The 253454-nt window shown below is 40.9% G+C and overlaps 1 protein-coding gene and 3 long non-coding RNA genes across 10 annotated transcripts; 2 read left to right on the top strand and 2 right to left on the bottom strand.

Annotated features, from left to right (window-relative positions):
* The first annotated feature begins 81650 nt into the window (after positions 1–81650).
* Positions 81651–235964, top strand: LOC141421688 (uncharacterized). Of its 2 annotated transcripts, XR_012446358.1 has the most exons (6): positions 81651–81923; positions 123677–123915; positions 138591–138673; positions 216732–216814; positions 229071–229192; positions 232060–235964. It is a non-coding gene; the product is annotated as an uncharacterized lncRNA (long non-coding RNA). The 2 variants fall into 2 exon arrangements; XR_012446357.1 differs by lacking the exon at positions 123677–123915.
* Positions 156418–163191, bottom strand: LOC141421352 (uncharacterized). Its single transcript, XR_012445945.1, has 3 exons — positions 162970–163191; positions 162631–162666; positions 156418–156532 (listed from the first exon to the last, which is right to left on the bottom strand). It is a non-coding gene; the product is annotated as an uncharacterized lncRNA (long non-coding RNA).
* On the bottom strand, positions 168501–176970 carry Pdp1 (pyruvate dehydrogenase phosphatase catalytic subunit 1). Of its 5 annotated transcripts, none has more exons than XM_074068844.1 (3): positions 176696–176816; positions 176041–176075; positions 168501–172551 (listed from the first exon to the last, which is right to left on the bottom strand). In XM_074068844.1, exons 2-3 carry the CDS (start codon positions 176069–176071, stop codon positions 170894–170896), a joined length of 1689 nt encoding a protein of 562 aa, XP_073924945.1. In that variant the 5' UTR covers positions 176072–176075; positions 176696–176816; the 3' UTR covers positions 168501–170893. The 5 variants fall into 5 exon arrangements, with proteins under 5 accessions (XP_073924945.1, XP_073924944.1, XP_073924946.1 ...); XM_074068843.1 differs by lacking the exon at positions 176696–176816 and adding an exon at positions 175420–175562 and having other exon boundaries at positions 176041–176157; XM_074068845.1 differs by lacking the exons at positions 176041–176075; positions 176696–176816 and adding an exon at positions 176830–176970.
* Positions 177052–203310, top strand: LOC141421689 (uncharacterized). 2 transcript variants are annotated; one of them, XR_012446360.1, is made up of 4 exons: positions 177052–177430; positions 195897–196085; positions 201330–201533; positions 201749–203310. It is a non-coding gene; the product is annotated as an uncharacterized lncRNA (long non-coding RNA). The 2 variants fall into 2 exon arrangements; XR_012446359.1 differs by having other exon boundaries at positions 201330–203310.
* Positions 235965–253454: the final 17490 nt, after the last annotated feature.

Here is a 253454-nt window from a genome sequence, read left to right as displayed (position 1 = left end):
TCTTGGGCTGCCCTCTTTTGCTGTCTCTCATTAGCTTTTTCTGGGGGAAGTCAGATGCCATGTTGTGAGATACACTAGGGAAAGGCTCATGTGGCCAAAATGAAGAAAAATAATTGATGGCTTTGGTTTCAAGCCAGTGAGGACGTGAGGGCTGCCAACAGTCATGTGTGTTCAAATACATTCCTGCAATCATTTACTATGTTGGGAAAATGTACAAATAAACACAGATTCCTTGCTTTGTCTCAAGAAGTATTGCTACATTAAGGCCAAACAGCACATGGCAGCCATCTCCTCACCTGGCAGGAATGAGTGGCAGCCCTGTGGATTTAGGACGGACAGAGCAGACATGGTTGCCGAAATGAACTGGGTTGGGAAAATGGATGTCTTCTCAGACTCAGCTTACTCTTTTGTCTCCTAATTCATGATTTTTGGGTCTGTTTGAAAATTTCCAGTCTAATTTGACTAAAGAAACAAAATAGGTGACAAATGATTAAAAACAAATAGTGATTTTATTCATTTATTTTGGTGCTGAGGATCAAACCCAGAGCTTTGTGCATGCTTGGCAAGCACTCTACTATTGAATTATACCCCCAGCTCTTGATTGTTTGAGACAAGGTCTCAGTATGTAGTTGAGGCTGCCCTTGAACTTGCAGTCTCCTGCATAAGACTCCTGAGTGCTAGGGTTATGTGTGAAATACGTAATTTAGCCCAGCTAAATTGTGGTTTTTTTAAAGTGGGATTTGTTTTAAATTCACTTTCTCTTTGAAAAAGACTGAAGAAAAACATTTTAATAAGATCGACTTAATATGGACAATTGGATACCATTATTTTGATTTATGGATTATTTTGATGCAACTGTTTTGACTCCGGTGGTTTGATGATTTATCAAAATAAAAACTTACTGTTTATTTTTTTATTTACCAAGCTAGCATATTTCTGGATTTCTTTATCCTTAATCCTCTACCATCCTAGTTCACATTGATCATAGGGGTGTGGTGAGACTCTTATTACAGAGTTATTTTAAAACGTAAAATTTCAGTGGAGTGAATTTTGGTACATTAGGATAACCTCATAACTAATATAGCTGTTTCAAAATATCAAACACATGGATACATACATTTTTTTACAACTGTCCTTGCTTTGGGACTGTTCAACATGATATAACTAATGTAACTCCATGCAAATATGGTAGACGGCACTTGCATAATCTGTATGCCTTCCAAATGGCCTCCTAGACTGTATTATACTTTAGTTGCTAAAAGCACAGGACCTGGTGTGAGAATACCATCTACTCGCAGTCTGACATAGGGCAAAATGATTACTATCTTTGTATCTCAGGTTTTTTTTTGTAAAAATGGATCTAACAATAGTTTTAGTGTAGACTAAATGAAATGATACCAAGAGTCCTTAGCAGACTACCTGTACAATATGTTATATATTGTTAATATGGTTATCAGAAAAGTTTATTTATACTGTACCAGGAAAGGTGATTACATCAATAACATTGTAATGTTGATAAAAATATAGATAGATAGTATCAATGTTGTTAATCTTAGTGGTTCCCAAACATGGCTACATATAAAATATAATGTGAAGAAACTTCACCTTTCTGTGATGATAGTGCAATAAAGTCTAGACTTAACCTCACACACACACGGCTAGAACACTAGAAAACAACGCATGCAAAGGCTGTTTCCTGACTTTGAACTGCAAGAAGCACATGACTGATTCTTGAGAGAGGACAAACAGACAAAAGTAAGCCCTGCGAATGTTCAGCTCACAGCCCAAAAGCAGTCTACAGACCACTGACACAAAAGAGGGGGATCCAAAGACTGTGGCAGAATCACTCAGTTAAAAAGATGGAGGAAAGAGTTTGGGGAGGTTGAGGTGGTTGAAAATGTAAGACAAGTGCTCCAGAAAAAAGGGAGCAACACAAGAAAAAGATCAGCACAGGGCTTCCCTGGAGACTTTGTTGAGCACTGTTCTTCGTGTGTTTATATTGTAGGATTCCACAATGACCAGAGTTGTAAATTAAACAATGTCCAGAGTTCATGGGTGGAGGTGGGGAAGTTTGAACTCTGACTAGTTCAAATAGAACTAGTGAGTTCTATTTGACCACCCACAACATTCAGTAAAGAACTGACAGGAGTCACACCATGGTAACAGGGCTGTATCATTCTCGGAGTGAAGAATAAATACTCCATGCCCACAAGAAAAACTTAAAAATTGCTGCCCTAGGATCAAAACAGACCAGTACAGAACTGGTTGCAATATAAAACCTAACACTCTTTAAAGAATTACCATAAAATCCAGATACTCAACAAGGTAACTATCACAATTCCCAGCACTGAGGATGTAGTTCAGGGATAACACACTTGCCTACTATGTGCCAGGCCCTGGGTTTGAGTTCCAGCACCAAAACCAAAACAAAATGAAACAACCACAAAACCCGCCAAAAAACAAAAACAAAAACAAAAAACCCCAAAAAGCCACAATGTCCCAAATTCAACCAAAAATTGCTAAGCATGCTAAGAAGGAAAAAAAAAAAAAACAAAACGATACATAGAAAGAAGTTGATAGAAACAGACTTGAAAATGACAGACATAAATGAGCTAGCAGACAAGTATGCTAAATGTCTATTATAGCTATATGTAAGTCTATAAAGAAAAATATGATAAAGAGATCAATAAAATATATGAATAAGAACTCAAATATAAATTATAAATGAAAAACACAATATATGAAGTTTAAAAGCCGGGCATAGTGGGATATGGCTCTAATCCTAGAACTTGGGAGGCCGAGGCAGGAAGATCATAAGTTTGAGGCCAGGCTGGACTACATAGAGTGTTTAAGGGTAGTCTGGACCCATAGCAAGACTCCATCTTTAAAAAAAAAAAAGAAATGTAATCTTCACTGAATGATATTAAAAGAAATAGCCACTACAGAAGATTAAGAACTTGAAGACAACACTAGAATTTACCTAAACAAAAGCACAAAGAAAGAGTTTTAAAATTAAAGTGTTCAAGGGAGTGAGATCTAAGTCCCATAATGAGAGAAAATATTCATGAAATACATTTCTGTATTTGGATTGCACTGTAATCCAAAATATACAAAGAGCTTTTAAAACTAAACAATGAAAAATCCAAACAGCCTTATTAAAAATGGACAAATGCCAGACACCAATGGCTCACTTCTGTAATCCTAGCTACTTCAGAGGCTGAGACCTAAAGGATTGTAGTTCGAGGCCAGTGCAACCAAATAGTTCATGAGACCCCATCTCCAAGATGTACTGGAGGTGTGGCTCAAGCAGTAGAATACCTGCTTTGCAAGTACAAAACCCTGAGTTCAAACCCCAGTCTCACACACATACAGAAAAAGAACAAAATATCTGAACATATATCTCACTAAAGAAAAGGAAGATATACAGGTGGAAAATAAGTACATATGTCATTAGGTTATTGCAAATTAAGGCAATGAGATGACTCTATACATATCCCAGAATGGTCAAAATCCAAAACACTAACAACAGCAAATGCTAGTGAGGATGGAAAGATAGAAGCATTCATCTATTGCTGGTGAGAATGAAACATAGTATAGTTATTATGGCTGTACAGTATGGTTTCTTAACAGAACTATACATACTTATATCATACATGTCAATAATCACAGTCCGTGGTATTGGCCCAAATAAGTTGAAAACTTGCAAACCCCTAAACACCTGCATGTAGATGCTTATAGCATCCTTATTCATAGCTGCTTAAAGATGGAAGCAACAGAGATAACCCTCAGCAGGTGGATAAAGTATGGCACCTCCAGACAATGAAACATTACTCAGTGCTACAAATAAATGAGCTACAAAGTAATGAAAAGACTTGGAAGAACCTTGTATGCATAGTACTTAGTGAAAGCTTCCAATATGAAAAAGCCACCTGCTATGTAATTCCAACTTTTGCAAAACATGATGACAGTAAAAAGATCAGTGGTTGCCAGGGGTTGAGAAGGAGGGATGGAAGATATGCAGAGCACAGATGATTTTTAGAGCAGTAAAAGCTGTTATGATACAACAATGGTAGAGTCATGTCATTTGTCAAAATAAACAGAAAGTAGACTATCAAGAATGACCCCATGGATTTGGGAGGATGAATCAAGGATGTTGCTAGTGGAGGAAGCTGTGCACGAGTGGTTGTGGGAAGTATATGTAACTCTCTTTACTTCCTGCTCAGTTTTGATGAGTACAAAGCTGTTCTGAAAAATAGTTTTTAGTTTTTTAAATGAACAGAATCTCAATGACCCATGGGACATGAAGCACTCTAACATTTATGTGATTGACTCCGAGAAAAAGAGGTGAAGGAGAAAAAATATTGAACAAATAATGATAGCTAATTTTCTGAAATTAGTGGCTACTTTAAGTTCACCCAATTTCTCTCCCTGTGCCTAACACACCCAGGCACACTTTAATCAAATTCCAACAAAATCAGTGATAAAATTAAAATTTAAAAGTAGCAGAAGGGAAAAAACCCACATCAAGAACAGATGAACAAAAATGCAGACTTTGCATCAGAAACCATACTGACCAGAAGACAATGGAATAACTTTTTAAAAATGGTGAAACAAAATCTATAAATCTAGAAGTCTATGATTCTATGTCTAGAAAAATTATTCAAAAATGAAGATAATGTATGGGAGCATGGCTTAAGTGGTAGAGCTCTTGCTTAGCAAGGCCTAATGTTCAATTCCCAGTACTGGCCAAAGAAAAAAGATAAAATAAAGGGAAATTTTCATAGTAGATCCACCCTACCAGAAAGATTAAAATAAAAATTTGGTGGCAAAAGAAAAGAAATGGTACTTCATGGAAATTTGGATCTACATTAATTTTACATGATAACTTGAATAGGCTAGGAGCACCACTGCATCCGGCAAGGAGATGGTTGTGTTAAACAACATAAGTCAGACTCAGAAAGATAAGAACTACATGTTTTCACTCAAATGTGGAATAAAAACAGATAACATGAAGGTGGAAGGGAATCTTTTAGAGAAGGAAAAGAGGGAATGGGGATGAGAGGGAGGAGGGTAAGAGCATAGTGGGGATAGAAGCAAGGTGTGTTATATGCATGATGCAGGAATGTGGTTGAAAATTTTATGCAAATGAATTTGAAAATGTAAATGAAATGGAGAAGTCCTTTGAAAGACTCCATATACCAAAAGTGGCTCATGAATGAATAAATAGGTCATTCTTAGCAGCTAAGCCCCTGCTCAACTACTCAGTGCTACTAAAAAACCATTGGTTTGGTTCTGATTTTACCCAAGCATATTAGTGATTGAAAAATCTTAGATGATTTGAGCTGGATTGCACCATCTTATAAGTACAGCCAAACAATCTATTGACTTATATAATATATAAGTACAATTAATGCTTTACATTACCAAACAAATCTCCAAGTATTTGTTTTCACTGTCTTGACCGAAAAACTGGAGTCAGTTGTTAGGGAATTACAGATGACAAGATTCAGAAAACAAGACACCATGAGTTGGCTTACCCAACACCCATTTCCAATTCCCTTCCTCCTTGCTGACTTGCTGTGCCTCCCTTGCAGCTAGAAACACCAAAATCCACCATTCTAGCAAATGAGTGAAAGCAGACCTCTATTAAGAGTGAGGGAAATACCTTGGTCAAAGGTGACAAATGTTCAGTTGCCATCTTGCAAGTGAGAAAATAATATAGTAGTCTGGACATTACTGAACTGCTGAATCAATAATGGCCTCTCTCTTGAAAATATTTGTTGTTATGTAAAAAAAAATCACTATTTCTTCAAATACTTTTGAGTTGGGTTTTCATTTACTTGCAACCATATATAATCTTAATGGAAGACTGACACTTTTTATATACCTCTATAACAAAAAACAATTAAAGCAAAAAGGGTAATATCAATTTAGTTCTTTCCTTGCCTGCTGAAAATCTTAGCACTGTGCCTTAGCATGAATGAATTTAAGTTTTGACATCCACAGATAATAATAATAATAACAACTGCTATCTGGTGAAGGTGGAGCTGAGAGAGGACAAAACAGAGACTTGAGAACTTCTTTTGGCCCCTGCAAAGGCAGTATGACAATACAGGAAGTCCTTACATATCAGAATGTTTAAATCTAGGCTGAATTCTCCATGTAGCACTAGGGAACTTCATTTTAAGCACTAGTTTTAGCGTGGATATTAGGAGTCTTGAAATGTTTTTAGAGGCACATGCACTGAGATGGAAACTGAGAGGATCAGGAAAAGTAAATAAGATACATCTAATGTTTTTCCAACAGAAGGGTGTGACATCATTTCATGTGAAGAAATCTCAGTCTGTGATTCACCTTACAAATCCCATGTTTCTTTTCACATGATAAACCTCCAAGATTCTGAGAAAAACACCCTTATAGCAATTTGTGGTCAAGATTTAGAGAAGATTTTTGCACATAAATGGCTTATGCTCTATCCAGTTTGAACAAATGTTGCTCACATAATTTCACAGGACACCTACCATCCAGAAGAAACCATGCTAACCAGCTGGATGTGTAAGAAAATGGAGCAAGATTCAGTCACTAGCCACTAGAAAATGAGGGGGCATTAGGATTCGAATCCACACAGCCATTTCCCCCTCCCTCCTTTCCTCCTTCCTTCCTTCCTTCTTTCCTTCCTTCCTCCATCCTCCCTCCCTCCCTCTCTCCCTCCTCTCTCCCTTCCTCCCTCCTTCTTTCCTTCCCTTCCTCCTGGTACCCAGGGGCTTGTGCTTGCTAGGTCTCTACCACTTGAGCCACACCCCTAGCTCTTTTTGTTTTGAGATTGGGTCTCACTGGGCTGGTCTCAAACTCTCAATCCTCCTGCCTATTTTTTTTTTAATTTTATTTTTCATATGTGCATACAGGCTTGGTTCATTTCTCCCCCCTGCTCCCACCCCCTCCCTTACCACTCACTCCGCCCCCCCCTCCCCCCCCTCAATACCCAGCAGAAACTATTTTGCCCTTATTTCTAATTTTGTTGTAGAGAGAGTATAAGCAATAATAGGAAGGAACAAGGGTTTTTGCTGGTTGAGATAAGGATAGCTATACAGGGCATTGACTCACATTGATTTCCTGTGCATGGGTGTTACCTTCTAGGTTAATTCTTTTTGATCTAACCTTTTCTCTAGTACCTGTTCCCCTTTTCCTATTGGCCTCAGTTGCCTTTAAGGTATCTGCTTTAGTTTCTCTGCGTTAAGGGCAACAAATGCTAGCTAGTTTTTTAGGTGTCTTACCTATCCTCACCCCTTCCTGTGTGCTCTCGCTTTTATCATGTGCTCATAGTCCAATCCCCTTGTTGTGTTTGCCCTTGATCTAATGTCCACATATGAGGGAGAACATATGACTTTTGGTCTTTTTGGGCCAGGCTAACCTCACTCAGAATGATGTTCTCCAATTCCATCCATTTACCAGCAAATGATAACATTTCGTTCTTCTTCATGGCTGCATAAAATTCCATTGTGTATAGATACCACATTTTCTTAATCCATTCATCAGTGGTGGGGCATCTTGGCTGTTTCCATAACTTGGATATTGTGAATAGTGCTGCAATAAACATGGGTGTGCAGGTGCCTCTGGGGTAACCTGTGTCACAGTCTTTTGGGTATATCCCCAAGAGTGGTATTGCTGGATCAAATGGTAGATCAATGTCTAGCTTTTTAAGTAGCCTCCAAATGTTTTTCCAGAGTGGTTGTACTAGTTAACATTCCCACCAACAGTGTAAGAGGGTCCCTTTTTCCCCTCATCTTCGCCAACACCTGTTGTTGGTGGTGTTGCTGATGATGGCTATTCTAACAGGGGTGAGGTGGAATCTTAGCGTGGTTTTAATTTGCATTTCCTTTATTGCTAGAGATGGTGAGCATTTTTTCATGTGTTTTCTGGCCATTTGAATTTCTTCTTTTGAGAAAGTTCTGTTTAGTTCTCTTGCCCATTTCTTTATTGGTTCATTAGTTTTGGGAGAATTTAGTTTTTTAAATTCCCTATATATTCTGGTTATCAGTCCTTTGTCTGATGTATAGTTGGCAAATATTTTCTCCCACTCTGTGGGTGTTCTCTTCAGTTTAGAGACCATTTCTTTTGATGAACAGAAGCTTTTTAGCTTTATGAGGTCCCATTTATCTATGCTATCTCTTAGTTGCTGTGCTGCTGGGGTTTCATTGAGAAAGTTCTTACCTATACCTACTAACTCCAGAGTATGTTCTACTCTTTCCTGTATCAACTTAAGAGTTTGGGGTCTGATATTAAGATCCTTGATCCATTTTGAGTTAATCTTGGTATAACCTCCTGCCTCTTGAGTAGCTGGGATTATAGGCATCACACCGGCCTCCCACCTTACTTAAAGCACAGAGACAATGTTCGCTCATCATTCTGACTGGTTCCCTATATAAAAAGAAAGGATCTGGCATTACTCAGCCCCACCACTTTCTGGTTGGTTGTATTGCCATATAGGGAAGTAATTAAACATGCAATTTCCTCATATGTAAAATAAAAACAGAGGCTCTTTACTAATAATAATGGAAATAACATTTACTGAGCACTTACTGAATGCAGAATACTGTTTAAGTCACTTTAAATGTGTTAAACTCATTTAACCCTCACAGCTCTATGACATCGACTCCCTTATTCTTACCATCAAAATCATTGCATTTTAAAAGGGAAAAATTGAAGAAAGGGTAAGAATCTTTCCAGGAAGTGGCAGTGATAGAGGTCACTATCAGGACTGAATAGAATGATGTAGTGCAAGCTGTGCCAGCACACAGTAGGTGTGCACCCTAATGAATGCCAGCTCTGACTAGTTGGTGTCACCTTAGAGACCACTGCAGAAGTTGCCTGGAGGTGTGAGTGTTGATAATGGCACATGATAAAGCCTTGCAACTTGGTATTGATAACAAAGTCAGTGGAACAGCAACACACCAGGGTAAGGTGACAGGAACAGAAGCTTCCTGAGAACCTGCCGAGGAGGCACAGCCAGCTCAGGAGAGGAGCAGAAGCTGAGTTCTCACCCAGGCAGAGGGCATCAGAGCTTTGTAAAGGGAGATGGGACTTTCCCAGTCCTTCCCAAAAATAATCTCCAGTGGTCTAATCCTTTTGTTTTTCTGTTTCCCAACTAGAGAGTCATTGGCTATTCTTTCTGCCTTGTAGATAACCCCTCTGTTAGTGTGGGCTCTTGGAACATTTTTTCCATTACCCTGTATGCACTTGTGCTAATCCCACCCTTAATTTCCTCTTTGGCAAAGCTGAATTTTATGTGTCTTTACTTGTGTTGCCTCCAACCCAGTTTAAAACTTTCCACTGAGTTCCCAATTTCTCAGAAATGTTTCCTGTAATCAAAAAGATTTATTCTTCAGAGGGACTTCCATGGAAACTGTTTGAAGAAGCTTTTTCTTTCTTTTCTATCAAGCACAGATGTGTGTTCTGAGGTGGTGACAATTGGGACATTGAGCATTGTCCTGAAATCTGTGATTCCTGAGAGGATGATCCCTTCCTCTCCCAGGGCCCTATCCCCCTCCTCCCTTCTCCTCCTGCTCTGGTCTCCCATCTCTCCCTCTCCTCCTTCTGCCCCTGCTCAGGCCTTCATCTCTCTCTCCCTTCTTCCTCCCCCTTGCTCAGTTCTCCATCTCTCCATCTCCTCCATCCTCTCTTCCCACCATCCCACAGTCTCCATCTCTTTTCATCTCGCTGGTTCCTCCAGCTTTCCTCTGCTCCAGAGGAGAAGCATTATCACTTGTAGCTTTCAGCTGCATCCCTTCTCAGTCCTGTTCCCCCTTCGAATCCTCTCTCTTTAATGACTTATGGTCTCCTATTGGTCACAGAAACTTTTCCTTTATAATCTCTGTGTAACCTTTGATGCTGTGGGCCCTCTTCTTCCTTCCTGCAATTCACCCTCTCAGAAAAGGTGCTTCCTCTAGGTACCCAGCCCTGATTTTATCCAACAAGATGTGACTCTCCTGCCTGTTCCTATGTCACACCTGACCTCCTAGAGTCACTGACCTCCCTTTTGGCAGTGACCTTGTCTTTTAGTGCCTCTATTTCCACCTCCACATAAACATACAGCCTAGAGTAACACAGTGCTCTGCTCACAGCAAACATCAAATGCAGAAATAAACATGTTCTTAAAATGTCTGAATGTGGGGGGATTCCAAGATGGCAGCTAGAGGGAGGAAGCAGAAAGCATGCTTCCTATAGTGAAATCTTGGAAAGACACTGGAGAAACACCTTGCAGGCAAAGCCACCGAGAAGAGGCAAAACTTTGACATCTCCACACCTCCAGCCTGTGCAGAGAATCTCCACTTCATGTTAACAGAGAAACCAGGAGTGTCCCCAGGCTGCCAGATGCCCATGCCCAGATGGCTTGGGAAGACACAGATAAGTTTTGTTCTACTTTATGTCTCCCCTTTGATGAGACAACTACAGAACAGCATCTGAGGCACCGTCTCCAGGATTGGAGGCTGAGGGATGAACACCAAAATTATTAAGACTGAAACTTCAATGCATTTGAACTTGGAGGGCTTTTTTTCTATTTTGTTTTATTTTATTATATATATATATATATATATATATATATATATATACATATATATATATATATTCTTTCACTTACTTATTTTTTATTTTTATTCTTATCTTTATTCTTTTCATTTTTTATTTTCAATCCTCTCTCTGTCTCTCTAATGCCTTTCAAGCTTACAGCTGATTAGTACACTGTCTCTCCCTGTTTATATCTTTAAACTTTTTTTGTTTGTTTCTTTGTTTTGTTTTTCTACTTGATTATTTGTTTCTCCCTTTTCCTTTAACTTCTTTGCTTTCCATCCCTTCTCACCCTTCCATTCTAAATATCACTAGTGCTATTATTATGAGCCAGAAAATACTTAATTGCACACAGTACAGGGACAATAACAACACCAAGGGCAATGACAGGAAGACATAAAAAACAGGGAAACCAGTTTTCCCACAGCAAAAAATTAGTACAGGAACCAGAGGGAAATGAAGAAAACAGATACTCAGATCCAGACTCCAACAAAATGAAGATAAACTATGCCAAAGAACCCAATGAAACCCACAAGAATAATTTAAAAGAAGACATACTACAGGTACTCAATGAGAATTTTATAGAGATGATACTGGATAGGGTCAACCAAAATGTACAGGAGACACTCAAGAAATTCCAACACAACAAAAACAGAGAATTTGAAAAAGCAAAAGAAGAAATAAAAGAAACCATAGAAGCACTGTATAAACACCAAAGTGAAACAGAGAACACGATGAATAAACAGATAAATGAATTCAGGACAAAAATAGACAACATTAAAGAGGAAACCACCCAGGATATGGAAAACCTCAGAAAAAAGAACAAAACAGAATTGCAAAACAAAACGGAAGGCCAATCCAGCAGAATAGAACAAACAGAAGACAGAATCTCAGAACTTGAAGATGAAATTGTAATTAAAGGAAAAACTGAAGAACTATTAATTAAACAACTCAAGACCTGTGAAAAGAAAATGCAAGAACTCACCAACTCCATCAAAAGACCAACCTTGAGAATCATGAGCATCAAAGAAGGAGAAGAGGTGCAAGCGAAGGGAATGCGTAATCTATTCAACAAAATAATAATGGAAAATTTCCCAAATCTAGAGAGAGAAATTCCCATACAGATACATATGATCATCTAAAACTGAACCAAGAAGAAATTAATCACCTGAATAGATCTATAACACAAAATGAAATTGAAGCAGCAATCAAAAGAATCCCCAAAAAGAAAAGTCCAGGATCTGATGGGCTCTCTGCTGAATTCTATCAGATCTTTAAAGAACTGATACCAACCCTCCTTAAACTGTTCCACGAAATAGAAAGGGAAGGAAAATTTCCTAACACATTTTATGAAGCCAGCATTACACTTATTCCAAAACCAGGCAAAGACACCTCCAAAAGGAGAGCTATAGGCCAATCTCCTTAATGAACATTGATGCAAAAGTCCTCAACAAAACAATGGCAAACTGAATTCAACAACACATTAAAAAGATTATTCACCATGACCAAGTAGGCTTCATCCCAGGGATGCAGGGGTGGTTCAACATACGAAAATCAATAAACGTAATAAACCACATTAACAGAAGCAAAGACAAAAACCACTTGATCATCTCAATAGATGCAGAAAAAGTCTTTGATAAAATCCAACACCATGGATAAAAGCTCTAAAAAAACTAGGAATAGAAGGAAAGTTCCTCAACATTATAAAAGCTATATATGACAAACCTACATTATACTTAACAGAGAAAAACTGAAACCATTCCCTCTAATATCAGGAACCAGACAAGGATGCCCACTATCTCCACTCCTATTCAACATAGTACTGGAATTCCTAGCCAGAGCAATTAGGCAAGAAGAAGGAATAAAAGGAATACAAATAGGTAAAGAAACTGTCAAAATATCCCTATTTGCAGACGACATGATCCTATACCTTAAAGACCCAGAAAACTCTACTCAGAAGCTTCTAGACATCATCAATAGCTACAGCAAGGTAGGAGGATATAAAATCAACATAGAAAAATCATTAGCATTTCTATACACTAACAATGAGCAAACTGAAAAAGAATGTATGAAAACAATTCCATTTACAATAGCCTCAAACAAAATCAAATACCTAGGTGTAAACCTAACAAAAGATGTGAATGACCTCTACAAGGAAAACTATACACTTCTGAAGAAAGAGATTGAGGAAGACTATAGAAAGTGGAGAGATCTCCCATGCTCATGGATTGGTAGAATCAACATAGTAAAAATATCTACACTCCCAAAAAGTAATCTACATGTTTAATGCAATTCCCATCAAAATTCCAATGACATTCATTAAAGACATCGAAAAATCTACCATTAAATTTATATGGAAACACAAGAGGCCACGAATAGCCAAGGCAATGCTCAGTCAAAAGAACAATGCTGGAGGTATCACGACACCTGACTTCAAACTATATTACAAAGCAATAACAATAAAAACAGCATGGTACTGGCACAAAAACAGGCATGAAGACCAGTGGAACAGAATAGAGGACCCAGATATAAAGCCACACAACTTTAACCAACTTGTTTTTGACAAAGGAGCTAAAAATATACGATGGAGAAAAAGCAGCCTCTTCAACAAAAACTTTTGGGAAAACTGGTTAACAGTCTGCAAAGAACTGAAGCTAGATCCATGTATATCACCCTATACCAAGATTAACTCAAAATGGATCAAGGATCTTAATATCAGACCCCAAACTCTAAAGTTGATACAGGAAAGAGTAGGAAATACTCTGGAGTTAGTAGTATAGGTAAGAACTTTCTCAACGAAACCCCAGCAGCACAGCAACTAAGAGATAGCATAGATAAATGGGACCTCATAAAGCTAAAAAGCTTCTGTTCATCAAAAGAAATGGTCTCTAAACTGAAGAGAACACCCACAGAGTGGGAGAAAATATTTGCCAGCTACACATCAGACAAAGGACGGATAGCCAGAATATATAGGGAACTTAAAAAACTAAATTCTCCCAAAACTAATAAACCAATAAAGAAATGGGCAAGAGAACTAAACAGAACTTTCTTAAAAGAAGAAATTCAAATGGCCAAAAAACACATGAAAAAATGCTCACCATCTCTAGCAATAAAGGAAATGCAAATTAAAACCACACTAAGATTCCACCTCACCCCTGTTAGAATAGCCATCATCAGCAACACCACCAACAACAGGTGTTGGCAAGGATGAGGGGAAAAAGGAACGCTCTTACACTGTTGGTAGGGATGTAGACTAGTACAACCACTCTGGAAAAAAATCTGGAGACTACTTAAAAAGCTAGACATTGATCTACCATTTGATCCAGCAATACCACTCTTGGGGATATACCCAAAAGACTGTGACACAGGTTACTCCAGAGGCACCTGCACACCCATGTTTATTGCGGCACTATTCACAATATCCAAGTTATGGAAACAGCCAAGATGCCCCACCACTGATGAAAGGATTAAGAAAATGTGGTATCTATACACAATGGAATTTTATGCAGCCATGAAGAAGAACGAAATGTTATCATTCGCTGGTAAATGGATGGAATTGGAGAACATCATTCTGAGTGAGGCTAGCCTGGCCCAAAAGACCAAAAATTGTATGTTCTCCCTCATATGCGGACATTAGATCAAGGGCAAGCACAACAAGGGGATTGGACTTTGAGCACATAATAAAAGCGAGAGCACACAAGGGAGGGGTGAGGATAGGTAAGACACCTAAAAAACTAGCTAGCATTTGTTGCCCTTAACGCAGAGAAACTAAAGCAGATACCTTAAAAGCAACTGAGGCCAATAGGAAAAGGGGACCAGGAACTAGAGAAAAGGTGAGATCAAAAAGAATTAACCTAGAAGGTAACACCCATGCACAGGAAATCAATGTGAGTCAATGCCCTGTATAGCTATCCTTATCTCAACCAGCAAAAACCCTTGTTCCTTCCTATTATGGGTTATGCTCTCTCTTCAACAAAATTAGAGATAAGGGCAAAATAGTTTCTGCTGGGTATTCAGGGGGTAGGGGGGAGAGGGAGTGGGCGGAGTGGATGGTAAGGGAGGAGGTGGGAGCAGGGGGGAGAAATGACCCAAGCCTTGTATGCACATATGAATAATAAAACAATAAAAAAAATAAAAAATAAAACTGGATAATTTACATAATGGTTCAGATTTCTTGCTTTTCTTTGATCAATCCGATAAAACCCATTCTAGGTCACTACACTACATGGCCACAGAAGGCAGGATCTGCTGTCCTGGGGTGGGACGTGCATCCTCTTTACTCACTGACATTTCCATCATGGCCCCTTTAGATGCGTTTATTTTTTGAGCCTTTGACAAATAAACCAAAAGGAAGGATCCATCTGCTTTCCCACCAACTTTGTCCCCAGGCTACCTGTTAAGAGTTAGCTTAACAGGTAGGAATGTTGGCTGTCATCTCTGAGCTCCCTGTATACGGCCTGGATATGGAAAGAATGCTTCCTCCATGAAGCCTTCCAGGATTGCTCCAGCCTGAAAAACTTCTCCTGCTTCTATTCATCCAGGGCACTTTGTATAGCTAAAATGGGACCCTTGCCACTCCATACATACATGTGAACATGTCTACACACACATACACCAGTTAATTTTGGCTGTCCCACGTCACTCTAAATGCATTTGGCAGTACTTTCCTTTATTGTTATGCCTATGCATTTTGGTTGGTGAGCAGTGGAGAAGGGACCTGGATGGGACAGAGCAGAAGAGGAGGAGGAAGCTGTAGGACACCATTTCGTATCTGTCCTGAGATCTGGCCTTCTGGCCCAAGTGCTACGTGTGGTGGAGAGGGAGGGCCCAGAGCTGACCCAGTGTCAGTAGGGGCTCTGGGAAGAGCTGTCCGAATAGCATAGGTGATACAGAGTGGTCAAAGGTCCCTCTGGTTTTGCAAAGAACTTCTGCACCTTTCCTCACCTGGAAAACTTGGAGGGCTTGGGCACAGGGAGCCAGCACTCTTGAGCTGGGTGTGGCCTCCTTGTGGGGGCTGTGACTGTGACAGTGTGGAGCAGAGAAGACAGAGCATAGCAAATGTGAAGCACCTTCTGGGGCTCCCAGGAGAAAATGGGGGATACATTTCTTAGGCCCTAAAATGACACAGATGGGGCTACCTAGTCATTAGGCATTGATTCATAGGTGTTTTTCTTGACATCTCTATTGGGATGTGAAGTTGACTTCTTTAACAAAGTTACCTGAATAGCAGTGACTTAAATGAAAAGTTGACGTCTGTTTCAGGTGAAAGTCCGGGGACGTGGCCTAGGGTTGCTAGGGTTGCTGTGGCAGGTCCATAATTATTAGGATCCGCTTCCTTCTTTCTTCCTGCTCTGCTATTCTCAATGTGTGACTTCTGCATCCTAATTCTAGATGTGATCTTCAGCTCCTGCTACCACATCTGCATCCCAAAAAGCAGGAAGGAAAAGAAGGGGAAAAGGGCAGAGGACATTGCTTCTTTTTCTTTTGTTCGCTTCCTTTTTTGGCCATACTAGGGTTTGAATTCAGGGTTTCCTGTTGTGTTTGCTAGGCAGATGCTCTACCACTTGAGTCATTCTATGAACCCAACATTGCTTCTTTTTAAAGGCACATATCACTTTCTTTTCATCCCATCATCCAAGACTTTGTTGCAGGGCCACCTGTAGCTGTAAAGAATGCTGGGAAGTATAGGGTTTAGCTTGGTAATCATGTACTGAGCTAAAAATTCTATCACTTTAGAAGAAGGGGGAAATGACTATTTGATTTTTTTTTTTTTATAACATTTGCTTCCACTAGACTGTAAAGTCACTGAGTATCAGGCTTCTGGGTAAACTGATTCCACCAACAGAACATGTAAGCTGTGGATGGCCTGTAAATCAGAGCTTCCATGACATCCTGCTCTTTCCCCCCTTAGCCATGGTGTGGTCATAGCAGGCTGTGCACACACCTGCAGTGTAAGCTGGTCCTCACAGAATCAATGTCTTCTCTACTACAGACCCACTGTGGGACTTTGAGCAAGTCAGTTTGGACGAAAGACTCCTCAGAAATTCAATGGGAATAAGACCGGCTGATATAAAATCTAGACCATCTCAAGGCCAGTGTCTCCTGGCAGTGCACACAGCTGTTGGTGAGGATAACAGAATGGTTCTGGGTGGGTCTGAACTTACTTGAGGCAACCCAGTTTATAATAATCTTCATGAACAACAGTGGAGAAATCACAGCTAATAGCATAAGAAAACCAATAGTGTGAATTTCTCCACTGATTTATGGTAGGTGTTTTTCTCAGCATGGCGGGTTTTATCAAGAGAGATAGTAGAAATCATTTTCCCTCATAGCCTAAGGGAGCCACTGCAGTTTTAAGATTTTCAATTAGATATTTGTGCTGCAGAATTCTAACACTACAGAAGGCCTGGCCAACAGGCTTGTGGCCTGAGGTTTTCCAGCCTGCCCTAAAGGTCTCTCCTGTTACCAGACAGTAAGGAGGTTGGCTCCAGAGCTGTGCATTGCTTGGAAATTCTCAGGGCAGTTGGCTCCTTTCTTCCTCTCTAGAAGGGTGACAGTCTAGACTGCATTTAAATCATTTCGAGTTACAGCATCAACCATGCAAGTCACCATTTCCTAAGGCACTGCCAATTTTTTTTTAAGTCGATGGCCTTGAGCATGTCACCTGCAGAAATAAGAATCACATTAACACTACAGGAAAGCAATGCAAGTCAATTCCCTGTATAGCTATCCTTATCTCAACTAGCAAAAACCCTTGGTCCTTCCTATTATTGCTTATACTCTCTCTTCAACAAGATTAGAGATAAGGGCAAAATAGTTTCTGCCTGGCAGTGAGGAGGTAGGGGAGGAGAGGGAGGAAGCGGGGCAGGGGGTTAAAGAAGGGGGCAGGGGCAAGGGGGGAGAAATGACCCAAACATTGTATGCACATATGAATAAAAGAAATAAAAAAAAAGAATCACATTAACAAACACAGTGACAAAGGAAGAACATTAGGTTTAGAACCAGATAGATGTTGGATCAAGTTCCAGCTCCATTACTTAACCGAGAGACTTGGAGCAAGTCCTAAACCATAGTTTCCTCATCTGCAAGATGGAGGCTAATCCATACCTTGTGGGATTATTAAAAGAATCAGAACAACTAAAATCACTTTGTGCATGGAAAAGCTATGTGAAACATTATTTTTATATTGTAAAAGTGATCATGGTCCTTCTAGTGCTTGTAAAGGAACCTATATGGGGACCCCTTCCACAGACCACCCCTCTTCCCTATCCAAAGATCAGGATGGTGGACTGCTCTGGCTACTTAGGGGGCCCTGCCTCAGGCCCTCCCCTGCCTTCTGTTGTGTTGCTCCAGCCCCTTGAATATGTGAATCAATGGTTCTAACACTTTTCCTGGGGTCATGGCCCATTCTGAGACTCATTAGGAGGTTAGAACTTGGCATGGGAGTCAAAGGGACCTGGCTTTGAACTCTGCTATCACTCATTTGGTTCAGGCTTTGAAGGAATTACTCAGCTTCCTAATTCTGTTTCAAGGGGAAAAATAACACCAGCACATCATCAGTTAGGATGCTTTTGCCTGCAAGTAGCATAAAGAGTCAACACAAACTGATTTACATAATAAGGATATGGAGTAACTAACAAAATAAGACATCTACAAGAATTAAGGTCTCAAGACTGTTGTGGCTCATCTGTGCAGAGAAGGAAGTTCTTCACTTCTCCTGGCTCTGCCAGCCTCATTCCAGCTATGTTTAAACTGTTAGCTACAGGGCTGGAGCCATTCCTGGTGTCAAAGGTCAAGGAAACTGTTAGTATAAGCAGTTAGATAGGTATGAGCAGGTATGGGAAAATATCCTGGTCTACAAGATTCTATTTTCATGCCCCAAATGGCCCATACCTGGACCACTGATTAAGATAATAGCCCTATATCCTTATGGAGCACACTCCCCATATCAAGGCTAAACTGGAAGGACAAAGAGGATCAAATGTGAGGTGTGTGCCTTCCCACACCTGGGCAGCCTCTGCAAAGTGGCCAACCATTTGAGGAGGGGCCACCACAAGAGGAAGACCTCAGTTTTATGCCATCTAGTAGCAAACCCCAACATCTCCCATGCTGTCAACCTTTACCTGATGTCTCCTCACTTCTTGAGGTATACTGTTCCTGTTAGGCAGTCAGTTCTCACAGAAACTGCCCACCTCACCTCCCTTTGGGGTGAAATTCAGCTAATAAATCAGTCTTTACTATCTTTATTCTTTTGTTTCATGTGGGGCAGTGTCCAATCTTAGGTGTTATACCCAAGAACCAAGGAACATTGGAACACCCCAACCACCAGTAACAAAACTTACCTGAGGTGGTCCCCAGGGATACCTTCCTCTCATCTCACTGTCCAGATGAGAGGTACACAAGTCATTCACTGGGAAGGAGACAGGAGTTGCTGAGGTAAATCCCAAGGAATAGCAATGCATTTGTTTTGCCCAAAAGAAGAAGGAAGCCAGGACTCAGAAGAGTTAAATTACAAAAGCAGTGAAACCAATAGTGTCTCCATACTTTAAGTTCCTACATAACAAACCACAGCCTAATTTAGAACAATTGGTAGCAAACAGCCAATGGATTGGACCATGTCCACGTAAGACAAACACCTAGCTACAGCCAATCAGGAATTTCTGGACATCGCCCCGGTGTTCTGCCTATAAAACCTTCCTGCTCTTAACGCTGGGTAGAGCTCTCTGAATCCTGTGGTTCCAAGTGTTGAGTCCTTTGTTCAAATGAACTCTGTTAAACTAAAGCTTTTCTTTTAACAGCAGAATGGGCAAAAAAATGGATCCTGGGTGGGCAACAAAGAGTTTCCTCTGTCAGTGCTCTATGAGGAGTATTGTGAAAAATAAAAGAAATAAGCCAAGAGTGCTTGATAAATGGTACTTATTGGCACTTTTGGTATCTTTTTCCTTCTCTCAACAAACTTTCTATCCTGTCTCCAGCTACCTTAAGACTCAGATGTGTGATCCTAGAGATAGTCCCCCAAAGTGCCCCTTTTTGCTATAAAGAACTGTGAGACAAGACTTTCAAGAAAAGGAGACCAGAAACATTCTTTCAGATTACAACCACCCAGTACTTTCCTTAGGACCCTCCCAGCAGCCCCTTGGGCTTCCTGCTCTGGTTGCCATGTTTGGGGAAGAGAGGGCTGGTACACGTTCTCAGAGGTTATTCTACAGATGGCAGCCATGAAACTCTGCCTTCATCTTTACCCTCAAAGCCCTCACTGCTTTTTATTTGCTAGCTCTCTCCAGCACACAAAACCATGTGCTTCTGGGCCTCGGTATCCTTTTTGGCAGAGTTATTTCGAGCAGCATTGTGAGTACAACCAGGAAAATATGGTGGGAAAATTAATCTGATGTCGTTTTCATTTGCCTTTAGTCTCTGAATCATAAGTCTGGGCGTTAGGCTCATTACTCAGAGAAAAAGAGGGTGGCTGCTCCTAAAAATAGCAGACACTGTTTTTCATAGTTCATTCTTGGATATTGGTTTCCACATTAGAAAATTCCAAAGTATAGAATGTGTTATTCTTTACAAGACCATCTGGCTCAAATGTCTGCCCAAAAGACGACACATTCTTCATGTTTCCTGGGGGAGAGGGGGTCAAGGCAAACAGTGCATGGAATAACTCCCTGATGAAAGAAGGCCTCTTCTCAGCTGCACCAGATCCCTTTACTCTTTTCCCTACTCTCATTTGCTTTATTGAAAATTAGCAAAAATTAATTGTATAGCAGGGCTGCATCATGATACTTCCATACGTGCACATAATGTACTTTGATCAAATTCATCCTCTCTATTATTCTTTCTTAACCTCCTCACTCCTCCCACTTTCCTTGCACTAGTCTCTCTTCCTGTTTTTACTTTCTTTTTGCCTACCATTTTTCATTCTGTTAAGACTCAACTAAAACCTATCTGAGGTTTCAGGCATCCATTGAGGGTCTTGGAACATATCCTCTGTGAAAGACAGGGACTACTGCATTTAGAAAGAGAGTCATTAAAGATGCATTATTAAGATGAAATCATACAGGATTAAGGTGGGACCTATATCCAATGACAGGTGTCTTGATATGCAGGCCATGTGAAGACAAAAACACACACAGGGCAAAAGAAGGCCCTGTAAAGATGGAGGCAGAGTTTAGAGAGATACAGCTACAAGCCACGGGACTCCAAGGATTCCTGGGAGCCACCAGAAGCTAGGAAGAGGAAAGGAAGGGTTCTTCCCTAGAATGGAGCCCTGCTACTATTTTGATTTTAGATTTTTAGCTTCAAGAACTATAAGAGATTAAATTTCTACTGCCTTAAATCACTCTTTTTATAATAATTAGTTACAGTAACCCTAGAAAACTTATAGAGAGAGCTTTTTTTTTTTTAATTTTATTATTCATATGTGCATACAAGGCTTGGGTCATTTCTCCCCCCCTGCCCCCACCCCCTCTCTTACCACCCACTCCGCCCCCTCCCTCTCCCCCCCACCCCCTCAATACCCAGCAGAAACTATTTTGCCCTTATTTCTAATTTTGTTGTAGAGAGAGTATAAGCCATAATAGGAAGGAACAAGGGTTTTTGCTGGTTGAGATAAGGGTAGCTATACAGGGAGTTGACTCACATTAATTTCCAGTGCGTGTCTGTTACCTTCTAGGTTAATTCTTTTTGATCTCACCTTTTCTCTAGTTCCTGGCCTCCTTTTCCTATTGGCCTCAGTTGCTTTTAAGGTATCTGCTTTAGTTTCTCTGCGTTGAGGGCAACAAATGCTAGCTAGTTTTTTAGGTGTCTTACCTATCCTCACCCCTCCCTTGTGTGCTCTTGCTTTTATCATGTGCTCAAAGTCCAATCCCCTTGTTGTGTTTGCCCTTGATCTAATGTCCACATATGAGGGAGAACATACGATTTTTGGTCTTTTGGGCCAGGCTAACCTCACTCAGAATGATGTTCTCCAATTCCATCCATTTACCAGCAAATGATAACATTTCGTTCTTCTTCATGGCTGCATAGAATTCCATTGTGTATAGATACCACATTTTCTTAATCCATTCGTCAGTGGTGGGGCATCTTGGCTGTTTCCATAACTTGGCTATTGTGAATAGTGCCGCAATAAACATGGGTGTGCAGGTGCCTTAGAGAGAGCTTTTTTTGAAAACTCCAAAGAGTGGCTCAAGTGGTAGATTGCCTGCCTAGCAAGTGTGAGGTCCTGAGTTAAAAAAAAAATTCTCAAAAGGACCACTCCACAGTGGGGAAGCTCTTTAGTGGACGCATCACTGCTGCAAAAGTGATAACCTTTTTGGTTAAACTGAAGAATTTGGTGGTATTGATGAGAGGAACATCTTTGATATTTTAAGATTTGCTGAATATCCAAAGATTAAGTCAAACAATATTTGTGGGTCCTCTGGGCTCTCGTGAGCCAATTCACAATTCATGAAGACTTTGATTCATTTGCCTCAAAGTCAAATGAAAATAAGCGAGTAAATACCGTTCAGTTCATTTTGTAGTACATAGTACTCTTTCAGTTGTCAAGTGATAGAAACCAACTCAGACACACTTTTTGACACTCTGGGCTTTGAACTCAGGGCCTTGTGCTTGTTAGGCAAGTGCTCTACCACTTGAGCCACACCCCCCAGCTCTTTTAACTATATTTCTTTTTAGATAAGTTCTCACAATTTTGGCCCAAGACTGACCTTAGACCATGATTCTCCTACTTCTGCCTCCCTTGTAGTTTGGACCATCAGTGTGTGCCACCACACCTAGCTTTTTTTTGAAATAGGGTCTTGATAATACTTCCCAGGGCTGGCCTTGAACCATGGTCATATCTTTTGCCCAACTAGCTAATATTATAGATGTGCACTGCTACATTAGGCCCTCAGACTTACTTTTATTAGTTCATATAGCTATGAAGACAAGGACATAGCTTGCTTCTGGCAGGAATACACTCAGAGCCTAATAAGTGCTCAGGGAACTGTCTTTCCTCAGTTCCATTTTAGCTTCATTCTTAGGAAGACTTCCCATTCACTCATTGAGAAGGCATAAACAACCACCATAGCTCTTGGTTTACAGAATTCTCATGGTGAATAATTCTAACAAAGGAAGAAAGGGTGTTTCTTGATAGTTTCAGAAAACCTCCAGTGATTTACCCTGCTTGAGCACTAATAACTCTGACCAGGTGATAGAGGACTCAACTCAGGCCATGTGATGTCTGAACCACAAAGATGTAGAATGTGTAGGGAGTTTCTCCCAAAAGACCTTGGCAGACAACAAACATATCCATCACTTGCCTATGCTGTCACTTGGAGTTATCTTTGCCACTGCTTGAAATTGCTCATCTCTTTTTTATAACCTCTTCTGGTCGTCCCTAGAAGTTTCATTCTTATACTATTCAACACTCAGGAGAAAGCAGATCAGGAGCAAAAGGGTGTTTCTGGAGCAAACTTCCCTGGGCTAAGTACACCCAAAACCCAGTAGGATACAACTTCAGTGCAGATACTGGTGGAAATTTCCAGAAGCATCAAAGTTGACCCTCATGGGTTCCTAGCACACACCATTCAAGAACATTTCAAGAGTTCTTGAAAGAAAGCATTGCAAAGTCTATCTTCACTTTGATGGAATCAAATTATGTGGTAATTGGTAATTGAGAATTCTTTCTCTGAGAATCGTGTCTCACTTTCCATAGGACATGGATTAATCAAGCTAACTTTGTAACTACTTAAAATACATAGGAATTGAAAAACATTTGCAAGTTCATCTTTATGTCAAATAAAAGAAAAAATATAGTTAGAAATTATTAGCAGCTAATGTTTATCATAAATATAACAGCAATATAACAGGCACTATATCAAATATTTTATATGAAATATTTAATCCTCCTAACATCCTTATTAGGCAGACAATATTACCACATCCAAGACAGTCCTAGGCGTTTCCACTCAGCAGTTTAGAAGTTTTAAAAAATTAATCTAAATTTTAAATGTCCATTTCTATGGTGTCTGAGTGTAGAATGTGAAACAAAAGCCATCCTGTGCTATATGGATCACAGAGAGATGACATAGGCAAGGAGGGGAGCCTTGCCTTCCTGATCCAGTGTGAAAAGCCTTAGCACCCTTGTCCCTTCACCCGTCCAGCTGCCACTTCTCTCTCTACATCAGTTGCACTGGTCTTGTGGGAAACTCATAAAAACAGTGAGAGTGAGATGACACAGTAAGCAGCAATAGACCAAAAACATAAATATATGTTCTCTTGACAAGTTCCGAAGCCCAGTAGCTGGTGGCTCCAGAGAGTGACAGGAAACAGGCCCGGCTGGTGGCTGTCAGGCTTCCTCCTGTGCATTTTGTTGCCATTTCTCAGAATGAACACTTTAGGTCTGAGTTCTTTTGAAACATAGGCTCTCTCTTGCTCAAACACTTCTCAAGGATCCTGAAGTTTTTGGCCAATTACAAGAAGTAGTTCTGTTATTCCAGAAATAATTTTGGCACATCTAAATGCCCACTAATTGTTGAGACTTGGTTTGTGAACCAATCCCGGACTGTTCTATTAACTCTGGAAAATTCTACCACAAGCCCTTTTTCCCTGATGCTGTCTCTAGCTTCAATTTTTTTTTTAACTTTTCAAAAAGATATATGGTTATTTCACAAAAATTAGATAACAAAAATGAGTTACAACAAATATAGTTTTACCGGTCAAATTAACACAATAGTTCCTATACTTCTTTTTTATCTTCCCCCTAAAGACTGTTTATTATGTAAACTAGTTTGTAATTTACTTTTTATTTATTATTCAAGAGAGAGTTTTACCATCTCTATAAATACAGTCTCTCTAAATGATGACACAGCTTTCCACTGTGTGGGGTCTGCTTTTATACATAAGTGAAGGTGATTTTGGTAGATGTCACATGTTCTGAGAACTTCATACTAAAACAGATACTGAAACAACTGACTAGAAGAATTAAAAAATGTTTTCAGTGGTTGTTTTTCTATTGGTATATCAGAGAATTGGTTTGTTTCCTTTCCCTCCTGAGACCAATGACTTCTACTTCTTCCTGCATTGACCTAACAGATCAGTAGCTTTGAGATTCTGTGTAAATAGCCTAAAGTCCCCAAAAAGCTACACAAAACTATGAAATAGACATCTGATGTGGAGAGCTGGAGCCTTACCCATCCACCATGCGGCATCATCTGACAGAGATGGAGGGACACAGAAAGCCTGCTGTGTGTAAAGCACTCTCTCCTTGAACAGATTGTCTTACACTGAGATGATTCTTTGTCATCCATGAGAAGACTTCCTGGCAGCAATATTTAGAAGTGGTGTCTTTTACTGGGGGGTGGGGGGAGACTGGGGTTTTAATTCAGGGCCTTGCCCTTGCCAGGCAGGCACTCTACCACCTGAGCCAAGCCCCCAGCCCTTTTTGCTTTAGTTATTTTTTTCAGATAGGATCTTGCACTTACGTATTTTAATATGTAAGACAGCGTTTCTTTGATTCTCTCAATATTCTGAAGTTATGGAGGGCAATGGAAGAGGAAGCAGGCGAGACTTTGCTAGAGCTTTCACCATGTTTGGGCCAGCACAAGAATTAAATCTTCCTTTTAATGAGGCTCAGAACGCTCAAGGTGACTTTGCTGCTCAAGCCACCTCCTAACAACAGTAAAACTCCTCACTGTATAGTGCAGCGAGCAAGGCTCCTCCTACCACTTAGGAGCTTCTCACCTCCTTAGTCCTCTGAGTCAGTTTCCCTTGACTTTGACCTACATTGGTGCCCAGCTGTCTGGCTGGCATCAGCGTAGGGCAATCTCCATTTTAGATCTGCTGAAGAGCTTTGCGTCACTATGTCCTTAACTTCTTGTAGTGAGATAGATGAGTTGGTAGTGGAAATAGAGCCTATTGTCAGAGAGAATACAGAAACACAAACTTAAAATGATGCCTGTGAGGGGCTGGACAAGCATTCAAGGGCACCCGGGGCCTGCTCTGAGATCACAGTGCCCATCAGCTGGAGTGGGAGCCACCGCACTGTCTCTGACTGAATGGTCTCATCCTCTCCACACATGTCTAACCTCCATCAGCTTCTCTGCTTTTGCACCCAAGGGCTCTTGCTATGACTACCATTTCCTGAGTTGAGTATTCCAACAATGGTCTTGGACTCTTGCTTGTGTTTCAACTACATCATACTTGGCTCTTTCTTTGTCATTGTCACCTGATTTTAGAACTTGCCTTGCCACCCTAGGTTGCAAGCCTTTTCCTGAGTGGTGTTCACTACCCACCACCCAGTCATTTGCATGGACACAAGACCCTCTTCTGCCCTTTAGCTTTCCAAAGCTGTACTGTAGCACCTGAATGCAAAATTAACTCCTGGGAGCTGTCCTATTATTATTATGGGTAGGGGTACATTGTGGCATTACAAAAGTTCTTACAATATATCAAATATATCTTACTTGAATTCACCCCATCCACCCTTTTCCTTAACCTTCCCCCCCATTCCTGGAATGGTTTCAACAGGTATCATTTTTCCATTATCATACATGTGTACACATGGCTTTTTGCATTTGCCATTGGAGAGCAATTATTAAGAAATGGTACATTGATTAAGTGGACAGTCTACTAACTACAGTAGTGGCCTTATCCCAAATGATCCAAAGTCTTCCATAGGAAATCATAAAACCTTTGACATGCAGTTTCAAGTATAGTACAAGTCCCATAGCCAAGTTTGGTGCTTCTTAACCCTTAGTGGCCATCAAAATCTCCTAGAGGAATCATTAAAATACAGATTCCTGGGCCCCCATTCCAAAGATTCTGACTCAGTAGGTCTTGGGTGGGACCTGAGAATTTGCATTTCTAACAAGTTCAAGGATGATGTTGATACTGCATCCCTGGACCTCAGACCAGCAGTCTTGACCTCCATCCACCTCTAGGACAGAGGTGGCAGAGATCAGTATTTGTTTGAAAGGAACATGAAGAAGATGAAGGAGTAAAAAAGAAAAGAAGTAATGCTCAGCTTCTGCAATGCAAAGCATTATGCAATAAGGCAGTAATCTTACATGCCATGCTATTGTGTTTCTCAACACAGGACTCTGCTAACATACACAGTGTAACATCTGAAAGTTCAACCCCTCTTTTGGTTCATAAAAAATCAAACTTGAAGCATTAGCAGGAAGACTTGTTAACAGGATAGATGGATTGCCCTTCCCATCCCTAAGATTTAGATGGAATCAAAGAGCATGGAGACCAGGATGTAGGGGGAAGTCCAGGAATTGTAGGAGATGGGAAAGAAGAGAATCATCTGTTGCCCCTCTCAGGGCTCCACCCTAGGGAGCAGGATGAATTGAGGGGAGCATCCAAAGCAGGGAAAACTTACTTTTATGGAACTCTGGGGACAGTCTGAGAAGCTGCTGCATCAATTTGGAAGCACATAACATTTGGGGGTTCTGGTGCAGTCTAGCAGGACCTAGAAATATCTGAAGACACTGGTCATGATCACAGAGTCAAGTAGCTCTTCAGAGAATGCCTCTGAGCAGACCCACAGGAAGATTCTAGTTGGGGATCATATACAGCTCTTAGAGATGGTTCGATTGCCTGCAGAAGCTGAGGGTGGCCAATCTAGCCAGGAGGTGCTACTGGATCCTAGCATGTTGGGGAACAAATGGAGAGTAGGGAGTCTCCAGCCACAGGCTTGCACTTATAGGAGGGCAGGGTGCGACTAGCAGACTAAGAAACACTACCCAGGGGACTATCAGAAGTGGACATTGTGCCCAGGGCTCTGCTAACATACACAGTGTCTTTGTGAACATCAGAATAAGGCAACAGATGTCTCTGTGGGTGTGGGTTGTTCAGTTGGAAAGAGGTTCTCCTCCTCCAGCTAATGTAACTGCAGCTACTCGTGGAAGGGCACACAGGGTATGGGCAAGGATGAAGACACAGACAGAACAACCATATCCAACTATACCTGGCTGAGCCAGACTCTTCAGTTGCTTCCCAATCCTTAGACACCATCTCAGTGAACTGGAAAGAGGAGAGACTAAAGGCATATTTATTCCAGAAAGAGTCCACCTACCTAAGTGAACTACTTAAATAACCAGAATACACTAGGCTTTAAGTTGAGAGAGCCATAGTAATACTTTTTATTTTCTTGCAGAACAGGGGCTTGGGAAAAAGGTCAGGTTGGTGATAGCTCAGTATTTTTCATAGACTGCAAACATGGCAGCAGTACTCCCTCCTTCCTCTCTGCGTGTCCCTCTGTGATTTGATCTTGTTGCTCTTCTCATTCCCCAAGGTGGGAGCTGGGCCTGGCCCGCTCACTTTCTTTGTCCAATGAAATGTTAGTAAACATGAAACAATCAGAGACTTAAAAATGTGCTGGGCTTGACTTCTCTTTCCCATGGGATGGGCTGCTGGAGGCTGAGCTACCGTGTGCAGATGGGTCTGTGAACTATGAACACTCAGTCCAAACTCTTGCAATGAGAGGCTTGACCAAACTCTAGGATGGTTTCTGACTGCTTCCATCACCCACTGAGTTCCTGTATGGACAAACTCAAGGCAGCCAAAAGAATTTGTAGTGTGCTCTTGCTTCAAGTTAATACCTAAAGACAGGCCCCAATCTCACTTTCTCAGAGCATTTATTAAAAAACAATCCTTTCTCCCCTTACAACTGTGAATCCTTCCTATGTCTCTTTGAGATGTATTTGTCTCCTACAGCCTGGGAGTGTCTTTCCCAGGGACCTGAAGACCATTCCTTTGAACTATGATCACCAGGAAGGATAGGCCCCTAACTCCCAGTCTCTGGGAGAGGGAGGAGCCTAGATCTGCGAAGCCCAGGGAGGGAACACACATGGTCTAATTGCATTGACACTGACAGCCCCCTTACAGGCGTCATGTAAATTTTTCACTTCTCTAACTCTGTGGTGCCCCGGCTCTATGGTCTCCCTCTAAGTCACTTGGCCACCCTTCTGCAAAATGGAATGGAGCTCAGCTCTTCTCTGGCTACAGGAATTACTGAACAAAATGTTTTCACTGCCTTTAATGCCCAGCTATGTTTATTCCTGAAAGGCTTCTGCTGCCCCAGCAATCCTTTGCCAGTTGAGATCCCAAGACACCTTAGTGAAGTTATCTTTGACCATTAAGCCAGCCCAGCTCAGAAGTACCAGCCAATCTGTAATAAATATGTGAGAAATAATAAAGTTTGTTGTTTGAGTCTACTAAACTTTGAGCTGGTCTATTATACAGTGAGGGATAGATTTTAGAATTATGTTTTTTTTTTCTGCAAACTCACATTAAATTAAATTTAAATTTATGTTAATTTAAGTTAAATTTATGACTCCATTTCACTTGTTATGGTCCTAAGAACCCAACTAAAAGTGTGCAAAACAAAGTAACTCAGGGGGTTGTATTACACAAGGAAATACGGGGCAAATTAAAAAATTTAGTTTAAACTACATTCTGGACTAAAAAGTCAAGTTTGCTGGGAGAAATGAACAGACACCCTTCAGGTGAGATGAACTGCTAGCAGGCTGGGGACTCCGTTTGTCTGTCTTAGTCTTGTGGGCTGCTCTAACAAAATATCATAAACTGGATGAGCAGCAGAAGTCTGTTTCTCACAGTTCTGGAGACTGACATGTCCAAGATCACGCTTTAGTAGATTTGGAGTCTGGTGATGGCTTTTGGCCTGGCTGGTAGACAGCACCTTCTTGACGTGCCCTCACGTGCAAGAAGTGAAAATAAAACTCTCCACTTTTATGAGGGCACTACCCCATTCAGCAGGGCTCCACCTCCTGTCCTAAAACCTCTCAAAAAACTCTACCTCCAAATTATCATCACCCTGAAGTTAGGATTACAGCACATAAATTTTGGGGGTGGGGGACACAAACATTTAGTCCATAGCAGTGCCTCTGTATTATACATTATTATAGTTCAACTTTTCTTAAAGATTCTTGTGTGTTGCAAACAAATGCAAGAAGGATTATAAGTAACTAATTATTACCAACTTGTTACTAGTCTATACTAATTTTGCCAAATGGCTAAATTAACAAGTAAGAGGCGCCCAGTTTATCCTAATGGAGCAGTTCTTCTACTTCCCTTGCTTTTTTGATGTGCTTTCAGGAGGCGGTGGGAAGGCTGGAGCTGCAGTAGGACTTGCACGTTGCTGCGTATGAGTTACTGGTTTCATGTCACATAGAAGAAGATTAAGAATTTTAGTCTGGGGTGATTGATTGCCACATCTGTTAACACTGAAGCAAAGAGCAAAGCCTTGGTGCTCCCTGACTCTGCTGATCAATAACTGTCATGTTTGTTATTTTCTGCTAGACTTATTCCTCACCATGTCCACATTTTGTTGTAAATGAGTGTTCCCTAATACTTTTGTTTTTTAACAAAATTTTAAAAAATTTTTCATGATGTCAAGGATTGAACCCAGAGCCTTGCACATGCTAGGCAAGGGCTCTACCCCTGAGCTACATCCTCAGCCCAGCACAATTTACAAATGCAGTTAAGTTGAATTAGCTGCATCTTTTTATTTGTTTACTTTTATTTATTTTTAAAGAGGTAGCTGCACCTTGAGCTCTACCGATGTTTACTCATAAAACTGACTTGACTAAAAATACGTCATTTAATGACTAGTTGGAGAGAAAGAAGCTGGTGGAAATGCCTTACCAAGGTGCTTAGTAGGTTTCTGTGAGGGAAACACCTTTATTTATGACCTGGAGATTCAGTGCACTTATGTAACTTATAAAATCAAGTTAAATTTGGAAATGTTATTGACAAAAACGAAATGACTTTCAACTTACATCAAAGATACAAGAATCTTGGGCAAAGAACAAAAATTGCTTTTCACTTCAGGATAGATATGAACCAAAATCTGGAAGACTGAGATGCTGACTCTGTAGATGGGAAAGCCCCAGAAATTGGCAAGGACAGTAGAATATTAATAAATGTAAGCACTGGCATGCAATACATAATGTGTAAACACTTGCTTCCTGCTTACGAAGAGTCTTTTTAGCATTGCTAGAATGTTCGCTACAGTCAAAACTGAAAATTGTATTGATGCATAGCACCATTTTCCATGATTATGGTATTCTCTATGTATTTCAAAGGCTAGTCACCTAGCATGTATTTATTGAGTGCCTACTATTTTCCAGCTACCGTGCTGCATGGTAGAGCAACTGGAAACAGATAATTGTCATTCAGTATAACAAGTGCTATAATGGAAATAGGTAAAAACTTCTGTGAGAGGGAAAAATAATTTTGTATTCATTCTACCCTTAGTTTCTTACAGACATCTGGTCCATAAGAAAAAAATCTAATTCCTTTTTTATGGTCAAGGAAATCGAGGCAAAAAAAAAAAACAACAAACTGATTGTACTTCACTCTTGTTATGCCCATGTCACCTGCATTTATACTTACTGAGCATTTGCTAAAGGCTTGGGCTTGGCATTCATTTTCTCACTTAATGTTCACAATATACCAAAGGTTTACTAAGTTCCAAGTAGTGGGAACACGAAGATGGAGATGTAGTACATGCCTTTGAAGAGTTTTTGGCCTAATTTATAAAATACTTGCACAAGACACTGCAGCTAGTAAGGGCAGAGCTGGGATCAGTGCTCAAATGGGCTCTAGTACTTAGGGTCACCCCATGAAATCAACACACATTCATTGATGCACACACTCACTTTTGTGCCAGGTTCTGGGCCAGGTAACACAGCCAGGAAGTCACCAGGAAATTGACCGCAGGTCTTGCGAATGAGGGCAGTGTTTCTCCTCCCAGACCTTGTAGCCCTTATGAACTCCAAATGGACAAACACTGAGGAGAAAGTATGGGTGGGACTGCAGTGTGCGGTCTGACATGGTTCTGGGGCTACCCAGAATGGGCACCCTTTCCTGGTCTGAGAACCTCTCCCTTCCACTCCCTGCACTGTCACATCCTTGCCCCACTGCTGGAGAGGGCCACCTGCACCATCTCTCACCCTTGCCTTCTCCTTCCAGGGCTGCCCGACGCCAGGGACCTAGTGTAGGCTTCTGTTTTTTATTCTTGTCTCCTTGAGGTTTTGTTTATGTGTACTTTCCAGTTTCCAAAGTGGTGAAAGATATATTGGTTTTTATCCCCCCAGGCAGCTTACTGCAGAGCTACTCACAGGAATAACATAATTTAAAAAGAGATTGCTACAGAGGTAGCATGCACTTCAATTTAGAGTTCTCCTTGTTATACTGTTAGAACCATTCGTCTTGACCTCTGGGATTTGTCTGGCTTGATGAAGGTTGCAGAAAACATCATTTTTTCCCCTGGATTTTTACATTTTCAGAAGGAGGGTTAGTATTATTTAAACACAGTCTAAAGCCATTTAACTGAGTAAGCATTTTAAGATCTATAGAAGTGCAACCGGGAATAATGACACCTCCCAGGTTTAGAAACCTGCAGGATGGTAGGATGCATGAGGCTGTCCATGGCCTCTGGACATGGCCTCTGGAAGGGAAGTTTTTCAGTGTGGTGATCAAGGGCAGTAATAGGCAAACTTTTCCTGAAAAGGTCAGATAGTAAATACTTTAGGCTTTGTGGCTTCTAAGGTCATTGTCACAACTAACTGCCTTTGCAGCATGACAGCAGCCATAGACAATAGCAAACAAATGGAAAAAGCTGGTGGTAAAAACTTTATTTATAAAAACAAGCATTGTTCTAAACTGGACATTAGGAAACTGTGGCTCAAAGGCAAATCTACCCACAGATATAGCAGAAGAAAGAACCAGAATGTGGAAGAGAAAGAACAAATCCAACATGCACCAATTCACAGGTTGCACAAAGAGCTGGGCTATGGTTGCCCAAGTTCCTCTGTACTCTTTGGAAAGAGGACTCTCTCCCTTCTCCCTCTGCCCCTGGTCTAGAATGACTCACCATAATGGAGAAGCAGACAGCTGAAGTGCATTTGGCTAAGGCCAACAGCACACTGTTTTGCAGGGTTTGCTGGCTTTCCCTACCCTGAGCTTTCAGAAACAATTCAAATAAGAGATGAACCAGGTGCCAGGGTCCATTGATTTGTGTCTGTTAGAACTGAGGTGGATGTCAGCTGTGTCCCCATTTGGCATTACTCTTCTACTCTCTGCCAGAAAGGCACTGGAGAATGCCTACTTGGGGGTGATGTAAAGCTAGCTGGCTGGCTCTCACTTTGTTTATCTGGGTCTCTGCACAGTGGCGAGGCTTTCATCCATCATTGGATTGCCAAGCTCAGTTTGTCCAACTTGGGAATTTTAACTTGTTTTTCCTTACTATGAGCATGAGATTATTCATTTAATGATCAGAGGGCGATGGGCTATTGAAGAATGTCCTGTAAGCATTACAGGGCTCAGTCCTTGACCCTCAGAAAGAAAGGCAGCAGATGCTTACAATGCTAAAAATCCAATTTAGGAACTGCAACAAAAGGGAGGAGGATGGCAATGGCCTTTTTGGACAATCCTTCAAAAAGCTCCCTCAACAGGACTGGCCACCAGTTTATGGCTGTTCTAGCAGGACTTTCTCTTTACCTGTATTCACACCTAAACACTGAAAAATATTCTCCAATAACACTTACCAATCATCTGGGCTATGGCCCAGCCCTACTGTACCTCCTTGGGCCCCCAGAATGCCAATGATCTGGGGGGCTCCCAATGGAGTAGAGATGTTGACCACTGGTGACCTTGGAGCTGCCTCCAAAGACCCCAGTGGAGATTTGCACAAGGCATAATGGGAGCAGAGCAAAAACAGTCACATTTATCTGGAAAGGTCAGAGAAAACCTCAGAAAGCCATCTGGTCTTTATACCCCTCTTCAAAAAGCCCTTGCTGAAGTCTCCCACTTGGAAGAGAATTTGTTTACAAAGTGTTATGGTCTAAGGTGCCCTTTTCCTGATTCTGTAGCTGTTATCCTACTTGTGCCCTGTCAGAGAGTCTTCAGATTGGGCTCCTGGGTTAGTAGTAATAGTTAACATTTATTGGATGCTTACCAGGAGCAAGTACCACCCTAAGTAAGTCCCATCTCATGCAATCTTAGAACAACCCCACAAAGCAACTGTCATTCCTGTCCACATTTTATAGATAAGATATCTGATACTTGGAAGGATTAGTGTATTGTCTAAAGTCTCACAGTGAAGGGCAGAGCCAAGGTGGCAACATGAGATGCCTGGTGGTAAAAACATTGTTCTAAACCTGGGATTAGGAAACTGGCTCATAGGCAAATCTACCCAATGCTTGTTTTTATAAATAAAGTTTTATTGGAACACATCTTTTACCATTTGTTTGCCCTTGTCTATGGCTGCTGTCATGCTGCAAAGGCAGTTAGTTGTGACAATGACCTTAGTGCCCACAAAGCCTAAAGTATTTACTATCTGACCCTTTTCAGGAAAAGTTTGCCTACCACTGCCCTTGATCGCCACACTGAACAACTTCCCTTCCAATTAAATAGGAGTCTCCCAGAGGCCACGGTCAGCCTCATGCATCCTACCAACCTGCAGGTTTCTAAACCTTGCTTTTGATGACCACCACTTAAACTACTCTGTCTTCTTGGTCTTGAGTCAACTGGTTTTGCTGCCAGATTGATTCATTTCTGCTGATTTTTTTTTCAATCCTGGATCTGCTTATTGCTCTAAAGCTAACCTGAAGATCACCGGCCCTGGCTCCGCTCCAGTCTGTGACCACTGCTCCAGAAGGAAAGGAGAGAAGCAACAGAGATGTCCAACAGAGTTGGACTAGTCTAGTTCTAATTCCAAACAGCGCCATCCACAGGCTGGAAGTGAGAGTGGAGCAGAGAGCAGGCTCCCTGAATCTGCTCTTGTAATATTTCCTTACACTTTATCTCCCTCCCCTCCCCAGACCTGGAGACATTCTTCAAGGCTTACCTTACTCTGAACTCTAGACTCCTGAATCTCAGTCCTGAAAAAGGCATTGGGGAGAACTATGTTGATGGAGTGTTTTCCATTATAATCATTCTTCTAATATCAGATTAGAATTACATTTTTGACACAATTAGATTTTTATTTTAAATTAGTTTTTAATTATAGAAGGAATATAAATGAACATAGTTGAAAACTCAAACTTATTAGAAGGTTAGAAAATGTATTAAAATGCTCCCATTCAACTTATTAGACTTGGATAGTCCATCCCTTTCTGGAAGGTACCCACAGTATATAGTATGTCTTTCAAAAATGTTTGCAAATATGACATTTATGCAAAACTGTGTATTATGCACCCTTTCCAATAAAGTGATATATTATACACATAGCCCTGCACAAGGACATTATTTTTTTTTTTCATTTTTCTTTTATTATTCATATGTGCATACAAGGCTTGGTTCATTTCTCCCCCCTGCCCCCGCCCCCTCCCTTACCACCCACTCCACCCACTCCCTCTCCCCCCCCCTCAATACCCAGCAGAAACTATTTTGCCCTTATTTCTAATTTTGTTGAAGAGAGAGTATAAGCAATAATAGGAAGGAACAAGGGTTTTTGCTGGTTGAGATAAGGATAGCTATACAGGGCATTGACTCACATTGATTTCCTGTGCATGGGTGTTACCTTCTAGGTTAATTCTTTTTGATCTAACCTTTTCTCTAGTACCTGTTCCCCTTTTCCTATTGGCCTCAGTTGCTTTAAGGTATCTTCTTTAGTTTCTCTGCTTTAAGGGCAACAAATACGAGCTAGTTTTTTAGGTGTCTTACCTATCCTCACCCCTCCCTTGTGTGCTCTCGCTTTTATCATGTGCTCATAGTCCAATCCCCTTGTTGTGTTTGCCCTTGATCTAATGTCCACATATGGGGGAGAACATACAATTTTTGGTCTTTTGGGCCAGGCTAACCTCACTCAGAATGATGTTCTCCAATTCCATCCATTTACCAGCGAATGATAACATTTCGTTCTTCTTCATGGCTGCATAAAATTCCATTGTGTATAGATACCACATTTTCTTAATCCATTTGTCAGTGGTGGGGCATCTTGGCTGTTTCCATAACTTGGCTATTGTGAATAGTGCCACAATAAACATGGATGTGCAGGTGCCTCTGGAGTAACAGTCTTTTGGGTATATCCCCAAGAGTGGTATTGCTGGATCAAATGGTAGATCGATGTCCAGTTTTTTAAGTAGCCTCCAAATTTTTTTCCAGAGTGGTTGTACTAGTTTACATTCCCACCAACAGTGTAAGAGGGTTCCTTTTTCCCCGCATCCTCGCCAACACCTGTTGTTGGTGGTGTTGCTGATGATGGCCATTCTAACAGGGGTGAGGTGGAATCTTAGCGTGGTTTAAATTTGCATTTCCTTTATTGCTAGAGATGGTGAGCATTTTTTCATGTGTTTTCTGGCCATTTGAATTTCTTCTTTTGAGAAAGTTCTGTTTAGTTCACTTGCCCATTTCTTTATTGGTTCATTAGTTTTGGGAGAATTTAGTTTTTTAAGTTCCCTGTATATTCTGGTTATCAGTCCTTTGTCTGATGTATAGTTGGCAAATATTTTCTCCCACTCTGTGGGTGTTCTCTTCAGTTTAGAGACCATTTCTTTTGATGAACAGAAGCTTTTTAGTTTTATGAGGTCCCATTTATCTATGCTATCTCTTAGTTGCTGTGCTGCTGGGGTTTCATTGAGAAAGTTCTTACCTATACCTACTAACTCCAGAGTATTTCCTACTCTTTCTTGTATCAACTTAAGAGTTTGGGGTCTGATATTAAGATCCTTGATCCATTTTGAGTTAATCTTGGTATAGGGTGATATACATGGATCTAGTTTCAGTTTTTTGCAGACTGCTAACCAGTTTTCCCAGCAGTTTTTGTTGAAGAGGCTGGAGGACATTACTTTTAATGAAGCTTCTTTCATTTTAAAAGATGACCAGACACTGAAGGAGAGGCAAAAGCATTTGAAACACCACTTGTTAACCTGTGCTGAGTCTTCTAACATTATTGATCTATGACTCATTCGTCCCAAGATAATCAAATTCTGTTATTTCAGGAAAGGTCATCTTTTTTTAAAACCAAAGGAAAACTTTGCTCTTAAAAAGGGATTTGGTAGGACTTGTACACAGTAGGCACTTCTTAAACATTAACTATTGTTATGACCATTATCATTGTCAGCATTAGTGTCAATCATATCACCAATCAGTATTATAAATATTCTAGAAAGGAAGATTGCCCGGGAGGAGGAGATTATTCCAGGTTTGTGCCACCACTGTCCCTTGCATGTACATAGTAGTCATGTCTATAGTTCTAGATTTATAATGATGGGGTATTGCCTGCTTCCTTTTGAATCTTACTTCTGTTTTGAATCCCTTGGACTCTGTAGTCCCTGTCTCGCACATCTCACTCTCCTTCCAACGTTAAATATAAACGGGCAGCCAGTAATCACCAGACTCTAGGAAAGCTTTGACATAGCATCCAGGATGTAGAAAATCCAGTGCAGGAAATAAAAGAAGAGAATAACCAGAATTTAGGAAGTAAGCTCTAATCCAGTAGCTCCACAGCAGGCCAAGAAAGAAGGCAGAGAAGACAGCTGGAGAGGGCAAGAACAATCCCAAGGAAAAAGTATAACTAATAGGTTACTTGATGTGCTTGATCACATTGAGGGGAATATTTTTGGTAAATAAATTTGGCTATAAATTAATAATAAATACATTAAAAATGAAGGGTCTAAAAATAGCACAATCATTAACCCCAGAAAAAGCAAGTTCTATAGCTTTTAACAGAAACAACAAAAATTCCCAATTAATGTTTTGGTTAAAAAATTTCAGAGAAGTTATTTGTTCATCAACAAATATTACCTAGTAGGTTCTTTCCTACAATATTCCACTCTATTTTGATCTCTCACTAATACCATCCCCAAGATCAAAACATCAGTCTGCAGAAACAAGACAAGTCACATTCTTGTTGACTGTTTGCGGTAGAGAGAAGTGTATAGGCTGCACCTCATTTACCAGAAGCTAATCAAGAGCTGCTATCTGAGTCAATCCAAGACTGTGTTCATAACAATTTTTTCTACTTTTGATAGCCCTGGAAATTGTCCTCAGTTCTAACTGGTGCCCCTCTTAACTAGTGTGCATCGTTCTCCCTGCGTAACACCTACTTGGGTTTGAACACACAGCTCACTTATATCCCCACTAGGAGGTTTTGCTGCAATCCTAGTACCTGATAGCAAAGGATGGGAAAGTTGTCCCTCACATCTGAGGCTTCCTCAACACTGCTCAGGCTCACTTCTAGCAGAGAACTGTCACTTGGTCTCCTTCTCTGACTCCCACACTAGGTCAGCTTGTGAGTGATCTTTGTATCTTCAGGACCTAGAAGATAGTGAGGCTTAACCACCAGGGCCTTGAATAGATTATGTTGCTTATGTTCCCTTTTCCTGGAAATTCTCTAAAATAACTCAACAATGTCCCCATGGCTTGTTGGGTTCCTTAGTTTTACTGAGTGAAGTGTTTGAGAAAGGTGTGGCTCACCACAAAGTAGGAACTTGGGAATATTTGCCCTGCCTCTGGCCTTCAGTAAGGGCACTATCTCTTTCAGAGGGAACGATACAGATGCTTTATGCTAACACTGAGCTGAATCATCTGTCAGCAGACTCATTCTCCTTGTGTCTTCATCTGAAAACACTTAATGACTTCTTAGGTCTACTCACTGCATGAATCCTGGATATAGATGGAGAGAGAATTCCTTGAATGTCTCCTAGAATGTCTGCCCATGCTCCAGTCTCCCACCATCAGTTGGTGTCCCTTTGTTTCGTGGGTGTGAGTTTATCTCATTTTCCAATGGGGACCTAGTGCAAGGTCCGGTTGCAGGGATGACACTGTATTGTTTGGGTGTTTCATGTAGCACCATATGCAGTGTTTTGCACACACAACTGCTTATTGAATAAGGCTCTGGGACCTGCTGCCCTGTCAGCTGCCAGTTCCTGTTCTCTAGCCTTGGCCTCAAGGCCCACCCAGCTTGCAGACCACACAGTCACTGGTTACAGACTGGCTTCATTTGAGTGGCTGGCCAGTTTGGGGTTTGGTGCTGTTGGATCTTTTTCAAAAACAGAAATGGATATTGGATTCAAATCCCTGCACATCTTCTGTGTCTCACTTTCACAGCGTCTTCACAAATGAGTAGATGTAAAATCTAGGCTGGACAATAGGACACCATTTAGAAAAGAACAGATTTATGCAAAGATCAGTCATAATGAATCTCTTTTGAAACACTGAGGTTCTGCAGAGTTCAAGAGCATGTCAGGTTGGAACGAGTGTTTCCTGTGACAAACAGAAATAATTACTCTGCAGCAGTACTATGTAAACCAAGCCAGTGACCTGCCTCAGATAGCCTGTGACTAATGTGAACTGAATGTAAAAAGGCATAATTTTGCAAAAGAAAAATAAATGGCAGGACAATAAAAATAAAATTTATGAATGTTTTCATGAGACTTGTCTTTCCTAGTGCTTAATGTAATCTTTCTTTGCTGAAATCAGGTCTCCAATTATCTTAAACTTTGAACATCACTGCTTTGTGACAAATCAGACAGCTGAGCAAGAGGAAAACTTCTAGATTTATAGTGTAACAGAAAGCAAAACAAAAACACAATACAGTGTCCTAGTAATGGCTTTGTTTTCAACCTGCCTGTCTGACGGCTTACGGACACAGAGGCCCTCCGCACCTGGTGAAAGCTTGGGTGACCTGGAAGTGACCAATTCTGTACCATGGGATAGAATTATGCTCCTAATGGGTGTCTTGGAGCTGTTTTCTACATTCTGATTGCCTTTGACCTCTAGAGTAATTTAAAATCAGATGTTTTGTTATGGAAAGTTCTGTTCTTGGAAATATGTCCATATTTTTCATATGGGAAAACTGTTTACATCTATTGCTTAATAACTTCCAACACACATCGTAAAACCTCTGTGATCTGGGCACTTTAGTTCACCCCACCAAAAATAAATTCATTTAAAATAACAAAGGAAGTTTATTTCCCACAGTAATTTGAGAGGGAGAGAAACTAGAAGAGTTGGAGTTCCCTGGGCAAGATGGACTTTTGGGCTCTACTTGTTACTGGTAGGGATGCTATTTCCTCACTGCCCTACTTCCTCACTTCCTCGGATGTTCCTGAGCTAGTGGTGCTGTGGACCTGATTACTCAGCTACTAGGACACTGATGCAGGGTCATGTTTACCGAGAGACAATGGTGCAGAAGTTAGTGGTTTTCCTTCTGCATGTTGCTGAAGCAGTACACTAATTCAGGGCAGACCTGCTGCTGTGGCTTGAGTGCTCCCATCAAAACTCAGAAGTTGAATCCTTATTTGCGAGGTATTAAAATGTTGGTTGAGGGGGTGAGATTTAAGAGGCAATTGGGTCACAATTCTGTCCTGTGAATGGACTAATCCATGCATGCATTGATGAGCTAATGGTTTTCCTACCTCACAAGAGGGTCTGTTAGAAAAGCTAATTTGTTCTGTCTCTTGTAGGGGCCTCTCTTGCCATGTGATGTCTTGCATCACTTTGGGACTCTGAAAAACAGTCCCCACTAGTGAGAAGGCTGTCACCAGATGCAGCCCCTCAACTTTGGGCCTCCCAGCTTCCGTAACCATGAGCTGAATAAACTGGATACTGTGGTATCCAGTTATAGCAACAGGAAGTGGATTAATATACCCACCCATCTTCCTTTCTCTTCTCATTGGCAAAGTTACTGAGGTTGTGGCCAGTTTAGGAGGGAGCTGTTACCAGTGTGCTGTGGTCTGTGGGTGTGGTGACATTGTAATGACCTTGGTTCTTTGGGTACAGTGTTTAAAATTAGAACATAGTTTCTGGTGGGAAAAGAAGAATAAGCAAAGGAAAGCACTGTAGAGAAAGATTTTTATTGGGACATGAAGGAAGTTTTTATTAAAAGTGACAGTATATCTCTGAAGAGATGTGAGGTGGGCAGCTCAGGAGAGAAAGCCTGACTACCCCAAGTTATCACGGTTTTGGTCCTTTGTTAGGCAACAGGAAGGGGTAATATCTTGGCACAAATTTTTGGGTGCATTCTTAATTCTGCTTAAATCAACCAGAGCAAGTACACATGTTGTCCAGTTGTGGGGCCCCTGTAAGAGGGTGTTTGATAAGCATGAGCCCAGGGCACTTGCTACATTTGAAAAATCTCAGATGTGGAGATGGGCCATTGTCTTTACTGCTCATGTCTAGCTGTCTGCCTACTCTGACAGAACCTGGCCTCTCTTTCTGTTCTACAGGGGCCAAGTATGGGCATTTCTCTACCTTCCTGCCACCTGAAGGTGATGAAAGCCCGAGGTTTGGATTTGTACTTATGAGATAGTTGAGGACTCTCCTTTATACCTCAGGCCTCAGCCACTTGCTTCAACCCTTTTTACTGTCATTTTGTGCAAAGCAGTAGTTCTCCAAATTTAATGTGAATCAGAACTGCAGGAAAGGCTGCACTCAGCATATCTGACTCAGTAGGCCAATGATGGGACCTGACCCATTCTTGGAAGACCCTATTTCCCCTTAATTTATGAATAATCCTCTCCTCCATTAAAATTTTCCCATAAGATACCATCTAAAATCCTAGGCAATGAGACCCTCTCTTGAGAAGCCCACATTCCTTGAGTCTGTACATTCATTCTGTAATAAAATTTCCTCCCAATTCCTTACTTTATCTCATCTCTGGATTTTTTTCTCTCATGGTGACAAGAACCTGGAAACACTGGGTACAGGCCTCAATCTGGTCTCTCTGTCTCTAAGACCTTCTCTGCCTTCAAAACCAGCAGTACTCCCAACAAAAAAGCACCATTAACAACTCAGCTGTTCAGCAGAAGACCTGGTATTCACTTTCATTACCTTCTTGCCCAGTCTACAGTAGAAAGCAAGTTTTTTTTTTTAATTTGGAGTTTGATTTTAATATCTTTCTATTGTAATTTCAAAAGTTTAAAGTATGCAACTAATTTTTTTATTATTCATTTATTCACATGTGTGTACATTGTTTGAGTCATTTCTCCTCCCCCCCCTCGTCTTTTTCCCCTTCCCTCCACTTGCCTTATCTCTAATTTTGTTGAAGAGAAGACATAAGCATAGTAAGGAAGACAAAGCGTTTTATGCAACTAATTTTTTAAAAATTTTTATTATTATATATTGGGGATAGATTGTGACATTGACAAAGCTGCTTACAATATATCTTAGTTAAATTCACCCCTCCATCATTCTTCTTTATCCCCCCATTCTTAGAATAGTTTCAACAGGTCTTGTTTTTCCATTTTCATACATGAGTACACAACATTTCCGACATATTCATTACCCTACACCCTTTCTTTGTATCTTCCCCCTCCCACTGGTACCAACCCCCAGACAGGACCTCATTTACATTTCTGTCCTCTGAGAAAGCAAGTTTCATGAAGATATGGACTGTCCATGTCATTTTGTTGTATTTCAAGCACCTCAGAAGGTGCTGGCTGGGGAAAGAGGCTGTCATTCTAACCTTAAGCCCTATAGTCTTCATAGCCCTCCTTTGGAGATAGAGCGATTGATTTGTCCTTTGGGGCCTGCCTCCTGCCCAGTCTCTCCTCCCCCTGCCCTTCAGCCTTCTGACTGGCTCACTGAAGCCATTCCCCACTGTTATCCATGCCCCATTCATGGAGTTTGCTAGGTACTGCTGGCTGGAATTCTTATGATTCCTGACCCAGACCCCTCCTTCAGCCTACCAGCACTTATTTTTCAGGACTTGGCTTACAGGGTGCCTTTTCAGGAAGGTTTTTTGGATTCTAGTCTAGTTCTAAACCTCTTCTGTGTTCCTGTATCTGCCCAAGCAGTCAGCCATGTTAGCACTGCTCATTTTCCTTGAAGCTGATTTTTGCCTCTGCCCTCAGAACATAACACACTACTTGATACATAGATAATAAGTGTGTGTTGAGTTGACTTAAAATTACCTAGGCACATTACACCTCGTTCTTTCTACCCCTGGTATGTCCTGACTATCTTTTCATGCCACTGATGGCTCTGTAGCATGGACGTGAAGCAGCTGGCAGCATGGGCTGGTTAAATTGGGACCATACGGTTAGCACTGATGATTCATTTTGCCCAAGATACTGCGCTCTTCAGGAGTCATCTGCTTCCTTGAAGTGGTAGGACCCCTTCCAGATGAAGGTCAGAGCCACACAGAGAAAGGGCACAGCCTGCAGCAATCAAGCAGGCAATGGTGCCCTGTGGTAGCTAAGACCAGGCTGGCACTTACATGGTTGCTTTGGGTAAGCAGAATCACTTTTCTTTGCTCAAGAAGGATGGATCTTAATCCAGCAAAAGTCTGCCTCATTATTATCATCATAACTGTAACTTCCACTTCTGGCCTTCTATACCCAGCTCCTCAGCCAGCTGTTCAGGTTGAATAGGCTGCATACATTTATGCCCCACGCTCTTAGGAGTTATCATTTGGGCATCTGTTACAGTTGGCGAGGGAAAGCAGTTGACAAATGCAGGCACTGGAACCAAGTCCACGAACAGTGTCTGGGACTCTGATACCCAGCGGGGGAGCCTAGAGCAGGTGCTGACTCCAAAAAAGAGCAGAACAAATGGCTTCTTCTTGTAGACAACTGGGTGGCTGGAAATAGCAGAGTGGTAAAGGGGATGGGCCTGGGGGTCAGGCCAACCAGTTTGAACTTCAGCATCGCCAATTTATTGCAATCTCAGGTATATTCATGAGCTTTTGTAGTTTCCATTTCTTTGGATCAAAATGGAGCTAATAATACCTCCACCTTCCATAAAGTTGTGAAGATTAAAAACTAAATGTTTAAGGTAAGCTAAGCAGGGAGACTGCTTTGAGCACAGAATTTGCACATAGCAAGCACTCTGAGGGCGTTAGCTTTTACTGCTGTGTATATTACAGCCATTTCTTGAAATAGCATTTGATCATGTGTTACTAATCTATCCACTAAGCAAGTCCTTCTCTGTAGAACAATGCATTCTTGCACTTAGGAAACTGAGCACATCAGAGCCTATCTCTAACAAGTTCCTAGAACTTCCTCCCCTAATCACTGCCAATGAATAAGAAAAATAACCATTAATTAAGTACCAAATACTTCACATGGGCTCAGGGAATCAATCAATCATTGAAATAGGCTGGTAAAAGATTAAATAGAGTGCTCTTGAGAAAAAAAATAAAGGATTCTGCAAAACTAGACAGAATTGTTTATTATTGTGGTGCTCCTTTGTAGTGATCATGGTGCTAAGGAACTGCTCAGAGAACAGTTCACGTTCTTAGACAGATATGCAGAATATTTACCCTCAGCAAAAGATATATCATTACTGAGATTGAAGCAATAAAGGATTGTTCTAGAGTCTTCTGAGTGAAACACTAACATAAAGTACCTTAAAAGACAGCAAAAGACAGTGCCCTTATCCTCCCTTGGACCTCTGCCCTACAGTCACCAAGTTCCTCTCTGTTAGAAGCAGTCAGTGTTATAAATTTCTTGTGAATCTTTTCAGACATGTAATGTACATAATCAAAAAAAATTCTGGCTCCTTTTTGTACAAATGATAGCACAGCAAATGTGTGGTTCTGTTCAGTTAAATCATTGCATAACGTGCCTTGATAATCATTGTAAAATAGCACATGAGCACACCATCATTCCCTTTACAGCTGCAGGGTGTTCAGTCACATGCATGATACCAGATCGTGTTTCATAAATTCCCTGTTGATGAGCACTGAGGTTGTTCCCAGTCTTTTGTTATGACAAAGAGTGATGCAATAAATCCTTTTCTACTCATCATACTTTTACCTGTGGAGATGGCATTTTAAAATATAAATTAGTGTTTCTCATTCTTTGGGGAGTGGGAGTCACAAATATCATGCAAGTTTTGTAGAGGTGATGCCCTGGGGTGGGTGCAAGAACACTCACCACCCCACCTGTTGTGACGATGGGGTGCTAATGCTACTGAAAGCTCACGACTGTTCCTTCTGCAGAGTGCCACCTTACCTACGAGCTGGTCAACAATAGTCCCAGCAACTTGGACCAACGAGGAGGAACAAACTAAGACCAACTCTGTACGACCATTCTTACTCAGCTGCCCAAGGGATCAACGGAGTCTGCATCTTCTCTTGGCTCTTTCCCTGGCTCCTTCTTGGCATCTGTAATCCCCTTTCCCTGAGCTGACTCCTTCATGCATCGAAGTCTCTGTTTTAAGCTGTGCTCGGAGGGCCTGCAGTAAGAAAGCTTTTATCCTCAGAAAAATGTATACCCAGGGCTGGAGGTATGGCTCAAGTGATAGAGCACCCCCCTGGCAAGTACATGGCCTTGAGTTCAAATGCTAGTACTGCCTAAATAAATACATACATACAAACATGCAAACATAAGTACATAAAATATACACTCAGATGCCCAGGAAAACTTTACAGATAATATCAGCGCATTCCACAACCTTCTGAGATCTAGATTTTAAAACTTTAGTGGAATAACAGACAACTTTATTACTAAACATCCTAAAACATACTTGGTCTCACAAACAGAAATGTCTCCTCTGATTGGAGATTACATTATACTGAACTATTTCTTCTATACTTCAACTTCTGTATTTCTTTTTCAGTAGCAGTGGAAGCTGTCAACTTGATTAATTTCCTTTAGAGCTTCTAGTATCTTAATCAATACATGGACCTTCAAAATCTGTGGGTAAGAAGCGGAAATTTTTACTCCCAAAAATGTTTCTGTTCTCAAATGCAGTTGGGCAGAACCAAGGGTTTTTAGTTCTGGGACCATGATGGAAATCTTTCCCAAGTGCTTCACTGTCCTGATATTCTTTTGAGGAGAAAGTTGGGGAATATTTTTTCAGTTTGGGGGAGTTAACTGTCCCAACTTCCTTAGACGGTCATGGAATTCTGGGGTACACAGTCAGTTGGAATTTGCCATTTTCTGTTTCCTAGTTTTCAAAGTTGAAGGAAAATTCCAGGTTATTTTTGGGGGGGAGGGTTGAACCCCGGGCATAGGCCTGTGCTCAATGATAGAGTTACATCCCCAGTACCCAACCCCCACCCCCAACACGCACACTTTTTATTTTTGAGACAGAGTATTGATAATTGCCCAGGCTGGCCTTGAATTTGTGGTCTTCCTGCCTCTGCCTCCTGAGTAGCTGGAATTACAGACACGCATGACTATGCCCAGCTGAAAATTCCTCCCGTCATAATTGGTAAATTCAAATGTCACAGATTCTACCAACTGAGGTTAATGAATCAAATAAGTTATGAAGAATGATTTTACTTTTACTGACTGTGGTATAATAGAAAAAATATATTTGGTCTTTGTCCCCAGCTCCTTTCACAGAGGTCCTCAAACCTTCCAATTTCTTGAGTGATAGGAGTCTTTTGTGAGAGGCATATAAAGAAGTAATTGACAAGATGAATGTTAATAAAAATTTAAACTTCTGCAAAAGATATTTTAAGAGACCGAGAAGACAAGCCACAGAAAACACTTGTAAGAGTTGTATGTGATAAAAGACTGCTAACCCAAAATATACAAAAAACTCTTAAAGTTCAACAATAAGAAAACAAACAACCCAGTTAAAACAGTTGGCAAAAGCTTCACCAAAGAAGATAGAAGAAAAAGCATATGAAAAGAAGCCCAACATTACATCATCAGGGAAACACAAATTAAAACAAAACCGGGACATCATTATATACTCATTAGAACGGCCAGCGTCCAGCACGCCTATGGGGCTACATATTGGCAAGGATGTGGTGTGAGAGGCGCTCTCACTCATGGCTGGTGAGAGTATAAAATGGTACAGCCATTTGGAAGACAGTTGGGCAGTTTCTTACCAAGCTAAACATACACAGGGGGCTAGGGTGTGGCTCAAGTGGTAGAGCGCCTGCCTGCAAGCACAAGGCTTTGAGTTCAAGCCCCAGTACAGCCAGAACTAAACATACTCTTACTTTTTTGGGATTGAATTTGGGGCTTTGTGCTTGCAAAGCAGGTACTCTGCTGCATGAGACACTCCTCCAGCCCATTTTGCTTTGCTTATTTTGGAGATGGAGTTTCACAAACTATTTGCCTGGGGCTGGATTTGAACTGTGATCCTCCCAGTCTGGGCTTCCCAAGTAGCTAGGATTACAGGTGTGAGGCACCGGGACCTGGCAGACCTAAACATACTCTTATTATCATGTGACCCAGCAATCATGCTTCTAGATATTTTCTCAAATAATTTTAAATTTCATGTTCAGAAAAAAACCTACACAAGTATACACATATCTATAGCAGCTTTATTCATAACTGCCCAAATTTAGAAGCAACCAAGATGTCCTTCCACAGTGAATGGTGTGGAAATAACAGCAGACCAACTAAATGAAAAAGAGCAAGCACTATTTATTCTGGACTTGCCACCAGAAGGAGCAGCCACCAGCCCTTTCATCGTAGCAGGCACTCAAAGGCAGGGAGAAGAGCAGAGAGAAGAGGCCATCCCCATGCCCTCATTGGAGGTGGATGCTGTGGGGAAGCCTAAATGGGATTAACTAGAAGTAGGCATCCTATGTGATTGGTTGGATACATGTTAGGCTTTGTTTGGTGGGTCTCAAATTGGATGCAGGAACAGTTAGAGAAGCTGCCAGTTCTTAACCAAGTCCTGGCTGCTTGGGGTGGGTTGTAAGAGAAGTCACTGTGTAGCTTTCTGAATTGTCATTCCAGACAGCAATGTGCTTTCTGATCTACATCAAGTTGGCTTTCTGGACTGTTCATTTTAGGTAAGAGTTAATTTCAGAGCAAGTTGCCATAGGTCATGGGTCAACTTCATTATTACATATTGTTCAGCCATGTTTCAATGGATAAACTATAGCACATTCAGACAATTTACTATTATTGGGCAATAAAAGGAAATGAGTATCAAGTCATGAAAAGATGTGGAGGGAAGGTAAATGCATATGACTAAATGAAAGAAGGCAGTGTAAAAAAGGCTGCACACTGTGTGATTCCAACTACATGACATTCTGGAAAAGGAAAAACTATGCAGACAGTAGAAAAAGATCAGAGATTTTTGGGCATTGGGGGAAATAAGGATAGGTAGGAGAATTTTTAGGGCAGTGAAACTACTCTATCCAGCACCATAATGGTGGGTTCGTGTCATTGCATGTTTGTTCAGACCCACAGAGTATGTAGCACCAAGAGTGAACTGTAATGTAAACTATGGACTCTGGGGATAATGATGCATCAACATAGGTTTGGATTACAACAAATGTACCACTCTGGTGGGGAACTTGGGGATTGGGAGAAAGGGGCCGTAGGGAACTTTCTGCTCATTTTTACTGTGAGCTTAAAACTGCTCTAAAAAATAGTCTATTTAAAAGCAAAGAAAGTTTTAGAACTAGACAGTGGGATTATTTTACCTTGTGGTGAAGTTACTAAATGCTACTGGATTGTATACTCTAAAATGGTTAATTTAAATCATGGGAATTCTGCCTTGGTTTTAAAAAATGGGCACATAATAAAACAAAACCAAACAACATGATTATTCCCCAGCTGGTCATTGTTAGCATCCAGACATGTCCAGGCCTGTCTGATAGACTGGAGCCCTGCCTGGGAGGGAAGAAGGAAGGTGGGCAGGTTGGTCTGGCAGATCATGGGGAAGGTGATGGAAATTCTGTTCTGGCTCCCCTATTTCCCTGTATAACTGTGTGTTTCTTTGTCCACCAGGCCTCTGGGGTCACTGTGCTTTGAAGGACATTCTGCACGCTCTTAGAAGCATTACAGTCCAAGGGGCAGGGCTACTACCATGTCCATATGGGGACCTCTCACCACTTACACCAAAACTCTGCTCTGACTATTCATCACACCCTCTCTGGCCACTTTAGTTTCCTCCCAACCTATGTCTGCAGAGCCTCACTGAAGGCTTCAGTGATGATGGAATCACACCAGTGGTCAAGGAGCACAGCTGGGCATGAGGCCTTACCTCCCTACATCCGGGGTCAATCCACTCAGGTGGAAGCCTCCAGTTTCCTGGTGGAGGCCTCTACTGAGCCACCACCATGTTGCTGAGCCTGCACTCTCAGCAGAGGCCTCACACAGGCCTGTTTCCAAGTTTCTGTTTCCCTTAAGTCTGGAAATATCCTCACCCATCTCCCTTTCTTTTTCTCCTTCATGGCCCAGAGAAACTAAAAGTCAGTATTCAGCAAAGTCAGAATGGGCTAATTGTACAAATATGACATCATTTCATAGAAGAAGAAAACATTGAGGAAACCAAAACCTCCAAAAGGAGTTCAACCTTTCTAGCCATCAGAGAAATGTCAAATACAACTTCTATCATACATCTACTAGATTGGCAAGAGTGAGAAAGATTAATAATGCCAGCTGTTAGTCAGGATGTGGAACAATGCATCTCCATTACAGGCAGGTTTTGAGAATTAAATGAAATAACAGGGTGAAGTGTCCAGCATAGAGCAAACACTTGCAGTTGGCTTCAGTGCACTCCAGTCTGTTGACTTCAGAAGGCAGAGCGGTGTAGTTCCTCTTTGCACCAAGGAGAACATCAACGATCCATCAATGAGAACATTCTAAACCCAGGCCTGTCCTTACCTTCACATAACCTCTTTGCCAAAGCCCAGGCTCTTTAGGATGGATCTACTTGGACCCTGTGGACACAGGGCACAACAGGCTCTTGTTGCCTCAGTGCTACCTGCCACCTCCAGGTGTTCCTACTCTGGATCAGTCATCAGGTAGGCAGATGGGTTTCCAGCCTCTCCTACAGGGCTTTCCCCAGAACCCACAGCTAGCACTGGGCTTTGCCAGCATCAGACATGTGCTGGGCACAGGAGGGTCACTAATGGAAAGTTAAAGGTTTGGTGGTGCTCCATTATCAAAGAGTCCCAGTGTTGGTCTGTGTCAGGCATCATTCCTGTGAAGGTCTTCAGGTAGCTTTCAGGGCTGTGTCCCTGCAGGGAGAGAGTAGGAACTGCGTCTCCTTCAATTTGCAGGTATCACAAGGAGATGAAAATGTCCTCCCCTATGTTCTAGGAAGATTGGGGAATAGCCCTGAGTCAGAGGGAAAATAAATTAAATGCCAGAACCAGAGAGACACTGATGATAATGAAGACTATCATGGTGCTTTGTGTGTGTGTGTGGTGCTGGAGCTTGAACTCAGAACTTCAAACTTGCTAGGCAAGCACTCTACCACTTGAGCCACTCCCTCAGTCTTTTTCTTTCAGTATTTTTTAGAGAAGTTTTCCCCAGGCCAGCCTTTGACTTTGATTCTCCTACCTCTGCCTCCACAGTAGCTGGAATTATAGACATGCATCACCATGTCCGGCTTGATGATGCACATTGATGCCTTAATTTTATATCCAAGGTAGCATGGCCTGGGGAAATGCTCACAGAATGCCAAGAAATTGGATTCTCTTTGGTGCTTGGGGCTAGTTCTGTAGAATTCAGACACAAGAGTGCTTCTCAAAGGGTAGCCTGCAAACTATAGGCTCCCTCTGGAAGTTTCTTTAAATGATACTAGATCCTTCCCTAGGTCTACTGAATCAGTCTCAGAGGCCTTAGAACTGGCATTCGGATCCATTCCTCAGGAGCCTCGTGTCTTCCCACTATCAGGAGACCCAGGTGTGAATACTACCTGTGATGACATGGGAGCTCCACATCTCTTTGTCTCCTGCCCTCCTTTTCAGTCTCCTTGCTGCTGAACAGTAGCCCTGGGCATCCCAGGGACCAAGGGGTGTTCTCCAGGTACATTTCCTGTCACAACACAAACTCCTTACGTGAAAATCCCTTTTACAAAACTCTGCTTTGTAGAATATCTTTCAACCTTTTCTTTAGGAAAATGCTTGTGTCCTTAAGGGACTGCCATCTCCAAGTTTGCTTTAATTGTGATTTTGCAAAATATGATACTTAGGATGCATCGTAAAACTCAGCTTAGCCCATTGCATTTCAGGAGCCACTATTGTGACTTGATCCCTTGAAATGTATTGCTGTTGGGAAGGAAGAAGTGGAAAAACTGACGCATAAAACTGCAGGTCCCCATCTCCTGCGCTGTCCCACAGGTGCAGCTCTCCTGGACATGGGCTCCAGGTCACCTTGGCCTTCAGAGTTTATGGTACTACCTGAAATTTTCTCACAGTCATGGTATACCTTCTCTGTCCCCTGTGCTCCTCCTGCAGCCCTTACCAAAGTCTCAAAAGGTAATGATGCAAAAGAGAGACCAAAAACGGATTTTACACATTGCATGGATCTCTTGTTACCCATAGTTTGGAATTGTTGCCTAGTTACCAGAAGAGTCTGGCTTGGGTTCCAAGAAAGTTAGTTTGACACTAAAAACTTAAAAATGCCAGATGTGCTCTAATGTTTAAACAAGCTTGGCAGATGAAACATCCCAGAGTTGGAAAATGGTACAAGCCTCAACCCCACTCAAAACCCTCAGACCTCTGCATTTACACTTTCCCCCAACCCTTCTGTTTTCTGCCTGGGGTCATTTAACTGCCTATGGGTGGGCAACAAATTTGTGTTCTGCCAACCATTGCTCTCCCTGTCACTAATGATTAATCTCATCTTTCCCAGGGGCACGTCTGCATTTCTATAGAAGTAAGAAATAAAAAACTGTGGGCTCTGCTCTATAGGAGGAGGAAGGAGGCAAGGAGAGATCAAATACCCCTATTTTTCTGTTTATGGAAAAGCTAGTGCATTACAATTTGTGAATATGTATTTATTTGTAAGGATTCCTGCTAAACCTGGGTTACAGCACCACAGATAGAAGCTGGGTTCAGTGAGCCCAGAATGTGGTCCTAGGATATGTACTTCTCCCAGTTCCCAGGCGATGAGGAGGATGCTGCTGGAATCCCACACTGATAATCACCATCAAAGCACTGATTCTCTCAGCCCTGGCTGCATATCAGAAACACTTGTGGTGCTTGGTTTTTGGTTTTTGGTGGTACTGTGATTTGAATTCAGGGCCTTGTGCTTGCTAGTCAGGATTTCTATCACTTAAGCAGGCCCTCAGCCCTTTTCTGCTTTACTTTTCACACAGGGTCTCATGTTTTGGGGTTTTTTGGTGTGGATGTGTGTGTGTGTGTGTATGTGTGTGTGTGTGTGTGTGTGCCAGGGATAACTTCAGACTGAATTGCTTCCCACATAGATGGGATTACAGTTGTGAGCCACCACACCTGGCTTGTTGGTTGGAGATAGCATAGTGTCTCAGGAACTTTTTGCCTGACCTGGCCTCAAATCTCCATCCTCCCAGTTTCTGCTTCCTAAGTAGCTAGGATTACAAGTGTGTACCACCACACTGGGCCCCATTTGTGGTGCTTCTGAAAAATGTAATGCCTAGACCTACCTCAGAAGAACAAATCAGTACTAAGAGTCATGTCAGCGTATTTTAATCACTCTAAGTCCATGGTCCTCAATTTTGGCTACACATTTGATTACTTGGGGAATTTAAAAAAAAATCCTGATAACCAGGCTTCTCCTGACCTCAGACCTTTTCCAGGCAACTGCAAATTTAAAAACTCTCCAGGTGATTCAATAGTCAACCCTTTGTATCAACAAGTCCACTTATGTGGAGTCAACTGACAATACATTGAAGACATACTAAAGAAGAATTGTCTGTACTGACTACACACACACACACACACACACACACACACACTATGCAAATACTATGCTATTTTCCATAAGGGACTTGAGCTTCTGCTAATTTTGGAGTCCATGGGGAGTCTGAACGCAATCTCCTGTGGGTACCAAGGACAATGCCTGCAGCTGGTGGCACTGAGCACGACTGCAGTTGAAAGCCTCTATCATTAAGCAGACACCACGGCCCTGTCAGGGACATGTGAACTTGAGTCAGCCTAAGAACCCCAGAACCCATTGCTTTTCTCTTGTAAAATGGGTTTTGAAGTGGAGGCTCTAAATTCACTTATGTTACTGCTGGGGGGCATGGATGGCATTTTAATATTCTTGGAAGCAAAGAGTATCACTATGGACTCTTTTAAGGTCAGAGAGACAATCTCCCATGAAGGGAAAGCCCTTAGCTGGGCTCCCACTTATTGCAACCCTCCTTTGGTTGCTGGGAACAGAGATTGCCATTTTAAATAGGTAGAGTGTATAGTGTCATTGGAAAGGTGACATTCAAGGGACACTGGGTGAGATATGAGGGAGCCTGTTGGTAAGATGGGGCTTAAATGGATCCCATCCAGCATGACTGCAAGCTGGGAGAAGAGGACCAGACCCTGGAATATCAGAAGAAATGGAACTGGGAAGAAGATTTGTGGAGGACACACTTTCCCTTCAAACTAGGTGGTTTAACCTAAACCACTGTATGGGAGAATTCTTGATCAAATGGAAGAGACAAGAAAGATGGTCAAGTGTAGTGTTTTGCAAGCTATGTTTCACAGAGCTCTGGGGATTCCCGAAGCTTCTTTGGAGGACCCAGTCAGAGACAAAGGGGGAACCACATAGTGGTTGGGGACAAGGTTGGGGGGTGTGGTTTAGCTCCCATAGGCATAAAAATCTTCTGCTTGCTTCACAGTATCTAGACAATAGGTAACCATTGTGCTTGCCTACCCTCTCCAGGCACTCTTAGAGGAGCACATGTTGACCTCATTTAATTCTTACCAACTCCGTGGCATAATAATCTGCTCCTCTTACCAATGAGAAAAGCATCTCACGGAGGGCAAGGAACTTGTCCAAGGTCACTGAGCCATAAGCAGCTGAGCCGGAATGTACTTTTTGGCAGCCTGGTTCTGGAGCCCAGGCTTCACTTATGGTCTACGTTCCTTACCACTGTGTTGACTCCAGGCTGCTGTCTGTAACTATTCTATAGTCCCCTTGGCCACCCAGGACAGGCTCAAGGCTTTCCCACCCATGGTTCCACCAGAGTTCCTCCAAGTTCATTCCAGAGGGCACGGCCTCTCCTTTTTTCTCCCAGTGTCTGCCGCCCACCTTCCTTGCTGCTATAGCTGGGTGGCCAATGCTTAGGATCCCATACTGTGTGGAGGGCAGGCAATGTCCTCACAAAACCCTCTGCTTCTGAGGGCTTCCAAAGATTGCTCGCAAAGTATGTGTATTCCCTGGCTGCAGCTGTCACTGGCTTCCTTCAGCCCACTTTCCCTCCAGAAGAGACCTCTCCCTTTACTCTCTGCAAGTCTTGCTCTGGGCCTTGCTGCCCTACTGCTGCCCTAAGGGAGGAGAGTGAGTGTTTGGCTTCCAGTTCTGGTAACTTGCCCTCTAATTGCTTCAGTTCCTCCAAGATTGTCTGAGCTTTGAGGTGGAGGCTGGGAGTGTGCTGACTACCCATGTGAACTCAGTCCACTCCCTCCAGCAGCTCAGGCTCATTGGAAGGGGCTGTTCTGGAGAAAGGTTGGAGAACAAACTTGCCAAGGAGAGCACCAGTTGCTAGTTTCCATCGGAAACAGGCTGCTTCCATTTCTCCCCTTAGCAGACCTGGCACTTTCTGGAGCAAATCTTTTTCCTCTGAGTCTTACCAGTTGGAGCACATTGGGTCCCACCATTATGGTACTTAGAAGCACTTGGCCTTCCCTGCTGACCTGAGGCTGCTGGCCTTGTATGTGAGGCTATACTCCTTGCAAATGACTCTTCTTTCCTAACCAGGGAGAATAGCACTAGATTTTGTACACAAACTTGTAAGAACTTCCCCTTGATTTTAGGTAAGGGTGGCACTTGTTCCTCAAACAAATGTATGGGTGTGCCATGTAAATTTGGGCTCCAAAAGAAAGCGGCCAAGCTTGGGGGTACATCTAAAGCCAGATAGTATACCTTTTCAGCTCATTTTGTATTTGAGAAAACCCAGCCCACGGAGATGAGACTTCTCTGACATGGTTATTTGGCTCATCTTTTACAAAAGAAGGATAAACCTCATGCTTTTCATGAAGCAGTTTATACAGACAAAGAATGGGGCTGCAATTCCTTCAAGAATAATGTGTAGAGTGACATTCCAGTCTCTGGCCCACATCTTGTGCCTCTTGGGCACCTCTCCTACTGGCTGTCTTTTTGTTCAGATGGAGTAGGTGGATAGTGTGGCACTTGTAAGATTTAATGCTATGAGTAGGGCTATATATAAAGCAGAATTCTCCAGTCTCACTCATTCTTCCTGCCAGGCTGTTTCAAGGCCTTTGCCTGGCGTGTCTGTATTCCACAGGCAAAAGCTGAGCCTCTGGTATGTAGCTGTTGTTCTTTTAAGACTCTAGGGCAGTTTGTTTAAGATAAGGAAATGACAAATAGGCTAACTTTGGAGTTACTAAAGGAAAGATTGAAAAAGCAATTGCACAGTCTATACCTGTACTGGTTTGGATGACATCATCTGGCCAGAGGGAGTGTGGGGGTGGGAAGGACTCTGGCTCCGGACAGCCCGTTACTGCCATTCTGAAGAGAAATGGCCCTTAACTTGTTTTCTTTCTTCCTCTTGCAATGTCCCTATATGGCTAATCCTCCCCCCAGGCAGCACTGGGATTAGACAGTGGAGAGGAGAAGTTGGCTAAGGGCTCAAGCTCTGAGTCAAAATCCACCTCCAGCCCTTCCTGACCTTGAGGTCTTAAGTCCCCATTTTCTTATTCTTCTATGGAGCAAAAACCTCTCCCTTATATCATGATTATGCGCATTAAAGTTGTCTGGAGTCTGTGTCAACTTGTCTGTTTCCTCAGTCCTCTTTAGCTGCTTTTCTGTCCCTGGCCTCCCCCAACTGGCGTTGCCTTTGTCTAGAGCAACTTCTCTGCAATGATCTTGCCTGTCACATCTGCAGCACTCAACCCAGCTGTCTTCTCCCCACTTTTGGGAATCCCTCCTCTCTTGGCCTCCATGACACCTTGTCTCCTTCCCCTCCCGCCTTGGTTTCTTGTCCATCTCATCTGCCTTTAATGGTTTCTCCTGCTCTTACCTCAGAGCTGAGCCCTTCTTTCCTCCTCCACATTTTCCCTCAAAGTGATTCCATCCAGTCTCGGCTCCAGGAGCCATCTAGAAGCTGATGATGCTTAAATCTTTATTGTCAGCCCTTTCTCCAGGGATTCTACTCTTGAGGTGCCCAGCTTCTTGCTGGACATTGCCACATAGGTGCCCAATTGTCATCCCACACTTCATAAGTCAAAACAAGACTCCTGCTCCCCCAAAGAGCCAGCTTCCCAGCCTTGCCTCTAGGAGTTCTGTTTGATTGCTCTTTTTTTGGCACCCTTCTCTTCTCACCCTCTGCCACAACCATCTATCTACTCCATCAGCCTATCCTGTCAACAACATCTCAACAATTTACCTCAAATCCAGCCCCCTCTCTCCATCTGCACCACCACCATGCCTTTCCAAGCCCCTTTATCTTGACCTTGGACTACTGCCATCATCTCCCTGGCCCCCTGCTTTTGTTCCTAATCTCACCTATACCCATAGTCCTTACCTTGGCAGGACCCTACCCTGTCCATTCTTTCCTTATTCTAACCCTCTCACTATTTCTCACACCTGCTAATCTCATTCACACTCTAAAGCACTTACTCTAGAGGTTAACCTCCTCCAGGAAATCCACACTGAAGTATCCAGCTTCCTGGTGGATTGGGTGTGGTATATTCTTCGCCCTGCTCAGCTTGGTTAATTAGCCTGCCAGCAAAAAACTACATGGGATGACCCTGCTTGGCCTGGCTTGGGTCCAGTGACCACCTGAACCTCTGTGACAAATGGAATGGAGCAGGGACATCAAGTTCTGGCTTCCATGCAATGGGTCTTTCTTAGAAAAGTAGGGTTCTGCTACCATAAGCAGGGAAAAGGACAATGGGGAGGCTAAATCAAAAGACAACCACTACAATTATTGAAAGATTTCACTGTCACTGCTTTGGAGATTTCTGGATGAAGTAATTTCATACTCAACCAGCCTTCTTAGTCACCCAAGATGATCTTGAATCCTCTTCCCTTGTGGTCACTTGAATTGCACTGAAGGCTCATCTTAATATTTTTAATATTGGAAAAGCATAATTTAGAAACTTTTACACCTACTCCCATTCCCTCTAAAGACAAATGTTCAATGTTTGAAAGCAAAGGGCACATTCATTTTTTAAATTATTTGCCACTTTAGATTTTCTCTCTTTGGCTGCTTTTTCTTTCTTTTTTCTTTTCTGACTACATGTCTTTAGCTGGGGATGACTGGGAGCTGGATATAATCACAGGCATTCAGGCAACACCTTTCCTATTAATTAGGTGATGTGATCCAAAATGCTGTTCTATGAGGTTATGTGATTTATGACTCATAGTGACTCACCACAGCCTGAGTTGGGCACAAATTCCTTCCTGATACTGGTGGGAGATTTCCGTGGGTAATTCAATAAATTGTTCATATTAGCATGCTAATATTATAATAGTACTACCATCACATCACTTCTTACTAAGCACAGATTGCTGAACTTAAACTCTGAAATTGACAGCAGTCAACACCTTTATTACAGACATCGTAAGAAAAAGGATATGAAGGCCACAAGGGCTGAATTAAGTTCCCTTCTCTGAAACAAGATACAAAGATGGCATGAAGGAAATACTTTTCCCAACAAACCCAGTTGTTCTGCCCTAAGGTTCTAAACCCACACACGCAGTGATGGGTGAAGCTGGGGAAGCCACAAATGCCTTGATCATCATTAGACATCTTCACTGTCTATCACTGGTGTTTGGAGTTCCCTTTCCATGGATCCTAGAGTACAAGATTGCACTCCAGGTTGGTTGCCAGAAATGAGGAGCATGCTTAACAAGTTGGGCATTTTTGGGTACCTGCTGTTTAAGCTGAAAAATAAGAGATAGTGGCAAAGAACATTCATTCTAGCACATCCTAGCAGACTATGTGGTCAGCACATTCCCTAGCACAGGGAAGGTCAGAAACCAACAAAGAATGCAGACAGAACACTTTGGTAGAGGGAATGTGATCTCCCCCAATTAGGCAAGACATTCTGCAAACACTCATTGCCCTCATATTTGAGCCATTCCTACTTGCCATCCCACATTGCCTTTGCTCTAATTTGCTGACCAGAGTCCGTGATTAAACAACACACTCCTCCAAAGCAGTATATTCTAAGAGTAAGTTCAAGTTTGAGAATAGTCCCAGAATGATTTAAATTTGAGTACAGCATAGGTACAAATCTGGATCATATCTACTGTGTGAATCCCCCAAATAGGAAGTTTTAAATTTTATTTCGAAATTTTCTAAACAACAGAAGCAATAAAGAAAAACAGATTAGGAAAAGGATACTAATTCCCATAAGATTTTTAATGTCTCACTTTGGCAGTATCTTCTTGGCTCCATGGGATCCATGACCCGATATGTGATAGCATGTAATATTTTGGGAATGATGATTGGGGGGACTGCTTAGGTTCATCCACCTCTCTGTCATCACATCAGTCCTGAGTTCCTAGAAACCCCACTCCCCATTTGCCCTAGGAGGGCCCCTCCAGTCTGTTCTGGATATTTATTTCCACATCTTAAGGATCCCTTCTCATCAGTGTCAAGAGTAAAGGCTACAGTTTTTTTTTCTTTTATTATTCATATGTGCATACAAGGCTTGGGTCATTTCTCCCCCCTGCCCCCACCCCCTCCCTTACCACCCACTGCGGACCCTCCCTCTCCCCCCCACCCCCTCAATACCCACCAGAAACTATTTTGTCCTTATTTCTAATTTTGTTGTAGAGAGAGTATAAGCAATAATAGGAAGGAACAAGGGGTTTTGCTGGTTGAGATAAGGATAGCTATACAGGGCGTTGACTCACATTGATTTCCTGTGCGTGGGTGTTACCTTCTAGGTTAATTCTTTTTGATCTAACCTTTTCTCTAGTTCCTGGTCCCCTTTTCCTATTGGCCTCAGTTGCTTTTAAGGTATCTGCTTTAGTTTCTCTGCATTAAGGGCAACAAATGCTAGCTAGTTTTTTAGGTGTCTTACCTATCCTCACCCCTCCCTTGTGTGCTCTCGCTTTTATCATGTGCTCAAAGTCCAATCCCATTGTTGTGTTTGCCCTTGATCTAATGTCCACATATGAGGGAGAACATACGATTTTTGGTCTTTTGGGCCAGGCTAATCTCACTCAGAATGATGTTCTCCAATTCCATCCATTTACCAGCGAATGATAACATTTCGTTCTTCTTCATGGCTGCATAAAATTCCATTGTGTATAGATACCACATTTTCTTAATCCATTCGTCAGTGCTGGGGCATCTTGGCTGTTTCCATAACTTGGCTATTGTGAATAGTGTCACAATAAACATGGATGTGCAGGTGCCTCTGGAGTAACCTGTGTCACAGTCTTTTGGGTGTATCCCCAGGAGTGGGATTGATGGATCATATGGTAGATCAATGTCTAGCTTTTTAAGTAGCCTCCAAATTTTTTTCCAGAGTGGTTGTACTAGTTTACATTCCCACCAACAGTGTAAGAGGGTTCCTTTTTCCCCGCATCCTCGCCAATACCTGTTGTTCCTGGTGTTGCTAATGATGGCTATTCTAACAGGGGTGAGGTGGAATCTTAGCGTGGTTTTAATTTGCATTTCTTTTATTGTTAGAGATGGTGAGCATTTTTTCATGTGTTTTTTGGCCATTTGAATTTCTTCTTTTGAGAAAGTTCTGTTTAGTTCACATGCCCATTTCTTTATTGGTTCATTAGTTTTGGGAGAATTTAGTTTTTTAAGTTCCCTATATATTCTGGTTATCAGTCCTTTGTCTGATGTGTAGTTGGCAAATATTTTCTCCCACTCTGTGGGTGTTCTCTTCAGTTTAGAGACCATTTCTTTTGATGAACAGAAGCTTTTTAGCTTTATGAGGTCCCATTTATCTATGCTATCTCTTAGTTGCTGTGCTGCTAGGGTTTCGTTGAGAAAGTTCTTACCTATACCTACTAACTCCAGAGTATTTCCTACTCTTTCCTGTATCAACTTTAGAGTGTGGAGTCTGATATTAAGATCCTTGTTCCATTTTGAGTTAATAGTGGTATAGGGTGATATACATGGATCTAGTTTCAGTTTTTTGCAGACTGCTAACCAGTTTTCCCAGCAGTTTTTGTTGAAGAGGCTGCTATTTCTCCATTGTATATTTTTAGCTCCTTTGTCAAAGACAAGTTGGTTACAGTTGTGTGGCTTCATATCTGGATCCTCTATTCTGTTCCACTGGTCTTCATGTCTGTTTTTGTGCCAGTACCGTGCTGTTTTTATTATTATTGCTTTGTAATATAGTTTGAAGTCAGGTATTGTGATACCTCCAGCATTGTTCTTTTGACTGAGTATTGCCTTGGCTATTCGTGGCTTCCTGTGTTTCCATATAAATTTCATGGTAGATTTTTCAATCTCTTTAATGAATGTCATTGGAATTTTGATGGGAATTGCATTAAACATGTAGATTGCTTTTGGGAATATCGACATTTTTACTATGTTGATTCTACCAATCCATGAGCATGGGAGATCTCTCCACTTTCTATAGTCTTCCTCAATCTCTCTCTTCAGAAGTGTATAGTTTTCCTTGTAGAGGTCTTTCACATCTTTTGTTAGGTTTACACCTAGGTATTTGATTTTGTTTGAGGCTATTGTAAATGGAATTGTTTTCATACATTCTTTTTCTGTTTGCTCATTGTTAGTGTATAGAAATGCTAATGATTTTTCTATGTTGATTTTATATCCTGCTACCTTGCTACAGCTATTGATGATGTCTAGAAGCTTCTGAGTAGAGTTTTTTGGGTCTTTAAGGTATAGGATCATGTCGTCTGCAAACAGGGATATTTTGACAGTTTCTTTACCTATTTGTATTCCTTTTATTCCTTCTTCTTGCCTAGTTGCTCTGGCTAGGAATTCCAGTACTATGTTGAATAGGAGTGGAGATAGTGGGCATCCTTGTCTGGTTCCTGATATTAGAGGGAATGGTTTCAGTTTTTCTCCATTATGTATAATGCTGGCTGTAGGTTTGTCATATATAGCTTTTATAATGTTGAGGTACTTTCCTTCTATTCCTAGTTTTCTTAGAGCTTTTTTTTTTTTTCATTTTTCTTTTATTATTCATATGTGCATACAAGGCTTGGTTCATTTCTCCCCCCTGCCCCCACCCCCTCCCTTACCACCCACTCCACCCCCTCCCGCTCCCCCCCTCAATACCCAGCAGAAACTATTTTGCCCTTATCTCTAATTTTGTTGTAGAGAGAGTATAAGCAATAATAGGAAGGAACAAGGGGTTTTGCTGGTTGAGATAAGGATAGCTATACAGGGCGTTGACTCACATTGATTTCCTGTGCATGGGTGTTACCTTCTAGGTTAATTCTTTTTAATCTAACCTTTTCTCTAGTTCCTGGTCCCCTTTTCCTATTGGCCTCAGTTGCTTTAAGGTATCTGCTTTAGTTTCTCTGCATTAAGGGCAACAAATGCTAGCTAGTTTTTTAGGTGTCTTACCTATCCTCACCCCTCCCTTGTGTGCTCTCGCTTTTATCATGTGCTCATAGTCCAATCCCCTTGTTGTGTTTGCCCTTGATCTAATGTCCACATATGAGGGAGAACATATGATTTTTGGTCTTTTGAGCCAGGCTAACCTCACTCAGAATGATGTTCTCCAATTCCATCCATTTACCAGCGAATGATAACATTTCGTTCTTCTTCATGGCTGCATAAAATTCCATTGTGTATAGATACCACATTTTCTTAATCCATTCGTCAGTGCTGGGGCATCTTGGCTGTTTCCATAACTTGGCTATTGTGAATAGTGCCGCAATAAACATGGATGTGCAGGTGCCTCTGGAGTAACAGTCTTTTGGGTATATCCCCAAGAGTGGTATTGCTGGATCAAATGGTAGATCGATGTCCAGCTTTTTAAGTAGCCTCCAAATTTTTTTCCAGAGTGGTTGTACTAGTCTACATTCCCACCAACAGTGTAAGAGGGTTCCTTTTTCCCGCATCCTCGCCAACACCTGTTGTTGGTGGTGTTGCTGATGATGGCTATTCTAACAGGGGTGAGGTGGAATCTTAGTGTGGTTTTAATTTGCATTTCCTTTATTGCTAGAGATGGTGAGCATTTTTTCATGTGTTTTTTGGCCATTTGAATTTCTTCTTTTGAGAAAGTTCTGTTTAGTTCACATGCCCATTTCTTTATTGGTTCATTAGTTTTGGGAGAATTTAGTTTTTTAAGTTCCCTGTATATTCTGGTTATCAGTCCTTTGTCTGATGTATAATTGGCAAATATTTTCTCCCACTCTGTGGGTGTTCTCTTCAGTTTAGAGACCATTTCTTTTGATGAACAGAAGCTTTTTAGTTTTATGAGGTCCCATTTATCTATGCTATCTCTTAGTTGCTGTGCTGCTGGGGTTTCATTGAGAAAGTTCTTACCTATACCTACTAACTCCAGAGTATTTCCTATTCTTTCTTGTATCAACTTAAGAGTTTGGGGTCTGATATTAAGATCCTTGATCCATTTTGAGTTAATCTTGGTATAGGGTGATATACATGGATCTAGTTTCAGTTTTTTGCAGACTGCTAACCAGTTTTCCCAGCAGTTTTTGTTGAAGAGGCTGCTATTTCTCCATCGTATATTTTTAGCTCCTTTGTCAAAGATAAGTTGCTTATAGTTGTGTGGCTTCATATCTGGATCCTCTATTCTGTTCCACTGGTCTTCATGTCTGTTTTTGTGCCAGTACCATGCTGTTTTTATTATTATTGCTTTGTAATATAGTTTGAAGTCAGGTATTGTGATACCTCCAGCATTGTTCTTTTGACTGAGTATTGCCTTGGCTATTCGTGGCCTCTTGTGTTTCCATATAAATTTAACAGTAGATTTTTCAATCTCTTTAATGAATGTCATTGGAATTTTGATGGGAATTGCATTAAACATGTAGATTACTTTTGGGAGTATAGACATTTTTACTATGTTGATTCTACCAATCCATGAGCATGGGAGATCTCTCCACTTTCTATAGTCTTCCTCAATCTCTTTCTTCAGAAGTGTATAGTTTTCCTTGTAGAGGTCTTTCACATCTTTTGTTAGGTTTACACCTAGGTATTTGATTTTGTTTGAGGCTATTGTAAATGGAATTGTTTTCATACATTCTTTTTCCGTTTGCTCATTGTTAGTGTATAGAAATGCTAATGATTTTTCTATGTTGATTTTATATCCTGCTACCTTGCTATAGCTATTGATGATGTCTAGGAGCTTCTGAGTAGAGTTTTTTGGGTCTTTAAGGTATAGGATCATGTCGTCTGCAAATAGGGATATTTTGACAGTTTCTTTACCTATTTGTATTCCTTTTATTCCTTCTTCTTGCCTAATTGCTCTGGCTAGGAATTCCAGTACTATGTTGAATAGGAGTGGAGATAGTGGGCATCCTTGTCTGGTTCCTGATTTTAGAGGGAATGGTTTTAATTTTTCTCCGTTAAGTATAATGCTGGCTGTAGGTTTGTCATATATAGCTTTTATAATGTTGAGGAACTTTCCTTCTATTCCTAGTTTTCTTAGAGCTTTTATCATGAAATGATGTTGGATCTTATCAAAGGCTTTTTCTGCATCTATTGAGATGATCAAGTGGTTTTTGTCTTTGCTTCTGTTAATGTGGTTTATTACGTTTATTGATTTTCGTATGTTGAACCACCCCTGCATCCCTGGGATGAAGCCTACCTGGTCGTGGTGAATAATCTTTTTGATGTGTTGTTGAATTCGGTTTGCCATTATTTTGTTGAGGATTTTTGCGTCAATGTTCATTAAGGAGATTGGCCTATAGTTCTCCTTTCTGGAGGTATCTTTGCCTGGTTTTGGGATAAGTGTAATACTGGCTTCATAAAATGTGTTAGGCAGTTTTTCTTCCCTTTCTATTTCGTGGAACAGTTTAAGGAGGGTTGGTATCAGTTCTTCTTTAAAGGTCTGATAGAATTCAGCAGAGAATCCATCAGGTCTGGACTTTTCTTTTTGGGGAGACTCTTGATTGCTGCTTCAATTTCATTTTGTGTTATAGGTCTATTCAGGTGATTAATTTCCTCTTGGTTCAGTTTTGGACAGTCATATGTATCTAGAAATCTGTCCATTTCTTTAAGATTTTCAAATTTATTTGAATATAGGTTCTCAAAGTAGTCTCTGATGATTTCCTGGACTTCCATGGTATTTGTTGTTATCTCCCCTTTTGCATTCCTGATTCTACTAATTTGGGTTTTTTCTCTCCTCATTTTAGTCAGGTTTGCCAGGGGTCTATCGATCTTGTTTATTTTTTCAAAGAACCAACTTTTTGTTTCATTAATTCTTTGTATGGTTTTTTTGGTTTCTATTTCATTGATTTCAGCTCTTATTTTTATTATTTCTCTCCTTCTATTTGTTTTGGGATTTGCTTGTTCTTGTTTTTCTAGGAGTTTGAGATGTGTCATTAGGTCATTGATTTGGGATCTTTCAGTCTTTTTAATATATGCACTCATGGCTATAAACTTTCCTCTCAGGACTGCCTTAGCTGTGTCCCATAGGTTCCAGTAGGTTGTGCTTTCATTTTCATTGACTTCCAGGAACTTTTTAATTTCCACTTTTATTTCATCAATGATCCATTCTTCATTAAGTAATGAGTTATTTAGTTTCCAGCTGTTTGCATGTTTTTTGTCTTTACTTTTGTTGTTGAGCTCTACTTTTACTGCATTGTGATCAGATAGTATGCACGGTATAATTTCTATTTTCTTATATTTGCTGAGACTTGCTTGTACCCTAGGATATGATCTATTTTGGAGAAGGTTCCATGGGCTGCTGAGAAGAATGTAGAGGTTGGATGAAATGTTCTGTAGACATCTACTAGGTCCACTTGATCTATTGCATATTTTAGATCTTGGATTTCTTTATTGAGTTTTTGTTTGAATGACCTATCTATTGATGATAAAGGGGTGTTAAAGTCTCCCACAACCACTGTGTTGGCGTTAATATATGCTTTTAGGTCTTTCAGGGTATGTTTGATGAAATTGGGTGCATTGACATTGGGTGCATACAGATTGATGATTATTATTTCCTTTTGGTATACTTCTCCTTTTATTAGTATGGAATGTCCTTCTTTATCTCGTTTGATCAATGTAGGTTTGAAGTCTACTTTGTCAGAGATAAGTATTGCTACTCCTGCCTGTTTTGGGGGGCCATTAGCTTGGTAAATCTTCCTCCAGCCTTTCATCCTAAGCCTATGCTTATTTCTGTCAGTGAGATGGGTCTCCTGTAAGCAACAAATTGTTGGATCTTCCTTTTTAATCCATTTCGTCAAGTGGTGCCTTTTGATGGGTGAATTAAGTCCATTAACATTAAGCATTAGTACTGATAGGTATGTGGTGATTCCTGCCATTTAGTTGTCTTAGTTGTTTAAAGATTTGATTGTGTGTACCTAAGTTGAGGTTACTCTCTACTGTCTTGCTTTTTCTTTTTCTGTGTTTTGGTGCTGCCTGTCTTTTTATGGTTAAGTTGGGTTTCACTTTCTGTGTGCAGAATCCCTTGCAGAATCTTTTGTAGTGGTGGCTTTGTGGTCATGTATTGTTTTAGTTTCTGCTTATCATGGAAGACTTTTATTGCTCCATCTATTTTGAATGATAGTTTTGCTGGGCAGACTATCCTGGGTTTGAAGTTATTTTCATTCAGTGCCCGGAAGATCTCACCCCACACTCTTCTTGCTTTTAATGTTTCTGTTGAGAAGTCTGCTGTGATTTTGATGGGTTTACCTTTGTATGTTACTTGTTTTTACTCTCTTACAGCCTTCAATATTCTTTCCTTAGTTTCTGAACTTGTTGTTTTAATGATGATATGTTGTGGGGTAGTTCTATTTTGATCTGGTCTGTTTGGTGTCCTGGAGGCCTCTTGCATCTGTATGGGAATATCTTTCTCTAGATTTGGGAAATTTTCCATTATTATTTTGTTGACTAGATTACGCATTCCCTTCGCTTGCACCTCTTCTCCTTCTTCGATGCCCATGATTCTCAAGTTTGGTCTTTTGATGGAGTCAGTGAGTTCTTGCATTTTCTTTTCACAGGTCTTGAGTTGTTTAATTAATAGTTCTTCAGTTTTTCCTTTAATTACCATTTCATCTTCAAGTTCTGAGATTCTGTCTTCTGTTTGTTCTATTCTGCTGGATTGGCCTTCCGTTTTGTTTTGCAGTTCTGTTTCATTCTTTTTTCTGAGGTTTTCCATATCCTGGGTGGTTTCCTCTTTAATGTTGTCTATTTTTGTCCTGAGTTCATTTATCCATTTATTCATTGTGTTCTCTCTTTCACTTTGGTGTTTATAAGTGCTTCTATGGTTTCTTTTATTTCTTCTTTTGCTTTTTCAAATTCTCTATTTTTGTTGTCTTGGAATTTCTTGAGTGTCTCCTGTACATTTTGGTTGACCCTATCCAGTATCATCTCTATAAAATTCTCATTGAGTACCTGTAGTATGTCTTCTTTTAAATTATTCTTGTGGGCTTCATTGTGTCCTTTGGCATAGTTTATCTTCATTTTGTTGGAGTCTGAATCTGAGTTTCTGTTTTCTTCATTCTCCTCTGGTTCCTGTACTAATTTTTTGCTGTGGGGAAACTGGTTTCCCTGTTTTTTCTGTCTTTCCATCATTGTCTTTGGTGTTGTTACTGTCCCAGTACTGTGTGCAATTAAGTATTTTCTAGCTTGTAATAATAACAATGGTAATATTTAGAATGGAAGGGTGAGCTGAGATGGAAAGCAAGAAGTTAAAGTAAAGGTAAAAACAAATACACAGACAAGAGGGAGAAAGCAGAACAAGGTTTCTGACAAGAAAGTTTCAAAGGTATAAACAGGGAGCGTTAGTGTACCAATCGACAGTAAGCTGAACAGACATTAGAGAGACAGAGAGAGGGTTGAAAATCAAAAATAAAAAAAGATAGATAAGAATAAAAATAAAAAATAAGTAAATGAAAGAAATATCTATATATAAAAATGAATTAAAATAAAATGGAAAATAGAAAATTAAAAAAAAAAACACCAAAAAACCAAAAAACCTCCAGTTCAAATGCAATGAAGTTTCAGTCTTAATAATTTGGGTGTCCATCTCAGTCTCCAATTCTGGAGATGGTGCCTCAGATGTTGTTCTGTAGTTGTCTCATCAAAGGGGATGCATAAAGTAGAATAAAACTACACACACACACACACATACACAAAACAAACAAACAAACAAACAAACAAAAAACCCACCAAGTGTCCCCAGTTCAAATGCAATACAGCTTCAGTAAGTTTTTTCACTTGCAGGTGTAATTCGGTTGTTCTCTCATCAAAGGTAAGGAGAAAAAGAAAAAAGAGAGTCTGGAGACAGTTCTGAGAATGGTATCTGCAGCTGTGGCTTGCCTGCCTGCTGCTGTCAGCCTGCTGTTGCTGGAGGCGTTATTTATGCAGATCTCTGGGGTGAGCTTAGCTCTCACCTGGCCCTGCAGGCTTTGTTTGTTCAGAGTTCTCCTGTGCGTGAGCCTCTGCTACAAACTTTCCCCTTTCCAAGCACTGGGAAAGGTGACACTGCCCATGCGTTGTCAGGCCTGCATGTTTATTTATAGTTATGTGGGAGGTGGGTCTTCCTCCCTCTCCTGTGGAATTTTCCTCCCACTGCCACTTTCACAAGCTTTCCTGCTCCTGATTACTGGGTGGTGCTGCTGCTCCTGCCAGCCACCATGTTTGTTTACAGTTCACGTGGGAAGTGGGTCTTCCCTCCTCTCCTGTAGAGTTTTCCTCCCTCCGCCACTCTCACCAGCTTTCCCGCTCCTGGTTGCTGGGTGCGCGCCCTGCCCCTGCTCCTGCCAGAGCCTCTCCGCCCCACCCAGCTTGTTTATTTACAGTCCCGGGATTGATTCCCTTCCCCCAATCTTCAGCACTCAGTGCACCCCACCCTCTTTCCTGCGTGTCTTATTTGTTCTTATTGCTTATTATTCAGTTTCTCTTTTTTCCCTGGGTGGAGGTCAGTCTGTCCAGGGGGCTATGCTGCTCTGGCCCAGGCTTGTCTGTGGGAGTACCGCTGTACCGTGAAGCTCACCTGGTCCATGTCTTCCCAAGCCATCTGGGCGCGGGCAACTGGCGTCCTGGGAGCCCTCCCGGTTTCTCCGTTTAACATGAAGTGGAGATTCTCTGCACCGGCTGGAGGTGTGGAGGGGTCAAAGTTATGCCTCTTCTCAGTGATTATGCCTGCAAAGTGTGTCTCCAGCATCTCTCCAAGATTTCACTGTAGGAGGCTTGCTTTCTGCTTCCTCCCTCTAGCTGCCATCTTGGAATCCCCCCATACTCGCTACAGTTTGTTTGTGGTCCACTACAGGTTTGACTTGGCACAGTGCTAAACATGTTCTGGGTGCCCCTTGACTTACAGTGGGGAGATGGAAGTCCTGGGAAACCTATCAAAAATGGGAAATATCCAGGGCAGTAACACGACTCAAGTATAGAGCACCTGCCACCTGCCTCGCAAGTACAAAGCCCTGAGTCCAAACCCCTGTACAACTCCCACAAAATAGAAAAGGTCAGAAGTAAAAAATGCATTTAATACATTTAACATGCCAAACATCATAGCTTAGTCTCGCCCACCTTAAACGTTCTCAGAATACTTATATTACTCTGCAATTGGGCAAAATCATAATAAATGTAACAGTGCTTTACATATAAACACTTCCCCCAAAAGGCTCACGTGTTGAAGCATTGGCAGCCAGGTGGTGGTGCTTTGGGGGGATGCTAACCTTATCAGTGGGCTATTAGGAGGCGGGGCCTGGCTGGAGGAAGTACATCACTGGGGGTGTGTCTTTACAGGGTATATCTTATGGTTCTTCCTGTCTCTCACTCTCTGCTTCCTGGCTGCCCTGAGGTGAACAGCTTTGCTCCACCTCATCCTCCCTCCCATGATGTTCTGCCTTATCACAGCTCAGAAATAATGGAGTCAGTGACCACAGACTGAAATCTCTGAAACCATGAGCCAAAATAAATCTTTCCTCCTTTAAGTTCTCTCAGGTATTCTAGTCACTGCAACTAACATCCCTATCTTATAATAAAGTGTTGAATATCTCCTGTAATTTATTAAACACCGTACTGAGAGTGAAAAACAATGGGGGTGTAGGTTTGCTTTTGTAGCATCATAAAGTTGAAAAATCCTAAGTTTACCATCATAAGTGGGGGACCATCATCTATGTACATTCTGTCATTGTTAGTGTTTACTAATGCTCCCACTATTCCACTGAGACAGGTGTTATGATCATCATTCAGTGATACAAAAAACAGCAATTCTTTCTACCCCCAACTCTGCTGTCTGCACTTATTATCACATTCACTGCGGTTAAAAGAAGGGAAAATTTGTCTTGGAAGGTCTAGTAGATTTTTTCTTCCTAGTTGAATTGGAGGATTTCAAAGCCAGGAAAGGTTTGTGATGGTCATATGTGAGACAGTGTCCACATCAGATGGCATAGGTATGGGTCTTTATGGCCAGGATTCTACTTACAGGACTTAGGGGTCACCTGAGCTCATCTTGAGGGCTTTGGGCTCTCTCTGGAGCCTGTCCCAGAATCACCCATCTTGATGCCTTTCCCTCATATAGAGATCACATTCACATCCTTGTACATATTCCATTCTTAGCACTCTGTGATGTTTCACCCTAACTTTCCCAAGCATATTAATTTATTTACCTTTTGGTTTTCCCTGTCTAAAAACTCTCTGTAACAACAGAACGTGTGATACAGGGTAGAAAATCACACTGTCCAAACAGAGGCAGGTGCAGTATGATGACAGAGCATGAGTGTTCAGGCCAATTGGACTCTTATGCTACCTCCACCACTCACGGATGACATTGGGTGATTGCTGAATTTCTCTGAACTCAGCGTCCTTGTCTGGAAGTGGGCATTAATACTATGCTGGTGGTATTGATAACATTTTTAACCCTATCCTTGATAAATGCTGTATCATCATCATTACTGCCAAAGTAGACATATGAAGAAGCAGTACTTCACATATTGGTCTCAAGAAAACATGATGTGCCACCACCCCATGCTCCCCTGCAGGTGAAGCTGATGGGATCCCTGTCACCTGGGCCCAGCTCTGGCCCCTCAGCCATGTTCCTTGCCTTCCCTGTTTCCTCCTAGGCTGGGAGGCCCTAAGCAGTGGTGAGAGCACAGCCTTGAGGGAGGATCTTCCATTCACCCTCATCTCACCCAATCTTCCCATTTGACTCTCGGCCCCTATAGCTCTTATGCTCAGGAGATGGGAAACTGGTGGGCTCAGGGGGAAAACTTATCCTATTGGGGGAACTCAGCTCCAGCAGGAGGGAAATGCCACGATGCCACTTTAGTATGTGGAAGGCAAGTCAAAGGCATGGGAATTCCCCTGTGACCTGAGCTGTAGGGCTGAAGAGGAGATCATGGATGTGACCAGAGCCTGGAGGTCCCCATCACTGTCCTCAGCATCACAAGTCCTCCAGACTGGGTGGCCCAGCCATGGCCCACAGCAGATCAGGTGCTTTGCATCCCTTCATAAGCACAGATGTCTCAAGGCACCTAAGGGTGCCTGTCCCTACCAGGCCATCAGGTCCTTTTCTAAATCACTCAGATTGGCTCTGCCAGAAGTTAAAGTCAAGAATTTCTCTTTGGATAAGGTGGATTTTGATGAATCAGTTGATTTTCCTAACCCCAAGTCTGTGTTTTTACCTAAAGCTCCATCAAATCTTAAAAGCCTTTGGTCAAACTCTTAAAGCTTTGTCAATATTATTATGGGGAGCGTCATCAGGCTACTAAAAATGTAAGCATGAAGAAGTAAAGGGAAATCCAGTTCTGGTCACCAGGGAAAAATACACTGTAGCTTCCAAATTTAAGCTTTTGAAAAGATACTAAAGATATCAAGTGTCATACTGCTATGGAGGAGTCAGGATTTAACAATCTTTTGCTGTCCAGCACAGATGTGCAATGTGAAAGCTATATTAATGAGAACCACTGGAAATATTTTTCAGGAGTTTCCAGTTATTTTTGAAAACTATCTGATGCAAAGCAAAGTCATACAGCGATATTTGGATTAAGCAAATGACAAGAGCATCCTTGAGCAGTGAGAAAGATGGAGCTGGTCTCCCTCTATCCTCTGTAGCAATCCCACAGGTCCAGAGCATTCTTTAGCAGATAGATGACTAAGCAAGGATGATATCTGAGCCAAACCAGACACCGAAGGCCAAGGTCTGCACTTTCTAATTCTATCTCTGCTGTTAACTCCCTGCAGAACTCTGGGCATGATCTCATAAGGAAACTTGAAAAAAGTAAAGGGAACTCCAGCTCTGATTACAAAGTGGTTTTAAATAATAAAAATATTTATTGTGGAGAGAAGATACTCCCTATATATCTACACAGCTGGGAAGATTTTAGATATGCAGGCATGAGCAGGACTTTACTTCAGTCCTCTTGTTTAAGGGATAAAGAAATGCAGGCACAGAAAGGTCAAGTGATTTGCCCAAGGTCACCCAATAATTTAATGCTGAATTGGGGATTAGAAAGTAGGCCTTGCAGTGCTCTTCCAGGGTGCTGTCTCTCTAGTATATAGGTTGAAATGTACATGGCATAGCTAAGTCAGTATTTTAGTCTGAAATGGAAAATAAATTGATATGGCTAAGGAATAATTATTCTTGTAAATTCTTATGAAAAGTAGGGGCCATATTAAAGAGTGGTGCTTATACATTTTCTGCTTGTTCCTTTTGGAGAGGAGCCTATGATATTGTCTTCAATTCACCTTAAATAAAATTAGAACATACTCAAAAAAAAAAAAAGAAAAGAAAAGTAGGGGCTGATAGCCTTTTTCCTTTTCTTTCTTTGATAAGGATTGAAATTAGTATAGATCTGAAAGGTTAAATAATAATAGACATGAAATACTACATTAATTAGCAATAATAACAGTCATTCATAAGATCTGATAACTCTCATGTGCCAGGCCCTGAGATTATAACTTCACTTTATCCCCATGATGTCCTGGTGAGATCGAGAGTCTCCTTACTCCATATTAGCAAAGAGAAAACTCAGTTTTATGACCCTTGTCCAATGAAAGGGTCAAAAGGTGTGGATGGTTGGATGAGCTCAATTTTGTAGCCTTACATTAACGGACATTAGCAGATGGACACCACTCCAAGGACAGAAGCCAAGGGATTCAACCTGTCATGGGAGGAGAGAGAGAGAGAGAGAGAGAGAGAGGTTTTAAATGTTCCTTGATAAGTTAAACACACACATAAACTTATTTAATCCTCTCAGGAGTTGTAAGACCTAGTTACTAAAGTTTCACATTTTTACAGATGTGAAAACAAAGTAAAGAGAGATCAAGAGAGACTAAACGAGGTGGGGATGGAGTCATGACTCCATCCTAGATCTGTTCACTTGAGAGGCCATGCTGTTGACCACCAGGCTCTGTTTCTTCCCAATCCTCAATTTGTGATCTGTGAAATAGAGGTTGTAACAACAATCCTAAAGTGTGGGAGAGGATTACCGTCCACCATGCCAGGTAAAGGAAGGCATTTCATGAACTCTTAGGTACTGAAGGAACATTGTTTTTGTGTGTTCCTTCATACAAAACTAGAGAAAATGAAAGAAGAATGTAAATTTTGTTTGGAACCAAAGAATTTAACATTTTTTTAAATAGAAAAAATAGATACTAACATTCTAGATACCTTCTTGCAGTTTTCCTTATCATGAATCACTAAAATATGCAGGAAGCCCTCAAGATGCAGATTCAGCTTTCTTATGAAAACCCTCACCAGTGAAAGTGCATCATGAGATTAATGAAGAGAAAAGTTGAAATTCCAAGATGGCGGCTAGAGGTAGGAAGCAGAAAGCGACCCCCCTATAGTGAAATCTTGGAGGGACGCTGGAGACACACTTTGCAGGCATAATCACCGAGAAAAGGCATAACTTTGACTCCTCCACATCTCCAGCCGGCGCAGAGAATCTCCACTTCACGTTAAACGGAGAACCGAGGAGGGCCCCCGGGGCCGCCAGTGGCCGGCGCCCATACGGCTTGGGAAGACGCAGACCAGGTGAGCTTCACGGTACCGGTAGCCCCACAGACAAGCCTGGGCCACAGCAGCATAGCCCCCTGGACAGACTGACCTCCACCCGGGAAAAAAAGAGAAACTGAGTACTAAGCAATAAGAACAGTTAAGACACGCTGGAAAGAGGGTGGGGCGCCCTGAGCACTGAAGATTGGGGGAAGGGAATCCTTCCCGGGACTGTAAATAAACGAGCCGGGCGGGCCGGAGAGCCTCTGGCGGGAGCGGGGCGCGTGCCCAGCAACCAGGAGCGGGACGCTTGTGAGAGGAGGGAAGACCCACTTCACACGTGAACTGTAAATAAACACGCAGGCCTGACAACGCGGGGCAGTGTCACCTTTCCCAGTGCTTGGAAAGGGAAAAGCCTGTAGCACAGGCCCCCCACCCCCCACAGGAGAACTCTGAGCAAACAAAGCCTGTGGGACCAGGTGAGTGCTAAGCTCGCCCCAGAGATCTGCATAAATAACGCCGCCAGCTACAGGCTGAGAGCAGCAGGCAGGCAAGCCACAGTTGCAGATACCACTCTCAGAACTGCCTCCAGACGCTTTTTTTTCTTTTTCTCCCTACCTTTGATGAGAGAACAACCGAATTACACCCGCAAGCCGAAAAACTTACTGAAACTGTATTGCATTTGAACTGGGGACACTTGGTGGGGTTTTTTTTTTTTTTTAATCCTCTGTGTGTGTGTGAGTGTGTAGTTTTGTTCTACTTTATGCATCCCCTTTGATGAGACAACTACAGAACAACATCTGAGGCACCAACTCCAGGACTGGAGATTGAGACGGACATCCAAATTATTAAGACTGAAACTGCATTGCATATAAACTTGGAAGTTTTTGGTTTTTTGTTTTTTTTTTTTAAATTTTCTATTTTCCATTTTATTTTAATTCATTTTTATAAATAGATATTACTTTCATATACTTATTTTTTATTTTTTTATCTTTGATTTTCAATCCTCTCTCTGTCTCTCTATTGTCTGTTCAGCTTACTGTCGATTAGTACACTAACACTCCCTGTTTATACCTTTGAAACTCTCTTGTCTGATACCTTGTTCTGCTTTCTCCCTCTTGTCTGTATATTTGTTTTCCCCTTTTCTTTAACTTCTTGCTTTCCATCTCAGCTCACCCTTCCATTCTCAATATTACCATTGTTATTATTACAAGCTAGAAAATACTTAATTGCACACAGTACAGGGACAGTAACAACACCAAGGACAATGACAGGAAGACAGAAAAAACAAGGAAACCAGTTTCCCCACAGCAAAAAATTAGTACAGGAACCAGAGGGGAATGAAGAGAACAGAAACTCAGATCCAGACTCCAACAAAATGAAGATAAACTATGCCAAAGGACCCAATGAAGCCCACAAGAATAATTTAAAAGAAGACATACTACAAGTACTCAATGAGAATTTTATAGAGATGATACTGGATAGGGTCAACCAAAATGTACAGGAGACACTCAAGAAATTCCAAGACAATAAAAATAGAGAATTTGAAAAAGCAAAAGAAGAAATAAAGGAAACCATAGAAGCACTGTATAAACACCAAAGTGAAAGAGAGAACACAATGAATAAATGGATAAATGAACTCAGGACAAAAATAGACAACAATAAAGAAGAAAACAGCCAGGATATGGAAAACCTCAGAAAAAAGAATGAAACAGAACTGCAAAACAAAACGGAAGGCCAATCCAGCAGAACAGAACAAACAGAAGACAGAATCTCAGAACTTGAAGATGAAATGGTAATTAAAGGAAAAACTGAAGAACTATTAATTAAACAACTCAAGACCTGTGAAAAGAAAATGCAAGAACTCACTGACTCCATCAAAAGACCAAACTTGAGAATCATGGGCATCGAAGAAGGAGAAGAGGTGCAAGCGAAGGGAATGCGTAATATATTCAACAAAATAATAACGGAAAATTTCCCAAATCTAGAGAAAGATATTCCCATACACATGCAAGAGGCCTCCAGGACACCAAACAGACCAGATCAAAATAGAACTACTCCACGACATATCATCATTAAAACAACAAGTTCAGAAACTAAGGAAAGAATATTGAAGGCTGTAAGAGAGAAAAAACAAGTAACATACAAAGGTAAACCCATCAAAATCACAGCAGACTTCTCAACAGAAACATTAAAAGCAAGAAGAGCGTGGGGTGAGATCTTCCGGGCACTGAATGAAAATAACTTCAACCCCAGGATACTCTACCCAGCAAAGCTATCATTCAAAATAGATGGAGCAATAAAAGTCTTCCATGATAAGCAGAAACTAAAACAATATGTGACCACAAAGCCACCATTACAAAAGATTCTGCAAGGGATCCTGCACACAGAAAGTGACACCCAACTTAACCATGAAAAGGCAGGCAGCACCAAACCACAGGATAAGAAAAAGCAAGACAGTAGAGAGTAACATCAAGTTAGGTACACACAATCAAACCTTCAAACAACTAAGATAACTAAATGGCAGGAATCACCACATACCTATCAGTACTAACACTTAATGTTAATGGACTTAATTCACCCATCAAAAGACACCGTTTGACAAAATGGATTAAAAAAGAAGATTCAACAATTTGTTGCTTACAGGAGACTCATCTCACCGACAGAAATAAGCATATGCTTAGGATGAAAGGCTGGAAGAAGATTTACCAAGCCAATGGCCCCCGAAAACAAGCAGGAGTAGCAATGCTTATCTCTGACAAAGTAGACTTCAAACCTACATTGATCAAACGAGATAAAGAAGGACATTCCATACTAATAAAAGGGGAAATAGACCAAAAGGAAATAATAATCATCAATCTGTACGCACCCAATGTCAACGCACCCAATTTCATCAAACATACCCTGAAAGACCTAAAAGCATATATAAACGCCAACACAGTGGTTGTGGGAGACTTTAACACTCCATTAGCATCAATAGATAGGTCATCCAAACAAAAACTCAATAAAGAAATCCAAGATCTAAAATATGCAATAGATCAATGGACCTAGTAGATGTCTACAGAACATTTCATCCAACCTCTACACAATATACATTCTTCTCAGCAGCCCATGGAACCTTCTCCAAAATAGATCATATCCTAGGGCACAAAGCAAGCCTCAGCAAATATAAGAAAATAGAAATAATACCATGCATACTATCTGACCACAATGCAGTAAAAGTAGAACTCAACAAAAAAAGTAAAGACAAAAAACATGCAAACAGCTGGAAACTAAATAACTCATTACTTAATGAAGAATGGATCATCGATGCAATAAAAGAGGAAATTAAAATGTTCCTGGAAGTCAATGAAAATGAAAACACAACCTACCGGAACCTATGGGACACAGCTAAGGCAGTTTTGAGAGGAAAGTTTATAGCCATGAGTGCATATATTAAAAAGATTGAAAGGTCCCAAATCAATGACCTAATGATACATCTCAAACTCCTAGAAAAACAAGAACAAGCAAATCCCAAAACAAATAGAAGGAGAGAAATAATAAAAATAAGAGCTGAAATCAACGAAATAGAAACCAAAAAAACCATACAAAGAATTAATGAAACAAAAAGTTGGTTCTTTGAAAAAATAAACAAGATCGATAGACCCCTGGCTAAATGAGGAGAGAAAAAACCCAAATTAGTAGAATCAGGAATGCAAAAGGGGAGATAACAACAAACACCATGGAAGTCCAGGAAATCATCAGAGACTACTTTGAGAACCTATATTCAAATAAATTTGAAAATCTAAAAGAAATGGACAGATTTCTAGATACATATGATCATTCAAAACTGAACCAAGAGGAAATTAATCACCTGAATAGACCTATAACACAAAATGAAATTGAAGCAGCAATCAAGAGTCTCCCCAAAAAGAAAAGTCCAGGACCTGATGGATTCTCTGCTGAATTCTATCAGACCTTTAAAGAAGAACTGATACCAACCCTCCTTAAACTGTTCCATGAAATAGAAAGGGAAGGAAAACTGCCTAACACATTTTATGAAGCCAGTATTACACTTATCCCAAAACCAGGCAAAGGCACCTCCAAAAAGGAGAACTATAGGCCAATCTCCCTAATGAACATTGATGCAAAAATCCTCAGCAAAATAATGGCAAATCGAATTCAGCAACACATCAAAAAGATTATTCACCACGACCAGGTAGGCTTCATCCCAGGGATGCAGGGGTGGTTCAACATACGAAAATCAATAAACGTAATAAACCACATTAACAGAAGCAAAGACAAAAACCACTTGATCATCTCAATAGATGCAGAAAAAGCCTTTGATAAGATCCAACATCATTTCATGATAAAAGCTCTAAGAAAACTAGGAATAGAAGGAAAGTTCCTCAACATTATAAAAGCTATATATGACAAACCTACAGCCAGCATTATACTTAACGGAGAAAAATTAAAACCATTCCCTCTAAAATCAGGAACCAGACAAGGATGCCCACTATCTCCACTCCTATTCAACATAGTACTGGAATTCCTAGCCAGAGCAATTAGGCAAGAAGAAGGAATAAAAGGAATACAAATAGGTAAAGAAACTGTCAAAATATCCCTATTTGCAGACGACATGATCCTATACCTTAAAGACCCAAAAAACTCTACTCAGAAGCTTCTAGACATCATCAACAGCTATAGCAAGGTAGCAGGATATAAAATCAACATAGAAAAATCATTAGCATTTCTATACACTAACAATGAGCAAACGGAAAAAGAATGTATGAAAACAATTCCATTTACAATAGCCTCAAACAAAATCAAATACCTAGGTGTAAACCTAACAAAAGATGTGAAAGACCTCTACAAGGAAAACTATACACTTCTGAAGAAAGAGATTGAGGAAGACTATAGAAAGTGGAGAGATCTCCCATGCTCATGGATTGGTAGAATCAACATAGTAAAAATGTCTATACTCCCAAAAGTAATCTACATGTTTAATGCAATTCCCATCAAAATTCCAATGACATTCATTAAAGAGATTGAAAAATCTACTGTGAAATTTATATGGAAACACAAGAGGCCACGAATAGCCAAGGCAATACTCAGTCAAAAGAACAATGCAGAAGGTATCACAATACCTGACTTCAAACTATATTACAAAGCAATAACAATAAAAACAGCACGGTACTGGCACAAAAACAGACATGAAGACCAGTGGAACAGAATAGAGGACCCAGATATGAAGCCACTCAACTATGAGCAACTTATCTTTGACAAAGGAGCTAAAAATATACGATGGAGAAATAGCAGCCTCTTCAAGAAAAACTGCTGGGAAAACTGGTTAGCAGTCTGCAAAAAACTGAAACTAGATCCATGTATATCACCCTATACCAAGATTAACTCAAAATGGATCAAGGATCTTAATATCAGACCCCAAACTCTTAAGTTGATACAAGAAAGAATAGGAAATACTCTGGAGTTAGTAGGTATAGGTAAGAACTTTCTCAATGAAACCCCAGCAGCACAGCAACTAAGAGATAGCATAGATAAATGGGACCTCATAAAACTAAAAAGCTTCTGTTCATCAAAAGAAATGGTCTCTAAACTGAAAAGAACACCCACAGAGTGGGAGAAAATATTTGCCAATTATACATCAGACAAAGGACTGATAACCAGAATATACAGGGAACTTAAAAAACTAAATTCTCCCAAAACTAATGAACCAATAAAGAAATGGGCATGTGAACTAAACAGAACTTTCTCAAAAGAAGAAATTCAAATGGCCAGAAAACACATGAAAAAATGCTCACCATCTCTAGCAATAAAGGAAATGCAAATTAAAACCACACTAAGATTCCACCTCACCCCTGTTAGAATAGCCATCATCAGCAACACCACCAACAACAGGTGTTGGCGAGGATGCGGGGAAAAAGGAACCCTCTTACACTGTTGGTGGGAATGTAAACTAGTACAACCACTCTGGAAAAAAATTTGGAGGCTACTTAAAAAGCTGGACATCGATCTACCATTTGATCCAGCAATACCACTCTTGGGGATATACCCAAAAGACTGTTACTCCAGAGGCACCTGCACATCCATGTTTATTGTGGCACTATTCACAATAGCCAAGTTATGGAAACAGCCAAGATGCCCCACCACTGACAAATGGATTAAGAAAATGTGGTATCTATACACAATGGAATTCTATGCAGCCATGAAGAAGAACGAAATGTTATCATTCGCTGGTAAATGGATGGAATTGGAGATCATCATTCTGAGTGAGGTTAGCCTGGCCCAAAAGACCAAAAATCGTATGTTCTCCCTCATATGTGGACATTAGATCAAGGGCAAACACAACAAGGGGATTGGACTATGAGCACATGATAAACGCTAGAGCACACAAGGGAGGGGTGAGCATAGGTAAGACACCTAAAAAACTAGCTAGCATTTGTTGCCCTTAATGCAGAGAAACTAAAGCAGATACCTTAAAAGCAACTGAGGCCAATAGGAAAAGGGGAACAGGTACTAGAGAAAAGGTTAGATCAAAAAGAATTAACCTAGAAGGTAACACCCATGCACAGGAAATCAATGTGAGTCAACGCCCTGTATAGCTATCCTTATCTCAACCAGCAAAACCCCTTGTTCCTTCCTATTAATGCTTATACTGTCTCTACAACAAAATTAGAGATAAGGGCAAAATAGTTTCTGCTGGGTATTGAGGGGGGAGAGCGGGAGGGGGTGGAGTGGGTGGTAAGGGAGGGGGTGGGGGCAGGGGGGAGAAATGAACCAAGCCTTGTATGCACATATGAATAATAAAAGAAAAAAAAAAAAGAAGGAACAAGGAAAAAAAAAAAATGAAGAGAAAAGTTAATAGTCAAAATAGCAAGTTGGCTCCCAAAGGGTTTCCTTATTGACTGTGGGATTCTGGAAGAAAACAATTAAAGCAGGGCCCGTGTAAGGTTCCCACCAAGATTTATGGACAGAAATTTTAAAACTTCAGCCATTCCACCTGTGTTTAATTGCTGTGTTGACAGAGAGCGCCACAATGGAAAATGTGAGTGGAAGGCAGCTGGGAGACAAGCAGAGGACATGAGAAGCCTGGCTCTTCAGAGGCTCTTGGACACCACACTGGCCCAGTGGTGACATTCAGGAGTTGAGTGACAAGGTGGGAGAGAAGGAGACTTGAGTGCCCACAAGTATTTTTAATATGTTGTATGTTCCTAAGCACATTACTTTAAATAGGTAGCTCTTGCCTTGGTCTTGACCACAGGTTCTTCCCCACTAACACACACACACACACACACACACACACACACACACACACTTCTAACTTTCTCGAAATGGTTTGCCAAAGGAGAATTCTGGAACATTCGTTTAAAACAGCATGTATTTCTTAGAATGAGTGCTAATCAAAGCCAACAGTGACTTCATGTCTTAAAACTGTCACAGTGAAATGTTTCTAAATCTAGTCCTCAGGGGATCTACACACTGGAAACAGAAAATCTTGAACTCCAGCCCACCTCGTCCCAGTACAGGTAGTTCCTTAGAAGTCAGAACTAGCTTTAAGCTTGTTTAGTGTTGAGTCCTTTTTATCTTTTCTCATTTTTCTATTTTTTAAAAAAATGTGCTGTGGATAATGCTTACATGGTAACTACCATAAACAAACCAGTTGCACAGCTGAAAGACTTCCATAAGAGAACACAAAAATAATGGCACAGGAGGCTGGGCATGGTGGTTCACATCTGTAATCTCAGCACTTAGAAGGTACAGGCAGGAGGATCATGAATTTGACACCAGCCTGGGCTACACAGTGAGACCCTGCCTCAAAATAACAACAACAAAAAGGCACAGAGACACTGCTTGCCTCTCCTTTTAAAACAGGCTCAGATATGTACTAAGTCCATGTACAGTTGTCTCTTGGTATTCATAGTTTGTTGGCATGCCCAAAAAACATGCACTTCTGTGGCTGCTCACATCCTTGTATAAAATGGCCTGGTCTGTGCTTGGTCATAGCCTGTGCATTCTCTCGTACACTTAAATCATCTCTCAATTACTTATAATGCCTACTCAGTGTAAGTGTAGATAAACTATGGTCACTCTGCATTGTTTAGGGAGTAATGACAAGAAAAAAGTCTGCACATGTTTGGTGCAGGTGCAATTTTTGTACTGAATATTTTCAACCTATGACTGGTTGAATCCACAGATGCAGAAGCTGCATATAGGGAGAGCCAACTGTGCTTGTGGCCATGCCTGCCCACACGAGGTGCTCACCCACAGCTGAACACATCCAAGACTTGGGATCCTTACCATGCAGAACAAGGAGACAAGGGAGACGCTAGGTCCACTTCTCACACATCTCCTTCAGAAACCTTCTTCTTCAGCTTTGGCTAATGGCATGTATTTAGGTAGTAATCTTAAATTCTTTCACATATTTTTAGTTTAAAAGGGGTTATTGATTTTCTCTGTGAGCCAATTAACAGAGAGAGTCATGGGTATTCAAACAGACACATTGGTAAGAGGAATACATGTAAAAACTAGACAGCCAGCAATTCTGCTCCTAGCTATACATCCAAAAGAATTGAGGCAGGGACTGGATCACATATCTATAAACAAATGGTCATAGCATCACTATGAATATCTAGCCAAAAGCTAGAAATAAGCAAATGTCCATTAACTGATGAATGGACAGAAAAAATGTGATATATATATATATATAGATAGATAGATATAGATATAGATATAGATATAGATATAGATGCAAAGTGGAATATTATTTGGCCTTAAAAAGGGATGACATTCTGATACATGTACAACATAGGTGAACCTCAAAAACATCATGCTTAGTGAAAGAAGGTAGACACAAAAGATCATGTATTGTGTATGATTCTCCCTATATGAAATACTCAGAATAGGTAAATATAGAGAGACAGAAAGCAGATTCATGGTTGCCAAGGGCTGAGAAAGGGATGAGAGAATAAGGATCAACTGCTTAGAAGAGCTCACAATTTCTTTTTAGGGTGATAAAAGTGTTTTGGAACTAGATGGAGGTGGTGGTTGCACAACATTGTGAATGTACTAAATTGTGTACTTCAAAATAGTTAATTTTATGTTAGGTGAATTTTACCTCAATTTAAAACAAGGAGAAGCAGCCAGGGAATAAGATACAGACTCCAACAGTGAGGAAGGAGTATTGCCAGTTACTGCCTGCCCTATGTATGTCTGTATCCCCAGGGCCTTCTCTGCCTCCCCTCATCAAAGATCCTTATTTCAGTTGCTATGGCTACATGGTGCTGCCTGGAAGTTGAGAAATCTCCATGCCAGCCCCTTTCCCAGCCTAGCAACTGGCTTCTGCAGATCCTCCTTGGGTCTGTTGAGCAGTAAGCCTTTGCTGTAAACCTCCACCTAATCCTCTGCTGTTCATTGAGCACTTGCCTGTGCCGGGCAGGATTCTAGGAGCTGGGGTGCAGAGCAGTCAACAAGACCACAGCATCCTTGCTTTCAAGAAGCTCACATTCTAGTGGACAGAGACAGACAATATGAAACGTGAAATCAAAAAGAAAATAGCATATGGGTAAGTGCAGAAAATGATGGGGACTGAATGGTAATGGGTTAGCCAGTTACCTTGAAAGGTAACACAGGTGGGTGGTGTGGCTTTGGTTCCTGTGCCTGTAACTCAGATTTTTCTGTAAAATCCACTTTGATTGCTTAGTCAGATGCAATTTAATTTTAAGGTGTAACATTTCAAAAAGCCTTATTATGATTCATATGACTGTACAACATGCACTAGCATCACTTAGGCAAAATGTAGAGCCATTCTTATTTCTCTTCTGTGTATCTTCTACACACACACACACACACACACACACACACACACACACACACACAAACACGTGCATACACCATGTCAACTGCGCCTCCTACAGTTTCTCAAATCCACTCATCCTCCTCAAGAAGGTCCTCTTACAGCTTGGGTGGTCCAGGCCTTTACCACCTCAGCAGTCAGCAGCTTCCTGATGGACTGTCCAGGCACTGCTTTGCTCCACAGCCTCATCTTCTGGTGTCCAGATGAACCTACCTCTGGTGTGATTTCTACCTACTGGTCCTGGTTCTGACTTCTAGAGACTGGTTGAGTAAATATGGACCTTCTACCCCACAATTGCTCTCCCAATAATTGAAAATAACAGCACTTGTCTCCCCTCCAGCCTTCTTCATGCATCCTGGGTGCCAGACCCTTCTTCATCCTGGTAACCCTGATCCAATCACAGTTGAATTTAAGATTTGAAAAATGTATTCAAAACTTAACACAGTAGTTTAAGTGTGGGCTCAATAAAACACAGTGGTTCTGTTTCTTCCTTTGAACGAATTAACTTTTTAACAAATACAGTAATGCTATGAGTTTTGAAAATAAATACACCTGTGTAACCATCATCTATCACACCAGAAAGATTCTTTATTTCCTTCTCCTAGATTATGCCAAGCAACCACTACTCTGATTTCTATTTCTCACTTTAATCTTGGCAATTCTAGATTTTTATATAAATAGAATTACAGAGTATATATTCTTTTGTGACTGGACTCTTTTATTCAACATGCTTTTGAGACACATTCGTGTTGTTGCATACATCAGTAGGTTTTTTTCCCCTTTTCTATGGCTGACTACTATGCCATTGCATAACACCACAGTTTGTTTACCCCTCCTCCTGTTCCTGTGTGTAAGGTTGGGACTACTGAAAATGCAGCTGCTGTAAACAAGTAGCTTTATGGACTTTATTATCCTTTATCTGGGATAAATACCTAGATGAGCAATTTCTGTATCATAGGAAAATTAAACATTTTCCTATGATACAGAAAAAAAAATCCAAAATTTTTGTGCCCATATGTAGGAGAGTTCTAATTACCTCTCCTCATTGCTAGACTTCAGTGTTACCTGCTTATTGACCCTAGCCATTCTCGTGGGAATGAGAAAGTGGTTCTAATTTACCATCATTCAATGAAGCTGAACATTTCTCATGAGCTTATTGTTTTTTTTAAAACATATCTTTTGTGAAATGTAAGTTTGACTTCTACCACTTTTTTTCATTGGGTTGTTTGTCTTATTACTGAATTGTAGTTCTTTATATTATGTAGATAGAAGTTCCTTATCCAATGTTTAATTGTGAATATTTCATTCAGGTACAGGTTGTCTTTTCATTTTCTTAATGATGTCTTTTGATTTGTTTTCCTTTTCTACTTGGTGCTCCCCGAACCCAATCCCTCTCTAAACAACCTTTCTCTAAAATTCAGTGACAGTTTTCTAGTTTTACGTTTTCTTCTAGAAGCTTCATGTATGCAGCTTTTATGTTCATGGCTATGATAGGCCTCAAATTAGGTCTTGCGTATGGTGTAAGGCAGGGGTAGATTTGTTGGTTTTGTTGTACTTTTCCCCATAAGTTATTCTAGCCCCATTTGTTTTTTTTTATTCATATATTCACATGTGTTACATTGTTTGGGCCATTTCTCCCCACTGCCCCTCACCCCTCCTTTTCCCCCCTACTCCCTCACTTCCATGCAGAACCTGTTCTGCCCTTTTCTCCAATTTTGTTGAAGAGAAGACATAAGCATAATAAGGAAGACAAAGTGTTTTTGCTAGTTGAGATAAGGACAGCTATAGAGAGAGATTCCTAGCATTGCTTCCATGTACAAATGTGTTACAACCCAAGTTGATTCATCTTTAACTGATGCCCTTCTCCTATTACCTCTGCCACTTTAAGGTTTCTGTACTAGTTCCTCTGCAGTGGGGACATCAAATACTATCATGTTTTGGGTTTCTTACCTATCCCCATACCTCCTGTGTGTGCTCTCCCCTTATCACGTGACCTAAATTCAACCACATTGCTGTATTTGCCCTAGATCTAAAGTCTGCATATGAGGGAGAACATACAATTTTTGGTCTTCTGAGCCTGGCTAACCTCGCTCAGAATGATGTTCTCCAGTTCCATCCATTTACTGTGAATGATAGCATTTCATTCTTCATGGCTGAGTAGAATTCCCTTGTGTATAAATACCACATTTTCTTAATCCATTCTTCAGTAGTGGGGCATCTTGGTTGTTTCCATAACTTGGCTATTGTGAATAGTGCTGCAATAAACATGGGTGTGCAGGTGCCTCTGGAGTAACCTGAGTCACATTCCTTTGGGTATATCCCCAGGAGTGAGATTGCTGGATCATATGGCAGATCTATGTTTAGATTTTTAAGAAGCCTCCAAATTATTTTCCAGAGTGGTTGTTCTAGTTTGCATTCCCACCAGCAGTATACTAGAGTTCTTTTTTTCCTCCACATCCTCGCCAACACCTGTTGTTAGTGGTGTTTTTCATGATGGCTATTCTAAGAGGGGTGAGGTGAAATCTTAGTGTGGTTTTGATTTGCACTTACTTTATGGCTAGAGATGGTGAGCATTTTTTTCATGTGTTTTTTTGGCCATTTGAATTTCTTCTTTTGAGATAGTTCTGTTTAGTTTACTTGCCCATTTCTTTATTGGTTCATTGATTTTGGGAGAGTTTAGTTTTTTGAGTTCTCTGTATATTCTAGTTATCAGTCCTTTATCTGATGTATAGCTGGCAAATATTTTCTCCCACTCTTTGGGTGGTCTCTTCAGTTTAGAGACCATTCTTTTGTTGTGCAGAAGCTTTTTAGTTTTATGATGTTCCCATTTGTCCATTCTTTCTCTTAGTTGCTGGGCTGCTGGGGTTGTATTGAGGAAGTCCTTGCTTATACCTATTGCTTCCAGAGCGTTTCATGCTCTTTCCTATACCAACTTCAGAGTTTCAGGTCTGGTATTAAGGTCCTAGTACAGGGTGATAAACATGGATCTAGTTTTGGTTTTTTGCAGACAGCCACTTTTCCCAGTGACATTTGTCGAAGAGGCTGTCTTTTCTCCATCATATATTTTTAGCCCCTTTGTAAAAAAATAAGGTGGTTATAGTTGTGTGGCTACATATCTGGGTCATCTATTTTGTTCCACTCATCTTCATGTCTGTTTTTATGCCAGTACCATGCTGTTTTTATTGCTATTGCTTTGTAATATAGTTTGAAGTCAGGTATTGTGATACCTCCAGCTTTGCTCTTTTTTGCTGAGTATTGCCTTGGCTATTTGCAGTCTCTTGTGTTTCCAAATGAATTTTAGGGTAGATTTTTCAATCTCTGTGATGAATGTCATTGGAATTTTGATGGAAATTGCATTAAAATTTGGTAGTAGATTACTTTTGGTAGTATAGTAATTTTTACTATGTTGATTCTACCAATCCATGAGCATGGGATTGTAGTCTTCCTCAATCTCTTTCTATTTTCTTATATTTGCTGAGTCTTGCTTTGTGCCCTAAGATAAGATCAATTTTGGAGAAGGTCCCATGGGCTGCTGAAAGAATGTATATTGTGCAGAAGTTGGATGAAATATTCTGTAGACATCAGCTAGGTCCATTTGATCTATGGTGTGATTTAGATCTAGGATTTCTTTATTGATTTTTTTGTTTGGATGACCTATCAATTGGTGATAGGGGGGTATTAAAGTCTCCCACTACCACTGTGTTGGAGTTTATATATGTTTTTAGGTCCTTCAGAGTATGTTTGATGAAATTGGGTGCATTGATGTTGGGTGCATATAGGTTTATAATTGTTATTTCCTTTTGTTGTATTTCACCTTTTGTTAGTATGGAATGTCCTTCTTTATCTCATTTGATCAATGTAGGTTTGAAGTCTACTTTGTCCAAGATAAATATTGCTACTCCTGCCTGGTTTTTTGGGGGGAGCATTAGCTTGGTAAATCTTCTTTCAGCCTTTCACCCTAAGCCAGTGCTTGTTTTTGTTGATAAGGTGGGTCTCCTGTAAGCAACAGATTGTTGGATCTTCCTTTTTAATCCAGTTTGCCAGTGTCTTTTGGTGGGGGAATTAAGTCTGTTAACACTCAGTGTTAGTATTGATAGGTATGTAGTGATTCCTGTCATTTAGTTGTCTTTGTTGTTTAAGGGTTTGATTGTGTGCAGCTGAATTAGTGTTATCTCTACTTTCTTGCCTTTTCTTCTCCTGTGGTTTGGTACTACCTGTCCTTTCATGGTTTTGTGTGCTTTCCTTTTCTGTGTGCAGGATTCTTTGAAGAATCTTTTGTAGTGGTGGTTTTGTGGTCATATATTGTTTTAGCTTCTGCTTATCATGGAAGACTTTTATTGCTCCATCTATTTTGAATAATAGTTTTTCTGGGTAGAGTAGCCTAGGGTTGAAGTTATTTTCATTCAGTGCCTGGAATACCTCACTCTCCATGCCCTTCTTGCTTTTAAGGTTTCTGTTGAGAAATCTGCTGTGATTTTGATGGGTTTACCTTTGTATGCTTTTTGTTTTTTCTCTTTTACAGCCTGCAATATTCTTTCTCTAGTCTCTGTATTTGTTGTTTTAATGATAATATGTCCTGGGGTAGTTCTATTTTGGTCAAGTCTGTTTGGTGTCCTGGAGGCTTCCTGTACCTGAATGGGCATAGTTTTCTCTAGATTTGGGAAATTTTCTGTTATTATTTTGTTGAATATATTACAAATTTCTTTTGCTTGCACCTCTTCTCCTTCTTTAATGCCCATGATTCTCAGGTTTGGCCTTTGGATGGAGTCAGTGAGTTCTTACATATTCCTTTCACGTGGTTTGAGTTGTTTGACTAATAGTTCTTCAGTTTTTCCTTTAATTACCATTTCATCTTCAAGTTCTGAGATTCTGTCTTCTGCTTGTTCTAGTCTGCTGGCATGGCCTTCCATTGTGTTTTGTATTTCTGTTTCATTTTTTTTTCTGAGGTTTTCCATATCATGGGTCATTTCCACTTTAATATTGTCAATTTTTGACCATAATTCACTTATCTCTCTATTTATGGTGTTCTCTATTTCACTTTGGTATTTATTTAGAGCTCCTATGAGTTCACTTATTTTTTGTGTGTCTTCTCATATTCTTTATTTTTATTGTCTTGGAATTTCTTGGGTGCCTCCTGTACATTTTGGTTGACCACGTGTAGTAACATCTCCATGAAATTCTCAGTGATTTCTTCTTTCAGGGTGTTCTTGTGGGCTTTGTTGGGTTCCTTGGGACAGTCTGTCTTAGTTTTGTTGGGGTCTGGAACTGAGTATCCATTGTCTTCATTTTCCTCTGAATCCTGTACTAATTTATTTTTGGGGGGAGAATGTGTTCCATCTCTTTTTCATCTTCCCGTCATTCTACTTGGTGCTGTTTCTGTCCCTGTTCTGTGTGTAATTTAGTATTAGCTAACTTACAATAGTAAAAGTTATGAAACCAAGAAAGAAAAAGAAGAAAAAGAAATAAAATAAAGAAAAAAAAATACAGAACCAAAGAAATCAACAGCAAGAGATTGTTTACTAATCAACAGTGAACAAGACAAGCACTTAGAGAGAAAAAGAAAAAAGAAAAGAAAAATTTCAGGTTCAGGAACAATGCAGTTTCAGTCTTAGTAGTTCTGGTGTTACTCCTTCAGCATCCAGTCCTGGTGTTGCTATTTAAGCAGTAGCTCTATCATAGTCTCACCAGATGGTTGGGTCAAGAGACAGCTTTGTGAACTGCTCTCTGCCCTGTTTCAGACTGCAGCTCACCTGCTGCCTACTGTCAGCTGACTACTGTTGCAGGCTCTGTTCACGTGGAGAGCAGCTCGTTGCCTCTCCCCCCTTCTCCAGTGCACTCAAAGCACCCTGGCCTCTCTGCTGCATGTCCTTTTCAGTTCCTTGTTTATTTTTCAGTTTTTTTTTGTGGGGTGGGGGTCAATCTGTCCAGGGGCTATGCTGGTTTATCCCAGGGGTGGCTGTGGGAGTACCACATACCCCTTATTTGCTCATCTGTTGGTCTGCATCTCCCAAGCAGGTTTGGAACTGGTGTCTGGTGGCTCAGGAGCCCTCCTGGTTTCTCAATGTAACGTGGTGTGGAGAAGCTTTGTGTGGGCTGGGTATTCAGGGTGTCAGAGTTTTGTTTATTCGTGGTAGTTTTTTTCTGCCAAGTGTGGCTCCAGTGTCTCAGCAAGATTTTTGATTTATGGAGCTCAAGCCTTCTGCTTTTTCCTTCTAGTTGCCATCTTGGATCTTCCTAGCACCATTTCTTTTTTTTTTTATTGTTTTATTATTCATATGTGCATATAAGGCTTGGGTCATTTCTCCCTCCTGCCCCCACCCCTTCCCTTATCACCCACTCTGCCCCCTTCCTCTCCTCCCAACCCCCTCGATACCCGGCAGAAACTATTTTGCCCTTATCTCTAATTTTATTGAAGAGAGAGTATAAGCAATAATAGGAAGGAACAAGGGTTTTTGCTGGTTGAGATAAGGATAGCTATACAGCGAGTTGACTCACATTGATTTCCTGTGCATGTGTGTTACCTTCTAGGTTAATTCTTTTTGATCTAACCTTTTCTCTAGTTCCTGGTCTCCTTTTCCTATTGGCCTCAGTTGCTTTTAAGATATCTGCTTTAGTTTCTCTGCATTAAGGGCAACAAATGCTAGCTAATTTTTGAGGTGTCTTACCTATCCTTACCCCCCCCTTGTGTGCTCTCGCTTTTATCATGTGCTCAAAGTCCAATCCCCTTGTTGTGCTTGCCCTTGATCTAATGTCCACATATGAGGGAGAACATACGATTTTTGGTCTTTTGGGCCAGGCTAACCTCACTCAGAATGATGTTCTCCAATTCCATCCATTTACCAGTGAATGATAACATTTCGTTCTTCTTCATGGCTGCATAAAATTCCATTGTGTATAGATACCACATTTCCTTGATCCATTCGTCAGTAGTGAGGCATCTTGGCTGTTTCCATAACTTGGCTATTGTGAATAGTGCCACAATAAACATGGATGTGCAGGTGCCTCTGGAGTAACCTGTGTCACAGTCTTTTGGGTATATCCCCAAGAGTGGTACTGTGGATCAAATGGTAGATCAGTGTCTAGCTTTTTAAGTAGCCTCCAAATTTTTTTCCAGAGTGGTTGTACTAGTTTACATTCCCACCAACAGTGTATGAGGGTTCCTTTTTCCCTGCATCCTCGCCAACACCTGTTGTTCCTGGTGTTGCTAATGATGGCTATTCTAACAGGGGTGAGGTGGAATCTTAGTGTGGTTTTAATTTGCATTTCCTTTATTGCTAGAGATGGTAAGCATTTTTTCATGTGTTTTTTGGCCATTTGAATTTCTTCTTTTGAGAAAGTTCTGTTTAGTTCACTTGCCCATTTCTTTATTGGTTCATTAGTTTGGGGGAGAATTTAGTTTTTTAAGTTCCCTATATATTCTGGTTACCAGTCCTTTGTCTGATGTGTAGCTGGCAAATATTTTCTCCCACTCTGTGTGTGTTCTCTTCAGTTTAGAGACCATTTCTTTTGATGAACAGAAGCTTTTTAGTTTTATGAGGTCCCATTTATCTACCTAGCACCATTTCTTGAAGACACTTTCCCCATTGGGTTACTTTGCTTATAAATATTTTTCTATTCCCTACTGCATGGGGAACTTCTCCTAAACTATGGCTCTTGCTATTACCATTTAAAAATAAGTCTTAGATGGGCACCAGTGGCTCATGCCTGTAATCCTAGTTACTCAGGAGGCAGAGATCAAGAGGATTGCAGTTTGAAGCCAACCTGGGTAAATAGTTCACAAGACCCTATCTCAAAAAAAAAAAAAAACCTTCATAAAAATAGGGCTGGTGGAATGACTCAAGTCAAGCCCTGAGTTCAAACCACAGTACTGACAAAAAATAAAAATAAAAATTAGTCTTACACACATCAATGCAGTTTATATGCCCTGAAACATTTATTGACTGAATATTGGGCATGAGCTAAGAACTGGGTAGCAGATAACTTTTGTCCTGGAAGAGTCTCCACCTGTTGGAGGAGGCCCACATGTAAGTAAATAATGTCAACATAATAACTCAGGTGATGAGAGTGGATTGCAAAGGGGTTTGTGGAAACACAGAAGAAGGCATGCAGCAGTAGGGCAGCATATTAGAGTAATTGGAGACAGCTAGCTTTGAGTTTAGGCAGATCTAGTTTAAAATCCAGGCTCCAACATATCCTGGTTGCTAAGGCTTATTTCCTTAGAGCTGTTAATGTATCACATGACACAAAGAACAGAATGCTTATTATGTCCACCTGGGACTTACCTAAGTGCCCAACACACCATTCCTATTTTTATCCCCTGGAGCTCAGGGAAGATAATCTTGAATAGGTGATTATTCAGCTGATCCTTGAAAATGGTGAAAGTTGTTCAAAGTTGGTCAGATGAAGAAAGGAAGGAAGAACACTTCAGGCTGAAGCCTGGGAAGAACAAAGATGGAGGCATAAGTCAGCAAGCTCCAAATGGGACTAATGTTTGAAGTGTGGAGAGATGAGTGCCCAAAGATACCTTCATGAGGGAGCTTTATTAGCCATGCTCAGGAGCTTGGCACATTTTTCAGCCAATCTGCTGTGGGGAAGTAGGGGCAGCCTCAGCTCCCTCCTCTCTCTCCTAAGCTCTAAGTCACCACTTTAATGCTGCATTCAACAGTGGCCCTACCTGCAGGATTCCACATGAAGCTTACTTTGAAAGCCAGGCCACGCATCATAGAAGTTTCCACAGACCAACCTGGAAAGGTGCACAGCCTTGGGCACTTCTCCTGTACAGTGAAAGACACAGGTCTCCCAGGACGCCCACATGAAGCCTGTTACCTGCTCCTGATTCGGTCCAACAGCACAGCTGCCTTAAAAGCAGAGATGCACCCTGCACTCAGTGCTGTACTTGGACTTGGACAACTGCTACAGTATTCTTCTTAAATGGAGAGCCTGTCCCACTCCTATTGAAGGCACTCTGCCAGATATGGACAGATCTTCCTGAATGATGCTGGCTTTTAGCTACCTGTTTCCTTTAAGCATCTGGTACCTAGGAAACCTCTTACTAAATGTTTGATATTCATTAACTTGATAACTTTAAACCTCCCAACAATCCCATGAGTACTTTTTATTGTTTTAATTCACAGAGGAAAATGGGGCTCAAAAATTTAACTTGCCTTCATTTACACAGATAGTAAGCAGCAGGTCTAGAATTTGTGTCATCATCTTCACACCTGTGGTATCTATGTAGCACTGAGGAAAGGGTCTCCCTACTCCCCTGGCCTGATAAGCCTTCTCAGCCTTAGCCATTTGTGCATCCCTCAGGATACCTGAGGCTGCCCACTTGGGACCTACCTTCTTGTCTGGGTCATGTCATCGGAGAGGAGCTCCAACAGCATCCCCGTCACATATCACTGTTGCTTATACCCTGACATGGCTCTTGCGGCTTCTATGGCTTGAAAATAGTTTGAATGTATCCCTTAACAGTTTGTGTGTTGAAATCTTGTTTCCCCAGTGTGGTGGTGTTATGAGATGGTAGAATCTTTAAGAGGTTGGACTTAGTGAAGTTGTTAGATCATTGGGGTGATGTCCTTGGGAAGGGATTAGGATAGTTCTCAGGTACTGTGGTATCCACAGTTTCTCTGGCTTCCTGTCTCACCAGGTGTTCTCTCCTTCTTGTACATGCTTCTACCATGAATGCCATCTGCCATAAGGCCCTCACTAAAGGTTAAATAGATGGGGCCACTCAATCTTAGACTTTCTGCTAAATAAACCTTTTGTCTTTACAAACTATCTGGCTTCAGGTATTCTGTGGTAGCAACCAAAAACCAAACTAATCAACCAGCCTACCTCAGCCTGAATTGAATATTTTATTAGCCAATTTCACACATTAGATAGCCAAGGTTCAGAGAGAAAAAGAACAAGTAAGATCACAGCATCAAGCCTCAGATCTAGATCTCTTGCCTCCAAAACAAGCAACACACCACATACTGTGTTACCTTTTTGGATAGGAAGTCACCTATCCAGGAAGCAGTTCAACAGATGTAAGAGGACAATTGGATAGAGAAGTACAAGCCCTCTCAAACTCTGTGTGTATAATACTTTCTAATAACTGAAGCTATAAGAATAAACTGTAAAAAGAGAGAAAATAACCACTAATATTATAACTCAGACTCTCCACTCTTCACTATTGTCTTATCACAAAATGGCAGAACAGTAAAGGGTGAGTGGCTAAGGCATGGATTTAGTATTGAATGACCCAAAACACAGATAAATGTAAAGAAAACATGGATTCATACCTCATAAGCAAGTACTGTATGGCCAGATTAACATCTTTATCCTTTATCTGGTCAGCATGAAAGCTAATCTTCAAAATGAGATCATTGTGGAAAAAGAGACCCTCCTTAAGGCAGTGCAGGACCACAAAACCCTGGCTTGCCAGGAATAAGCAGCATTTCACTGTTGTGCCCAATTTGCTGAATTTATCATGCAAAACCCCAAGTCAGGCCTTTCTTCCACATCTGACCATCTGCTTCTATGAGTCTGTCTGCACACCTCGAGCCTCTGGATGGCAGATTCCAGGCCATGTTCTGTTTTGACAGCTTTTCAGCTATGCCTGTGTGTTGGAGAGCTTGAGAGATGTGTGCAGTGGGTAGGTCTTTAAACATTTTGATGTAATGAGATAGTTACAAGCTGGAAGTGCTGCTGGGGTCCAGTGCTTCCAGGAATGATATGCTAACCCAGAGCATGAATTTCAGTGGTAGCTCACAGGAGTTCTTATGAGTTTAACCATGAGTCATGAGTCATGAGCCTCAGACCATTAAACAGCCAAATTGGAACATTGATACAAATTGATAAATTCTGTAAGAACAACTCCAGCACAGTTTCAGATGGCAGTTTTGCAGAAGACATCAATAAAGATTTTGCAAAAGTCATTCGCATTGACACGGTAGAAGAAACACATCCCTAGTACTTCCTGACATTACACAAACTTGTGTAATAGCAAAAAGGATGGAAATATTGACATACAGCTGATGAAATAAAACACCTTTAACCTGTATTCATTCAGTCCCCAATCATTTCTTGATTACTTGCTACGGGCCAAGTATTCTTGCTTGCTGAGGAAATAGAAGTGATAAAATGCACCCTCTTCTCTCATGGAAGAAACAGACATGTACGAATAATTGTGATCCAGTTGTGATTATGCAGAAGACACTGCAGAAACACAGAAGAAAAATGGATTAGCAAGGAGCTAAGGATGGGCATGAGCTGGATCTTGTGTTTGAGCTGGACCTCATGGGGCATATAAGAATTTGCTGGACTGAGAGGATAGGGTGGGATTCCAGGCAGAGGAATTACATGTGCAAAGACAAAGACTGAGGAGGAAAATAACAGGTTAGGACAATGGCAAGTCATTTAACATACTCCAGTACTTAAATTTTGAGTCATTGTAGAGACAAAAACTAAAAACTCATACATCCTAATGCCCAAGCTGTCCGTCCATAGAGTTTCTCACTGGAGAAGCAAGAAACAAAGAAATGGGGACACATATTTATAGAACCAAAATAATGAGACATTCTGGTTCAAATAGCATGATACATGATTCCAGGGTGGCCTAAATCCTCATGAGAATAATTGGGTGTTGATTAGTGAATTTTGTGTGTGGGTGGTTCTGGGAATTGAACTCAAGGCTTCACGCATGCTAAGCAATCTCTGAGCTACATTCCCAGCTGAGTTCAGTTATTCTCAGCAAATCCTCATGTTATGCTTATAATGGCCTGAGTTATAGTGTTTTTAAAGTACTAGTAAGGACAGGTACAAGAAATGGCTAGAACCCATTGATATTTGCCCAACAGATAAAATGGAGAGGTCCTTGTAGAATGGTGTTGGCAAAAGAGATAAGGCCCAGTAAGTACTCAATAAATGGCAGTACAGAAGTGACATGAGGTCAAATAGAATAACAGGTGAAAATTCACAGGGCAGCCCAGGGAAGCAGTAGGTTTGAATTTGTTGTCTATTTGCAATTTTGAATAAGTCAGTTAAGAAGCACTGAACATTCAGGTCTGTGCATGTGCAAAGTAGAGGCCAAATTTATACTGTCAGTGTGGTACCAAAACCCCAAGTGAGAAATTAAATAAAAATTAGTAGAAGAACATTGAAACCCCTGGGATTTCAGTAGATACAAATATCAAACAGCCTTGTAGGGACAATTTACAACCACCAGGTTCCCAGAATCTCCTTGGGAGGAAACTATTTTTCTAAATATGAGCTCATAATAAAAAATTACAAGCTATATGAAGAAACCACATAAGAGAATTGGTAGACATTAAGTACTGGAAGTAGGAGAAAGGCCTAAAAATAACCAGGGATTTGAAAATGGTCAAGCAAATACTTCTAGAACCTTTACTCATGCAAATTTAGCTGAAAACTGTTGAGAATGATGAAGCTTAATATGCATGCTAGGATTCAACCTCAGGCCTCCTGCATGCTAAGAACAGTTCCCCACTGAGGTAACACCTCCCAGCCCAGCCCTGCAAATCCTTATGGCCTCTTCAGTGCTTTGACCTTGGTTTGTGAACTGACTTGCATATCAAAGTTGAGCTATAAGGCCAGGAGCTGGTGGCTCCTGCCTGTAATCATAGCTACTTGGGAGATCAAGGTTCAAGGCCAGCCCAGGTAAGTAGTTCTCATGACCCCATTTCCAAAAATGATCAGAGCAAAATTGCCTGGAGGTGTGGCTCAAAAGCTACAGTACCTGCTTTACAGGTGAGAAACCGAGTTCACCACCCCCCCCAAAAAGGTTGAAATATAAACTGATACTAATCTGGTCAAAGTCTAGCTAATCTGGTCAAAATCTATCCAATCTGGTAAAAAACAGTCTCTTTAAAGTTACTGTAGAAAAGGCAGAGAGATTGAAAATGTCAAAACTGATGAATTTAAATAGGCATTTAACTATGTCCATTTAAATAGGCATTTAACTATGTCCAGTTAAATTGTCCTAAATAATTGTATCTATTCATATTTAGCTGGTGTTTTCATTTTATTTAAGAGTAGACTTCTTAACCTAAGGCAGGTGGCTCACACCTGTAATTCTAGCTACTCAGGAGGCAGAGATCAAGGGGATCATGGTTTGAATCCAGCTTAGATCTGCAAATTCGGGCCAAATAGCTCGAGAGATCTTATCTCAAAAATACTCAGTGTTAAAAAGGCTGGTAGAATGGCTCACATGGTAGAACAACTAGCTGCCTAGTAAGCACTGGGCTCTGAATTCAAACTCAAGTACTGACAAAAACAGAGTAGACTTCTTATCCATTTGCTTTGTAAGAGATGCCAACAAAAACTCAAAACATTTTTTATATATCTCTTTGCATAGCTCTTTCTCTGGAACATAGTTTCTTCTTACCTATTGGATTCTGAACTCTTTCTACAACTGCCACACTCTACTGGGTTAAAAGACCAGATAGTGGCGCTGAAGCAGGGCCCCCAAATTCCTGTGTATGTATCTGGAATTCTGTTAGGGAAGTAGTCTTTGAACTTGAGGGTTGTATCAAGGGAGTTACATAGAGTTGTTGCCATCTCAATATTTGTTAGCTGATGAGATTCACAATAAATATCTAATGCTGACATATTCTCATTTTTAAAAGAACAGAAAAATCTTAACAAAGAGCATAATCTCAGAAAAAAAACTATTCTCAAATTTGCATAAGGACTTTAGAAAACAAAAAACCTTGCAACACTCCTGTTTTCCCCATTTGCTATAAACTGGTAAAATATTGGTCATGCTTTCCAATCCAGTGCTGTCCAGCTTGGAGGTGCAGAGCATTGTGTCTTCTTACTCTGACTTTGGAGCAGGAGCTGAAGAATCCTAGACTCCATATTCATTCAGATATGTACTCAGCATTAACATGGGTCTATACCTGCAGACCTACCATTGCAGCTACACCAACTATAAAACTATTGGAATTTTTGAGATTTCTTTGTGGTTTCCACAGCACTTACTTATGTATTTTCTCACTCCATATAAATAAATAAGCAAACAAACAGACAGATAGATAAAAAATTCTTCTGCAAGTAGATTTCACCTTAAGTGACATCAAAGAGTTATACTTTCCAGATAGCTGTACCTTATGCAGAACCTGCAGTTGTCATCCTTGAAAATGCTTTGCACAAATTGGACAATCAACAAATGTTTGTTGAATCCAGGAGTTAAACAGATGGAATTGGATTCTTTGCAGCCTTGGGCTTACTACCTTCTTCATATACATATGCTAAGTTGAAATGACAATTAGATTGATGAGAATTATACTCTCCAATTATAGCACTGACCTAGGGAGACAGCTCTATCGTATAGGCTTGGGTTCTGTGGATTGTCAGTAACCAATGCTTTTCGAGAAGCCTTTCTCTTGCTTCAAAATAGAATACAGGTCTATTAGTGCAAGAATTCCAGGAAGAAGGTCAATTTTAAGAGAAATATTCTCCAAAACAACTATTCTGAGAAGAACACCAACTCAGATTCTTGAGTAAAAATTCTATTTAATTGCTTGTTCAATTCTTCCATCCTCTCATAGTTTCTATTGTCTTTCCCAACTGAATAATAATAAATAGAAGGTAAGGTATCAAAATCTTCCCCCCTCACCAAAAGAACACTTTAGCATTTTATTACTCCACCTGCATACTAAAACTGGCTCCTTATACACCTTTCAAAGAAGGAAGCAGATGCCCCCTGTAGAGAGAGGGGCTGTGACATACCCTGTGTCTTTTCAGGAATTTTCCAAGGTCAACTGAAACTATGTACAGAGGCAGTTAGTGCCAATGGCTCCTCCTACACCTTGGGAACACATATTTTTGTAGCCTGAGTAGGGAGGAAAGAGATACTGGATGGGGAAGAAGGTGCAGAAGGGTGGGTAAAAGGGTGCTAGAACTGACCCTGACCTTCCTTGCTCCAATGAATGAGAAAGCTCTAATGCTACAGAGATTTATTTGCACTAACAAGCTCTTATTTTAAAATGCAATTACCATGGGATGATTAAGCCTACAGTACTGAAGATTACATTAAACTCAATTAAATCTTCTGTAATCAGAGTCATTATTTTGGGTCAGAAAGCGGGGAAAGATGCACATTCCAGTTAAAGAAAGATGAAAAATAAATTTATCTTGGACAGCATTTCCCAAATCTTCTGCCTAGTGAACATCAAGGACTCTGAAAAGTTCTCCTTCCCATCCATTCTCCTGACTTTGTCCCCACTCTGATTCAGGAAAGCCTGGAGTGGGGACCAGGAATTGATATTTTTAAAAGCATTCTGAGTCATGCAGTGCTGTGAGCTCAGAAATGAACTTTGAGAAAGCACAAGTCTTGGAGATTGGTTTGTTGCTCTTGACTGAGCTTCACAGTCTGATCCTCAGCCTAACAAACATTGAACTGGATCTTGCATCAGGGCTGATCAGGTCCTACTTATAAAGTTTGCAAGCCAGAATGCCAGCTCACTAATTACAAGGAGGAATACTTCTCAGAGATCAACATGCCCACGTTGTCCATGCAGACACCTGTACATCCAAGTTTTTAATCACACAGCTGCCGGCTGTCAATCTGTGAAATCAGATCAAAGGGATGCCCAAAATCATTTCCATTCAGGCTGCAGTGAACTGTCATGACTGATCTTCATACTGATTGTCCTAGGTGAGATTTTCTTGACCTTGACCAGAGCTGGAGAAACACTGCCAAATTCATGCCCTCAGACACCTTTTCTAGATTCTATAAAGGCAAATACTCTTTTTAAAAAAGTTTATTCTCCCTTCAAGAAAAACAATACATTTTACTGAATTTTCATTTCTTAGTTGAAGTCACATTTCACTTATGCATCTCTGGCCACTACACTCAAAGTGTCCACATTCTCACCAATACCTTGGGTGACTTCTTAGATGACTAAGCATGTTTTATATCCCTCTGCTCTGACTTGATGCTCAACCTCATGTAACTTACATTCCAGGAAGGAGGAGATATGTAATAAATATATCTTAAGTATTAAGACTTAAGAAAATGTGAATGCCTTAAATTAATTATAGCAAGGGGTAGAAAGTGACATGAGTTGGCAGCTAGAGTCTTGTAGTCATATTTGCAGAGCACACATACTTCCAAGGTCATGCAGGACCTGTATGGCCATCACATGTATGACATTGTCTAGCTATGGGAGTCAGTGTATGTTTTTGTGCTTTGTTATGAAGAATTATTGGGCAAAATGATCATTTAGATAACTTGAAAACTCTTCTTCTACCAAACACAAGGAATATGGGATAAAATATGACAAATATTTATAAATTTACTATTTTTTAATGAAATATTGTTTTTAAATGAAAAGATGAAATTGCAATAAAGCTAGAAAAAAATCCCTACACAGTAAGAATAATGAGGGAAATAAAAACCAAGGAGACCAACATGAAAGCTGAAACTACTGTAGGGAAGGGGGTTGGATACTAATCCCTGCATGGGAACAGGAGGGAGATAAAGCCTTAAGCCTTACGGACAGGAAATTGGAACTGGAACCACAACATGGAGCTGGATTGAACCAGTACAGAATTAAAAGCAAATGAATGAACAACAACAACCAAAAAAAAAAAATCTGCTTTAGGGAGGGGTTTAAAAATATTTTGTGAATATTTATAGCCATGATACTCTCTGGTGTCCAAATCCATGCCAAGGGTATAGTCCAGGAAACTTTAAATTGAGATGATAGCATACAATGTGGTGCTAGCTGCTGGTGCTCCTGGAGCAGCTCACAAAGCAAATGTAAACCCTGTCTTGTAGAACATCCCCTTAGCACGGTCTCTGTAGGGATTTCCAAAGATTATGTCCCAAAAAAGGCAAATTGATCATCTAAAAGTTGTCAAACATATGAGGAAATGATACTAGGAAAGAGGGTCAACAAATAGGACAGAACTTTAACTTCTGTAAGTCTTAAAATAGAACTAATTTTTTTAAAGGATTTAGGGATTTAATATAAAAAAAAAGGATAAGGAAAAAGCACAATAGTCTCTGGAAAAAGATCAAGCAGACTTTGAAAAGAGAACCAAAGAGCACTTTTAGAAATAAAAGCTAAATAAAAGCTAAAAATCAATACAGAAAATTTTTGCAAATCATATATCTGACAAGAGACTTGTATCAGAATATATTAAAAAAAAAAACCTCTCTAAACCCAACAGTAAGAAAACAACCTGATTCACAAGTAGCAGAAAGATTTAAGCAGATACTTTTCCAAAGACAAAAGGATAGCAAATAAACCCATGAAAATAAGTTCAACATCACTAGTTGTGAAAGAAATACAAGTTAAAACTACTGGGAGATACCGTCAGACACCTATGTAAAAGGCTAAAATAAAAAAACACCAAATAATGCTAAACGTTGATAAAGATATAAGGCATAGTAAATCTGTCATAGATTGCTCTTGAGAAGGCAAAATGGTACAACCGCTCTGTACATCAGTTTGACAGTTTCTTTAAAAACTTAAATATAAAATATAGTCATACTTCTGGGAATTTATTCTACAGAAATGGAAATTTTTGTTCACACGAAAACCTGGACACGGATGTTCATGCAGCTAGAAACAACTTAAATATCCTTGAATGGGGAATGATTAAACAATCTCTGGTGCAAACACTGCTTAGCACGCCACTGATATGGTGGCTGACAGTTGGAATTCAAGCTACCAGGGAGGTGGAACTCAGGAGGATCATGGTTTGAGGCCAGCCTGGGCGAAAAGTTCTCAAGATCCCATCTCAACCGATAGCTGGGGGTGGTGGTCTGTGCCTGTCATCTCAGCAATGCAGGGGCAGAGGTAGAAGGATTGTGGTCCAAAGTGTCGAGGGCATAAATGTAAGACCCTGACCAAAAAATAAGTAATGCAAAAGCGCTGGGGCATGGCTCAAGTGTTAGAGTGCCTGCCTAACAAGTGCAAGGCCTTGAGTTCAAATCCTAGTACCACCAAAAAGAGAGAGAGAGAGAGAGAGAGAGAGAAAAGAAATAAGCCATTGATAAACACATCATCTCAAACGGATCTTAAAAACATTATCCTGAGGGGAAAAAAGTCAATTCCTAAGGGTTACATGCACTGTGCAGGTCCATTTATATAAAATTCTCAAGTTACAACATTTTAGAGCTGGAGAACAGATTAGTAGTTGTCCTGTAGAAAAAGATAGGGATAGGTAAGGAAATTACATGGAACATGTAGATTACTTTTGGTAGTGTAGCTATTTTCACATATTGTAGATCAGAAAGCAAGACTTAACAAATACAAGAAAATTGAAATAACCCCCTACATACTGCCACAAAGGAATAAAACTCAACAACAAAAGAAACAGCAGAAAATACTCAAACACCTGGAGACTGAACATCACATTGCTCCATGATCAGTGGATCATTGAAGAAATAAGGGAGGAGGAAATCAAAAAGTTCCTCGAATTTAATGAAAATGAAATCACAACCTACCAGAACCTATGGGACACAGCAAAGCCAGTGCTAAGGGGAAAGTTTATAGCCATGAATGTATATATTAAAAACACAGAAAGATCACAAATAAATCTAATGTTGCATCTCAAACTCCTAGAAAACAAGAACAAAACCCAAAACTAGCAGAATGAGAGAAATAATAAAAAATAAGGGCTGAAATCAATGAAACAGAGATCCCCCCAAAACTTTTCCATGAACTAGAAAGAGAAAGAGTACTGTCAAACTCGTTTTATGAAGCCAGTATTACACTCATCCCCAATCCAAGACAAGGACACAACAAAAAAAGTGAACTACAGGTCAATCTCATTAATGTACTTAGATGCAAAAATCCTCAATAAAATACTGGCAAACTAAATTCAACAATATATCAAAAAGATCATATGCCATGATCAGGTTGGTTTCATTCCAGGGATGCAAGGACAGTTCAACATGTACAAATCATTAAACATAATACAGCATATTAAGAGAAGCAAAGACAAAAATCACATGATCATCTCAAAAGATGCAGAAAAAGCCCTTAACAAAATTCAACATTCTTTCATAATAAAAGTTCTGATGAAACTAGGAATAGAAGGAATGTACCTGAACATAATAAAGGCTACATATGACAAGCCTATAGCCAACATCATACTAAATGGGTGGTTAATTTTATGTGGTTCCATTTGTCAATCCTTGTTCTTAGTTTCTGAGTAATTCCAGTTCTATTTAGGAAGTCACTGCCTATGCCTGTTTCTTCTGTGTATTCCCTGCTCTTTTCTGCACTAGCTTCAAAGTTTCAGGTCTTATTTGAGTTGATATTTGTACAGAGTGAAAGACATGGATCTAGTTTCAGTTTTCTGCATGCAGACATCCAGTTTTCCCAGCAACATTTGTTAAAGAGGCTGTCTTTTCTCCATCATATATTTTGCGAGTCTTTGTCAAAAATCGGGGGGATGTAGCTACATGGATTCATATCTGGGTCCTCTGTTCTGTTCTACTGGTCTTCACGTCTGCTTTTGTGCCAGTATCATGCTATTTGTATTGCTATAGCTCTGTAGTATACTGACAAACGGATTAAGAAAATGTGCATACATGCAGTGGTGATTTATTCAGTCATAAGGAAAAATGAAACCATGTGGTTTGAAGGTAAATGGATGCGATTGGAAGATATCATGCTAAGTGAAGTAAGCCAGGTTTAGGAAGACAAAGGCTGCATGTTTTCTATCATATGCGGGAGATAGGCACAATACAAATACAAGCAATATTTATTAAAAACAGGTCACACTAAGGGGAGGTCATGAGCAAGAGAGGGAGGGTAAAAGAAGGAAGTTAAGGTGAATACAGTTGATGTATTTTCTATACAAGAATGAATATAGAATTTTTAAACCTGTTGAAATCACCATGAGAAGGGGACTAAGGCAGAAAGGAGAAAAATAGAGGGAATGAACCAATATGAGTATAATACATATAAACATGAAAATGTCACAAGGAAACTCCAGGTAGAACTATCTTAAACAAAAATGCCTTTAAAAAAAAATGGAGAACAGGAAGGTAAAACAAGTTCAGAGGGAGGGAAGAGGATATAAGGAAAGGGTATTGGAGGGTGAATGTAGTGCAAATATTATGTACTCATGTATGAAAATGGAAAAATGAGACCTGTTGAAACTATTCCAGGAATGGGGGGAGGGGAGGATAGAGGAGAATGATGAAGGGGGTGAATTCAACTATGATAAATATTGTAAGAACTTTTGTAAATGTCACAATGTACCCCCAGTACAATAATAATATGATAATAAAAAAAGAAAGAAAAAAAGGAAGGAAGGGAAAGAGGGAGGGAGAAAGGGAGAGAAGGAAGGACAGAAGGAAGGAAGGAAAACAGCATGGCTAGTTTTGTCTGTTGCTAATTACAAATCAGAAATCATAATTGCTTGGTGTTTCTCCTGTACTTACATTTGAACTCTGTTATCCAAACTCACTGATACCTAGAATGTCTGAAGTTTATTACTTTGGGGAAAAAATTAAAACACCCTGTACTGTGAAAACTTTTGTGCAATGTCAATAGTAAGAGCTGAGAAAATGTGACAGGCACATGATTCTAGCTGGGCATGGATTCCACAAATGAACTTGTCTGCCTTAGTTTCACTCAACTTGTTCTGCCGCTATAAACAGGGAGTAAATCAAAGCCACCAATTCCACTGGCCCAGCCTGTGGTGTCAGTCAGTTCTCCCCCTCGACAGCCTTTTGCAAACACTCTTAGGTTATCAGCCGAGTGCCAGAGGGAACAGGATTGGCCCCGTGTGTCTCTCTACTTGGGCTCTGGGGCATGGCTTTGAACTGGGAAAACTGAACTAATGCAGGGAAAGATTGTATAGATCCTGACTTTTCTTTCTTTGTCTCATACACCTAGTGGGCATAGCTTTTCAGTGCAATTTTGGTCAAAATGTCAACCCTGGGGTGATTTGCAATACAGACTAATGGGTGGAGGAAGAGAAGCTTTGCTTCTGATTCCTCTTTTAAATCTCTGAGTTTTGTTTTTACCCTTTCTCTAAAATAGTCTAAAAATGAAACCCCCATACATTTTTTATTTCAGAGGAAATACAGTGTCATAGTCCTATACTTCACAAATGTGTATGTTTACTATCTCTCACCCAATTAAGGTATGGGAGAATGGAAAACATTTATTCATTCTTTTGTATAAACACTTATTGGGAGCTATCACTTGTCAAATTAAAAAAAAATAGACTGTTCTTGAGAACTAATTGGGATGATATGGAAGGGTCACCCAACTCTGCCTGCCTGAATTCTTGGAAAATGAGTATGTTGGGTGAAGAGCCACTTCCCTCAGGGTTGTACAAAAGCAGGGACAGACATGGAGGCTCCTACAGAAAAGGAATGTGCAACAAATGTCCTTCAGTGAGCATGTCCTCACACCTGGAATTTCAGTGACTCCTCACTGTCCTTCACTTCTTCTGTGGCTCTGACTGTGGCAAAAATATGTTTATAAGCAGCAGATAGAAAGGGGGCTCTGCTTTATTCCAGGGACTCATAGAAGTGGGTCATGTCAATGTCATGCAAAGATTATTTAGTCTCTGGACAGAAATCTTTTTTTTTAAGAGCTGGGGATTGAACCTAGGGCTTCACACATCCTAGGCAAGTTCCCCACCACTGAGCTACATCCCCAGCCTGCCAGAGGCCATCTTGATACTTTCTTGAGTGAATTTTAATGAGGAAAGATTGACCTAAAATTTACAATAAAGACATATGAAGGATTTTCACTTCATCTTTACCCTTACCCTCAACTGCAGTGCTTTCTCATCTCTTATCCACTCATGTAATCCCCCTTTTTAAAGCTGTCTCCCCCCTATTCTTTGTTCTTTCTCTCTCACCATTTACTCAAGTGCTGAAATCCTTTCAAAACTTACTGTTAAATAAAAATAATGAAGGAATGGAAAATCACTACTATACTTAGGCTAGCAAATGGGAATTCTATGAGATAAATATACATGTTTTACCATCACTATATATCGTATCAATAAACTACAGCCGGTTAACATCACATCTACTTTTGAAAACTAAACATTATGACAGAAAATGTTCCAAAATGACATGAGTCTATTTTCATTCCCTAAAATCCTATTCAGATGATACTCAAAGAATTGATATTTTAGTCTTCCAAAATAACAAATTACTCCACCAGGTTACATCCTTCATTTACACAAACCTCCAGGCTCTGTTTGTTTCAACACTCCCTGCAGCTGGTAGTTACCTTTTGCTACATAATTATTGTTTATTTAAAAATCTCTTACTTGTTGGGGGATTTGCCGAGCTCTCATAGTCAACTTCCAAAATGTGATGACTCATAGGTTTTGTTCTTCGTGCTAAATGTTGCCGGCAGCCTCTATTCCTGACCAAAGTGTTTGCAAGATGCTAATTACATTTTCGTGGCCTATCAAAATAAAGTCTATAGAAGAATAAACGAAAATGTGCATCAAGCTTCATAATTGTGATTTTTAAATCATTCAGAACAAAGGATCTTGAGATTGGAGGAAGTACAAATCCAGGCCCCCTGCTTAGGAACAGAAATGGTAAGAAGAGCAGATAACTGTTGAGTGCTCACTGTGGCCCAGGCCTGCTCTGAGAGCATTTCTCATTTCATCTTCAAATAACCATATGACGTCCTTGCAGCTCATTTTACAAATAAGAAAACCAAGGGATAGAGAGGTTAAGTCCCTGGTTCAAGGCCTTACAGCTAGGATGTAATACAGACTAAACTTAAACCCAGGCATTTTGGCTCAGAAGCTGCATTTGAACCACTTTACCTCATTCTTAGGAAAGCTATTTCTTCACATTGGTATATTTTGGAAGCTAGATGAAGGAAGAAATAAGAAAGACAAAAGTCTCCTTCCCTGTTATAATCCTCAACCCCTTCCAATTCACTGACCCCTGCTTCCAACCTCCTCCATCATTCTATATGGGAGAGGCCATCTCAGAGCACCCAGATCCATAACAGCTTCTTAACCGTGATTTAAAAGATCTACCCTCTGTTTTCTAGAAGTTTATAATCTAAAACATAGAGCAATACAAAGAGTCATATAAAAAGAGCCATAGGCACTAGGGGAAAGCATGGAAAATAAACAGATAACAGTTTGTATCAAGTGTGACAGTTAATCAGTGAAATTTGATGCAAAGGAACTAATGCATAAACTTAAAGCAACTGAGGCCAATAAGAGAAGGGGACCATGAACTAGAGAAAAGGCTAGTTCAAGAAGAATCAACTTAGAAAGTAACACATATGTACATGGAAGCAAAACTAGGAATCTCCCTGTATAGCTATCCTTACCTTAACTAGCAAAAACCCCTGGTCCTCCTTATTAATGTTTATACTCTCTCTTCAACAAAATCAGAGATAAGGGCAAAACAGTTTCTGCTTGGAAGCGAGGGGCTGGGGGTGAGAGGGAAGGGGTGGGGGGAAAGAGAGAGGGCGGGGGAAAGGGGGAAGTAATGACCCAATCGTTGTATGCACGTATGACATGCAAGACTGATGCTTTGGGAGACCTGGGTAGTTTTTGAGCAGCAAAGCAAGGTGCTCAGAACTGTGCTTTGGGATCACAGTGAGTCCACTGTTGATAAGTGAGATAAGATGGAGGAGGGCAGAACCGAGGCCCATGAGGAGGCCATTGCTATAGTACGAGTAAGAGCAATGACAAGTTGCACAAGAGAGGTGGGTAAGACAGCAGAGGACAGAGTCTGAAGATTTGGCCAAATCAACGTATTTTATAGTTGTTTGAGTGTGGAAACTAAGGGTCAAGAAAAGTCCCAAGAGATTCCAAGTTTTCCAGTCAGGGTGTCTGGGAACTTAAGTGACTTACTAAATAGAAATAGAAAGGAGAAGGAGGGCCCTTTGATGAAAAGATGGTAGAATCAGTCGACTGGACTGGGTCTGCAAGGGACCCAGTGGAGATGCCTGCCTGGGTGTTGGCTATATAGAACTGGAGGGCAGAAAGGTCACGGCTGGTACAGAAGATGTGAGCAGCATATGCACCAACGTGGTACTCATGAAGAGGATGAGGAGGAAGAGAGACAGCGAAAGAGGAGCAAAAGAGGCTTGGACACAGGAAAAATGCCCACGCAGCAGAATAAGGGAAGCCGGGAAGGGGTTCTCTTTAGGTAGGAGGCCCTGATCATAGTGTAAGTGCTCTGCCATTCAGAGAGGATGCCCCAGAAAAGTCATCTGAAATCAGCCATCAGGGGAGGGCTCAGAAGGCAGATTCACTGAGCAGGGCTTTGGGGAGCTGGGAGCAAAACGGTGAGCATTCTGACTACAGAGGTCACCAGGGAGTCTGCTGCCCTCTGCTGATGGATTTGATTTAATCAAATAGGGTATTTACTGAGCACCCATCACCAGCTAGAGGCTTCATGCTATTTTAGTCATTTTTCACCAAAGGCTTGTGAAGAAGATATCCTCATTTATTTTAGTATCCATTATTATACAATTTATAGTTTAAAATGAAGGTCTGGGGTTTGGTGTTGATGATGCACTCCTGTAATCCCAGTACTTGGAAGGCTGGCGCAGGAGGATCGTGAGTTGGAGGCCAGACTGGGATACACAGCAAGACCCTGTCTTAAAAAACAAAAAACAAAAACAAAAAAAAAAAAAAGAAAAGGAGCAATTCAGAAAAGTATTGTAACTTTCCTAAGACACACAGTGTGTGGATCCAAAGTTCCACGAGAGTAGGAACCATGAGTTTTAATTCACCATCACCCATGCCTACATCACGGTGCCTGGCAAATAGGGTGGTGTTTCAGGTGAATGAAGGAATGAATGCATGGGGTCCAGTGTTGTAACCAGGTCTGTATGATTCCAGAGTCCGTCTGCTTTCCAGACACACATTGTTGCTTCTCACAAGACTTATTTCAAGAGAAGGGATTGTCCTATTGTCGATTGTTTTAAAAATTTCTTCAGAAACAAGAGTGAAGAAGTTGCCTTTGTGAGAGGTGTTCTTTTTGAAACAAATTCAGTAAGATACCTAAAAAATTAGCTAGCATTTGTTGCCCTAACGCAGAGAAACTAAAACAGATACCTTAAAAGCAACTGAGGCCAAAAGGAAAAGGACCAGGAACTAGAGAAAAGGTTAGATCAAAAAGAATTAACCTAGAAGGTAACACACATGCACAGGAAATCAATGTGAGTCAACTCCCTGTATAGCTATCCTTATCTCAACTAGCAAAAACCCTTGTTCCTTCCTATTATTGCTTGTACTCTCTCTACAACAAAATTAGAAACAAGGGCAAAATAGTTTCTGCTGGGTATTGAGGGGGTGCGGGGGGGGAGTGGGTGGTAAGGAAGGGGGTGAGGGCAGGGGGTAGAAATGACCCAAGCCTTGTATGCACATATGAATAATAAAAAAAAAAGAAAACTGAGGCACAGAGATATTAGCTACCTTACCCAATATAGAGCTGTGATCTGTACCCAAGCACTTCAGAGTGGGAGCCATTATATCCAAAGCCATCATTACAAGTGACATGACAGGAACTATCACAGTGGATTCAGCAAGGGAGGGGTGGTGAGCTGTGCTTGATGAGTGAGAGAAAAGCTCACAGAGAACATTTCAATCTTTCGTGTGTTTTGATGAACGGAGAGAAACTGGTAGGGCAGTGTATTTGTGTGTGCACGTATTGAGGGTGGCATATGTATTGTGTGGAGGTTCTATGCATGTACACACATCACTATGTGCACAGGATGTGCATATGAAAAAATAACACATGCAAAGACCATTTGTGATGATTAGAGAACAGGGTAAGTGTGGGACAAATGAGAGAGAGAGAAGCAAGAGAGCCCTGAGTTGTAAAAGAAAAGCCCGACACTCTGTTAGTCCCACATCAGTGGCTCAAGCTTCCAGCAGGAGCTCATATGATGGGAGGTGACAGTGAGCCCCTCAAAGTCCAGAAGCAAACAAGGGGAAGTCAACTCCATCAGCCTTGAGGTTCAACCCCAGTACTAAAAAAAAAAAAGAAAGCTTAAGAGTTGCCAGTGTCCACTTCCAGGATATTTCTAGATGGTCCTGAGGTTTTGATCCCACATAAAGCTTCTGGAATCATTATCACCTGTAGATTTGAGTGTCTGGTTCTCCAAACCTGAGGTCCAACCCCGTATCTGTATCTTTCCCAAAGTAAAATTCAAGGAAATCACAGCCACACTTAGCTTCAGAAGGATCTTTCAAATCAGGAAATGTGGGGTATGGTTGTGGAGTTTTCAGAGAAATGAGTGTACACTGCAGTGCTCTCCCTCTGAGCACCACCCTGGCCAATGAGGTGTCAGAAACAGGCCTGGCTCCCAGAGGCCTTGAGCACTGAACCTGGTGCCTCTCTTGTTGCAAGGAACCCAATCTTCAGCCTTGAGTACCCAATCAAACCACTCCATCAATGGCTCCCTGAGTACAAGTGTAGGTTTAGATGGTGTATAGGAGAAGAAAGGAAGAGCACAGACAGTCACTACAAAATCTTTGGAGAATTCCATGGTGGTAGTCCCAGATTCAATTTGAGGATTACCCAGAGGAAGGTAATGAAGTGATATGACAATGTTTGCCAACAAAACTAATACTTACTGTCTACAATAGACTCTTTTTATCTGTAGGGGCATGCTTCAAGACCCCCCAATGGGTACCTGAAACCCCAGATAGTACTGAGTCCTACTTATACTATATTTCATTCTTACTATAAACTTAGCAACCTTCACATAGGATTTTTTTCTGCTTTTATTAAGTCAAGAACTTTCACCTTTCCATTTAAAGGATATGTCTCTCAGACATATTTGAATTGTAAGCGTCAGTACTCTTGCACTTTGGAGCCATTATTAAGTAAAATAAAGGTTCCTTAGGCACAAGCATTGAGATACTGTGGCAGTTCATCTGATAACAGAGACAGACACTGGATGACTAATGGATGAGCAGCATATATAGTGTGGACATGCTGAACAAAGGATGAGTCACATCCCAGGTAGGAGGGAGTGGGATGGCATGAGATTGCATCAGACTCAGAAAAGCAAACAACTTCAAATGTATGAATTGTTTATTTCTGGAATTTTCCACTTAATATTTTTAGACTGAAATTGACCACAGGTAACAAAAATCACTGAAAGTGAAGCCATGGAAAGTGGGGTGACTACTATGTGTGTTTATTCAGCATTTCTTACGTGCCAGGAATTTTAAACATTTTATCTCACATACACTTAACAACCATTAACCTTTCTAGGTACAAATTATGGTACCTCTTCTACAGGTAAATAAACTGGGGCATAGGGTCTTATTTACACAAAATATTTATCGAGCACCTATTATTTTCCAGATACTGGGAATTTAGTGGTGAGGGTGGCACAATCGTTGTTGGAGAACTTACAGCCAACAGGAAGTCACCTTGTATAATAAATTGTTACTGACAGGACTTAAGAACCAAATTTAAGTATAGATCTGTTTATCTTGAAGTCTTGACCTACGATGTGTTGAGCACTTTGCCAGAGAACAAAATGATGAATCAGACTTGGTGCAATTAATTGGTTGCTGTCCTCATGGGATAAACCCTCTGTGTTGTCATGTGGACTCCTCCTCAGGGAAGAGTGGCTGTCCTTCCTTTCCCAAGGAGTGATACCCTACCTCCAGTTTTAGGCTGGTTCTCTAAGGCCTTGGCTCATTTTAGTTATGTCACAGTGGGGACATTTCTAGCTGAATTTTCTTTCCATTTATGGACAAAACTATTTTCTTTGTTAGAGAAAATGCCAGGTCTGGAGAGCTGAGATCACTTAAAAATGGAATGGATGTAAGTAGACAAAATAAATAAAAGGGATGAATTTCCTGTATCTTCTAAAGTGGGTACCCCTTAAGGTCTGGCCTCTGATTCTCCATGACACAGATCTTTACAGATTGAAGGTTGAAAGGAGGTTGGGTTTGCCCTGAGCTGCGTCAGAGCCTCTCCAGGATCTACACCCATCACAGTGCGTCAGCTGCCCACGCGTTACTTAGACTGAGGACGTATTTCTCTGACCTTGTTTAGAGGATTGTGTGTGGTGTGTGTATAGATTTGATTAGTGTGCAACTGATGGCATTGATTCCTGCCGCCAGCAGGAAGCTGAGTGCTCTGCGCAGACGCCCTGCTTGCTCCCTGCTGAAATCAAAAGGGTTAGCAGCCCCCCAGCACCATCTGTTGACTACTTCAGGCAACTGACATTTAATCTCCCAGAGCCCTCTTTGGCTTCTAGAGGCTCTCATTCTTTTTGTTCTACTTTTCTTTAGCTCTCTGACTTCAAGATTAATTTCTGGAATGAATTATGGATGACTAACCCTTGCACTGCAGACAACGTCATTTCATTTTTGTCCTTAATATTTAGAAAAGAAACTGTAGATATCATTATTTCCTACCCACATCAGAGGTAGACTGATAGGAAAACTCCTACTATTTGTTACTTTCTCTTCTGGCTATTTCTTTCAGAGTTTGTTGCTCTTCTCTGTCCTGACTTTATACCCACCTTCACGGTGTCTCCCAAAAGCTTGTTTATCTCCCATCCCTTAATTTTCTGGGGTGTGCTTGGGCACATCTCACCACAGCACTGAAAATGTTTGCTTTACTGCTTACAAGGCTCTTTTCTGTAATTCTCCCAGTATAATAGCCTAGTTTTTTCTCTGCATGTCACATCTCAAGCCGGTCAAAAGTTTTGATGCATAGATGAATAGTTACGTACTCACCTCAGCCACTGTTCTTTAATAAACAATAGGTACCAGTGAAAAAGATGGAGTTTTTCATAAATTGCTTGCAGGTCAAATTTATCTTTGCTAGACTGGGTTGCCAGATTGAAACTCAGTGACATAAAGGGAAATTCTTAACCTAGTTCCTGACACATAACAAAATTTAATAAATGCTATTTCCTTCCTTCCTTGGAAGAAGTCATTCAGCCTGAACTGTCTTAGAAAGCATCCATTCTTAGATATTAGTGAGCCTGTATCCAAGATTAGAGGGATCAGATCTCTGTTCATACATGTTTCTATCTTCCCAAAGAACAGTTTGGACAACCAAGTATGGCAGAATTTGTGAGGTAATCTCTAAGTGGCCCTTAGAGATTATCTCTATTGACACAAGCAATTCAACAGACTTTAAATATATGCATAAATTTTTATTTTTTTTTGTTTATTCATATGTGCATACAATGTTTGGGTCATTTCTCTCCCCTACCCCCCTACCCCCCTCCCTTTCTCTCCCACCCCCTATCTCTCTCCCCCTACCCCCTTGCTTCCAGGCAGAAACTTATCTCTAATTTTGTTGAAGAGAAGAGTATAAACAATAATAAGAAGGACAAAGCATTTTTGCTAGTTGAGATAAGGACAGCTATACAGGGAGATTCCTAGCATTGTTTCCATGTACATATGTGTTACATTCTAAGTTGATTCTTCTCAAACTGACCTTTTCTCCAGTTCCTGATCCCCTCTCCTGTTGGCCTCTGTTGCTTTAAAGTTTCTACATTAGTTCCTTTCCATTGAGGACATCAAATACTATCATGGTTTTTGGGTTTCTTACCTATCCTCATACCTCCCTTGTCTGATCTCACCTTATCATGTGACCCAAGTCCAATCATCTTGCTGTATTTACCCTTGGTCTAAAGTCTGCAGGGGGATGGGGATTTAGGTCAGTGGAAGAGCGCTTGCCTGGCAAGTGCAAGGTCCTGAGTTCGGTCCCCAGCACCAGAAAAAAAAAAAAAAAAGTAAAATCTGCAGATGAGGGAGAACATACGATTTTTGGTCTTCTGAGCCTGGCTAACCTTGCTCAGAATGATGTTCTCCAGTTCCATCCATTTACTTGCAAATGATAAGATTTCATTCTTCTTCAGGGCTGAGTAGAATTCCATTATGTATAAATATTTTCTTAATCCATTCGTCAGTGGTGGGGCATCTTGGCTGTTTCCATAACTTGGCTATTGTGAATAGTGCTGCAATAAACATGGATGTGCAGGTGCCTCTGGAGTAACCTGTGTCACAGCCTTTTGGGTGTATCCCCAGGAGTGGGTTTTTTTTTTCCTTTTTCTTTTATTATTCATATGTGCATACAAGGCTTGGTTCATTTCTCCCCCCTGCCCCCACCCCCTCCTTTACCACCCACTCCGCCCCCTTTCTCTCCCCCCCCAATACCCAGCAGAAACTATTTTGCCCTTATTTCTAATTTTGTTGAAGAGAGAGTATAAGCAATAACAGGAAGGAACAAGGGTTTTTGCTGGTTGAGATAAGGATAGCTATACAGGGCATTGACTCACATTGATTTCCTGTGCATGGGTGTTACCTTCTAGGTTAATTCTTTTTGATCTAACCTTTTCTCTAGTACCTGTTCCCCTTTTCCTATTGGCCTCAGTTGCTTTTAAGGTATCTGCTTTAGTTTCTCTGCATTAAGGGCAACAAATGCTAGCTAGTTTTTTAGGTGTCTTACCTATCCTCACCCCACCCTTGTGTGCTCTCGCTTTTATCATGTGCTCATAGTCCAATCCCCTTGTTGTGTTTGCCCTTGATCTAATGTCCACATATGAGGGAGAACATACGATTTTTGGTCTTTTGGACCAGGCTAACCTCACTCAGAATGATGTTCTCCAATTCCATCCATTTACCAGCGAATGATAACATTTTGTTCTTCTTCATGGCTGCATAGAATTCCATTGTGTATAGATACCACATTTTCTTAATCCATTTGTCAGTGGTGGGGCATCTTGGCTGTTTCCATAACTTGGCCATTGTGAATAGTGCTGCAATAAACATGGGTGTGCAGGTGCCTCTGGAGTAACCTGTGTCACAGTCTTTTGGGTGTATCCCCAGGAGTGGGATTGATGGATCATATGGCAGATCTATGTTTAGATTTTTAAGAAGCCTCTAAATTTTTTTCCAGAGTGGTTGTACTAGTTTGCATTCCCACCAGCAGGGTACTAGGGTTTCTTTTTCCCCACATCCTCACCAACACCTGTTGTTAGTGGTGTTTCTAATGATGACTATTCTAAGAGGGGTGAGGTGGAATCTTAGTGTGGTTTTGATTTGCATTTCCTTTATGGCTAGAGATGGTGAGCATTTTTTCATGTATTTTTTGGCCATTTGAATTTCTTCTTTTGAGATAGTTCTGTTTAGTTCACTTGCCCATTTCTTTATTGGTTCATTAATTTTGGGAGAGTTTAAGTTTTTGAGTTCCCTATATATTCTGGTTATCAGTCCTTTGTGTGATGTGTGGCTGGCAAATATTCTCCCACATGGTCTCTTCAGTTTAGAGATCATTTCTTTTGTTGTGCAGAAGTTTTTTAGTTTCATGAAGTCCCATTTGTCTATACTTTCTCTTAGTTGCTGAGCTGCTGGGGTTCCATTGAGGAAGTCCTTGCCTCTACATATTAGTTCCAAAGTGTTTCCTACTCTTTCCTGTACCAACTTTAGAGTTTTGGGTCTGATATTAAGGTCTTTGATCCACTTTGAGTCAATACTAGTACAGGGTGATAGACATGGATCTAGTTTCAGTTTTTTGCAGATGGCTAACCACTTTTCCCAACAACTTTTGTTGAAGAGGCTGTCTTTTCTCCATCGTATATTTTTAGCTCCTTTGTCAAAGACAAGTTGGTTATAGTTGTGTGGCTTCATATCTGGGTCCTCTATTCTGTTCCACTGGTCTTCATGTGTGTTTTTGTGCCAGTACTATGCTGTTCTTATTGCTGTTACATGCATAAAATTTTAAATAGGTAAATGAGATAATGGTAACTGCCAGAAAACTTCATCCTGGCATTTTGTTGAGAACAGTCTCCAGTATGCTGACTATATTGCTCATCCTACTGCCTCCTCTAAAGAATGATCTACCTTCCCTGGGTTCATTTGCTTTGATATATTTGTTGCTTTAAAATCATAGCCACTGAGTATGACATCTAAAGTTATACCTAAAAGGAGGTGGCTTGGCCTGGGTAAAAGAGCACAGGCTTTGAAATCAGATACACATGCATTTGAATTTTGAAACACTTTTTGGTTGCAGGACCTAGAGCAAGGAGGTGGGGGGGTTGTCAGTAACTTCTTTGGTCCTTACTTTGCTCATCTGCAAAATGGGAAAAATTAATCCCAATGCCTAGAGGTTGCTGGGAAAATTAAATGACTTCAGGGACCACAAAGTGCCTGACGTATAGTAAGTACCCACTACCCATTTACATTTCTTATTACACATTTAAACATCACTGAATCAAACAGGTTCAAAACATGTGCCATTGAGTGTCATGCCAAAGAGAATGGGAAATGATCCACACTTAAATTTTTCCCAGGATAGTCCACATCCACTGGTAGAAACATTTCCAAAAATAATATAATAAAGATGACAAAAATGGTAATTTTTTTGTTGTCTTAACTGATCGATTTCCATTTCTGCAGTGTAACTAGATATGTTTTGCCTTGCTTTACACTATATCTATATAATATTTTTTCCTTAAATTTGATATCACTTTTTAGTACTGATGTTCTTCATGAGGTGCTTTAAATTCATTTTTCTCATTTAAGACTCCTAATAATCCCATGGAGGGGCATTATCATCACTCCAATACTACAGATGAAGCTCAGTGAAATGAACTGATATAAGAGGGTTTTGAAGGATGTGTGCATGCTTCTCTCAAATGCGACATTCTTTTGTACCTGCCACTGGTTCATGGTTAATGAAGCATGCACTGTAAGTTCTTTTTCCATGACAAAGATAAGAGGTACTTAACAGATTTGAGTCTCCTGTTTCATCAAATCTTACTTGTAGTCAGCACAATGTCTGTGCTAATAGCTAGCAAGGTGAATGGAATGGAATACACCCCTTATAGGCAAAGATCTCACTTCCAGTTTTGTGGAACTATGTAGGATGATGTCTGGAAATCCTTTTGACATTCATCAGGTTTCATGTAGGTTCTTTGTTTACTTATGAGCCTCCTGTGGTCTGGCCCTTGTCTACTTCCCCAGCCTCCATGCTCACTACTCTACCATTGGTTCCCATATCCTTGGGATGCTTCTAGTTCTTGAAGGACCTATGCTTCTCCAGCCTTGGGGTCTGCACGTGCTGCTCCATCTGCCAGCAACACCAGCTCTTTCCCAAAGAGTATTAGTTTGAGTTCTTTTTTGGGGGGCAGTACCAGGGTTTGAACTCAGGACCTCACGCTTGCTAGGCAGGCACTCTACCACTTGAGCCATTCTGCCAGCCCAAGTCTTAGCTTTAAATAGAACTTCCTCCAGAAAACCTTCCTGGCCCTCTGTTTCAGTTACCTGTTGCTGTGTAATGAACCTCGTCAACACTTGGTGGTAACAATACCACTACCCTTCATTTGCTCATGATCTTCAGAATTGTTAGGGACAGATCCTTTCTGTTTCACATCACATTGGACAAGCTTGACTGAGGCTGGAGGGTCAGAGACTGCTTCACTCCCATGTCTGGCACCTCAGCTGAGACAGCAGGCTAGTTGGATCGCTCTCTCTCCCTGTGATATATCTCCAGCTTCTTTATTGAGTGGCTGGCTTCCAAGAATGTAAAAACAGAGGCTGTAAGACCTTTTAATGACAATGCTTGGAAGTCACATGGTATCCTTTCTTTCACATTCTACTGATCAAAGCAAATCTCAGGGTCAGCCCAAACCCGAGGGAGGGGAAATAGATCCTATCTCTTAGAGTCGCAAGTGCTTAGCACTGGGAGGAAAAGCTTGTAGCTGACTTTGCAGGGATCTCCCCTATGTTCCTAGACCAGGTTAGTTCTCACTATTTCACAGAGTATCACCCTCTTCTTAAAAAACTAAGTACAGTTGTTAGTACTTATTCAATGTGTATAATTTTCCATCCCCATATCAGCCAATAAAATCCATTAGAACAAGAACCCTTTCTGTATTCATTGCTAATTATACATATGGAGTAAATGAATGAATACAGATGAGTGTACTATAGCCCAAGCACACGGTATAAAGAATCTAGTTCTGTGTAATGCATATAGTTTTCCTTTCTTGGTGATTGTAAGTTTGACATTTAAAGTTGATTAGCTCCTCCCCTCCTCTGGAAATATTGACAAACATCCATGAGGACTGAAATTTAATAATCTCTAAGGGCACAGAAAAGCTTAACAGTCCTTAAAAGTGCTTGGAGAATTGTGACACCTCAGCAGGAAAAGGCAATGCTCATTTTGTTAACAATCTGTCTTAAACTTGTTGCAACATGCCTTGGTTTTTTGGTGCCTGGAAAGTCTTTACTGCAATAGTAGAATAGCTTTGCTGATGTTTGTCTGTAAGTGGCTGTTTCGGAAAAATGTTGGAAAATCCCTTCCCCTGTCCCCATCTGGCTTTTTTCTTGTTAATATTAACAAAAAACACAAGGGGATTTTTTTGAGAACTCCAAAATAAAATATGGCTATACAGCATCCATGGGAGCTTATTTTAGAAGCTTGCATTTCAAATGCTTAATTAAGTACAGACTTAGGAGAATGACAGAAAATTCTTAGAACCAGAAGAAAAAGAGTAAGCCAGGGAAATCAATCAATGTGCATTCCTTTTGATGTTCTTTTCCATGAAAACAGAACAGGATGTGAGGCACAGGGAAATTGGGTCTTTTTTGGCCAGAGCAGGGTTTGAAAAATCTGGTTTTGACCTATGAGTCATTTGATGTACAGATGCCAAATGTGCAGCTGGTGCTGGTTGCTACCCATCTCCTTGGCCTTCATCTTCCTGATCAGCTGAGCTGGGCCAAGGAGGATGACAAGCAGAAATTGGATTATCAGCCACCCTCCCATTGTGTCGCCTATGTTCCTCTCCACATTAGTCATGCTTATGTGCTAGGAGTGTTTGCAACACTATGATGCCTGCTGTGATTTAAAAAAAAAAACAGCTTAGTAAGGAAGACCTCTGAGTTGCTTCAACTCACCTATAAAATATACATACATACATATATATGTGTGTATTCATAACTACATACCCACACGTATTGGGTATGTGTGTGTATGTATAAAACTTTCTTTTCAGTGGATTGAAAAGGTAGTGTTGAACTAGAAGCATGTAGGCAGGCCTGGTCTCTACTCCTAGACCAAACACTCAGCATTTCAGAGCTGAGAGTGGCATGCTTTTCATTTGGATTTCTAGGCTTGAGTTCAGCATTTCTTTTTTCTTAAATGCATATAAACCATGTCTCCAGGCAACCATCATTAAGCAAAGGCAACAAGCTCTGAAAAACAGAATAATGACTTTCATTTTAGTCTTTGCTACTTAGAGAATCTCTTTCATTCTAAAATCATCCCTTCTGACTGCCCATATCCATTCTTAATAAAAGGGATAGTAGTTTATGGGTTTTTCCACTATCAAGGAGGGAGGAAAGTCTTGAACCTCACTATGTTAAATATCAGAGACAAATGCCTTCACAAAATTCCATCAGATAGCACCCTGTCCTATTAAAACACAAATCAAAGAATGCAAGTTTTCAATGGTTTCTAGCATCTGCCTCAGTACAGGTCACTTTGATTGCTGCATGGTTGCTTAGCAACCTGTCACCAGTCAGCCTCACTTCTTCCCGCTCATTTCCTTATACTGGTCCCTGAAGGATTTTTTTTTTTTTTTCTGCTTGTTTTCCCTATTGTCGGGATCTGAACACTTAATATCTGCAAGGGTGGCTTGGAAGTGGTTTGGGATAAGATCATGATGATCCTTGAATGCCAAGCTGTGGAGTCTCTTCCTAATGTGACAGGTGATGAGGAGCCAGTGTCATTTTGAAGCAGGGTTGGGACAAGACTGGACTGGCTCCTGCTTAGGAGGTTGTGAGATAACAGCCCACAGTAGTAACTGTGGAATGGGACAAAAGGCAGAGGACAGTGCATGGCTACAGTAACTCAGTGTCAGGCTGTAAGGGCCCTGGGGACACCAAAGTGCCAGCATGCCTCAGGCCTAGGGCAGGGCCATCTACAGAAGCAGCAAGTCCAGAAAGGCATGGGTAGTGAGAACTGGCATGCTCAGTTAGGAAACCAACAGGCCAACACCCAGGAGGCTTGTCTACAGGGAGACTATATCAAGAGTGGATGCTTTACTATGTCACTTCCTTCTACTCACAAAAGTCTGCTAAGAAAGTGGACACATTGGGATGGCTCCTATGGATTTCTCCAAATACCCCCTGTGCCTTCCCCTTCCCCCACAGGGCTGTGTCACAAGCTGGGTTGAGTCAAGGTAGTACTTCCTCCTAATCAATCCACGACTGGTCTAAGCTAGGTAGGGGTCCTTGGCTGAGGAATCAGAGTTATTTCCTGGAAATGTCTACAAACATGTTCCCCATAGTTGAATGCAACCCATCTTCAGCAGGGAAGAATTAATTCACTTTTCAGAGGTAGGCAAAGATTAAGAACCTGACTGGCAGTAATCCAGCCAACTTTGGTGCCAGCCCTTTCCCTGGCTGGGTTACATGAGCTAATAGAGTCCCCTTTTTGGAATTAGCAAATTCAAGTTGGGCTTGCAACTTGAAGACCCATGTGTAGAACTGTATTGCCATCCTGATTTTAATATTTGTTAAGGTGCAAGGTTTTTATTCTGGGTTTAGCCTCCAAAGCCAAAAGAAAAAACTTTGTATCATTTTGCCTCCTAGCTAGTCCCTCAATGTTGCTTTCAAGAGAAGACAAATAAACAGACATGTTTGGCTCTTTGCACATTGCCCATAGACTTCTAGTGAGCCATCTGTGACATTGTCTAATGCCCAGTGGCATGAAAAACAGGAAACCTGCTCATTTTACAAATGCTCTCCATCCTTTCCAGATGGTAACTCTTCTGCATGCTCCAGTTTTATAAATGAAACACCTACTTTAAGCTTGGGAAGGATTGTAGGGCAGCTATTTTCAACCTGTCACCCAAAAGGAGGGATGGAGAACTCTGGGCTTTCAGGCACAAATCCTTATTAAAAACCAAGGATAGAGATGTGGCAAGGTGCAAGCATTCACCCTCTAGGTCTCCAAGAAATGCAAGCTGACTCAGAAAGCATGGCTAGGATGTGGCTGTTACATCAGCTTACCAAAAATTCTTTCTAGAATGTTTCTAGTAGCATGACTCAGGTCCAGCAACAGGCAAGCTTTGAGCCTGCTTGTTTTAAGCTTCAGATTCACAGAGGACCAATACTTCTTGGTACAGCATGAATCAAAGGTCAATGATAAATTAACCCTCTAGTGGAGACTACAGTCACAAAGATCAACTAGGGCCATGAAGGCCCAAGGAAGGGTGGGTGGAGGTAAGTCATGCAGTTACCCCAAGAGGTGTGCACTGCTTCATGAAGACAGGCCCTGGAGGCAGTGACAAGGTAGCCATATATTCTGCAGGCAGAGCCACAGAGATCCTGGCACTGAGAGATCATGGCAGATGTTGCTCATTGCTGAGCAACTGTGAGACACCCAGGGATCTGGGAGAAGGTGGTGAAAATGAGTTGCAGTCATCATCAGATACTCAGCTTGCATGGGCATAGCCTGTCTAAGCTCTTTACTTGTACTCACTAACTCACTTACTACTACTACCACCCCACCCACATAACAGGCATTACCACATTACACAAGTGAGTAAAGCCAGAGACTGAAAAACTTGCCCAAGGTTATATACAAAGGAGAGCTGGGGCTCAGCTTTGAACCCAGACACTGTGATCCAGAGGGCATGTGCTTATCAGTATTTTACTCTGTGACCTGGGTAAAGAAATTGGGTTATTGCTCTTAAAGTGTCATCTGCAGCCACAGATGACAGTCAGGCCTACTGGGGCCATTTCATTTGTGTTTTGTTGCTGTTGTTCAAATCAGCCTTATTTGCTACTTGACAAACCACATTCAAGTAGTAGTTTAAACAGAGTAATTTAGAAATCCTTCATTCTTCAGGCTCCAAGCATGTCCTTACACATGAAACTGCCTGCGCTCTTGTGACTGTACTGGCATTTTTCTGTTATAACCCTATCCTAATAATACCAAGCATGTGCCATGGCATGAAAACATCCTGTTCTATATATAGATGTTCATCTGTGTCATGGGACATGGGACTTTCCAAAGGTCCCCAAAGCCTAGGCATCTATATTCATGTTACCACCTTATCCTTTCCACAGGGTGGCCTTGTGTACATCTGTTGAGGTTTCACAGTTACTCAGAAATCACTGCTATTTTTGTTTTGTGTTCTCCCTTCTTATCAGGCTGGGTGGCATTTACTTTTGACTCCAACCTTAAGCTATACGTATATACATTTGCCAGGGATATTTCAAAGCCAATAAGTATGGATTTTTATATGTGCATCCAGAATCGGGAATGGGGCAGAGGTGGGGAGGAAGCAGCTTGTACAGGCAGGTTTTTAAACAGATCAACCACTAGAGTGAGCTCAGAAGAACATCTTCAGGGAATGGAGAATGGAGTAATTTCTTACATTAAAAAATCCCACAGAAGTCAACAAATGAGGTCTTTACCCAAGAAGGAATATGGTCTGGGGCTATCGTTCTGTCATGAAGATTTGCCATCTACTTCCTGCATGTTTGGCTAATTATATTTTCTCAGTGCTCTTTAATTATACAGACCAGATGCTTTATGACTAGACATAAATACAAGAGAAGAAAGAGCATCAAAGACAAACTGTCTGTGATGAAGTGTCATAAATTGAAAGAAGCCGAGAAATTAAGCAGTCTAGTCATTGCCACATTTTACTCACTGAAGTGCATCTTCTTAATCCAGTTAGTCTGGTTGTGTGTGTGTGTGTGTGTGTGTGTGTGTGTGTGTGTGTGTGTGTGTATATGTGTGTGTGTGTGTGTGTGTGTGTGTGTGTGTGTGTGTGTGTGTGTTTCAGTGCTAGGGATGGAACCCAGGGCCTCATGAATGCTAGGCAAGTGCTCTACCACTAAGCCACACTCCCAACCCTCAGTTCAATTAATTTTGGTGCTGTTCTAATAAAAAGTCTTTTTAAAATGTAGAACTAAAAGTGTTTTGGTTGTTTTTATGCTTTCCATTCTTGCTTCTTTTTACCGCCTCTTTTTGGAATTAGCAGTAAAGGAAAACATCAGTGATAATTTTCAAGTCCTTTAATGGAAAAACTCATCAACTAGAAAATGTGGTACAGGAAAAAATTCCCTTGGTGGTGCTCATTTTTAAAATTAATTTTTAGTTGTACAAGTAATACATGAATACATTCTCCTCCATTTGAGGGACAGATTTCACTTATGTCCTTTAGAACAGCCAGTTTTATGATGGGCCTTATGAGATGCTAGAGAGAATCAATGGACTTGGGTTTGGTAAGCCTACATCTGAATCTTGGCTCACTTTGGGCAAATCACATAAGTGCTCTGCAAGTAGAGTTAGCAAAATATACTTCAAACCTTTTCTTATTCATTTATCCTACAAATATTCACAGAAATTCTTTTAAGTTCCAGAAAGCGGGTAAAAGCTTTTATCTAAGGCAACTTATGAAACAGTAAACAATTATGAAATGAATATGATAAGGAGCATGTCATGGAAGTGCCTGTACTCTGGGATCATAGCACCCAGGAGTCAGGGAAGACCTCCTGGAGAAGGTTAACCTAACCTTCAGCCCGAGGGATAAGGAATTATGTGGGCAGAGAAGAGTCTGGGGCAGGGGTCAGTGTGTGGAGGTGTAGAAGCCATTTTCTAGGCAGAGCAGATATTATACCCAAAGGCTCACTGACCAAAAAGAATAAAGTACATGGGAATTTTTTAAGTTCTCTAAGATAAGATATAACTTAAACAGAATCTGCAGGGGGCATAACTAGAGATGAGATGGGAGAACTGAGCAAGGCCCATAAGGAACCTTGTAAAGGAATGGGGTCTGACCTGTTGGACAGTGAGGAGCCACTAACTCTAACAGGTACTTGCATTCCGGACATGATGGATACTAGTAATATTAGCTATTATGAACATGCTATGTTCCTGTAGACAACATAACCAGTGCCATTAACACAGTGACCACTATCTGAGAACCAATTCCCAAGAGCAGTAGAAAGAGAAGGCTGGCTGGGGTGGGTGAGGTGACAGTGGTCAATGGTTCTTTGGAATCAACACTCCTTCACTTTTAACCACCTGTTCTAGTAGTAGCATTGTAGTCCAACTGTGAACTTTCATCTTTTTTCTTCCAGAAAGCCAGGGACTTGAGAAGTGAGTGATGGGGAAAAAGACAGGGAAATGCAGAAATGCAGGATCCAGGTTGTCACTGGTCCTGTTCTGTTGTGAGAACTTATGCTGCTTAGCTAAGCTCCTGGCAGCCACATGAGTGGAAACATCCAACTGGAGAAGCCAGACTCTGTCCAGCTTGCCCTGCAGGATGCTTGGAGCCTCATTGCTGTCTCTGGATATGTCACAGAAACTGGAAATCAGAGGGGAGAAAAAAGCTTGCGATGTGTGCTATGTGCTGTGTGCTGAGGAGCAGTGAAGCCACTCCTCAGGTTTCCTCACTCATATCGAGTCTTCATCATTAAACTGGTGGGTGTCTGTAGCTGCAGGAAGTGGGGAGAGTCACTGAAGGTGGACATTTTCATCTTTCTCATCTCAAACATTCAGTGATTCCTGTGTTTGTTGAACCTGCCTAACATTATCCAGGAGGGGCCAGTGTCTCTTAGATTTCCTCTGGGAAAATCACTACAAATGCCAAGGTTTGACAGTGCAGCTAGTGGCCTGGGAATAAAGCCACAAGAACAACCAGCAGAAAATCAAAGGTGAAGTGTCATTTGAAATAGTAACTAATGCATATCCCTTCTCCCCATTAAAACCAACTAGACCTTACTGTGCTAGGGAGGGGAAAACACAAAACCCATGAGAATAGTTGGCTTTGGGGTCTAAGAGTCATGACTTTTATGAAACAAGTACTAGGGTGGAAGTTGGGGAGTGGTAGATTTCTTTGGATGCTTAAACATCTGGTGCCAAATTTAGAGGATTCAGAGCCTAGAACAGGGTTCAGCAAACATTTGTCTTGTTTTGTGTGTGTGTTTTGTTGTTGTTATTAAGGGCCAAATAGTAAATATTTTTGTCTTTGCATACCACACAGCCCCTGTCTCAGTTATTTAGCTCTGTAGCAGGCAGCTCATAGACAAGTGAACAAATGGGTAGGACCATGTTCCAGTAAGACTTCACTTATAAAAGCACGCTTCAGGCCAGATTTGGCTCATGAACCTTAGTTGTCCAACACTGGCCTAGAGTACATTTCAGAAACCACACAGCAAGGAAGAATAAGATCCTTTTGCAGTCTGGGAAAAGTCTTAGAAGAGATTGGAAAAGGAAAGCCAGAGGTTGAAATGCTGGTATAGCATTCATCTTTGTCTTCACCTCAGTGTTAAAGCTCAGTGGAAAAGGTAGTTGGTAATAAAAATCCTGGATATGCTTGATGATTTGGAAATGGAGGGCCTTTGGGCCTCAAAACATAGAAGGACACAGTCCCAGATAGCACCCATCAATGTAGATGGCCATAGGAGAGCAGCTCGGGCAGTGTGGTGGGACTGACCTTCCTACAACTCCGTTCTAGGCTCCTACAGGGAAAAGAGAAATCTGCATTATCCAAACAGGACCATGGAAGGTAACTCTGGAGAGTCCCGAGCTGCTCAAGAAGATGGTGAAGGACAAAGCAAGCAGACGCCACAGGATAGCCAGGACATGGACAGCACAGAGGGAAATTACCCCTGGGTGGAGCCAAGCTGATGCTGATCCACAGAGGAAGCTCACCTAGCTTCCAGAGCAGATTGGACTTGCCACAAGAAAGAACAGGTGACATCACTTGTGGATGTCCAGGGAGAAGAGCCTATAAAGAACCAGTTCCCTGATATCAATGTAATAACATCCAATGATACCCAAACCTCTTAGAGCTGGAATTACTGCTGGGTGGAAGGGAAAAAAGTGAAAAGAGAATACAAAGATTGTCTGAATATTGAACCCAGAGACATACAGTCAAACCAGAAGGGGGGAATTACCTTGAATTGGCAAGATCAACCTTTCTACCATAGGCTAGGAAGAAGGAAGTCTTTGAGAATGAAGCTAGGTGACAGTACAGGAAAATAAAGATGTCTGGGGGCACCAGACTGTGACTATGAAATTGAATGCAAGTACTTAGAAAAAGAAAGAAAAATGCAAAATCAGAGTAAAAGCTAGGCAGGAAGCCAAGGTTGGCAGTACTTGAACCTCAGAGACATACACACCATCTGTCCTGGGTTTCAGGTCACGCAACCTCAACAGAGTTTGAAAAGGGCACAATTTTGAATGGAGGACTGTAAAGCTTCAGAGGAAGTGTCAGATCTTTCCTAAGCTCGTGTATGTGACTGCCCCACACCAGAGACAGGTCTCAATTGCGTAGGCATCATTACTTCTAAAGAAGCATTGACATCTCAGAGGCAGAGGTGGGAAGTGCTGAGCACACATGACCTACTGTGTCAAACACACTACTGTTCGCAAAGTAAGCTGTCATCTAGCATCCAACAGAGCTCTCTTGTGCAGTAGAGTGAATTAATTAGTTACTTAATGAATACCCCTGTCATTTCCTCCTAGTCCACTTACATGCTCATTTCATCATTGTCCCATCGCAATTATATACTGCATTGTAACTATTTATGGAGCTGTTTGTGCTTTTCTGATGAACAGAGCAGGCACTGATTATGCCTTTGGTGCTTCTATAGCTCCAAATATATGCAAATAGATAAACCCTGCTTCCTAAGAGAGTTTCAGGAGCCCAGGGAAATGAAGTGGCTGCTTGTCTTCTGCCTGCCAACATAGTGCTACATGTCCCCAGTCCACCACACAAGCCTGTTCAAACTCCTGGGCATCTTCAATGGAATATTTGAAATAGATGGAATGCTTATAGCATTTTAAGTTATTTTTGTGTTTCCATTCTCTATCAGTTTGAGAGTTCTCCAAAGGGACTCTCAAAATTTAGGACGATGATCAACACTGAACTTTACATATAAAAATTCACAATTGACATGAAGTGGTTAGGAATAAATGGCCTGCTCTGTCACCAGCAAGAGGATACTACAGACCTTGTAAAAGCCAGGGCATTCCTCACATCACAAGAGGAAGGGTCAGCAGCAAAGTGGGTATAGAAAAAGACAAAAACAACCTCCATGATAAGTTAGGAGTTTTTGTTGAGTGCATCGCAGAGTCCTACTTCTAGCATCTGAGAAAATTTCCACTAACTACAATTGTTAGTTGCAGAACTAGACAATAAATAAAATTATGGCCTGCCAGTATTAATTTTCTATTGATGTCATTACAAATTACTACAAATTTAGTGGCTAAACAAGACAAATTGGGATGGCCCCACAGTTCTAGGAGTCAGAAGTGCTAAAATCAAGGTAACAGCAGATTTTCATTCCTTCTGGAGGCTCTAGGGGAGAATCTGTTTATTTGCCTTTTGTAGCTTCTAGAAACTGCCTGCAATTCTTGGCTCAGGGCCCCTTCCTTATATCCTACAACTGCTTCTGTCATCACATCTCCTTCTTTATTATCTCCTACCTCCCTCTTATAAGGACACTTGTGATTACATTTGCCATCTGAATGATCTAGAATAATATCTGCACAGTAGCAAGTCTTTTGCCATGCATGGTAGCATAACCACAATTCCCAGGGATTAGGATATGGACATCTTTGGATGGCATTATTCAGTCTGACTCTGAATGAGAAACTCAAGGTCTAGATCAACCAGAAAATGGGAAGCCAGGCCATTTTTCCTCTCCCCTTGCCCAACCTTGCTCTACAAACAGTCAGAGAATATTAAAATACAATTCGAAACTGGGCATGGTGGTGCACACCTGTAATCCAGCATTTGGAAGCCAGAGGTAGGTAGATTTTTCAAGTTTGAGGCTAGCTTAGGCTGTATAGAGAATTCAAGGCCAGCCTGGGTTACATAGGGAGACCCTGTCTCAAAAACACAAAAACAAGAAGAAGAACACAATTAGAGATTAAGTGAGATTGGGATTAGGGGACTGGCAGAGGTGCAAGGCAATGCTGGGGAATGTGGTTCCTACAAATAAAGTGCTGTCTGTGGGTAAGACCAGAAGAACTTTAAGGAAGTGCATTCTGGGAGTGGAGGTGCATTCTGGGGGTTGTCGTCTGTTATATCTGGCTCTGTCAGAGCATATGAGAGCCAAGTGATAGAGATGGGGATACATCCTGCCTTAGCCCCACAGCCTGATCCAGGAGAATGACAGCTAGATGGGACATTGTGCAGGACCTCCAGGCATCCACCTAAGGAGCAAACGGAGGGCTTTGGTTTCTCCTTCTGGTTTGACTGCTTGCAGCTGGGACTCCCTATATATAGTTAAGAGAGGTCTTTTCATATTTGAACCATACCTAAGAGCTAAATCCAAGTTCTATGCTTTGGCATCCCTTAAGATTCTGCAGGCTCAGAACAAGATAAACTGGAGGAAAACTTCACAGTGGCTTTCTTTTACCTTGCCTAGTGACAGAGGGAAACTGAAGACTTGAACTTGGATTAAAGGAATCTGGGACTAATAGTACTATAATCCTTGCTTATCCACAGTTTTGCTTTTTGCAATTTCAGTTGCCCAAAGTCAATCATATCCCAGAAACACTAAACAAAAAATTCCAGAAATAAACAACTCACAAATTTTTTAATTGTATGCCATTCTGAGGAGCGTGATAGAATCTCATGCCCTTCCATTCCATCCCAACAGGAAACAAATTATCACATCATTCAGTGTATTCACATTATATACACTGTGACTGTTAGTCACTTTGCAGTGGTCATGGTTATCAGATATACTGTCATGGTATCACAATGTTTATGTGCAAGTAAACCTTATTTTACTTAATAGTGACCCCCAAACAACAAAATAGCAATGTAAAGGAGGCACCAGGATATAAAGGATGAAACTCTGATACTATGCAACCATGAAGAAATATAGTACATACAGCTTTTAGTACTCTCCAGGGTGTTGGGCATCCAGTGGAGGTCTTGGAACTCATCCCCTGATCATAAGGAGGGACTGCTGGACGGTTAGGCACCTAACAAAATGAATGAAGATGCTCTCAGCATGGACATGTGGTCCCATTCTAATCTTTATATTTCTACAAAAAACTTTTCTAATACTTGCAAATAGTGAAAGATAACCAGGCACACCCAGAAGTCAAATACCATAAGCAAAAACAGGCAGAAATACCATATAATAGTAATATACACACAAAGACCTAACTATTGTGACTTCATACACAAAGTATATAATAACTATACTTGCTCTATTTGTAGAAATAAAAAAAAAACCCACAGGCTCAGTAGTTTTAGCAGGGACTTGGGAACTACTATTAAAAAGTAGCGCAGCAGAATTAAAAAAGAACCAAATAGGAATTTTACCATTAAAATAATGCAACAATCCCAGCACTTGAGGCTGAAGCAGGAGGATCGAAAGTTAGAGGCCCACCTGGGTTATATAGCACTACCTGTCTTAAAACAAAACAAAGCAACAAAAAAGCAACAAACTCTCTGGGAGTGTAGCTCAGTGGTAGAGCATGAGCTTAGTATGTTTTAGGCTCTGTGTTTAATCCTCAGCACCCCTCAAAAATGCAACAAGCAAAATTAATAGCTAAGTAGGATTTAATAGCAAATTATATATGGTTAAAGAGAGAACTGGCAAATTGGAAGATGGTAGAGAAGAAACTATTAGAATGAAACACAGAGAAATAAAAAGAAAATTCAAAGAAAAATAACAGGTTTTTTGAATCACAGAAGAAAGGGAGTGGGTGGGGCAAAGGCAGTGTTCCAAGAGTCAATGGGCTATGGCTGACATCAGAATCTTCAGTGTTCACATTCCAACAGCTATGTTTCCAGGGCATCCCACCAGTTGGCCAGCCGGTTGGCCCAGAGCACACAGAGGTCCTCTAGAGGGCAATGTTGCCCAGCACCAGATGCCAATCTGTCCATCTCAGAGTTGAAAAACCCCAAATACTCTTTATGGATGAAAGACAAGGCAGAGAGAGAGACAGAGAGACAGAGAGACAGAGAGAGACAGAGACAGATCCAACCTGCTAGAGAAGTCTCAAAGGCAGAGAGAGAGAGGATGAGAATGTGACTGAGAGCAAGAGATGAAGAATGACTCCTATACTCAGAACAGGTTCCATATGTCTGGAGCACAAGGAGGGATGACCAGGTAATTGTTAAGATCTCATAGAACAGATGGAACTAGGACATAAGAACCTCTTGAGCTGTAAGGATGCTGAGGCCTTGTTCTATGAGTTATTGAAGAGATTGAAGTTATTGGAGAGATTTAAGCAGGGCAGTGATAGAATCAGACCTACTTGTTAGAAGAATTGCTCTGGATAGAGCATGGAGAATTGATTGGAGAGGGGAGTGTGATGACTGGGGTGCCATTAAGAGACTGTTGGAAGTCACTGAGGTGAGAGATGAAGTAAAGACATGTATGGAATGGCAATACCTGATGCTGGCAAGGGTTCTGAGAGCAGGTATTCCCAAATTGAACTGTTAAGAAAGTTAGTTGATACAATGTTTTGGAAAGTAACAAAAGTTTAAAGATGGTTATACTCTGATTCATTAATTCCACTTCTAATATTTAATTCCAATAAATATGAATGTGCAGTTCATCTCAATATTTGTTATAAGCGAAAAATACTGAAAACAACATAAAATGTCTAACATTGGGGAGCAATTGAGTATATACACACAAACAATATAATGGGCATGAAAAATAACATTACAAAAAGTTTATTTTCTTCCTTATGCATTTATCTTTTAAACTTTCTTCAATTAGCATGGATTACTTTTGGAGTTAGGAAAAAAAATCAATGAAAAATGTTTCAGGTTTATTAAAACATTTACAAAAATTCATAAACGAACATAATGAATGAGTTCCCAAAATAAAAATTTAGCAAGGTCTGTGCTTTTTCCACTCTATAATAAAATTTAAAAGTACCATAATATGCATTGCTGTTTCACCCAGGGGAGATGCAAGTAGAATCACATTTTATTCATTTATCAACTTAATTACAACTGATTTGCAAACTGGTGGAAACCATGGACTCCTTTCTTGGGTCTCCCCCTTACCCACTGTCGGTCCTTTACAATTTCTCAATTCATTTTAGACAGTCCAATAAGGAAAACTGACAAGATTTAACCTCCATCAGAGAAGAATCTGGTTTCTTTCAGCTGCCTCTGACTTTGCCATAGTTGCTCCTCACTGTACAGGCAATGTTGCCAGCCTGGGTCTCCTATCTGTCTTCACTGCTGGTTCCTATTGTCTTAAAACTGTGCCCCAACAGGACTTTAACTGGGAACAACATCATGAACAAAACCATTTCTTCCAGGTGAAGTTCACTTCTCCTTTCTTGGGGCCCAGGATTGTAGCTGTTGGTGTCTAGCTGCTTTTCTCTTACCACTTTGGGGATGTTTTGCAAAAGAGGGTCCCATTATGTTGTCTTTCTAAAATCTGTCCCTATCCACAGGACTGAATAGCACACCAAAGGCAGAAGTGCTTCACTTTCTCACCCACCATCACACATTTCTGCACCTCTCCCTACTTGTTCTCTCACAGTAAGCATGGATCATCAATCATGATGTGTCAAACCTTAGAATATACATAGGAGCCTATCTATCCTAAGTGGACTGAGGGTGAAGAGACAGTTTCCATTCTTTCATGATGGGCATCAATTCCTCAAGGACAGGTCAGAAGACCTGCTGCTAAAAGAGGAAGGAGGAAGTACAAAACTTATATGAATTTTAAAAATATCAAAAGTTAAGAACCCTGAACAATTAGAAAAAACTCTACTAAATAAACCTTGGTGAAAATGAGCAATAACAGGTTATGGGCAATAAAACACCTTTCTTTAGGTGGCACTAGGGGTTGAGCTCCTGGCCTTGTGGTTTACCACTTCAGTCACACCTCCAGTACTTTTTGCTTTAGTTATTTTTCAGATAGGATCTTGTGTTTTGCCCAGGGCTGGCTTTGGACTGCGGTTCTTTTACCTATACCTCCTGTGCAGCTGGAATTATAGGCACATATCATCACACCTGGCCATAAAACACACTTATTTAAAACTATCATAAAAACTATGGTGAGAGACAAACAGGCTTTAATGTTTTCATTTTTAAACAACAAAAAATTAATTCAAATCAATTAAACATTCAACTAAAAAAATTAGAAAAATAACCCAGTTGACCAAACAAAGGGTAAGATTAGTGAATTAAAAAAAACAGAAAAAGTAAAATGGTTCTGGTCTGTTTGAGGGAAAAAAATTATATGAATAGCAGGCACACCAAAAACCTCTAATAAATCTAATTAGTGAAAGAAAGGAAAAGAAAAGAGGATCCAAGATGGAGACTAGGGTGCAGAAGCAGACAGCGTGAGCTCCATAAATCAAAAATCTTACTGAGGCACTGGAGCCACACTTGGCAGAAATAAAGCACCAAAAAGAATAAAAACTTTGACACCCTGAACTCCTAGCCTACACAAAGCTTTTCCATGCCATGTTACACTGAGAAAACAGGAGGGCTCCTGCACCACCACATGCTGGCTCCAAACCTGCTTGGAAGGATGGCTGGTAGGCTACAGAGCTGATCTTTGGAACCTGAGGACAAGCCACTCCTCACTGAGGGAGGAGCTGACTAAGCAGCTGCCACTGAAAGACAGAAGAAAAACTGGCAAAACTCCCGAACCACCTAGAGAGACTAAGAGCTTCTGCTTAAATACCAACACCAGGAATGGATGCTGAAGGAGTAATACCAGAACTACTAGGGCTGAAATTCTATTGTTCCTGAACCTGGAGTTTTTTTGTGTGTTTGTTTGTTTTGTTTCTTGTTTGTTTGTTCATCTCTCCTTGTTGATTTCTTTGGTTTTTTTGTTTTGTTTTGTTAGTTTTACTATTGTGAGTTAGTTAATACTAGTTAAATTATACCCAGACCAATACATACATACACTAGGCTAAAAATCCAATATACCCACAAAACAAAATTTAACCAAGGGAAAGAAAACAGGTGACTGAAACCACCAATAACCTATCAAGAACATAGTTGCAAGTGGAGCAATGGGAGGACAAAAAAGGGATGGAAACTATTCTCCCCAGCAAAATAATTTAGTATAAGATTCAGAGGGAAATGAAGAAAATGGATACCCAGTTCCAGACTCCAACAAAACAAAGGTAAATGATGCCAAGGAACCCAATGTTGCCCACAAGAACACTCTCAAAGAAGAAATCCTGCAAGTAATCGCTGAGAATTTCATGGAGATGTTACTAGATATGGTTAATCAAAACGTAGAAGAGGCACTCAAGAAATTCCAAGACACCAAAAATAAAGAATATGAGAAGATACAGAAACAATAAATGAACTAATAGGAGCCCTAAACAAACAACAAAGTGAAATGGAGAACACTATAGAGAGATAAATGAATTAAAGACAAAAATGAGTGCATATATTAAAAAGACAGAAAGATCTCAAATCAATGACCTAATACTACTTCTCAAAGTCCTAGAAAAACACACAACGAGGTGGCAGAATACAAAATCAACTTACAAAAATCATTAGCCTATACACCAACAACGAAAAAATTGAGAAAGAATATATGGAAACAATTCCATTTACAATAGCCTGAAAAAAAATCGAATACCTAGGATTAAACTTAACAAAGGATGTGAATGACCTCTACAAGGAGAACTACAAACCCTAGAAGAAAGAGATCAAGGAAGACTACAGGAGGTGGAAAGATCTCCCGTGCTCATGGATCGGTAGAATCAACATAGTAAAAATGGCTATACTACCAAAAGCAATTGACATGTTTGATTCAATTTCCATCAAAATTCCAATGACATTCATCACAGCATTTGAAAAATCTACCCTAAAGTTCATTTGGAAACACAAGAGACCATGAATAGCCAAGGCAATACTCAGCAAAAACAGCAATGCTGGGGGTATCACAATACCCAACTTCAAATTATATTACAAAGCAATAGCAATAAAAACAGCATGGTACTGACACAAAAACAGACATGAAGACCAGTGGAACAGAATAGAGGATCCAGAGATGAATCCACACAGCTATGCCCACCTTATTTTTGACAAAGGCTCCAAAAATATATGATGGATGAAAGACAGCCTTTTCAACAAATGTTGCTGGGAAAAGTGGTTATCTGGCTGCAAAAAACTGAAACTAGATCCATGTTTATCACCCTGTACTAGTATTGACTCAAAATGGATCAAAGACCTTAATATCAGACCCGAAACTCTGAAGTTAGTACAAGAAAGAGCAGGGAATACTCTGGAAGTAATAGATAGAGGCGAGAACTTCCTCAATAAGAACCCCAGCAGCTCAGCAACTAAGAGAAAGGATGGACAAATGGACTACATAAAATTAAAAAGCTTGTGCACAACAAAAGAAATAGTCTCTAAACTGAAGAGACCACCCACAGAGTGGGAGAAAATATTTGCCAGCTATACATCAGACAAGGGACTGATAACCAGGATATACAGGAAACTCGAAAAACTAAACTCTCCCAAAATCAATGAACCAATAAAGAAATGGGCAACTGAACTAAACAGAACTTTCTCAAACAAAGAAATTCAAATGGCCAAAAAACACATGAAAAAGTGCTCACCATCTCTAGCCATAAAGGAAATGCAAATCAAAACCACACTAAGTTTCCACCTCACCCCTGTTAGAATAGCTATCATCAAAAACACCACCGACATCAGGTGTTGGTGAGGATGTGGGGAAAAAGGAACCCTCATACACTGCTGGTGGGACTGTAAGCTTGTGCAACCATTCTGAAAAACAATATGGAGGTTTCTTAAAAATCTAAACATAGATCTGCCACATGATCCAGCAATCCCACTCCTAGTGATATATCTGAAGGAATGTGACTCAGGTTACTCCAGAGGCACCTGCACACCCATGTTTATTGCAGCACTATTCACAATAGTCAAGTTATGGAAGCAGCCAAGATGCCCCACTACTGACGAATGGATCAAGAAAATGTGGTATTTATACATAATGGAATTTTACTCAGCCATGAAGAAGAATGAAATCTCATCACTCACAAGTAAATGGATGGAATTGGAGAACATCATCCTGAGCTAGGTTAGCCAGGCTCAGAAGACCAAAAATCGTATATTCTCCCTCATATGTGGACTTTAGATCTAGGGCAAATACAGCAATGTTGTTGGACTTGGGCCCCCACACGCTAAGGGGGGAGCACATACCGGCGGAATGGGTTAGGTAGGAAACCCAAAACTTGAAAGTATTTGATGTCCCAACTGCAGAGGAGCTAATACAGTAACCTTAAAATGACAGAGGTCAATTTGGGATTGTCAATGCGGGTTGTCATATACTTGTGCATGGAAGCAATGCTAGGAATCTCTCTGTATAGCTATACTTATCTCAACTAGCAAAAACGTGTTGTCTTTCTTATTATTGCTTATGTCTATTCTTCAACAAAATTAGAGAAAAGGGCAGAACAGGTCGTGCCTGGAAGTGAGGGGGGTGGCAGGGAGAAGGAGGGGCGGGGGCAGGGCCAAACAATGTATGTGTATACGAATAAATGAATAAAAAAAGGAAAAGAAAATAAACACTAGGATACAAGAAAAGATACATGCAAAATTGTCAACAGCATAGAATATATTAAAGGAAGATGTAAATTGTGAATATTCGAGATGTTGAAAGTGGAACACATTGTACAGAAGATAACCTTTTATATGAACGTTGGCATTCTTGTGAGCAGCAAGGACTTTCTCTCACCCAAGTGACTTTGGGGAATGCAGACATGGACAGCTGGGAGCCATAAGGGAATAGTAGGAAGACATTGGATGGCTACCACTGGGTACACTCTGATTTAGAAACTCAAACAAGCCCTGCCATTTTGGACACCAGGCATGGACATGGTACACTGCGAGGGCACTCATTGCTAGCACTTCAGGGCTATAGGAAGTTAATGCACAGTCCCTGAAATAACACAGCCATGTTAACGTCCAAGAATAGCCAAGGCAACCTGAAAGCAGAGGAACAAGTGCTGAAGAGTTAAATTCCCAAACACCAGGACATAGAAAACCATAATAAGTAAGATAGTATATATTTCCACAAGGATAAACAAATAGATCAATGTGGCAGAATAAAGTTAGAACATGAACAGAAACTTAAGACGAAGTGGACAATGCAACATCTTTTGCAGAAGAGAAAGGATGAACTTTGATAAAGTGGTGCTGGGTCAACTGGATATCAATGGGGAAAATGTGTCTTATCTCTACTCGCATCATTATCAGAAATGAGTTCCAGGTGAATTACAAATCAAAACGTGAACAATAATGTATTTTTAAAAGACCTGTAATATAGAACACCTTTATAACTTTAGGGTAGGTAACAATTTCATAAACAAGATACAAAATGCACTCACCACAAAGAAAAACATTGAAATTTTGGACTATGTTAGAGTCCAAATAATGTCTGTTCATCAAAAGACATTATTAATGGAGTGATAAAGCAAATGGAATGTAGAAGACATTTGCAATACATCTGTCCAATAAGGTCTGGCCTCCAAATTCATAAAGAATCATGAAAATTAATATAAAACACATGATCAAATAAGAAAGTAAGCAAATGATTTTAACAGATGATTCATAAATAAGAATATTCAAATGCTCAATAAACACACAAGAAGGTGCTTGTTTTCTTTAGTCATCAAATGAATATACTTTAAAACCACCAGGAGATACCATTACAACCATAAGAAAAGCAAAAATGAAAATGGTAACACCAAATATTGAGGAGGATGTAGAGCAACCATAACTGCCAAGGTTACATGTACAAACTGATTAGCAACTACTTTGGAAATCTGGTGCCCATTGAGGGGCAGCCAGTGACAAGGTGGAAACATGAGGGAGATTCCTGAAACTGTGAAGAACCTTCTGTTTCTTGATCTGGGTGCTGGTTACATAAATGTGTTCAGTTTGTTAAAATTCACTAAGGTAGCTGAACATGGTGACTCATAACTGCAATCCCCAGCACTGAGGAGGCAGAGGCAGGAAAATTAAGAGTCTTAGGCAAGCCTGGGCTACATAGTGAGACCCGTCTCAAAATAATTCAATGAACTGCAAAGTAATGATATGTGCACTTCTGAGTGTATGTGTGTGTGTGTGTGTATATATATATATATGTACAGAGAGAGAGAGAGTACTTGAGTACATTTTTAAAATAAAAATGTATGTCGTTGCTGGATGCGGTGGCTCAAACCTATAATCCTAGTTACTCAGGAAGCAGAAATGGAGAATATTACAGTTCAAGGCCAACCCGAGCAAAAAGTTCATGAGATCCCATCTCAGCTCATAGCTGGGTGCAGTGTGTGTGCACCTGTCATCCCCAGCTACATGGGGAAGCACAAATAGGAGGACCATGGCCCAAGCCAGCCTGGGCATAAAGCAAGATCCCTATCCCAAAAATAATCAATGCAAAAAGGGCTAGGGGCATGGCAAGCACCAGGCCCTGAGGTCAATGCTCGGTACCCCTCAAAAATGTAGTCTCAGGCATATGGTAGATCTACTGTTAATGTCCACTGTGCTGATCATTAAATTAATGTTCAGAGATATCAATTTCTTCAAGTCACACAGACAGTATGTGGTAGAGCCTGGACTGGAAGTGAAGTCTGTTGAAATCCAAGGTCATACTCTGGCCTTCCTTAAGGAACTATTTGACCATTCCCAATAATATTAATAATTCTGTCTTTTCTCTATCTTTCTGTCCTACTGGAGTGCTCTTACCTTTCTATTTTACCAAGAAAATTCCTATCAGTTTTTAAGAACCAGCTAATTCCCCTTCTCTGCAAAGTCTTCCTGAGACTTCTGCCTTCTCTCCCCATCACCGGCTGGTTGCAAAAGCCATCCTAAACTCTGATTGCCTGCCAGAGCAGAGTAGATACCGTAACGAAGGGAAGCAGCTGAGTGTGTGGCAGAGAGAAGTGACAGTGTGACAAAATACAGAGGGCGAACCCAGTCTGCAAGGAAGAGCAGCTACTTGTTCCATCCAACTACTGCAGCTTGGGGATACAAGATCAAGAAGCCAGAACTCGGGATTTCCATATGAAGTCTTCCTTTTAAATGTTGCTTTTTAAAAATTGAAACAAAAATAAAATGACAAATCATTGTGTCAGTCAAACATAGCATGCCTAAGGGGCAGATTTAGCTTAAGTGCCCCAATTCTGCACCCTTCACTTAGATCTTGGCAGAGTCAGACAAAGCCCAGCAGGTGTGATAGTGCACACCTGTAATATCAGCATTCATGAGACAGAAGAATCCTGAGTTATATAATAAGACTCTGTCCAAAAAACAAAACAAAAACATGACCAGCCTTTTTCCTGGGTGTTCATCTGGATGTGGAGTGTTCTTCAGATATGACAGGCAAGGTTCGTTTACTGAAGTCCCATGTTTTCATTCTTACCTCTACTTATGCCCCCCCAAACCTTGGAGAAAGAGATGGAAGAAACATTGTGGTTCCCCCAAAATCCACTGCCACTTATCCTGTACTCATTCAGAAACTGTCCATTCAATAGTGGGTTAGTTTCTCAGAGAAAATAAGGCAATGTTTGAAAGAGTGGAGCCTGCCACATCGGGGCAGTATAACTACATCCTGCCGCGATGGTCAGCCACAGTCCCAGGCCTGTATCCCTGAAGAGGAGTGTCATGGGATGAACAGAGTAGGCAAAGAGGGATGGCTGATAGAGGGCCAAGGACAACTTTGGGATACTGTGTTCTTTGGTTTTAGACAAAAAATTAGCTCGAAATAGTGAGAAAGGATTAGGAGGGAGACTAGATCAAGGGTATTCTTGGTGATTTTCCCTTAGGGATTCCAAAATGGGTAGTTTTCCTTTATGAGTTAACCAGGTATACATCTTGTCTCTAACTCCATTGTGGTTTGGAAATAACCTAAATAGAATCTTCTTTATTAGCAACAAAAATCCAGTTTCTTCTTTCTCTTCTGTAGAGGGGAGAACTGAATAAACAGACCTGAGCTGACAAAACTGTCATTTCCAAAAGTGTGCTGTTAGGCCAATGGTATGGAAGTTGGAATGCATTTTCCCACACAACCAAAGTGATGTCTAAGAACTAGATTCTCATAAACTGGTCAAAAGAACCTAAAATTAGTCCATTATAAAACTAAAATACTAATTTGCAATTAAGAAGAATAGAAAATAACATTGTCCTAAGAAGGAATAACTAAGAACAACTAAATAATAACTAAGCAAACACATAATTTGGTAAATTAGATCTTTGCTTGGACGAGATGCAGTCCATATGGATGTGTCTTGGTCAGCAGTGACCTGGGAGGGCAGGTGGCGGGGTGGAGAGGAACAAAAGCCTGATGAAAGTGTATGAAGAAGGAAGAGGGGATAAGACTGAAGAGCCAAGTAAGATTTTCTCTGAGGATTTGAACTGGAACTGGGTTAAAAAGGAGAATGTTGTCATGATAGGAGAAGGATTCAGGAGCAAAGGGTTCAGTTGCTGAGCTCTGAGTATACTTTTAATCTGCTAGAAAGAAACCAAGACAAAGGGAGAGGTAGAAATACAGGTTAAAAGGCCATAGTCAGTGGTTCTGTGTCCTCCTGGCAAAGACTTTTAGTTGCCCTCTACCATCGATCTCTGTCTCTGTTCCTTAGTAGGAAAATCCTGATTTTTTTTTCCTTTGTGAGACTGGGGTTTGAACTCAGGACTTTGTACATGCAAAGCAAGTGCTCTACCTCTTAAGCCCACCTCCAGTCCATTTCGCTCTGGTTATTCTGGAGATGGGGGTTTTACAAACTATTTGCCTGGCCTTGTCTTGAACTGTGATCCTCCCAATCTCAGCCACCAGCGCTCTGCAAAAACCCTTATTTTAATCAGATTATCAATGCATCAGCTGAAAGTTGACATTCCCCAGTCTCTCATGCAGCTAGGTACAGTCTTATAACCAGGTTCTTGCCAGTAAGGCATAAGTAGAAATTTTAAGTGGGGTATTTAGGGAAATTGTTGACAAACCTAGGAGAAAGCCCTTTTGTCTTTGCTACTATCAAATCTTGGCATTATTAAAAATGTAATTTCCACACATTATCTGAGCACACACCAAAGTGTAATTAATTCACTAATGAGAGAAGCCAGTATGAGGACAGCTGGTCCAGTTAAAAACAAAATAAACAGCAGCAACAACAGAACAAACCCTGAAATAATAAGGCCATTAGATACGAACTGGCAAATGCCCTTCAAGGTAATAAAATCATCTCTTCCAAGAAAAATTCATTTGCATCTTATCAGATTTCCTAAGTTAACACCTAACCTTAGAGTCTAAACCCTAGTTAGTAGTAACTAAAAAGTAGGTAATTTCCCAGGAGCAAGATGGCCCTTGCAGGGAACTGGACAAGGATCTGTATGACACTGGCAGGACATGTATTTGTTCTTTTCCTTTATTTTTCAGATACCTTTCCTGAATTACCCCTTTCTTCTTCTTGCTGACTGGAATATGGATGCAGTGGCTGGAGCTGCAGCAACCATAAGGATGTAAGTCATAAAGTAGGATGGTGAGACACTAAGGGAGAATGAGCCTGGGTACATGATAAGCCACCAAAATAGCCCACGCCATCTACTTCTTGACTTCTTCTATAAGAGAGAGAAAGAAAGAAACTTCTCTCTTTCTTAAGCCAGTATTATTTTGGATTTCTTTTACATGTAGCAAAATCTAATCTTCTAATGGAGCAGGAGGCAGAGAGAAAGAAAGAGAAAAGCAGCTATTAAATAAAGCTGGACTTTGAGTGGGTCACTGTACTCAGTGAGGTTTCTTACTAGCAGGGATTCAGGAAGTGAGGCCTCTTAGCAAAACCTGTAGTAGAAAGTATGAGTGATGTATGAGTTTCTAGACTACAGACACCTAGGTAAGTGTCATGTATTCCTAGTGGGTAGGAATGGCTTATTGCAGCAGTGAAGAAGAAACTGTAGAACTAACCAAAGACTATAGAGAAACTTATGGTTATCCACAAAAACTTAGAAAATGATACAAAATGGAAACTCAGAATATTTATAAATTTGTTTATGTGTTCCAAGGAGCTTATTTTTTCAATGTAACCTCTGAAATTGTATGTTATATACTACTGTATATCTTACACAGTACATACTGGACATAGTGTAGATATTACTTATACCTATACATTACTATCTACATTTTGTTCTGTTTTGTTCATTTGTTTGTTTACAGTGTCTCACTATGTGGTTCAGGCTGACTTTGAACTCATCTTCCTTCTTCCTCAACCTCCAGAGCACTGGGATTACCATTGTGCACCACTATACCTGGCTGTTACTGTCTACTTGATACACTCAAACCTACATATTGCTTTGTAGGATTATATTCCTAAAGCCATGTTTGAACTATTGTTCTGGATGATTTAAGAACTCTTCTAGAGTAATTGTGACTGTAACTTTTGCTGTGTGCTGACTTAATAATTTAATTTCCTCCTTAAGATGTCGTTCAATCTAGAAGAGTTGAAAGAGGATCCAATCAACAAGACTGGTAGAGAGATGACCCTCAAACCAGAGAGAAGGAGGAGGTGTAGAGACAGATCCATTTGTTGGCTAGGAAGTAGGAAGTAAGCAATTCTAGCTGATAGCCTGTCCCATCTCAGTGAGAGACAAGTCATCTGTTGACAGGGGTGGGCAATGGGAAAGACTGGCAGGATGTTTGGGAAAGAGATCTGCTTTGGAACAGCTGCTCTAGGAAATGGGCTCAGGAACTCAGGGGCTTTGTAAAATGTTAAGGAAAAGGATGGGTCTTGCTGGGCATGGTGGTGCATGTCTATCATCCTAACACTCAGGAGGCAAAGGCAGGAGTGTTGTGATGAGACCAACGTGGGCTACATAGAAAGACTCTGTCTCAAACAAAATGAAAGGAAGGAAGGAAGGAAGAGAGAAAGAAAGAATAGGGCTAAGATTCACATGTGACCCAGATCCACCAAGGGACATGGGCAATAGAGAGGGAAAAGATCAAGCAGTTACCAATTAAGCCTCATTCATCCAGAATAAATATAGTCCAAATAATAAACAAGGTAACATCTAGCAAAGTGTGCAATTTGATTATATTTATCTAAGAGCTGAAGTTTGAGTCACTTGTTTTAAACTTATCTGGGAATTAAACTTTATTCCTTGGGCATAATGAACACTTAGTAAATGCTGAACAATTAGCCAAATATATGTGATTGAATATTTTGTGGCTGTCCAGGTTCTGCAGAAGCCATTGTTTAGAAGAAAGTATGTCAAGAAATGAACACTGAAATGGCAATATATTCATTTGTCTCCCACCTGTGAGTCTGAGGCCTCTATTGCTGCTGTTTCTTCTGTCTTCGGAGGGCATGCCTTCCTTTTTCTTAACTAATACTTCTTTTTAAATAAAAAAGCACTGGGGAAAGGACTCCTGAGAGAAAAGGATTGAGATGAATGTTAGAACCTTATATAACAGATATTTTTATAGTACAATTTAAAACTAATGCCGTTTTCCTTTAGTGGCTATATTTACTTTCGAGAACACGGTGCTTTAAAATAGCATGCCATGCTGGATCACTCTTCACTGTCTAGTCTACACTGGGACTTTCTGAAATCATGGAGTGGTTGCTACTTTTGTGTATTTCTGTCACAATGCTAATGAAGCAATGCAGGACCTGTGGTGGGTAGACAGGGGGAAGTGCCCTTTGTAGACCACAGTGAAATAAAACACAGAAGACAGGAGGCAAAATCTGGCAGTGACTTCCTATCCTTGACTGTCTCTTCTCCTAATCTCTAAGGTCAGTTTCTTGGTAATTAAGGGAGGTTGAGCTGAATTTGCCATGCGAGAAAAGAAACAAATTCTTCCTACAGAAAGTAAACTTCCCTGGTACCTAAAGGAAGTTTGTTGAGCCAACCCAGTGGAAAACTTCCTCTTCAGGACATGAGCAAGGGAGACCCTGAATGAATAGCCTGGATTTAGGACAGAGACAGCAGACACAGTGAATTTCGTCTTAACTCTCTCCCAACTTTGCACCCACCTTGTGTGATGTAGGAATCTTTTGCTTATGTCACCTTCCCTGCCACACTGCACTAGAGCTGTGTGTATGCAACGAAGAGGCCACAATTTTGCTTTTGAGTTACAAACACACAGCCACATCATCCTCACAGTGTTTCTACTATGTTCCAGTCTCAGAGAACAGAGAATAAAGAAGGGAAATCCATGTTTCAAGACATGCTTAGTCCCTCCTTGGTTGCAATGAAGCAGGAAGCAGCTGTCTCCTTATCCCCAAAGAGAGCCTGTCTGTTTTAGCCTGTAGACATGTTGGGGAGCTGGAAGTAGAGCAGAGGGAGTAGACTTTTCCTTGGAAAGGGAGGTAATACAAATGAATATGACGGAGAAAAATCACAATGTAGTGATGATCAGACTCACAAGTGGATGATAAACAGAACAAGGGAGAGTTGATAAGGAAAACACAAGGCCCTGTTCACCAGAAAAAGAAAACTTGCTAAAGGTCATTTAGCACACTTTCAAAAGAATTCTTTTATAAACCCTAATTTTTTTTTGCTTTAGTTTTTTTTTTATTCATTTATTCACATATGCATACATTGTTTGGGTCATTTCTCCCCTGTGCCCCCAGCGCCCCCCATCCCTCCCACCCCTCCTTCGCATCCAGGCAGAACCTGTTCTGCCCTTATCTCTGATTTTGTTAAAGAGAAGACATAACCATAGTAAGAAAGACAAAGTGTTTTTGCTAGTTGAGATAAGGATAGCTATACAGAGAGATTCCTAGCATTGCTTCCATGTACAAATGTGTTACAACCCAAGTTCATTCATCTCTAACTGATCTTAACACTGGTTCCTGGTCCCCTTCTCATGCTGACCTTGGTCACTTTAAGGTTTCTGTATTAGTTCCTCTGGAGTGGGGACATCAAACACTTTCATGTTTGGGTTTTTTTACCTATCCTCATACCTCCCGTGTATGTGCTCTCCCCTTGTCATATGACCCATTGCTGAATTTGCCCTAGATCTAAAGTCCACATATGAGGGAGAACATACGATTTTCGGTCTTCTGAGTCTGGCTAACCTCATTCAGAATGATGTTCTCCAGTTCCATCCATTTACTTGCAAATGATAAGATTTCATTCTTCTTCATGGCTGAGTAAAATTCCATTGTGTATAAATACCACATTTTCTTGATCCATTCGTCAGTAGTGGGGCATCTTGGTTGTTTCTATAACTTGGCTATTGGGAATAGTGCTGCAATAAACACGAGTGTGCAGTAAACCCTAATTTTTAAATACACACACCCACATATACACATACCACAAACACAAAGATACAATACAAAACTTCTAAAGTTTAATGTGACTGAAATGCAACTGTACAAAAGTCATTTAGGTGTGTCCTATTGGCTTTCTCCTTTGCCTACACTTCCAATTGTATAGATGTGGGAGAGAAAAGAAAGGACTGTGAGTGTTGAATTAGACTCACTAGAAAGGGTGTAGCCAAAAGAAGGGACCATGGGCAAGCTGAGGAGGGGAGGAAGGAAACCAGAATTTAAAGATGGTAAGAAAGAGTTGAGGGCTGAGAGTTTAAAAATTAACCATAATTAATTATGACTTAGAACCTTTCACATTTTTAGAGATCTAAGTAAAAGTGAAATACCTGTTTGACCAGTACTTCTTCAAATAAGAATTCATTCTGAGACTGGATGGTGTGTTTTGTGACCCTATAGGTATCATTCATGCAATATAATGAGGCTACCTTATTGCTTGTTCATCAGCAGGTTAAATAATAGAAAATGGAATCGGTCTCAGTCTCAAGTACTTTCTTTGGAACCCCAGAACAGTCATGTGCCAATTTCTTCATAATCTACATTCTAGTTTTATTACTCGTGTTAAATTAAGCAATTTCTATGCAAGGCAATTTTTTTTTCAAGAATATAATAAAGTTCTACCCTAAGGGCTTAATTGCAAAAGAATTTTAAAAGCAGTGGTCCAAAGAGATACCACATGGCAAATAAACAAGGTGTACATATGTCTATAGTCTCTTAAAAAGGCTGCAATTGATTTGCAGACATTAATATCATCAAATTCAACATGTAAAAAGTATCAAACTATACAGGATCTTCTACCTGTCCATAGGAAACAGATGAGTTTTCCAGTGTGAGAAGAGGGAGAGTACTAGGAAACTAAGGATGGTGCTCTTATCATCTCAGCAGTCCTCTTCCCAGACCCAGACAGCCATTTATCTACCTTCCATCTCTATAGATTTACCAATTTTAGATAGTCCATAGATGGAATCATATGGCATGTGGCTTTTGTTTATAGCTTTTTCACTAGCATAATGCTTTCAAGGTTTATCCATATTGTAGCATGTACGAGTACTTTATTTTTGTTGCCAAATAATATGCCCTTATATGGATATACTATATCTAATTTATTAGCTGATGGACATTTGGGTTGCTTCTACTTTGGGGCTATTACGAATGTTTCTGTTAGGAACATTTGTGTACAAGTTTTTGTGTCAACATATGTCTTCATTTCTTTTGACAATATACTTAGAAATGAAATTACTGAGTCACATGGTAAATGTATGTTTAATCTTTTGAGGAACTGTCAGTTTTCCAATGTGGCTGTACTAGTTACATCCTAGCAGCAAATGTATGAGAGTACCAATTTCTACAATATTGCCAACACTTGTCTTTTTCATTTTAGCTGAGTAGGTTTGATGGATGTAAAGTTATATTCACTTTGGTTTTTATTTGCATTTATTTAATGGCAAAGGATGTTGGATGTATTTTCATTTATACACTTATTTCCTTCGGAGAAATATCTATTCAAATCATCTGCACATGTCTAATCTGGGTTAGTTATCTTTTATTATCAGGTTGTTGTGTTCTGTATATACTCTAGGTACAAGCCCCATATAAAATATATAATTTACAAATATTTTCTTCCATTCCGTGGATCATCTGATTGCATCTGTTAAGTTTCAAAAGCTAATATTGATGAAGTCTAACTTATCTAATAAATTTTGTCACTTGTGCTTCTGATGTCATATCTAAGAGGAATCAGCTAAATGGAAGGTCAAAAAGATTTCTCCTGTTTTCTTCTAATGGTTTTATAATTTTAGATCATACAGTTAGATCTATGATCCATATTGACTTGATTTTTGTGTAAGATGTAAGGAAGGCAACCATCTCCAGTGGGTTAGATGTGGCCATTCAGTTGTATCAACACTGTTTGTTTAAAAAACTATTCTCTGCCCTATTAAACTGTCTTAGCAACCTTGTTATAACTAAATTGACCATAAATGTGAGAATTTATATTTGGATTCTCAGTCAGAGTTCATTGATCTATGTGTCTAACCATATGCAAGTCTCACACAGTCTTGATTAGGTAGCTTTGTATTAAATTTTGAAACTGGGATATGAATTGTTCAAATGTGTTTTTCTTTTTCAAGATTAATATTTGTCATCAAATTTGGAAAATTTCAGCCAGCTTCTTCAAATGTGTTCTTTCTGCTCCTTTTTCTCTCTCCTCTCATTGTGGAACTCCAGTTGTGCACATGTGGTAATTTTAATGGTGCCCCACATTTCCGTGAGAATCTGTTAATTTTCATTTTCTTTGTTCTTTTTTTCTCCCTTCTTCAGGTTGCATAATCTCTATTGATCTGTCTTCATGTTTGCTGATTCTTTCTTCTTTAAATTCAAATCTATTGTTGTGGTTCTCTGATTAATTTCTCATTTGGTCATTGTACATTTCAACTCTAGAATTTCATTTTATGTGTGTGTGTGTGTGTGGTGTGTATACACACAGATATATATATATATTTCTGTCTCTATTGAAAATCACTATTTGTCATTATACTTTCCATTACTTAGTTAAGTATGGTTTCTTTTTCATTCTTTGAACATATTTATGCTAACTACTTTGACGTCTTTGTTAAGTCTGGCATTCTGGCCTTTCTCATGGGCAGTCTCAATTGCCTGCTTTTTTTATCTTCCTGTGTATGGGTCACATTTTCCTGTTTCTTTGCATATCTTGTGATTTTTTAAAAATTAGACATTTTAATAACATTTTAGCAATGCTAAATACTGGTCCTTTCCTATCCTTCTCTGGGACTGCTGGTTATCATTTGTTTATTTATTTAGTGACTTGACTAGATTATTTTAAAGAAGTCTGTGCTCCCCACAATTTTAGGCCTTAAATTTGCTCTTCAGAGGACAAAGTTCTGGGTGTTTGCACAATTACTCTGAAATGCAACTGGTTTTAGAGGGCTCTCTTTGTCTGTTTCTCTGACTTCTCTATTAAGATATCTGCCTCTGTTGGTATCACATAAGCTATACAATACAATACAATTAGGCTCCACTAATTGTATGTTGATTGTTCTGTTGCTTTTGACAATGCCCTGGAGCATAAATTCCTCTACAGTCTGATCTAATTAAATATAGGATCTTTTGCATGAGTACTTTTTTTTGCAGGGGGTACAGGTTATGGGGTTTGAACTCAGGGTCCATTTCTTGCTAGAAAAATGCTCTACCACTTAAGCCACAACCCTGTCTTGCTTGGCTTTCAGATTAGTTCTTTGTGTTTCTGCCACAATCCTCCTACTTATGCCTCTTGCATAGTTGGGACTACAGGCATGTTCCACCATATTTGGTTTATTTGTTAAGATGGGGTCTAGCTAACTTTTTGTCTGGGCTGGTCTTGAACTGTAATCCTCCTGATCACTGCCTCCCATGTAGCTGGAATTACAGGAGTAAGTCACTGAAACAGCCTGCACAAGTAATTTTTGAAACAAGAATTTGATTTCTTAGCTATACTTTCCTAGTTCTCTTTAGTAAGTCTGTTCACATATGATTTAGCTCATTGCTTTCCTGGGGCTAGCAACTTCTCTTAATTGCTTATTGTCAAAACATTGCATTGTTTTTAAGAGCACCCTTAGGCAGGAACTTCTGCAGCCTCTGTCTGCTGCATCCTCTCTCTGCTGCTATGGTCTGCTTTCTTTCTGGCAAAACTGCTGCACCACCAACTGCTCCAAGCTGGGGCAAGTACAGTGGCAGACTTCTCTGGAAGTAATACTTCCACTTTATGCATAGCCTTCTGGGCAAAAACTGTAGCATGCCTCTTCCAGTGTGTACCATATGCCCTAGAAGCAAGAAGGGCCCAGTATTCTTGACTTTCTAAGTCTAAGTTACAGCCTCTGTTCTAGAAGTGGAGACTGAGAAGGAAGGGAGCCACACTTCTTGGCTGCACTCATGTGTAATTTAGCAATATGGATTTCTGGGGGATGAGAAAAGCCATAGCCAGCTCTCTGAGAGACAGACAGGGAACTGGGATGATAGAAGGGAACCCACCAGTCTGGAGTAGATCTTCCATCACACTGAACTGCAGGGAGGAAGAGGCAGGAAACAAGTCATACCTTAGGTGCCATAGGCTTGCTGTCAAGATTTAATAGATTTTCTTGACTATGAATAGGAAATTATCTCAAAGCAGATTATGAAATTGCCAGTTAAGCCATAAAATGAGTCAAGGGCCAAGATAAAAGACCCCATGCAGAGATAATGCCCATTCCCATCTTTCCTTTGTCTTCTTCTGCAAACAGATTTCCTGCTATAGATTACCTGCTGCCCATTACCACCTTTCTTTGTCTCCCCCTGTAAGCGGACCTTCTGAAACACAGCCCCCTGCTGCTCCTACCTAAACAACCTTGGGTCCCTAATCCCAGTGTGAGCCCACCGATTAGCAACCAGCATGTTCCTTGTAACCTGATCCTCTGCACAGCCCTTTAAGAATAAGTTTGAGTACTAGCTCATCTGGGATCACTGGTGCAAAATAAATAAAAATCTGAGTTCTCCTACTTCTCTGAGTGTCACTTGGTTTCTCGTCTGACAATATTTCCACAACATTACTGGAGGCCCCAGTGAGATACCAACCGTTCTGGCCCCTTGAGCCACTGGCAAATGACTGGGCTGCACTGGAGTAGGGAGGGACTCAGGACCAAATGAGTCGGTGCACCACCCAACAGTATTCCGGGTCCTCCTTCACCCCAGAGTTCCAACCCTCTGAGTAGTCTTGCCCCAACTGGACTCCAAAGAGAAGTGGACCAACTTGCCTGGTAATTTCATCCAGACTCAGTAAGCCCCCAGGGAAAGTCAGCCCTCAGTCAGGTCCCATCCCACTGGGCAGAAGGCGAATCTGATCAGCTCCCAGGAATCTCCGAGAGGAATTCCATAGGTCAGGGACTTCCCCAAATAGGGGGAAGGAAAACTGTAATAACCTCTGGTGTGAATGTGTGTGTGAATGAGTGGCCTGATTCATCCTCGTTTTAGGCTCGAGTTTGTGGCTCTACAGATGAAAGGCTACAGAGTGCTGGGTCTATCCTGAGGGTCCATGGTGACCCTCATATGGCTTAGGGTGGCTGTATGAGGAAACCTGATCTAGAGTCACAAGTTTGACCCCGCCATTGATACTAAGAGACACCTAAGTTTCTTTGGGACGTGGCCAGGCAGACAGCTCATTTGTCTCTTCTCTTGAAGGGGCACCCACCTTTGTTTGTCTTTGTGCCACCAATGCAGGGGGGGAATACATAGAGTGGCTATAGAGGACACCTCTAACTGCCATGGGCAGAAGTTTCTCAAAACCTACAGTCCTAGAGTATATGCTTAAACATTTTAAGACGGGGTTCTCGGGAGATTATAGGATAAAAATGTCTCTTGGAAGGCTGCATACACAGTGTGAGTTGGAGTAGCCCACTTTGCGGGTCAACTGGCCCCCTGAAGATACCTTAGATTTGCCCACTGTCAGGGCCATTTATCAGGTCATAATAGGAACCTCCGGACACCCCAATCAGTTCCCCTATATTGACTCCTGGCTTCAGGTGGCTTAGACAATGGCCCCTTGGGTCCAATTCTATGCCAACAAAAAGGGACAGAACAGAGTTTTCATTGCCCAGGTAATGAAGCCTAAAGACCAGAAGCTGACCAAGCCTGTTCTGCAAGGGGACCCAGAAGATGAACCACCTGTGCTCCTGCTATAAATCCCCAGTGCACCCCCACCATCAGAGCAACCAGTGCCACCTCTCCCAGACAGTCCACCAGCTTCAGTGAGTCCCTCTCGGCCCGTCAGCAATCTCCCAGCCCCAGCAATGTCCCACACCCATCCCTGGTTTGGAGTCCGAGTCCACAGTCCCTGAGCTGCTGCCTTTGCTCAGCCCAGGTGCCAGTCCCTCAGGCTAGGGCCCTGCAAATGCTGCTTCATGAGACACAAGCGCCCCAGCAGATTGGTGCTGATGGCACAGTCCAGCCCAGACACTCTATCCTCTATTACCAGCCTTTCAGTACAATGGACCTCTTAAATTAGAGGAACCACCCACCACCTTATTCAGAAAATCCCCAGGCCATGGTTGACCTCCTAGAAACCATATTTCAGACCCATCAACCTACTTGGGATGATTGCCAACAGATCCTCCCGCCATTTTTCAACACAGAAGAGCAACAGTGAATCCTGATGGGGGCTCACTGCTGGCTCCAAGGGCAGACCTTAACAGGAATCCTAGACACAGAATCTTGGGCAAGAGAGGTGGCCCCTAATGCTCAGCCTACTGGGACTTCAATACAGCACAAGGACAAGGAGTCCTCACTCAATATGGCACCACCCTCCTACATGGGCTCAGGGCTGGAACTAAGAGGCTAAGTAACATGTCCAAAACTGCAGCAGTTATCCAGAAGCCAGAGGAATCACCAACTGATTTTTATGAGAGACTCTGTGAGGCCTTCTAGGTGTGCACCCCCTTAAATCCAGAAGCACCAGAAAACCAGCAGATGGTCAATATAGCATTTGTGGCCCAGTCATATGCTGACATTCACTGGAAACTTCAGAAACTTGAAGGCTTCACTGGAATAAATGCCACCCAGCTGTTAGAAGCAGTCTTTGTGAGCTAGGTCCATGAGGAAAAATGAGAGGCTGATAAAAGAATGAAAGCCAAGGTGTCCTTATTGGCTGCAGCACTGGGGAAGCCAGACCTGATCAAGCCATGGAAGGGAGGACTCAATGGAAGAACCTCACTCCGACAAGACCAATGTGACTATTGCAATGAGACTGGCCACTGGAAGAATGAATGCCCCTGCCAAAAGGGACCAGAATTGGAGTCTAGCAAAATTACTCCAGGAAAGAAGACAGGATGGCAACCAGAACCAGAGGCCCAGGACCTCATTGACCTAGCAGGAATTGAGTCAGACTAGGGAAGACTCAGCTCATTACTACTAGGCCCCCAAGAGCCCACGGTCAAAATGAAAGTGGGGGACCAACCAATAATCTTCATGGTGGACTCAGGTGCTGAGCATTCCGTGGTCACTAAGCCTGTGGCCTCACTTAGTGCAGGACCACAATTGTCAGAGCCACTGGCACCAAAACTGCCCAGCAGTTCTGCCAACCCCAGACATGCCAACTATGAGGGCACATGGTGACCCACGATTTCTTGTATCTATAGAACGCCCAGTTCCTCTGCTGGGAAAGGACATACTAACAAAGCTTGGAGCCCAAATCACCTTCAACCAGGGAGGGCTCACAAACCTTACAGCGAGAGGACCAAATCCCTCATCATGGCAGTGACTATGCCTACAGAAGATGAATGGCAGCTCTACCACCAGGAAAAGGGGGACCTGACAAAGCCCATTTGCCTGCTGGGGGAGTTTCCTGATATCTGGACTGAAAATGGGCCCCCGGCCTGGCCAGCAACCATGTGCCCATAATGGTAGGTCTCAAACCTGGGCTGTCCCTGTTAGACAGAGACAATATCCAGTGCCACGGGAAGCATGCCTGAGAATTCAGTCCCACTTACAGTGGCTGAAAGATGCAGGGATATTGATTGAATGCCAATCACCATGGAACACCCCACTGTTACTTGTCAAGAAGGCAGGAGGAAACAACTACCGGCCTGTTCAGGACCTATGGGCAATCAACAATGCCATTATCATGCTACACCCAGTAGTTCCTAACACCTGCACTTTCCTGAGCCTTCTACTGCTGCAAGCAAGCTGGATCACCAAGCTGGACACTTTCTTTTGCTTCTGTCTTGCCCCAGTTAGCCAGCCTCTGTTTACCTTTGAATGGGAAGACCCCCCATAACTGGAAGAAAAACACAAGTGGCCTGGACCAGACTTCCTCAGGTACTCAAAAACTCACCCACCTTGTTCAGGGAAGCCCTAGCAATGGATTTGTCAACTTTCCCAGAAGAAAGCCCAAGCTGTACCTTGCTCCAATATGTGGATGATCTGCTCCTGGCAAGCCATGACCAGCAGAAAAGCTGGGAGGGGACAAAGGCATTGCTTGCCTGACTCTCTGAGATAGGCTACAAAGTTTCCTGAAAAAAGGCCCAAGTTTGCCAGCAAGAGGTCTGATATCTCAGACTCATCATCTCAGAAGGATGATGTGCCCTGGGTCCAGAGAGGAAACAGGCCATCTGCTCCATCCCACAGCCAAAAACCAAAAGTGAGGTCCAAGAATTCTTGGGAGCTGCAGGATCCTGTCTCATCTGGATACCTGGATATTCAAGCCTGGACAAACCACTTTATGAGGCCACAGCAGGCTCCAGGAAGGACCATCTAAACTGGGAACCAGACCAAAAAAAGGCCTTCCAGGAGATAAAGAGACTGTTAACCAGTGCCCCTGTGCTAGGGCTGCTGGATGTAACATGACCATTCAATATCTTCGTCTTCAAGAAAAATCACACAGCTCTGGGGGGTCCTCACCCAAAGGCTGGGTCCATGGCAGCGGCTGGTGGCTTACCTGTCAAAGCACTTAGACACAGTGGCCTCAGGGTGGCCTCCATGTCTCTGAGGCTTGGCTGCCATGGTAACCCTAATTAGGGAGGCTGACAAGCTCACCCTGGGACAAGACATTAATGTTAAGGTCCCTCATGCAGTCATGGCTCTAATGAATAGGCAGGGTCATAAATGGCTGACCAGTTCCAGAATGGCCCATTACCAAGGACTACTATGTGAGAATCCTGAAATCAGACTTGAAACTGTATGAACTTTCAATCCTGCCACCTTCCTGCCAACAGGAAGGGCCCCCAGATCATGATTGTGAAGAGGTATTGGATGTCGTGTACTCCAGCAGGCCAGACCTAACAGATGCCCCCCTCTTGGATTCACAGCTCTAACTCTTCATGGATGGAAGCGGCTTTGTCCAGGGTGGATGGCAAAAGGCTGGGTTTGCAGTCACCACTGCTACCAACATTGTACAGGCTGAAGCCCTACCACAAGAATGGTACACACAATGAGCTGAACTCTGGGCATTGGTCCAGGCATTATGATATGCAAAGAGAAAGCAGGTGAACATCTACACAGATTCTAAGCATGCCTTTGCCACCCTGTACATGCATGGAACAATATACAAGGAAAGAGGACTGCTGACAGCAGGGGGAAAAGAGGTTAAAAACAAAGAAGAAATCCTCCAATTTCTGGAAGCAGTCTGGGAATCATCTCAGGTGGCTATTATCCACTGCAGAGGCCACCAAAGAGGCATGGACTTTGTCAGTAGAGGAAACCACCTGGCTGACCAGGCAGCAAGGAGGGCAGCAGAAGAGCTAAGCTCCCCTGGAGTGCCAAAGCAAACCACCAAACTTCTGTTGGCTCTGGAGCTGCCTCTCATCCCAAATTACACCAAGGAGGAAGAACAGTGGGCAAAATATGAAAAAGGAATAAAAGAAAAGGGAGGCTGGTGAAGTTGCCTGACCAGAGACTCTTTGTCCCCAGTGCTGTAGCAGCCCCTTTGGTAAAATAACAACATGAGTTAATGCACTTAGGGAAAATGGCCCTGGAAAAACTGCTGGACAAATACTATTTCATTCCCAAGTTCCCCATCCTGTGCACCCAAATAAGTGCTAGATGCATTTTACATGTGCACAAAACAATGTGAGTCAAGAGCCTAAGCCAAGCCCTGGGATAAAAACCGAGGGTACTATGCCTTTTGAGGACCTGGAGGTGGACTTCACAGGGGTCAAGCCCTGTCGAGGATACCGGTACCTCTTGATTCTTGTCTGCACTTAACTCAGGATGGGTTGAGGCTTCCCCCCCGACCCACACAGAGAAAGCATGAGAGGTAGTAAAGGCCCTTTAAGAGACATTATCCCCAGATATGGGCTCCCCCTTTCTATTGGATCAGACAATGGACCAGCCTTTGTGGTGGAAATAGTCTAGGGCCTGGCTAGAATGTTGAAAATAAAATGGAAACTCCACATAGCATACAGGCCTCAGAGTTCAGAGAAAGTAGAGCGCATGAACCGGACCCTCAAAATTACCTTAGCCAAACTCTGCCAAGAAACACAATCCCCCGGATAGACATGCTACCACTGGCCCTGCTCAGGGCATGCTGTACTCCTAGACACTCCGGCTACTTACCCTTTGAGATGCTCTATGGCAGACCCCCTCCCATAATAAACAGGCTCAGAGGGGACCTCAGGCAAATTGGAAATCTAGACATGTCCTGATATTTCCAGGCCCTACGAAAAACCCTACACCACATCTCTGGGGAGGACTTGGGAAGGACCCCAAACCCCATGGGTAACTGGGCCCATCCCCACCAACCTGGAGATATGATATTGGTAAAAGATTGAAAAAAGAGCCACTCCAACCCAGTTGGACAGGTCCCTATCTAGTAATGTTAGCAACTCCCATGGCTGTGAAAGTTGCAGGTATCACTCCCTGGATTCATCACTCCCGGATAAAGGCAGCAGCCCCCACAGACCCCAACAACTGGCAGGCCATCCATGACCCAACTAACCCCCTCAAATTGAGGCTCCAGCATGCCATCGCCCAAGAGAGCTCCAGTCCTGCTCCAGCCACCTCCCAGATGCTGGTTGGTCAACACACAGCAGAAGCCTGAGGATTTGCCTGCCAGGACATCAATGTATCCCCTTTCTGCCACCCTTACCCCATCCTGAGGATTCGCACTGTTGCAACACTGTTCACACTAGGACCGGCCATCATTACTCCCCAGGATTGGAACATAGGCCAAAGAGGAACATAGCTTCCTGTTATCTCCTCATAGTAGGAAGCCTTACTGCTGTTCAGTGCTATCTGTAGCCCAGACCTCAGTATCAGGCATGAGGTCTCTGATGTGTCTTTGCCTTCTGACTCTAGTATATTTTAAGGTTGTCCCATCTAGAGGTTGGGATGACTGCTCAGTTTGTGTGAAACCTCTCTCCTTCCAGGGAAAACTATGCTATGTTTACCCTATTACCAATACCTGTCACCCATAGGCAGCACATCAATTTCTGAATGTACCAGAGAAGGGACAATTTACTATAAGGGAAAACTGACAGGCCTGATGGGGTCCTGCAAGAACAAAGGCACCATAGGGCAGACAGTTTGCTGGAAGAAAGATGGGGATCCCTTAAAGGCATGGAATGATGAAATGACAGGGGGAGGAAATAAACCTCACTATGTCTTGGCACCCTCCCCTACCACTCTACCCCCATATCAGTCTACAGAGGGAAAAGCTGCAGATACAGAGAGGCCATCCAGAGATGTCTACTTAGACAGTTATAAGCCTATAAAAGACATTGATCTGCCACCACCACAACCCCCATTAAGTCTTCCTTCTGGGGCAGGGAACTTTAACTTGGAATCCCAGCTATTCAACCTGTTAAATGCAACTTACTGCTTCCTTAATCTTACAAATCCACCATTGGCAGGTGATTGTTGTCTCTGACTGTCCTCAGGTCCCCTCCATTATGTAGTGGCCCCAATGAGCCCCCTTAACCAGAGCATGCATGATGCTACTCCCAACTCTACTAGCACGAAACCCAAAGTAAGCAATATACAGCTGTCTCAGAGGGACACTAATTGTATCTACAATTCAAGAGGATACTATCCAGTGAGGGGACTGGCTGCTAGCCAATATGCCCAAATCCAAAACTGTACAGCCACCACCATTAGATCTACAGTTGACAGACCATGGTGCAGCAGCCCAGGAACTTTCTTTGTATGCAGGACCCTTGCTTATCAGTGCTTGCCAGCTAACTGGAAGGGCATTTGCACATTAGCATTCCTCACTCCCCAGAAAAACATAGCACCTAACAATCAGACCTTCCTTGTATCTTTGATGGCCCACACACAGTCAAAGAGAGCTATCCAATTCATACCTTTATTAAATGGATTAGGTATAACAGTGGAATAGGAACAGGCATAGGAGGAATTGCCTCATCAACCTCCTACTACAATCAATTATCTGCAGACCTAACAAATGACAAAGAACAAGTGGCTAGGTCCACAGTGACCATGTAGGACCAGCTGGACTCCCTAGCATCAGTGGTCCTCCAAAATTGGAGAGGACTGGACTTACTGCCAAAAAGGGGGAAGAGGGGCTCTGCCTTTTCCTAAATGAAGAATGTTGCTTTTATGTAAATCAGTTGGGAATAGTCAGAGACATGGCTCAGCAATTACAGGACCAGGTCACACATAGGAGACAGGAATTAGCAAATTCCTGGAACAGATGAAGTAACATCAGAAATTGGGCCTCATGGCTACTCCCCTTGGCTGGTCCTCTTTTTATGCTCCTATTGGCCTTTGTATTTGGCCCTTGCATTCCCAACACCATAACTCACTTCATTAGCTCGTGAATGGAGACAATAAAGTTACAGCTCTTGGTGACACAATAAAGACCCTTGGGACAGGAGGACCCTGATAGAGTCCCAGGAACCTAGTGTAAATGCTTGTCCATAAGTAGGAAAAGCATCCAAAGGAGGGGAATGAATAGGAAATTGCCTCAAAGCAGATTATGGAATTGCCAGTTAAGCCATAAAATGAGTCCAGGGCCAAGATAAAAGGCCCCATGCAGAGATAACTGCCCATTCCTGCCTTTCCTTTGACTTCTTCTGCAGATTTCCTGCTATAGATCCTATGTTGCCCATTCCTGCCTTTCTTTATTTCCCCTTGTAAGTGGACCTTCTGAAAGAGGACCCTGCTGCTCCTACCTAAACAAGCCCAGGTCCCTAATCCCAGTGTGAGCCCACCTATTAGCAACCAGCATGTTCCTTGTAACCTGATCCTCTACTGCCCTTTAAGAGTCCTGTGGTTTCACTGCTGGGGACCCAGAATTTTGAGTGCTAGCTCATCTGGGACCACCAGCATAAAATAAATAAAAATCTGAGTTCTCCTACTTCTCTGAGTGTTGCTTGGTTTCTCATCTGACAATATTTCCACAACAACCAAATGTTTCTTCACTTACTTTTGTCCTCTGAACCATCTCCAGAGATTTCAGTGTGTGTGTGTGTGTGTGTGTGTGTGTGTGTGTGTGTGTGTGATAGATATTGTCATTGCCTCCCACTCATCTTACTGTAGGGATTAAACCCAGGGCCTTCAAATGTTTTCTCTCATACGTGGAATATAGACCTAATACAAATACAAGCAATACTGTGAAAGATAGGTCATACTAAAGGTCACATATGAGAGAGGGAGGGTAAAAGAAGGAAATTAAGATGGTAAATATGGTTAATGTATTTCCTATACATGAATGAATATAAAATTTTTAAATTTATTGAAACCACCATTAGAAGGAGACTAAGGTAGAAAGGAGAAAAATACAGGGGATGAGCCAATTCAGGTTATAGTACATATATACATGGAACTGTCACAATGAAATGCCCTGTATCGCTATCTTAAACAAACACAAATGTCTTTTTTTCCACAAACATGGAGAACAGAAAGGCAGGACAGGTCCTGTCTGGGGAGTTGGTATGAGTGGGATGGGGGAGGACATAAGGAAAAGGTGTAGGAAAATAAATATGGTAGAAATATTATGTACACATGTATGTAAATGGAAAAATGAGACCTATTGAAACTATTCTGGGAATAGGGGGAGGGAGGATAGAGGAGAATAATGGAGGGGGTGAATTCAACTATGATATACTGTAAGAACTTTTGTAAATCTCACATTGTATCCCCAGTACAATAATAAAAATAAAATTAAAACAAACAAACAAACAGGGCCTTGAACTAGGTAGGAACTCTAGTACTTGAGCCATACCCCAGCTCAGGGTTTTTTTGTTTTTGTTTTTTTAATGTTTTTCACCTGTTAATGTTATTTCACTAGGGAGCAGGTCCAAGAATCTTCCAACCACCATTCTGGAATTGGATCTCTGGAATTTGTATTTGTTATTTTAGTATAGAGGAAAAGCACAGCTCAAGTTTGGTTGGGAGCCAGAGAAAAGAAATAACTTGGAAGCCAAGAACAATCTGTTGGTCATGGTTACTTACCTCCTGGGTATTTTGTGGTCCAGCACTTTTTGGCTGAAGTATCAGTGGCACAGCTATGGGCAGTGATGTATGACAGCCTTCAGCATTGTGAAATATGTGATGTTACAGCCAGGTTGTTCACCTAACCAGGCACAAGAAAAGAAGAGAAAAGGCCAAGGTGGAATGGGGTAGGAGTCTTTACAGGGCTAGAAAAAGAGAAGTAGGAGATAAACTGGGAAAGGTTGGGGCTGAGCCTCTGGATGGTAGGTGTTTGTAAAACATTTACCTGCCTACTTAAAAACTCTATAAAGCAGTAGTATCACATAGTTATACTCTGCAATCTTCCATTTAGAAAAAAAAAAAATTCTCCCTACCACGAAGTCAAAGGTGGAATAAAGAACATGAAAAACAATCAAAATCTAGTCACTATTTTCTAAATATGGAAATTAATTCAGTAAAAGAGAAACCCAACAGCCAAATATTAGTTTTGGTTATTTACAAAATAAAAAATTAAGATATTGTTTAAATATATTTTGGCATATCTAGAAAATAGGTTATTATGTGTTTATATTTAAAAGGATATTTGTTACATGTTACTGACTGAAAAACAGGTTACGGATTAATATCCACAGTACAAGTGATTTATTTTAAATGTGTAAATGCATAGCAAAAGATCTGGAAGAATAATAGTGAAAACAGTCCTCAGAGCTTTTTTATTATTGACAAGTACTTAATGTACATTATCCCATGTGATCTTCACAGAAGCCTTGTTGCTTTCATTACACCACACTGCTTCCTGATATATATGGGATGGTTAACAACTGTTACCACTGAACAAGACAGTTTTTGACCTTTATTATATATTTATTATGTTTACGTATGTGTATTTTCTAATTTCCCACAATGACTACTTACTATCTGTGTGAGAGACTACTTAAATTTATTTTTAAAATAAGCTTGGGCCCCTGGCAAATCTGACTAAAATGAGGAAGGAAAAGACCCAAATTAGTAAAATCAGAAACAAAAAAGGAGAGATAACAACAAACACTAAGGAAATCCAGGGAATCATCAGAGACTACTTTGAGAACCTATATTCTAATAAGTTGGAAAATCATGAAGAGATGGATAAATTTCTAGATACTGACAACCATCCAACACTGAACCAAGAGAATATTAACCACCTAAACAGATCATAACACATAATGAAATTGAAGCAGCAATAAAGAGTCTCTCAAAAAAGAAAACTCCAGGACCTCATGGATTCTTAGCTGAATTATACCAGACCTTCAAAGAACTAATACCAACACTCCTCAAACTTTTCCATGAAATAGAAAGGGAAATAACACTGCCTAACTCATTCTATGAAGCCAGCATTTACACTCATCCCAAAACTTGACAAGGACACATCCAAAAAGAACTACAGGCCGTCTCCTTAATGAATATCGATGCAAAAATCCTCAATTTAGCAAATCGAATCCAACAACATATCAGAAAGATCATTCACCATGACCAATTCGGCTTCATCCCAGGGATGCAGTGGTGGTTCAACATACGCAAATCTATAAATGTAATACAGCACATTAATAGAAGCAAAGACAAAAACCTCTTGATCATCTCAATAAATGCAGAAAAAACCTTTTTATGAGATTCAACACCACTTCATGATAAAAGCTCTAAGAAAACTAGAAATAGAAGGAATGTACCTCAACACTATAAAGGCTATATACGACAAACCTATAGCCAACATCATGCTTAATGGGGAAAAACTGAAACCATTTCCCTTAAAGTCAGAAATGAGACAAGGATGCCCACTCTCCCCACTCCTATTCAACATAGTCTTGGAATTCCTAATCAGAGCAATTAGGCAAGAAGAAGAAATAAAAGTAATACAAATAGGTAAAGAAACTGTCAAGATATCCCTATTTGCAGACAACATGATCCTATACCTTAAAGACTCAAAAAACTCCACCCCAAAACTTCTAGACATCATAAACAGCTTCAGCAGTGTAGCAGGATACAAAATCAACTCACAAAAATCAGTAGCCTTTCTATACATCAACAATGAACAAACTGAGAAAGAATATAGGAAAACAATTCCATTTACAATAGCCTTAAAAAAAAAAAAAGCTTAACAAAGGATGTAAATGACCTCTACAAGAGGAACTACAAACCACTGAAGAGAGATCAAGGAAGACTACAGATGATAGAAGGATCTCCCATGGTCATGGATTGGCAGAATCAACATACTAAAAATGCTATACTACCAAAAATAATCTACTTGTTTAGTGAAATTCCCATCAAAATCCCAATGACATTCATCACAGAGATTGAAAAATCAAGCCTAAAGTTCATTTGGAACTTTAGGCAATGGAGCAATGCTGGAGGTATCACAATACACAACTTCAAACTATGTTACAGAGCTATAGCAATAAAAACAGCATGGTACTGGCACAAAAACAGATATAAAGACCAGTGGAACAGAACAGAGGACCCAGACACAACTACACCAACCTTATTTTTGACAAAGGCTCCAAAAACATACAGTGGAGAAATGACAGCCTCTTCAATAAATGTTGCTGGAAAAAGTGGTTATCTACCTGCAGAAAACTGAAACTAGATCAATGCCTCTCATCCTGTAATAGTATCAACTCAAAGTGGATTAAGGACCTTAATATCAGACCCCAAATCTTGAAGTTAGTATAGGAAAGAGCAGGGAGAACTCTGGAAGCAATAGGTATAGGTAAGGACTTCCTCAGTAAAACTCCAGCAGCCCAGCAACTAAGAGAAAGGATGGACAAATGGGACTACATGAAATTATAAAGCTTCTGCACAACAAAACAATTGTCTCTAAAATAAACAGACCACCCACAGAGTGGGAGAAAATCTTTCTAGCTATACATCAGAAAAAGGACTGATAACGGAATATATAGGGAGCTCAAAAAGCTAAAGATCCCAAAAATTAATGAACCAATAAAGAAGTGGGCAACTGAATTAAACAGAACATTTTCAAAGGAAGAAGTTCAAATGGCCAAAAAAACATGAAAAAATGCTCACCATTCCTGGCCATAAAGGAAATGCACATCAAAACCACACTAAGATTCCACCTCACTCCTGTTAAGATGGCTATCATCAAGAATACCACCAACGACAAATGTTGGTGAGGATGCAGGGGAAAAAGGAACTCTCATACACTGCTGGCGGGAATGTAAGCTAGTACAACCACTTTGGAAAACAATATGGAGGCGTCTTAAAAAACTAAATATAGATCTGCCATATAATCCAGCAATACCAGTCCTAGGGATATACCCAAAGGAATGCGACTCAGGTTATTACAAAGGCACCTGCACACCCATGTTTATTGCAGCACTATTCACAATAGCTAAGCTATGGAAACAGCCAAGATGCCCCACCACTGACGAATGAATTAAGAAAATGTGGTATTTATACACAATGGAATTTTATTCAGGTACAAAGAAGAATGAAATTTTCCCATTTCCAAGTAAATGGATGGAACTGGAGAATATCATCCTGAGCAAGGTTAGCCAGGCTAAGAAGGCCAAAAATCGTATGTTCTCCCTCCTATGTGGAATACAGACCAAAAACAAATGCAGTAATATTATTGGACATGGGTCACACAGTAAGGAGAGAATGCGACAGGAAGAATAGGGACAGGGAAGGAAACCTAAAACTTGAAAGTGGTTGATGCGCCCACTGTAGAGGAGTGAATAAAGTAATCTTAAACTTTAAGACACTATGTGAAGGGGACCAGGAAGTAGTGAAGAGGTCTGGTGGAGATGAACCAATGTGGGTTGTAATACACAAGTGTATGGAAGCAAACCTAGGAATCTCACTGTATAGCTATCTTTATCTCAAACTAACAAAAATGCTACATCTTTCTTATTATCCCTTATGTTTTCTCTTTAACAAAATCAGAGAGCAAGAGGGCAGAACTTGTTCTGCCACCCAGAAGTGGGGTGTGTGTGTGTGTGTGTGTGTGTGTGTGTGTGTGTATGTGACCCAAACAATGTAAACATACATCTGTAAGTAAACTTTAAGATGTTAAATAAAAGAAAGAGAAAAAATAAATAGGCTTGGAATAATCAAACACATTCCACATGAAAATAAAATATTATATCCAAATCTATACTTTTTGCAATAAAAAAGATGTGCTCTTATGCCTTTCAACATAAATTTTCAATTGCTTAGAAATGTTTTCAGTTCAAACTTATGTCAGTATTTCCTTTCCTAGAAAAAATGAACACTTGATATCATTACTACAGAAAATTAAGTAATTGCTGAATTATACTTTTAAAAACAATTATAGAGAGATGGAGAGATATCCCAGAAGGAAAAACTTACAAAAAGTAGTTCAATTCACCAAGCATTTTTAATAGTCTTATTAGGATGCAAGCACTGTGGTAAATGCCAAAGATGTAGGGAAAAAACCAAAACAAATCTATTGTCTGAGTACAAGACACTTTTTGTCTTGTGGTATTATTTATTGAGTACATAAAGATGAATTAGTACCTTTGATTTCATTCCTTGTTACCAGATATGTCCATGACAGAAAGTGGTAGAAGACTCATTGAGTTTTTTAAAAATTAATTCAGGCAGACTAAGACTTCTTTTTTTCTTTTATGGAAAACTCTCTAAGTGGTGGTTTTTGAAATTGGATAGATGTCCATTTTTTCTGGGATACAATTTATTCTAGGTAACTTTTCACATTTAGGTAGAATTTTCCTAACACTGATTTTAATTTGCCTTTCAAAAACAAAGTGAAAGAAAAGCTAATGAATCAAATTTTCATACATATAGTGGGATCAAACAAATTAAGTCAAGGGTGGTGATGGCAGGTAACCTGGTATTTAGGGAAAAACAAGGAAGCTGGCAATGCATTCAGGCACAGTGGACACTGCAGTGTGCTTTGGTTCCCTTATTACCAGGGAGATAGACATATCCCAGTAACCAGGCAATGTGATACACTCACATCCCACCCTCCCACTCTCACCCTCCCTGCCCCATTTATAGGCATAGAACTCATAATGGGAAGCATCAGAGGGACTGAAGTAGCCTTCAGTGTTGAGAAGGAAGGAGCCTGAGCAACAGAGGGAAAGGCTGACTTGTATTGACAGACCGGCTTGACAGACCGGTATCATCTGCATATGGCAGAAATAACTGGAAGGCACCATACAAAGAGAGCAAACTTTCACATTCTAGTCATGAGGGCTCAAAAAATCACTTTTAGACATAAAAACGACTCATGAGAAAAGGTGCTCAACACCTTTAATTGTCACAATGAGATACCATTTTATACCTGCTACAGTAGCTAAAATAAAACCCACTGACACCAGCAGATGTTAATGAGGATGTAGAGCAATGAGAACTCTCATACATTGCTGGTGGGGTGTAAAGTGGCTCTTACAGATTTGGAAGAATTGTTTTATTAGTTCCTTTAAAGTTCAACATATATCCACCCTATGACAGAACTATTCACTGTTAGGTAGAAAGAGAAATCTGCAAGAATATTTATAGCAGTTTTATTCATAACAGCCAACAGTTGGAAACAATCCGTCATCCAAAGATGAATGTATAAGCAAATTGTAGTATAGTCAAACAAGGGAATGCTATTCAACAATAAAAAGAGGGAAAAATAAATAATATATACAACATATGGAGATCTCAAAAATATACTAATATGCGACGATATTTCCAAATTCCTATGGTGACAGAAATCAGCATGCAGTTGTGGTCTGGAGAACAGCATGCTAGTATGTTTGGTATGTTATAATGTCAATCATTTATTTTTACCATACTATTAATTCCTGTAACAAAAATGCTCTGTTCACCTACAATGATTCTGAACAGTGTTAAACAGGTGTTTTATTTTGAAAATGTTGAGTTTTAAGGTTTAAAGTAATCAGAATCTCAATGCTTGACAATGATAAGTTAGTGAAAATTAGCCAATTTTAAAGTGATTTGGAGCCATGGTTTGGCTGTCAACTGCAGCTCCCCAGACAGAATTCTTTCATTTGACAACTTTGAAAAACTGGAGATAAACTTTTCAAAAAAAAAAAAAAAACATAAAAAATGATCATATTATACATCTTGATTTTTTTCACTCAATATGTCTCAGAAACCTCATAAAACTACCTATGTCTACCTCCATTTTTTAAAGACAGGTGCCCTTTAAACATATGACTTCTATAGGCTGGGGTTATAGTACAGTTGTAGAGTACTTACCTAGCATATATGAGGCCTTGGGTTTGATCCTTGGTGCTGCAAAATAAATAAATAATAAATATGTGATTTCTTTGGTCACTGTACATCTTGTTTACCAGGTAATACCCAAATTGGAGATATCACTTGGTCAGGAAACAGTTAAATAATGTGTATATGACCAAACCGTAAGATTCAGAAGGGTGTAATAATTACCCCAAATCATAGCATTGAAAACTAGTTATTTCTAGTGGAAAGTGTGAAGCAGAGTCAGGAAGATTGAGTTTGAGGCCAGCCCGGACTACATAAGGAGACCCTGTCATAAATAAATACATACATACATAAAAACCAGTTATTTCTCACATAATTTCTGAGGGTTCTGAAACTCGGAGTAGCTTTTCTAGCTCAAAGTCTCTCCTAAGGTTGCAGTCATGCTGTCAGCCAGGATGGCAGCCTTTGAGGATTACACTGGAACAGCAAATTCTGCTTCCAAGTTCACTTCCGTAATTGTTGGAAGGAGGCTTCTGTTTCCTTCTACATATTTCTGCTATAAGGCTGCTCACAACATGACTCCTTTCAAAGTAAGCATCTAAGAAAAAAAAAAAGAGGAAGAGTAACTAAGACAGAAGCTCTAGTGTCTTTTATAATCTGATCTTGAGAGGGACAGCCTACTGCATCTGGTATATTCTATTGATCATACAGCCCTGGGAGATTACCCAGGGGCCATGCAGCAGGGGCCATAGATCGTTGGGAGCCATCTTGGAGGCTGGTTACCACACATCATACCTAGTATCTAAAACAATGAAGAAGCCCAATAAACTCTTGCTATATTGGACTGAACCAACTTGGGGCTGGCAGTTCAATTCAGATCCAAGATTTTGGTGGATGGATGAACTTGAACTGATCCACATTCACTTGTTTCAAATTGCCTAATACCTGAGTAGAGTTTAGTCATTATACTGAAACAAGGAATTGAGAGAATGAAAATATGACTTTGTTCGAACTAGACACCAGGTTACTAAATGTGACTATAAACAAGTGAATGATTAATGGCGATATGTAAATGACCGAGATGTTCTCTTGCTTAACCACAATGCTTTGTTTAGAATTAGTCTATTCTCCTACCTATGAGTGGCTAGAAACAGATCTCAGCTCTTGCTGACCTTGTTTTGCACTTCTTCCTCTACCCTGCCCCCACCCGTGCTTGTCTTGGCCAGTCTTCATCTTTTTCAAGTAGTTCTCACTCTAAAGATAAGCTGCCTGCAAAAGTGCTGCAGTCATTTCATATTTACCCAAGGCTCTTTTCTTCTCCCTCCCCTGCAGTGCATGTTCTGGTCATAGGAAATGTACTCGGAGATCTTTAAACACACATTGTATGGTTTCATATTTCGGTGCCTTGACACATGCTCTGCCTTCTTCAAGGAGTGTCATTTCTGGGTCCTTTTCTGCCTGGAAAACCCCTTTTTACTTTTTGAATCTCTACTCAAGCATCATACCTTATGAAATTGCTCTGACTCTCCAGGGCCTGTCATGATCCTTTGGCACACCGGGGAAGTTATTTTCTTTTCTGTATATTGTCAGAACTTGTATTTGTTTCAGTTCCTGAATCATTCTTAATTACTCTGTAATTATTTTCTTACACAAGGATGATTTTTCTCTCCAAACTGTAAGCTTCTTGAGGGTAGAACTCACCTCTTAGCACCTTTATCCCTAACACCTATCTGCAGTGCCTGGACTATAAATAAATACCCAGTAAACATTTCAACAACCAAACCGGGGAACTGAGAACCTGCCTACCTGGACATGGTAATACACTGCTAAAGTGAGCGACACATCTCTGGTTCTAACCTATAACACCACAGTTCTGTTTATATCCTGCATTTGGCCCACTCCATCCATTTTCTATCTGCCACACTAACTGCTGGACTACCTCAGTCTTTGCTACTTCCTGTGAGGGCTTTTGCCTCTGCATATCAAGGGGTCACTTGCTTATGGCTACTCTCAGGCCTCTGCTTCCAAAGGGATCATTGTGGTTACATGGAGAGGGCTGGAAGTGGGTGTGATGATGAAACATGTAGGCCACGAGACAGAGATATAGGTTTGTGTGGTGTGTGATCCTGAATGAGTTACCTAGCCTCTTTGTGCAAGTAGGGGATACATTCTAGCTTGCTTTAAGGATTATATTGTTTAGGTCTTGGCAGGGAAACAGACTTCCTCCTAGATGGTTCAAATGGATTATTTACAGTGGTTTGGGCAAGGCTGCTAGAACAAAGGTTTGTAGGACTGGGACACAGAAACTAGCAAGACTACAAAATCATTACTATCCCTAGGGCTGAAAGGATAAAGGGAGGAAATGGTGTTACCTGAGTCCAGCGAGACCTGGAGTCCTAGAAGAGGGGTGGTCCTTAGATACTAGTAGAGGGATACAAGCAAGGCTGGGAAGGCAGCCCTAATCTTGGAAGGAATGAGGAAGAAATATCCTGTCCTCTCCGTCCCATCCTCTGACTGGCTGTTGATGTTTCCAATTGGTTGAAACAAAATGGCATTGTGAGGCAAGTGAGCCCTAGGGGTGTAGTCTATAGGGTTTGACTTCCAGGTACACAGAGTAGGGCAGGATAGAAAAGGGATCATGGGGCCATAGACTAGCTGCCATGAGGACTAAATGAGAAAATGTACTTCTCCTAGGACCTGGCACATAGTAAGTGCTCAAGAAACAGCTGTGGTAAGCTGGAGGCATGGCTCAAGTGGGAGAGCACCTGTTTAGAAAGTGTGAGGCCCTGAGTTCAAACTCCATTACTGCCAAAAAAAAAAAAAATTACTATGATTGCAAGGTCAGTGCACTTCCTGGTTTTACCAGAAGCCATCTAAGCATCTCTAAGCAGTTGCCACAGGGAACTGACTTCATGGTTGGCAATGCTTTGCTTTAGTAAGACTCATTTTTTCTGCTCTGCTCAGTCTCACAGCTGTTTCTCCTGCCATTAAGGCCTTAATTATCCTGTCTCTGTTCTCATCAGCCTAAATTAGGCTGTTTAACCTATCCCCAGGTTTACAGCAAGAAAAAATAATTTCCAAGAAAAGTTCTTTTGAGAAAACTGTCCATCTGGGCACCACTGATCCCTTTCCATATGGTCAGTTTCGAAGACTTTTTTTCCTTCTTATCTAATGACTGAAGAAAAAATGGCCATGCTAGTGACAACTGTCTTGCTTTCCAGTTGTTGCTATTGTAGATAAAATACTTGAGCTCCTCAGGGCTTAAAAATGGGTTTTAAAATTCTTTACCTCAGGCTGGTGAGTAGCTCAAGTGGTAGAACACTTACCTAGCAAGTGTGAGGCCCTCAGTTCAAATCCCAGTCCTCCCCCCCACCCCCCCAAAAAAAATCCTACCTCTTGCCACTGTCCAGCTTGCTACTTTCCCTCTGCTTTGCTTTCGTCCCTGACACTGGTCCAAGGTATCAGAGGATCTGATACTCCCTGCCTCCATAACTGCCTCTAATTGCCACTGCAATTGGTGACAAAATTCTATCTCAATATTCTCTTCCTTCTCTCACTTTCCCTTTTTTTTCTAGCTTAGGTCTCTTGTCACATTTCCTTCTTCTCAGCATTCATTCTGGAAGGCTGGCCTCTTAGTCAACACTCCCAGCCAATCAAACAGTTCCTGCTCCTTCCTGGAGACAGCCTGTTTAATCACTGTGAATGAGATAAGAATCTTTGGTTCTTTGACTCTTCTTGGCAGCTGGTTTGTTGCTGAGTGCCCAGGGTTTGAGGTTTCTGAAGGCCAAATGTGATCACCAACCCCCTTGTACTGTAGTAAAACTAGACTGTGCATTTGGTGGACTGTGTACTGCAGGGACAAGGTCAGTAACTTGAGTATGGGCTTAGAAAAGCAGAGAGCTCATGACTCCAGGGCAGAGTCTTAGATGAAAACCTGTACTTAATATCTGGGTGGAGACTATGTGAACCAAGATGAAAAATCCAGTCCTTCAGAAGCTAGGTGCTAGATACTTTCAAACAGTAGCAAACAGTTCTTGGTAGACCCTCAAAAGAACACTTCTCTCACTTTGCACATAGAAAGGAGTTTCTGAGGGTAGAGGGCTTGTGGGGACCACAAAGTTTTACTGGGAGGTGTGAATGACTCATTTTTATAAATGAGTCCTTTAGGTTTTTCCTTAGGAATGCAGGAAGTCATCTCCTCTGGGAGGCCACACTGGGGTTATTTGTACATTGGCATTTCAATTGTTTTCATTTAAATACTGATTCTTTACAAGTCTTAAAAAGTTGAAGTTTTTAGAAATCATTGGCTCTTAACATAAAAATGAAATGACAACTACCAGAATACCCTCCTGTACTGAGATGTTAATTTCTGATGAAGACAAATTCTTGAAGTTCACTTAGGTGTTTTTATTGATTATGTATGTCTAAATGTAAAATGAAAGCTGAACATTTTTTATTCAACCCTGTGCTGGCTCAAACAGACAGAAACTTATCACGGGCCCTGCCCTTAAAGAACTAAGTCTCTATGGACAAAGTTCACCAAGTACTGTTAACAATTTAAAGCCAGATATGTGATATAACTTATAAACATAAACATTGGTTAAATAATTGAGCCTAAATCATGCAATTCTTAAAAAATAAGCAAATTGGATAGTCACTGTTAATAGTACATAAATATCATCACTCTTAATATATTCACTTTGAAGAGGTAATTTGAGAAAATTTTGGAAAACAATGCTGTGTATAAATTCAACCCAATGTATAAATTGTACTAAGAACTGGACAGATAGGGTTGAATAGGATTAAGCTTGGCTTTCAAAGTAAATTCTGCAAAGAACAAAGGAAATGACTTTCATACTATGAGAAGTCAATTCCAATGTCGTTAAGATGTCTTCACTATCTCAGCTCATTTGAAGTGGTTGTGGCACTACCACATCAATTTTAACAAGACTCTTAAGACCTGAAGGTCATCAATGAGTACAATTGTTTTTATTATTTACGAAAAAGGTATAATTAAGTATGCTAACCACAGACTACGAATACTAGATACTTGGACCCTCTTACTATACCCAAGGACAAAACTAACCACCACCCAAATTCAGGCACGTGTTTGGCTGCTGAATAGGGAAACTCATTCATAAAAGCAGAAATAGAAATATCAAGCCAGTCACCTAATCTCTGCCTTGATTAACAACCAGCATTTTATCCATCTTTCTTCATCCCTAATAGCAACAATTGGTGCAGTGATAAGCCAAGATGATTAAAACCAAGCTATAATCTGCCTTTTTTCTCAGTCATTAGCACAATTAATGAGTGTAATGAATTCAAAATTCTCAGTGGGAGAAGTAGAGAGTCAATAGTAAAGGACTATTTCCTAATTCAAATTTTCATGAAAAATTTCCATCACTCATTTTTAGGACATTAAGACAGACAGTCCTACTGTTGCAAAGTGAAACTACACCTTAACCAAATAGTATTCCTGAGAGTTGTTGATCTAAAAAATCAGTTTAAAGGTTATCCATGTCCAGAGAATGGATTGTGATATATGCGAACAATGGATGCAACATAAAAGAATCTCAAAAATTGAGACCCAGAAGTATTTATGATCTCATTTATATGAATTTCTAGAACAAGTAACACTAATCTATGGTTATAGAAGTCAGAACGATTTTTATTGGGTGGGGAGTTAACTGGAAAGGGGCATGAGGAAATTTTCTCTATCTTTGTAAGATGGTGGTTACCAAATCTCACATTATAAATGTAAAACCTTTGCATTTTGTTGAATGTAAATTATACATCAACAAAAAAATACTATTTACTTCCTGGATCCTATAGTTAAATATAACCTACCACTAGAAAGAATCCAGCAAATTTTTACTATTATTAAGAATCAACACACACCATTCAGAAAGCAGATATAAAGCTTTAATTCACTGTTGGCATTTCTGACCATTTTTTATGTTAGATATAAATTGTTTCATGTCTATATAAGCACATCTTTTATAAGACCATGTTCTTACTAAGTACTGTGTACCATACCAACATCCCTTTTAACTAGTTAATGGCATATTATATATATTATGAACCACTGAATACAAGTACAGAAACAGAATACATGTTAGAAAGTTTAAATAAAACAAATTTAAGAAAGGCTAAATACCATTAAAGTTTACACATATTACTGACTTTAATTCTAGACATGTCATGGTGATGCCCAATTACAATAAAATCACAAGTGCTTTTAGATGACAGTACATTCAGATTTCTCACATCCAATTATTTTTGTTTCCACAATGTCAACTTCATGCTACATTTTTATTTCTATACAAAGTGGATCAGCTTTAAGACTGCATAAAAAAATTTCTTGGGTAATAAGAATTACTATTCTTGATCATGACCATGGGAAAACAAATTTATATTCCGTGTTATATAAAGACAAGATATTATTCAGTATATAATATGGAGCTCTCTTCAGTGGTGGTATTCAAGAACAAATTATTCAGGAGCTAAAAATGGGTTATGCTACCACAGTCTACATTATTTCATATGAAGATGAAATCTCTGTCAAAACATATAGTAATAAATATATAGTACAGCCTTTCTCCCTCCAAAATATTGTCAAGGAAAAAGGTCTGACATGACTTAAAAAACAAAACCAGAAAACAAAACTATGCTGTTCTGAGCTGCAATCTTCCTGAGTCTATTTTCATTTGGAACAAATTTTGCAGCCAATACTATATTGATTTAGTAGTCACAGTCCAGAGAGTCCTTGGACATTTAGTTCATATCCTATAGGAAACTCTGAAAGGACTCCTATACATCCAACTAATTATACAACAGAAAGCTGGTCGTGTTTTGTATTAAAAGCTATGTGATTTTCAAACATAGTCATAGCCTTTTTTAAAGAGTAAGTGAGGAAAATATATGCACAGCTGTACACAGATCACCATTTAACACAGGAAGAAAATGTCATTTGATTTGATGCATATCAAATAAGCACCCCAAAAGCCAATTTGAATATATTAATTTTCATCTGCTTTGATACAGTATTAGAAGGGACTGCATGTAATTATGGAGACTGCTGCAAACAACACTTGATGCTACTAAGTGTTCTACTGTATCAGGCATGCAAAATAGTTACCTTTCATTTTTTCCCATGTATGTATTTTAACACATATATATTAAGCTACAGTATGTTGAAAGTCTTCAGTAATTTTAACTCAAATTATTTTAATTGACCTATATTTAAGTGGAAAAAACCAAAAAGTCCCCCATCTCAATATTAAATGGTAATATTAAACCTTACTACCAAAATTGATATTTAAGCTTATTTTACATATGTCACCCTTAAAATCTCAAAATTCACAAAAATTCTTATCACTACTAAATAAGTATGATTTCCTGGCAGCAGTCTACCCACCACACACTTACAGCATGCCAAACTTTTGAGGATTACATAACAGTGACGTGCTGGTGGCTAGAGATGACAATAATTAAACATATCAGTCTCTTCTTTTTATTCTGGGTATTTTTATTTCAACCCAAATAAAGCTTTTCATTAATACAAACTAAAAATGTTTCCCTTTATTTAACATCAATAGAAGAGCAGATAAAACTAATAACCTTTACTGCCTTCCAGTGTGTGGCAAAACAAAAAAATCTAGTACAGTAAGGAAATCAAGAGTGAGAAAGGGAGTACAGTTTCTCCATTTCAGAAACATTCTTGTCACAGAGTCACATAATCACAAAAACTTACAAATCCAGGTTGCTTAGTTTGTGGTCATTTATGGCTTAAAGTACTGGATTTGAAAACCACTTCAGGCTAAAATTTATGTGAATAATGCATAGACTGTGTATCTAAAAATCATGCAATAAATAAATGTTCTCATACACTAGGATTTTAGTGAAGAAAGGGGTCTACAAGTATGAACAGTATTGTTTCCTGTCTTTCACCAACAGAATACACTCAGCAAGACCCTTGCTTTTGACTTATTCAAGATCTTGTATGTCAGATAATCCTGACATTCTCAGGTTGGTAAAAGAAGTCAGCGTCTCACGACACTTGCAATAAGGAACTGAACTGCCTCAAGTGCAGGTGCTGTAAGGTTCTATTAGGCAGAACAGACACTCATAATCCTGCTGCCTGCTGCCAAGTCAATTTGGTATATTTGACCACCTATAGTATCAAATGGGGAAATGTTTAGAATGACCTACTGGAAATGTTTATTATATTAGTACCTTTTAAAAAGTCTATCTGCCCTTTAAATTTGAAAATTGCCAGTGTAAGATCTACTCACTACTCCTGGTTTTGATATGCCCCCACAACATGAGAATTGAACTGAACTACAATGATTGTAATATCATCTCTGTACATACGAGCAAGCTCTTCAGGAAGACTAAGCATTTTGGAGAGGCGCTCATGATCAACAGTCCCAAACTCATTGTTGCCCACAGCGTGGCGAATGAGATGGGTTGCTGCATTCTGATCTTCAAATACGGAGGACATCTTGGCTCTCCTTTCTGTTAAAAGGCCATGCATCTGTCCCAGAGTCACCTTGTAGCCACCAACAGCTATTGGCTGTTGGTGATGCATACCAGTTAAGTACTCACCCACAATCCTAACCACATCCTGCCTATGCATAGTCTCCCACAACCCATCTGTAGCCAACACTAGAAATTTATCCTGTGGTCTTAATCGGTGATAAGTTACCTCTGGCTCTGCTGTGAGATAAGGAGGTGTGTAATAATTAGGAGGGATAAACTTGGTATATTCATTGTCATTCAACTGGTCTGGGCCAGATTCTATCACTCTCTTTTGAAGGTCAATGCTCCATTTGAACTTTACATCTCCAAAAGCCCTGAAAGGCATCAGCAAGCCAAGCAGGCGATCCTGTTTCACCACACTCTTGGCTTCATTCTTTGGGTGTTCCAATTTCAGTCGTTCTAGTTCTCTTTCATTCTGAGCATTATGGTCATTGGACAGTGTGAGTGCTGACCAAGAACCATCTTCTTCCTGCACACCCAGCATGGCTCTGCTATCTCCAGTATTGGCTACATGAAGGTCAACACCATCCACATGGGCCACACAAGCAGTGGCCCCAGAAAATGCTACCCGAAGCACCAGGTAATTGAGGAAAGAGTTAGGATCACCAACTTGAGCCTCCAAGGAGATGTCATTATCAAGTCTCTTGAAAGCATTAATTAAAGCTTCCTTAACATCAATATCAGTTGACTCTCCAGTATAGAGGTCTATGAGCTCTTGCCAGTAAGTCCTCAAGCTATTGAAGTACAATTTGGATGCCTCTTTACTGAAGTAATCATTGGGGTGCTTGTGCCACTGAAGGATGGGTAGCAGTGCCCGACCACTCTCCACTGCATTTTCAATCTCTAGCAAAGTCTCATGGGGTAATAAAGAGACAGCAATATAATAAAAGAGTCTTTCACTGACTGCCTGGGAACAAGCACAGCCTGCATGACCATCAAAAACCCCCAAAAGCATCCCTCTGGTCTGCAAGCAGGTTGCTGCACTTCTCCGGTCCTCGATGGGTGCATTTGCAGGCAGCTGATTGCTGTCAAATCCTAGGATGGAGCTGACATTTTTGCCATCAAATTCTGGTACTTTGAAACTGTATTCATTAGCTTTAAGGATGCTGTTGACTTGTGGAGGTGTGAGGTAAAATTTCTGTGGTGTGGAAGCGTATCTCCTTCCTTGGGTGTATTGCCACCAGTTCTCCTTTGGCCTACAAAAGGTAGCATATGCTGGATGGGGGGTGTATCTCAGGCGACTCTGAGGAACGTAGGTTGATGAACAGCAGAGATGTTTGTGGTGACAGTAACACGCAGTGCCATAGATTCGGCTCAGTTCACAGTTACGGATGAGAGGAAAAAACAGTTGAGTTGGTGCTGGCATGGCATCAGAGAACAGTGGCAGGCTAGAACTTCTGACCGGGATTCCTAGAGAGCAAATTAAGACAGATGTACACAAAGAAAAGAGTTACACATCAGATTACTTAGCTTTGTTTTACAGAAAATACTTAGTAAATCTACATGCTAAAACTTGGGCTAGGAGGCACCATATACTATTTTTTCAGTTTTATAAGCAATTAAAATTCCTAATCAAGTATAGTTCAGCCTAGACTATACATGAACTTCACTTTTCTCTTCTCTTTGCATTTCTTAGTGCAGTACAAACTGTGCAGAATGTACAATAGATTTGGCTGGGGAAAGCGGACGAGAAGGTTATGTAACATTTTGCCGCAGCAGTCTACCTGGCCAATAACCCTTCTCCCTTTCTATCCTTTTTTTACAAAAGGCCTTGGATTTCCCATTTGCACAGGTACTTCTCCCATTTCTGAAGACCCCATTTCTAGACCTGTGGTTAATTACTGGCATTTAATCACACATGGCTATCACCAATAAAGTGTTAAGATGCATCCTTAACATATGCATATTTACACAGTATTTATAGATTATATACATATACCACTAAATTAATATGATGTCCACTATAACACACACAGAAAAATTTGTACAGAACAGAATAAAAATAAAAATTTCATTATTTCCATCTGTGTCTCAGTGGACGGTCTTGAAAAGCTTACTTCCCTGGACCACTGTGCCAACTTAGCAAGTTAACAGAGGATAGGTCTGTCACCAACTCACCAAAATAACCCTAATACTAACCAGCTCACCTCTCCCAAATTTTAAGTGAGTACACAGGAGCAGATGCTCTCTAAGGTCTCTTCTACGATTTGATTCATGCCTTTAAATTTTTGAAATAAGGCTCTGAAATAAAATGCAGGTTTTATTCATTCATTGCTGAATTTTGCTGTGCCCTTTGTGGTTAAAAAACTTTTATGCATTCTACTAGCTCTAAAACTTTGTTAGTAACATAAGTAATCTCAGTTCTGGAAATTAACTTACTTGCTACTATAGTTTTCTGCTTAGTCATAATAGAAATATTATTTTCATTTACTATAGATCCTAAGTAGAATTCACTCCTAGAAAAATGTTCTTACATTTTTAAAAAAGGTAGATCTTTTTACCCTGGGAAAGCAATAAAGAACAGTGAAATAAGTCTAAGATTACAAAAGTATGGCATTGTAATTATAGATTTTAGAAAAATCATAGGACACTGAAAATAATTTGCTGGTCATTTATCTAAAAAAGACTCTCTTCTCTCTCACCAACTTATTTCCCTGAAATCTTAAAATACTGCATCAAAGAATTAATTTAAATCATAAAGAAAAAGACTTTAGAAATACTTTAATAAAGTGGGCTAGGGCATAGCTCAAGTGGTAAAGCACTTGTCTAGCATGTGCAAGGCTCTGGGCTCAATTCGCAGTAATGCAAAAAAAAAAAAAAACCTACCTTAATAAAGAAACAAAAAAGGAAAATAAAACCACGTCAGCATTAAACTAAATTATTCTTTCTGAAGGGTGAACCCATTAAGAAAAAAATTTTAAATATTATAGAGTATTACCTACATATTAAATAATTCTCCTGTACCGTTTTTTGAAGAGTAACCTGAGAAATGTAAGCGGAAAGTACGGGAACAGAGAAAACTAAACACTTAATAATCACTGATTCTTGTTTGCTTTTGTAATAAGGACTGCATAAGCCAGCTGACAGAACCACTTTTGCAAGTGGTAGAAAGAACCATTATTTTAATGGACTCTCTAAGACAGGATTTGTTTACAAAAATGAAGAAAAGATCAGGCAACAGAAAGTGATGGCTAGCATTTCAGAAATGACAATACACAATTAAATAAGCATTCTGAAACACAGCAATGAAAGAGAGAAATTCCTGAAGAACAAGAATCTGATAGGACTAACCACTTCAAACTGAATACCTGAAAGTCATCCAAAGGTTAAGTGTACATGACTGGGCCAGAAGATGTGCTGAAATGCTGGGCTACATGACATTGGCTTCCAGATGTAAACTGTATTTCTTTTTAAGCTTGCACGCAAGAAAACAAATCAACTCACTTTACGCTGTGTATAGGATTTTTCTATTATTAAAAATACAAAACAGATGCAGTCTTAATGAAAATAAATTTTTCTCATAATTTTTAGTCTGTATTTGTCCTTACTTTATAATTAAGCTGGAGGTGGGAAGCTGATAAACGCATGTTTGATTACATGACATCTAATCAAGGACTAATAACTCCAGGAAACCTGTGCTTTCCTTTGTTTTGACAATTTTTCTGCTTTGATAGTTGGCTGCAAAATGAATGAAATCTCACAGCAAAAGAGCTCATGATTCACACAGCATGTGCTTTGAATAATATTTAAATTCGAGCCCTTAAATACTCAACTACATTTGTCCCTTCAAAGCAAAAGTAGTGGAGATTAAGAAAAAAAAAAAGCAAAGAATGAGGTTTTCAATTGTATCTTTTCAGTTATTCAGGGGCTTAGCATATGAACTGAGACAGAATCCAATCCCCCAGAGCGCCTAACATGCCTTCAGAAGACAAATTCTTAGAGAAGTTGAAATTCACATAAACCCTGCTCTGTGATTAGCGAGCTCTGTATCATACCAGTATAAGCGAAATATTCTCTCCGTCAGATCAGGCATCTTTAGAAGTCAATGCACTTTCAAATGCTTTTATCAGTGAGCACTGCCAAACTCTTACTGTCTTTCTAAATACCCTGTGAAAGAGCCCCTATGAAATCAAAACTTTTGCTGATTAAGTTGATAAATTGATGAAGAAGTCTCCTGATTAGGCAGTAAGACCTACAAGGAGGTACCGTGGTTGGCAAACTGAGCAATGTCTCATTTCCAAGTTTTTTGTAACTACAATTTCACTAAAAAGTTCCTACCTCGTGATCCAGACTGTGAATTACATGTAGCCATCTAGTCCTAGGCATATCTGGCCGATTTTGCCAATGACTAATAAAGATGATGTGCTGCAACCCAGAAACAGCAGAGACTCATCCATTCTTACTGATGTGCTCGGCAGAGCCTGTGCCAAGAAATTATTCCACCTCATCAATAAACTCACAGACCAAATTAATTAGAAAACGCTATCAGTGCTTCTACTCCAGAGCTCTTTAGCCTTGCAAAGCTTGAGGCAAATAAAAAAAAAAGCTATACTACTCATTACATGTATCAGAAGCCCAGTTTATGTAATCTGATCGCACTAAACACCCAACATTTTACCAATTTTTCAGCATTTTCTGGAAACGCCTAGCCATTTCACAGCTCAGAAACCGGTTCCCTTCAGAAGACACAACGCACCAAGCCAGCACTTGTTTGATCAGTTTCCCTTGTCCCTACCAGAAAATCGCATCAAAGCGATCCTGGCCCAGGACGCCTTTGCCCCCCTCTTTCTCATCAATCTCACTCCTTAATTCCATGCCGACCCACCTAAACCATCCACACACAAAATCAGTCACCATCCTTCCTGGGTACCCAACGCAGGTAGTTAAGTGAATACCTACCAATTCGTCTGGGCCCGGGACACACACACATTCTCCTGTCATCACAACACGGAGCCGACAACATCCACAACCCGCGCGGACAGCAGCAGCGACAGCAGCGCCGGCCCATTGAAGGCAAGGCAGAAGATGCTCATTAGAGGCGGCGGCGGCGGGGAGGCGGGAGCGGAGGAGGGGCGAAGTCTCGCTTCAGCCCGGTGAATGGGCTGGGGGGGGGGGGGGAGGATGGAGGAGGGAGAAAGGGGTGGGGAAACGGAGGAAACCAAACAAACAAACCCACCCCACTGAAGAGTCAGAACCACAGCCCAAGGCGGAGGGGACCCAGGCACGCACGGGCAGGGGCGCGCCCCGACCCCTCCACGCAGTCCGGGCGCGCATCCCCCGCCCGCCCGGGCCCACGCGGCGCCTCCTTCCACACTGAAGACCAGGGTCCAACATGCGGCGGGATGCCTGCCCACCCCTGCGGTGTGTCAGGGGCACCTCAAGCAGAGAGGCCCCGCCCGCCGCAGCCTCTCCGAAGCTCAACCTCCCGCGGGTCGCCACGGCGCCCTCCGCACTGACAGTGGGGTCGCAGAGCCCTGGAGACCGAGGACACACAGCGGCCAACCAGTCCCCTCGCAGCGCCCTCACGCCGGCCCCGCAGGCCCCCCGCGCGCACCTGGCGCTTTGGGACTCGTTCCGCCCCCGCCCCAGCAGCTAGCCTTCCGCACGCCTCTGCCTTGACGTCCCCTCAGAACTTTGGACCAGTGGAGGATTCCGGACTGGGCGGCTCGGGGAGTACAGAATACGAACCGGGCACGGCAGAACGCCAGCCCGCTTTTTTCCAACGAGGCGGCGGCGGCACCACTCAGCGCTCCTCCACGCAGACCCCACGCAGCTCCCCGGAGCGCGATATCTTGCCCTCGTCCGGCCCACTCTGTTCCCCAGCCCCACCGGGCCACCACCCTGCCCCGCCCCCGCGCTGGAGCCGAAGCGCTTCTCCGCTCCTGATTGGCTTCGGCCTGGCGAGTGGGCGGGGCAGTGGAGAGCGGACAGCGGGCGGGGGGAGCGGGGGCGGAAGAGCAGCTTGTTCCCCGCCAACTTTGTGACGTCACGGGGGTCAGACAATCCCTTCCATTGGGCGCAGGCCGCCTATTGGGTCCCCGCTCCCGCTCACGTGACCCACCCTATTAGCGGTGAGGGCGAGCTACTGTAGCCAGGGTTGCAAGGCGCTGACTATGTTGGCAGCTAGCCTGAGAAGCAGGAAGCCTCTGGGCTGGTCCCAGTACTTCTGCACGTGGGCCCCTGGGAACCAGCTACTCCCCCGCTAGGCTGGCTTCCGCGAATCCCTGGCACCTCGGCGGGAAACGCGTGGCTTGCAAGGCCGGTCTGATGGTCTTGCCTACCATAGTCGGTATGTGCAGACTACTTAGGGTAGAATTTGGGAGCGACTCTCAGCCCAACGGGAAACTAAACTCCTTACCGTTCACCCCGGCATGTGATGTTAGGCATGACAGAGAATCTCGAAGTATCATGCTTCGTTCAGTCACCATCAAGTTGCAGATTTTAAGAGTGTTAACCGGATAATGGATGCTCCTCCTGTTCCAGAAAGGAAACTGGTCTAAAGAGCAGCGAAAGAAAGTTTGCTGAAGGAATTGTTTCTCTTGTACAGTGTATGGTGATGTTCTCTGAAGGACTTTGAAATCGGTATTGTCTCCTTTGTCCTGGTTACAAGGAAAAGAGTGCAGCCTTGCACTGGATTTAGGGTCAGAGAAACCCGTCAGTCATTCCCAGTGAGATACATTGCTCCTCTATGAGATTCAGTTTCCACATCTGTGAGATGAGGTTAGGTTTAGGGTGGCATGGACACGGGATGCGACTAAACAGAAGACCGCAGGGCTCTGCCCTTACCCCCATCCACACATACCCCTTTTTTGTGGGATAGGGGCTTCTAAAAGCTTCTTATCTCCATTCACATAGATCGCATCTTTACACAGCAGTGGCTTCTAAAAGCTTCCTTGGAGATGATATCCTTGGGTATCCTTGGCTTCCTTGGGTAGATCATTGCACTTACCCTGCTTAGTGTTAATGAATTGACCTTAATGTATTACATATCTGTTTACTAGTTTATAAAGTGTAAAAAGTGATGTGAACTAGATATAGAAGCTGTCATATTAACACTATTGTGGAGTTTTATTACTCCTGAATTACCTGATTTTTATATAATTAAAGGGAAAACTTGTATACCCAAACTGGTTATTCATAACTCCTAGATCTTTCAAGCTGCCTCTATTTCACTTCACCCCCTAGATTTTGCTTCTTTAATAAGCTTCTCATAAATTGCAAGTGCCCTTAATTCACTTTCTAATAAATATCTCATTTGTGTATCTGGTTTTCTCTTGTCTCATTGAGGCAGCATAGGATGGTATAGCATAGGTAGCGTAGCTGGAGTCAGGCTGCCTGGGTTGCAGTCTGCTCTGCAGCTTACTGTATGGTCTCTGGCAACCTCTGCTGTGCTGGAGTTCTCTCTATAAGGTAGGAATAAAAAAAGTAATACCTCACAGGGCTTATTGAATGACATACATGCACATAAACTCATTTTACAAGTGTTATATAACTATTAGTTATTATTATATATATGTCAAGTTATTGTTTTATATTATGGGGTTCCTAAGTGCAATATGTTCTATAGTTAGAGCTAATGTTATTAATAGAACAGAGAATCTTAGAACCTTAGGATTAGTTTAATTTACCTGAGTAAAATTAGTTTAAACCTTAGTTTAATTTACCTGAGTGTCACTACCTCTTAGCTCCTCCTTTGCAGTCATGGAGACCAGTTAACTGAAGCTAAAAAGAGTTTCTGCCTTGAGAACCCAGAAAAGTTTATGATTTCTGTTATCTTCTACCCACCAACATTTTCTTAGTAGTTGTGAATACAGTAATAAGACTTCAGAATTCATAAATCCATTGCAAATTACTTTAGTAGCATATACCTGTATAACACACTGACAGTGCCCTCAGCCAGAGCCGCCTTTCTTTTTTTTCTTGTTTTGGTGGTATTGGGTTTTGAATTCTGGGCCTCAACTTACCAGGCAAGCATTCTACCAATTGAGCCACACCCTCAGCAGTTTTTGATTTATTTTTCAGATAGGGTCTTGTGCTTTTGCTTGGACTGGCCTCGGACCACAGTACTCCTACCTCTACCTCCTAAGTAGCTGAGATTACATGCTTGAGCACTTACCTCAGAGGACTTTTTAAATCCCCTTTCAAATTGTTTTCAGGTCTGCACAGGACATGCTAGCTTATTTCACTATAACCGATACTTTGGTTTTATCCTAGAAAAGCATGGATTTCCCCATCTTACTCTTCTCACTTCTGAATGATCTGGCTTTTTCTGAAATTAATACCCATTCTCAAAAAACTGGTATTTGCCACCATAAATATAATCAAAAGAATTTGTCATCAAGATTGAATCCCAAGGTATTTCTGGAATCAGGATAGTTTCCCAAAGTGATGACTTTGAAATAATCTCATTTTAGAGGTGTAAGTTCTGTTCTCTAGTTGCACAGTTGCAAGATTGAGTGACATGCATGTTATAAATAAAGTGCCAGTCCCAACTGCTGGCACACTGGGGAAGGTTCTTTAGTTTCCCAACCTTGACTCCCCTCTGGCCTGGCCTTGTTCCTGTTTCTAGATGGAGCTCCAGTTCACTTACTTTAGGAGTGCAATTATCACATAGGCATGTGACCAGGGGCAGGACAGGACCTTGGGTTTTTTGCTGTGCTCTCACAGACTGTTTTAGCCACCAGAACACCTGTTGATACCTCAACATTAGAAGGTGTTGCAAAGTGACACTGAAGCAACCCAGGGTTGTTATAGAGAAGGAACAGGCACTTCAAAAGTAGTATGGTAGAGAGAAAGCATCATTCAGAAATATCTTTTTGTCTACACAATGCTTTCTGTGATGCCAGAAATGCAAAGGCAGTTCTCGAATGTGACCCTTAACATTTAATTGTTCTCTTGCCCTACAAAAAACCCTAGAAATGAACATTTGCTTGACCAGATTGACTTGATGTTCTTGTGAGCAGATGAAAAGACCCTTAGGGATATTGGAGGTTAGCTTTTAACAACAGAGATGGTCCCTCAGCAGTGCCAGCCAGGAAGCTTCAGATAGACTGGCATATGGATCTGAGATGCTGTCAACGTGATGGCTGCTGACTTACGGTGTGACTTTTGCCAAAATCAGTAATCAGAAGAAAGAGAGGCTGGTTCTCCACACTTCCCATTTCCTTACAGGTCTTGGCTAGGAAATCAGCGAGTTATTAGTAATTAGGTGATGGGTACATGGTTTCTTACTATGTCAGTGTTGAGTTGCTTCTTTGAAATTAAGTAACTTGGAGTTATGCAATGAGATTGACAAATCATCTATTTGAAAGAAACAAGAACATGTGTTGTGGCTCAGACCAGAGGCTGTTCTAGGACATTGTCTGTCTTATTTTATATTTGAAAGAAATATGTATGTATCAGATTCCAAGAGTCAATACAATTATCAAGGGGAAAAATAAGTAAAGGTTCTCTTGCAAAACTAAGGACAGAAGTCTTCCAGCTAGTGGCAGGAAGTTTCTGTGTATTCATCGAATATGCAGAGAATAGGAAAAATAGTTAACTGCTCAGGTGCTTTTAGCAAGAGGACTAGATGTCTGTGGACCTGAGACTGACACATGCAGATGCTTTTTGCCTCCAATGGTGTTACACCACAATAAACCTATCAAAACTGGAAAATATATTGAATATATCTAATCTACTGAATATCATAGTTTAGCAACACACTATCCTGTGGAGTATCATTTGTTTCCCCTCATGATCATGAGGCTGACTGGGAGCTGTGGCTCACTGCCACTGCCCAACACCAAGAGTATTATATCCCATATTGCTAGGCCAGGAAAACATCAAAATTTGAACTATGGTTTCTAATGAATGTGTTATCATTTTCACACCATAATAAGTGGAACCATTGGAAGTGAGGAACTATTGATAATTCAAAAATCCCTGGTAGGGAATTTTCAGTTGCTAAGGATGACATGCATGGGTGAGAGAGGAGGAATGAAGGGTAGCTTGATATTACTGCCTGATCATCAAACCATCTAACAAAATTAATTTTTCATTCAGTGTGATTCTGTAGATTGATTCCCCAAATACAGTATGAGGTAGAGGGAGAGCTTAAGGGAGCTGAGACTTTGGGGCATGTCAGGATTGGGGTATATTTACAATACATGCCAAGTCATGGGTACCTCTAAGGCAGGTCCTGTCAATTCATAGAATTCAGCAGGAGTCCCCGTGCTGTGACCTCAAAACTCAATAGCTATAGTTCTGTGCTTAACTACTACAGTGTGAATGGCTCAAGGGCAAGGACCATGTCTCTCTTACCTACCAGTAAGTAGGTATGTAGTGAGATGTATCAGATAGTGAGTGCTTCCTTTATCTTAGTGCAATATCTTAGTAGGAGGTAGATATTAGTCTTATATCTATTACATCGGAGAGGAAAGTCTCTATGAGTAATTTGCTCTAGTATCATGTAAGTAGGAAGTGATGGAGTCATTTTCCTAGAGCTTTCACTCTAAGGCACTATACATGTATATACGTTGTTTAGGCCACCACCCCCACACCCGCTTCTAGGCAGAACCTTTTCTGCCCTCTTGTTCTGCAGTTTTGTTGAAGAGAAAACATAAGGGATAATAAGAAAGACAGTGTTTTTGTTAGTTTGAGGTAAAGATAGCTGTACAGAGAAATTCCTAGCGTTGCTTCCATGCACATGTGTATTGCAGTCCACGTTGGTTCATCTCTACCAGACCTCTTCACTACTTCCTAGTCCCTTTCCCATAGTGGCCTCTGCCAGTTTAAGATTACTTTATTCTCTCTATGGTGAGCACATCAACCACATTCAAGTTTTAGGTTTCCTTCCCTTTCCCTATTCCTCCTGTACACGTTCTTCACTTAGTGTGTGACCCATGTCCAATAATATTACTGCATTTGTTTCAAGTCTATAATCTGCATATGAGGGAGAACATGCGGTTTTTGGACTTCTGAGCCTGGCTAACTTCTTAAGATGATGTTTCGAGTTCCATCTATTTACTTGCAAATGACAAAATTTCATTCTTCTTTGTGCCTGAGTAAAATTCCATTGTACATAAATACCACATTTTCTTAATCCATTCATCAGTATTGGGGCATCTTGGCTGTTTCCATAGCTTGGCTTTTGTGAATAGTGCTGCAATAAACATGGGTATGCAGGTGCCTCTGAAGTAACCTGAGTCACATTCCTTTGGGTATATCCCTAGGAGTGGTGTTGCTGGATCATATGGAAGATCTATGTTTAGGTTTTTTAAATTTCTTTTATTCATATGTGCATACAATGTTTGGGTCATTATGTTTAGTTTTTTAAGAAACCTCCATATTGTTTTCCAAAGTGGTTGTACTAGCTTACATTCCCACCAGCAGTGTATGAGAGTTCCTTTTTCCCCTGTATCCTCACCAACATTTGTTGGTGGTGGTGTTCTTGATGATAGCTATCCTAACAGGAGTGAGGTGGAATTTTAGTGTGGTTTTTATTTGCATTTCCTTTATGGCCAGGGATGGTGAGCATTTTTTCATGTGTTTTTTTGGCCATTTGGACTCCTTCCTTTGAAAAAATTCTGTTTAGTGTAGTTGCCCACTTCTTTATTGGTTCATTTATTTTGGGGGAGTTTAGTTTTTTGAGCTCCCTGCATATTCTTGTTATCAGTACTTTGTCTGATGTATAGCTAGCAAAGATTTTTCCCCCACTCTGGGTGGTCTGTTTAGTTTAGAGACCATTTTTTTCTTGTGCAGAAGCTTTTTAATTTCATGTAGTCCCATTTGTCCATCTTTTCTCTTAGTTGCTGGGCTCCTGGAGTTCTGCTGAGGAAGTCCTTGCCTATTCCTATTGCTTCCAGAGTATCCCTGCTCTTTCCTGTACTAACTGCAAGGTTTTGGGTCTGATATTAAGGTCCTTAATCCCCTTTGGTGAACTCATCTTAAATGAACAAAAAAGTGTCTTATTGCAATGGGTAAAAGCTTTGAGACTATTTCATAAATGAATGAACGTGTTACCTTGTATTCCATTTGTTAGGTTTTCTAAAAGGGTTGTGTCAGATTTAGGATTTAACTATAGCTTTGTGGGAAGTATAGAAAGTTCCATATTTTCATTATGGATTTGAGATCAAACTGTATCCTTATAATTGCAGGATTTCCACCAGTGCTTGGATAACCAGGGATGGATTTTGTATAGCTAAGTGTATCACTACTGAACAGCCACTCTTGTCAGTGCACTGCAGAGTTTGGTTATGGTTTTTTAGAATAACCAAATGTGGCTCTATAAAAGCATATTTTCCTTGGAAAGTACAAACTGTAAATATTTTAGATGAATCTGCATCCTACTGATAAAACTGTAGTTGATTGGTATGAAATGAACAATTTGATTTTCTCAAAACAAACATTAGTGTTCAGTTTAAAATGTTACTTTTGTTTTTTCAGCAGTACTAACAGGTGAGAGAAAAGCTTAAGGAATGCAAGAAGACAGTGAATTAAAAAGGAAGGCCAAAAACAGCTGTTGAGTTCTGTGTCTGGTTTCTGCTAAGAACAATGGGCTCTGGGACTCCAATCAGAATTTTTTTGTCCAATTACTTGGATATAACATCTACATTGTAATTTTTATCCCTTCTTAAAGTATCTTGGTTTTGTAAGATGAGTATGAGTTGGCATCACAGAGACCTGAATTCAGATCCTAGCTCCACATCTCACTAGCTGAATAATCTTTTAAAATTTACCCAATAGCTTTGACTTCTGCTTTTTAAAAAATCTTAAGATGTGTTGTTAGGGCTAGGGATAACATGACTGAAAATGTCAAATGGTGGCTGACAAATAACAGCTCATGTTAGCTCTAAAGTTAGTTCACCATTGCTGCTATAACATTACTATAAATTGTATGGCTTGCAGCAACATGCATTTTAGCTTTTGGTACTGCTCAGAAGCCTCACAGGGTCCTCACTGGGTTGCAGCCAAGGCGTCAGCAGGGCTTTTTACATCCTGGAGGCGTTAGGGGATAATACGTTTTCCTTGCAGCTTTATTGCTTCTTCTCTCATGTCTGCCTTCTCCATTCTACATCTAGTAGAGTAGCATCTTCTAATCACCCTATAGTTCTGACTTTTCTTTACCCTTCTTCCCTACCCCCGCCCCGGTGTTATATAGAAGAACATGTTTTTTGGTTCCAATTGCCTCCAAAATGTTCACTGAATTTTTTGTTAGTGCATATTAATTGTATGAAGCATTTTTATTGTAATAGTTTCATACATGCTATATAGTGTACTTTGAGAAATTCACCCCCATTACTCTTTCTTATCTCCTCCCTCACCTTCTTTTTTTTTTTTTTTTTACAATTTCAATAGGTTTCATTATTCTGTTTTCATATATATAAAGTACTTCGACCATATTTATCTTCCACCATCACCCTCCCATTTTATCCTCACCTCTCCTTCTGGTCCCCCACCCAGAAGTCCCCCTTTTACATTCCTGTCATTTTTTTTAAGTCTTGATTCCACACATGAGAGAAAACTTGCCATATTTGTCTTTCTGTGTCTGGCTTATTTAGCTTAACATGAAATCTCCAGTTCCGTCCATTTTCTGCAAATGACAAATATTTTTCTTTATGGCTAAATAATACTGCACACACACACACACACACACACACAGTAGTTTCTTATCCATTCATCAGGTGATGGGCACCTAGGCTGATTCCATATTTTGGCTATTTAAATAGTGCTGCTATAAATATGTGTGTGCAGGTATCTCTATGTATACTGACTTGCATTCCTTTGGATATATGCTCAGGAGTGGTAAGGCTGGATCATATTCTATTTTTAGTTTTTTGAGGAACCTCCATACTGACTTTCAAAGTGGCTGTGTTAATTTACAATTTTCACCAACACTGTATAAGGGTTCCCTTTACCACTGAATCCTTACCAGCATTTGTGTGTTTTCTTGATGATTGCCATTCTGACTGGGGTGAGATGGAATCGCAGCATTGTTTTGATTTGCATTTCTTTATGGTTAAGGATGCTGAACATTTCTTCATATGTTTATTGTCTATTTGTACTTCTTCTTTGAGAACTGTCTGTTCAATTCATTTCTCCATTTATTTGTTCTTTTGGTGTTTTAAATTTTTGAGCTCTTTATATATTCTGGATATTAATCCTTTGATGAACAGCTGGCAAGGATTTTCTCTTATTTTGTAGGTTGTCTTTTCATTCTGGTAGCTGTTTCCTTTGATGTGTCATCTTCCTTCCTTTTTAATGGACCCTTGTGATTACATTGGGGCTGCTGTGATAACCCAGCATAATTAAGATTAGCTGATTAGCAACCTTAGTTCCATGTGTACCCATAATTCTCCTTTGTTATGTAATGCCATATAGCCATAGGTTCTGGTAATTGTGGTGTGGACATCATTTACTTAATACTCATATACTTATTAAAGGAAAATAGGAATAATAAAAATATCTTTACCCTTAAGAAACCTACTATTAGGTGGAAAGCATAAATATAATAAGCTAAAATAATTAACTGCCAATATAAGGCAGAATGCAATAAGTCTTAGCATGATCAATTCACATTTGTACCACATGCTTTTGGGAGAGAGATCACTTAGATGGTATGTGAAAGAAAAAAGGAATCACTGAAAATTGTGATTGTCTATAGGCAACAATGTATTGAGGGTACCCCTTCTGTACCCCAAAGGTAGATGGGTAACAGGTTGCATTCAGATAAGAACAAAAGAAGTGATAGTCTCCTTCCATTTTGCTTTAGTGAATCCCTTCCAGCTTTAAAAGGTATACAAAATCTGCAGTATAGCCACAGGAGGACTGCAGGAGCAGCAGGTCAGAAAATCTAGAATCAGAATATATGAGAAGTTTAGGGATATTCGTGGCATGGTTTTCAAATACGACAACAGTCCTATGAAAAATTAGATTTATCTTTGAGAACTCTGAAGAAACTAGAATAAATGTGGGGCAGTTATATTCGGTGTGGTAAGTTAATGTGGTTATAGTTACCTGAAAATGGAATTAGCTGTTCCTTTAGACAGTGATTTTCCTGTTGCTGGAGGTATTCACATAGAATCTAGACAACAAATGACAAAAAAAAAAGTGCTGACAACTGTTGTTCATGTGTTGAACATTGTTCTTACATGTGACCATTTGCCTGCCAGTCTTCTGCATCAGCTGTGGTCTCTTTCTGGACTGAACCTGTCAGTGCCTAGTAAATGCTGGCTGGGTACATCCATGATGCATAGATGAGGTTGATAACTGGACAGCATAACTCCAGCTCTGAGACTTAATTAATGATCTGAGCTAGAATCTGAACGAGGTTTAGCGAATGGGATTGAGGTCCAGAAAAGAAGTGGCAATGGTGCTTAACTGTGAGGTGGGAATTACAGTGCAGAAAGGTCCAGAGAAGAGCAGGGGCAAGTCTGAGTGGAGGAGCTGTGTTGAGTGAAAAGCAGAAGGTAGAGTTGGGGCATAAGGCTGGATCTTGATTCTCAGAGGTGTTTGATTTTAAGGGTATTGAATTTCCTCCTCCTGAAGTCAGGACCCATATTGGCACTTGACTGAATCATAAAGAAAGAAGAGAAAAAGTGCTCTGACAATGATAGGCACCAGGGCTCTTGGGAAAAGCTGATGGCTGTTGTCTACAGGAGTGAAGAGTTCAAATGCAGAGCTAAGCAATACAAGTGAGGCTGTAAAGAAGGGAAGAGATGTTACAAAAAAAAAGTCAGGAGTTGGTAGCAACATAAATAAGAAAGGGTGAAAGAGGCCCAAAGCTTTGCTCGTGGGTGGCCATGAGGATGGACATTTATGTCCACTGAGTTTCTCCTTTATTGAGATTAGAGTAATATGAAAAAAATATTCAGAATATCCAGGGTTTTCCAAAGCTATTTCCATTAAGTTTATAGCAGAAGATGGGCCATTTTTATTATTTATGAACATGGAAAGTATTAGTCTGTGAAGGGAAACATTTTTTTTGGCAGTGAGCCATAGCACTGGCACAGCCTCACACTGAGCATGTAGGAGTCATAGTAGGGACTGTTGTATGAGAGCTAGTATGGGCCCACATAAAATGAGAAACTACTCAATTCATGACAGCTAGTATGGGCCCACATGAACTGAGGAACTACGTATCATCTCATCTCATTAAACTACCAATAGGTGTAAAACATCAGTTTGTGCTGCTCACAATATCTGCTTTAGAGCAGCACCCTAGGAAAATTCCCATCCATTTTAGTGCTGAGGATAACTGTCCTGAAGTAATTGGATTTTCTTTTTTAAGTTTCTGAACTCTGAACTGAATAAATAAATACCTGTATCTTTGTATGTACAAAGGGGTAGAGGAGGAGGTAGGAACAGTTGCTCAAAGTTTCAGAGCCAGTTATGTCCCAGCTATAAAATATGTGTAATATATTATTTTCTATTTCTGTTTTATATACCCCTACCCTTGTTTTTCTGTCCCTCCCTTCTGTTTTAATTTATGCTGCTATTAATTTATGTATACATTAATAACATCCCTATATGTTATTAACATCCCTGAAAATGCTCATAAATTTATTCTGAAACAAAGAAGAGTAAGTGTATATATATATATATATATATATTTTTTTTTTTTATATTAGTCCCCACTTTATAGATGAAGAAGCAGTGGCCCAATCTATCTAACTTGCCCAAGATCACAGTGGGTATATTATCTATTGCTGGATAACAAATCACCCCCTAAATTAGCTCAACAAATGTTTATGTCACTCAATTTCTGAGTTCGGATTCTGGGAGCAACTAGGTCAGTTCTGTCTCAGGATCCTGTGAGGTTGCAGTCAAGCTGTCAGCCAGGACTGCAGTCATCTGAAGGTACAACTTAAGTTAGAGAGTATGCTGGGAGCTCACTCCTTGGCTGTTGGTAGAACATTTCTATTCCTTGTCTCCTGGGCCTCTCTGTAGGGCTGCTCATAGAGTAAACAGAGTAAGTGATCTGAGAAAAAGAGAGACCCAGACGGAAGCTCCATTGTGGACATAGAATCGTTGAAGTGACATACAATCAATTCTGAGGAATTCTATTGGTCACACAAACTACCTCTGGTAAATTTTTGGAAGGAATTTCACTAGGGTATGAATTCTAGCAAAAAGGACCCATTGGGGGTCTTCTTGGAGGTTACCAGTCACAGTGAGTAAATAGTGGAGCTGAGCCTGCACAATGTTGCCTTTCTTTATAGAAGCATTGGATTCCAGCATGCTTAGGTTTGGCACCCAAGGCTGTTTTGATTCCTTTCATCTTGAAGACTAGGGCAACGAGCATCAGCAAGTGTGATACTCTGTGTTTCCAGTCTTCTAATCCTGCTTACATTTGATAGTGGTGTTACAATTTCATGCAGAAAGCTTTGTGTAGCTTCACAAATCCAAATTTGAACTTTAAACCAACACTAAGCAATTGAAGTTTTGACTATCTCTCAGGAGTTCAAATAATAGCTAACATAACTATGTATACTTACATTCTCTGAATTTGGTAGTATAACAAACAATTGATTATAGTTTTACTTTATTGTTCTTTTTAAGTTTATGGGAAACACAGAAAGGATAAAAGTTTTTGTTGATTCTACCCCCATAAGGGAGAAATTGTCAATGTTATGAGAAAACCCATAAAGATATTTTTATGGAACATAATTTTACTGCATTGTTGAACTGTAGCCAGATTTTGTCAGGGAAACAAATTAGAAAATGTGTTCCTGGTTTCAGGGAACTTGTGGGCTCAGTATTCAGTGTTCAGCCCAGAAATCCATGACTCACTAATAAATGATGTGGATAAATGAACACAGAGGATCTCATGTGCTGCTGATTATCACCTTTTCTTTTCATTATTTTTACTCTAGTTTGCATCTGGACTTTCCATTTTAATTTGAAACATGTATAAGTTAATGTGACTTATACATGTACAATTTGGCATTTAAATATTCTTATAACTTTCTTTACATCTCTAGGACTTCTAGGACCTGTTATCATATGCCAGTTTACAAAGACATGATCAGTTTTGTCTAGAGAAAGAAACTGTACATTTGACTAACTTATGTGCTGATATATTTGGTAAATACTCTTAGAATGCTTTCTGTGTTCTAGGGTTTGTGCTGTGTTCTGCAAACGGCAAAAAGAGTAAGACACAATATTTATGCTTTTAAAAACTTGTGGTGGAACTGCCAGATGAATATTAATAGGAATAATTATGGACTGTTTCTGTTTGGTAGTGGGAAGGAGAGATAACCGGAAAGATTGTCTTCAAGACTAGTCCTCTCCAAATGCGGGTCCTACAATAATAATAGAGTTTCCACTGACTTGTAGTAGAATGGAAAGGGACAGTGATTTAAAAAAACAATAATAAGCTAAATTTCATAAGCTAACTTTATGACTTAAAAATTATTTAGCCTGAAATTTTTACTTGTATTTGTTTTCTGTTGTGTTTCTCTAATAGCAAAATGAACCTTGGCAATCTTCATTTTTCGGAAAGGAGATTCTTTCAAATCCAAAAGATTAGGAGCCTTGTTATGGATGGTTACATGTGAGCTGGGGTTGAAGGGCACATACTTCTTCAGAAATGAGCTCTGGCTACTGACCTGCCAGCCACTTGACCACATCTGTGTTAGTGGGAAATTAATTTTCAAGAAAGGAACATATATATGCTTCCCTTTTTACAACTGGTTTTGAATGCTTTTCTTGTATGTGTTTTGGAGGAGTATTAGGATAGGTGAGAAGCAAGAGAGAAAACCTGTATCCCCAGTGGTGGAGAATGTGAACCGCATGTGGAAAGTGCTGTTGCCAGCCTGGGAGCTGGTTTGGAAAGGATTTTCCACTCTCCTACAATCTTACAGAGTTTAGATAAAATTAGGCTTGGAGAATGTAAGCATTCCACTTCCTTCTATGTGTTAGGTTAAGAAAAAGAACCTTATATATAGAGCTTCCCCCACCCCTAATTTTTCACGAGGGGAAGGAAGAGTGCACCATTGGATCTGTGTGTCTAAGCAAGTGAGCAGTAATGGAATCGTTAACTCTGCCATGCTGAAGGCAGCGTGGACCCAGCATCCTCATTTAACTTACCTACCGTAGCAAAGTTTTTGATCCATTTGCATGTGGATCCCTCTCTGAAATTGAACTATATTCGTAATTGTAGGGAATGTGTTATCTTTGAAGAAGGATTCAAGGTGAACCATAAAGACTATAAAGAGACATTATTAAAAGGATGTTAAGAGTATAAGGATCCCTTTATCTGTACTCTGGGGGTGGTGACCTTAAAGGAACTTATCTACCTTGAGTTCCTCCCAACATATGCACTTTCAGAATCGTTTAAAGATTTCCTTGAAAACTTGCCAGGCAACGACTGTAAATAAGAGGCTTCATCTCCATCATTCACTTGGATACAATCCCTGTGGAAGTGCAAACAAGAGAGCTCTGAGGTCAGACATTCTTCATTCAAATCCATGTTCATCTTACTGTCAAGTCACAGCCCTACCAAGCCTATCCCACTCTGTACAGTGGGGGTAATAGTCCTTCCTTTATAAGGCTCTGGTAAACAGAAGTAATATGCATGCACTAAGCCCAAACTGTTCTCTTCTTACAATTTAATTTGTATTACTGCTGTTTCCTTCTGTAAGTTTCCTCTTTCCTGTGCCCTCTCTCTTCTGTTTATGGTCTCTGGTCTTTTGAGTCTGGTGGTCTTGATTCATGTGGATTAGTTGGTTCTTTCAAGTTCGTTGAAACTAAAGGATCTGTACATGAACAAAGTGTGCTAATGTTTACATGGCAGGTCATTTACTTTGGTTAATTGTCATATATTTAAGCAAATTTACCAAAATTATATATCAGGATTTCTAGACAAAATCATGTAAAGAAATAATGTTAGGTACTTATGTGAGTTACACACTCTATTAATAATCCTCAGACTTCCCTTTCCCAGTGACCTTTCATAGCCCAACAATGGAAATATTAGAAGGAAGTGAACTCACCACTGATGATGGGTGAGTCTTTCCTGGTTCCTGCTTTGCAAAAAGAAAATAAAGGTATGTAGCCTCAAAGGGTGCAGTCATAACCTGATCTGCCACACAGGGGTGTGTCTTGAAGTCTGGCTGCTCTGAAATGACCAGCTGAACTGTTGGAGGTTGAGAGAAACTAAGGAGGCACTTTTTATTCCCTTTCATACACTCCAGAGAAGCATATTTTATAACTAAATTAAAAGGAGGTGAGGAGTCATGAGGTTACATTTCTCCTTTGGAAAGTCCGGGGGAAAGTTGAGGTGACCTAACTTAGAAGAGCATTATTTTCAGCCATTAATTCATTCAATCTGTAACTATGGGACACCTGATGTGTGCCAGACATTAGTCTGGACACTGGAGATAAAACGAATGATGGCCCTTTTCTCATGGAACTTGCAGCCTAGTGGGGAAAACAATACAGAAAGAATTCCACAGGAATCCCACAGTGAGCCAGCCCTCTGGTGCAGTGGAGATGCCCTGAGGGTGAGCTTGGTGTCTTACACACCCTGACACCATGTTTAAAATGCACTCAGAGACTTCAGTGTGTGTTTGTAGTGTTGTCACCCTGATAACCAAAGCAGTAGCTTCCAGTTAGAGCAGAGAGTATATTTGACCTCTCAGAAATGATTGTCATGGCTGTGGAGATCTATTTTTGTCCTGCTTTCTCAAGTTCATGTTCTTTGTGGTAGTCAGCAATGAAAATACCACCCTGCTGCAAAGTAATAGAATAAGCTCTTTGCTGTCCTTGATACTCTAGCTTTGACACACTGAGAAGCAAACTTTGATTTACCTAATGTCATTTTGTGCTTTAAGCATTGGGATGACCTACCTAGGACTATGCTTTTTAATATATTTAACTTTCAGTATGCCTTCTTAAGCTTCAGTGCAAATTTTAGTAAGGGTTAGCAAGCTTAGATGAGACCAAAACCTGGATAATATTGCATGTGCTGGTCAAGCCATAAGAGTGACCTTCAGATTTCTGTAGGCTGCTTGTTTTTAAATGAGAAGGGTTAGTTTTAACCTTAACCCCATCTTTACCCTTATTTTTTTTTAAAGTAGTAAACAAAGCATGGCTTGTTATGTGTTGGCATTTCAGCTATGGAACGATACATCAAGTCAACATTTGTTTTTAACTTTGGATTACTGTATTAAGTGGTTAAGAACAAGTGTTCTCTCAGATTACTTCCCCCACATATATTATTCATTAACTATAGCTGGGAAAAAAGATATGTTTACAATGAGAAGCTCTAACAGTGACGCTGACATCATTAATAATGGTGATTATTGACTGACATGTTCTTCCTGGTGAGATGCAGTGGGAAAACAGTATGAATTTCTTAACAAACAATGTCAGAATCTACTCCGAGGAGACAAGCAGACAAACTCAGACAGCGGGATTTTAAGTTGTATAGGGCAGCTGGTTTGGACCCTTCAAAAATGCCAGTGTTAGCTGGATGTGGTGGTGTACTTCTGTAATCCCAGCACTTGGGAATAGAAGCAGGAGGATTGTGGGTTCCAAGGCCAGTCTGGGCCACTTTGTGAGACCTTTCTGAAACCAAACCAAACAAAAAAGTCAATGTTGTGAAAGAAAAGAAAAAAGATAAAAATAAGGTGAAGGGAATGCTCCAAATTAAAAGAGAGTAAAGAGAGATGATGGCTGGATGATTGGTGCTGGAGCCAAAAAGGAAGAAAAGAGAAGTTGAAGACAAGGGAAGAAACTGTCTACAAAGGGCAATTAGGGAACAAATGGAGAAATTTGAATATAATCATTTTATTCATCATTGTATTGGCATTAAATTCTGATTGTTACAGAGAATGGATGCCTTTGTTCTTTGGAGATACCTGCTGAAATATGCTAGATGTGAAATGCCATGATGTTTGAAACCTTTGAATGATTTGAGAAAAAAGAAAACATATGGAGAGAAAGATGAGGAAACTAATCAGGGCAAGATATTAGTTGGTGAATCAACATGAAGGAAATAAGTATGCTTACTGAATTATCCTTTCAACTTACTTGTAAGTCTCAATTATTTAAAAATGGTGGAAGGAGACAGGAAAAGTCTATTTAAAGTAAGTTATTATAGAAGTCCAGAATAAAAACAAAAGATGTGAGAAATATACACAGAGAAAACCTACATGTAAGCCTCAGAGGAATAATGCCCAGGACAATAGTCAGTACTCTGGAAAGAGAGTCACAAAGTATGTTCTCCTGTCACCAGCTGTGTGACTGGGGGCTGGTTGCCTAAACTCCCTGTATTTATTTTTTCAGGCTGCCTACCAATGTGACAAACTGGGTAGCTTAAAACAACAGAAATTTATTGGCTTACAGTTCTGGAGGCCAGAAGTCCAAAATCAGGTGTGAAATGGCCATGGTCCCTCTGCAGCCTGTAGGGGTGGATAGTCTTGTGTCTTCCTAGCTTCTGGTGGTTGCCAGTCATCCTTGGCCCTGCTTGGCTTGCAGCTGCAATACATCAGTCTCTACGTACTTACATGGTTCCTCCCTCCTGAGTTCCCTCTTCCCTCTGAGTCTGAGCTTCTGTGTACCCACCTGTTCTTAGATCATACATTACTCGGCTTTTGGCAACTAAGCAGCTTAAGAGAGACTTGGGGAGGAGGTTTTAGGTCATTATAAAACAGATAAGCAATGTGGCCTTTGGAAAGCATCATTCATGTAAATTTCTAGTAGAGTGGGCTATTTTATTTTGTTGGGCACAGTCATCCTCCTTGTCCTCATTTTTATTTGTCTGAAAAATTGTTGGTCAAAATGTTTTCTAAGCTGAATTCCCATCCTGCTGCCCCATAAAATTACATAAGATGGGATGTTAACATTTGAAAAAAAAAATCCACAAATGATTTCACATGTTGGACAGACTGCCAGCTGGAGCAGATTAACAAGAAAAATCAAGACTCCTCTTTCTGTCTCTGTCCTTCAGGCTAAAAAAAGGCAAGATAAGAGAGGACATTGTGTAATGGATAAGGGCAGCTGTACTTTCAAACAGTCCTGGGCTTCTCCTGCTGGGCCAGCTCTGGGTATCTGGAGGGGGAGAGCTTTTGAGGCCCTGGGGAACTTGCAAGTGGAAGGGGTGGTGCACAAACAGAGGTGAGAATCTTTCCGATGTCCCAATGCTTCAAAGAGAAAACTGTGTCAAAGCCAGGGAAGGACAGGGGGAAAGGACATTTTCCCAGAAGCCCAGGCCCACAGTTCCTAATTTGACATGTTATATACAAAGATGCCTCAGGCCCCTCCTGTATTTCCCTGCCTTGTGACCTCAGGTAGGAAACCAGGTATATAACTCAGGACAGGGTGGTATCCCATTTGGGCAAGTCTCTGACTTGGGAACAGTAAGCAAAAACAACAGCAAAATGGAATCATATCCAAAATTAAGTAGTGCCATTTCCCCTGACTTTCAGAAATTATTTAGATGTGCAATTTGTAATTTAATAATGTCCTTATGAAAGTCTGTTCTATCACTTGCCAATACTAGGTAAAAATACTTCACAGTGTGTCATTATTATTCTGGTCTTTCCTTGCCATTCCTTCAGCAGTGGGAGTTATGGGTTTGTCAGCATTTCCATTATTGCCTCTTATTTGCAAGGCATCTTAGTCACTGAAAATTGCATTGTACTGGATGGAGGCCTAGAGGTAATTTCCTTTAGTGTTATAGCGGCTACATTCTTTTATGGTTGTATGTGACTTTGCAAGTGATTTCAATATCTTTTTATTAAAAATTAATTCAGAATATACATCTCAAGTCTTTCTTTAGTGCATATAGCTCTAATTCAAGATTTGGAGAGAACTCATGTGAGGTAAATGCACGCATCTCAAGAAAGGGGCTGCCACAGGGGTTTCAGAACACAGTATAGCCAGGAAACAGTGACATGGGTGCATGTGGTAACCAGTAGTATCTCATTATGGTCACACGTTGTGTATCACTGGGTTTACAATATAAAAGTGAGGAGAAGAGAAGACATGGTCTTCATATGTTAATTTACATTATATGTATTACATTTGTTGTGGACATTGGAATCTTTTCATCAAATCATAGAATTTCAGTAATTGAAAGAGTCGTTAACATTTTATCTCATCATTCAAATATGGATGCTTATTTCATCTATCCCCAATCTCTTTAGATTCCTATTCTATCAGTTACACACTTCTTCTCCTGTCTTCCAACAGTGTGTTATCTGTTGTTACATAACAAATCAACACAAAATACAGTGGCTTAAAATAGCAGTCATGATTCTGGGTATTGGCAGTTTGCACTGACCTCAGCTTGATGGTTCTTCAGGTCATACTTGGGTTCACTCATGTGACTACAGACCACTGGTGGGTCAGTCTGAAGCTGGGTTGATCAAAAAGGCCCCACTTGCACATCTAACAGTGGCTAACAGTGCACCATCTAACAGGCTTTTCACCAGCTATAGGTTCCAGAAGCAGCAAAAGAGGGCAACTCTCAATGCTTGCACTCTTCTCAAGCCTCGTTGTCACATTTGCTAATGTATCAGTGGCCAAAGCAAGTCACATGGCAAAGTTCACATGCAAGGAGATAAAGAGGTAAGACTCCATCTCTTGGTGGAAGGAGTGACAACATAAATTGAAGTATGCATCCAATTTTTTGTTTAATTTTTTTGAGACATGGTCTTGCTATATATCCCAAGCTAGCCTCAAATTTGTGATCCTCCTGCTTCAGCTTCCTGAATACGGGGATTAGAGGTGTATACTACTACATCATTTTTTTTTTCTTAATTCAGGAACTTGGCTTCTACCCAAATTGCTTCAGCTGTAATCTCCCTAGTATTCGGTCTTGCCTAAGAAGAAGGAAAAGGGGGACAGTTACGGACCTGTGTACATGAAAGACCAGAAAACCTTAGGGAAGTGGGAATTCATCCTAAGGAAAGAAAAAAAAAGTCACCAGATTGTCCAAGGATATTGAGTCAATGGTAAGTGATGTGGTTATCTTAGTACAGCCCTTGTCTGTCCCACAGAGAGACCAACCCCACCCCATGATCTGTCCCCAGGACTGGAGAAGAGGCTGCATTACAAAGAATGGGTTCAGCAGAGTTTCTAGGGAAGACAGAGAGCATCCCTCACTCGGATGTCCTCAAGAGCTCAGAAGAGGCAGTGTAGCTGAGTGGGGGCACAGGCTAATGCTGAGCCTACTTCTGAACAAGAGGTGGCATGGGAGAGAAACTGGGCCTGTGGCAGGCATCAGACCTTTGAAGGAATGACTGAAGGAACTCCCAGCCTCAGCAGATCAAGGTGGGAAAGGATTCATTCTCAAGTGTACACCAGACACCTCCTAAGGCCTCCCAGAATAGAGTGGAAGAAATTGGGAGAAATGTTTTAATAGTGACCACTATCTTAATCCTGTTTCTAGCTTCTGGCTATTAAGGTTTAATGAGCAGAGATGATTATTTTTCCCTATGGATGATCCTGCTTTTTAACTTGTCTCCAGGATAAAACATCAATTGCAGATTTGTTTTGATATGTCTTAACCTCCTACATAAATTCTCTTTTTTTATTGTCCTCATCTCCTGTATATTTTATTTACCATAGCAAAAGACACTGCTTTCTCTTATTGGATAGTAAGTTCCACTGGGCTTAAATTACTTTCCCTAGCATCAGAAAGCAGGATGTGGACCACCACACAAAAAGAAGGATTAGCCAAACATTTGAACCAAAAGTCAGGGGAAAATTGAAAAGTAAAGGATAGTCAGAGGAGACCCTGTTGGCTGACACCAGCCAGTTAGCCCCTTTCCTCCTTACCTCTGCCTGGTTTACCCTTTATTGCTGAGGGTAAAGTTCCCTCTAAAGGCTGAGAAATTAGTCTTTATCATTCTAAATCAATCCTAGAGATTCCATGGGCTTGTGATGTGATTTAATAAAAATGAAATCTCAGAGATCTGTGAGGCTTCTGGGAAAAGGCTCCTTGTTCTCAGAAAAGGATTGATTGCAGAGACATCTGCCTTTGGGCTGGCTTTATGAAGAGGTGACCCTGGGCTCATGGCCTCTTATATCTGGTAAAGCCAGCTTTCTGAGGATGTCACAGTAAAAAGAAGCAAACAACTTGGATCCTGGATGGCATCATGGAACTACAAACTGAGCTCACTGTTACATGCCCTAAGTATTGTTTAAGTCATTTGAGTCAGGGTTTCTTTTGCAGCCAGATACAGTCCTAAGAGATGAACTAGTTAAAGTTTGTTTACTTTTTAATAAAAAAAAAATGACTTAAAACACTTCATTCTGAGCACAACGCGGTATTACACACCTGTAATCCAGCAGTTGGGAGGCTGAGGTGGAAGGATGAAGAGTTCAAGGCCAGCCTAATCTACACAGTGAGACCCTGTCTCAAAAACAAAAAGAAAAACAAACAAAAGAATAAAACAAAACATGGGCTGATGATGTAACTCAGTGATAGTGCACTTGCCCAGCTGCCCAAGGCCCTGGGTTTGAGCCCTAGCACTGCAAAAGAAAAAAAAAATTATGTTCAAAATTATTTTTAAACACTTCTTTTTGCAGTTTTGTCAAATCAATTCAGTTTGTAAGCAACAGAAAAAAATATTAAACACAGATTACCTTGGAACGTTTTTATAGACTCTAACTAGGTTCTGTTGTGGCGTAATTATGCACAATTAATTGCGTGTCTTGAGGACTCCCTGAGGTGTCCCACACGCTGTGGGATGATGAGCACATTGTAGTCTGCATTCGTTAGGCTGGATGATTCTGTTGCAGCCTAAACTCACTGAAAGGAGGTCCCAAGTAAAGACCATTTGTGTTGGATTCCCTTTATTTTTTTTCTAGTTTTGAGGTGGGCTTAAGAAGACAGCTTGCAGGTCCATGTTCATGGTATACCACAAACTGTAAAATAGACAAAATGCAGAATGTGCTAGCAGAGGAGTAGTTCTGTTGCAAATGAGGTAAGTCATAAAAACGAGCAGGAGCAAGAGCCAAGAGGCTTGAAACAGGTGTGACTATCTTGGAGCCACTGCTTGGATTTCTTAGAAGAAAGCAATGTAAAAATGGAGAGCTGTGTTAGATTAAAGGGAAAGCCAAAGTCATTAGGGGGGCTTGTGTCCTACTTTCAGTTTCAAGCTCTGAAAGGAGCCCCCCTCCCTAAGGGAGGCTGCAGGTGAGCAAAAATGGCAATGTGGCCATTTTTTCAGATAGACAAAGGGCCTGCACATGGCACACAGGAGTCCAGAGATTGATATAATGCCCTTTGGGTCTTCCTTCCTAAAACTTTCTCCTCTCCTGTGCAGCCCCCACATACATGCTGCCATTTCAAGTAACTCAAGTCTTGACCTGCCCCTTAGGTGGCTCCCTTCTGACTTGAGAGTAAAGTCCAAGCTCCCCAGCATGGCACTCTAGACTCCTTATGGTCTAGACTCTCCCTTACTGATGTGTGCTCATGTGGTAGTCCTTTGCACTTCAGCCCCAGTGCCTTTCCCCAGGCTAGACTCACCACCTAGGATGTCTTTTCCTCCCATTTCTACCTGTGTTCCTTTTTCTAAAACCTGTCTTAATAAGGCTACATATTGTTTCTTACATGGTCTCCTTAATTGCCACCTTGGTCCCCCATCAGAATCACTCTTTCTCTCAGTGTGTCCTACAGAACCAGGGAGTAAGACATAGCCTAGCTTCTTTTGTGTTTAGCTCAGTGATGATGGAAAAACAATGTGCTGTGGAGTCTTGTCATCTGGGAGTATCACGCCAAGTCCCTGGCTGCCTATTTGAATGCCTTTATCCCACTATTCTGTAGTTGCCTGTTTACCTACCTGCTTCTCCATTTGTGCCCCACCTTCAGGCCCCTATCTGATTATCACAGTTTGATCAGCCTGTAGCAAAGTTCACGGCTCTGGAAGCGCCTGTAACTATTTCCCCAAAGAAGAAATAGTTTCTTTTCTTATAAATGGTGTGACCCTGGGAAAGTTGCATAACTCATCTGTGACTTTATCTCCTCACTTACTATAAATTGGGGTAATAATACCTTGTCAAAGTTATTGAGACAACATATATTTTTTAAATGACTGGGGGACTGGGGACACAGATATGAAGGAAGATCCATGTCACATGAGTGGTGAGGAGCAAGTCACATAATAATAATAATAGTAATAATAGCTAGAACTTTTTCAATTGCTGTCACCTGCTAAGTGTTTATACAATTACCTCATTAACTTCTTCCAACTCTTTGAGAAAAGGATTATTATATCTATCATACAAATAACAAAATTGAGACTCAGGAAGTCAAGTATCAGCCCAGATGGCAGGGCTTGGAATGAGAGCAAATCTTTGAGGCTATGCATTGGCATTTCAGCATCCATCTCAGGAGAAAACTGGTAGCTGCTCTCCTGGTCTCAGCTGTCCTCATTTAACACCGATTCTTAATAACCTGAAAGAAAGCAAGTGCAGAGGGTACTCTAAAGATCAGAAGAGGAAAACAAAGCAGACATCCAAAGAGGCCAGCACAGAGCAGGAGAGAGGATATGGGATTCGTTTTGGGTAGGAATAAGCCATGCTAGCCACGGGGAGCTAATCCATAGAAAAGTGAGAAGAGAAGGAAAGAGGAGAGCTGGAGGTTAAAAAGCAGCTAGGCGGGTGATGGACAGTAACCAAGATGCTGCTCTGTAATGTGACGAGGCAATGGCAGCCAAGGCTATTCTGGGCAGCACTTGCTGGACCTGTTGATGTGCAGAGAGCTCTTGCCCTCTTCTTCCTGGTCAACAGACATGAGGCCTCCAAAGAGGCACAGTGTGCATATGTGTGTTAGTGGTGTACACACATGCATACATATACAGTTTGATATAAAGCACCATGAAACATTCATTAATTTTTTTGTGGTACTTTGGATTGAACTCAGGTCCATGAATCTTTTCTAACTTTCTTTCTCTCCAAGTTATTTATATACTTCCTAATGTTTGCAAGACAAATTGTGGGTATATTGCATTTTTGGAGTATGGGGTAAAAATCAGAGTATATAGGGAGTCAGTGAATAAGAAACTGAAAAAAGTAGTATTTGGTCACACTGAGGAGCTAATACCAAGTTGCAGATCTCTTTTTAAGTTCAAAGCTCTGCTCTTTCCTGTCCGTCTAGAGGCAGTGTTGCTTAAAGCTGGGAGTCTGGCTTTATATATAGCTCCCCCTTTTACTTCCTACATAAACGTAAATTATTCTCCCATATCTGAGTCTTATCTCCTCAACCGTGAACTGGAAACAGTAATAACTACTCATGGGTTGCAGAGAAGATGCTCCTGGCAGCAGTGAGTGGAGGTCATTATTACCTTTCAGTCTGTCTGAGGTTGAATAGGATTGCATTACAGTTTGTCATAGGCTTTTTTATTCAGGTGCCTTTGAATTATGATTAATCAAATAACTGCAGATTGGCAGATTAAAACCTGTAGTGTGAAAAGCCAGTTTGAGGCCAGTCTTCTAGAGCTGAAATAAACAAGCCCCTATCTTCAGGAAGCTGGATAAATGGGTTCAGAGATGTACCAGGTTTTAGAGCCATATTTCTAGGCACCTCAGGGGCACTTTTAGGCCCGGTGCCATCAGGAGAGTCCTCACAAACAGGTACCATGGCAGGTGAAGCTCATTAGAGATTCTGCCAGTTCCAAATCTCACCTCTCACCCTGCCTCCCAAGATAGCACTATTCACATACGATGTAGCTCCCTCCCCCAGCATACAATCCATGGCTGTAGCCATGCCCATGGCAAAGAAGGAGGAAATTAATTGAGAGCCCCTGGGCTACAAAGTCTCAGGAATGCATGGCAGAAAAGCCACAAGGGGATCCTTCTTTCCAAACAAACATCAGAATGAGGAATGATGTGTGCCATTATTGTCTATCTGCAGAACTGACTAAGCAAAATTACAAGTAAGCCAAGAATCATCTTTCTCCTGACTTGTGAACCTGATCCTATTCTTGTAGCATTTCACTTAGTCAATTAATAAAATGCTTACATGCTCTGTTTTTCCTTTATAAAAAGCAGATAAATGTCTCCATAAAATATTCTGAAAGACTGCCTTTGAATTGAGTGTGACCCTTTATAAGTGACTCTTGTGCACATTGGAATGTATAGAGTTTAACAACTCCTTTAAAAGTGATTCTTGATATGGATTAAAATGGAGCCTCTTGACAGAGAATAAGAGTGGACTATCCCCTCCCCTTACCCCTGTTTTTATCCAGCAGGCCTGCTTGAGAAGCTGCCCTTCTGCACCCTTCCTTGAAAGCTGTAAGCAGTCTGTCTGATGGAGAAGCCAAAATGTTTTGTCACTTTCCAAAGTGGCCTGTGGAGAAGGCAAAGTTGCTGCTGCTCAGACACAGTGTGTTGGGAAGTGATAGGATCTCCACACAGCCCATAATCAGGGCATTTTTGGTGTATCGCAGAACCTAGTAAGTTTTGTGACCCAGGCAAGTCACACATCCTCTCTGAAAATCAGCTTTCCTTTTTGGCAATGGAAATATTCATCCTTACCTACTTTACAATTGTTATGTCTGACAAAGGGCTATGCGGAGGCTACTAGTCACACAGATTCAAGGGTAATTATTATGCCGTTATGGCTCCCTGTCCTTCAATGAAGCTAATCTGGAGAATTTTATTTCCTCAGGTGAAAACTTTGTTTCCAAGTTAGGATTGTTGAATTCCAACAAGGGCTATGGGACAAAGCCACCTACTTCTTTCTCCCACTCAAAATGAAACAGCATCTCTTGGAGATAAGTCTGAATTTTATCTGTGTACCTACTAGTAACAAAAGACATTTCTAGACAGTATGTCCTTGAGTTTGGAAATGATTGTCCAAAGATGTCTTTTTCTCTGTACAGTTCTGCAGTTGTTCTGCACCCCCATGATGCCTTCACTGTGGAGTTCTGTTCTCCTTGCAGAATGACAGACCCAAGACTTGGCTATGGTTCAAGATTATTTCAGGAGAGATACAGGGGCCCGCAGAGATTGACTTGAGAGGACTTCACTATATGAGGCAGTTTATTCACAGGATCAAAAATAATAAAGTTAGAAAATTGTCTGGGGCAAACTCATTGTGTGCAAATGAAAAAAATTATAGCTCAAACTAAGGTAAGTATGCAAAATAGGTTAACTAATGGGTTAAGAAGTTACTTGTGTGAAACTAAGCTTTTATGATTTTGAGACCAATTCTCTTCCCCTTATGTTGTTGTTAATACTAGTAACATCCACATTCCCCAAGAACAGCTACTGTTTATTAACTGATGATTGTGTGTCCAACATTGTGCTAAGCTATTTACATATACTCATTCAACTCCTGCATAAGTATCTGGCCAGGCAGACACTCCCACTTAACAAGGAGAAAAATGAAGCTTAGAAAATGCTTCCCAGAGTGATAGACAACAAGAAGGGGTGTGTGTGTGTGGTGGCTGTCGCTGTTGTTTATATACAGAATCGTGTCTATATTCAAAAAAATTTAGAGATGAAAAATCATTCTACCCCAACTATCAAAGGGTCCAAGAAAACATATTCTGAATTGAACTGCCCCACAAAACTCCAGCCTGCCTCTCAATTGACAGGGGTTAACTGGATTGAGGATGTGAGACTTCAACACCTTCTGCATACCACACTTTCAGAATTCAGATATGAGATGAGTCATAAGAGATATCTGCAGCTTTCAGCCTGGAAGAAATTCTCATTTCTCCAATTGCTCAGCAGTAAAATGTTGAGACCCAACTTCATTTATGTGGTAATAATGTTAAAAGCACTTTTCAGTCTTCATTCTAAAGACCCTGTGCTCAGACCTTTCTCCTCTTGCTTAATGGGAGTTAGGATGAAAAATTCACTAGGCCTAGATCGTCAGCTGCCAAAATAAATATGCTTGCTCTTTAATCACATCATGTTTTGCCAATCTTCATTAAAAACATAAATCTTCTATAAAGTCTTTCCACACTCTGTATAAGTTATACAGCATGAATTTTAAAACCTTGAACATGGATTTAATTACAATTCAAAAGATCAGAGAACATTTTTAAAGAAGTTCTATCATCCCTAAAATATTAACTTTACATTAAACAGTGCCATGAACAAATGTCCCCCAAAACACCAGAATAAGTTCCTAAAATTTCCCCAGTACAGAGTAAGAGATGACTGCAGTCTCTGAAATCAGCCAAAGTGTCATTTAACAGGACATTTAAGGAGGAGCCTGAGCTGTGGCAGTGGGGTCTACACCTTCACTCTTGCTTCTTCTGCCTTGTCCACGTGTCTGTCTGCATTTTCATACATGTGTCCGTGCTTGGCATTTCAGCACTTAGGACTCAAGTCCCTGTTACATGCTAGGCTCCTTGGAATCCCAAACTGAAACTGCAATAGTCTCTGCCCTTTGAGAAGCCCTCTTGTTTGTTGTTGGAAATAGATATGACATGAGTCATTACGATAAGATGCAGTTCTTGCCACTTATCCGCTCCAAGAGCAGAGCTTGGGCTGCATGTAGGCCCTCAGGGATGGATTTGCCATGGAGGTGACCCATCTACTGGACTTTCAGTCCTAACTAGCAGTTAGTCAGCCAGGGAGAAAAGGGGAGAAGGCACACAGGCCAGTGGGCACAGTAGGTGCAAGAGGCATAACTGCACAAAGATCAGGATGAGTCTTGTACTATGATATTAGTGCAGAGGAGAAAGGGGAAGGGAGGCTGAAGCATAGGCTGAGGCCAGATTTTGAAGGATCTTTGACTCTAGAGTAGGACGTGGGGATCACAGGGAATTAGGAACCAGAGAATGGTCTCAAGGGAGGGCCTGGCCAGCTCAGATAGATGTCAGAAAGGCAATTTGGCTGGAAGGTAACTTGGAGACAAGTGGTAAGGTGGGAAGCTTGGGAGCAGAGACCACTAGAAGTTAAAAGGTTACCCCAATATATTAGTGTTCTCCAAAAAACAACTAAATAAAAATATGTGGACACACACACACACATATATATAAGAGAAAGAGAATTGGTTCACATGATCATGAAGGCTGAGAAGTACTGATCTAGGCCCAGTAGAGCCAGTGGTGTAATTTCAGGCCAAGCCTGAAGGCTTGAGAACCAGAATAACTGATGGTATAAGTGTGAATCCAAGTCTAAAAGAAGATCTAGAAGAAGGAGAAGATTGATATCCCAACTTGGACACAGGTAGAGAAAAAGAATTCTTAGGCCATTTGTTCTACACAGGTCTTCAACTGATTGGATAAGGCCCACCTAATTGGAAAAGACAGTCTGCTTTACTTACTCTACTTATTCAAATGTTAATCTCAACCAAAAACACCCTGGTAGACATACCCAGAATGTCTAGCCAAATATCTGGATAACCTGTGGTCCAATCAAATTAACATACAAGATTAATCATCACCCCAGCCACCAATACCCCCACTTACCATTTTCCTGGCCCTTCCACCAGCTTCTCTATCAGCTTCCAGAGAGATCTAAGAAGCCAGTCTTGGTCTGCCACTTCCTTTGTGAAATCTTTCAGATTTCAGCAGGACATAAGGGCAGCTCTTCCACAGGTGCAGACCCTTGCTGCTGAGTATCCTGCTTCTCCAATCTCTGTAGGTGCATTTCCACGTCACCTGCATGCTAGCCACCTGGCATGGATTATGCTGGAAGACGCTTGAGCTCTTTTCTCTCTGTGCCTTTCCATTGGTTGTAGCCTCTACCTAAAACCCTTTTGGCTTGCTTTCTTCTCTCCCTTCTCTTTTAGCTAACTCCTAATTAATCTTCAGTTTGCTATTGCTGAAGGCATGGCTCAAGTGGTAGAGCACCAGTCTTGTAAGTGTGAAGTCCTGAGTTCAAAACCTAGTACTGCCAAAAAAATAAGAAAAAACAAAGAGCTATGCTTTTTAAAAAAATTCATCTGCCACGCAGTATACCGGATGCTTTATATGCCTTACCTCCTATCATCCTTGTCATAAACGGTGGTGGTGGGAACTGTGAGTGGTTCAGAGAGGAGAGGTAAAGTAATTTGCCCAAGGCCATTTACTTTTATTTTCTGCAGTGCTAGGAATAGAGCCCAGGGCCACTTGCTACGCAAGTGCCCACAATTGGTAAGCAGTAGAGCCAGGATTCAGAGCCATGTAATTGGACTCCTGAACCTGTGCTCTTAACCACTGTGATGTACAGTGTGAGCTTCTTTTCCCCCAGTCATGTGCATGGAAGGATGGGAACAGTCCTCAATTTTATATTCACAGCCTATATATAGAAAAATATGTTTGTTGAATGAATGCAAATGAATGGATGTGGGATAGAGGCAAGGAGTGAAAGGAAGGTGAGAGTGGGCAAAGCAATTGCAGAGTACTGCCTTCATAAATTTTGGGCAAGTAGAGAAGAAACGAAAAGAATCAATACAATGATAGCTGGAGGGATACATAAAATTGAAGGGAAAGTATGTGTGCCCATGTGTGTGTACATGGAAGGGTCTTAATCACATTTCTGGGCCGAAGCAAAGAAGCCAGTGAAAACAAAAGTGAAGACAGAAGATAAAGGGATCTCACTATGAAACAGGTTCCCAGAGCTCACAGGAAGATGGGATCAAGAAAGGAGCTTGGATGATGGAAGTCAGCCCTTGAGGATTGTACACACTTTCTAGAGTCAGACCTTCTCTTTGTAATGTTCCTCAAAGAATGCATCCCCTTAAGCATTCCATTTAGAGACTGCATAGTAGATATTTGTATGATTAGGTTACATAAATGAACAAAGTCATAGTTATCTAATCAACCTATTTCCCCACATTTTCTGCTGCTCATGAAGGTCAAGTGTGGAATATGCTAAGTAATGAGATTAGGCATGCCACAGAACGTGAGAAAATGAGGAGACTAAAGAAGAGATACCCAAAGCCCTCATTGTGCCAGGGAGAAAACTGAAGCAGAGATGTGTGGTAGCAGAGGCCCTGAATCTTCAGACTCCTAGGCCAAGGCACGAACCTCACCTTTTGTTGTGTGGTGTAATGGGTTGTGCACCAGTATGGAGTCAGGCAGAACTGAGAGCAACTCTCAGTTACCTTGAAAAGCTGTTCTCATGATTCCATGTCTATGTGTGTCAAGGACCCCCCACGGTGCCTGGGCCACAATAGATGCTCATTTGGTGGCTGTCCATGGAGCAATTCCACACTGGACTGCCCCATTAAAGGTGCAGGTGCAACCACCTGCATCGAGCCACCAGCTAGCCAGGCTAGTTACATTTCATTCCATTCAGACCTATGGAAAAGGATCTTTGATCAATTTTGACATGTTTAGCAGTCATAGATTTAGTGCAATTTGAAATGGAAAACCTTCAGTGTTCTTTCTGGTACATGCTGTAGTGTGAATTTGCTCTGGTTTGCTGCGGTATCTGCATCTGTTACAGAGGCTCTGAGTCCGCTGAGGAGCAGTAATTCTCCAAGTACAGTCTGAAGCCCACTGTGGAACATGGCCCCTTGGCCTGGAGAATTTACTTCCTTTTTTGTTCCCTACCCATCTCCTGCCAGCATGCAGAAGGCCTCAGAGAGGCAGCTGGATGGCTCTGTACTCTTCATCCCTTGTGTGCTCCAATCTCCTTGCTCTCCCAGTCTCCTTGCTGGCATAGGAAAGGCCTGAGGAGAACTGTGGGAGGGCTCAGGGAGCTGGCTCCCTTGTAAACTGGAGCAGAAGTCGGGGCTTCCATGACTGCAGAGATTTGGGCACACATTTTTTTCCAATCCTTTGGGCCCTAGCATTGTGTGGTCTAAGAACTTCCTGTGTTTCCTTCTGCTCTTCTATGTACTCATTTGTTCATTGTCCTAATTGTGTTCCTTTCCTGTCCCTACCCTGGGTCACAGGAGCCTTGGAGCTTTGTGCCCACACCCTGCCACTGTGCTTTTCTGTTGTGGTACAGGATTTGCTTCAAGTTTCATTTCCCATCCTCCCTCTGTTTCAAACTCTCTCTTGTCTGGGACTTTCCAGCCTCAACCTTGTTGCTATCACTCCCATATTGTTTCTTTCTGGCATTCATATTTAGCCTCTTCTCAGTGCAATGTCTTTGAATTTACCCCTTTAGCATTATGCTCAACAGCCAAGGGCAACTAAGTCCTGCTTTTGGGGTCAACCTAATAACCAGACTTGGATCAGGTCAAGAGCCCAGGCTTCAGGGGAGGTAGGACAATTTCCAATACCTAAGTTTCTGTAACAGCCAGTGTCATTGCCTTCACCCCATTTCATGTTGAGTATTTCTGGGACCCTAAAGTTTTATCGGATCCTACTATCTCTGTACGTGAGGGGTTCTGCCTCCGCCTTTGCTCAGAAGTGCCACAGCCCCCAGAGTAGCTCTCAACAAAGACTGGTGAGGTGTAGCAATGCCCCGGTTCCCTCGCCCTCTGTTGGTATGATTCTGAGGGGTGGGTTGTACACCATGCTTTCCCTGTGGGCTCAGGTTCCCACTGGGGTATGTAAGTTAATAACTTACGTGTTATTGACTGCCTTCCCTTTTCTCATCACTTTCCTACTCCCCTCCACTGGTCCCTGAATGTCCCAAATGAGTCATCTGTGCTCAAATCTCTGTCTTAGAATCAGCTTCTGGGGGGATCAAAGTAAGAAGTTTTGAGATTTGTCCCTTGGCAGAAACCTGAAAACAGGCCAGGACTAGGAAGGGTGAGTGAGGCAGCTGCAGCACAGTATTTAGTGAGGTGTTCAACGGTGGCCACGCAATGCCCATCTGTGCTCACATGGCTCTGGGAGCAATTGCATCTTACATGTGAACAATCCATCCATCCACCTCACTCTGGTCACAGACCAGCTTGGGAAGGAATATGAAGTGGCTTCTAGGAGAACCAATTCCTAGTATCTGTGATAGTCTTGCTACTTTGAAGTTGTTTGGTCATTTTATATCCATGAGGTTTTTTGTTTGTTTGTTTGTTTGTTTGTTTGTTTATATAAGTATCTTTTAAAAACAATCTCTGAGAGATCCTGTGCTAATTTGAATTGTTTTCAGGTTGTACATGTGGACTGAGTGATATACTCCAAATTCATAGGTTGAAGCCCTAAATCTTGATGTGACTATATTTGTAGATAAAGCTTTTAATTCAATAATTGAGCTAAATGGGTCATATAGATGGGACCCTAATATGATAGGACTATTGGTAAAGAACGCCAAAAATCTCAACTCCCCTGCATGAAAAGAAATCACGCAAGAACATCACAAGACAATGGCTGCTTATAAGTCAAGAGAAGAGGATCCAGCATGAAGCTACCTTCCCTGTCCCTTGATCTTTGACTTTCAGTCTCCAGAATCATGAGCAATAAATGTCTGTTGTTTAAGCCACCCAGTCTGTGGTATTTTGTTCTAGCAGCCCTTCAGAACTAAAGTAGATGCCATATGTTTAAAAATTTAATTACTGTCACTCATATATTCATTCATTCATTCATTCATCCATCTTCATAAACATTTAAGGAACATCTACTATGGATGAGTAAAGATCTACTGATGCTAAAGATGATCTGAGGAGTGTGAAAATGAGTAAGATGTTTTCTGAAGTCAGTTCTCGGGCCATGCATCATCAACATTACTGTTTTTATCATTGGCAGAAACAAACTATGTATCTACAGTGTACATGATGTTGTTTACCTTGTGGCATGGCTTGATCAAGTTAATTAAGTATGTATTGCCTCACCTCATTTTTTTGTGATGAGAAACTTCAGCTTTCTCTTAGCCATTTTCACATGAACAGTATATGGTTGCTATTAACTATAGTCACTGTGGTGTACTGTAGATTTCTTCATGTCTTCTTTTTGTTTAACTTAAATTTTGTGTCCTTTGATGAACATCTCCCCAGTTCATCCACCGCCCCCACCACCACCCGCCAGCCTCTGGTAACCACCATTCTATTCTCTAGTTCTAGGAGTTGGACTGTTTTAGGGAATTATTATTTTAAAACATCTTTGTGTTTTAAACCCTTGGGCCTTGCCTCCACTGACAGAAGGCTTCACCATAGAAGGTGTTATGTCTTTAGGACAGCATCAGTGATGACAGGACCTGGCTCCTGGCCCTTTCCAGACTTATTTCCTGTCTCTCCAGACTTACTTCCTGTCTCTCCTCTGCTTTTACCTTGTGTTCTAGCCAACTAAGACTCTTTGCCAGGCTCTTTGTGATTTTACTTAGTCCCTTCTGGAAATTCTACTTAATCTTACAGATTCAGGAAAAATTGGCACTATTTCCATGAAGCTTTTGGATTCTTCCACACAGAGTTAATTGCTCTCATAACTATCCTGACAACACTTTTCTACCTGTAATACAGCAGAACCATACTTCTGCTTCCAAAATAGACTGTAGGTGTCTCTAAAGCAGGGGTCTTATCCTCTTTAACTCCTTCCTTGCATCTAGTACAGAGACCCTCTCAGCATGGATACTCAATAAGTATGAGGGAAGAAAGGGGAGCACCTTGAGAATGAAAATCCAATCAAGATAAGCCACTTGCAAAATTAACTCATAAATCAGACAACCATCATTTTTCTTTTCTTTTTTTCTTGTTCCTTCTTTCCTTCCTTCTGTTATATGCCGGTGTCAAAGTGTTGCAGGCCGGTATCTGTAAGGAACTGCTGAACAGAGACTGTATCACATGTAGAAAGGAAAGATTTATTGGGGGCCAGACTGCCAGCTGCCTCTCTTGGGTTCAGAGTGCAGCAGCCCAGGTAGATTGGGTTGTGGGCTTTATAGGAGGGACCATCCATCAGAGTGGGTAGGGTATCTGTTTCAGAGAACAACTGGGTTGTTGGGCCCTGATTGTCAGTGATCACCAGATGGAACAGCTCTGTAAGTACAGCTAGTTGAAAAACAGGAAGTTTTCTGCAGTTTTGCAAGCAAGGAGATTTTGCAAGCAGTTATGGGTCAGGGGGCCTGGTTAAAGATTACATAGCCTCAGGACTTTCTGCCCGCCCTATGGACGTCAGGGACCTAACAGTATTGAGGGTCCTTGCCTTCACAGGCCAGGGAACTGGCTCATGAGGCAGCTGAATGACGAGCCAAAGCCAGTGTATAAAGTAGGATTTATTAGAGAGAAAGGAAAGGCTACAGCTAGAGAAGTGCAGCGGAGCCCAGAAGCCGGTAGCTCGCTGCTCAGATGAAGGCTGGGGTTTTTATGGACGTTTTAACTCTGGGTTGGGGGTGGTTTTCTCATTGGTGGTGGATTCGTGGGCTTTCTCAGGTGAACTGGTATAGTTAGCACCTTTATTGGGGGAAGGGAACAGTCTTGAGAGCATTTTGCTCATCAGCCCTGGCAGATCTATCAGACCCTGTATCTTTTTTTAGGATGCAGAAATGCAGTTTACAACTCCCTCTCAGAATGCAGGAATGCAGACCTCTAACTCCTCAGGATGCGCAAATGAATGATATTGCTCTCCGTAGGGGATGGGATACTCATTCATCTGCCTTAGGTCTCCAAACCCAACACTTCCTTCCTTCCTTCCTTCCTTCCTTCCTTCCTTCCTTCCTTCCTTCCTTCCTTCCTTCCTTCCTTCCTTCCTTCCTTCCTTCCTTCCTTCCTTCCTTCCTTCCTTCCTTCCTTTCTTCCTGCCTCCCTCTCTTCCTCCCTCCCTCCCTCCCTCAGTTCCTCCCTCCTTTCCTTCCTTCCCATACACTCACTGTTTGAGCCACATCTCCAGCCTTTTTTGCTCCAGTTATTTTGGAGACAGGGTCTCACTTTTTGCCCATGCTGGCAGGCACCACAGTCCTCCTCTTTAGCTTCCCGCTGTCACTGGGATGACAGGCATGCCCTGCCACACCCAGCTTTTTTCTGTTGAGTTGGGGTCTTGCAAACATTTTGAGGGGACAGAGCTGGATGGAAACATGATCCTCCCAATCTCAGCCTCCTGTGTGTAGTTTGGGATGACAGGGATGTGCACTGCACCTACCTATTGATTGAGATGGAGTCTTGAGAACTGTTTGCTTAGGCTAGCCTCAAGCAATGATCCTCCTGATCTCAGCCTCCCACATAGGAGGATTACAGGTGTGAGCTACCCATGCACATTCTTTTTTTTTAAATAAACATTTTAAGTGGACATAATGCAAAAGAATCCATTCATCTGCAGGAGCACAATTCACATGAATTTCTAAAATGTATTCATTAGAAATGATTTAAATGTAAAAAAAAATTAAAATACCCAAATAACAAAGATTTAAGGAAAGCAGAAGTTTAATTTTTTTCTCATATAGAGGAGTCCAGAGAAGGGTATCTATATCCAAAACACGCTCATCAAGGACCCAGGTTACTCGTATCTTGTTTTTAGTTGCTTTGTTTAGTTTTCTTGCCATCCAACATGCCATCACATCTATATTGTAGCCAGCATTAAGAAGAAAGAGCCGAAGCACCATATACATGTTCAGCCTCACCCTGAAACTTTTGGAAGTTTCCCATAGCACTTCCATTTGTATTTCATTGGTCAGAGTTTGGTCACAGGACACAACTGGCTGCAGGGGTAATTAGAAAATGTAGTCTTTATTCTGGACTGTGTGGATATTAAGCACCGGAAGGAAGAAGGGAGGAAATGGGTTTGAGGCAGATAATTAGCAGTCCTTGACTATAGTCAGTTTACATATTGCCTGAACTTCGCTTATTTAGGCAAATAGAAGCTACAGCACAATGTAGAATACCCTGTACCATTTGCGTGTCTAGTTCACCAAAGCAATAACTTTCATATGAGATAATGTGCTGTATGTGTGCTCCTGTAGAATGGATTTGACAATAAATAATAAGAACAATTGAAGTTGAGTGTGGCGGTGCATCCTTGTAACCCCCTTGCTCAGGAGGCTGAGGCCTGAGGATCATGAGTTTGAGGCCAACCTGAGCTACATAGTTGAAATCCTGTCTCAAAAACCCAAAAGCTGGGATATAGCTCAGTGGTAGGGTGCTTGCCCATCATGTGCAAAGTCCTAGGATCAGTCCCCAGCACCACATACACAAAAAAATTAAAACTTTGAACACTGTTTCTTTCTGATGAAGCTAAAGTATCTTCTAGATGAAGGTCAATTTTCTCCTTCAGAGATAAAACTTGATACACTGGGCTAAGATAAATTGCCTATTATCAGTGATGTGTGGCTTTATGGGTTTTTCTTTTGTTTTTATTAGTGGTATTAAACCAACATTTTAGTCCAAAACAATAAGGCAGCAATATAATTGAATCACTGAACCATCAACCTCAGGTTAGATGGGAGATAGGCACTGAAAACTCTTATCTGTAAATTGCAAAGAACAAGCTGAGCACTCTCTTCCCCCCTCCAATGGCTCACACTTGTAATCCTAGCTACTTGGGAGATCGAGATCTGGAGAATTGTGGTTCAAGACCAGCCCAGGTAACTATTTCGTGAAATCCCATCTCCAAAATAGCCAGAGCAAAATGGAATGGAATTGTGGCTCAAGTGGTACCTGCTTTGCAAGTGTGAAGCCCTGAGTTCAAACCTCAGTCCCACTAAAAAAAAAAATCCAAGTAACATTGCCTTCCTCCCAGAGATTTTATCAGGATCAAGTGAAGTGTGTATGTGTGAGAGGAGAGAGACAGAGAGAGAGGCAGAGAGAGACAGAGAATGGAGAGAAAGAGTGATTTCAGTTTTCAAAGTATATCACTGTTGGGACTGGAGGTGTGATTCAAGTGGTAGAGTGCCTCCTTTGCAAGCACAAAGCCCTGAGTTCAAACCCCAGTCCCACCAAAACAAAAACCAAAGTACATCACTGTTACAAGGCTTTGGGGCAGTAAGCAGCTTTCAAACCATTTGATGCATTAGTAATCGTACTTGGGAGAAACTTAAGAATAGAAGGACCTCCTTAAGTCTTGCTTGAATCTCAGTGTTGGACAAGCACTGGCACGCTTCTGGAATGCCGGGTCACCAGGTGGAGTTCCGAGGAGTTTAACACAGTTCCAGTTCCTCTCAGAGATGATTTGCCTAATTAACTCACCCAGCAGGAAGAGGAGAGAATGGGAGACCTACAGGGGCAGGGCTGGCCGGCCTGTGGCTGGCCTGAGCTGGATTGTAGAGGCTGAGGTTGGGCTGTCAAGTTCCTGCCCCAGCTAATGAGTGAAGCCACAGATCCCAGGAGAAATCCTCAGGCCCCAAACTAGGAAGCTCATATACCTGCACTAAGCTTACCGGGGTCAATACTGAGGATCAGTGAAGGGGTCACAGTAGCAAGACCCTGGAGTTGGAGAAGAAAGATAAAGAAGGTGGAGGATGGAACCAGGGAAGTTTAGCAGGGGAGGGGAGACCAGTCTTAGGGAATCTAATTTTAGGGCCTACAGAGTGTAACGGAGTGGTCTGACTTTAAATGCACCCACAGGCTGCTTTCCTTAGCAAGTCACAGCGCCCCAGGGCAGTCCTGGCCCACTCTTTGCATGTGGCATGTTTCAAAACATTATAATTGAATTTCATTTATAAAACAGTTTAAATTTAAAAGTACAGTCACCAAATGCACTTAAATGTGTTATGTTTTATTTTTATAAAATTTTTACTTATTTGAAGACCATCCAACCAAGTTATCTTGTTAAGGAACAGAGAGACCTGAAACTAGCTTCTTGCTATGTCTAAGCACATATCTTAACTCTTCATAATAAAGTATTTATTGTGATAGTTATGGCTCTGAACTGAACTTTGAATAAAACGCAGACCTGCCCATAATTGTACAATAACCTGCAAATGGTTTGCCTGGAGGCAGGAAAGATGCTAAGCCCAAGATGGGACACTGTGCCTCCAGCAACTCAGGGGTGGGAATGGAGGAAACACGGTAGATGGTGGCACTCATCTGTCCTGTTCCTAGAGTAAGAGGCTTCCTTTCATGGAGGTGACGGCCTTGCACAGCACACACCCTTTTACATTTAACTCATATAATAGCTCCTTTCTCTGACTCCACATCACCCTATCAGTTTGCTAGAGCTGTCATAACCACAAACTGAGTGGCTTTAACAAGGGAAGTTCTAGAAGAGGCTGAAAAGTCCACTACTCAGGTGTCATTTGTCAGTGTTGGCTCCTTCTGCAAGCTGTGGAGAAAGGATTTGTTCCAGGCCTTTCTCCTTACCTTATAGCCATCTGCCTTTACTTCCTGTGTCTTTATATCACCTTCCTCCCATGGGTTTCTGACACTGTGTTCAAAATCCCCCTTTTTATAAGGACATCAGTCATATTGGATTAGACTCCACCCTAAAGACCTCCTTTAACTCGATCTCCTCTGTAAAGACTGTATCTCCAAATAAGTTCATATTGTGAGGTGGTGAGGGTTAGGACTCTAACATAGCATTTTAGGACACATTATCTAGAGATAATTTGGCTTTCCTGAAAATTCCCTTCCATGAAAGAATGTGGGTGCCAAGCATTCCCATGCCCATTCTCTCTGGCAGTGGACGCCTTGTTAGTGATACATAATTAGAAACTGAACTTCCTACCCATCCGGAAAAACCTCTCACAAGAATGGAGGAGAATGGAAAGTGTTTTATTATTGAGTAAGCATTAAAGCAGAATGCAATGCACATCAAAGGCAAAGTGCTACAGAGCTTGCAAAGACAGAAGGAAATCCCAACTTCTATTGTCAAGTAGATGTGCCCAATTCCATACATGTTCTCAACTAGTCCTCAAGAAAGAGGACGTCACAGCACTATTTACTGCTCATGGTTCATCCCTAACTCATCTGGTATGTGGGCAACCACTTTCTTTTTCTCTGCATCTGAGGTGGATGTAAACCTTTGAAAAAGCTATGTAAGCTTCTTGGCAGACTTTCGAATCGGGCATGTGTTTGTCAAGGACTGGGAGTCATCTGTTTGGAAGGTTCTGGCTCCTATCTCCCCACTGCTGGGGGAAGTGGGACCCTGCATTTCTGTTGAATTGTTAATTTTGAATCAATTTTTTAATGTTTAAAATACATTGTGAGTATTATTCTTGTCATATATTTTCAAATACTTTTTATTTTGTCATTTTGTTTCTATTTTTTTTTTGTACTTTTGCTCCATACCAAAATTTTCATGTTGAATTAAGCAAAACTTGTCAATCTTTCCTTTCTAGTGTTTTGTTGTTTTTGTTTTGTTTTTTCTCTGAGATGAGTTAATCCTTCAGTTAGGATTTGGTATATTCTATTGCCTAAGTGCTTTTTTACTCCTCAAAGTGTCTCCAACTACTGTGGCCCAGGCCTGGTCAGAAATCTAGAAGTAACTTGAGAACACTGAATGCAATGGCCTCCAAATTCCTTTGAGGTTCTCAGATTTAAAGTCCTTCCTTCAAGCCTAGACAGGAATATTAGTCTAGGTTATACTAAATAAACTTTGAATATCTATTCAAGGCTTTACTTTCAGATGTATTTTTTGAATCAACGAAACTTGAGTGCACTTTTTATTGACCTTGAATGAACTGCATTTTCAAAAATTTTACCATTTGATTATTAAAGCTATAATTGACACATAAGGGAAGATTTATGGGCCATGCCTGATGTGATTAGGAAAACATTCAGGATACTCAAAAATGCAGAGTAATAATATTAAAACTTGGCAAGCCATTTGCTATTTTGGATTTACATGAAATCCTGTGGGATGGGCTCTTTACCAAACCTCCTTTCTCTGCTTCTCACTATGTAGCTAGATTGCAAGGTTTTCAGTCTTACTTTGTAAAAATTAACTTATGTCCCTTCACAGCCCATTTTTATTTCTACTTTCTCTTTTTAACTTTCTCTGATCCTCCCTATCTTCACTGGACTTCAGGACACCAGCGCCTTCTGTTTTCAGTACAAACTTCCTAATAACCACAATGGGAGGGTAGGGGAAGGATGGAGCATGGAATGGGATGCTTTGGGAAGCTTTGAGCTTCCAGACTGAATGTGCTCAGGAGAAGCTGAGCAATATTCATATATATGTATGTTTATATATATTCATATATTCATACATATATGTGTGTGCATATATAAATGTTTATCTATCTATCTATCTATCCCATTTTCTTAATTCATCAGTAGTGGGGCATCTTGGCTGTTTCCATAGCTTAGGTATTGTGAGTAATGCTGCAATAAACATGGGTGTGCAGCTGCCTTTATAGTAACCTGGCATACATTCCTTTGGGTAGATCCCTAAGACAGGTATTGCTGGATCTTATGGCAGTTCTATTCTTAGTTTTTTGAGGAATCTCCATACTGCTTTCCATAGTGGTTATACTAATTTACATTTCCAACAACAGTATATGATGGTTCCTTTTGCCCCACATCCTCACCAACACTTGTTGTTGTTTGTCTTCTTGATTTTAACGGAGTGAGGTGGAATCTTAATGTGGTTTTGATTTGCATTTGTGGCCAGGGATGGTGAACATTTCTTCACATGTTTTTTAGCCATCAGGACTTCTTCCTTTGAAAAATTTCTGGTCAGTTTATTTGTCCATTTCTTCATTAAGTTGTTGATTCTTTAGGAGTTTAGTTTTTTGAGCTCCCTGTAAATTCTGGTTGTTAATTCCCTTGTCAGATATATATCTGGCAAAGATTTTCTTCCTTTCTGTAGGCTGCCCCTTCAGTCTGGTGACCATTTCCTTGGCTGTACAGAAGCTTTTTCATTTCATGTAGTCCCATTTGTCAATCCTTTCTCTTCGTTGCTGAGCTATTGGAGTTCTAGTTGGAACTTATTGCCTATGTTTATATGTTCCAGCATATTCCCTAAAGATTCATCCATAAAGAAGAATGAAGATTTGGATGGAACCGGAGAACATCAACATAAGTGAACTTATTCAGGTTCGGAAAGACAAATGTCACATGTTTTCTCTCATGTGTGAAAGATAGATCCAAGTCCAAATACAAGAATTATCATAGAACTGGGTGTTGGTGGCTCATGCCTGTAATCCTAGCTACTCAGGAGGCAGAGATCAGGAGGATCTCGGTTTGAAGCCAGCCCTGGCAAATAGTTCGTGAGACCCTATCTCAACAAAAGAAAAAGCAATCACAAAAAAAGGGCTGGTGAAGTGACTCAAGGTCTAGGTCTTGAGTTCAAACCCCAGTACCTCAAAAAAAATTATCATATACATGTATATGTGTGTGCATGTGTGTATGTATGTATAGGTGTGTGTATGTGTGTGTGTGTATATATATATACACACACACATATATATATATATAAAAACTGTATTTCCAATAGTAAGACTGTTAGAGGAGACTAGGGGAAGATGAAAAGAAGAAAATGATAAAGGGTGAATGATACTGAAATATATCACCTCTGTGTAGGAACAAGATACAGTGATGCACAGTGAAAACTGTTGATAAATATAGGGTAGGAGAAAAAGGGTAAGAAAGAGTAATAGAAGGGGTTAGAATGATTAGAGTACAATATATTTACAGGTAAAATACCAAGTCAAACCCCACAGAACAGTGAACAGACAGGTAAACAATAAAGGACAGGAATGTAGAACAGATTGTACTAAGGGGAGGGCACTAGTAGGGAGGGTAAATGAAGAGGGTAAACGAGGATGAAAATTGTCCTTGTATTTTTCATATCTTTATGAATACAGAACATTGAAACCTGTTGAAGTCATTTTATGAGTGGGGAGGGGCAAGAGGGAGAATAATGGAGGGTATGAAACAAACTGAGGTATATTATATGCATATATGGAAATATCACAATAAAACCCCTGTTCAACTATTATATCTAATGAAAATGTTTACAAAAAAAAAGAGAGAAACTGAACAAACAACCTGTCAGGAAATGGTGAGGCAGGAATTCTGATAATGAATGGAGTCAAATGATATGAACTACAACATTCTTTCCAAAACAAAGATAATTGTCTCCGTCAGTCTTAGCTCATGTACATACTCAAAAACTACTCTTTATGGAAGAGAGGAATGTCTAGGTTAGAAAATTCTGTGTTACCTTGTATTTTCAGCTTGTGGGTGTTGACCAGGTCACTTTTAGTTTCTAGTTCTATCCAGTATCAGATAGATGTGCTTGCTGCATTTGAAAATCCTAATTTTTTTTAAAAGACTAGAATGAAATCTACATATGTGCATAGAAAAAATATGAAAGGATAGACATCAAATTGCTTGAATATGTATCTCTGAGATATGAAATTATGGTTGATTTCATTGTTTAATTTTTGTTATTGTCCATGTTTCATATTTTCTCCATTGGAACAAGAGTCATGTTTACCATCTAGTGTTTATCTGTCTATGTATCTAAATTTGTTTCCTTTGACAGGCTAGGATATCAGTGGTATACAGACTGACAAGTAGGAGTAGGGCTCAATATCCTTTAAGGCATGTATATATATGTATAAATATCTAGCAAAAATGGTTCTGGGGAGCAGAGAGGGCTGCAGGCATTAGGCTGACTCCCAGGACAGACCCACAGGAGCTATCTGGGGAAGCCAGTTAAGGCAGAAAGGTCCCCAGGTCCAGGTCATGTGAAAGGGTGGGCACACTTGCTATCTATCATGTGACTTGGTCTTAACTCAGGAAAAGAAAGAAGTTTCTCAATGATCTAATGGAGTGAGGGCGCACATAATGATCCACTGGGTGTGTGTGGAGGGGTGGCACAGGAAGCAAATAGATGTTGATTCCCTGACAGACTTGAGGTGTCCTCAGGAAAGATCAGGATTCCATAACATGGAGGGCTGGCAGAGATAGCCTCCTTCCTTAGTGGTTTTCCAGATGTGTAATAGGTTAAGTGTACCTACTGATAGAATTACCTTGATATAACTAAGGTAGTCCCCCCAAAATGGATGAGTGGCTTCAAGTGATACTGCAAATCACACAGAGAAGCACAAAAGAGCACCAAAGAAGGAGCAAAGCTGGTTCCCCTGCAGCACATAGAGGAGCTCTTTGTCAGCCGTGTTATGAAGTAACTATTAAATCTGGCTAGAAGTTGGCCAAACACAGTTGACATTTTCAAGAAGACAATTTGAAATATGAATTCACATTCAACATCACTAAATAAATCGAGCTGTATGCAAGTAGTATGCCTTGGTATATTAATGATAATATGAAGCCATCATTGGTTATTAAGACATTGAAAACTAGGCATTCAGAACATTTTTTTTTTTGGCAGCATGGGGTCTGAACTCAGAGCTTTATGCTTGCTAGGCAGGTGCTCATACTGCTTGAGCCACTCCACCAGCCATTTTTTTGTGATTGTTTTTTTGAGATAAGTTCTTCCTAACTATTTGCCTAGGGCCGGCTTCAAACAGGGATCCTACTGATCTCTGCCTCCTGAGTAGCTGGATGACAGGTGTCAGCCACCAGGGCCTGGCCAGAAATTAACAATAATAGCATAATTTTAATGAGAACAAAGGAGATGGATAATGTTAATATAATGTAAGATCATTTCAAAGGCAGTATATATTTCATCTTTATGTCATTGTTTTTTCTGTTTTTGTACAGGTTTTATTAGTACCTGTGTAAACCTGTAGATGTGTGCACAATTACATTTGCATATTAACATGTCACAGAGCACTAAGGGGAGTTTCCAGGGCTGTATAAGACAGGACAATGGGTTGCCCTGGTGATGAGACATGTGATCTCTCGCTTGTATCCATTGATAGAAGAATAAAACCAGCTGGATTAGAAGTATTGAAGATAACAAGTTCCTATCACTAGGGCTGTTCAAATACAGGCGAGATAGAATATCGTTTGATTACATCATAGCAGAGAACCTTTGGAGACTGGATGACTTCTAGAGACTTTTTAACCCTAAATTATGTGTTTCCATGATTCTTCTGTGTTTCTAATGTACTTTATTTATTTATGGCAGTACTGGGGGTTTGAACTCAGGACCTTGTGCTTGCTAGGAAGGTGCTTGGTCTCTGGAGCCATGCCTCCAGCCCTCCAGTGTTCTTTAGCTAGCTTCTTTCATGAAGGTTATCTCATCCTACCTTTCATCACATTACGTGTGTGTGTGTGTGTGTGTGTGTGTGTGTGTGTGTCTTCTGATAATTTAAATTCTTTGATAGTAAGTTATCTTGTATTTCTCTTTGTACTCCTCAGTTATTTGAAACTATGCTTTACATATTGGAGGTATTCAATAAATATTTGTTCATTTAAATTATAAAATGTTAAAAAATGTTTTGGATCTTTGAGTCAGGGTCTTGCTATGTAGCTTAGACTAGCTTCAAACTCACTATATAACCCAAGCTTGCCAGGACCTAACAATGTTCCTGCCTTAGCCTTCTGAGTACTGGGATTAAGGCATGTGTCACCATATCTTGTCTGTAAAATATTAGTAGAAGTAGTATTAACCAGTTGAAGTACATTTATTTGGAATGAGATGAAAACTGCAGGCATAAGGCTGACACGATTCAACACTGGGCTGCTCACTGCAGGATTAGGTGGCAGAGGGAGGGAGGGTAGGGCAGGGGAAGGCCTCTGAGCTGAATTATGAATGTCCAAGATAGAACCTTCTGGAAGAATCTTCTCTGACCACATGGAATAGAAATGAAAATCACATGATCACTATTGGTGGAGAGTTAAGGCCAGCACTGTTGAGAGAGGGGATGGTTTTATTACTGGGCCTGCCTTCCTTGTGAAGACCCTTCCTTTCTGCGAGGCCAGGCAGAGGCCACGACCCAGGACTTGCTGAAGAAGCACTCAGTCACTGAGGCTCCATTTGCTCTTTCTCCCTCCTCCTCAAGCTGGTGAAGCAAGGGGCCTTGAGGACCCTCTGTGATGGCTCCTGTGACACTGCAACAGTGCCAGGCTAGACCGGCTTTGGGGCACAGGGTGGAAGCATGCCAGATGCATGTGACATGCATTCTGCAATTATGGCTTATGCTGCCTCTGTCTCAGAAACTGAGGGGCCTTGGGCACTGACTGCCTCCTGCCCACAAGGCCAGGCCCCATGAGCTCACAGAACTAGTATGCCTGATGTGGAGCTTAGTCTCTTCCTGTCTGCATCTGGACAGGCCTCAGAGCTTCAGCTCTGGAAGTATGAGCAAGGGAGCCTTGTGCATATCTCTTCTCAGCCCAGCTCCCAGTGCAGGTCAGCTGCATGGAGCACACCATGATCGGACAGGCACAACAATCCCTCCAGACAGTACAAACAGTGCAGGAGGAAGCTGCTGAGGAGCAGGGAACTGTCCCACTGTCTAACTGCTGATATCAGGGGCCAAGTCCTGGAGCTCTGTGCTCCAGAGTCAGCCTCTTAGGGAGGAATACCGGCTGCTCCTCTCGTCTAGGCTTCTTCAGGCTGGTCCTGTACAAAGGCCTGGCCTTCCTTTTAATGAACCCCTGCTCAAAGGTTCCTGTGTCCTCAGAGTTAACGGTGTCCATGGCACTTATATCTCTCCTTCACAGCATAAAGTTCAGTCCATTTTGAAGGAAGCTGCTAAAGAAACAGGCAGGGGAGTGGGAGAGTTCCAAGATGGCCCCTCCCCAGCAAATGCAGCCACACCTGCTGGGCCATGGAGATAGAGAGAGTGGAGGGAGAAGTTTCCAGAGCAGGAAGGAGAGCTGAGGAGCCTGCAGGGAAGGGAAGAGAAGGTTGAAGGCACTGTGAGCAGTCCACTACCCCATAATTTGGCCTATGGGCAGCAGCTGGGCTAGGGCACCCCCAAAGCATGAGCCCTTCTCTGGGTCCCAGTCCTGCCAGTGGCCACCATGCTTCCCTTAGTCCTAGCACAAATGGAGCACCAGTGGTTGCACACTTGGGTGTGCATCCTAGGTAGCCACAGAGACAGCTATGTGAGCATGGCCCCAGTCACCAAACTCCCATGTAGGCAAATATTATTATTTTTAATAAACAATATCATCTGACTACTTTCCTTTGATATATCAAATACCAAAGGAATGAGTGCAGGAAGTTGTTGATAGGCTGCCTCCTCAGAGTGCTTTTTATATTGAACATCACTATTACTAATGTTTTTGTCCTTGAGTAAAGATGACAGGTCTGACCCATCACAAATAAGTTCTGGCACTGTGTGGAGTTTTCCTTTCCCAGCGATAATCAATCCACATGTATTATTGAGCAGTTATGTTGTGTCAAGAGCTGTGCTGTTCACTGTGAAGATTATACAGTAAATATTTAAGTGTTTTCTGTTCTCAAAGAGCTCGGAGTTCAAGTCAGGGAACAAAGGAGAAGGGGTGCTCAGGAAGCAGAGAATGCTGAAATACTAGATACTGTACCGTTATAAATTAGTTCCAACTGAATTATTCAGGAGCTTGGAGACAAGAAGTTCCTTGCAGGTCAGAGGGACTGGGGAAAGTAGCTTTGAGCAGGTCGTTGAAGGCACTGATAGCTGTTAGTTGGTGAGAATCATGTCCCACCTGAGCAATCAGGCTTCTTTGAGACCCATCCCAGATATACATTGTCAGGATTCTGGGTAAAATCTGAACCACAAATCAAAGGGTTTCTTTATCATTACAATTACCAGCCATAGCCTTTGTGCACTGCCATGATAAAGCCCCAGATCCAATGCTTTTATCTATGTGATTAAGATGATGTCAACAATTCCTTGCAGCTATAACAATCTGCAATTTTTCTGGGAAAAGATGATTTCCTGAGAGAGACATATCCAGAAAACTTGTTTTGCCAGATGGTTTGTCTAGGTACGGCCTGAAAACAAGAAAGTCAGTCTTAGAGCTCCATAGAAGAGAATGTAGTCAGAGGGCAGACTACATTGTAATGGGCTAAGCTCGCCCTTCACAACCTGAACTGCTGAGTGGCTCTGGTGAGGCCCCACTGTCCTGGTCATGCTAGAGTTGTCTCCAGGATGGGTGGCCCTGTGCAGGCTGGTTGGCAGTGTGGTTGGATAACTCAGGCCTAGTTTTTACCTGACTCTGCAGAAGCCTCAATTCTCCAGCCTTCAAGAGAATATACTTGGTTTTGTCCTTTGTCAAACCCATTTCTGCTGCTAAGCATAAGAGCACAGCCCTTATGACAGAAACTCTAAAATAACAGTTCCTGGAGAAGGCTTTGCCATTAATGGATCAGGAGAGCAAATTACTGCGAGCACAACAGAAACAGGACAAGCAGGACACAGGCGAGCAGTATGACTTTTCTGTTTGCTGTTATTGGGGATGAAGGTGGGTACAATGGAAGCCAACCACAAGAGACATTTGTGTTTTGGTCTGTGTTCGTCAGTTAACAAATAATAATGAGCATTATCTATTTATTTGTGTAACTGCTCATCAGTTCATTAATTCAATAAACTTTGCCTTGATGCTCCAACACATCAGACACTGTTTGCCATGTAGAGAATAACAATACCCAGCTCTGCCCTCTAGGGGATAACGGTTTGTTGGAAAGAACACAGCAATTACAGCGCACTGCAGCAGTTAATGCAAGGGAACACGAAGAGCCAAGAGTCAGCCACCAAATGACTGGGACACAGGGCATTCTCCTGCTCTGTACCTTGTGGTATACAGAAGTGAGACTGCTCATGGGCAAAATCAGCCAGATAGTGGCAGCCACGGCTGTAGTCAGGGAAGAATTCCAGAGAGTCTGGGCTATCTGTGGTCTGAATGTGGCCTGTCCCCTTTGAAACTTATCTCAAAGTTTAGTTCCCATTGTGACATATTAGGAGGATGGAAACTTAATCTGACAATGATGTTTACAAGCAGGGTCTTTGGGAAGTGATTAGGATTAAATAAGATTATTAGGGCAAATACCCCATAATTGAATTGTGGTAGCTTTTTAGGAGGCAGGGAGACCAGAATACTCACACTTGCTTCTTATCTCTTGTCATATTATGCCCTATGTTACAGGGGGACTCTCAGCAAGAAGGCCATCACCATGTGCTGCCTCTCTAGTACACTAAGCCACAATATACCTCTTTTCTTTAAACCATCTATGGTATTATGTTATTGGCACAAGAAAATGAACAAAGGCAGAACTGAACGTAGGTTGAATCTGAGAAGTCTGACAGGTGAGACAGGAAAAGAAAATCCAGACAAAAGGGCCAGTTTAAGCAAAGGCACAGAGGCAAACACAGTGTGTTCTCATAAGCAATTCATTCATTCATTTGACAAACACTTACTGAGCATCTACCATGTGCCAGGAACTTTCCCAGGTATTGGGAACACAGCACTGAACACAACAGACAGATTCCTGCCTTCATGGAACTAGCTGATAGGCTAGTAAGCAAATAAGCAAGAAATAACAAATAAATAGAGAATGCAACATGTTAGAAGGTAAGAACTATAAGCCTGGCACGATGGCTTATATCTATAATCCCATCTACTTGGGAAGTGGAGATTGGAAGGATCGTGGTTTGAGGACAGCCCAGGGAAAAAGTTATTGAGACTCCCATCTCAACAAACAAGCCAGGCATGGTTGGTACATGCCTGGGATCTCAGCTGCAGGGAAGGCATAGGTAGGAGGATTGCAGTCTGAGGCTGACCTTGGGCAAAAAATGCAAGATCCTTTCTAAAAAATAACTGAAGCTGGGGGCATGGCTCAAGTGGTAAAGCTCTTTACTGAGCAAGTACAAACCCCTGAGTTCAAACCCCAGTACTGCAAAAGAAAGGAAGGAGGGAAGGAAGGAAGGAAGGACAGTATATGAGAAAGGAAAGGAAGGAAAAGTAGATTAGAGTGAGCGATGGGGAACATCTGTGCAGTTAAGTGTTTCAAAGGGCAGGATGCAGGAAAGGGGACCACTCAGAATTGCCTTTCTCCTTAATTCTAAGTGGCTTCTCTCCAGTCCATCTTCCAACTTTTGCCTGCATGGTCTTCCTGAAGTCAACCACATTGCTCCTCTGAAGAGAATCATTCAGTGTTCCTTTACTGGTTTCAAGCTCAGCTCTAAGCCCCTTGGCAAGCACCCATGGTCTGGCCTCTGTCCACCTTAAGCATACCTTGTGGGATTGTGGGTGTTCAATGACTTGTCTCTCCACTATCTGTTTCTGCTTCATGCTTCCCCTTAGGAACCAAATGATCCCAGAAAAGTTGGATCCACCGTAGCACCACATAGAAACCAATCCACGTAACTCTCACCTTGGCCAGTGTAATTGGTTGTGGGGGCATCAGATTGAAGGTGATCCAGTTAGGATTTTATCTGCAATGCTGGGCACTCAGAGCATTTTTTCTTGCTCTGGACCTCTGTGGTATGTAGAGGTAAGACTCCTCCTGGGGTGAACATTTCAGCACTCCTGGAGGACAACCTACTGAAGATAAGCTGGAGGACAGAGAGTAGATGGAAGATCCTGGAGAGAGCCAACGCCAACACCTTGATGACATGGATGGTGTGTGAATGTTTGAGAACATATGGTTCTCAAAGCAGCCTCAGCACCACCTGGTGATGGCTAGAAGTGCAAATTCTCAGGCCCACGCTGAATCAGAGACGGTGGGCTGGGGTCCAGCTGGCATTTTAATAAACCAGGAAGTGACTCTAATGCTTGTGAAAGTTTGAGAGTCACAGGCCTCTCAAAGCCAGTAAATTTGCTTTTCAGTTGAAGCCAGTTTGAGTTGGGTTTTCTGTTCCTTGTGCACCTGCACTTTGAACCCGTAGGACTCAGATGGTGTAAGGATACATGGAACTCCATTTGTGTCTCTCAGGATCCCTGTGAAATTGCTCTGTGTGGACTGAGCTCTTGACTCTGGGTGAAAATTTGGGCAGGACCCATAACTTTTCCATTCTTTCTTTTATGATAAAATAAATATAGCATAAAATTTTATCATGTTAGCATCTTTAAGTGTAAAGGTCAGTGTTACACACCTACCACCATCCATTCCCAGAAGTGTTTCATAACCCACAAGTGAGCTTTGTACTCATGAAACAAAGCTCCCCTCCCTCACGCCTTCCCTCCCCAGTCCTGGGTAACCACCATTCTACTTTCCATCTCTGTGATGGAAGACAGTGTTTATCCTTTTGTGAGTGACTTCTTTCCCATAGCATAATGTCACCTGGGTTCACCCATGCTGCAACATGTATTAGAATTTGCCCTCTTCTTGAAGCGGAATTCTATACTGCACATTCTGTTAATGTATGTAAATTCCACATTCTGTTGATCCATTCGTCCATCAGAGGACACCTGGATTGCTTCTTCTTCTTAGAAGGTAAATAATGCTGCTGTGGACATGGTGTACAAGTATCTGCTTGAGTCCCTGCTTTCTCTTCCTCCTCTCTGCTCCATCCTATTGCCCTGCCCCAGGGATGAGGGATTTTTAGTGCACTGATGTTGGTTCTGGACACTTGGAACATTTTCTCTTGAATTTCAAAACTTCTCAAAGTAACTCAATGCCTTGTTATACAACTGAACACACGAACTGTTGCTACTCACTTCTGGTCATTGCTTTAAACGTGAGTCATATCTCTCTCTACCTCAAAGAGGAAGGGAAACTCACATGCACTTAGAAAGATTACCAAGGGCTGGACCCGGAAAAGGCTTTACATGTTTTTATCTTATTAAATTTGTGTAATGACCCTGACAAATAAGAGTTTTATCCTCTTTTACAGATGAGGAAACATAGCTTCAGGCTAAGATCCCACAGCCTGAAAATGTAATCCAGACACAGCTCTGTGGGTTTGTAGAGCCATCCCTTGATCTTTCTGTCCTGCTCCATTTCCTGTCTAACTGGAAAGACAAAACAGAATAAGTATATTAGAGTACCAGTCCTAAAGCTCGGAACAGGGAGTACCAGCATGCACTGTACTGGTTGAAGTGTAGCTCAGGATTTGGCTTGATGGGGACCTAGAAGGATGGGGGACATTTGGATAAGCAGTGGTTGGAAGAGAGCATGTACCTGGGGTTAGGACTATATTAGGGTGAAGGCAGGGACAAGGAACTTAGTATGGACTATGTGAGGGGCAGATATTAGAACTTCCTAAGTAGAGGGTACCTGTTGGAAAGCACTAAGCCATTAGTTTAGATCAGAAGGTTTTGTGCACATCAGAACAAAACTGGAAGTCCAAGCTTTTTGAAAGTGTCATGGCCTAACCCTCACAGGAGGGGGTTACACTGAGTCTGCCTTATCCTAACATGAGATCTTGGACAAGTCATCGATATACTGCAATCCTTTGTTTCCTCACTGGTAAATAGGGATGATGTCACCTACTCTGCACGACTATTGTAAGAATTCCTGATAATGTATGAGTAAGTGTTTGTACCAGGGTCAGCACAATAGGTGCTCTATCACATAAGTTGTGGCCATTGCAGTTGTCATTATGATGAGTCTCAGCAATGTGTAAGCCAAACAGAAAAGCATAGCAGTTTCTGATCACAGGAGAGGCTGACTTGAGGTGTCATTTGAGGGTGGCTTGTCACCAACAGAATTAAGTCTGGATTGCAGAGAGTGACATTGGAGGCAATGATCTATATTACCATCATTGGTCAAATAATGGAGAGGGAAGAGGTAGTAGAATTTGCTGGAGAATGGGAGTAAAGTATTAAGGTGAAGAAAATGTTCACGACAGCTCTACCCTTCCTAATAAGACCAAGGAGGAGGAAGATGTGTCTGTGGGTTCAGGGACACATCTTCTGAGGATAGAGGGCTTGTTATCTGGGGAGTGAACATTAAAGAGAGGTTACTACAGTCTATTCTGGACATTTTGAGTTTGAGATGATGGTAATACGCTGAATAGAAACAAGACCATTGTGGTTCCACACTCACAGTGAGTTGGAATTGATGAGACTATGGGACAATTAAGTGCTTGAGATCTGGAGTACAGCAAGTGTAGATTTGACTTGTAAGAACTGACAACAGTATTCTTCATTGTTTGAAACTAGTGTTAGAAAAATAGGGCACTTGTTTCACTGAGGAGGAAGCCACAGAGACCAGGGCATCATAAGACTCTGGGTGACCGACCATTCTTTATTTACCTGGCCCATGGAATTTCTCCTCTGGACAAAGTGCCAGGTGGTCCATGCTTCTGGCTGAAAGCGGTGTTATGGAAAGTTGCACATTCCCCCTGCTGGGCACTCTGATCTTTTGTCTACATATTGTTCGTGTGTCAGTGAATAGAACATGAATACAACAACACTGATACTCATGCTAGATTGCTGGCATTCAAAGAACATTCTACTGGAAATTTCCTGAACATGTCTTGGTTGCTAGGATACTATTCAGGATCACTGCAGTGCAAACCTCTTGAAAGTGTTCATGTAAGTTCCCCAGTACTTTAACTGGGACCCATCATTTTTTAAATGTAAAATGGAGTTCATTTTGGCATTGGTCACATGGTTTTATCCTCTTAGCTTTTTAGAACAAATTCAATTTCAGTGGAAATTACATAATACAAGAGTTATTCTCAAAATGAAAATTTTTGTTTGATTTCAAAACATGTCTGATTATTTCTATGTAAATTGGTGTTCATCATTTCTCCAAAGAACTAGAACATCAGAATGTGGTCTGGTTATTATTTGAGTGAAATGACACGCATCACTAGTTGAATTCTTGATGTGGGCCCCATCGTATTGCTATTCTTTGTTCAAGCAGATTGTAAATGAAAGTATTTAATTTTCTAAATTCTCTAAATGTGCCTTCCAGGTAGGGAGGAGGGGGAGAAAGGGGATTGTATTCCTGCTTTTGTTTCAGGGCTGCACAAATGCCCACTGCCAACTTGACTGTTTGAATGTACAAATTCAAGCCTGAAATTTTCATATCACAAGGTTTTGTTTGGCACATGTTGTCTTATCATAAGCTGGCAGCCCAGGTGAAATTGAATACCAAGCCTATTGAAGAATGTTTCAATATTTATTTATAGAGCTTGAATAAGAAATTTAGGATTTACTGATGGATGCCCACCCCCAACAGCCTTTAGCACAAAAGCATTGGGAAATATTTATTTGGCTTTTCTTGTGTTAAATTGCTGGTTATATTTTGGAAGAGACAACATCTGACTTCTTTACCATCAGGTTCCTAGGTGAAATTGTAATGTGCATGAAATCCTATTTGAATATTTAAATCCATGAATGATGATAATGAGCTTATTCATTTGACTAGTTACATGGAATGCTTTGATATATTTCTCAATTATGTCAGTATAATATTTTATATCACCTATTAGAATAATAGAAACTTAGAGCTACAAAGGCCTTGTAAGTCATTTAATAAAGTGTTTTTCAACTTTAGATGCACACTGGGATCACCTGGGAGCTATACAAACTACTGACACCTGGGCCCTGCCCACAGCTATTATGATACAAGTGGTCTGGGACGTGGCACAAGCACTAGGAGTCTTAAAATATCCTCAGGTATTTACAATGAACAGCCAAAGTTGGGATGCACTGATATATTACAACCTTTTTCTTTTACAGATAAAGAAGTTGAGATCCAGAGAGGTTAAGTAACTTGCTTATCAAAAGGTAGTTAGTGGCAAAGGATAAAATCCAGGTGTTCTTTCCACTATACTTGTGGTTTTCAATTTTGACTCATTTGCAAACCACTTAATATTTTTTCTTTAGTATATATTCATCATGTATATGTTTTACAATATGTGCAAGTGTGGAATGGCCCAGCTGAGTTAGTTAACATGTGCATTATATCACATACTTATAATTTTGTGGTGAGAAGACTTCAAATCTATTCTCTTTGCATTTTTAAATACAGTGCATTGCTGTTAACTATGATGCTGTACAATCTATTGAACTTATTCCTCATCTAACTGAAAGTTTGTAGCTTTTGACCACTATGTCCCCAACCCAACTTCTCCACTCCAGCCCTTAGTAACCACCATTCTACTCTCTACTTCTGTGAATTCTACTTTTCCACTTACAGAAGAATGAAATTAACCCTTATCTTATACCACATAAAAAGCTAACTCAAAGTGAATTAAAGGCTTAAATTCAACTGCAGGCATTTAATATATATATACATACATTTTATTTATCCATTCATCCACTAATGGACACTCAGGTTGATTCCATATCTTGACTATTATGAATATTGCTGCATTTAACATGGGACTACAAATATCTCTTTGACATACTGATTTCATTTGTTTGGCATCCTACACAGTAGTAGATTACTAGTTCATTTGGTAGTTCTATTTTCAATATTTTTGAGGAAAGACCATACTGTTTTTGATAATGGCTATACTAATTTAAATTCCCACCAACAATGTGCCAGTGTTCCCCTTTTTTACTTCATCTTTACCCACACTTATCTTTCATATTCTTTACAATAGTCATTTTAACAGGTGTGAGGTAATAACTTATTGTGGCTTTAATTTGCATCTCTCTGATAATTGATGGTGTTAAGCATTTTTTCATGTACTTATTATTCATATTTTCTTTTGAGAAATGTCTACTCATATTCTTTGCTCATTTTCTAATAGGATTGTTTTCTTACTATTGAGTTCATTATATGTTTTAGGCATTAGCCACTAACCAGATGTATGGTTTACAAATGTTTTCTACTTTTCTGAATGTTGTTATCTTAACTCTTGATATTTTTCTTGGATTTGCATAAGTTTTTTAGCTTAATGTAATCCCGTTTATCTATCTATTTTTGCTTTTCATACTTGTGCTTTTGAGTTCATATTCAAAAAAATCATTGCTCAGATTAATATCATAGAGCTTTTCCTTAAGTTTTTATTCTAATAGTCCTATAGTTTCAGGTGTTGAATTTAAGCCTTTAGTTCATTTTGAGTTAGCATTTTATGTGGTGTCAGATAAGGGTTAATTTCATTCTTCTGCAAGTGAATATTCAGTTGTCCCAAACACTAGTTAGTGAAGAGATTATTCTTTCCCCATTGTGCATTCTTGGCAACTTTGTCAAAAATCAATTGACTTTGATAACATGAATTTATTACTGGGCCTTCTATTCTGTTCCATTGGTCAATGTGTTTGTTTTTAGGCTGATACCATGATGTCTTGGTGTTTGTTTTTAGGCTGGTACCATGATGTCCTGGTTACTATAACTTTGAAGTAGATTTTTAAATCAGGTAGTAGTGCAATGCCTGCATCTTTGTTCTTATTCCAGATTGTTCCAGCTATTTGGGGTCTTTTGTGGTTCCATAGGAATTTTAGGATTTTTTTTCTATTTCTGTGAAAAATGTCATTAGTATTTTGATAGGGAATGCATGAATTTATAGATTACTTTGTGTGGTAATACGAACCTTTTAAGAATACTGTTTCTCCCAATCCATGAACACAGGATATTTTCTCCTTCATGTCTTCTTCAGTTTCAGTGTTTTACAGTTTTCATTGTAGAGATCTTTCACCTCATTGGTTAAATTTATTCCTAAGTTTATGCTTTTTGTTATTTGCTATTGGAAATAAGATTTTTTTTCCTGACTCATTTTTCAGATTGTTTGTTGTGAGTACATAGAAAATATACTGAGTGTTATGTGCTGGTTTTTATATCCTGTAACTTTACAGAATTTACTTATTAGTTCTAGCAGTTTTTTGGTGGGGGTCTTTATGGCTTTCTACATATAAGATCACATGTCTGTAAACAGGGACAATTTAACTTCTTTTGCACTTTGTATGGTATTTCTTTCTATTACCTAAACTTCTCTGACTAGGAATTCCTGAACTATTTAAGTAGAAGTGGCAAGAATGTGCATCCTTGACTTGTTCCTGATATTGGAGAAAAAGCTTTCAGTGTTTCACCACAAAGTATGATGTTTCCTGAGGGTTTTCAAATGTGGCCTTTATTATGTTGAGGCACATTCCTTCTATACCTATTTTGGTATGAGTTTTTAAGGATGAAAGGATTTTGAAATTTGTCAAATGCTTTTTTTATATCTAGTGAGATGATTTTATGGCCTTTGTCCTTCATTCTGCTATGGCAGTGTACCACATTCATTTGTGTATGGTGAACCATCCTTGCACCCCTGGGATAAATTACACTTGATGTGGTGAATGATCCTTTTAATGTACTGTTTAATTGGGTTTGCTAATGTTTTCTTGAGAATTTTTGCATCTATGTTCATCAGAAATATGGGCTTTTAATTTTCTTCTCTTAAGTGTCCCTTTTCAGCTTTGGTATCAGGAACATGTTGGCCTCATAAAGTGAGTCTAGAAGTATTCTTTCTGTGATTTTTGTTTGAAAGATTTGGAGAAGAATTGGTATTAATTCCTATTTAAGTGAAACTAACAGTTTTTTTTTTTTTAAGGTAAAGTCAGTAAACCTCTAGCTAGGCTAATGAAGGAAACAAAGAAAGAAGACTCAAATAAATAAACTCAGAAATGAAAGAAGAGACACTGCAACTGATACCACAGAAAAACAAAGGATCATAAGAGAACAATGAGAAGTTATACACTAACAAATTGAATAACATAGAAGAAATGAATAAATTTCTGGTTATACACTATAGCTGTGAGGAGGATCAGAAGAAAACAAACTAGGCCTGAGTTCTGATAATGGGGAGGGGGGAAGGGATGGCATAGCAGAGAGATAAAAACCTAAAGAATTCAAAGGTGAAGAAGGTCACATAGCACTAGGGGTAGAAGGGCACTTAGCACAGGTTAAGTAGCCTATAGAACTGCATGTAACCATATATGGGTTAAACCTTGTTTTTTAATTTTATTGCCTCTGTAACCTGCTTGCAAGGGTATATAAGGTAAGACCCTTTTGCTCTCGGGGCTCAGCCTTTGCACACGAGTCCGCTGAGTCTGTGCTGACACAATAAAACGTTGCTTCCTGCTAAACTGCCTCAATGTCCCGTATCTCAGCTACCAACTTCCTGCAACAATACAACCTGCCAAGACTAAATCACCAAAGAAATAGAAAATCTGAACAGACCAGTAATGAATGAAATTGATTCAGTAATAAAAAGTCTCCCTTAAAGGAAAAGCCCAGGACTTGGTGGCTTGCTTCACTGCTGAATTCTACAAATCACTTAACTTACTCTTTGTTTTCCTTCAAATGCAATCTTCTCCGTTTTTAACCATTAAGCATACGATTTTTAAAGAAAGCCTTATATCATTTGAAAACTGGAGAATCTGTTTCACTTACTACACAAGGGAAAAAAACTAAAACTAAAAATAAGAAAAATAAAACGTTATTAAGGTCTAGCAAGATAAATTTCCTGTTGAAGACTCTTGACCTGAAACATGTTCTTTCATTAATCAGAACAGAACACAATAGGATAAATGTATAACTGTCATTAGGTTGATGCTTTCTCCTTAATAAAGGGATTAAAAGAGAACGTAGTGATTTTTTTTCACTGTACATCAGCAATATGATAAATTCTGGAAGAACTGATACTTTTATTGATTAATGAAGACCTCAGGTGCTATGGTGACCTACCTCACATGCACAGTTGGAGGCACACATTTCACTGATATATATGCAATGGCCATCTAATGAAAATGGTTCAAGATTAAAATACATGAAGGGTAGAATTCTGTCTTAAAAAGATCAGAATATAATGAGGAAAAAAGAAAGAACATTTTTTGGTATGCCAAAAAAGGAAACATCCACTAGGAACTTCTTTTATTGAACTTAAAGCTCTTGCAAATTATTAAGCAGTCAACTCTTGACACTGATTACACATGAATACTGTCTTAAGTGTTCTCTTCTGTCAGAAAATAAAAACGCTGGCAGAAATGAAGAGAGAAGAAAGAGTTGGATAACTCTATTATGGCTTTCAGTTAAGTCAAATTTGATTAGAACATGTTTTCCAAGGGAAATTTCTATTTTCTGAGACCAAATTTTTTAGTGAGACATACCTCAATGATATGAAACGGTGGCATAGGAGAAATTATGAGGGGCATAAAACTGATGGATATTTCTTCAAACAGTATTTTATAATGAGAAAGCATTAGTTGGAGCAATCCTTTTTATAAAATGAAGACTTATTGGTATTCTTTCTGTTTCTCTTTTTTGAAGGCTGAAAATATCTTTGTCTACTTGCGCTGTTTAAAAGTTCTCTAATCAGCATCAGCTTAATGCTCTGTCCTTGGGGCAAAAAAAAAAAAAAAAAAAAAAATCTAGCTGAGATCTTTGGTTCTATGAGGGAGCAAGTTATAATGCAGCCACTTTCCTTTCAACACATTGGTTAGGAAATCTCCCCTGCCGGGAACTGAGAGGCTTTAATTTTCTGACTCATCAAAGCTTTTTCCTATACATAGTGTAGAATAACCTTTTCTTTTCAGAAGGTCTAATCAAACAGCCTCCCAGACCTCAGGATGTCACCAAATAGCATGTGTGTGGTGTGCAAGAAGAACAAAAGAGAAAACTATACAAAGCTGAGCTACATATTACATAAGGCCTTGTGTTAGAAAATTCACGACCCATAAAACGCTTACCTACTTTGTGGGGTTTAAATAAAGCAGAGTGGTGTTCCTTTTTAAAGAACTGCCTTGCAGTTATCTTCCTGTCAGAATTCCAATTATTCTATGACTCAGTAGGTATGTGTCTAGCTTTTTAAAAACTCTTTTTTTGGGGGGTAAGAAAATGAAGAAATTTTTAGCTTATAAAAGAAAAGTTTGTATAATAATATAGCACTGCATCAAATACATATGAATTTTATTTCATTATTTGAAATTTAAATGTTTTAAAATGATTCTTTAAGAATTGATTCTTATCTAACAGGGCGCTGGTGGCTTATGCCATAAATCCTAACGACTCAGGAGGCAGAGATCAGGAGGATCATGGTTCAAAGCCAGCCCAGGCAAATAGTTTGCAAGACCCTATTTACCCAACACAAAAAAAGAATGCTGGTGAAGTGGCTCAAGGTGAAGGCCCTGAGTTCAAACCCCAGTACTGCAAAAAAAAAAAAAAGAATTGACTCTTATCTATAACAGGGATGAACATTTTCTTTGGTACATCGGAAAACACAGTAATTCACTCCTGCCTAAGAAGTTACTGCTATCTGGGGCTGGGATGGGGTATTCCATTTCACCTTTCTCAGCCATTAAGATTAAGACTTCCAGATAAGAAGAGTCAGGCTGAAAATTTTATATATATGGAAAATGAATACATCCATAGCATATGAAATTACATATAGATTATATATAATTTTTATAAGTCTTGTGTATATGCACTTTCTCTAATTTCATCTGTAGCCCAGCATGGCTAGTTGCTGGTCATTTCATCCCCTTCCACCTTCTTCTGGGCACTCAGCTATGTATTTCCCAGACACCTTGCTTAGTATGGTCTGTGATTGGTTCTGGGCAATGGAATGTGTTCAGGAAATTTCTCCTGTGTGGTCTCTCTTTCATTGCAGCTGGTCATTGGGTGGTAAAGGACTCAGACAGCACTGCAAAGGGTGCTAAGTCACAAAATGGTCACATGCCAATTATATACATCTGTGACCTTGAACTTGGAGGAAGTGAAAAATAAATTTTCTTGTGGTAAATCACTGAGACTTTTCAGTGAATAGATATAGAAAATGTGGTACATGTGCACATGGAGCATTACTCAGCCGTAAAGAATTATGAGATTATGCCGTTGGGAAAATGGATGAAACTGGAGATCATCATGTTGAAAGACATAAGCCAAGCTCGGGAAAATAAATATCACAAGGTTTTGCTCATATGAGTAATCTAGACTGAATAGTAATAATACATGACAATACAGGGAGGCTGTTTGGGAGGCTAAGGTAAATCTGATCAAAATACATTGTATGCATGTGAATGTGAATGTCACAGTGAAACCCCTTTGTACAATTAGTTTATGCTGATAAAAAATTTAAAAACTCAAGTCACTGAGATTTTAGAGTGTGTCTGTGTTTCTTTGATGGTAGCTCTTAATGTATTACCCATTGTCCACTCTTCTGTCTTTGGGCCTCCCTGGGTTCACCTTTCTGTCTTGTTCCTATTGTTTCTCATCCAATTAGTTCTTTCTGCTTTGGTAACCAATCAAACTGCTCATAATGGATCTGTGATTAAAGTTTCCACAGTGTCAAAATAATAATCAGACTTATAAATCATGAGAAAAAATTTAACCAATTCCATTTTTTTAAAAAGCTGGCAAGTTAAATATTTAAGGTAATTGTTATTTAGCAACTATTTGAGTAGATGGCAATATTTATCAAGTACAGTGACTACACAAGAGTCTTGTGGGAATTATGACAGCCATGGTTATCTCAGCACTAATGACTCAGCAGATGTGAACATGACAACCCTCTGCCAGTAAGGACAACCAATGTAAATGAACTTAAAAATCAATATTAGCCTAAGCACTCAGTCAGTTGATGACTCTGTGGCTTCTGGTGTGCATATATGTACCTTGTAGTATAGGTTAGGCTATATGAGCAGGTCAGGAAAATTATCAGTACAAGGCCTGCAAAAGAATTGGTTCCAAAACACCTTCTTAAAAAAACTCTAGAACTAAAATTCCAATCTGATTTTGTGTAAACTGCTTTCTTTCAGACTTGGTATGGCAATTATCTGTCCCCTGTTCTTTGCTTCTTGCCCCATGCTCGTGTTTATCCCCTGGCTCAGTGAAACCCAATCAGATGTCACCTAAAAAAGTGGGCTCCAGACAACTCAATCTGGATTTAGCCAGAAAAATCCAGACTTCATTTTGATATTTTGCAAATGGGATTTTGGCATAAGTATTTATTTTATTTTGCAAGAGTGGGGCAGGTCCTATGCCTTTAAAGGGTCACCAACTACGTCTACTCTCAGCTGTTCCCATCTGAATCTATATCACACCATTTTTCTCAGCCCCCATTCACCTTCCCACTCCTATTCCCTCATCTCCACTTGCTGGATGTCTCATAGACACCTCCTTGAAATATTCCTGAATTAGAATATCTCCTGCCTACTCTTCCTCCTCCTCAGTTGAGGACATCACCATCTACCTCATTACTCAGCATAAAACTCTGATCCATACCGCCCCCATTCTTTAACCTTTCCATATCCATTTGGCCCTATTTTTTAAATGTTCTAACTGTTCCTTAATATTTACTTCCTCTCCATCCTCACTGCCACTGCCTTGGTGTGGAACCTGGTCATCATACTTCATTTTGTCCAGTACAACAGCCTCCAAGTGGCTCTCATATTACTCTGCCTGATGGTTGTTTTAATGACTTTTCTAAAATACAGTAGAACTCATAAGAGTTACTGTTTAGTTTTAGCTTTGTAGTTTACAAATTGCTTTCATGTAGATTAATGATACTTAAGTCTCACTTCATTCCACCAGAAGACTTGTTATTATTCTTAACTTAGATCAGGAAACTGAGACCTAAGAAGAAAATTACCTGGACCTAGGTGTCCTGCAAAGTCATAGAGCTACGACTTGAACCGAAATCCAAAGACTCTAAAATTGCTGATAACAGTGAAACATGCGTCACCCCTGCCTACAGGAGAAAAGCCAGACATTTTAGTCTGAAAAAGATTTTATAATTGTGCCTCCAAAACTTATTTAGTAGTTCAGAGTATAGCTCTGGAGTTAGAACTCACATTCTACTGTGAAACCCTAGATAAGTTATGCAAGCTCTCTAAACCTCAATTTTCTTCTTTCTCTCTCTTTTTTTTTGGGAGAGTGGGTAGAGACAGAATCTTGCTTTGAAGTCCAGACCGGCCTCTACCCTCTCCGAGTTCTGGGATTGTTATAGGCAAGCTCTCTTACCTCCACAAACCTCAGTTTTTTAATCTGCAAAGTAAAGCTAATAATAGTTTATCCCCCAAAGTCACTGTTGGACCTAAACAGGCATATGAAGCCTTTTACACTTTGCTTGTCTCAAAGAAAGTGCTAATGAATGCTGGTTATTGGTACCAAATTGTCAGCCTTATTCTGCACCGTTTCCATCTTCCACTCATCAAGCAAACCAGACCACATTCTGTCACCTCCTTTATGAAGCCTCAAACTTCCCATTTGATGACCCTGGCACCACCAATTTGTATGTCTCCCATAGGTAAACACTTGGTCAGATAATTCCAGTTCTTAAGATCAGCAGTGGAATTTCCCCTGAGGCTAGTCAACGGGTCCTTTAGAATGTCCTCTCGTACAACAAACTTCTCTTCCTGAAAACTTGCCCAGGTCTTCAGCATTGGGTTTCTCATTTCCTTGCCCTTCTCCCCATCCCCTGCCATTTCTGACTTTACATTTTTTTTTCCATGTTTGCTCTTGCTCCAGCTGAGCAGCTTCAGCATGATGACAGCATCTGATCTCAGCCCCAGGCAGCACTGTGTCCCTGGGCAAAGCTTTGGCATCTTGTCTGTGCTCTCTCTGGCATCTGGCTTCAGATCTGTTCCCTATTCATAACTTTTCTGGAACCAACAAGTCCCAGGGACTGACCAACACTGGCTTTGATATGATCATACAGTTATCATAGTGCTTCCTGTCATTTCTTGTCTTTCTCATTGTTAGTCTGACTCTTCCATGGCAGAGAGACCTTGTCTTTGATATTGGTAGATTCTCCATAGTGCCTGCTTTAGAATAAGCTCATGGTGAATGTTTGTTGATTGAATAGATTATTCTTTCCCAAACAAGTGAAAGTGGGGACTCTGATAGCACTCACCATCTTCTGAAACTCCTGTTACATGACCAGATTAGGATCAATGGGAAGAATATAGCTATTATTATATGTGAGTTTTAAATTTTTTTCACAAGGATGCAAAAACATCTCACCTATAAAGTAATTTTTCTTAACTTGTCCCATTATCTGTTGATAAGTTTCTATAAATTTGAGTAATGCCATCAACAGTTGTTACTCATTTAACTTCATTATATACATTTTCAAGGTTAACTGTTCACGTTCTATCAAGCAACTAGTTAATGTTAATCCCCCACTCTTGTATATAAATTTCTGAACAATATCTTATCTGTGTTTTCTTGTGTCACTTCACTGAGCAACTTTTCTAAAGCATATGCTATGAAACATTGCTTGAGTTGAAATATTCAGAAGTTTTTGCAACTACAAACTAATCTCATTTTTTGTCTGATTCAAATATCATGGCTTTTATTAAACATGTTTTTTCTTCAAATACTGGACCTTAATTTTTTCAAATCTGTAAATCAATAAAGATGCCTAGATAATCACTGTTTCTTTTCAGCTCCAACTATCTATAGTGTATGGTTATGGACAGAATTAAAAACTCTGGTGTCTCCTTATTGCAAATGGCCTCAGAATTAATAGACAAAAATCCTAAAATGCTATTGTTTTATTAAAAAGAAAAATAACTGTGAAATTATTAAGTTTTAAAAACATCTGCTTTAGATAAATGCAAAATAATGAAACAATGAAATACCACTTTTTGGCTATCGGCTTCCTAAAAACATATACTTTAAGGAAATGCACATTGTTGCAACAATGAGATAACCACAAACTGCCTATTGAGATAAATGATTACTCCTTATGCGGAGAGATACTATTGAACATCATTGGTGGGAATGTAATTTGGTACAACCTTTACAGAAGGAAATTTGATATGTATCACCACACTTAAAATGTATCTTTTAAAGAGACATATAACCTTTGAACTCTCCTAGAATAGTGTCCTAAAGATATCATGGAAAATAGATGTAAAGTTCTAGCTAAATGGTAGTTCCTAGCATTTAGATTAGAAAAGAAAGGAAGCTCATCAACTATTTGTGGATTAAATGAAGTACCATTGCCTAAATAAGGGGTCACAGACATTTGGGGCCACTGCTCTGTAAATACTGTGTGGCTGGGCACACAAAGGGCAGAAGTGCCCCATCACTTCTCTCTGAAGCACAGGTCTTATAGCTGAAACAGTCAGTGGGTCAAGGAATGATGTTATGACAGGAAAGGCCACATTCCTTATTCCTTCCCTAGCTCCGTTATAGGACAAACCAGAGGAAATTGAGCATCTCATAATCTGAGCTGGAGATTTGAGGAAGAACAGAGTAAAAAGATAGAAGGTCAAAAAAGAGGCCTAGCTACTTCCAGACACCATCTGAGTGGGCAGCTTTCAAGATTTCAGACTCAGGAAAGGAAAACACTCTCTTGTGCCACCTTCTGATTCCCAAGTGTAAGTGCACCACATAGAAAAAGGTTTCCTTCTCTTGAACGGTATTTGCAGGTTTTCTAAATGGTTAGATGAAATTGAGGGTTTACAGCAGGGAAATAATTAAAAGGTTCAACAGTGGAAGATGAGTTCAAAAAAATGTTTATAGAAGCCCATTTGCTAACATGAAATGATATTCATACCATAAATGTATATATTTGAGTGGAAAAAACAGGCTACAAAAAAAGTGCACAGTCATCTCATTTCTGTAAAATACAATGCACATGTATACACACATATGTACATACATAGTCCCAAAGAAACAAAATATGGAATGACACACCTTAAAGCACTAAAAGAATAGAAAAAAAAGAGACATGTCCTTTATTCTCCTGTTTCCTTACCCACTCAAACAGATTGCAACTTACTCAACCTCTAAAAGAAAGGAGGGTGATGGGAAAAAGTCTTATTGCTCTAAATGATTTTCAGCTTTACGTCCTGGTTCTATTTTAATTTCTGAACCTGGTTTATTTTATTTTAATTTCCCAATCACTTTACCTATGTAGCTACCCTGCCTCACTATGCACAGGGGAGTGGGAATGTTGTGGAGATATAGAAAAGGGGTCCCCTGACATGGTCATGGAGGAGCAGGAGAGAAGTCCAAGCTAGCCACTAAAAGATGAGTTAGGAGTTAGACAACTGAAACAAGAGAGCAATCAGAAAAGAAACCATGCAGGTTCTCTTCTGGAGAAGGAAAGGAAGAAGAGAGAGCACACAGACTGACTGCTAGATAACCAATGGATTCATTCCAGGAATTTATTCTGGTGTCTGTGGCACTTAAAGCTTGAACCCCATGAAGCAATGAGTAGAGAAGAGACTGAAGAAGTAAACCAAGGCCAAATCATGAAACTGTGTTAAAGTTAGCCCTGATATGTACTCTTTGGTGTGTACTCTTCTTGGGGGGATGGGGTGGGGACTGGGGTTTGAATTCAGGGCTTTGTGCTCACAAAGCAAGAACTCTATCAATTGATCCACACCTCCAGTCCATTTTTCTCTGGTTAATTTGGAGATGGAGTCTTGTGAACTATTTGAGCTGGCCTCAAACCATAATCCTACTGATTTCAACCTCCCAAGTAGCTAGGATTACAGGTATGAGCATCTGGCTCTGGTGTGTACTATTTAGGAAGAACCATCATTTTTTTTATTATTTATTTTTTAAAAGAAACGTGGTCTTGTTATGTTACCCAGGCTAGCCTCAAATTCCTGGGTTCAAATTAACCTCCTGTCTCAGCTTCCCAAGAAGTTGGAGCTAGAGGGACACTCCACTGCACTCAACCTAGAAACTGTTCTTTAAAATAATGAAATCTTTAAAACCAATTTTTGAAGAATTTTCAATCACGGGGAGATATAGTTATGTGGTGTTAGTTTTAAAAGCAGGCCAGAAAACAATGTATATAGTATATAATCCCATTACCAGAGGAGGGGTTCCCATAGTTTCTCAGTTTCCACCAAAAAAAAAAAAAAATCATCACAGTTACTTGAGATCCACTTGTGAAAACCATTTCAAGGTGCCTCTCAACAAGTAGTCTCACAGGTGAAAGTTTTAGCAGGATTTATTTTAGAAAAACAGGACAAAGTAGGGAGAAGTGGAAAAAAAACCCAACATTTCCTGATCCCTGTTAGACTAAAAGCGGCACAGAATGGATAGGCGGAAAGACAGTGCAATACCAGCATAGGATCTGCTATTTGGGAAGAAGCCATGGAGGGGGACCCCAGCAAGAGAGCTGGAACCCATAGCTGCTTACGGACTGGTGGTAGATAAAGGAGGTGGGTGGAGAAGTCCCAGGAAGGTCACTGGGCAGGATAATCCTCAATGGCCCTCTGATCCTACCGAGATAATGGCTTAAGGGGAGGTCATTTCTTCTAGGCCAGGTGGGACAGAAAGAAGGACATAGGTAGTTAGGGAAACATGGCAGATTTGACAATGTGCCTGTGACCCATGGGCTTCTTTGTGCTGACATGCTCTAGATCTGGGAGGACCTCTGTACTTCTGTACTTGTGCAGCACTCATACACACAGATAAGGGAACCAATCAAATGATACTCCCCCCACGTCATACACATGGGCAGGGGGTCCAATCAGGAACAGGGAAAGACCGTGTGGACAGAGAGTGATGAAACACACAACCTAGAGGAGGGGAAAGGGAGAATCTTAAGAGGGGGAAATCCTGGAGGACATCAGGTTTCAGAGTCCCCTTCTCACTGAAGAAGTTCCTGCTTTACTTTCACTTTCTATTTTTACAATAAATCTTTGCTAAACTCTTTCACAATTTTCTTGCCTCTTAATTCTTTATCCAGTAGAGAAAAAGAACCCATAGCCCTAGATGGTAACACTAGTAGATTGCTAAAGGTGGATGTTAATTTTTTTAGGGCTGGGTGAAGAGTTTCCAATAAGTCACCTTCAAGGGTGAGAGGAGGTCCAGTATAGCAGGGAGAACCCTGACCAGGTGACCATGTCCAGGTCACCGATAGGGATGTGTATTGTTCTCCCTTGTGTGTTGAAGAAAAGGGCCCCCCTTTACCTCTCTTCCAAAACCCCTACACCTCCATATCTGTCTTGACATCTGGTAACAGGAGAAAATGGGTGGAAATCAGAGTAAAAAACACTCCCTTGGAGTGTATGGGTAAGAACTTTAATAAGGGATTTAAAGGAGACTATGGAGTTAATGCCTAAGAAGCTTAAGGCCCTTTATAAAGTAGATTGGTCTGCTTTTGGTATAGTAGGCTCCCAGAAGGGCCACTGGATAAAACTGTGGTTAATGAAGTTCATGGGGTAATTGTAAGGAAGCTGGGCACCCAGATCAGTTCCCTGATATTGTCTGCTGACAGGATGCTGTTCTCAGCTGGCCCACATGGCTAGAGCCCTATCTGGAAGAGACCTGTGTGATTATGGTAGATAGGGTGGCCACAACTTCCAAGTGTAGAGAGAAAACAAAGGAGCCTATACTGGCCAAGGAAATACCACTGCCCTATCATCCACTGGTTTTCAGTGGCTTCCAGGTCAAAGGGGCTGTAAAAGTGGAAGGCCTTACACAAATGGTCATAGAACTGATTGGGACTCTTATCTGGCCCTTGGAGGACTTCTGATGTTTTGCTCATGTTTATGGCCTTTTTCCCTCCTTCATTCATGCCTCCTAAAAATGCCTCCTGATATCGTTCAAGTCACTGTTAATCTTGATCATCATTGGGGTCCCAAAGGTGGTCTTTCTAGGGAAAATGAGTTTGAGCATGTTTGGGCATTTAGAGTGCCTTCAGGGGCATGATCTTCAACCACTTTAGAGCTGCCAACGTTATACGGCACCACGGTTTAGTATTAAATAGAGTCAGAAGAAGCTGTCGACAGTCTGTCTAGGTGGGTTTATGAGTCTGGATGATAGACTGTATCAAATCAATTAGAGCCTGAGGCTTGTCCGTGAAGGAGAGAGTATGATGTTTCCAGTTGAGGGGGTGTGTGGTGGTAAAGGGCTGGTAGACAAACACCCATACACATCCTTATATTTGACCTTCCCGGTCATAACACATTGGGCCCTGGGCTTCCCTCAAGGGCATCTGCAGGAGTCTGAGGACAGGAGGGGTCCTTGCAGAGACTGGTTGGACACCCCCAATTGAATGGGGGATACAAAGTGAGAACTTGTGGACTTGGAGTGGACATGGGGTCCATAGGACTCAAGGAGGTGAAGGGATTTGAAGCCCCAGGGGCTTCTGAGCCAGATTTTACAAGTGTGACTGTCCCTTGATGTTCCCATCTGATGTTGGAAGTAAGGGTGAGGAATTGTGTGTTGGTGGCAGAGGTGAATAAAGGGGCTTCTGAAGGTGGCCACAAAAGTTTTTGTCAGTCTGGATCAGGAGGCTAAATGGAAGCAAACAGGAAGATGAAGAAGTGGACTTCCTTATAGCAGTCGTTGATGAACAATCAGGCAGGCCCCAGAGAGCTAATCCAGACAGAGGCAGAGGCAATCCCCGAGGACTGAACAAATGCCCCCCAGGATACCCCTGCCCTAGGGAGAAACTAGGTTGAAATCAATGTGCTCACTGTTGTCAGGAAGGGCACAAAAAGAACTACTGTCCCCAATAGGCCAGGGATTCCAAAAAGGCCCCCCAGACCAGAGGCAGAAGCCAGCTTGTCTAGGGAAAATATCAGCCCACCCACAGGGGAGGAAAACATTGTCAGTCTGGCAGGCCTGGAAGGCTATGAGGAAGAATAGGACAGACTGGGTTACCTTCTACTGGGCCTCCAGGAGCCTATGGTCCAAATGAAAATAGGGGGCCATCCCATTGACCTCATGGTGGACATGGGCACTGAACATTCAGTTGTAACCCAACCAGTGGGCCCTCTTTCCAAAAGGCATACACTATTATCAGGGCTACAGGGGACAGGGCCCACTGTGGGAGTCACGAAGTAAGGCATAAATTCCTTTATTCCCCCATTGCCCTGTGGGTCTGATGGGCAGGGACTTATTATACAAATTGAGGGCAGATAACTTTTGATTCAGATGGTACAACAGCCTTAAAGTTGAGAGGACCTGAGGCAAAGACTCTAATCCTCAGGGTTACACAAGAAGAGGAATGGTGGCTCTGTGCTCCAAGGGAAGGCCTCTTGAGTTTCCTGAGCTTCCCTTCAAGATTCCAGGTGTATGGGGTGAAGACAACTCCCCAGGTTTGGCTGAAACATGCCCCCAGTAGTGGTGGAACTAAGGCTGGGAGCCATCCCCATTAGTCAAAAACAGTACTTCATTCTCCACAAAGCCCAGGTCAAAATTCAAAAACACTTTGACAGACTCCTAAAATATGGGATTCTCTGACCCTGTCAGTCATTCTGGAACACCCCCTTATTACCAGTCCAGAAACCAGTGACTGAGGATTTCAGGCCAGTTCAGGACCTCTGGGCAGTAAATTCAGTAACTGTCACTTTATACCCTGTAGTCCCAAATCTGTACATGCTTTTAGGCCTTATCCCAGATGAGACAAAGTTTTTTACCTGCCTTGATCTTAAGGACACATTTTTCTGCATCTGCCTGGCCCCACAGAGTCAGCCTATTTTTGTCTTCCAATGGGAAAATCCCAGTACTGGGGAAAAAGACTTGACTGTCACAAGGTTTCAAAACTTCATCCACTATTTTTGGAACTGCTTTGGCATCCAACTTCAAAGCCTGCTCAGCTGACCAGCATGGCTGAACACTCCTCCAGTACGTAGATGACCTCCTGTTGGCTGGACCAACTCAGGTGGACTGTACGGAAGGGACTCACCTTTTCCTTTTTCTTTTGTGGGAGACAGGATACAAAGTCTGTAGGAAAAAGGCCCAAATTTGCCAAAACATTGTCAAGTACCTTGGCTTTCACTGGTCCTGGGAAACGCAGGCTCGGCTCTGAGAGGAATCAGGCTATCTGTTCCATCCCAGCCCCTAAGACCTGCCAGCACATTAGAGAGTTTTGGGGAGCTGCAGGTTTCTGCTGAATCTGGATCCCTAACTACTCCCTCTTGCCCAAACCCCTCTATGAAGCCAAAAAGTAGGGGGAACGTGAGCCTTTTGTATGGGGGAGGGAGCAAGAGAAAGCCTTTAAAGAAATCAAGAAGGCACTAACAAATGCCCCTAGGCCTGCTGGATGTGATGAAGCCCTTTGTCCTGTATGTCCATGAGTGAAAGGTCCTGACTCAGTTACTAGACTCCTGGCACTGTTTGGTGGCTTACTTGTCAAAACAACTTGATGCCATTTCCTGAGGCTACCTTGCCTGTGTGCCCTAGCAGCTACCACTGCCCTGATGACAGAAGCAGACAAGCTCACCTTAGGGCAAGAACTCACTGTCCAATTTCCCCACTCTGTCCTGACATTCATAGAGTATAAGGGAACTTATTGGTGGATAATAATCATTGGTTGATAATTGACTCTCAGATGGTCAAATACCATCTGAGAATGCTAAGTGAAATCTTGCATATCCAGCTGGAGGTTCTTAAGACTCTAAACCCAGCCACCTTATTGCTGGTTGACTCAGGCCCCCTGGAGCATGACTGCTTAGAAGTTATGGAGCCAGCCAGATCTAACTGACCAGCCTATCGGCAATCCAGACATTGAATATTTCACAGGTGGCAGCAGCTTTGTCCAGGATAGCATGCACTTTGCTGGATATGCAGTAGCGTCCCTGGATTCTATCATTAAAGCACGTCCACTACCAGTTGGGACCTCTGCACAAAAGGCTGAGCTCATTGCTCTCATCAGGTGCTCAAGCTCACTGCAGGAGTGTGGGTAAACATCTATATGGACTTTAAATATGCCTTCACAACTATTCATGTCCATGGAACCTTATATAAAAAAGGGGGCTCATTAGCTCAGGAGGAAAAAATGTTAAGTAGGGACAAGAAATCTTGAAATTGCTAGAATCTGTATGGGTCCATAAGCAGGTGGCAGTTATACACTGCCAAGGGCACCAAAAGGGAGATGTCACAATTGCATGGGGAAACTGGAAAACCTCATGAGGTTTGGCCTCATGAGGGAACCAGCCCCAACTGTCCTAGTGGCTGCCTTGTTCCCATGCTGCTTAGCTGAATGGGACCCACGGTACACACCACAAGAACAGGCTTGGCTTAAGACTGAAGAGGGAAATTTTCTGTTGGATGAATGGTGGAAGTTTGCTGATGGCCACATTGCCATACATGAGTCACAGGGTCCTACATTTGTCAAGCAGTTTCACAAAAGAACTCATTCAGGACGAACAGAACTTGAGACCACCCTGGACCAACACTACTTTTATGTCCCCAAGCTCTCCAGCATAAGTAAGGCAGTATGAAAAAGATGTAGCCTATGTGCCAAAAATAACCACAGACAAGGGCCAAGAGCACCTCCCTAGGTGCAGAGCATTGGTGGAATTCCTGTTGAAAACTTGATTGTGGACTTCACTAAAATGCCACGAGCTCAGAGATGTAAATATCTGTTGGTGTTTGTCTGTACCTTTTCAGGATGGAGGGAAGCCTTCCCCACGTGAACTGAAAAGGCATGAAAAGTGGCCAGATGTCTGCTAAAGGAAATCATCCCTTGGTTAGGAATACCTGTGTCTATTGGGTCAGATAATGGGCCAGTCTTTGTAGCTGAGGTGGTACAGTTGATGTATTAGGGCTTAGGAATTAACTGGAAGTTGCATACCACTACCACTCCCAGAGTTCAGGAAAAGTGAAATGCATAAATAGAACCCTAAAATTACAATTGGGAAAACTATGTCAGAATCAATTATTGCCCATAACATTACTGAGGATTAGGTCTAGTCCCATGAAGCAGACAGGGCTCTTACCCTTTGAAGTCCTTTATGGACGCCCACCCCCCCTTAATCAAGGACAAATGGGGAGACCTCAAAGAATTAGGTGACCTCACCTTGAGGCAACAGATGCGGGCCCTCAGGTTGACTCTCTCAAAGATCAATGACTGGGTCTGGGAGAGATTTCCTGTCAGCCTGACAATTCCCATGCACACTTAGGGGCCAGTGGTGCCTTCTGGGTAAAGGTATGGAATGTCCAACTGTTAAATCCCCATTGGAGAGGCCCTTTGGTTGTTATTTTGTCTACCCCTACTGCAGTTAAAGTAATAGAGATTGTTCCTTGGATCTACCACAACTGAGTAAAGACAGCTTCTCTTGAGTGGGAGTGAATCCCTGATCCACCTTCACCATGCAAGATCACCCTCCAGAACACCCTCACCCTTCTTTGGCAGGACTCTACTTCCTCGGAGGCAACAGGAGACCATAAACAATGGGACAACAACTCTGCTGTAGTCACTCTGGAAACTGACTAGTCTATGAATAACAGAAGGCTGAGGAGTCATCTTCTCCCTCCAGGGATGGGTCTTTTCCATGTTTTCCTTCACTGAATTTAATCAGTGCCTTGCTGGGGAATCCCCAGATCTCAAACTGTGACCTGTGTATGCATACTACTTGGGCAGGAAATGTTGTCACTAGGACTTTGCTTTTCCCTACTTACTATTCCTGTGCAAGCACTGTCATCGGGTCATACACTCACAACCATACCACCTATTTAGTGTGCTTCCATGGTAATCAGCATATCTGCTTTAACCCCACCTACAGCCCTTGGAAGCAACAGCTACAGATCAGAAGCATCCACAACTCTGGGAACCTCATCAGCCGAACCCAGGTACTTACCCCTGATAAACCAGTGTCAATGCTCTTTGATGCATATGCAGCCATAGACCAAGGTGGATGGGGAGGTATAGGCTGTGGCTGTGGGGGCCTAGCTTGGGAAAGAGCCTATACATCAACCATTATGTACATGTGCCAGGGAGACAACTCTTGGCCATGTGATGGTGTGTGTTCTTATTATTGTCCTTACTGGGGTTGTGTTTCATGGGCCACATGGCAAAGGGCAAAATACACAGCCCTCCTTCACAAGGGGATAACTGCCCCTAACTGCAACCCTAGCACCTGTAACCCTGTAAATTTCATTGTACTTAAGCCATCCAATTGAAATCAGTATAAGGATAGATGAAAAAGGCCTTGACCTCAGGACTCTGATGCACTTTCAATTAACAGATACCCATGAGAGTTCCTCATACCAAGTTTTTCATTCCTTTTATGGAGAAATGCAAAGTGAATATTCTATCTCTACCAAGGCCAAAAACTTGTTCCTCTCACTGGCTGAGTCAGCCCAGACACTGCATATGTACTGCATAGCACTTTGTGCTATGTTTGTGGAGGGACCAACATGGGAGACCATTGGCCTTGGGAAGCTGGACCCACGGGAGGCCTTTAATAAGACTGCTTTCCCAAAACACAGGAAAGGCATCTGGCTCCTAAAAACTTCCATCATTGGAAATTACTGTATCTCCTGCTCAAAAGACCAGTTTTCCACCTGCTGGGGGATTTAACTTGTCTAGGACAAAGGTTTTATAGCAACACTGCCCAAAAGACCCAATAGTGGAGAACTACAAACCACACAGAACCTCAGTCCCACCCACTGGCCAGCTTCTTTAATTTCAAGAAAGCTTGGAACAATCTTACCGCCAACATAGATTATGGGCACCAAGGGGCTATATTGGATCTGTGGGAAGCAAGCTTATACAGAGCTTCCCAGCAGCTGGTTTGGCTCTTACGTATTGGCCTCAGTCAAGCATTCTTCTTCTTGCTTCCCCTTAGACAAGGTAAAAAAACCTGGGGGTCCCCATATATGAAGTAAAATTCAGTAGACAAAAACAGGGTGATTTACAAATTGGCAATTAAAAAGATAATGAATGGCCTCCAAGCAGTTCTATGGGCCTCCTCCAGTTCTATGGTCCTGCCACTTGGGCAGAAGATGGGTCCTGGGGCTATCGCACCCTGATACATATGCTCAACCACATCACCAGGCTACAGGCTGTCGTTGAAATTATAACTAATAAAACCGCAAGAGTTCTCAATTTGCTGGCAAAGCAAAACACTAAAATGTGCAGTGCTGTCTAGCAAAACTGATTAGCTCTAGACTTGCTTGCTTGCTTCTGAGGGAGGAATTTGTGGAAACTTTAACCTAAGCAACTGCTGCTTACAGATTGATGATAAAGGAAAGGTCATAAAAAAATCACAGAAAGAATGAGGAAGCTTGCCCATGCCCCTGTCCAGACTTGGAGAGGATGGAATCCCAATGACCTGTTTGGAGGATGGGTGGGTGCCTTGGGTGGATTTAAAACCCTGATATGGGTGATGGGCCTTGTTCTGGAAGCATGCTTAATATTAGCTTGCCTGGTTCCCCTGGTATTACTATCAGGACCATTATGGAGGCCACTATAGAAAGGAAAATGGCCTCACGTGTAATGATGCTATGAAAATACAAACCCCTAGATGAAGATGATGCTCTTTGACCCTAGATGGGTCCAAGCATCAAAGGGGGGAATAATATAGCAGGGAGGAAGATCAGAAAAGAAACAGACAAGTCATAGCAGGGGGGAAGGGATGGCATAACAGAGAGATAAATCTTAAAGAATCTAAATGTGAAAAAGGTCATGTATCACTGCCAGTGAAGTAGCCAGTAGAGTTACATGCAACCATAAATGGGTTAAACTTTGCTTTTTACTTCTGTAACCTGCTTGCAAGGGTATATAAGGTAAGCCCCCTTTGTTCTTGGGGCTCAGCCTTTGGACTCGAATCCACTGAGTCTGTGCTGGCACAATAAAACATTGCTTCCTGCTAAATTGCCTCAGTGTCCTGTGTCTTTGTTTGAGATTCCCATAACACCAGCTCTAACATGGCTTCCTTTTTTTCACCCTAACAATCCCCATGCAGGAAATGGAAATAAAGACTCAAAAATGGCGGTTTGTATCTGTAGTCATATACTTCTTGTGCTGGGGAAATGCATGTGGTCATGTCTACCAACTTCCTTTTTTTTTAAATTTAATTTAATTTTTTATTATTGTTGTACAGCGGGTACATTGTGACATTTACCAAAGTTCTTACAATATATCATAATTGAATTTACCCCTTTTTTCATTCTTCTTTATCCCCCTCCCCCATTCCTGGAATAGTTTCCACAAGTCAATTTTTAATCGTTAAGACAATGAGCCTGGCTGGCTAAGATGTGTGCTAAAAGATGGGAGATGTCACCTAGGCTCACCCAAAACACAGGGACAATAGGTGAGTTTTAGAACTTCCCTTTATCAGATGTCCTTTTCATTCTTTCTGTTCCTTTACCCATTCAAAGAGCCTTGCAGCTGGTAAACATCTCACAGTGAAAGGCAGATGCAGAGAGCCCCTTTATGTCTCCCTGTTCTTATCACTTAGCATCTAAAAGGAGATGAGAGGGGACTAGCTGCTCTGGCTTTTCAGTTTTTACTTCTTTACTCTAATGTCTGAATCTGGCCCTTTTAATGTTTATTAAAATTATATAATTTCCCTGTCTCCTGTATTATATATAAAATATATAATGCAAAGAGACGTGTCTTTGTGCAATATGCTAAACTCTAATGTAATCTGTGGTTATCTCTAGTTATGGGATTATTATCTCTAGTTTCTTCTTTCTTTTCTTTATGCTTTTCTGTATTTCCTAAAATTTCTACAAGTAATACAAAATATATTATGTGTTATATATCATGTGTTATATATAATTAATATGTAATATATAAAAAATATAATCTATAGTGTATATATATAACATATATGTATATATATTTTGTGATACTGGGAATAGAACTTAGGGTCTCATGCATACTAGGCAAGTGCTCTATCACTACAACTATAAATGGTTGAGCTACAACCTCAACCACTGGATTTTTTGATTGTCTCACTATGTCGCCCATGCTAGCCTCAAACTTGCAATCCTCCTGCCTCAGCCTCCTGAGTACTAGATACTAGAATTACAGGCATGCACCACCATATTTAAATGCATAAGAATTATGCCTTACTAGAAGTCACCTAGTGTCCTAATGATGTGAAAGTGATATAGGTAACTCTCCAGTGAGGAAAAAACAGGCTCAACACTGAGGTCTGGATGGGATTCAAGAGCCCATGAGATTTTTCTCACTTTTCCTATAATAATACAATTTTAATCTGAATAGCATTGAATGAAGCTCTATCTTTTGACAACACAACATAAATTTCCCTTTTGGCTGGTAAGTTTTACTAGTACAATTAATATACATTCACATATTTTTTCATGTTTAATCACATCATTTGCATGTGGTTTAAATCCCCAAGTCATATTCATAAGAATTCTGAGCCACTGGTTGCATCTGCCAAGCAAGTTGAAAAATCTAGTTATATCATTTCTCCATTAACCTATTATCAGACCAGCTAGGGTTGTCCTGAGGGGACTGTAGTCCAAGCTTTCTACTGAAGGGCTTGCCAGTGAGCTTGGACCTGCCACAGAACCTCTTTGGGCTTGGCTTCACCTTTTCTTTTTTTGATGGTACTGGGATGTGAACTCCAGGCCTCAAGCTTGCTAAGTAGGTGCTCTACTACTTGAGCCACATCCCACCTCATGGGCTTCAATTTTCTAAACCACAAATGAGGCAGATGATCTGTTACTGTTCAGGTCCACTAAATTCAATGATTTGGAATATTGTTCCACCATGATAAAACCTGACAACATCTGAAAAATAGAATGAAGACTAAACAGTCTTTAACACTAATACTTTCTGTCCTAGAAGGTTTACTGAAAAGCAGCAATTATTATTAAAAAAAAGAAATGTCTGAAGCTTTCACTTCCTGGAAGCTGCAAGAGACAGGCTGCTCTTTTGTTTCAGATATCCCTGGAAGGAGATTTAATGGTACAAGATGAGGTCTGCAAGGCAGATTCTAGCAGGAGGGGCTTTTGCAGAGAGTCAAATTATTCTATAGGTAAGGCAGAGAGAGGGTGGAGTTTAGCAGTAAAAGGAGGGGTGGTTGTATCAGTGAAGGTGGCCTTAGCTCTTCCCTATAATCTTCTCAGTCCAACCCACTGATATGCAATCTATATAAAAGCAGTGGGCTTCTAAGCAAAGGAGACTTTCAGATAAGTCCTTTAGCCCTAACTTTCAAGAATATTATTCCCTTTCAGACTCTTCTTCTATAAAGAGAGTTTTTGAGTCATCATTGGCAACATGAGGAAGGTATAGGAACTGTGAAGAACCCAAGATGAAGATAAATTGTAGAAAGATCAGGGTAGAGAGGAAAACTGCAGTAAGCCAGGACCTAAGGGAAAGACAATATGCAATACTCCCATAGTGGAGAGTTGGCCGAAGGACTTTGAGAACAGCAAGGCCTGATGTTTAATTTTTCCAATCTATGCTATGCTGTAGTCACTTTCCATTATCTCATACAGCAAAAACTTAGAACACACAATTGTCTTACGTAAATAGTTTGCATAATGAGTTGGGGTGAGGAACAGGTGTGAAGTTTTAGGATCAAGTACTACAATTGCAGAGGAAATATTGAGAATTCAGCAGAACTACTAAGAATGACAGTTGTCTTGAAGCACATAAGCCAATATGCCTTTTTTCACACTTTGTTCTCTACTGTGACACATAGCACATGTATGTATACACAGAGACACACACATGTATATGCATGCACTAAGGCACATACTATCAGGAATTTTCAGCAATACTAGAAAGAGGGAGGACTTATAAAACACAGGTGTAGAGCTGGAAATGGACTCTCATCTGGACATTCTGAAAGAAGATGGTATCAGAGGTTGGAAGACTGATAAAGGACTTTCATTGAAATGTATGATTCTTGAGCCAGGTGTGGTGGTACATGCCTATAATTCCAGCACCTGGGAGGCTGAGGGAAGGGGGTATCTTAAGATCAAAGCCAACTGAACTACAATCGTGAGACCCCAAGTCCAAACAAAAAACAAAACAGGTGAGAGTAGAAAAGAACCACATCAAGGCATATTATAGTTAAAACAGTAGGTACACAGAACAAGAAAAGAATATATGGAAATCTGCAAGAGAAAAACACCGAGGGACCTATAAAGGCAAACCCATCAGAATAACAGCAGATTTCTCAAAAGAAACTTTAGAGGTAAGGACAGCATGGAATGATATATTTCAAAACCTGAAAAAAAGTAACTCCCAACTCAGATTACTGTATTCAGCATAGCTGTCTTTCATAATTGAAGGAGAAATAAAATCCTTCCATG

Source organism: Castor canadensis, chromosome 3, assembly GCF_047511655.1.
Source record: "Castor canadensis chromosome 3, mCasCan1.hap1v2, whole genome shotgun sequence".
Lineage (NCBI taxonomy): Eukaryota > Metazoa > Chordata > Mammalia > Rodentia > Castoridae > Castor > Castor canadensis.
The sequence above is the reverse complement of the archived record's forward strand: the minus strand, read 5'-3'. Positions and strand labels throughout refer to the sequence as shown.

What these genes read in the sequence shown, in the direction of transcription:
- Pdp1 (XM_074068842.1), bottom strand. Translation starts at nt 176,149, where the DNA reads ATGGGCCGGCGCTGCTGTCGCTGCTGCTGTCCGCGCGGGTTGTGGATG. An exon ending in TCCCGGGCCCAGACGAATTG is followed by an intron (nt 172,552 to 176,040) that starts GTAGGTATTCAC and finishes TTTGCTCTCTAG; the next exon opens with GAATCCCGGTCAGAAGTTCT.